The sequence below is a fragment of the Sinohyriopsis cumingii genome, chromosome 7 (genome assembly GCF_028554795.1).
Source record: "Sinohyriopsis cumingii isolate HCF-2022 chromosome 7, ASM2855479v2, whole genome shotgun sequence".
NCBI lineage: Eukaryota > Metazoa > Mollusca > Bivalvia > Unionida > Unionidae > Sinohyriopsis > Sinohyriopsis cumingii.
Genome location: NC_142967.1, coordinates 24,030,798 through 24,263,534, shown reverse-complemented (window position 1 = coordinate 24,263,534; position 232,737 = coordinate 24,030,798). Strand labels below are relative to the sequence as shown.

At 36.1% G+C, this 232,737-nt stretch overlaps 2 protein-coding genes across 2 annotated transcripts; one reads left to right on the top strand and one right to left on the bottom strand.

The window, feature by feature from the left end:
• The first annotated feature begins 31,591 nt into the window (after window positions 1-31,591).
• Window positions 31,592-172,656, top strand: LOC149794898 (RRP12-like protein). The gene is made up of 34 exons (XM_089964536.1): window positions 31,592-31,816; window positions 45,840-46,048; window positions 54,126-54,209; window positions 57,635-57,711; window positions 61,136-61,238; window positions 65,070-65,186; window positions 67,427-67,565; window positions 68,218-68,345; window positions 71,504-71,602; window positions 72,197-72,288; window positions 80,679-80,790; window positions 83,033-83,212; window positions 88,267-88,302; window positions 91,840-91,982; window positions 94,040-94,161; window positions 98,907-99,022; window positions 101,463-101,574; window positions 107,622-107,773; window positions 109,723-109,790; window positions 110,293-110,386; window positions 112,741-112,899; window positions 114,768-114,848; window positions 118,144-118,255; window positions 121,606-121,713; window positions 124,285-124,442; window positions 125,710-125,801; window positions 138,790-138,951; window positions 142,782-142,978; window positions 144,922-145,029; window positions 149,309-149,382; window positions 150,047-150,119; window positions 163,976-164,058; window positions 165,098-165,180; window positions 169,447-172,656. The coding sequence occupies exons 1-34, from the start codon at window positions 31,663-31,665 to the stop codon at window positions 169,541-169,543; spliced, it is 3,924 nt and encodes a 1,307-aa protein (XP_089820662.1). The 5' UTR covers window positions 31,592-31,662; the 3' UTR covers window positions 169,544-172,656.
• Window positions 172,657-204,746: 32,090 nt separating this feature from the next.
• LOC149794897 (uncharacterized) lies at window positions 204,747-228,459 on the bottom strand. Its single transcript, XM_089963728.1, has 4 exons — window positions 228,297-228,459; window positions 216,055-216,333; window positions 213,062-213,394; window positions 204,747-208,866 (listed from the first exon to the last, which is right to left on the bottom strand). Exons 1-4 carry the CDS (start codon window positions 228,457-228,459, stop codon window positions 207,497-207,499), a joined length of 2,145 nt encoding a protein of 714 aa, XP_089819854.1. The 3' UTR covers window positions 204,747-207,496.
• Window positions 228,460-232,737: the final 4,278 nt, after the last annotated feature.

Sequence of the window (232,737 nt, the reverse complement as noted above, 5' to 3'; positions counted from 1 at the left end):
AGGTGAGATGGCAGTGATCCGTAACGAAGAGCGCTTTAGACCACTCGGCCACTCGGGTGCAAGGACGTAGTTTAGAACTGATGGATCGTTTGCATATGGACATGTGGTTGCAGAAGTATTTGCTGAACGGTGTGTACATCCGCATGAGACTGAATCTTAGCAGTAACGCATTCCATTTGATGGCCCATGCCAACGAATACAAAACCATCATCCAAGAAGCCAGGCTGTACGTGCGTCGTGTGGAAGTATTACCTAAAGCGGGAAACGACATCAGTCACACTTTGAGCAGAACGACCGCCAAGTATCCAATACGACGCGTGGAAGTGAAAACTTTCACCATTGTTTCTGGACTCCGATCCAAGCTCGAAGATCATCTGTTCCAAGGACAGTTACCCAAACATTTAATCGTTGGCATCGTGAGCAATTCAGCACTCAACGGAGCCCACGATCACAATCCATTCAAGTTTAAGCACTACGAAGTGTCAAAGATCGAAGTCTGTCGCGATGGCAAAGCCTTTTGTACCAGACCATTCGAACCTAACTTTACCCAGAAGAATTACTTGAGGTCGTACTTGTCCCTGTACGATGCCACAGGACAGTTAGGGACCAACACCAGTCACGGCATTTCGTACGATGATTATGCAGGAGGACAACCTTTGTAGGCTTTTGATTTCACTCCAGACCAAGGCAGTGACGAGGGTCATTTCCACCCTATAACATCTGGTCAACTGCGTGTGGAACTTCAGTTTGCAGAAGCTCTACCCCAAACGGTGAACGTCATCTTGTATGCCGAATTCGACAATACCATTGAAATCAACAGTTTGAGAGAAGTCATTCTCGACTATTAGAAGCTATGGAAGACTGTTATCCCTCTTTGAATAGTGTAGAATCTATGGAAATGGCAGGGGAGGAGACTGTGGAAGTAGAGCTCCAAGCAGGGGCGTATTAACCATTAAGCAGACTAAGCACGTGCTTAGGGCACCAGGGCCAAAGGGCCAAAGGGGGCACCACAAAGTTGAGACAAGGGTGAAAAGAAAAAAAAAAGAATGAAGATTTGTAAAAAAAAATTGATAAAACTAGTGCAAATTGATCATAATGTTCTGTTTCTTGATCATGGTGCACCCGAGGGTTATCTTCCCAGGTGTACGTGGAAAGGGGGGGGGGACCAAGATTTGTCAGTGCTTAGGGCACCAGTGAGCCTTAATCCGCCCCTGGCTCCAAGACAAAGAAGAAAATGACATAGTGATGAAGTCCAGATGGCCAGAACAAGAACAACATTTATTCTCCTGTTTTGCCAAACATTTGCCAGAACAATTACGGAATTGATCAAGAAAGATTGCTATGGACGTCAAAACGATCATCCCAGTCAAATTCAACACGATAGATGTCTGATGCTGAGTCAAGAAGAAAAATTGGACGAGTATATGTACGAAACTTGGAGTCTCATCTCGGAAGAAGCTGTGCTGCATCAGTGGTATAAAGACTTACGTGAACTTTCCTTTCCTCCACTGATGACTCTAGATATCCATCGCATCGAAGCTGTCTAAGCTCATAGTGCAGAGACGAAGCGAAAAAACGGTTACTTGTCAGATATTTTCAAAGAGAAAGTCAGGATTGAATTGATCACTTTTCATTACCTGTGAAGAAAAACAACACAAAAATGGATACGTGGGAACTTTATTACCATTGGAACCACAGTTCGTATACTGCTTCTTGCAATCCTGTAGTATGTGGTAAAGATGAACTACCTCATCACAAACCTCAAGGCCATCAAGCTTCCTGACCTCACTTGGACATCGTACCATTGACGGAATGTGGGACCATTTCCACTCGTAAAAAAAACAGGTGTCCTAATGTGACGTCATCGCTGCCTACCAATCGTAGCAAACGTTACATACTGCTTGGGTTGACACCCGGTGCGTTCAATCTCAACAGAATTCCAACTTTTCAATCATGAGTGCGTGTTGGGTTCATTCCCACTCATGACGGCCCTACATTTAGGTCGTTAGTGACTAATTAGTCCCACGATCTGATGACCAAATTAATCAGTGTTCCTTGAACACATAAATGCCTGGGGGATGAGGCGCCAATTCCTTCCCCTAAAAGTAATTAAACATCCAGCTGTGTTGGAATAAACCGTCGAATTTGCCCTAACGGGAGAAATCGACGTTAATTTAACTTACCTACCTAATCTGACCATCTATTGTTAACTGCTCATCATATGAAGATGTGTTCAAGACTAGCAAGGTTGAACGAAGTTTACGTGATATTACATCGTGTCAGGCAAAGCCTGATACATAAGCCTGCAGAGACAGAGAATGTCAGAATGTTGAAAGTAACTGAAGACCTGATAGAAGAGCTCTTCAGAGAGGAAATCAAGAAGGAGACAGAAGAATGGACGGAGAAGTACAGACTTCAGAAGCAGCAGCAGCAGCGAGAGAGAGAGAGAGAGAGAGAGAGAGAGCAGCAGCAGCAGCAGCAGGAACCAGTCAGAGGTTTTGTCGACTGCCGTGTAGACACCAAAGCCTGCCGCCAGATGGGGACGCAATCTTAGACAATAAAAGATTGCCATAGCTCCTCGTCCACCCAAAACAGCCCTTTTCAGGGCTACCCAAAACTCTAGAAAAGAGATACTAATTCAGTTGCCAATGGTATGTTAGTAAGTTAGAAAAATAGAAGTGTGTCTGTAAGCACTTCGTTTCTTTAACTTTGTTAGAAGTGCGTCTATAAGCACTTCGTTTTCAGTAGCCTGTCAAAAATTAATCTGTGTGGGATTGTTTTTGCAGTTAGTGATTGTAAGTATAAAAAGGTGAGAGAGTTTCTTTTAAGTCCGCGCGTTCTTTTTGGTGATGATATGGCCTTGTACGTTTTGGTATCAATCAGGGACAGCCATACAAGGTGAGAAACTAATAACCAACAGCTGTCACCCTAGGTTCTTCTCCTAACTAACTCAAATAAACAGCGCAGAGTTATTTTCAAAATTGTGTAGGACGACATTTAGGACCAGTACCCTGGAGTCTAGGATTACCGACCTGTGCCAAGAAATTCGCCTCCACTAGCTCGTCCCTTGCCTCGTCCGGACATCAAAACTCATGCGTGCAGTGCACGAAAAATGCAGACTAAGTCATATGAGTGTGTGCTGAGTCCAATCCCGCTCATATACACTTGTAATAGATAGCAGCTGAAACAATGAGTGTGCGTGAATCTATTCCCCCTCATGTAATAGCCTTACAGTCAGGTTGTTAGGGACTCTAATAGTCCTACAATCTGACTTCTACAATTAATAAGTGTTCCTTGAACAAATGCAAGCCTGGGGGATGTGGCTCTCTTTCCGTCCCCCAGGAGCAATCAATAATCATACCGTGTAGGAATAAAGCAGAGATACATGCCCAGTTGGGAGCACATCTCTATAATTCAAAATGTTAGTTTTGGTATCAGGGAGATATTTTCCTTCACGTCCGTGCTTGACAATTATAAAGGGAACGCTCGTCAGTTTGGTTAAATCCAACCACAAATAATTATAATAATTAATTGAAGGGCTAAAGCAGTAAGGTAAGACTGCTAGCTGAAGCGCACGCCCATGGTTGTTGTTGTGTGTGGGTTTTTAAAAAAATATTTTTCCCCCTCATGTAGGCATGCAGCTAACACAACACTAACCATCATGGTCTGAGAAAAACAACACATATATTCTCATAACTATGTATACATATTATAAAGGTGGCAAACCCCCGCCATCAGGCCCAGATACACACGACAACAAGAGTGGTAAGATATAAATAAACACAAAATATTCTTAGGCCCCAACCATCTTAAGACTATAAGGCGACCTAAGCCAAGTCAAAAGGACACACACACACACACACACACACACACACACAATGCGAAACTAAATAAACAACAACAACAACAACACAGTCCCCAATTATTAACACGACATGTAAATCCAACACTGATACTCAGACCAAACATACTAATTTATACAACAAAAGGGGCACAATATACCTTCTAAATTCAATATAGCTATTAAACAAAGAATCGTGGCGATAAAAGACCAGTCGCAAAACAAGATCTAAGGCAACGGAAATCGAGTCGAAACAGAACAGCAAACTCTAGCAAAACACTACAACAGCACGAAGAAGAAAGAAAGAGGGTATCACAGAATGAAGAAAGAATAAAGAAGAAAACGGTTATCGACTTTCAAATTGCCAATTTGTATGAGGTTCTTCCTTCGGCTATTGAAGACCTCTTTCGATACAAGCTCTATACCCACAACCCTGACTCGATCCTTTGTATACCACCAACAAGAAGGAAAACAGAAAGTAAACACAGAGTGACCCAAACATGTATAGGGTGCCTGACACCCAGCTGATTGTCAACATTTCGGAAAATCAAAAGTACACCATGTACACCAAATTCCAACTTTAATTAAAAATAGTAATGAAATTACACAACTCAAAGGATTAGGAAAATTACACGAGTGGCTTACACACCATTGGAATAGATTTCTGTCCACTAGTACAACTGGGCTTGATTTGATCTTACGCGCTTTGCCGTTTCTGGGCGTACAGCTTTCCTGTGGCGTTTCGCGTCCCGCGGGCCCCTTGTCTCCTTTCCTCGGTCGGACTTGTTCATGAATTAAAAAGTGCAACATTTGCACATAAAAGAGGGACTGTAGTGGCTCCATTCCTACAGTCCCGATCATTTGAAAATCTCGACCTTCGAGACTTAACCAGTCGCTAAAGCACTAATTGCGTAGGCGACTTAAATCCTTTAATTGATTGATTGATTGTTTGGTTACCCATTGTCAACGAGACAACTATAAAGAATGAGTAGCAGGATAAGCAATTTGCTTGAACTCCAAATGCACATGGAGTATGTCAGCCATTTATTGGATGAGCTGGCCGTGGAGGCGATTACAGAGGAATCCAGGTTATAGAAGGAGCAGGAGGAGAGAAAAAAGAAAGAAGAGGAGGAAAAGAAAAAAACTATCTTACCTCACCTCATGCTGAGGCAAAGTTGTGAGGTAAAGCCTGTGGTGAGGACACCAACAACAACACGTCATCCACAACCGATACCACCACCGCCGAGAGTCGCTGTCCCCCAGATTGAGAACTGGGATGAGGAGTTGGAGAGACAGCGACAAGAGTGGGGGTCTCAGCGACCCACGCAAGTAAGAAGAAGAAGGAGGCCATTGATAATGTAATGAAAGTCAGTTATATATTTTTTTACAAGATATATTGAATTTCACAGAGTGGTCTTTTGTAAGGTGGGGGCTGACCAGCTAAAGAAAGCAGACGAACTAATGAGAAAAGTGCTGGAAGAAGAAGTGAAGATGATAAAAGAAAGGTGGTCTAAGGAAAGAAAGGGAAGAGAAAACAGAAAGAAAAAGGAGGAGTTTGAGAGACTAAATAAAAACTGGATGAAAGTGCAGGAGAAATTTTGATTGATGGGCCTTCCTGACTGGATACCAGATGATGAACAGAAGAAGAAGAAGAAGAAGAAGAAGAAAAAGAAAAAGAAAGGAATATTTGAGAAAGTGAGAAAATGGTGGTAGAAGTTGAGAAAATAGAAGAAGAAGAAGCAAAAGAACCCAAAGGTCCTTTTCAGGGCCACTCATATGCCTCGAAAAGATTTGCTTTCTTGTCTCAGTTTTATGTGTGTGTTGTCTAGTTGTTTATATAATGTCTATTGTCTGTGTTATCTCTGTCTCTGTTCCGCCAGTCCCGTTCCCGCCAAGCGTTCTAGGTCCCCCCCACCCCCGTTTGCTCTGATTGTGGTCACCCCTTGCTACATTTTTGCTCATCATCAGTACCGTGACGTCACCTTCCCTGTTCCATTCCTCTTGTCCCTATACAGTCCCAATACTTTTTGTCCCTCTATAGTCCCACCCATGATAAAATTTCCCATGTTTAATTCCCATAGTGCCCTATATTATTCCAGGGTGTGTTTCCTTCTTTGTTCTCATTTGCCCTATATCGTCCCACTATAATACTAATATAGAATTAAATATAGAGAATTATAAATATACACCAGACAGAACGGAAAGTGTTATCCCTGGATTCCTATAGAAGAATGCTTGATAATAGTCGGCAGAATTAATTTTTCAACACAAATAATACTATCATCCAGGTTAGAGAATTTTAAATCTTACTCTACGGAGATTCGAACCCAGGTCCGCGGGTAAACGGTACCCATCGCCATGCCTGCACAGACGGGTCGTGAGGGAATATGGGCTCGTGTGTGCAGGCAAGGCGATGGGTGCTGTTTACCCGCGGACCTTGGTTCGAATATCCGTAAAGTACGAATGAACAATTCTCTGACCTGTAATGCGGGAGGTCGTGGGTTCGATTCCCGGCCAAGTCATATCAAAATATAACTTAATCCTTACTAGTATCAAGTATTATTCTTCTATAGAAATCCAGGGATATCACTTTCCGTTCTGTCTGGGGTATATTTATAATTCGCTGTCTGTCTGTCTGTCTGTGTCTGTCTGTCTGTCTGTCTGTCTCTCTCTCTCTCTCTCTCTCTCTCTCTCTCTATATATATATATATATATATATATATATATATATATATATATATATATATATATATATATATATATATCACATACATTAAAATAACATGGCATTTAAAGTGTAGATATAAAGCAATTTTATATACAATACTATTTGTATATCAAATTGTGATCCGCCCATGGCGAAATAATACGCATACACAAACATTCTAGCGAACATCTGCATTTGATTCTAGATCAATGACGAATTTTCACACATTAATCAATAGTGACGTATGAAAATAACGATAAAAAGTATTAATAATCCTCGTTTTCTAAATGAATTTAATATGGTGCACCATTTCATCACAATCCTTTCTGATTTTTGTTTCTCCCCTCCCCTCTCTTGCATAACGGACAAAATACGCAGAAATGTTGAGTGAGAGGAAAAAGGAATTTGGGCTAGATTTAAAACTTGAAATAGAAACTACGTCATGTAACCTACAAGAATATACTTCGTCGTAACGATACGTGTGTACTTTCCTTGGGATTAATCTACAGTGTTTATCAATGCTGCAAACCACGTCGACATTATACAGCAAATTCCTGGGTTACGTGGTACACAAACTGTGATGTATTTAATGTGTTGTTTTTGTTGTTGTTTCTTAAACATACTATAATGTTCTAAAAATCGATTATCATTAATTAAATATGATAATATCCAAACGCCCCCCCCCCCATCTCCCATCGTAGCAAGATAAGGGCTAACATATATGAAATGACGAACGTAGGGGAGTTTAGTTTATGTCATCCCACGATATCTCTGGACTTATGAATGATGGTAAAATTTAAAGGAGACCCGAAATAAAACTTTTCCTTTTATGTATGTAATTTTCTGCCAATGTTAATTAGACTGTAATGTTTATAATTTAAACATCGTAGGCGGGTAGTGATTATATTGCACGGAAGATACCACGAGTCTGTAAATTGCCGAGTTTTTCCGAGTTTTGATGAGATGACAGATCACGTGGTCCCGTGACGCAATACTAGCTAGACCTCGAATACAAACAGAAACATGGCGAGCGAGACAGACAGTACAGGACATAGAACACAATTAATTTTACTATATGTTCTCTAAATTTGTTTCTCAGTACTGACCTTTCCACTGTGTGACAATCAATACAAATCATATGTTAATCTAAAATACATTCAAAGATGACTTCACGGTGAAGTTCTCGTCAAAGGTTGACCTGCTCTTTTTTGAGATTCTGGACTGTCAACAGAGCAACATGTAAACAGAACACAGATTTCACTTCCGGATCATCACCAAGACCTTGTTACTCACTGTGCACTGTCGCCGAAATACACACAGACAACAACACCCTGAGCTCATATTCTCAAGAATAAACAATTACCTTTAAATCCCTACCAAAAAAGCATAAATAAAACTCTTCTATCACCACCAAAATCAGAGAGGGAAAAATGTTCTAAAAATAGACTAGAACTACATTCGTGGGTACTGAACTGGAAGTATTAATTGTGACCCGACTGCTGACAGGAGACCAGATTTGAGTTGCACATTCAAAAGTTGAATCTGCTTCCGAGATATGATCATAACTATATCTGTTGAATTGTGTGTTAACAATGTGCTTAAGACCTGATAGCAGAAATGTACAATAGTAAGAAGGTGCTCATATGTCATAGTTTGGAATTTAAAAAGCAATGGAATTTTAGAATAAATATTTATACATTGTGTGCTGTGCATAAATGTGATAAGGATTAAGTGATGGTGCCCAATGTAAAAATTACAAATTTACCACAATGTAATAAATTCATTTAAGAAGGATGAGGTTCAATTGTTTTATATGTAAATGACATTGATTACCTACCCACAACACACACACACACACACACACACACACACACACACACACACACACAACCTAAGGTTTGATATCTTGAAAATATACATCCAATACTGAAACGCTCAGAGATAATACTGAATTCTGGGCGAAGAGACTAGAACAGGGATTGACTTGTGTGTGAAACAATATCCATTACTAGGGAGGTGTAGAAAGCATTTAGGGCGGTTTTCATCGGTCGTAACTTAAGCATTAGTTTTTCACACACCCCCTCCCCACCCCCAAACAAATCTGCAAAGTAGAAATCATCAGTAATTAATTTAAACATTAAGAACCTTCCTTCTTAGGATTCAATTACAGTGTGTTTTACATGCAGGCTACAGTTAGCGTATTGACAAATCTGATAGTATGTACATGTCTGGTATAAATAGTTTATGCATTGTACTGGTCAGTGCTGAAAGAAAATTTTTTAGGCACAGGCCCCGGGCTGGTGACTTAAATAAACTCAGTAGCCATGACTGAAATTCCACAAGCCCGGACAGTTCATACCTGTGAACTCTCAAGCCGGGAGAAAACCTCCAGATTTTTGGTTTGTTGACACCTCTTAGCCCCATCCCAGCAAGTATAACTGGTTAGGACTTAAAAGTGACACCCCGTTTTTCTAAAAATGTATATCTTGCATGTGTTTCCCTGTCCACCCAGTAGAGTGTAGTTTGTACTGGTGTATAATAAAATAATATAAAGTATTATGAATTTTGCAGGGCTGCCTTTTTGCTCATCATATGATATTAGTTTTTGTTTTTATTTAAAAGTCCCATAAGCTTTTTGGAGATAAACATACTCCCTTCCCTTGGCCTAGGCTGACCTTGGGCCTGGTTTCTGTATCTCCCTTGGCTTGAAGCTTCAGGTCTGTATTCCTTCCTGGTTGGACTATTCAGTCCAAGAGTCGGTTTCCAGCCCTTATTCCCTTGTTTATGGTTACACGAAGTGACTTTGGCAAAGTCACTTTGTCCTGTGTTTGTAAGTTGTGTATTATATTGTTGGTTTGGGATTTGTTTGTGTTAGGACTGGCGCTATCTAAATCAAATCATGTGATAGTCTGGAATATATAACCATTCCTATTTGATTTGGCTATGAAGAATTATGAAAAATGAAATAAATAAAGTGTCTATATGTTATGGTCTGTTTTATGCGTGCTTATATGCGAATTGTATTTAATTTGTTCTTGATTGGTGTTTTTCTTATATTAAGGATGTTTTCCGTTGTTGATGTATCTTTTTATTTTTTTATATTTTGGGAAAACATCTTTTATATTAACCACTCCGAAGGCATAGTGGTTAGAGCGTCCACCTCGGATGCGGGATGTCGTGGGTTCGATCCCCGGCCGAGACATACCAAAGACTTACAAATATGGTACTAACAGCTGCCTCAGTAGTGAATGGGGATGGTATAGGGTCTATGGGACTTATCATTAAAAATACCCTTGGGAACATATAGGGTCTATGTAAATTTAACATGGAGAAAAATCGTGGGAACATATAGGGTCTATGGGAATTAACATGGACAAAAATCGTGGGACAATATAGGGTCTATGGGAATTAACATGGCCAAAATCCCTGGGACAATATAGGGTCTATGTAAATTTAACATGGCCAAAAAACCCCTGGGACTGTATAGGGTCTATGTAAAATTGAAATAGGGAGGGTCTCTATTTTTTTTTAAAAAAAAAAAAAAAAAATAAAAATAAAAAAGGGGTAGGCAATGGAAAGGCTATCTCTTTTCGAGAAATATGGGGGCCCTGAAAAGGGCCTTTGGGTTTATGTTAATGTATTCATAAACATAAAGGGCACCGCATTGGTCTTCTTCTTGTCCTTAGGCTGCGTCTTACTGTTGGTCCGTACATCAGCACTCTTTTCAGGCATCCTTGTCTTTCGACGTAGATCCTACGTATCCACAGGCTGGTGTTTGTCCTGTGGACAACGGTCCACTTCGATCGGACATACATGAGCAAGTCTGTCCGAAACATCATGGAAGACACAAGGGTGGATGACTCAACTGTAGTCCACATCTTGAAGCGACGAGAACAGGTGAATCAATGCATTGAACGGCGCTTATTTATAGGTACAGGAAGGATTGAAACGGATTGAGTTCATTTACCAATCCGAACACGCGTTACAGAATTCAGTCAGCTCGCATCCAATCCGAAGAGAGCAGTCTGTGACGTCACGTAGTCTATATAGATTCGCTAGCGCTTGTGTGCAGTCAATCTATGCGACAGTGATTCAACATGACGGAAACTCAGAAAACGATCCATTGGGGTGCACCAGCAGGGGAGACTGCCCAAGGGAACTCGGACTTACTTTCAGAAGAGGTGAATTGGGATTTTGTGGATTTTCTTACCTCGCAAGAATTTGTTCCGGAACCTTCGTTACCTTCTTCATTACCGCAAGTGGAGAATTTTAGACAGAGACAGAAAGAAGAATTGGAGAAATTTATACAACGACAAAAGGAAGCGGAACAGGCTTTTCTCCTACAGCAACAGCAAGAAGAAGAGGTAAGAAAAAAACAACAACAGCAACAGCAAGAAGAAGTAGCAGCAGCAAAGAAACAAGAGGGTGAAAATCAAACGGTCACGGTACTGTTGGACATTTTAGCGGAGTTAAGAAGTCTGAAACAAATGTATCAGACTTCTTTATCACGACCGAAGAGAATACGACCTTCCCGAGCTAAACACGTCAACCCTGTGACTAAGCCTACCGTACCACCCTTAGTGATTTCAACCCAATCATTATCATCATCATCAACATTACGCAGTCCAGAAGTAGGCCTTGGCCGTGGCAAAGGCATAAGGCAGTTAAAGTTGATTGCTTAAACTCACCCCTACATCATAAAGAGAAAAAGGCCCTTTTCAGGGCCACCCACATTTCTCGAAAAGAAATACAATTTCAATTTGCCAATAACTCAAAAATAAACCCCACCCATTTTACCCTTATAGTACGTGTCTGTGTATGAGTGCGTGAGTGTACGTTCTTATTTTAAAATCAAAACTCAAAGACACTTACCTTATATCATTAATTTATTCTTTTATCCATTTTTTACAATCCAATTCACAATTCACAACACAACACTTTAATAAAAAGTTCATTGACTTCTTCTTTCTCCTTGTTTAGTCTCTCTGTTTTTTGAATTTCTTCACCGTCTTTTCCTCATTTTCTTCCCTTCTTCTTTTCTTCTTCTCCTGTTTCTTTGCCTCTTGTAAATAGAATTGTCTTTTTTCTTCCTCTTCTTCCTCTGAAGAATCCCTCTCTTCTTCCGAAGAATCCCTCTCTTCTTCTGAAGAATCCTTCTTTTCTTCTGACTCCTCTTGTTTCTTTTTTGGGCAATCTGGAGACCAATGTCCTTTTTCTTTACAATAATAACAGGTATCTTGACTTTTGTCTTTTTTAGTCCCTGTTTTTGTTCTTTTTTGACGGTCTGGACACTCTGAAGACCAATGCCCTTTCTTCTGACAGATATAGCAAGTATCTTGACTTTTATCTCGAAAGGAAGGAGAGTAGTCCGTAGGCTGGTCTGAAGAGAATTTTCTAATGACCCCTCGCAAAGCTCTGACGAAACGTTCCATCTGGTTAGTCTCTTCCATCGTTGTACTCGGCTTGAGAGTGAAATGAATAGTGAAAGGATAAGACACACACCCTTTTATATACTCTGGTCTGCTATGACTATAAAGTAGCTCATGGTGTTTGAACTTGAGTCATTTGACTTTTTGCTTTCAAGATGAAACGATCCCATTCATTCGAGAAGAAAGAAGAAGAAGAAAGTAAGAGGCAGAAACGTGATCTATCGCCTCGAACCAGGGCTGAAATCTTGGCACAAATTCATGCCAGTGATTTTGAAGAGGACATGAGTGAACCAGAATTTGAAACCTCTAAACCAAGTTCACCACCCTTAGTCAACCCTGAAAAATACTATTCCATTCGAGAGACGGAAAAGCGCTCCTCTAGAAAATTTAGAACCACGGCTTACAAATACACAGTGAAGTTTAAAGATTTCAAGTCCGAAGTACCGTTAGAGAAAGCAGAAGGGTTCATCACCGGAGTGTGGGATTCTCTGCTCACTGCACTCAAGCGACAATGTCAACCCAAAGAAGACGATCGCTTGAGACTTTCCATACAACACGACGGTTTGAAATCCCCTGTTTGGATCGAGTTTAGCACCCCTGCAGAATTGACCGCTTCCAAAGTCATGGACAAGATTCAACACGTGCAACAATCTAATGAACAGTTTGACATCACCGATGGAAAAGCCACATTGGACATGACCCACGTCTCTCCTCCTCAAGGGACCGGACGCAAAAAGATGTTATTGGTGAACGACCTTCGCAGCATTAAGCGTAGCCTTGTCCGAATTCACAATCCTCATGACCAGATGTGTTTAGCCCGTGCCATCGTGGTGGGACGAACCTATGCCAACAAGAACGACACGGTAGAATGGAAAAGAGACTGGGAGAACATTCGACAATCGGACCGAGCCAAACAACGAAGTGAAGCAGAACTCCTGTTACGACAAGCTGGACTGTCCAAAGACACACCCTGTGGCATTCCTGAGATGCAAAAATTGCAAGATGCCCTAGCTCCACGATACACCTTGAAAGTGCACCCTCAAGAAGTGCGCGGGTCTTTGTTGTTTCGAGGGCAAGACTTTAAGGACGGAAAATACATTCATGTTTATCATCACGATGAACATTTCGATACCATTACCAATATCACTGGATTCCTGGGATACGGTTATTACTGTGAGAAATGTGACCATGGTTATAATAATCGAGAGCAACACAAGCATTGTGGATCGAAATGCTCAGGATGTTTGGCCTCTTCACCCTGTCTGAGCGAAGAACCAGTGCCTTGTTCAACTTGTCTGCGCACGTTTGTCAGCCCTACCTGTTACCAACAACATCTGAAAACGCAAGGTTCACAGAAGAAATGTGCTTGTCAACTCCTGAGATTGTGCCCTACGTGTGAACAAGTCATACGTACCAATAGTACCAAGGCACACGTATGTCGAGGAAAGAAAAAATGTCACATTTGTCACCACATCGTGGACTTGGAACACCAATGTTACGTGCAAAAATACCAACCCCCACCAGAGAAAGAGGACGGTCACAAGAAGAAAGGCAATTTCATCTTTTTCGATTTCGAATGCATCCAAGAAACCGGCATTCACATTCCTAATTTCTGCGTGGCTCATCGAGCGTGCGAGAAGTGCATTCAAGAACCTATCTTCAGTCATTGCCCTCACTGCAGCAAGATTCCTGGAGGGCGTGAAAAAATCTTTCGGGGACCGAACACGTTAGCCGATTTTGCCCAATGGGTCTTAGACCCCGTCGACAAGACGTGGAGCCAAGAGGACATCGAACGTTACGGAGATTGTCATCGTCATGCCACGGTGATGGCTCACAATTTCTCCGGATACGATGGACAGTTTCTTTTGAGGTACTATACGGAACAAGGCACCGAACGTCCTAAAGTGACTTTGAACGGAGCCAAAATCATTTTCATGCAAGTGGGACAAGTACAGTTTAAAGATTCGATGAGCTATTTGGCCATGCCTTTGAGTCGAATGCCTAAAACGTTTGGAATGACAGAAATGGCTAAAGGGTACTTTCCACACTTTTTCAATACGGAAGCCAATCAACAGTGCCGTTCTACCCCATTTACCCGAGGCTCACTATTACGACCCCGACAACATGCGTACCGAACAACGAGAAGCTTTCTACGCTTGGTACCAGGCTCACGCCTCGGACCCTTTCGACTTTCAGGAAGAAATGTTAAAGTATTGTCGTTCCGACGTGGACATTTTACGACGTTGCTGTGGAAAATTTCGAGAACTGTTCATCGAACACGGAGGGGTCGATCCTTTGAAAGAAGCTTGCACCATTGCCAAAGCGTGTTCCTTAGTGTATCGACAACGATTCATGCCTGAAAACACCGTGGCTGTCATCAGTCCTCAAACGACCCACTATGTCAAGCGTCAATACTCGGTCAAAGCCCTACGTTGGTTACATTACTTGTGCGACAAGGAAGACAAGTGGATTCAGCATGCCCGCAACGGAGGGGGCGAAAAGACCATCGGAACGTATTCGGTCGATGGCTGGGACTTAGAAAACCCCAAGATCGTGTACGAGTTTAACGGTTGCTTATTTCACGGATGTCCCGTCTGTTACCCTGACCGTGGCACTAAAAATCAGTTTTTGCAACGAACCATGGAAGACTTGTACCAGGACACTTGTCAGCGGCGCCTAAAGTTAGAACAGCAAGGATACCAAGTGGTGGAAATGTGGGAACACGAGTACGATCACCGTATGAAAACCGATCCCGAGTTTAAACGCCTCGTGGAAAGTTACCAGTTCATGGACCCGCTGAACCCGAGGGATAGTTTGTACGGAGGAAGGACCAATGCCACCTGTTTGCTGTACCAAGCCGACGAAGAGAAAGGAGAAGAAATCAAATACTTGGACGTGTGTTCGCTGTATCCCTACGTGTGCAAATATTGTCGCTTTCCCGTAGGGCACCCGCAATTGCTGACGGAACACATCGACCTGAAAAACATTCGACAATACGAAGGCTTGATCAAGTGTAAAGTTTTGCCTCCCACGAACCTCTACCATCCCGTCTTACCTCACCATTGTCAAGGCAAACTGATGTTTCCCTTGTGCCGTACTTGTGCCGAAACGTGCAACCAAGACCAACCTTGCCATCACAGCCAGGAAGAACGGGCCTTGACGGGAACCTGGGTCAGCGTAGAATTGTTCAAAGCTCTGGACATGGGATACCAACTGTTAGAAGTGTACGAAATTTGCCACTTTCCCAAGACACAACAATACCACAGGGGTGACCCCACGCAGAAAGGCATTTTCGCCGACTACGTGGATGCCTTTTTGAAACTGAAGCAAGAAGCCAGCGGCTATCCTTCCTGGTGTCACACTCCCGAAGACCAAATAAAATTCAAAGAGAAATACTACGAACAAGAAGGCATCACTTTAGACCACATCGAGAAAAACGAAGGCAGGCGATCGTTTGCCAAAGTGATGTTAAATTGCTTGTGGGGTAAAATGGCACAACGACCGTGTTTACCCAAGACGGAATATTTGACAGAACCTTCCCGCTACTTCCAGATGATTCACGACAAAACCAAATACATGAAACACGTGGACGTCGTTCGAGAGAATTTGATCTTGGTCAATTACGAAGAAGATCTGGACTTTGTACAAGACGACCCTTTTGGAAATGTCATCATTGCGGCTTACGTGACAGCCCATGCTCGCTTAAAATTGTACGAAGCTTTAGAACTGTTAGGGGAACGCGTCCTGTACTTTGACACGGACAGTTGCATTTACATCCATCACCCGATTCAACATCACCCTAACATCGAAGGAGACCGTTTAGGAGCCTGGACAGACGAGCATCCCGACGACAAGATTCTAAGTTTCGTCAGTGGCGGTCCCAAAAATTACGGCTACGAATACCGTGACAAACAAGGAGAAGTGCACACGACGTGCAAAGTGAAAGGACTGACTCTGAATTATCGTACCAGTCGTGTGGTCAACTTTGGGGTATTGAAAGAAGCCTTGCAATCGGGAGAGGATGGAAACTTTAAAGTGACCACCTATCAACCGAACAAGATTGTACGTTTACCCACTCACCACATCGTCAGTCGACCCTTGGAAAAAGTCTATCAAATTGTATACCAGAAGCGAGTGCGACTTCCCAATCATTTCACCTTACCGTACGGTCACGTCGGTATTGGTCTGTATATAAAAAAGGAACCCTAGGCAAGATCGATAGTTCATTGTGACTACCAAGACCGAGCGAACAAGATGAATACTTTGAAAGAGGCATCGTTCCAGTTTGGGGATTGTAAAAAAGTTGTATCTTCCTCTAGTGTGACTAATATTGGATGGATAAGACCCATGCATTGCGACGGAAAATGTCCGGAAGGAAACTGCGATTGTCCATGTGGTTACCATTGTAATTGCGTAACGGAGTTTGCAGACGAGTGCGATTGTGAGCCTTGCGATGGGTACGATGCTGTACGTTGTGACCTGAGCGATGCCGTAAAGCATCATGGGAACTTTGTTCTCACTACCCCTGTCATGGAAAGTGATGCTGTGCGTGTCAAACCTGAGGGATGCGAAAGCGATGCCGCTCGTCCTCTTAGACATTTTACCGGGTTTAAAGGGGAATGTTCACCTTCACGTCTACCCCCCTACGGATGTCATCCAGCCCTGAGCAAACTCCTGTTCCTGTCACCCAACCCTCATCGAAACGAACCTGTGAAAAACGAATATTCGTTTCCTGTGCGTTTGTCGGAATACTGCGACTTTGAAAATCGTCTTCAATCGTTCAAAGGAAAATGGCCTAAATATCTGGGAGGACCGACCCCCGAAGAATTAGCCAGAGCCGGATTTTTCTACTTGGGCGAAGGAGATAAAGTCAAGTGCTTCAGTTGCGGTGTGTCACTTCACCACTGGGAACCGCAAGATTCGGCCTACGTAGAACATGTTCGATGGTCACCGAATTGTCATTACTTATCCTTAGTGGGACCGAGACATTGAAGTAACTTACCATGTCGTTGACGAAGAAGAAACCAGATTGGTTAGGAGTCAAATGTTGGACATCACCCAGACCAGTATTTAAACTTCATTTCAAAAACGATATTGAATCATTACCTAAAGAACTACAAGAGAAGATTTACAAGGAAGTTTGGCAGGGGTTTGCCAGAGTGAAATCTCAATGGGTCACTGTAGAACTTTTGTGTCGAGAAATTCATAAGAGGAAAGTGAAAAAAGTCAACCAGTGTGTTAGATTTCTTTGGGTCAAGGGTGCATTCCTCCTATTGTATCGCTTTAGACCGTTTACATCAAAAGAGTTCAGTGACATTCTTGGACGTTACCCTGAATGGCAGTGGTCAGAAATTACTCACTATGTGGATTACTTTTGTGAATTGTACGGACTGACCTATTCATGAATACTTTACAAGAGAACATTCGTGCTTTGCCTGTGGAGTTGAGAGAAAGGATTTACCGAGAGCTGGTCAAAATACAAGTGAAACGTAAAGAACAATTGCATCCGATACGTCACCAGATCTTTAACCACTGGTACCTGAATGGTATAAGAGAACTGATTCGTCAGAAATTCTTTCAATGGTCAGACATTGTTCAAAACTTTGAGGTCGCTAATGATCGACATGTTCATGATTATGGTTACTTCGAGATTCACCTAGTGCAACGCATTGAGGAAGACAAGTTAAAGGATTACCAACATTTGTTACGTGGAATCTACTTAGCGGAAGAGGAAACTTCTAAACGAACTCTGACGTTTCGGTTAGAGTATGCAAGATTTAGATTCCCTACTGGAGAACGAAGATCTCTGGCTAGAAAGTACGTGTATTGCATCCGAAAAAAAGAGAATATAAAAACAGGCTGCCATGCCACGGTTTATGTCACATGTCATCCAACAGATTCCGTGGAAGGAACTCAATGACCATATTCAAACCGTGGATCATTACCACCAATTATTACAAGAACTGTATCCATTCAATTTGGGACGACAAGTGGTGTGTGTCTTAGTGATTTGTTTTCTGGGATTTCGTTTACCAGCCGATTCTTTGTGGACTCTTTACGATCAGTACTTACCACCTCCATGGCCTTAAATGGTCACGAAAAACTCCTTTTGCTCAAAGCCTTGCGGTTTCATCTGTATACTTCTCGACCTCAACAGGAAAAAAAGATTCGTCAACTTTTAGCTACCCAAGACGTGTATGACGATGTGTGTGTAGCTTGTGACTTACATCCCCATTGGACAGATGTCCGTGCCTGGAAAGAATGGGGTTTTGAGGCTTGGACCCAAGAAGTGGCCCAGTATGCACGAGAGTTGTTCAAGGAAAAAAGTTACTTTTCAACCCGTGTTAGTGACGGTGCCAGAAGAACCCGTCACCCAGGACAGGACTGTCGTGGACAGGCCTGAAAGACCCTTTCGGGAGGACACTTGTGTGACCTTACCCCCTACTATAGAACTGGTTAGAACATTACCCAAAACATGTTGTACAGACACTTGTGTTTATTCCACGTTCATAGTTATCATGTGCCTTTTATTGTTGTACTTAAGCCTTTGGCTTTTATGTATTTTTGTCTTTCGTATTCATGTTTGAAAAAAAAACATTCAATAAACGTGTTCTGAAAAAGTATATAAACTCTTGTCTTGTTTGTTTTTGTGTCACAAGTGACATTTCTCACACCATGGCTACCTCTGCTGTCTCTGCTCCCTCTTCCTGTACTGTCAAAGTCATCGACGAACACTTAGATCGTGCCAGTTGGGAGGCTTTGTATCTTCGCCATCCCTTTAACATGCTCATTGCTGGACCTAGCGGTTCAGGCAAAACCGAATTCGTCAAACGTTTGATCGAACATAAACATTATTTGATCGATCGGCCACCTCAACGGATCGTGTGGTGTTACAAAGAGTGGCAATCGGCGTACAACCTCTTGCGAGAAAGTCAAGGCGATTCCATCGTGTTTGTGAAAGGCATTCCTAAAGAAGACGACGGCATCGTCTCTGACTCCCGTCAAACCCATTTGGTCATTTTCGACGACATGTTAGGAGAAGACGAAGAAGAAATTAAATTGTGGTTCACGCGCAAAGGGCATCACCGTAATGCCAGTGTCGTTTACATCACCCAAAATTTGTTTAAACAAAGTAAAGCCCATCGCACCATCAGTCTCAATGCTCATTACGTGGTCTTGTTTAAAAGCCCTCGAGATAAATCGCAAGTGCAAGTCTTAGCCAAACAGTTAGGAACGCCTTGGCTGACTCAGGCGTACGACGATGCCACTCAAACACCACACGCCTATTTACTCGTCGATTTGAAACCTACGACCCCCGAGGATTTGCGATTTCGTACCCACTTGTTTCACCACTGGTGCCAAGACGGAGGGCCTGTCCTGTACACGTCTCCGTCCTCGACTTCATTTCACTCCCCATGAAAAAAATCTATAAAAACCTCAGACCCTTTTTCGTCTGTCTCACACAGTGTGAACATGACGTCCCTTCAGTCGCATCTTCCCGTCAAATTGATTCGTGCCTTGTATGGCATCAGTCGAGAAAAAGACCCACAAACACGAGCTCGTGTCTTAGAAGCTAGTCTCAAAGAAGTCTTACGATGGTTCACGGTGACGGCACGTCAATTACTCCAAGGAATCATTCAGATTCCTCATCAAACCAAACGCTTTTTCGATCGAAACAAAGTCGCATTGGTCCAACTGGCCGATCCCCGCATCGACACTCAAACCAAAAAACAAATCATTTTGAAACCTGGAGGGAGCGGTACTTTAGGAGGGATCATCATTCGCTCACTCTTAAGATGGGATCCTAATGCCCCCAAAGTTATCCCCAAGACAAAAGTTCAACGAAGCCCCAAGAAGAAAAAGAAAAAGACCAGGTCCCCAAGAAGAATAACTTCTCCAGTGGCAGGACCCTCCTCTTACCAGACACCACCACCCCGGAAAAAGAAAAGAAGCCCCCAGAAAAAGAAACAGAGAAAAAGTCCTCAGAAAAAGAAAAGTCCACAGAAGAAAACCAGTCGCAAGAGAGGCACTTCGGCCAGGACGCAACCTTACACTCGCAAACCACGACCTGCCACAGCGGTGACTGCGTCTCCGGCAGCCTCACGTTTATCCACTTCTCCGTTGATGTCACCAGGAACTGAAGAGTACTTGGAGACGTTGATCACACCAAGAACTTCTCCGTTGATGACCCCCAAAAGAACTTCCCCAGTGGCAGGACCCTCCAATTTAGTGGCAGTGGCTGTTGCTCACAAAGTACCTTCTCCCAAAATCAAAGTCCATGAAAGATCGGGCATGTTACAAAGTTTACTGGATTTGTCCAAGCAAGAACTGGCTCGATTTAGTCCGTTACGTACCCCTGCACGACGTGTCATGCCTGTCCTCAAACTGATACGCCGTAAAGACAATCAGTGGCGACGCGTTCCAGTATAAAAAAAGGCCTGTGACCGAGTAGGGTATCAGTGTTTCTTAGGTGCTCCTAAAGACTCAAAGATGTCACCCTCCAGAAAACCCCGAGGAAAGAAAAGGAAAGGACTGCCACCACGTTTAGCCAGACACGGGGACCTGTTATCTGTCCTGTCCAAAGCTTCTCCACCCCTACGAAAAAAACTCATTCAAACGGCCTCCAAAGAGGTCATCGATACCGTGTGCGAATGTTGTTTGAACGTTTTGAAAGGCACGATCCCTTTGTCCAAACACCAGAAACAATGCTTAAGCAAACATCGTCACGTTCTTCGCCAAATGGTTCGAAAGAAAATTCCCATTCGTCAAAAAAAGAAGATGTTAGTGCAACGTGGAGGCATTTTGCCTCTCTTGCTAGGCCCCATACTGAAAGGAGTCTTGGGAACCATGTTGGGAGGACTGGTGGGAGCAAGATAAAAAGGCCTTCGAAAGTCCCAAGATCTCAGAATCGACCCCTGACAACCCCATGGAAGGACGAAAACTAGCTTTAGTGCCTTACAAACGATGGATGGAATACCATCGGTGGCAAGAACAACGCACCCCGCATTTACCTCCCAATCCCAATTTGAGCGAGATGTCCCAGTTACAACACGAATTGCAGTCCTTGATGGATCGCCAAGATTTGTCCGAAACAGAAAAATCGCAAAAGTACGGTCAACTCTTGCAACGACTGCAACTCTTTCACCAGAAAGCTTTAGACGAAACAGCTCTACCCACTCTGAAAGATTTTAAGACCTTGATGAAAAGTCCAGCACCATCACCAGTACCAGTACCAGTACCAGTACCACCAGTACCCGTGACCAAGACAGAAAAAGGAGAAGAAGAGGAAGGGTTTCAAACTCCACCAGAAAAAGTACGCAAGTTAACAACACCACCTACCTCCAGAATTGGATGGATTAAAAAGATGATGGCCACCCCTTCTTCCTCACAAGAGAAAAAGAAAGTGAAGACAGAAGTGAAGACAGAAGTGAAACAAGAACCGATATCCCCCGCTCAGACATCCTTCTCCTGTTCGACACCTATTGCTGGCCGCACACGCAAAGCCTTGTAATCCAAGAAAATACCCCAAGAGAAAAAGAGTAGCCTCTTCCAAGAGTGGGTGCCTTATTAACACATCAACCAACACAAAAAAATAAAAAATGGAAAAAGTCTTAGCCAGCATTTACTACGATCCCTCGCATCCTGCAGGTTACGCAGGAGTTCAAAAATTGTATCGTGCTGCCAAAACTCGACTGAAAAGTCTCCGTTTACCTCAAGTGCAACGATGGTTACAAGAACAAGCTACCTACACTTTACACAAACCCATTCGACGCAAGTTTGCCAGAAGTCGCACCCGAGTGGAAGGCATCGATCATCAATGGCAAGCCGATTTAGCCGATGTCTCTCATTTGGCCAGCTATAATCGCGGCTACAAATATTTGTTTTGTGTCATCGACGTCTTTTCCAAATTTGCCTGGGTCGTGCCTTTGACTTCCAAATCCAGCAGCGAGTTAGTGCGAGCCCTGCAACGGGTGTTGAAACAAAGCGGTCGTCACCCTCTTCGATGGCAAACGGACAAAGGCACCGAATTTCTAAACCAAGCTTTCCAAAAAGAATTAAAGAAACGTGAAATTCATTTTTTTACCACCGAGAATCCCGAAACCAAAGCCAGCATCGTGGAACGTTTTCAACGCACTTTGAAAGAACGCATGTGGAAATATTTTACGCATCACCACACTCTGAAGTACATCGACATCTTACCACACCTGGTGCAAGCGTACAACCAATCTTACCATCGAAGCATCTGACGTGCCCCGCAGGACGTGACTCCCGACAACGAAGTGCTGGTGTTTGAACGCCTGTTCGGTACGTCCCCGACGAGGGCTGTCCCCAAGAAAAGTGGAGTGTTGGCCGTAGGAGATTGGGTGCGCATTGGCAAAACCAAACGCACTTTCGACAAAGGTTACTTACCTAACTGGACGACCGAATTGTTTCGCGTCACTGGACGAGTGCATGGCCGTCATCCTGCCGTCTATAAATTGGAAGACATGAACGGAGAAGTACTCAAAGGAACGTTTTATTTGCCCGAGTTACAACGTGTCACCAAAAAAGAAGACGACGTGTACGACATCGAAAGCATTCTCGAACGCAGAACCCGTAAAGTGGGCAAACGACGTGTCAAAGAAGTCAAAGTACGTTGGAAAGGATATCCACCCAGTTTCGATTCTTGGATCGACGCTTCGCAAGTCATCGACTATAAAAAGAAGAAGTGACCATCATGCCCTTTCACACAGCAGACGCAGCTACGTCGACCAGTCCTTCTTCACCCAGTTCTTCTGTGCAAGATTTACAAAAACAACCCTTGTGGGTGTGGTGTGGAGAACGTGTGCCTAAAACGCAAATCGTCTTTTTCTGCCAAATCTTCGTGGTGTATTGTGTCATCGGGGCAGCCATCGCCAATTTGAGTTTGCAACAAGGAGACAAACAATTGTGGACCATTTTATTGAGCAGTTGCATCGGTTACCTGCTTCCCAATTCCTCCCTGAAATTCTCCTCGAACGGGAACGTTGTGTCAAGTGCCAGTGCCAGTCACCACTCCAACCACAATCAGAACCCCATTTTGGGCGGAGACACGCCTCTGACGTCCATTAATAACCCCTCGGACAGCCACAGAACTCTGGAATTATGAGTCACCAAAACCAATTTTACTTAACCTTACCCAGTGACAGTTCCATGGAGGTGTTTCCCCACAACACGTTGTGCTGTTACACGGCCAAATTACCTCAGACCATCCCCTTAGATCACGAAGCCCATTGGGAAGTGGCTTTAGTGGAAATGATTCACCCGACCCAAGTCCTCAATGTCCTACCCAATCAAAATGTTTTTGATGTGGAAGTTCATGACGAACAATTGCAACAGTACTTGGATACCTATGGCAAATATGACAAGAAAACCCCTGGCACAAAAAATCAAAAGTACACCACCTATCACTTGTTCATTCCCCCAGGGTATTATTTTAGTGGTCAACATTTGGTCAGCACCATTACCTCCAGGTTTAATGTCGTGTTTCTGAAAGCTTTGGAAAGTGTCAAAAAAAGTGTCACCATGGAATACCACAAAACAGCTCGTCGCTTCTTGATGAAATTTGACGGGAGTAAAATCCTGTCCATTTTATTTTGTCCTGAATTGTTTGACATGTTGGGCGGAGACATGGACATGAGAATGGCCATGATGAAGAAAAACGAATCACCCATCGTTTACGACAACGAGTCTTTTAGCAAGTTATTTCGTGCCCCGGTAGAACTGAACCAAGGACTGAATTTGATGTTTGTGTACTCCGATGTGGTGGAGTACAACGTGGTGGGACACACCTCCGTACCGTTACTGCGTGTCATTCCTTTCAAAGTGGATTCTGCCACGAACGCTGACGAGGAAGGTGGAAACACTTACCACGTCCACCGCGAATTTGTCCATCCTCACTATTTGCCGGTCAGCAAGTCTTATTTGGACACGGTCAACATTGCTATAAAAGGAGATTTGGGACAAAATATTCCATTCACCAAAGGAAAAGTAACGGTGAAACTCCATTTTCGAAAACGGTTCTCTCACGACTCGTAAGTCATGTATCCAGTGTACCGAGGGGTGGCTCGACAGCGAGGACACGGTTTAGGAGATATGTTAAAATCGGCCTTTCGTTCGGTGGCCCCGGTGTTGAAACCGATGGTGACACGCGGATTGCACGCCTTGAAAGATGCGGCACTGACGCAAGGCAAAGAATTTCTCCAAAATTTCATCATCGACAAACAAAACCCTAAAGAAGCCTTCATGAGGGCAGGCAAAAATGTCTTGCTGCAAACGGGTAAAGACATTTTGGGCCGACGAGACACACCTATAAATGCCCTGCACGCTACTGAGTCAGGCATTCAGCAAGGACAAGGCAGAAAGAGACGACGAAGAAAACACCCTTTCACCAGACTTCAAGCGAGAAAGGCCAAGAAAAGAAGAACCGTTCGAGACTTAGACGTTTTCGATTATTGAGAAAGAGAAAAAAATGATGCACCGAGAGTCTTGCGCTTGTTCGAAGACGGAACTGGACCTGTTTGCCATGCCCCCCACCATGATGACCATGCAAGAATCCCAGTGGGTGGAATTTCATCCCGTCTCCTCTTTGACGGAATCAGCTCCCATCGAGTTTGAAATCAAAGGACAACCCGAAGATTTCATCGATCTGAATAGCAGTTACCTGTATTTGAAAGTGAAAGTGATCAAAACGGACAACACCAATCCAGGAGGCGATGCTAGAGTAGCTCCTGTCAACAATTTCATGCATTCCTTATTTAGCGAAGTGGACTTGTACTTGAATAACAAACTGGTCAGCAGCAGCATGGATACTTACCCATATCGTGCCTACTTGGAAAATCTCTTGACGTACGGAAAAGAAGCCAAGAATACTCATCTGGATGCTTGCGTGGTATGGAAACCTGACACAGCAGGTGTAGGCACGTTTAGCGACACAGTCCTGACAGAAGATGACAATCCTCACAATGTGGGGTTTAACGACCGTCGTAAGAAAATTCTGCAAGGGCGAAGTTTAGAACTGAGGGATCGTTTGCATTTGGACATGTGGTTACAAGAAAAGTATTTGCTCAACGGGGTGGATATCCGTCTGAGACTGAATCGTAGCAGTGCCACTTTCCATTTGATGGCCCATGCCAACGAATACAAAACTATCATTCAAGAAGCCCGACTTTACGTGCGTCGTGTGGAAGTGTTACCTAAAGTGGGAAACGACGTCAGTCAGACGTTGAGCAGAACGACTGCCAAGTATCCGATACGACGCGTAGAAGTGAAAACGTTCACCATTCCTGCTGGACAGCGATCTATGATCGAAGATCATCTGTTCCAAGGACAGTTACCCAAACGTTTGATTGTTGGTATCGTCAGGAATTCAGCCTTCAACGGAACCCACGATCAAAATCCTTTTGAGTTTCAACATTACAATGTGTCCAAGATCGAAGTCAGTCGCGACGGCAAGACCTTGTGTACCCGACCCTTTGAGCCCAACTTTGGTGTCGCAAAGAATTATTTGAGATCGTACTTGTCCCTGTACGAAGCCACGGGACAGTTAGGAACCAACACCAGTCACGGTATTTCGTACGACGATTATGCAGGAGGCTATGCTTTGTGGGGTTTTGATTTCACTCCAGACCAACGCAGCGACGAGGGACATTTCCACCCTATAAAATCAGGCCAGATTCGTGTGGAACTTCAGTTTGCAAATCCACCTCCAGATCACACAGTGAACGTCATCCTGTATGCAGAATTTGACAATACCATAGAAATCAACAGTTTGAGAGAAGTCATTCTAGATTACTAGAAGTCATGGAAGACTGTTATCCCTCTTTACCTAGTGGAGAAACTTTGGACATGAAATGTGAGGAGACTGTGGAAGAAGAAGAAGTGATCATAATGAAGTCGAGATGGCCAGAACAAGAAGCCCATTTAGTCTCCTGTTTTGCCAAACACTTGGTCGATAAAATGACGGAATTGATCAAGAAAAATTGCTATGGATGTCAAAACGATCATCCCAGTCAAATTCAACACGATAAATGCCTAATGTTAAGTCAAGAAGAAAAATTGGACGAGTATCTGGACGAAGCTTGGAGTCTCATCTCGAACAAAGACGTGTTGCACCAGTGGTATAAAGACTTGCGTGAACATTCTTGTCCACCATTAACCACTCAAGAGATCCATCGTATCGAAGCTCTCCTGAATCAGAGTGAGGAAACAGAACGAATAACCGTTTATTCGTCAGACATTTTCAAGCAAAAAGTCAGGATCGAATTGACGACTTATTATTACCTGTGAAGAAGAAAACACAAAACAATGGATACCTGGGAACTTTATTACCTTTTGAACCACAGTTCGTATACGGCTTCTTGGAATCCTGTCGTCTGTGCTAAAGATGAACTCCCTCATCGCAAACCTAAAGACCATCAAGCTTACGTGATCAACACGGACGACAGTCATCTCCCAGGAACCCACTGGGTAGCCGTCTACTTTCCTCAAGAAGGATGTGTGGAATATTTCGATTCGTACGGATTGCCCCCTTTGGAAGACGATATCATCGACTTTATGAGAAGAAATGCTCAAACCACCCGATTCAATAATGTGAAATTACAAGGCACAGATTCCTTGGTGTGTGGACAGTACTGTGTGTATTTTCTGCATCATCGCAGCCTGGGCTATTCCTTAGAACATTTAGTGACTCATTTCGATCCTCGTTCTTCTGCTAGAAACGATGTGAAAGTAGATCGATGGTTTTGTGACCATTATGCTTATCTTTTGTCTCAAGCTAGGAAACGTAGTGTCCATCAATGGCCTAATGATTTCCAACAGTGGAAATCACAATTTCATTCACAACGTTGTCAGCCCTGTTTAAAGTAGGTTGTAAAATGAGAAAAAAATGTTTGTGATTTGAAAAAATTGTTTGATGTTATAGTGTTGGATTATTGTTAAAAATGTTAGAGTTGTTGTTTAGTGTTAAGTGATTTTTGAATAAAAAATGTTGTGTTTTGAAAAAATGCTTTTGTCTTTTGTTTAGCTATAAGAATGTTGGATTGATGCTCTTTCATTTCTTACTATCCTTCTCATGAACGTTGCGGCTCGAAAAACCGTGTGGGGGATGTTTTCCTTCACGTCCGCGCTTTGACTTTAAGAACTGGTTTGTTCCCAGTCTAACCATCCATTGTCGACTCATCCTCCTACGAAGATGTGCTCCAAACTAGCTAAGCTCAACGAAGCCTACGTGAATTTGCATAGGGTCAGACACAGTCTGATACCGAAGCCAGAAGAAATAGAGAATGTGAGAATGTTAAAAATCACTGAAGACCTGATAGAAGAGCTCTTCAGAGAAGAAATGAACAGGGAGAAAGAAGAATGGACAGAGAAGTACAGACTTCAGAGACAGCAGCAACAGCAGCAACAGCAGCAACAACAGCAGCAACCTGAAGCTGACAGAGGCTTTGTCGATTGCCGTATCGACACCAAAGAGTTCTTCTTCTCTTTCCGAAGAAGCAGACCTATCGCCAGAAAGTCTATCCTCAGAGGACACCGCATTCTTAGAAACTAAAAAAGAATGCCATAGCAAAACAAAAAAAAACAGCCCTTTTCAGGGCTACCCAATACTCTAGAAAAGAAATAACGATCCATTTGCCAATGTGTGTAGGTAGAGTAGTGTGAAAATAAACACTAACTCTTTTTTAAAAAAAATTTCAGGGTATGTGTTTGTGTGTTTGTGTTTGTAAGTGATTAAGTAAGTTGGTATGGATAGTAGATTAAAATAATGTCTTTTTTGGTGTTTGAGGTGTATATTTGGGGTTAAATTGGATTGCTTTGCGTATGTAAATAGTCTATTGAAGTGATTTATAAAAAATTTTAAAATAGTGATGGGTAGCATAAAAAGTGAGTGAGTGTTTCTTTTAGGTCCGCGCGTTGTTGTTGTTTTTTTTTGGTCATGATCTAGGTAAGATGAATTTTATGTTTTTAGGGGGATGTTTTCCATCACGTCCGCGCTTTCAGTATAAATTGAAACTCGCTCGGCAGTTCAGCTACCCTTGTTGATTGATCAACACAAGAATGAATAGCAGAATAGTGAAACTGTTAGAACTCCAGATGCACCTGGAATATGTCAGGCGCATAGTAAACGAACTATCAGCGGAGGCTATCGTAGAAGAAGCAAGAATGAAGAAAGAAGAGGAGGAGAGAAGAGAGAGGGAAGAAGAGGAAAAGAAAAGAGAAGAGAGGATGTCGTTCAATATTCCCGAGACAGAGGATTGGGGTGTTGAAGCGAATCATCCTCCCTCTGCGCTCCCCAGAAGAAAGGTGAAAGAAGACTGGGGAAGAAGATGCGTGTGTGGCGCAAGGCCAGGAAGGTGCAACCATTAGATAGGTGCATCTGGAGTTTAAAAAAAACCAACAGCCCTTTTCAGGGCTACCCAATACTCTAGAAAAGAAATAACGATCGATTTGCCAATGTGTGTAGGTAGAGTAGTGTGAAAATAAACACTAACTCTTTTTTAATAGTGAAAGTGTATGTGATTGTGTGTGTGTTTGTGTTTGTAAATGTTGAAGTAAGTTTGTGTTTGTAAATGGTGAAGTAAGTTTGTGTGAATAGTAGATTATGGGTTTATTTTTTGATTCTTAGCGTATGTAGAGAGTATAGTTGTGGTTATATGAAATGAGAAAGTAGGGGATGTTTTCCTTCACGTACGCGCGATGTTAGGTCATGATCTAGGTAAGATCAATTTTATGTTATTAGGGGGATGTTTTCCTTCACGTCCGCGCTTTCACTATAAGAACCCACAGTGTTCGTTGTTCAAACCATTCTGCAAAGAATAAAAAGAAGATGGCGTCAAACCAAATGGACAAAATACGAATCTTGCAAGACGTTTTAGACAACTTAGGAATAATGGAACAGATGCTAATAAGACTCGTTGAAGACCATTATTCCTATAGTCCCCATCGTGTAAAGATGGAAATTAATAACTTAAGAAAAGCAAAGGACAAGATTAGTGGTGTCATGAAAGAGATAAAGGAGGAGAAGGAGGATGAAGAGGAAAGAATAAGAATACGCAAATGGAACGAAAAAATTGAAAAAGAAGAAGAAAATGAAAAGAGGAAGAAAGAAGAGGAGGAAGAGAAGAAGAAAGAAGAGGAGGAGAAGAAAAAAAAGAAAGGGAAGAAGAGTGTAGGAGATAAAATAAGAACTTGGTGGAGAAAAAGAAGAAATTAGAAGAAGAAGAAGAAGAAGAAGAAAACCCAAAGGCCCTTTTCAGGGCCCCCATATTTCTCGAAAAGAGATAGCCTTTGAATTGCCTACCCCTTTTTTATTTTATTTTTTATTTTATTTTTTATTTTTTTTTAAAAAAAAATAGAGACCCTCCCTATTTCAATTTTACATAGACCCTATACAGTCCCAGGGTTTTTTTGGCCATGTTAAATTTACATAGACCCTATATTGTCCCAGGGTTTTTGTCCATGTTAATTCCCATAGACCCTATATGTTCCCACGATTTTTCTCCATGTTAAATTTACATAGACCCTATATGTTCCCAAGGGTATTTTTAATGATAAGTCCCATAGACCCTATACCATCCCCATTCACTACTTGCCTCGCTTGGCGCTTAGCATTAAGAGGTTAGTTTTAGGACTGGTTGGCCTGGTCTCAGGATAATGTGACTGGGTGGGACATCATGCTACATGTCTGCGGCATGATGTCCCAGTGCTAGACGTCACTATTAACTGCCACACTGCAGACATCGTAGCGACATGACTGAAAAATCGTTAAAGCTACGTTAAAAATCCAAAATCACAGACAAACATAAATTTTATTTAGAGCATAGTTTAGAGGTATTTCCACACATACCTCCCAATCTCGTACTATCTCCCGAGTTTTTGCAGAGAACTCCCTATTGTTACATTATGTCTGTCAATTTTCATTTCTCAGAAGAAAAAAAAACAAAAAAAAAACCCATACATAAATAGATATAACTTATGCAATCCACAGATGACGTATTCTATTTTATCACTTGTGAATATTGTAGTGACTAAATAATTAATATCACACGACAGTTTTATTTCGTCAATAAATAGAATGTTAAGATTAAACATTATTCACTTAAATTTCAGATTTTTTAAACCATTACAACAGTATTGTAGTAAAAAAAAAAAAAAAAAAAAAATGTGGGAGCGAGGAAAACTTCCACAAGACCTATGAGATGCAGATATCATCACCTTGTACGAAAACAAGGGTGAAACGTCTGACTGCTCAAACTACCGTGGGATAACTCTGCTCTCCATTGCAGGCAAAATCCTTGCTAGAGTGTTGCTAAACAGACTGGTGCCCACCATTGCAGAAGAACATGCTCCAGAGAGTCAACCTGGCTTCAGAGCCAATAGGGGCACAACTGACACGGTGTTCGTCCTGAGACAGATCCAGGAAAACGCCGAGAACAGAACAAAGGATTGTACATATTTTTGGACCAGACGAAGGCATTAGATACGGTGAGCAGAACTGGACTGTGGAAAATCCTTGAAAAGCTCGACTGTCCTCCTAAATTCCTTACCAATGTCATCCAACTGCATGAAGACCAGTTTGGTCAGGTCAGAAATAATAACGACCTGTCACAGACCTTCCCCATTGCAAATGGCGTGAAACGGGGCTGCATTTTGGCCCCATCACTGTTCTCAATCTTCTTCAGTATGATGCTCCAAAAAGCAATAAAAGATCTTGATGACGAAGATGGCATCTGTATCCGATTTCGTACTGATGGCATCCTCTTCAACTTAAAGCGACTTCATGCTCACACCAAGACCTTGGAAAAACTGATTAGAGAACTTCTCTTTGCAGACGACGCCAACTGACACACACACACACACACACTTACTTTATAAAATAAACAGCACCAACACGTAGAATGTGTGACCGGTTTCGCTTTATTGCTTCATCAGACTGAATTCAATATCATTGCTTACGTCATGAAATATTTATGGTTACTGCATTTGTATGCCTGGACGTCTATTCAACTTTTTCGGGTGAGAGGCAAAACTTGATGGGGGGGGGGGGGCGGCAAAACTTGACGGGCTTGTTAATTTTCGGATATAGGCTGTATGGGAAAATATGAACGAGTTTTTCGGATGGAAATATTGCACGACCTTGGGAGTGGAGTATATCCATTTGACAAAACGAGTTCATATTTTCCCATACAAATGCAGTAACCTTTTTATTATATGCTCATTTTTTTAATTCTACGTAAGGCTTAATTATGTAAATAAAAATACACTACATGAAACAAAGTAACTGAATATATGCCGTATTCTGAACTAAATACACAAGCGCAGATTCATCATTACACAACAACAACAACAGTGTTAATGCGCACACACACACACACACACACAGACACACACACATATATATATATATATATATATATATATATATATATATATATATATATATATATATATATATATATATATATATATATATATATATATATATATATATATATATATAATTTTAAGTTTCCTCGCTCCATGATCTAAAGATTTACACAAACGTGAAATTTGAGATGGCTCGGCTATTTGGAACGTCTCGATTATTATGGGCTTTCCTGTTTTCTTACACACGTGTGTGAAGTTTTTATTCATCATGTAACTAGATTTTTTCGCATTATTTCAACATGGTATCAAAAGGAAAAGGTAGAACAATCATAAAAAGAAATATTGCGAAGGGAAAACGATGGAAGAAAGGCCAAAGTAGCAGTAGCAACCCCGAGACCAAGCGATTTAGAGAAGCTGCAAAGGGCAGATTCTTTCAGCATAGTTCAGGTTCAGGTACATAGTCATTGTAGAGTCTTCTGCAGATGTACCTTCAATCATTATTTATGTGTTTTGTTAATTTGTAGTATAGTTGATAAGTCTCATAATTGATTATGATGGACGATGATAATGGTGAAACTTTGAAAGACCAAGCCAAAAAAATGTCGCAGGTGCCTAATCTAAATTGGCATGCCAAGTTACACTGGTTATGTAAGCGCATCTACTGATATAAATTGTAAAAAGTAATTTTATTTGTAAAATTGAATCGTAATACAGTTATACCAAAGTTTATTCAGTCATGATTTTTGAGTGATCTGCAAAATAATTGTCCTTACAAAATTTCCAGACGAAAATTATAGATCGCTGTGGACTTTTACAATGACAGTTCGATATTTGATTGAACTATTTCTAGTACAGGGGAATCAAGGTACGTCGCGTGTATTTTCACTTTTGTCCAGTATGGATGTTCAACTATGAATTGGGATAGAGAGGAGTAACATAACCATAAGTTTTATTCGTAGCTGGTACATGTAACATTTCTTCAAAATGATAATTTAGCATTATGTAAATTGTAACTAAAATAAATCTGAATTGAGAGCCATAATTATAGTCTGAATGCACATATTTGTATGGGAAAAATAGGTATTATGTACGAATTGAAATAAAAGACATGACATGCCATACAGAAGATAAATATGAAGTTACATAATTGCCTCCTATTTATTGGACTTGTGTGCCAATATTTTTATTCCTGGGGGTGTTTTCCCAGGCTTTGTTTATAAATGATGACACTGTCACATCTTGGTTTATGTTTATAATACAACTTCTTCCCAACTGCAAGTGTGTTCCCTCTTACATCATTGTGCACAACAAAACTAGTTTAAATAATAATAATAATAATGAGGACTTTGTACAGCACCTAATCTTTAGAAGCTATAAGCACTTTACAACATTAGACAACACCTATAAGATAAGAAACGTAATAATATTATTACAAAAACAAACAACACGGAATTAGAAAAACATTAAACAGTGTTTCCGTTTACCCACATTTGTGCGTCGGGGACGCTCGCTGGAGAAAATTGACACACACATTTTGTTACCATGCGTTTTTTTTTACGCAAAGGATTTTCATAATATGATCATGATTTATTTAATACCCAATGCATTGGACGATGGATGGCATCGTATATACTTCGTGTATAGGCATTGACTGGTTCCCTGCTTTGTTTGCTCCCTGCCTTGCTCTCTTCTATTCATATAGCAAAGTGCAACGCAGGGAACATATAAAACCAGACTAGCATAGGCAATGTTATGACGGAGTGGCTTTCCCATATCTTGCAAGCTTCTCGTGATTTCCATCAAGCTCAGCAAGCTGTTCTTGATATTTAACATCAAGCCTCGTTGCACTAGAAAGTGATCGCCAGATTAAAACGCCATGCACTAAAAACATTAGCGAAGAAAGTGAAAGAAGCAGAACACAAAAGAGTAACTGTGGATCTAACTTTATTGAAAAATGGAGAAAATTATTCCCTTGACTGGAATATTCATTATGATTAACGGTGTGACTTCTGATCACGTGATTGCAAAGACTGCAAAAGTGAATAATCCTTTCGTGACAGGATTTTAGAATTTTTAAAAATAGGCCTTCGTTTGCCATAAGATATCTGGAGAACACATTATAACCTAAGACATTATTTCACAACATAGAAATCAGTAAACTTGCAGAGACAAATGCGTTATTTGGATTACAAAGTCAGCGGGTCATTGCAGATTTTATTGGTTTTTAACTTTTACTGCAATAAAAGAAAGATCTTAAAGTTCAAGTGTAGCTTATTAGAAAGAAGATGAATCAGTATCCTCCTTGATATTTGGATAAATGTGTTCTAGGACGAAGTACAATGAAACCTATTATAGTACACATTTGATGAAAGGCAGTAAATTAATTCCCATTTGGTTAAAAAGATTTATTTGGCTTTTTGTATTGGCTTATATGTAATGTGTTGGGCTGTAATATTGTTGAGGAGACTGTTAAAAGTACGACTTTAAAAGAGAAATGAACAAATAAAATTATTCTTGGAATGGACAATGCATTTGTTTGTTAATCATGCATGTTGGTGTATTTGTATGTTTAGAGAAAGAGAGAGAGAGTATGTTGTGCAAGTTGCAATATCCTATTTCAAGTTGAAAAAGTACGAGTCGTATGAAAATTTGTCAGTACATTTTTGACCCCCACATTTTTTATTTGACCCCCAGTATTGACACCTAGGTTTTTTTTGTACCCTCAGTTTTACACCACTGGGGGATACACTGATTAAAAAATAAAAAAAACATGCTGAGAATATTTCAGGTATGGAACATTATAAGGTCTTTAAGTTTGTTCTTGCAGTCGAAATAAGTGAGTTTTGAGAGCCCTCTTGACTGTGATCTTTGTGTCTAAGTTCAGTGGGCAATTCATTCCATGTTGCTGGGCTCTGGTATGCAAAAGAACGCTGTCCATATGACTTTGTTTTTATAGTAGGAATAATGAGTATACGATTGTCAGAAGAGGAGCGTAAGTATCTTGCTGGTGTGTACACATGGGTGAGGTCAGATAGGTGTGTTGGACTAGAGCCCGACAGTGAAATGTAGCACAGAGAACAAATTTTGTGTTTGATTCTGGATCGAATGGATAGCCATTGTAGGGTACAGAGCAGCGGGGAGGTGTGCTCTGATCGTGGTACTCTAAGTATGATCAGAGCAGCTGTGTTTTGAACTTTCTGAAGTTTCTGGAGTAGATATTGAGATGAACCAGACAGAATTGAATTACAATAGTCCAGTCTTGAAAGTACTAATGAACACAAATGTTTTAGTGGCATCAACTAAAAGATATTTGCGAATTGAGCTGATGCGTCTCAGCTCAAGATATGCAGCCTTGCATATGTTCATGACATGTTGGTGCCATATGAGAGTACTGTCCAGAGTAACACCTAGGCTTCGTACTGATTGTGTGAATTTAATGTTGTTGTTGCTGATATTTATTGGTTGAGGTAAAGGATGTGAATGAGAAAGTCTTTGTGTTGTGATCAGAATGGCCTCAGTTTTATCATCATTCATCTGCAGCTTGTTACAAGTCATCCATGATTTCACATCAGAAATGCACCTCTCTACACCTTGGATGGTAGCATCAACTTCAGTTGGGTGGCTAGATTTGTATATTTGGGTGTCATCAGCGTACAATTGGTGAGACACTGGATGATGATCTATGACACTAGAGAGTTGCTGAGTGTACAGAATGAAGAGAACAGGTCCAAGAACATACCCCTGTGGAACACCACAACATAGATCAACTGGGCTGGAGTGTATTCCATTTGCAGATACAATTTGTGTCCTGTTGACCATGTAGGACTTGAACCACAGTAGGGCTGTATCATGAATGCCAAATACATGCTGGAGACGGTGAAGTAATATATCATGGTCTATTGTGTCAAATGCTGCAGACAAATCAAGGAGGATGAGGACTGTAATCTTTCTGCTATCCAATGCAGAGAGAATGTCATTAACTACTTTTAGAAGAGTTGTCTCATTACTGTGGCAAGAGCAATATGCAGATTGTACATTGCTAAAAAGACTATTTGAATTTAGATGAGATACAAGCTGGGATAGAACAACCTTTTCTAAGATTTTTGAAATGAATGGGAGATTAGAAACTGGGCGGTAGTTCTTTAAATCATTATGGTCTAGTGTTGGTTTCTTCAGCAGAGGCTTTACAATGGCAGTTTTGAAAAATGATGGGAATTCCCCAGATGAGAGAGAGGTATTAATAACATCAGTTAGTGAAGGCAATACTGGATCTAAGCACTCAGAAAGCAGTGATGTTGGAATTGGATCAAGTTCACATGACTTTGGTGCACTCTTCATCACGATTGTACGTATGAAATCCATAGAGACAGGTTCAAATGCTGCTAATGGTTGCCACTCAAACTCTGTATCCCAACTGTATGGTGACAACGAGTCAGTTGAAATTGTGGTGTTAAGCTTATCTCTAATGGTTTGTACTTTGTCACAGAAGAAATTTGCAAACATGTCCGGAAGGTCTAGTGGAGAGAAGGTAGTTGGAAGTGGTGTTGATTTGTTCCTTGACATTAGCTTGTTAGTAATCTCGAAGAGCTCTTTGCAGCTGGAACTTTCCATGATCTTAGTAGTGTAGTAGTGGGCTGATTTCGCTGCATGGACTGTATTTGTTACATTCTTCTTAGCGACTTCATAGATTTGCTTATGAATAGTGAGTCTCGTGGAAAGCCAGAGCCTCTCAGCTTTACGGCGGTCTCTTTTAGCAGTGCTAAGCTGGTCCCTAACACTACTATACCATGGAGAGCACTTTTGAATTGATACTCTGCACTTGGTAGCTGGGGCATGTTTGTCAAGTAATGAATGCAGGCAGTTATCGAGTTGTTCTGCGGTAGGAGGTAAGCAAGTTGTTAGGTTAGCTTGGATGTCGTGCATTAGTTTGGTTCTATTTATCATACGGAGGTTTCTCTTAGTAGCAGATAACGGTGGAGGGTTAAGGACTAATGCGTCAAGATGGCATATAATGCAGAGGTGATCTGATGCAAGGTCATGGGATACCAGGGAGGACCGTAGAATGTTATCATCAGGTCTGTGAAGAATCCAGTCTAAAATGTGACCATGTTTTTGGGTGGGTTGGTTAACTGACTGTTTGAGGTTGAAAACATTAATGGAATCTATGAGTTTTGATGTATTTGAGTTTCCGAGACAGTCAAAGTGAAAGTCACCCTGCTTGCTTGATTGTGCCTTAAAATGGCAAAATAAGTTTTAATTGAATTTGCCTTTTAGCAGTTTTTAATAAATTTATACAATAATCTTCAATGGAATTTTTATGGACAAGGCGTGAATAAAAAAGTTAATAAATGCCATTTAAAGGTATGTGTTGTCAGATTCTCCAAAATGACATCTACAGCTGCAAAAAGTGACTAAGAGCGAGTACATGAGCTATGTGACTTGTACCATAGCTGTGCACAAGCAAGGAGGGGATAATTATTATGCTTTTGAAAATTAACATTAGGCCCAGAGATCAGAACAGGTCTCTTTTGGCACCATACCCTGTGTTAGAGTTATTACATCTTGCATGGAATTATTGTTTTTTTTGTTAAGTAATAGCTCCATATCTTGTGTATCTGGCATTTTAATTTTAGTGTGCATTTTAAGGTGAGTAAAGGCACTACAAAATATTTAGATTGTATTTTGCCCTCTTATTCGATTTTACTATTTTTGAAGATACTTTTGAAAATTTTAGCTGATGTTCATTGCCTGAAATTGAGTTTTGAATGATGTGTGTCAGACATGTAATCCAAATTGGAAGATGCACTGCCAGCATGATGAAAGTAGTAACGATACTTAGTGACATTATTCTTAAGGCTCCAAAATATGTTTCACTGCAAATATATATCAACCTTTTGATCAAAATTGGCATACCATATTGGAAATTAAAAACTTTTCAAACATTAGATATGCAATTTTAATAGGAATCACCAGCTTATGAACTGGACTGCTTCTTTGATGATTTTCAGTGCCAACCTACATTGGTATAAATATGACTTAAACCTTTTGCCATCTTGATGAAGTGTTTTAATCATAGAAACAATTTTTAATTTGCTACTCAGTGTTTAGGAACATATATCCATGAAATTGAAACAAAGGATAGTAACGGGCATTTTGCATTTTTGATTCACACATATTATGGTTATGTTTTGGATTAAATCAAAGCAGTGTGAATCCTAATGCACAATCAGAGGCAGTTTACTCCAATTGCTGTATGTAGGAGAAAAATCTGATATACATTTTAAAGGATTTTTAATATTTTTTTACTTGTGTACATTTATTAACCCTTTAAGTGCTAGTTGCATTGTTGGTCAAGGTCTTCTAGTGCTTGTTGTGACTTCAGTCGTTTTCCAGATAGGCAACAGTGTATGCATAAAATTATCACTGCTTGTAAAACATTGGTTTATAGAGGCCCAAAACAACCATTCCATTTTACTTGACTTAGCATTTAGTAAAGAAGTTTGACAAATACTCACTTTTGAGCAGGTGGTACCTGAAAAAATTAAAATGGCTGATGCTGAATACTATGGTGATTTCTTGCAAAAAATTCTGGCTTCTAATAGTAATGATGACAATGATTTTGAAGGATTTGAGGAGAATGAAATTATTGGAGCTGGTGAATGTGTTGATGGAAATACCTTTGAGTGATTTTGATCCAGGAATCAACGTGGAACTGGTGTCTGATGTACATGCTGGCTGGATGAGAAAAGATGGCCAGCCTGATACCCCCCCCCATTCACTGGTACTTGAAAATTAAATGTTGAGATGGTGAATTCTGAATCTATCGGCTATTTAAGACTTTATTTGATGACAAGTTATTTCATGTGATCGAAGATCAAACAAATCATTATGGGGATCAGAGAGTTCATGAGGCAGACTTGAAGGAGAACAGTTGCATGAAGAAATGGCAGCCTGTCACACTTGAGCAGCTAAAACTCTTTTGTATTGATTATAGCAATGGGTTTCAGAGATCTTGGAAACGCTTAATTACGCATATTTGGACGCCATTTTTTGATATGGGATGCAGAAAATCACTGAGGCTGGAATCCTCCGTGTGCATGTAATAGGTGTGCAGCAAAATTCAAAGACTTGCCAGTCCTGCTTCAGCTACCTGCTTTGTGGGGAAAATGTGTTGATCATTTAGCTGTGCTGATATTTACAATGACAGAATTCAGTGACTGAAAGACCTCTTGATGTACATACATGTTGCCATTATAAGAGTACATCAAAATCAACATAATGCAATAGCTGGACGGCAAGTTCAAAGGCTTTTACTGGCGGCCGGGTGGTAAATGTACTGATATTTACAGTGATTGAATTCAGAGTCAGAAAGACCCAGAGATGTACATGTGGTAATTTATAAAAGTACATCAAATAAACAACTTTATCTTTCGTTATTGTGTTCATTTCCAAATGTATCAGAATAAGTAGTGCATGAGAATCAAGACATGTTGAGACTTAGACAAAATGACATTCGTAAATTTGGATAAGTATTTTGGGGTTAAACTGCAAACGTACGAAGATTGTAACAAGAAGAGTGCTAAAGCTGCTAGAATTGATAGTTCAGATAGGACAGTAGCTAAGTGTAAGAAAGTGTGTGATGCCTAGCTTAGTATTTGGAATATGTTCTTACTTGGATTGACAAAATTCAGTATTACTCTGATGGACAAACAAGAGCTATTTAAGAGGTACATTGATTGACCATACTTTTTTTAAAATGGTCCTCGCCTTAGCCCGCTTAGTTCTAGTGTTGTAGCGAAATGTATTCATCAATACATCAGTAGCCAGGCCTAGCTTTGATATCAGTTACTTTGACAAACTCTTGCCCGTTCACAAGCATATGTTTTGATAGCTGATTGACCATTAACCCTTGTCCAAGTAAGGTAGAAACTATCAATTTCCTGCATGATATCCTTTGATGATAAAACATACAAACATGTGTTTTAAGATCAGAATCGGTGATCTGGATATATAGTAACTTCCTCTTGTACACTATTTCATTGTAAAATTAGTTCAAAACTGTAAGTGAACTAGTAGGCCTAACAGGAAACTAAGTCTGGGATGTACCTGTTTATTAGATTGTGTTTTCGTAAATCATCGGGCGAATATTTTCAGAAAAATATACAAATCATTGAAAGCAAAGCCAAAGTATTATTTTATTAAAGATTTTACTTTATAATGCAAATTATGTTGGTCAGAAACGTATGGGACAGTGCTATGTTGTGGATTTCGCGAGATGCTCTTTCAGGTCTAAGCTGTTTTCCGACTTGACACGTTTTTGCGAAAATGTGGGGGGAAAACAGCAAATCAGATACTATGTAACAATTGTCTAAAATTACTACAAGGACATAGACAAATAAATAAACCATAAATTTACAATCCTGTCAATGGACTGTTGTAAAGAAGCTTTATTAAAGTGAGTGATTACATTACGAAAACCTATCCATCTAAAAATAGATGCACTCATGTCTGTGTTGATTCTGTAGGATAGATGGGACTGCAACTTTTGATGGTGGGACTCCTATTTTACCAAAATGGGATTCCTGAACTACTAGTTTTAAAATCCTAGCGAGACCTCTGGGTTTGGTACATAAATCTGATCTCGATTCCTAATGGACTATTGGTGTGATATAAACCCCATACTTCAACAAAAAAATTAGTAGGGATAGATTTCTAGCTATTCTAAGCAATTTACACCTGGCAGACAACAAGAACAATCAAGGTGACACTTTACACAAGATCTGCCCAATGATTGAAAAAAATGACGCATTTGCAGAGGTTTATTAATCAGATATGAACCTCAGTTTTGATGAGGCTACCTGCCCTTGGAAAAATTGTCTGAAATTTTGAGTTTATAACTCTGCCAAACCTAACAAGTTTCACATAAAGCTGTTCCAGGTGTGCGAGGCAAGCAGTGGATATTGTATTGGCTACTGCATTTATATTGGTAAAACAGGTGGAGACCTTGACAAATTATTGTGAAGGACTAGAACTAAACATTGATGAGCTGAGTAAAACAACAAAATTTGTGATTGGTTTGTTCTGCACGTGTAGTCTTTTCAGTAAAGGACGGAGTATATATGGATAATTATTATTCATTAGGGTTGTAAAAAATCACGGAAAACTTCACCCGGCTACCCGTTGCACCATTTAATGGGTAACCGGGTACCCGTTAGAACATGAAAGACATGTACAACCCTAGTTACCCCACTGTCAGATTTTCACAAACCTGGATTGTTGTAGGGTGATGAAAACAAACTGACTATTTACATCATTTTGCACATTGTTTACCACATGTTATCCACTATTTCACAATTTACCAATTCGCACTTTCACATTTTCACATTTGCACTTTACCCACACCCAGTAGGAGATGGCTGATAGTCTGTCGACAGAGATAATTTGTTTTCCTGTTGTACTTCAAATTGTCTATTATAAATTGTGCTCTGATAGATAGCTCTAATATTTTGTTTGGTTTGTCAATAATAATGAATTAATATTACAGTGTCGTTTCACTTATTAATAAACTTCCAACAACTTCAACAGCATGTTTTGTTATTTATTACTCATGGCAAATGAGAACTTGAATACTAAAGGAAGTTTTCACATTATTAAAATTTCAAACTAGAATAAAATAACGTTTTTCGAATGTTTTTGACTGATGAGTAAGTGATATGTTAACACGCATAGTCTAAATATTAGTATTGTTTTGAACTGTTAAGCCGTTCGCAATATAGACTGGAGCTGCAACTCAGACCAGTGTACTGCTGATGATATGTGATATTTTGATAGTGTTGTCGATAAATTATTTTTGTGAACGGGTACTCGTCATTAATTTTCAATGCCTGAGTGATTCACTATGGTTGTGTACCCGTTGACAGCCCTATTATTCATCACCTGAACTATTTAACGAACATGAGTTGCTAATTACCTCTGAATGTGGAACCTTGCAAACAAATAGGGTAGGTGTTGCAGAGGCAATGAAGGTTAAAACAAACTAAACCAGGGTGAGAGTATTTTTCGCAGAAATGACAATTTGCTGCTGGTGAAATATCATGACAAATGAGATGTAAATGTGATCTCAAGTTTTCATGAAGCTAAGGTAGCAGTGATCAATAAAACAAATTTTGCAACAAACACACCTGTAATGAAACCTACATTTTTGCGGATTATGTGGAAAACATGGGAGGAGTAGATTTAATTGACCAATTTAACAAATACAATCCTGTAGTAAGGAAATGCAAGAAATAGTGGAGAAAACTATTTTTTTCTTCATCTGTTGAACGTATGTATTGTAAACACCTATCAGTTGCACCTCAAATTCTCGCCTGTGCAGAAGAAACTAAGTCACCATGATTTCCGTGTTTCAGTAGTGAAGTCATTGATTCAGGAAGCAGGAGAGGATGAAAATTTGACGGTGAGCAAGCCGAACGCCTCTTTGGGAGTCATTTCCCTGAATTTATTCCAGTTACACCTGGAGCTAAATGAGCCCACCTGTACATGATTGTGTTGATTGTAATAAGAAAAGAAAGGACCGTGAGGGATTTGGACGAAAGCAAACATCTTTCAGATGTGAGACATGCCAAGTGGTACTTTGTGTACCTGATTTTTCACGTTATTCCACACGTGTAAATTACAAACAGTGAATGTAGTAGTTCAGATGAGTTAGAATAACACATGAACAGGTGGTGAACACAATGGGTGACTGTAAGCTCACAAGTTGACATGAGATAATGCAAATATATTAGAATAAATAAGAAGTGACAAATTTTCATGAACATTTACTACTGACTTTGGGGGTCTAAACTTGCCTCTGACATTCATGGAGTCGATGTTTACAAAACTGTTCTTTCTTTACCTGTGATGTTTGCAATTAAGATATAACATTGTGACAGACATAACATGTACATGGTTGAACTACTAAAGAATATAATATTTCTTAGATATATTTAAACTTTTCCATTAAAAAACAAAAAAAATACAGATGAAATACAATCGTAACTTGTCATTTTACTTCTGTTGCACATGTACATGCAAATATGTTACACTTACGCATGTGCCTTGATGTTAATCTTAAAGTTCAGATATCCACCATCAGTTTTCATATAGGGTTTGTGTATCTGTTGTGTATATTTATATTGAAATACATGCTATATGTATTTAAAAACTGTGCAGTTTTCTTCTTTTTTTTCTCCCTCAAGCAATTCAGCACTGAGGGATCTTGTACTGCAAAACAATATAGCACTTTATGGGGTTAATACCTAAAAATTTATTTGGTTTAAGGTATTATAAAAAATGTTTTCAGTTTTTTACATTTTTGCAAATTCCTGTTTGAAGAGGAAAATTCTGTTGATCTCCAAAATTAATTTTTTGGACCATTTATTGTTAGATTTCAGTTTTTGAACAGCTCCTGGCATAATATCTTATGATTTATTTGGGGAGAAAATATAAATATGTAATAATGAGACCATGATAAATCCAAAGAATTTAATGTTACAGCTTCACCCAAGAACAGTTGTCTTCCCCCTAGACTTAAGCAAAATGATGATATAGCAACATCTGTACTAGACATTGTGGAAATGTTCAACAATTTCTTCATAAGCATCTCCAGTAAGAGTATTCAGAACCAGACTAATATCCCAATCAAACTTGATGCTCTTCTGTTATTCATAAGAGCTAAAATTCCTGATGATAATTATTTTTCAGTATCTAATGTTAATGAAGCTGATGTTTTTGATATGCTAATTAAGGTTAATATTAATAAATCCTCTGGATTGGATGGTATTGGTCCACGAATTCTTAAAATTGCTGCACCAGTAATAACAAAGTCACTAACAAATATCATAAATTTAAGTATAATGAGTGGTAATTTTCCAGAAACACTGAAATGTGCAAAGGTTACACCTATCTTTAAGAAAGGAGAAAAGGAAGATCCAGGAAATTACAGACCAATATCAATATTCTATCTGTATTGTCAAAACTATTTGAAAAGCATGTAGCCATTCAGGTCTATAAATGTTTGGAAACATACTCTCCATTTCATAAAGCACAATCAGGATTTAGAAAGTACCACTCGTGCCAAACAGAACTTACCAAATTAATTGATCTTTGGCTGAAGGAAATGGATAATGGACATATGACTGGGATTGTTTTCCTGGACTTCAAGAAAGACTTTGATCTTGTTGATCATGAAATTCTGCTGCAAAAGTTGAACTGTTACAGGTTTGACAATCCTTCTTTAAACTGGTTTAGATCATACCTAAACCAAAGGTCTCATCAAGTAAGCATTGGCAATATTAGCTCTCAAACTCGCACTATTCATTCAGGAGTCCCTCAATTCTCAGTTTTGGGGCCTCTCCTCTTCCTTATCTATATCAGTGATCTACCATTAAATAATGAATCCACAAACAGATTTGTTTGCAGATGATGCAACCTTGTATACATCTAGTTCTGATACTGAAGTTATCCAAACAAGATTAAACTCTGACCTTATTAGAGTCTAAAACTGGGCACAACAAAATAGGATGGTAATTAATGAAGGTAAAACAAAATGTATGATTTTGGGGACATCACAAAAGCTACATAAGTTAGGGAACCCAAAACTATCTCTTGCAATAAATAATCATCCATTAGAAAATGTCAAACATGAAAGGCTTGTAGGTGTGTCTGTAGATAATAATTTATTATGGAATGACCATATTGATAAGCTTTATAAAACACTGTCATCCAAAATTGCCCTTCTCAGCAGAATCAAGAAATATTTACCTATGGAAACTCGCAATCTATACTACAAGTCATATATTCTTCCAGCGATGGATTATTGTTCTAATGTATGGGGAAACTGTGCTAAATCTGAGCTTGACAGGATTTATAAACTTCAGAAACGAGCAGCACATGTAATTTTAGATGCATCTGTTGATCATCCCTCAAAAGCATTATTTACAGAACTCATATGGTTCACAATATATGACAGGATAGATTTTCACAAGGCAGTTCTTTTATGTAAATGTCTACATGGAACTGCACCAGAGTATCTTCAGGACTTATTCAGGCCTTTTTCAACACAATACCAGTTGAGATCAATATCACATGGAAACCTTCATGAACCAAAACCAAGAACAGAGCAATTTAAAAAGAGTTTTCAATACTCTGGAACAGTTTTGTGGAATAAGCTTCCACTACATGTAAAATCTGCTGAAAATATAAGAGTATTTAAGAAAAGATATCATGAGCATGTATGTGATTCTAATAGATAATGGTTTTTAGATTTTAATATTAAACATGTTAAAATAAACACTAATTATTGCTATCTTCATATAATGTGCATTGTTATACTCTCCTTAAGAGGGCCTCAAGGGAGAATAGTCCTTGACTAATGAGTCACCCTCTATAAATAAAGCATTATTATTATTATTATTATTATTGAAAACGCATTTTTCAAAATACCTTTTGCATAGCTGTGAATATCTCCTTGCTTGTACTGTGGTATTGCAGTATTCAAAGTTTTCAGTATTTTTCTGCATTGCATCTATTGTGTGCTTATGTTACATAATTAGATGACCATAGTTGATTTTGGGTAAATGTCAGGATTGCTGGCAAGTACACCATTTAAAAATGCACCCATGAATATCACTTTTCCTAAACATGACTGTACCCTTGTTCTCAGATAGAATCAATATCATCTTGAAATTGATATTGGTTGTGTAAGTCCAATGATGTTATGCAAGAGTCAGATCACATGATTACCATATATGTCAAGAAGTAAAAGATGAAATATGTGGTAGCATATAAGTGTCAAAATGTGAATTAAGGCAGTGCCATTGTTTTCTGTAAGTTCTGTTTGTGGAGGTATGTCAGTTAAATAGCGATATTGTTATATTAAAGTGTTCTCCATAAGAGAATTTTCAGGTGCTTCAGAACTCTTAGCTGTTTAGTGTATCAGAGACAAAAAATAGAAATATTGCCCACCATCCGGGAAAGCGAGTATAAAATAGAAATACCACACACCTTCTGGAAAACTGATTTATAATTTTTCCACCAAGATAGAAACATCACCCAACACATGGGAAATTGGCATTTAATTTTCCTATTAAATTAAAATATCACCCACCAGTTGGGAAACTTGCATACAATTTTTCCACCAAAATAATCTTCTATATTGAGTTGCAATGGCCAGGTGGCATGGCATAACATGTAGTGTCATGCTTTTAATTTGTTTACTCCTGGATATGATCATGCATATAACGGAATTTGGAGTGCTGGATATGGTTAAGTTGCCTCTGAAAATTTTATTTTCTATTATCAATGCCTATTGCATACATGGAATTCCAAGGTCAGTCTGTTTTTATTTGTGAAAAAAATGGGTTGGCATTATTTAGTAGGGCAGGTACATCTTATTATTCAAACACATAACATGTGTATTAAAATTTCTGCTTAGGATCAAGTGGACTGACGGTTGATGCCCTGAAGAAGCATAATGAGTTCCAAGCTGACAATGATGGGGATGTAATAGTGAGTGATTCAGACAAACTGAGTACCAAAACTGGGACATTCAATACCTGGGCCTCCAACTGGACAGAATGTACAAACACTACCTTCAACAGAGTCCACAGATACTGGTCATCCAATTCAGCAGTTCATAGGGAGGTATGAACATTTTGCATTATACGACATCATAGAACATGGGATGTATTCAAATCAATCTGGCAAGTCCAATAAATTTTGGTATAATAAAAAGAATCAGGTATAAGCACAGACGTATATCCTTCACTACAAATACGGTTGTATTTGGCCTGCATTTGATTTTATCGCATAATCTGAATATGTCTGTTAACATTTGTTTGTCTGGCCCATAACTTTATAGTGGTCAGAGAGATTTTAATGAATATTTTGTCAAAGTATTTACCATGCCAAGAATGTTGCAGAACACATACATGCCCCATGTCGAAGTATTTCCCATGCCAAGACTGTGTTGCATAACGCATACATGCCTCATGCCTCAAGGTAATGGGCGCATGTCTAGAACTTTTGAATCTCTGTTGAAATTTTAATGAAAATATGCCAAAGTATTATCATGACTAGATGTTCTCACATTATAGCTATGCTCCCTACCACAAAGTGAAGGTTGTTGGTAGAGACTTTAAAATTGTCACCTGTATCTTTGTCCAGAGTATACTTTTGAAATCAATTGAGATAATTCTTTTACCAATTATATATAATGTATTGATAGTGTGTTTCATACTATAGACAGTCCTTCTCCTTTAAGGTCAAGGTCACAGGTGAAATATATATTTGTGATTTTTATCCTTTGGTGTGGAGTGTAATTTTAGCATCATGAAAGGTATTTCAATGAAACTTTGCCTAAGTATATATGATGACTAACAGTAGTATACCATAGCCATGTCTCCTGCCTTAGGGTCAAGGTCATAACAAGGCAGAGTGCAATTACATTACTTGTATTTTTTGGGAATATAGCTTTTGAAACACTGAAGATATTTAACTGAAATTTGCCAAAGTATAACTAGATGGTGTGTCACATACCACAGACTCCCTACCATCAAGATCAAGGTTATAGATGTAATTCTGTGAAGATAACTTTTGAGATATTATAATGACTCTTTAGCCAGTTGTATACAATATATAGAAAGTGTGTCAAATACCAAAGATACCTCTTCCTCAAGGTGATGGTCACTTCATTGGAATATGAACTAGAGCTTCTATCCATGCTCAGTGTATAACTTTGGTGCACTGAAGATATTTCAGTGACAGTTTAACCAGTTATGTATCCTGACATATACCATAGCCACACCTGTCTCAGTGTCAAGGTAAGGACAAGGGAAAATATAATTAAGTGATTATTGTCCATGTACAGGTATAATGTTGTTGGACACAATATGTAATTATATCATTTGGTAGACATGAGAAAGCTTGTCAGTAGCTTCATGTGGGTAGATGGTTATTCCTTCATCAAAATATACTGGCTGGCTTATATTGTCTATCTTGTGGTGAAAAATAGTGCTAAACCACACAAAATCATAAATCATTATTCCGGTTGTCACTTTTTAACATCTGCAGACATTGTAATGAAACATTACCCATGTTTGCGCCTGATCATACCATAGTCCAATCCCTAGCTCAAAGGTCAAGGTCATCAGAGCAAAAAAGTAATGAGAGGGCATATCATGTGCTGTTTATTGTGATTGTGATCTCTTTACATGGGGGGCGGGGGCAAGTGGCAGAGTGGGCTAAAGCGCTCATCATTACAGATCACTGCCATCTCATCTTTGTCTGCATGGTTTAAGTCGCGTGCTCGGCCAATGTGGGTATGTGAGAAAGCTTGCCAGTAGCTTCTTGTGGGTCGGTGGTTCTTTCTGGGGTTTTTCTGGGTTCTTCCTCCACCATTGATATTGACTGCCTATCTTGTGCTAAACACTACTTCAACAATAACATTTGTCTGGTTGGCAAGATTCACTTGATAAATGTATTGTCAGGTTTCAAAATATATGAGTGCATGCACAATTCATAATGTGCATTTTTGTTGCAGAGGGATAGGGCAGGAGTTCATAGTAAATAATAGCTGTTGCTTTGCACTCAGATATTAAGATCTGGTACATTGATAAAGTTTGTTATTTCTTCAAAACTGTATGGATGGTCAGAATGACATTTTGTTACCGGTTGAAGGTTTCTTGTTGTCACAGTGAATAAAACAAAATTTTCAGCCCATATGCCAATTTGAGTGAGTAACTTGTTAGACTTGTTCATGCACAATAATTTGTACTTGATCCACAATTTTTGAAGTGATAACTTATAATGCAACATAAACATACCATCCCTGTAGCTGAACTGGTCAGCTACCATTCGGCCATTTTGGAAGAAAATACCATAATCAATATGTTGTCCATACTCCCTGCTTGTTTTGTTATCTTGAACTCCAGTTTTATTTTCATTCTATGGAGGAATAGTAGTGAGATTTTCAAGATGGCCAGTGCAGCAGCCATATTGGATATCCCAAAGGTTTGTGGAAGCTTATTGCCCATGATAAATTGTCATGTGATTAGTGATGTTTGACTCAGTTCCCATAATGAATTGCCATGTCATTAGTGGTGCTTGACTAAGTGTTCCCATGATAAATTGCCATGTGGTTAGTGGTGTTTGACTAAGTTCCTGTGATGAATTGCCATGTGATTAGTGGTGCTTAACTAAGTTCCCATGATAAATTGTCATGTGATTAGTGATGCTTGACTTATGTTCCTGTGATGAATTGCTATGTGATTAGTGATGTTTGACTGAGTTCCCATAATGAATTGCCATGTGATTAGTGGTGTTTGACTAAGTTCCTTTGATGAATTGCCATGTGATTAGTTGTGTTTGACTAAGTTCCTGTGATGAATTGCCATGTGATTAAAGATGTTTTACTAAGTTCCCATGATAAATTGTCATGTGATTAGTGGTGTTTGACTTAAGTTCCCATGATGAATTGCCATGTGATTAGTGGTGTTTGACTAAGTTCCCATGATAAATTGCCATGTGATTAGTGGTGTTTGACTAAGTTCCTGTGATGAATTGCCATGTGATTAGTGGTATTTGACAAAGCTCATTTAATGAATTGCCATGTGATTAGTGATGTTTGACTAAGTTCCCACGATGATTTGCCATGGGATTAATGGTGTTTGACTAAGTTCCCATGATAAATGGCTATGTGATTAGTGGTATTTGACAAAGCTCATTTAATGAATTGCCATGTGATTAGTGATGTTTGACTAAGTTCCCACGATGATTTGCCATGTGATTAGTGATGTTTGATTAAGTTAGTGTAATTAGATTTAGTCAGAGCAATTTTGTAATATCTATATGCATGTCAGTATTGTGCAAAGAATCCAGTTCTTAGGTAAACAGCCAGTATGACCATACTATGAACATCTTCATGGAATATCCTGTTGTACATATCATGCGTGTAAATGTGATACATTGCCAGTGTTCATCTTTCATGTATGAACTGAAAATCCAACAGTTTTTTCCATAAAGGACATTTTAAAAAAAAACGTTTTTGTTCAAAAATATTTTCTTGCCAAGTCAGATGATTGAATGTTTACTCAACCCATGTATCACTTTCGTTTGTGAGCAGGGAGTGCTATTGTTATTTGCTATTGTCAGATGTAAATTTTTTTATCACTGAATGAAATGCATATATGGATTGTAGTCCAATATACAAATTGTACCATGCTAATGAAATACATGTAGGGCTTGTAGTCAGATGTAAAATTGTACCATTTAAATGAAACGCATATAGGGCTTGTAGTCATATGTAAAAATTGTACCATTTTATGATATAGATGTAGAGATTCTAGTCAGATGTAAAAATTGTACCAGTTTAATGATATAGATGTAGAGATTATAGTTAGATGTAAAAAATTGTACCATACTTATGAAATACATATAGGGCTTGTAGTCAGATGTAAAAATTGTACCATTTTATGATATAGATGTAGAGATTATAATGATAATTTATTAAATTTTAGTTTATGCACAACTTGATCTTGAGTTATTGTAGGTACACATTACCAGTGTTCCAATGGGGTTTGCCTGTTAATGACCATTGAGGGAGGAATTGGTGGTGTGGTAAGATGATGTAATGCCACATTATAAGGCTTAGTTAGTGGCTAACACTTGGAAGGGGTGTTGTACATTTACCTAGAAACTGAGAGGCAGACAGGGAATTATAAAAGAGACTGTTATTAGCCTCTTACTTGCTGTTTTCATAGGGCTTGTTGGAGAATCTCGGTGGGGGGGGCATGAGCAGAACTATTCCTATTGGTTGGAATTAAATGCAGAATTCAAAGAGCCAACTAAATTAGATAATCTTATGTAACATTGAATGATCATATAGAATACCATGTGATCAGTCAATTCTCTGGTTTTTCAAATGTACAGACAATGAATGTAGAGTTTCACTTTTAGCTTTTCAAAGGTACAGAAAATGGATTTTGAGTTTCCACATCAAACTTTTCTTATGGATCTGTGCTGACCAGCCACCACCCCAGTCACCACCCATTAATGACTACATTGTGGGTTGTGCCCTTATGTTGTTCATGCGCATGGGGCTACCATGGGATAGGATATTTTTTCCCCAATCAGATACTCATAAACTATACTAGAAACATAAAGGTCATGCCTGTTAAATACACATCTTTTACAGTTTTAAATAGGAAAAATATAAGAATATTTTCTTCATGCTGGGATCAGCTAGCTCTTTTCTATGAATTTGGGATCAACCCAGAACACACTCTTATGCGGGGATCAGCCTAGCATAGATTTAGTTAAGATGGGATCAGCCCAGAATACATTAGCATGCTGAGATCAGCCTAGCACATATTCTACTTAAGCTGGGATCAGCCCAGAATACACTTGAATGCTGGGATCAGACTAGCACAGATTTTACTTGAGCTGGGATCAGTCCAGCACAGTCCACAGAAGATAGGATCAGCCCAGATTACACTTTAATGCTGGTATCAGCCTAGCACCAATTATCCTTGAGCTAGGATCAGTCCGGAATACACAATAATGCTGGGATCAGCCTAGCATAGATTTACTTGAAGATGGGATCAGCCCAGTATATACTCGAATGCTGCTATCAGCCTAGCACAAATTCTGCTGGAGCTGGGATCAGCCCAGAATACACTACTTGAGCTGGGATCAGCCTAGCACAGTCCACAAGCTGGGGATCAGCCCAGATTACACTTTATTGCTGGGTTCAGCCTAGAACCAATTATCCTTGAGCTGGCATCAGCCCAGAATACACTGCAATGCTGGGATCAGCCTAGCATAAATTTGCTTGAAGATGGGCTCAGCCAGCAGGCATCAACTCTCAGCCTTGAATATGCTGAGATCAGCCTGGCACTGCTTGGGAATCAGTCTTTTATATTCAGTCAGCTACATTTTTCCCCAATTGGATACTCATAAGCTTTACTAATAATGTAAAGGTCATGCCCATTAACTGCATTACTTTCACAGTTTTAAATAGCAAAATATAAGAATATTTTCTTCAAGCTGGGATCAGCATAGCTCTATTGCCCAAATCTGGGATCAACCCAGAATACTCTTATGGGGTATCAGCCTAGCATAGATTTAGTTAAGATGGGATCAACCCAGAATACATTAGCATGCTGGGATCAGCCTGGCACATAGTCTACTCAAGCTGGGATCAGCCCAGAATACACTTGAATGCTGGGATCAGTCTAGCATCAATTTTACTTGAGCTGCGATCAGTCCAGAATACATTGTAATGCTGGGATCAGCCTGGCACAGATTGGGAATCAGTCTTTTACACGGAGTTGGGATCAGACTAGTACCAATTCTAGTTGAGCTGGGATCAGCCCAGAATACACTGTAATGCTGGAATCAGCCTATCACTGATAGGGAATCAGTCTTTTACATTCATATTCTAGCCTTTGAGTAGCCACCACAGAGAGAACCAAATATTTTTAAAATATTGAAATTAGGTATAGATGTTATTTTATTTATGAATTTTATGTTGTAGAATATTGGTAATAATGAACAGTGGCATGTTTGAGAGAAAGGGAGAGGGTGAGAGAGAGACGAATGCATATACTCGTATATCCTACATTTCTTACAATGTATGTATTAAATCATTTCTCGTACAATTCAGTATTGTTTTGTTGTGCATAAAGTCAGATGTAAAAGTTGTACCATTTTCATGATATAGATGTAGAGATTTTAGTCAGATGTAAAAATTGTACAATGCTAATGAAATAATATAGGGCTTGTAGTCAGATGTAAAAATTGTACCATGCTAATGAAATACATATAGGGCTTGTAGTCAGATGTAAAAATTGTACCATGCTAATGAAATACATATAGGGCTTGTAGTCAGATGTAAAAATTGTACCATGCTAATGAAATAATATAGGGCTTGTAGTCAGATGTAAAAATTGTACCATGCTAATGAAATAATATAGGGCTTGTAGTCAGATGTAAAAATTGTACCATGCTAATGAAGTACATATAGGGCTTGTAGTCAGATGTAAAAGTTGTACCATTTTCACGATGTAGATGTAGAGATTTTAGCCAGATGTAAAAATTGTACGATGCTAGTGAAATAATATAGGGCTTATAGTCAGATGTAAAAATTGTACAATGCTAATGAAATAATATAGGGCTTGTAGTCAGATGTAAAAATTGTACCATGCTAATGAAATAATATAGGGCTTGTAGTCAGATGTAAAAGTTGTACCATTTTTACGATGTAGATGTAGAGATTTTAGTCAGATGTAAAAATTGTACGATGCTAATGAAATAATATAGGGCTTGTAGTCAGATGTAAAAATTTTACCATGCTAATGAAATACATATAGGGCTTGTAGTCAGATGTAAAAATTGTACCATGCTAATGAAATACGTATAGGGCTTGTAGTCTGATGTAAAAATTGTACCATGCTAATGAAATACATATAGGGCTTGTAGTCAGATGTAAAAATTGTACCATGCTAATGAAATACATATAGGGCTTGTAGTCAGATGTAAAAATTGTACCATGCTAATGAAGTACATATAGGGCTTGTAGTCATATGTAAAAATTTTACCATGCTAATGAAATACATTTAGGGCTTGTAGTCAGATGTAAAAATTGTACCATGCTAATGAAGTACATATAGGGCTTGTAGTCAGATGTAAAAATTTTACCATGCTAATGAAATACATTTAGGGCTTGTAGTCAGATGTAAAAATTGTACCATGCTAATGAATTACATATAGGGCTTGTAGTCAGATGTAAAAATTGTACCATGCTAATGAATTACATTTAGGGCTTGTAGTCAGATGTAAAAATTGTACCATGCTAATGAATTACATATAGGGCTTGTAGTCAGATGTAAAAATTGTACCATGCTAATGAATTACATATAGGGCTTGTAGTCAGATGTAAAAATTGTACCATGCTAATGAAGTACATTTAGGGCTTGTAGTCAGATGTAAAAATTGTACCATGCTAATGAAATGCATATAGGACTTGTAGTCAGATGTAAAAATTGTACCATGCTAATGATATAGATGTAGAGCTTATAGTCAGGAACAATTTTAGTCCTAGTGGAATTGACTTGCGCTGGAAGAGGAATTATGCCATCATTTAAGTTTTGAATTATCCTTTCATGCTATTATTTTTGCTGAAGTTATAATTCAGCACATATTACAAAAATGGGTGATTAGAGCATCCGCCTTGGATGCGGGAGGTCTTGGGTTTGATCCCCGGCCAAGTCATACCAAAGACTTACAGAAATGGTACTAATAGCTGCCTCGCTTGGTGCTCAGCATTAAGAGGTTAGTGTTAGGACTGGTCGGCCTGGTGTCAGGATGTTGTAACTGGGTGGGACATCATGCTACATGTCTGTGGCATGATGCCTCAGTGCTAGATGTCACTATAAACTGTCACACAGCAGGCATCGTAGCAATATGACTGAAAAATTGTTCACACACAGACACACAAATGGGTCTTGTATATTCTTATCTGACATATATCTTTTATTAAGAACTTATTTTGCTACATCAGTACATCACATATTTCTTAATTCACCTGAATTTAATTGAATTGATGTTAATCATGTAATGGCAGGATTCAGGGGAGGTAATTCTAAAGGCTGATAATGTCATTTGAAAACTATCCTTTCCGTAGTCAGCAAACTACACTTTTTAATATTTTGTGTTCCTTCAGATTCTGGCTGTTCTTGCTGCAGTGACGGAAGTGATCAAGACACAAGGTGGCACAGAGTCAGAGACTGAGTATTTTGCTGCATTGGTATGTATATCACTGATATTCATCAACTGTATATGTATATATTTCATCATAATGACCAAAAGTGAAGGTTTGGGTTGCTAGTTATCCTGAATGCTTGTTACTCATTAAATGAATATGGACTGGCATCCAGTAATTGTGTTGGGCAGGAATCAGGATTTTTTTTATATTTTTGTAGCAGATGGACAGATTTGACTGTATTTTACTAATGATAACCAGTTGGATTTCCGTCTTGTAACATTTTCTGCATCTAATGTTATATTGTTACTTGTATCATACTTTAAAAACAAAATTGGGGCAGTTTTCATGTAGCATCAAGATCAATTTTATTGTGTGACAGGAAGTGGTTTGTTGTAGAAGTTCTGCATACATGAGTTGGATTACTATATACCCAGTTACTTGGTAGTGTGGAGTTGTGATAATCAAACAACTCATATCTATACATGTACATGTATTCATATTTATACTAATACTCTTACATTAGTTAAAGTGTTCATATTTGTACTAATATTCTTACATTAAAGTGTTCATATTTGTACTAATCCTCTTAAACTAGTTCAAGTACTCCTATTTGAACTAATGCTCTTACATTAATTAAAGCATTCATATTTGTACTAATACTCTTAGATTAATTAAAGCATTCATATTTGTACTAATACTCTTAGATTAATTAAAGCATTCATATTTGTACTAATACTCTTACATTAATTAAAGCATTCATATTTGTACTAATACTCTTACATTAATTAAAGCATTCATATTTGTACTAATACTCTTACATTAATTAAAGCATTCATATTTGTACTAATACTCTTACATTAATTAAAGCATTCATATTTGTACTAATACTCTTACATTAATTAAAGCATTCATATTTGTACTAATACTCTTACATTAATTAAAGCATTCATATTTGTACTGGTACTCTTGCATTTATTCACGTTCACCTCTCCCTTGATAACTCGCACACAGTAGGGTCCACAAACATAGACCACACTGTAAGCGAGGGTGCAAGTTATTGCAGGACCTCCAAATATTAAAATAAATTCACTTAGATATCGAGAAAACAGCATGTGTTTGTGTGTGTGGGGGCAGGGTTAGGGAACTGGGCTGTTGAATGACTGAATTCTCATTTTACAATCATGTCAATTATAATTTTTAATAATATGCTTTTTCTAATGAAGTTGATCGTTATTCTGTTTAAATAATATTTATTTTCAAACTGTCCAACATGTGAAAGATCATTCCAACAACCATCACATGTATGAGAAAACATCTGTGTATTACATCACTGCTTTTTGTTCTCTTGATGCGTCTGGTTGCCAGAGTGGTATGTAATAGTATCCTCCCACATCGGGAGTCAAAAGGGCAGGGAACTAGAAAAACTGTTGATACACCACCAAACACAATTCCTTTTTTCAAAAACAAATGAAATTTATTTTGTGAGACAATCGTCTACATCGAATCTCAATTTCTGTATTGTTCAATTAGTACAATATTGATGTCATGATTTCATTGGAAGTAATAATGAAACAACTTGTCATCCTTGAGGATATCTCAAAGTGCCAGTTCAAGAATTCTCTGAAACTCGCTTGCCCATAATGGTTCATATATGTAAAACCAAGCTCTTTATTTTACAAAGTATTCATTTTGCTTGGTTGCCTTGTTATCTTTGGTCAGGTACTAATGAGTTGGTTAATTTAAGGTAGTTTATGTTACATACACAATAACATTTATAACAGTGTTTGATTGATCAAATGAAGTGAGTTCACCTGACATATGACCAGGGCCGCTAGATTTTAAGTTTGTTATTCGTGCCTTTTAACTTTTCTTTTATGGGGCCCCAAGTGGTCTAAAGCACTCTCTGTTACAGATCACTGCCATCTCACCTCTGTTTGTGTGGGTTCGAGTCTAGGATCGGACAATGTGGGTATGTGAGAAAGCTTGCCAGTAGCTTCTCGTGGGTCGGTGCTTCTTTCTGAGGTTTTCCTGGGTTCTTCCTCCACCATTAATACTGGCCACCATACATAGCCTATTGTGTGCTGAAAAATGTCGTTAAACCCCACAACAACAACAACAACTTTTCTTTTATTCCACCTCTATTTGACTCAAAAGATATAATTAATGTGATAATACAAAGGAGGCTCTCTTTTAATTCAGTGCAACAATACAACAAATACTTTAACAAATCAGTTATCAAAACATGGCCAGCACCTAATTAGGTTCTCAGAGAAATGCTCGTGGACATAGCTGTTAGAGTAGATTGACATCTCTGAGGGGAACTTGTGATAATGTAATTGCAGATGTACTTTCATGTGTCTGGAAGTACTATATTGCTTTATTTTGTGTAATTAATCTGTCATTCATAAGGCATCTTCCTATGTAATTTTAATTATTATAGTATCGTATCCTTATTCTGATCTTTACTTTTGTCCATGATTGTTGATTGTACTTTAAGATGTCATTTGTAAACAATATGTTTACATGGCTAGCTTTTGTCCATATAAATAGGTTGTTTATGAGCATATAATGTTTTAGAAACAAGTTTGTTTTCAATTATTTGGAATTTTCCATCTAAATTACTTACAACTAAGTCAGGTGAAATTGTATATATATATATAAAGACTTAGTATACAGATAATTCATTCCTGTTATATTTTAGTCTAGGGGCCCCAAGTGGCTGAGTGGTCTGAAGCGCTTACCATTACAGATTACTGTCATCTCACCTCTGTCTGCGTGGGTTCGAGTCTCCGGCTTGGCCAGTGTGGGTACATGAGAAAGCTTGCCAGCAGCTTCTCGAGGGCCTGTGGTTCTTTCTGGGGTTATTCCGGGTTCTTCCTCCACCATTTATACTGACTGTCATGTATAGCCTATCCTGTGCTGAAAAATGGCTTTGCAAAAACAATCCTGGGAAAACACCAGAATGAACCACCGACACACAAGAAGCTACTGGCAAGCTTTCTCACATACCCATCACATAAAGTCATAAGTATGAAGCCATAAGACACAACAGGGTGGGGCCTCGAGTGGCCGAGTGGTTTAAAGCGCTCCCAGTTACGGATCACTGCCATCTCACCTCTGTCTGCGTGGGTTCGAGTCTCGGATTCGGCCAATGTGGGTATGTGAGAAAGCTTGCCAGTAGCTTCTCGAGGGTCGGTGGTTCTTTCTGGGGATTTCCCGGGTTCTTCCTCCACCATTAATACTGGCCGCCATGTATAGCCTATCGTGTGCTAAAAAATGGCGTTAAACCCTACAACAACAACAACAACAACACAACAGGGTAGATCAGGATGTGTAAGTGCTTTAAATGAGATAGTTTGACAGCTACTGTAGGTGTATTTTATATTGTAGCAAATATTGTACAGACTTTTTATGTAAGCCATTTTATTGAATCTTGATTAGACTCTTATCCATTTGATTTATTGCAGATGACATCACTAGAGACATCAAATAGCGAGGAGTCCCTGGCAGCTATTTTGTACCTTATTGGTCTAGTGATCAAAAGGTACTGTAAACCATAAGCAAAGACTTCCCAAATACAGTACAAAACTTGAAATTTACAATATAAACTTCTCAAATATTATTAAAAAAATGAAATTTATGTTATGAAACTTCTCAGGTATGGTACAAAAATGAAACTTACAGCAAATTCATTCAGGCTATTAGTAAAATAGCTATACAGTAGTGTGTTGTGATATACGGTAAATTTCAAATATTGTAGATTTAAAGAATCTGAGATTCTAATTATGTGAGACAGTAATTTTGTTAAGTTTTTTTAGATTTTCAAAAATGGGTGAGATTGTAATTGGGCAAGACAGTAATTTATCCAGATCTATTGATTTTTCGTCACATAAAGATGGAACATGTTGAATGTGCCATGCCATTTTGTCCAGCAAAATGACATCTGTTCATATACTGTAAACTCGTACATTTTCTGTGGATATACAATTTTTTTATAATGTACAATATTATATTTTCATCGATACTGAACGGTTGTGAACTGGTTACTGATAAGAAATGGGATTTTGTAGTCTTCTAAGATGGATTACAAGTAAGAGATTCATTTTCAGTCTTTTAAGATAGATTATGAGTCACAGTTTTTTTTTCCAACCAATAAATCCATGAAAATTAATAACACTCAAATAAATTTGAAATCACAATAAATGACTAAAAGTAAATATATAAAATAATTATAGATTTAACCAAACTAAATATGTGGGTAAATCTTGACACTGTCTGTGACAAGTTGAGAATGTTAGAAATGGTCTTGTCATGGATTCCTGGAACTTGTCTATCAGTTAAGTGTCACAGTTATTTTTAGGGACTCTTCTTTAACATTATTTTGATTGCCTGAAGGGGATTTCTTATTTGGAGAAGTAGTTGCCTGGGATTAATTTTTTGCTGTCCCACATTCCCTCCCTGGCATGGAATGTTCTACAGTTGTTCCTTTCTTATAAAATCACCCTATCTGACCCTATAAGAGAGAAGTCTTCCCAAGATGATGAAGCAAAATGATGGAAATAATATTTAATATCAGGCCTTATAATATTGGTTGCCTCTTTTGAGGGGGCCCTCTCAATAGAGGGTTAACTGTATATAAACAAAGAAAATTTGGTCTGAGTGCCAGATTCCCATGAATATGGCAACTCAAGTGATAATGTCAACACAATTGACTATGAGTGAAACGATACATGTGTGCAACATATCTATATGAGTCATAATAAACGACCTATGATATAATACACGAGCGATACACATATGAACTCGATGCACTTTTCATGTTTAAAAGGTCTGTTAAGTGGTAGAATTATGTCATTTTATGTGTTGACATCATGGTTGTATTTTCAGAATGCATAGACATAGACTTATATGTTCATATACCATTCACGTCCTTGACAAGATAACAAATATAACAGATGTTGTTATGGGTCTATGGTCTTAAACAGAAAAAGAAAAACCAACAACTTTAGTAAAATTCAACAAATAATTTATATCCCTGGAATACAAAGTGAAAATGTAAAAGGACTTAAATCCCAAATAATCCTAAAGGTTCTATCAATGGTCTAACAATAAAGAGTGTTCTGAATGAATCCCATGTCTGCTGATGTACCAGTAGTCTTGAATGAGCTGATGTGCCAACAGTCTTGCTGTATCACAGTAATATTATTAAGACTGTCTTTAAATGAATTCACTCTAATCCCAAAGTAAAATTTTTGTCCAAAAAGTCAGGGATCACTTTTGAATTCCAATTAATAATTTAAATAAGTTCTACAACAACAAGTTATATCTGATTCCAAACTAATATTAAAAGTTAGGAATGAGTGCTCTTGTTAATCTCAACCTAATATACAACTCCACTTGACCTACCAGTATGTTTTAATAGCTTTTTTGGAAAAACCTCTTATGGCAAAATCATACCAAACTGTAAACAAATTCATTTCTTGAACCTTCTCAGGTCACAATCAAGGCTAGGTCTTGAGCTCAAGTCCACGTACACATCAGTTTATAACTTACAAACAAGAGAAAAACCAAGTACACTCGAAAATTCTATCATGGACAGAGGTCAAGCAAACAGTACAAACTAAATATATGTAAGTGTTGTCATTGAATTTAATTCAACCTTTTAGGCCATTTTAGGCTGTTCCATTTGATCAAATGAGGACTCATTTTGATCATCACACCTTTTGTTTTGCATTGCATGAATGCTTTAAAAACATTTCATGCTATCCATTAAATTGGAAGTCATTGGAAGTCGTGTTGTTATCCTCACAAAGGAAAAATAATGCAGTATCCTCCTGTAGGAAAAATCTTATTAAGAACAAGTTTGAGTGTGTGAGTGGTGATGACTAGATCCATCACATTGTACATAAGCAGATGCAAAACAACTGCCATGGCTACGTGCACTGTCAGTGAAAAACTACATTATTGACCTACAGATGGAGACAAGATGTACAACTAATGCATATTGGAATCTGCTCTCTCCCTTTTTGATTCTCTGCTCATTTTTGTTTAATCACATTGTCACATTTAGTCTCTGATAACATTAATCATCATTAAAAGAGATTTGTTATCCATTTTGAGACTTGTTATCCATTTTAAGTACTTTACAGATCATTTAATTGCCTCTTTTGCTTATCTGTTGCTTTGCATCTATTTGGATGAGTTTGGATTAAATGCTTCTGGTGTGTGACATGCTGAAAAGGCTACAGTTCTGTTTGGTGGTGGTTGTTTTAAACAGGACTTGAATAAACAAGAACCATCATTCAGAATTGAATGTAACGTGTTTCAATGCATGACACACTGCAAGTGTAGCCTTCAAATTCAATCCAAGTAGACAAAATACGAAGCAACAGAACTGCTTTGCATAAAAGTATTTATTAATTGATCAGTAAAATACTCAAAATCATGTAGGAGGAACAGGTCTGGAATGTCTCCATTATGTTGATATATATTATCTGTGGCTGAACATGCTGACAGGATAAAATAATTGGCATGGAATAGGCAGGGTGGGTGCATATTTCAAACCACACTACTTAGTTGCCTTATGTTAATTTGCAGAAGGCATGTGAGTGTTATCAATAGCTTTTTTCAAGTTAGCCTCTTTTTTTTAAATGATAGAAAATATGCCTGTGATAGCTGTCTGAGATAAATTCTCATTTAAAAAAAAGGCAGCAACTAATAATTCACAACCACTGAGGATTAAAATAACTTGTATAGGGTATGTATCATCATATATCAATGACTTGTTTCAACCCAAAAATTGACCTCAGCTCTTAAGACTGCACTGTCAATCAGATGGTAAAGGAACCCAGAGAACAAAGGTAACCTCATTTATTTTACTACATACAGTTTCATTACAGAAGTATGATTGTGATTGAAAAAGAGGGAAGTTTTATTGTATCCTTATTGCATGTGTTTTTGTTTTTCAGAGTTCCAACAGCAGTGTTAAGAAGTCATTTCTCAGAAGTTGCAAAACAGTTTCTTGACATAATGTCCACTCATGAATCTGGCTCCACATCTCTCTTAAAATCTGTAAGTTTTCATGTTTTGACACTTCTGTCATATACCTCAAATGATTAAGGATGATTGTCACTTTTTAAGCCCCTCCTTGCTTATATTCACCACACTCCAGTCAGTCTGTTAGTGTAAAAATTTTAAACTGGCTAATCTCTCCATTGCATAGTTATTTTAAGAACTTGATGCAATTCTCGAGATGAAATGTCATTTTTGTAGCTTTGCTGGTCATAGACCAGAGTAGCTAATGGAGTTTATTTGCAAAACCTTGCTGATGACCATTTTAATGTAGTGTTAGGTTGCTAAGAAGAAGCATGAACATTAATTAATAGTTGTCCAATTAAGTGTAAGTGAGTTTTGAAAGGTTATTAGTCTGAAATTGTAATCTTTATCATCTGTATTAATGTAATGGCTCTTTTGAAATAAACCCTGTGTGACAGCTTGTAAAGTGAACCATTACATATGTTATATTTCAAACTGGACCTTAAGCAGATTAGGAAAGAGTCCTTTAATGAAAAGAAACAAATTGGTTTTAGTGGGGAAAGAAATGTCAAGCTGATACTGCCTCCCCCCCCCCCATTTGTTAAGTCACCCTTTATTTGTATGATATTTCACTTGTAGGCTGTATTACCAAAGAGCCCATCAGCAAAAAGAAAATATTTGGGTGTATGGGGAGAAAGAATTAGCTAGCTGATTCTGTCCTCCTCCTCTTTGTTAAGTGACCCTTTACATGCATGATACATACATGTCAACCGTTACACTGTTGGCGTAATCATTGCACTTTTTTATACTAAATTACGCCTTATGCGTAAACGTATTATGATTACATGTTTTTGATATGTCCCTGTCCCAAAAAAAGTTATAATTTGTTTTCTTATTTTTATTAGCATCCCATTAATCTTTCAGACTATATTCTAGAAAAGACGGCTTCTATGTAACTACCACATAAGAGTACGCTTTTCCATCCTTGCATGCACTTTCCTAACAATATTATGTTCTATTTATAGCAGCTGCCCTATTTCCAAGAAACATGCTGGTTTTACTTTCAAACTTTTGACCTCGGTTTCTATTTATAGCAGCTGTATGGCTTAGTTAGGAAAGAACAGACTGGTTTTCTAATTTTTAATCTTTGCTTGCAGATTCTTTGGTTTAATTTGTATCTGATACAGAACCAGTCTGTAGGTATTTGGTGCTTAAAGTCAAGTCAGATTTATTCTAGTTGATGTGTGTGTTAGAGCAAAAATGTTTTTTTGTATAATTTCACAGATGGCTTAGAAAAAGACAAAAAACTGATTCAGAGATGAATACATGAATTACACAATGCAGCATTCAATTCTAGGGCAATTTTACGCCCACTGCAGGCTGTGTGGAAAGGATTTTAATATTGGTCGTGATGTGATAAAACAGAAACCTTGAATTAGCTTGTTTTACAAACTCCAATACTAAGGTAACTTGTAACTTCTTTTTTAAAGCAGAACTAATAAATGCAGAGGCCTTATATACTGAGTTCTTAATAGAACACGGACTACCCCTAGCAGTAGAAGACTATGTTGGTTCTTTGTTCAAATGGATGTTTCCAGATTCCGAAATTTCAGAAAATATGTATGTGCAAGAACAAAATCATCCAATATTGTTAGGTTTTTAGCAGAAGATAATTCGCTTAAAAATGCAGAAGCCATGAAAATTGGACTGTTTAGTATTGCAACAGACAGGAGCAGTGATTATGATGACATAAAGTTGTACCCAGTCTGTGTAAGTCTCTTTTTGACAACAAAAGGGCAAAGGTTGCTGATAAATTAGGAGAAGAACCCCTTAAGTATCAAGTTGACATTCTACCTGACAGTGTACTTCATGCGGACAGAGTTGATGTGCAATGGCACCTTATTTTCCAGCTAAAAGATCCAATAAGTGGATGATATATATTTCCTCTTCTTTGCCAGGTTATGAAAGGAATATTGGTTCTTCACCATTCTAATGCTGAATGTGAGAGATTGTTCAGTATTGTTTACAAAAATAAAACTGAATTAAGATCCAGGCTCTGTAACCCAGAACTTAGTGCTCTCCTGGTGTGCAAAACATTCATATTCTCATCTAGTACAAAGTGTTTTGAAATGCAGTATGAGAGACTGTTGCTTTTTAAAGCTCAAAGTGCTATATATGAAAATTAGAAGGAGTAATTGGTGTTAAAAGACATGAAGGGTTAAATAAATCATTTTGTACATATGCTCATTGAATTTTATTATATGTAGATTACTCTTTTTCTGCTCAGATTACTCTTTTTGTCCACTTGGATTTCACTTTTTCCAGGGGTTGGCATGTTTGATGATATTGCACTTGTAGTCTGTATTACCAAAGAGCCCATCAATGAAAATAAAGTATTTGGTTGTAGGGGAGAAAGAGTTAGCTAGAGCTAGCTGATTCTGCCCCCCCCCCCCCATTATTTGTTAAGTGACCCATTACATGTATGATATTGCACATGTGGGCATTAAGCTTATTACCAAAGAGTCCATTAATGGAAAGAAACTAATTGGTTGTAGGGGTGAGGGGTTATAAATAACTAAAAGGGGAACCTAACTTACTGTAAAGGGGGGGGGGAATAACTAGAGGGGGAAAGAATCAGCTAGCCAGTTCTTTCCCTGTGGGGAAACTTTCAGCAAGGGGCAAAGATTTGGCTGTTATACCAGATTTGTTCTAGATGAGATTTTCTTTGCACGAGGAAATTGCATTATTTCTTTTGTTTTGAAGACGATGTCATAATGTCTTCCAAGTGTAACTGAGACACGAAATTGATAATAATATGTTTTTAAATCATTTATGTTGTACTAAACAAAGGGAGTTAAATGGAGCCACAGTTAAATAGCCTAAAACATTGAATAAAAACTCATTGCAACGAACAGGTGGTCTGTTTCAAAGTATTGTTGTTATCTTCTCATCAATGAGAATTGCATGTAAATATATAACTATATGTCCATCAGATATCTGCATACTGGAAATAGAAATAGAATGTCAGCATATATGAAAGAGCACCACCTACCTTCCAAAGATGGACAGACCATCAAGTTCATATGTGTATCGATATGTATTATTGTATATGACACGCTGCATATTGTGAATTGTATCGATATGTGGCACTGGTGTATTGTTTCACGCCTACTCTGAATTCTTCTTGTTCCTACTCCTCCTAAATGGATAGTCATATATATATATTGAGTTTCCATCAAAAGAGTTCTATTGGTGTCTAGTCATTCTGTTGTTGTCTTGTTTTATTGGTGTCTAGTTGTTGTAAATGCTGACCTGCTAGCCATTATGACCACCTTGTCAGCTATCTTGAAAATCTTGCTATGGCTACTCCTTCAGAACTGATGGTCATATTGACATAGGGTTTCACCAGAATGACTTTTATATGATATGTGTTAGATTCTGAATGAAAATGGTGCTCTTAAGACACCCAGTTTGGTTGCCACAATGAACATATTAAAAATCTTGTCACATAGTTGCCTGAATGGGTGAACATGTTGGCTTGGGGTTTTCTTGAGATGTTTTTTAATGGTATCTATTTTGTCCTGAATGAAAATGGTACTGATGTTACATCCAATTTAGCTGCCAGAGTGTCTGATTTGAAAATCTATCGCTCAAGAATGTCATAGATTGTTTCAACATGCAGTTGTTACAAAGAAGAAATCATATTATCTTAAAGTTCCTTAATTCTTTTTGGGCAGTAAAGCATCACTCCCTTCAATGTATTCATTTTTTTTAAAACAACACAGAGCTTTTTGCAAAGGTGCAACATAGCATCCTGCTGAGACAAAATGTATGTACATGATAAATTATTGTTCTTCTTTGTTTCAGGTGCTACTCTGCCTTGCAAATTTGCTGCGTGTACAGGAGCATGCAATCTGGAACAACACATCCACACAGCAAGTCTACAAAGGATTGCTTACTTTCATCACACACAAAAAGCCCAAGGTACCTTTAAGCTTGAAAATTAAAGTTGAAACATTGTTACATTTTGGCATTTACAAAAAATATTACAGCACCCTGGGTCATGCTATTTGCCAGATTACATATCTGTTATCAGAATATTTGCTAAATTAAGGATGTTCCAAATTTCAGTTATTGAAAATAATGTTTTGTTATCATTATTGTCATAACCTTGCATATTGTTTATTTTCAAAATACAAATCCAAACACAGTTGGAGTCAGAAAATGTGTTTAGAATAGTGGTATGCAGAATAACGATCTAGAGAGGTAAAAACATGGAATTACCTGCCAAATAATCAGAATAATTATTTAACGAGGTAAAAACACGGAATTACCTGCCAAATAATCAGAACAATTATTTAACGAGGTAAAAACACGGAATTACCTGCCAAATAATCAGAACAATTATTTAAAGAGGTAAAAACATTTAATTACCTGCCAAAAATTCAGTATTGTTGGTAGTAATGTTTTCTCATGTTGTGTTTGACTGTCTTTGACTTTAGAGGGTCACCATTACATGTCTACATGTACATTGGATGAATGGCTATAAATAGCTTTGCAGGGTCACAATTACATGTGTACATGTACAATGGATGAATGGCTATAAATAACTTTAGAGGGTCACCATTAAAAGTCTACATGTACAATGGATGAATGTCTATAAATAACTTTAGAGGGTCACCATTAAAAGTCTACATGTACAATGGATGAATGGCTATAAATAACTTCAGAGGGTCACCATTAAAAGTCTACATGTACAATGGATGAATGGCTATAAATAACTTCAGAGGGTCACCATTAAAAGTCTACATGTACAATGGATGAATGGCTATAAATAACTTTGCAGGGTTACCATTACATGTCTACATGTACAATGGATGAATGGCTATAAATAACTTTGCAGGGTTACCATTACATGTCTACATGTACAATGGATGAATGGCTATAAATAATACATTTATTGAACAGCATGAAATCAATCAAACACTCTATCTCTTTCAGATTCTTTGAGATCAATGTGAACTTTTTATTACTGCCATACCAAAATCTATGAACATCATGGGTCAAGAAAAAAAATTCATCATCTTTCAATCCCCTTTCCATAATGTTGAGTTCAGATATTGTATAAATTGCCAGTTTGTGTGTAAATTGTAAATTATATGGTATGAAAACTGAAACAAAAATGCTTTGAATGTGAAACCCATCTGTGGACAGTGGCATCTCTCATGTAAAACAAATTGCAAAGATGAGGTAGTATGTAGCCAGTTGTGTATGGGACATACATACCTGACTCGGGTATGGATTTTGAAGGGTGATCCTTGACTAGAGTGCATACCCTGCCAGTATCCACCGACATTTGAACATATTATTATCAAATACATTGACTTAAACCCTGTGAGACAGAAGTTTTTTATGTGAGCTTAGTTATGATGAATTACTACTAGAGAATATCTTGGATGTTTTGATTTAGTTTTATTTGCAGACACCTGAGAATTCTAGCTATGATAAACTATCAGGCCTTTGAGGTGACCCTCATTGGACTGAAAATTGAAAAGGATTTTTTGTCTGTATTTTTCCCTTGATGTTTAAAAAAAAGATCAAAAAGAATTTTGGTCAAGAAAAAAGTTTATTTAAGATATTATTTATATTTTTTTTATTTGGGTTTTTCTTTTTGAATGGACATGCTTGTTTTGATTCCTGTTGCCAGGCTTCCATTTGTTAAGTCCCCTGTGCTAAACTTATGGGCTTGTTTAGTGCAGTAATATATCAGATTTTAGATTTTAAGAATGAACGAAATAGCTGGCATGCAAGGTTAGGACTATAATTATGATATAACACTATTTTCAAAGGCATGAGTTTGGAGCATCCTTAATTTAGCAAATATTTTGATAACAAATATGACCCAGAGTACTGTAATATGTGCCCTATTTCTCAGAATTCTTCGGTGTGTGAACTTTATATTTTCATTGTTATAATTTATTTTATACACATTTTACAGAACTTTAAAATCTAATGTTCTTTTGTTATTTCATGCTTATATTTTTGGAAGAGTTTATCTTCCTAAAGTTCTTGTGTAATTCTTAACATTGACAATTTTTGAACTTGACTTTTGATTGGCACTATTTGACCATCATTGTGCTGACATGCCATTAAATGCTTATAGTTGCTTCTTTTCACTTTCCTCTCCATGTATCTGCTATGCAAAGTTATCTCCCCATTTGCAGGTAAGAAAAGCGGTTCATCAGGGTCTTTGTATTGTCTTGAAAGGAAGCTTATTCATGATACAGGGAGACCCTCCACCTCACCACCCTGCAGCCTCCATTACAGCCAAGTATTGTATTCACATCATAGAACAGAGTGGAGGTAAGTGTTATATTTTCTTTCCATCAGTATGTCTTTCTATTCTGAATTACAATAAATTACCCATAAACACACTGGTCAACTTTGTTGGGTACTACTTTTTTGGTATTATTCAGTCAACACCAATAACAGTTACAAATAACATCTTTGTCTGCAACTTCACATAGACAAGTTATATGAATTTTGTTATTGTTATATTAATTTCTCAGTTACATATTGACATGTCAATCCTGAGTTCATTGAGAGATAATATGGAAGACACAAGACATGCAAATATTCTTGGATGAATGATATGTATTTCTAAATTTTTGGTACGGATAGACAAATAAATTGTCGCTTTCAGTTCTCAGGCTGTTTATTTTTAAAAAAGTATGCACATGATGAAGTGAGAGTACTTATATACAGATTGACAGAAGTAACTGATCACAGATGTCCACAAAAGTACTGGTAGCCCAATTAAATTTGTGGCTACCTCTAAGAAGTGATAAAAGTGGCCTCTGAAAACAGGTTGTTGCTAAATAGAGGTTCACATCTTGAAAACTGACTGTTGAAGACAGGAAATTGCTTAATGCAGGTGAACATTAAGGGAAGTTTAATTGTAGCAACAATAACAATAATAATAATAATAATGATAATAATAATTTCTTTGTTGTAGGTATTGGAGAAGCAACAGATACTCTACACATCTTGTCCCTGTTAAAGGATGTTCTGTCAGTATTCCCTCAGAATACTGTGAAGTCCTGCTGTGAAACAATTCTCAAACTTATGACTCTGAGCAATGTGGTAGGTATCTTCAATGCCGATGGAGAAATTGTAGGGTCAGTCCCTTATTCTGGCTTCAGAGGTCTGGTTTGTACATGAGATTAAGCAAAGGAAATACTTATACAAATTACTTCCCCAATATTTTTTTGCACAGAAAGTTATTGTTGGAGGTAGATCATTATCCTTTGAGCACTTTAGTACACCTTAATATTTGCAAGAAATAGTTGAGATTTTTTGTTTCACTGGTCATATACCAGAATAGCTTAATTTGATAGCGCTTCATGCAATGTCTTTTGTCCATCATTAGTTAACTGAAGTTTTGTTGTCACTGCTGTCCTAAACTACAAGGAGGATTGCTGTGAAACTTCACAAACAAATTGATTCGAAAGTCTAGTTGGCACTTATTGAAATCCAGACAACCAGTTTGGCTGCCATGGCAGCTATCTTGAAAACATTGTTATCACTACTCTTTCTTAATGGATTGTCTTATCAGTATAGAGTTTTCACTAGAAGATTTTCTATGATATTTGGTTTGCTTTGATTTTTTATGGCAAAGCAGCCCAATTAGGTTATTAAGTGCCAAGGCAATTATTATAAAGTGCCTTACGCAAACGACATACCACAATAGCTGATTCAGGTTGGTCAGATGGTAGGATTCAAACACAGGCCCTTTTGTTCACGAGTCCAGCACATTAACCACAGAGGCACAGCAGCTTCCCCTTTCTATGATATGTATTAGGTCGAAAATGAAAATGGTGCCAATTTGAAGAGCAGGATAACTGCCACAGTGGCCATCTTTGAAATCTTATCGCTACCCTTTCATTATCGTCATACAGGTATTTCACTAACAGACTTCTTATGATATCTAGTTGATCTTAAATTAAAATAGTCCTGACCTGACATCCAGTATGGCTGACACAGTAGCTACACCACTTCCATGATAACTCGCACCCTGATAACTCGTGAACCCGCTTATAATGTTGGGTCAGGCGTGGATCCCATATTTTTTTTGCCAGATAGTTAAAAAAATTAATCCTTATTTCTTTAACTTGAAGAAAATCGTGATTAAAATTGGTAACTGAAACATTGATATATCGCTCATTTTATAGTCGAAAACGGTAGATAGGACCTGTAAATTTGAATCATTATTTTGAAATTATCAACTTTTAATAAGAAGTCATATGATTGCTTACATTTTCTTTCCAAACGACTACGATATAAGAGTATGCTTGTCCATGGACATGCATGCACTTTCCTAACAGTATTATGTTCTATTTATAGCAGCTATCCTATTTCCAAAAAACGTGCTGGTTCTACTTTCAAACTTTTTGACCTTGGAATCTATTTATAGCAGCTGTATGGCTTCATGAGGAGAGAACAGACTGGTTTTCTAATTTTTATTCTTTACTCACAGATTCTTTGTTCTAATTCATATTTGGTACAGAAAGAGTCTATACGTATTTGGTGCTAAGAAGTCTGATTTATTTTAGTCGATGCGTGTGTTAGAGCAAAATTAATTTTTTTCAAATAATTTCACAGATGGATTAGAAAAGACTAAAAATAAACAAACCAAAAATAACAGAATTCTCCAAAGATGAAGATATGAATAACCTAATACAGCTTTCCATTCAAGGGCAACATCATATCCATTGCAGCCTATGTGTAAAGAATTTTAATATTTGGTGCTAAAAGTCTTCAGATGGATTCTAGTAAATGTGTATGTTAGAGCACAAATTTTTTCCTAATAATTTCACAGAGGGATCAGAAAAAGACAAAAACACAGAATCCTCCAAAGAATCAAAGATGAATACATGAATGGCATAACACAGTGTTCCATTCTAGGGCAGCATCATGCCCATTGCAGGCTGTGTGGAAACGATTTTATTATTTGACATGGTGGTAAATGTGATGTGGAGAAACACTTGAAAACCAAGAAACACATTGAATTAGCTCATCTTACTAAATTCAATACTAAGGTAACTTCTTATTTACAGCAGACATGCAGACATGTATGTTATAAATGCAAAGGTGTTATTTACAGAGTTCTTAATAGAACATGGACTACCCAAGACAGTAGCAGACCACATTGGTCCTTTGTTCAAACGAATGTTTCCTGATTCCAAAATTGCTGAAAAATATGCTTGTGCAAGAACAAAATCATCTAATATTATTTGGTATTTAGCAGAAGATACTTCACTTAAAATTGCAGAAGCCTTGAAAATTGGGCCATTTAGTGTTGTAACAGACAGGAGTAGTGATTGTGACAAAAAATTGTACCTAGTATGTGTTAGATACTTCGACAATGAAAAGGGCAAAGTCATGAGTGTTCTTCTTTCATTACCAGAATTAACAGTAGATTCCACAGGAAAAAACATTTTTGACTTGCTTAATAATGCTTTGAAGTAACATAAGTTGGCAGAACTGTATGGGGTTCTCAGCTGATAATGCATCAGGGATGACTGGAATTCACGATTGCATCCTATATTTTGAAAATGTCTCCATTAGTGTACAAAACAGGTTGTCCCAGTCATTGGATGCACCTTGCTGCTGGAAAGGCTGTTGATAAATTAGAAGTAGATATTGGTCATTTGCTAATTGATATCTACTGCTATTTGGAAAAAAGTAGTAAAGGGAAACAAACTCTATAGATGTGTACAAGATGGTTGTAACCGAATCTTTGGATGTAGTTGTGGATTTTGTTGATCAACACACATTAGTCTCTGCATGCAAATCTTGTACAAAATGTGGTTTCCCAGCACAAAATCCTGTTTAAACCCAGATGGGGCAAATTTGAAGTGAGTGTGGTCTTTGCTGACAATATACAAGAAAAAAAGCACAGTAAAACTTTCCCAGACTGGATGCTATTTTGAAATAAACTTGTGATTGTTGTATGGAGGTGCTCAATTTTTAGAGGTTGGATGCCTGTTATAATGGCCTATTAGGGACGAAAATATGTGGCTAATCTGCAGAGGTGCAGTGATGGAGAGACCAGTTTAGGGCAATAGCACAGTGTAGCACATCAAGTGGCATCTGTGTCCATTTTTGTCAACAGAAGTACGATTTTTTCTTGATATTTTCTGGTCCTAGTTTGTAGAAATCATGTATATGCCAGCCTTGTGTACAGTCAGTACACTGTTTTCTACAGATTCCATATCAATAAGATTGTATACATCTTTCAGATGGTGACAGCTGGATGTATGCAGGCTCTCAATGGGTTGTTTGTTGCCAAACCCAGAGCTTCGAACCTGCCTGCAGAGTTAAATGCACAGATTATTACAGTGAGTAAAGCTCTGTAGATAATTGTTTATTTTTCAAATTTTCTTGAATGAAGTATATACATATAATACATGAACTCATTTGATTGAATTTTTTGCGAGACAGTGCAGTTGTAAAAAATCAGAACAACAGGTAATGTCGCATCTTAAGTGAAAAGAAAAAATGAAAACGCATTTTCAAGTTTATGTCAGGACTAAATTCATTTGATTGAACTGGTTTAATTAAGATTGTTGATAAAGAAACCTGTCAGTTTGGTGGTTAAAATATCAAAGTGAGTGTCACAATGACTGAATGAAGAAAAATATTTTCTTAAACAATAACATTAATTTGCCATCATAGACTGGGACTGAAATTGATGAATGGCTTGCAATTGGAGTAGGGATTGAGCCTAGGAATAAGTTTTGTCCTTGATTAAAATGTGTCTTTATATAGAGCTCAAATCTTTGGATGCACTTAGGAAAAAGACATTTTTCGCTGTTTTCTTTTATCAACGGGTATCCTTTATATAGTTGTGTCGATTAAAGCAGACTTGATTGTGTGTGTTTGTTTTTATTTTGTTGAAATTAAACAACAGAATTTTGACCCATGTTTTGCAGGCTCTTTATGATTATCAGCCATCTGAGAATGATGTACAGCCGATGCAGGCCTGGCTTACTGTGATGGAATCGGCTCATGTCAACCTTATCAGGTTAAATTCCTTTCATTTTTATCTTGCAGGCTTTAAGAAATGGCATAGTATCGATATGACTTTTGATTGAAGCCAGAATTAGTAGTGACATTAATGTGTCATTTTTGAAACTCACATAAATTATAATCTAGTACTGGGGCAACATTTAAGTTTCTGTTTGTTGAACATATTTGGCATAAGTTATTAAAAAAGTTTATAATTTCAAAAGGTACAAATGCAGAGTATTACATCATTGTATTTGAATTGATATTTTCATGAGTATTTTCTCCAGTTTTTAAAATAATTGAATAACTAGAGCTCTCTTGCTTGAATATAGGGGGCCCTTCTCGCTTTTAGGGGAAAATGCCTATTATTGCATCATCTGCTATGAACTTAATTACGTGCTTGTTTAAATAATGCACATTTATATTTATAGTCTGACTCTACATCCCTTTTTGTTTGTACCACCCTACTGATTTAAAAAATGAGAACGTTTAATGTGATAAAAAGTGCACAGAACTAAGTCAATTGAACTATTGATCTATAATTTCTAACCTGACTGTGACCAGAATGGCACTAATGCTGGCATCCCCTGCACCATTTCATGCTTAACAGACTTTCCATACTAACACGGCGCCATATTGTGACATTTTTTTAATTGCTGCTCCTCCAGAACAAATAGTCATATCAGCATGGTGTTTCTTCTTTGAATATATAACCTAATCACATTAACAATCGGTTAGGGATATAAGGCAGCAATCTCCAGATGACTTTGCTGGCACAGTGACGCCCCTATTTCAGTGACCAGAAGGTCAATATCATGAGTGAGGTACGGTCTTTCATGTGTCAATGGCACAACCACAGTTGGCTCATGAAAGGAATTCCTCTGGAGAAATCCAACTGCAAAAAATGCTCTGTACAGATGCCAGTACATACAGTTGGGGTGCCCACTTGTTGCTGGAAATCAGTATTGTCTATGGAAATGTCTCTTCACATCAACCTTCTAGGAATGAAAGCTATCAACAAATGCCTTGCAGCACTGGAAGGACCAACTCTGCTGTAAATCATTCCTGCTTATGTCAGACAAATCTGCAGTTTGTGACTTACTTGTCAAGCAAGTGGCAGCAAATTGCCCTACCTGTGCATGCTGGTTTGACAGTTTCTTCGTTGGTGCTACTCGAGTCAGCAATCTGCTTAAGCTACAGTCAGACTGAATCTTCTCAAACAACCAAGGTCACAGGTGTTACTCACCTGCCTTGACCTAACCTTTTTAACTTTTGGCAGGTTGTACATTTGCCATACTCTACCTTTCAAAATATAAAAGCCATCTCATAAAATCAGAGTAGTTTCTGCAAGCCTCATGTTTGAATGCAATGTTTAGATCCAATACATCATAGAAGCTGTTGGCTGGCATTCAGAGGCCACTTTCTTGAGTTTTTATCACAGGGGATTAGCTTTGCAGATATGGAATCTGAATTTGGTGGGTTCTTTGGGTGCAGATCAGAATACTCTCCTGATCTCATTACTTGAAGACCCTGCAACCACTCTGCTATGTGAGCATCCTTGCTGTTCCTTAACTTATCTTAAATACTGGCAACACCTTGCAGTGTCATGGGGAGGTAGTAAGCAAGAGTTACTACCCTTTGTATGATATGGACAGAAAAGATGATTTTCCTCATTTAGTAGGTCTAGATTCAGGAGGTAGCAGGCTTATAAACCCTAATTTTAATGTAATCTGGTAGGTATTCTCTGGAAAACATAATTACCATAAAATTTGCTTTCCACTAAAAGATCTCTTATTATGTTTATCCTAAACGAAAATTGTGCTGATCTCATGTCCAATATTGCCACCATAGTAGCCATCTTGCTGTCTTGAACAAGCTGTGCTGGATATCATGTGACTTCCATTGTACCCTGAATATGAGCAGCCAGAATGATAATTTACACATGTGTTTGAATTGGTTCACTCTCTTCTGGTCATGCCAGAGACAGATAATGAAGCAAATAGAACATTTGAAGCAAAGACAAAAAAGTGTAACAAAGCTAAAGTTAAGCAGAAATACAATGATGAATTTTAAAAACCAGATGTCATAAGCTATTCTTGATATGGAGTGAATTACACATTTGCAAATTTTGTAGTTATAAATCCTTGTAATAGGGAGGAGTAACTGATTTAACCTATATAGTGTATGGCTTTCTAGGCAATTAATATACATGTACTGATTTAACCCAGAGAGTGTATGACTTTGTAGGCAGTTGATATACATGTATTCATGGAGTGTATGGCTATGTAGGCAGTTGACATACATATACCCATAGAGTGTATGGCTTTGTAGGCAGTTGATATACATATACCAAAGTTACACAGTGCAGTGTCCTGTAAAAAGAACACCTGTTATCTATTTGTATACAAATAGGTCTGCCAATTAACTGTTACAGCAGTGTAGTTATATTCAGCATCAATTTTAACCATTTAAAATTTTTGGTACACCTATTATGTATAGAAAATTTAAGAGTAAAATCTGATCATTATAGTTGTATAATTATTTTTCACGGAATAATTTTTTATGTGCTATCTGGCATGGCACTTGATTTTAAAAAGTTGTCACCCAAAAAATCGCCAGCTAAAATATTTTGTCGCCAATTTTCAAAATATGTGGCCATTTTCATAACACAGTACTATCCATTTATCTCAACATCCTCGGAACCAAGGTAATATTGTTGACATAAGCGGATGTTTAGATAAGTAAGTGGGAGGGGAGAAAATAAATTGCAGTTTCGCATACAAATGATGACCTGACGTCATTGACTAGGATTTACAGAGAGAGAAAAAATGGAAATTTTGATTAAATGAAGACAACTAGTCTGAAGTACGCTTGTATATTGACAATTCACATTTGTCTAGTACACTCCACAATGTATTAAATAATATACATGCATATGGCAATTCGTGAATTAGAGTATTTGATCACATGTTAGAAAATTCTTGTATCAGTCAAATCCCATTAGAAAACACAATTAAAACTTCTATATAAAAAAACGTTAGTCCTTGTTTGATCTATATCCCATTGTCAACAAACACATTTTCCAAAACAATTCACTCTGATATTTATTATCCTAGTAGCACGTGACTGTATAGTTGTTTATATGCTACATGTACATGTACTTAAAGTGGCCTAGAGTTTGGTCAGCCAGAGACAACTACTATGATGCTGAGGCTACCAAGGGAATGAGTCTTTTCCCTTAGGGAAATGGAAACGTGAACAAATTAAAAAGTTCCACATTCTTGCAAAATGTCCCACCTTCAGTTAACTTGATGGCCAGATATTTATTGTTTCAAAATATTGGAACTTTAATGGGGGTTTTAAACTGCCATTGGTAGCGATCGTAAGCATGAACTTTTTTGTTGCAAACAGGAAACTTTCATGGTACAATAAATATGTTCCAGTCACTATGGAAAATGAAACAATGCTTTTATTTAAGTTTGTTGCTGACTTTCTTTCATCAGTGGTCTTGAGCTTGCTTTGATGAAGGGTCATGTCTGTTGAAGGTGCCACTAAAAGCACTCTTTGAAGGACCAAACAAATGCCCATTAGCTATTGCTGCAACATCAAATAATTGTAAAACATTGATGGAGACATAAATTGTTTTCCTTCATTTGTTTAGTATATATACAAAACTGTCGATGCTTCAGAGGTAATCGGTTTTATTTGAAGTTTCAGCAGAACTATCTTTTCTGATACATTTTTGAAAAAGGAAAAACATTGCCATCATCTGGTAGATTGTAGTCATTCCCATTCCCACCTTCAGAGGTGGTCAGTTGAATATTTGGGTTATATTACAGCACAGAGTATTAAGGCCAGACAGCAGCATAAGCAGATTATGATATAACATTGCTGTGTTAGGGTGGTTTGTCAATATGAACAAAGGATTTGTTTTATGCAGCAACAGATTCCAGTGCAATTTATATCTTTAACTTCAGTTTTGAGCTTCCTGTTATGGTGCCTTTGAATTTCTCAACTCCTAACCCAAGACTGTATATACAGTTTTTAACAGCCAAAAATGTTGTCGCCAAAAAGATCACCAGATAGTATATTTTGTCGCCAATAAAAAAAAAAAAAATCACAATTTGCAACATTAGTGAATCCAGCACAATCTCTGGCTTTAAAATCTAGAGAGGGTTCATTCACCGCCAAGCCAGTGAAACAGTGTGAGCAACTGTAGCTGTCATTTCTCATACTCAAAATTTGCCAGTTCTTTGTCTATGTCTGGATCATAAAATCACCTGAATTTGATAAATTATAAAAACTCTGTGATGCCTACATCAACATCAGAGCCTTTACCTAAGTTATTGAAGCTTTCATAGTTGTGATTCTAATTGTGCAAATTCCAGAAAGTACTTTTACGAAATTTGCGATCTCCATTTTGGAGAGTGGAAAATCTAACCCAGTTAATTAAAGTAAGATTATAACTTGAACTTAAACAGTGACCACATGCTCTGACATATTGGTAATTCACATCAATGAATTAGTATCTAATAGGGGTTTTTCCCTGAAGGTGGTGCAACAGAAAACCAGCCCAAAAATGGCTGATGTTTACAGCAGGCATCCAAATGTGCTTCCATGAGAATGGTATAGAGGCATCAAAACTTGCTTCCATGTGAATCGGATAGAGGTGTCCAAAGGCATTTCAATGAGAATTAGGTAGAGGCATCCAAAGGCGCTTACATAAAGTAAAGGGATAAGAAAACATATGGGCTCCATAAAACACTCATTCTTCAGAAACCAGTGTTGATCAATGAGAAACTTAAGTTTTTCAGTACTCCAGATGCTAAGTTCAGTTTCAGCCAGCTAGTCTTCCAGTCATGTACACGTGCACAGATATACATCAGGCCTCCATTACCCTCGCGATTCCTAAAGTCTTGCAGATGTGAGGGACTTGGTGTCAACTAATGTTGGTGACGTACCCTTAGCAGGAAACATCTTTTATCAGCTACCTGCATGATTTAGCACTGGAGATTCTGAGGAAGCCCTGTCTTCTCCATGCCTGCTGATTGAACCACATATGTAAGAAGGTACATCACTTTGGATGTCTGTGAAGGGAAATGGAGATGTTTTCATGGTTTGAATGGAGGAAATCTTCCTTACAGCATCAGTACATTAAATAGCTAACTGTCTACTTTGCTTTTTAAAGAGAAGTTAGCTCCCATCACAATCGAGGGTTTTTATTTGATGATCTCAGATACATTCTGCCGACATGGAGGGGAAGATATAGATCAGAACTTCTCAGTCCTTCTTGCAGAACTTGACTTGTTTTGACTGAAGGCTTTCGTCCTTTGTCTGAAATGGAATCAGCTATGAGTTTTGGTGGAGTTGATTAAGGCATTCATTGCACCACAGCTCCTTCAGAGGCTTTACTTCAAAAGGGTTCTTTTGACCTGGATGAACCTATAGCAACAGCACAGCAAGTTACTTTACCAGGTTGTTGAGCAGCTTTGTATGATGACAGGTTACTACACTTTCACTGGTTTGTGGGAATTTATGCATTTTTTTTCTTCTCTAAAATGTGTCTATGTATAAGCCATGTGTTATACAAACTGGATATTGCTTCATGCATATTAGGAAAACCATCAGGCCAACTCCATTGTAACTTCTTTTGTGTGTTCTCCTAATAAATTATAATCAGATAATGAGTTTGAAGAACAATTTCTTTTAATAAAATAAGTTTCTTCAATAAGACCTACTTGGTCATAAAATAGGCACACCCTCCCAGCCTCCCTAAAGGTACATGCTGAGAAGAGCATGCACATCCACTCCAGTACTAAGTGACAGTTTGATAGAATTTGGCACCAATGGTAAGGGTCTTTAACAATGTTGTTAATGGCAGCAGAAACTGACTGTTCAAGTTTTTGTGCAAGCCAGTTTAATGTTTATGTGCAAACCAGTGATAAAATATATGTGCAAACCAGTGTTCAACTTTAGGTGCAAAGCAGTGTTAAAGTTTTGGCATAAACCAGTGTTAAAGTTTGGTGCAAACCAGTGTTAAAATGTATGTGCAAACAATGATAAAGTTTTGGTGCAAACCCGTGTTAAAATGAATATGCAAGCCAGTGTTAAAATGTATGTATGCATGCTGGTGTTAAAATGTATGTGTAAGCCAGTGTTACATGTTTGTGTGCAGCACAGGTGGGACACATGCATTGGTCCCCTCTATAATGCCCTTCAGTATGCCACTTCTCTTTTTAATGCATGTATGGTCATGGGCCCCTGCATACTCATTGATGCTTTAACTTACTTATGATAACCAATTATAATGTGTTTACTTAAGTAAATTAATTTTTATTGTAGTATAATGTATTTTCAAAACAGTTCACTTGGAATATACCCCAGTGTAAGACTTGCTCAGTAATAACAAAAATTGGAATTACTCCAGTGTAAGACTTGCTCAGTTATAACATGGATTGGAATATACCCCAGTGTAAGGCTCATTTATTATAAGATGGACTGGAATGTGCCCCAGTGTAAGACTCAATCAGTAATAACACGGATTGCAGTATACCCCAGTGTATGGCTCACTCATTATAACATGGATTGGAATGTACCCCAGTGTATGGCTCACTCATTAAAACATGGATTGAAGTTGTTGTTGTGGGGTTTAGCGCCAGTTTTCAGCACAAGATAGGCTATACGGTCCGGTACCGCTGGTCGTGATATTAGTAGATCTACAGCCGATTAATACAGTTGGCCCGTTAGCAAGTATTTTAGCCTAATTTAATCTATATGTATAAGAGTAGTTTTACAAATGCTTTTGAGAGAACCTGGGGCCTAACCGGAATTTTGCTCCGCGCATGCGTCACCAACACTGATTTGAGTTACGGTTCAGCATTGCATGCAAGATTTTAAAAATGTCTTCACCACCAAGGAAAAAAGAAATGTATTACTTAAAAAGTGAAGTTTATTTTGGAATATATAAAAAATTGGCCGTGCATTCTGCCATTAAATATTGATATTCATCATGCTTTTTGCACTCAGTGTGCCATCGCAGACATGATGTGAGGAAGCACGTCAGTTGCAAAAAACACATAGAAGTTGGGAAAATTAAGAATTCGCAGATTTTAGCTCTGGAATATTTTAAGCCATCGGTGGAAAACCTGCAGGCTACCAACGCTGAAGCTTTATTTGTGAGTTTTCTTGTCGAAAACAATCTACCTTTATCAGCTGGAGGCCATGCTAAACATTTGTTCTGACAAATGTTCCCAGACTCAAAAATCGCTTCCAAATTTTCCTGTGGAAGAACCACAAAGTGCTGCAGCTCCTGTGGATTCCCCACAGCAACAGTGACAGCAAAAGAGTATTTTCTCTAGTGAGGGGGAAAAAAAGACAGACTTTAGGGCCTCTTTTGCTGCAGAAAATGTGTCAGCAATTTTAGTCACCAAGATCAACCAGCAGGCAAGAAGTCTGAACTGTTTAGAAAACAAATTTACGATCAAGCAGTTGAGGGAGTTCAAGTCTGCCACAGTATCATGTCTTGATAAATAAATATTTCTGCATATATGTAGTGTTTTAGTTTTATATTGCGATCTTGATATAGTGTAGTATTGACAATCAGAGTGGATGGAGTTATTGTCATGGTATTTTTCACTAATTCATGTCCAAATTCACGACTTTTTATCCCAATTTTTACTAATTGTGAGCCTGGAAGGTTGGCAGCTATGCCCAGTGTATGGCTTACTCAGTAATGACATCGATTGTAATGTACCCCAGTGTAAGGTTCTCTCATTATAACATTAATTGGAATGTACCCCAGTGCATGGCTGTCTCATTATAACATGAATTGGGATGTACCCCAGTGTAAGGCTTTCTCATTATATAACATGGATTGGAATGTACCCCAGTGTTAGGCACACTCATTATAGCATGGATTGGAATGTACCCTAGTATCACTCAGTAACAACATGGATTGGAATGTATCCCAATGTATGGCTAACTCGTTATAAAATGGCTTGGAATGTACCCTAGTGTAAGGCTTTCTCATTATAACATGGATTGGAATGTACCTCAGGGTAAGGCTTTCTCATTATAACATGGATTGGAATGTACCCCATTGTAAGACTTGCTCAGTTATAACATGGATTGGAATATAGCCCAGTGTAAGGCACTCTCATTATAACATGAATTGGAATGTACCCCAGTGTAAGGGTCACTCATTATAGCATGGAATATACCCCAGTGTAAGGGTCACTCATTATAGCATGGAATATACCCCAGTGTAAGGCTCACTCATTATAGCATGGAATATACCCCAGTGTAAGGTTCTTTCATTATAACATGGATCTCTTTTATATCTGTCATGCATTGCATTATAAAGAGTGAGTACTGTAAATTTAGATCATGTATGTTATTTTTGTTTAGACTTGATGAAAAGTTGGCAGTGAGTCATCTTCCAAGAATGATATCATCTGCCATGACTTGTCTTCTATCAGAAAGAACAGAAGTTTCTGAAAAGGGTGCCAAGACAATCAAGGTATGGCATTATGTACAAGCATATATTTTCTAATCCTGTGGTTTATAAATTCCAGGAGCATAAAAGTACATTTTCAGTTGATGGGATGGTGACCCCACTTATCTGTCACATAAATATATAAAAAATTCTTACTGTTCTCTGACCAATACTGTTGTTTGCTGAGAGTGAATTTCAGCCAGTCCTGATGGTCCAGCACATAGATGATTCTCTCTCTCTCTCTCTTTCTTTCTTTCTATATATATATATATATATATATATATATATATATATATATATATATATATATATATATATATATATATATATATATTATATATATATATATATACACACACACACATACAAATAATAGTATCATACAGGTTAGATAATTTTTAACTTGTACTTTACGGAGATTTGAACCCAAGTCCGTGGGTAAACGGCACTCATCGCCTTGCCTGCACACACGAGCCCATATTTCTATAGTACTAGGTCATAATGCAAGTGTGTCTGCTATACACAAGCACATATAACACCGATTGAGTAACATCATTTTTTGGTGATGTGTGCTTAGTCGTGAGGGAATATGAGCTCGTGTGTGTAGGCAAGGCAATGGGAGCCGTTTACCCATGGACCTGGGTTTGACTCTCCATAGAGTTATTTGTATTAAAATATCAATTCTGCATATAGGAATCCAGGGATAGCACATTCCGTTCTGTCTGGTATATATATATATATATATATATATCTATCTATTTCTGATGGTCACGGAATTAACATTTGTCTACCAGCTTTCAAGAAAATTTATGTCTTTATCCAGCCCAGATTTTAAATTATTTTTATATTTGGATAAGTTTGTCCAGCCCATGTTATCAAGCAGCAAGACATTACAGTCACTTTTTTAACAGTGTAAGTGGTAATGGAATCATTGTCATGAACAGTTTATGTTTTTGGTTAAAGTGTTCATTTGCATGTATTACACAAACTCCTTGATAGATCCTTATCAAATTTGGCACAAATCATTTTGACAATTCTGCAACAAATGTTTTTGCCCCTTTTTAACCTTATGCTCAAGGTCATACAGAAAGTTTGCAATAAGGTTATGTTAATTTTTTTTCATTTCTTTTTATATTCTAATCCCCTTGATGGATTTTGTTAATACATTAGATCAACCATTTTGAAGCTAAGACACTTGCTTTGCCCTTATGATCTTGGGGTCACGGTCACGTGTTGTACACCAATGTTTGATTTATTAGCTCAATATGCAGACCCCGGCCTTCTTGTCATAAGAGAGAAAGATTTCTGAATAAGTCATGTGCTGATTTGTTGACACAGTGATTTTTGTTCTTGGGATTGCTTAAATTCCATGTCTTATGAAAACCATAGGCATAACTTTCATATGCTTATATCTTAGAACTCATAAATTCCACAGGGTCCTACATTTTAATATTGCATGATCATCTTTATGAAAGAATGTTAATAATCAGTTACCCCCTCTCAATTGTATTCCTCCGTAAAACTTTGTTTATCAAACTAAATTTAGGACATAGGTATATCTTGGCATTGTCTGAGGCAAGTTGAACATTTTTCCATCCATGATATAATATTCTGGGTCCATGGCTTTGACAGAGAATTTTGTCATGTAGTTAATTTGTGAACATCTTAACTTGGGATATGTAAGAAAATGTTTTGTTCACCTGTATGGTATGTTGGAGTTTCTCATAAATATCAGAGTTCATTTCAACACACATCAGTTAAAACATGACAGTTTCTAATATATGTCAGAGTTCATTTCAGTACATGTACACAGCAGTTAAAAAATTAGTCTTGTCTTATACGTCTGGAAATTCAATTTGGCAGGTGAGCATATTTGATGGAAATTTTGTTTCTTACATAACTTTGAGACTATTGTCAACATTCTATGTACATGCAAGTTAAATACACCATCACCGTTGTTCTGGCCTGGGTGATTGGGGGTATTGAACCTGTGACCCTTAGATTGAGACTGATGCTGTACTAATGGAGTTTCCTGACTCATAGGTAACTTTGTAAAGTGTATGTAAAATCTGAATTAATTGGTACAAGTTAACAGCCGATGTTTTAACTTTACTTTTCACCATGAATAAAGGTCTGTCTTAACTGTGATGGAATTACCACCTCAGGAAGATGGGTATTGCCTTTGTCAGCATTAGCTGGAAAGTTTCAGAAGTGTTCAGAAATTGCTACCTTTCTTAAATTTTAAGTTTTTCTCCATCATCTCCAGGCTTTGCTTCAGCAGTGTCTGGCACCAGCAGCAGATCATATGACCAAGCTGGTGTTGTCTGCACCTGAAGGATCTAGTACACCAGTTCACAAGATCATTAGAGCTGCAGAAAGTGGACTCAGTTACCAGTTCCATGCCTCCTGGGGACTTGTCCTGCAAATATTTTCCACCCTTTATGAGGTAATTTCTGAAGTCACTCCTTGTCATCATCCAATTTTTAGACTCATACATGTTTTGTATTTTACTCAAAACAGTGGGTTTATTTTTAGAAAATATGTCTAATTTGAGGCATTTTAATTAGATCCTCTGTTAGTTTGTTATAACCAAAACAAAAGCGAGTGATTAAAGAGGTAGTATGAAGTAATTATGGTTACGGAAGGTAATTTGATCGAGGCTAAATGGACTCCACATAAGCAAATGGTTGAGGAGGTAGCTTGTTACACCACAAGTATAAAGTAATTATGGTTAGAGGAGGTAATTTAATAGAAGCTAAATGGACTCTACATAAGTAAATGGTTGAGGAGGTAGCTTGTTACACCATTAGTATGAAGTAATTATGGTTAGGGAAGGTAATTTAATAGAAGCTAAATGGACTCTACATAAGTAAATGGTTGAGGAGGTAGCTTGTTACACCATTAGTATGAAGTAATTATGGTTACGGGAGTTAATTTGATCGAGGCTAAATGGACTTCACATAAGCAAATGGTTGAGGAGGTAGCTTGTTACACCACAAGTATAAAGTAATTATGGTTAGAGGAGGTAATTTAATAGAAGCTAAATGGACTCTACATAAGTAAATGGTTGAGGAGGTAGCTTGTTACACCATTAGTATGAAGTAATTATGGTTAGGGGAGGTAATTTAGTAGAAGCTAAATGGACTCAACATAAGCAAGTGGTTGAGGAGGTAGGTTGTTACACCATAAGTATGAGGTAATTATGGTTAGGGAGGTAATTTAATAGAAGCTATATGGGCTCAGCATGGTCCCCAAATTTGGCAAAGGGACTTCTCTTCACTCTAGGAATAAGGCAAAATGATGGAAATGCAGAGTAGTAGTGGAGAGGTCATCATCCTGAATAATTCCAAAAACTTTTATCAGACAGATGTTTACATATGATAGAGGTAGGCATATTTTAATATACATATGAATGATATAGAGAGTTGTTTTACTATAGATACAAAAGAGGTAGTTGTTTATTTTACTATACATATGAAAGAGGTAGACATACATATGAAAGAGGTAGACAGTTGTTTTACTGTAGATATGAAAGAGGTAGACAGTTGTTTTGCTATACATACGAAAGAGGTAGACTGATATTTTACTATACATGTCAAAGAGGTAGTTGTTTTACTATACATGTGAAAGGGGTAGACAGTTGTTTTACTATAGATATGAAAGAGGTAGACAGTTGTTTTACTATAGATATGAAAGAAGTGTGAAAGAGGTAGACAGTTGTTTTACTATACATATGAAAGAGGTAGACAGTTGTTTTACTATGCATGTAAAAGAGGTAGACAGTTTTACTGTACATGTGAAAGAGGTAGACAGTTGTTTTACCATACATATGAAAGAGTCAGTTGTTTTACTATACATGTGAAAGAGGTAGACAGTTGTTTTACTATACATGTAAAAGAGGTAGACAGTTTTACTATACATGTGAAAGAGTTAGACACTTGTTTTACTGTACGTAAGAAAGAGGTAGGCAGTTGTTTTACTATACATAAGAAAGAGGTAGACAGTTGTTTTACTATAGATATGAAAGAGGTAGACAGTTGTTTTGCTATACATGTGAAAGGGGTAGACAGTTGTTTTGTTATACATGTGAAAGGGGTAGACAGTTGTTTTGCTATACATTCAAAATAAGTAGACATTTATTGTACTTTACATGCGAAAGAGGTAGATGTGTTTTACTATACTTTATCAAAGAGGTGATATGAAAACGAAAGACATACTTATTAAACAAAATTGATTCTTAGTTTTAGTTTAATTCAGTAAAATTTGTCATTTACAAAATATAAATCACACACACACAGACACACACACCCATAAACCTCCAAAATAGGTTAATATTGAAAATGAGTGACCTTTTAAGGTAGTGTTCTCTTTTGTTACTTTTAGACAGTGGAATATGAAATAAACTTGATACCATTGACATGCAGTCAGCCAAAAAAGATGTAAACATGCATGGAATTTCTCTCAAAACTTTATGTGTGAAATTAGGTGGAAATCTCATAGATTGAAACATTATGTTTCATTGGTTTTACATTGCACATTGAACATATAAACATCATGTTTCAGTGGTTTTACATTGCACTTTGAACATATAAACATTATGTTTCAGTGGTTTTACAATGCATTTTGAACATATAAACATCATATTTAAATGGTTTTAAATTCCTCTTTCAACAAATATCATAATTAGATGGTTTTACATTGCTTTCTCAAAATAAAACCATGTTTAAAACTTTCAGCATATAAACATCATGTTAAAATGGTTTTGCATTACTCTTTGAACATGGTGGTTTTACTTAGAATACAAAAACTTTCAATAACTAAAGAGGGAAGGGGAGGACACTGACATGAGACAAGGCAAAGTCAGTTTTATTTTTTCTGCATATTTGGATAAAATTATTGTCACTGAGGTGACTGTTTCAGCATATTTGGATAAAATTATTGTCACTGAGGTGACTGTTTCAGCATATTTGGATAAAATTATTGTCACTGAGGTGACTGTTTCAGCACAAGCTCGTCATAACATGGACAATGTCTCAGACTGGACTCCTTTTTTATCCACCTTAAATATTTTAACATTTACTGAAAAGTGTATAATATTTATAAAAAGGGTGTCATTGTTAATATTTCATATAAACCTAATTAAGTTTATTCTTTAGTAATCTAAGGATTTTGCAAAGTTAAGTATTCATCAGTTCATTTGTCTTCCATATTGGAAACTTAATGGCAGTTTTTTTTTTTTAATTCATTGCATTCTTAATTGTCTTAGGCATTTCATTCCTTATGTTAGGACCAGGCATTTCATTCTTCATGTTAGGATCAGGCATTTCATTCCTTATGTTAGGATCAGGCATTTCATTCCTTATGTTAGGACCAGGCATTTCATTCTTCATGTTAGGATCAGGCATTTCATTCCTTATGTTAGGACCAGGCATTTCATTCTTCATGTTAGGATCAGGCATTTCATTCTTCATGCTTGGATCAGGCATTTCATTCATTTTGTTTGGATCAGGCATTTCATTCCTTATGTTAGGAGCAGGCATTTCATTGCTTATGTTTGGAAAAGGCATTTCATTGCTTGTGTTAGGATGAGGCATTTCAGTGCTTATGTTAGGATCAGGCATTTCAATCCTTATGTTAAAACCAGGCATTTCATTGCTTATGTTTGGATCAGGCATTTCATTGCTTATGTTAGGATCAGTTATTTCATTCCTTATGTTAGGATCAGGCATTTCATTGCTTATGTTTGGATCAGGCATTTCATTCCTTATGATTGGATCAGGCATTTCATTGCTTATGCTAGGATCTGACATTTCATTCCTTATATTCGGATCAGGCATTTCATTCTTCATGCTTGGATCAGGCATTTCATTCCTTATGTTAGGATCAGGCATTTCGTTGCTTATGTTTGGATCAGATATTTCATTCCTTATGTTTGGATCAGGCATTTCATTGCTTATGTTAGGACCAGGCATTTCATTCTTCATGCTTGGATCAGGCATTTCATTCCTTATGTTAGGATCAGGCATTTCGTTGCTTATGTTTGGATCAGATATTTCATTCCTTATGTTTGGATCAGGCATTTCATTGCTTATGTTAGGACCAGGCATTTCATTCCTTATGTTAGGATCAGGCATTTCATTCTTCATGGTAGGATCAGGCATTTCATTGCTTATGTTAGGATCAGGCATTTCATTCTTCATGGTAGGATCAAGCATTTCATTCCTTATGTTTGGATCAGGCATGTCTTTCCTTATGTTAGGATCAGGCATTTCATTCTTTATGTTAGGATCAGGCATTTCATTCTTCATGCTTTAATCAGGCATTTCATTCTTCATGCTTTAATCAGGCATTTCATTGCTTATGTTAGGACCAGGCATTTCATTCTTCATGCTTGGATCAGGCATTTCATTCCTTATGTTAGGATCAGGCATTTCGTTGCTTATGTTTGGATCAGATATTTCATTCCTTATGTTTGGATCAGGCATTTCATTGCTTATGTTAGGACCAGGCATTTCATTCCTTATGTTAGGATCAGGCATTTCATTCTTCATGGTAGGATCAGGCATTTCATTGCTTATGTTAGGATCAGGCATTTCATTCTTCATGGTAGGATCAAGCATTTCATTCCTTATGTTTGGATCAGGCATGTCATTCCTTATGTTAGGATCAGGCATTTCATTCTTTATGTTAGGATCAGGCATTTCATTCTTCATGCTTTAATCAGGCATTTCATTCTTCATGCTTTAATCAGGCATTTCATTGCTTATGTTAGGACCAGGCATTTCATTCTTCATGCTTGGATCAGGCATTTCATTGCTGATGCTTGGATCAGGCATTTCATTCTTCATGGTTGGATCAAGCATTTCATTCCTTATGTTAGGATCAGGCATTTCATTCTTCATGCTTTAATCAGGCATTTCATTGCTTATGTTAGGACCAGGCATTTCATTCTTCATGCTTGGACCAGGCATTTCATTGCTTATGTAAGGACCAGACATTTCATTGCTTATGTTAAGATCAGGCATTTCATTGCTTATGTTAGGACCAGGCATTTCATTGCTTATGTTAGGATCAGGCATTTCATTGCTTATGTTAGGACCAGGCATTTCATTGCTTATATTAGGACCAGGCATTTCATTGCTTATGTTAGGATCAGGCATTTAATTGCTTATGTTAGGACCAGGCATTTCATTCCTTATGTTAGGATCAGGCATTTTATTCCTTGTGTTAGGATCAAACATTTCATTCCTTACTTTAGGATCATCCCTGCATGAACCAAAGGGAAGCTAAAATTATTTTCATTACTTATGTTAGGATCAACTCCACAGGAACCAAAGGAAAGCAGACATATTTGTTTTTATTCCTTTTTTTAGTTTTAAAATAAAAATATGTTTACATGAATTTTTTTTTCATTTTAAGAAGTTCACCGTTATGGCATCTATATATAATTTTCTCATCAGTTGCACCTGTCTGCTCTTAATTTGTCTTGCTTCCATTTAGGTTCTTGGAAGGCAGTGTCCGTTGTTATTTACTAAGGTGAGTGACTTTTATCTCTTTGTCAAACTTGGGGTAAGGAATAACTGTAACTGTTTGATTCTTTATTTTACATTAAATATGCAAAGTAAAATCTCCCAAGATGAAATGAAAATTTGTTTTTATTTGGTGTTTTGGTTGACTGCAAATTTCTCCTCTAAATACATTCCCCACTCACATTATTGGTAGGCATGAATCTATGCTATCTCTCAAATCCAGCAATGAAAAATGAAGACACATTTTGTCTATCCGATCTTTATGACATCTAGACCAATGGGTGAAAGTCTTACCTTTTACCTCCCCTGATCATCCAGAGGTGGCTAAGGTTGTTTACTCTGTTTTGTTTTTGGCTGGATTCTGTACCTGTCAAAAATCAAGAAATATCAATGGAATTTGCATTGATCTATCAACTAAGTCACTATAGTATTGAGTATAAATTTATTTATTACATGTTGCAATCATTGTTTTACTAAATTTGTTGATAACAGTGTGAATCATTTCACATTTATCAACTTCCTTTTATTTTTTCTGATCTTGTTCTCTAACATGGTAGTGTTGGTGCCTATTGTTGGTTGTTTTCACTTATTTAACCAACAAGTATTGACTATCTGGATATGTGAACACTTTCGGGTTATTTTCCAAATTTTGTGTTGTTATTGTCTTTTCAAAAAGTGATAGATGATGGCATGACTTAAATGCAAGAGATTTGAAGCTGTGGAAAACATACATGAAATGTGCCTAGTTTATACCAAGTTCTCTTGAAATGTAGCATGGTGCATGATGGTAAGAAGGAATCTTGTCCGTAGAACTGAGAAAGGACCTTAAAAGCAAAATGACATAGCAAGTGCAGAACAACGGAACGCAATGTACTGAGTCTGCACCCTAAAATGTCCTCACTGGTCTTTTTAATGGGGTCATGATGATGGTTCCCCACACTTCATTGAAAGTGATGCAAACAGTGCAGGCAGTGACATTTACATACGGTCAGCTTGAGATGGAAAAACAAAGGTTTACAGAGTTGCCAGCATATATGGTGTCACAGATGAGGTGAATAGTGCAACAGGTGACACAGTTTTTGGCCTCATTGAATGTATACCCTGTTATCACACACAGTTCACCAGTAAAGGCTTAGAGCTGATGAGAAATACAAATCTCCCATTAGGTCTCAGTGGCATTGGGCAATATAAAGCCATCCACTGCATTGTCATTCTGTTCTGGCCAGCCTCTCGCCTCTGTCTGCGTGGGTTCGAGTCTTGGGCTTGGCCAATGTGGATATGTGAGAAAGCTTGCCGGTAGCTTCTCGTGGGTCGGTGGTTCATTCCAGGGTTTTCCCGGGTTCTTCCTCCACCATTAATACTGGCCTCTATGTATAGCCTATATTGTGCTGAAAATGGCGTTAAACCCTATAACAACAACAACAACAACTGGCCAGCCTCATCATTTGTGACTCCTGTATGACAAACTCTGCAAAAACATCTAGTAAGTTTATTTTTGGTTAATGGTAAAAACTACCTTTTGTCCATTTTGAAACTGGGTTTCTAGTCAATCATTCATCAGTGTTTTGTTGTCCAGGGTATGAAATTTTTTACCAACCTCAACCTAGTTTGCCTCCTTCAAGTATGCATGACAGAGAATATTGAACTCAAAGAGTCAGTTTCCAAAATGGGAGTGAATTCTGTGAGAGAGTTTCTATAGCTTGGTTGGCTCAGTGCTGCAGCAGATTTAATCTTTCTCAACTGCATTTTCATTGCATATGATCCTGCTGGTCCAGTGGCATCTCTTTTCTGGTTGGCTTGATAAACAAGTCATGATCTCTAATGATCTCTTTTCTGGTTGGCTTGATAAACAAGTCATGATCTCTAATGATCTCTTCTGGTTGGCTTGATAAACAAGTCATGATCTCTAATGATCTCTTTTCTGTTTGGCTTGATAAACAAGTCATGATCTCTGATGATCTCTTTTCACTTCAAATGATGGTTTACATGAGGAATTCCTCTTGAAAATCCCCAACTGTGACTTAGGAACTGCATGGGCACCAGTTCATACAGTTTGGGAACTCACTTGTTGTCCAGCTTCACTTTGGTCAGTGGAAAATGGGGCCCTGAAGATTTGCCTCTTCTCGTCAGCCTTCTGGAAACAGGTCATAGTAAACACATTTCATTTCTGGAAGGATCATTTATATGGAAAGTTAGTCCTCATTATGTTAGACAACTTGGTGGTGGTGGAGTATCCCCTCGAACATTGGAGGGGGGGGATAAAATTACCAGATCTGTGCAGTCTGGTTTATGACTTTCACTGCTGGTGTACACAGATATAATGGTCCAAATCAGACATATCCATGAACTCAGTGTTCTTGAGTTTTCATTGTTGAGACATGTCAGACCATTCGCACAGAATGGTCCATCCAACAGCCGATCTTTCTTCATATTTGTGTACTTTGGAGACATCCGATAATAGATCTGTTTTCAACAAGATGGAATCACAAACTGCCTGCCTTCTGCTCTCCAATCCCAGACTCAAAAGCCTGGACTGTGGATACACAATCTCTTCACAGTCTCTTTCAGTCTCTTGGGAATGGATTTTGGTTGTGGTAGTTTCTAGCACCGAAAATAATTTAGAAAATGAGGGGTCACAAATCCAAATCAGTTTATATAACCATCTAAGAAGGGACAAGTCTTGAGTGATGGATATAGTGATAGACATTTCCAGGAAAATTCCAGACACCCTACCTGCTCAAACAGTCATGGTTGCTGGTGTTTCAACTCCAGATAGGCTACTTCTTCACACCTGACTCATGTCTTGTGAAGAAAAAAGCTAAAGCCTTCAGTGATGGAGAATGTCTTGTGAACTAGAAGGCCCTCCACTTTGAAGGTATTCAGTGGAAATTGATGGGGTTTTCAAGGACTTGGGCAACATAAACAGCTTCATCCTGTTGGGTACCTTAATCTCACAGATTTGCTAATTTCTTTCTCAGGCTTTATTTTAGGAGATAAAAGCTGTAGTTCCTATGAAGGCCACTGATTGAATGAGCTTGGACACATTCAGGCATCATTGTTGAGTCATATTGGTCATAATATCGATTTATCAGACAAATTGGCTCGTTTTGACAATAATACTCGAAAATCTCTCACCTGTTTCCAGAATGGAATCAATCATGGGTATCAACATGGTTCAGTTCAAATAAGCTCAGTTCTTTAGCCAGAATCTTAACAAATGATTCTGTCTGCTGATATTTTTATGAGAAACAACATCTTTCATCTTTTCATGTTTACTTTTTTCATTTAGTAATTTTCTCAAGAGAAACTTAATTTACAAAAAAAATTGCTGAAAGGAGGAAAGGAGGGAAAAATTTGGCCCTGAAAGTTGTCACATTTAGAGTAATTTTGGTTTATATTGGATTTGGGCTTGATAGGTTTTATTGTATATGTGATAGTCCTTGATATCACTAGCATTCCAAAGATAACAGTTGTTTGATTCCTGTTGACAGTCCTTGAAATCAATATCATTCCAAAGATATTTTTTTGAAATTCTTATTGACAGTCCTTGAAATCAATAGCAGACCTAAGAGACAGCATGAAATTTCCCTACAAGGCTGAACTGGACCATGCAGTTGGTGTTGCCGTGAAAAAGATGGGACCCAGACATGTTTTAGAGGCATTGCCTCTTCAGATAACTGGAGAGGGGTATGTAGATAATCTTAGGTAGAATATTATTTTCCAGCTGTCTGTATGTAGATGCTTGACAAATATGGGTGCTGTATTATTTTCCAGGTTGTATAATTTTACAGGTTGTATTATTTTCCAGATTGTATTATTTTACAGGCTTATCTTTACAGTTTTCATAATCTTACCTTTCAGTTATATTTATGCATTACAGTTTTCATAATCTTACCTACCAGTTATACTTATGTATTACAGTTTTCATAATCTTACCTACCAGTTATACTTATGTATTACAGTTTTCATAATCTTACCTACCAGTTATACTTACGTATTAGTTTTCATAATCTTACCTACCAGTTATACTTATGTACTACAGTTTTCATAATCTTACCTACCAGTTATATTTATGCATTACAGTTTTCATAATCTTACCTACCAGTTATACTTATGTATTAGTTTTCATAATCTTACCTACCAGTTATATTTATGCATTACAGTTTTCATAATCTTACCTACCAGTTATACTTATGTATTAGTTTTCATAATCTTACCTACCAGTTATACTTATGTATTACAGTTTTCATAATCTTACCTACCAGTTATACTTATGTATTAGTTTTCATAATCTTACCTACCAGTTATACTTATGTATTACAGTTTTCATAATCTTACCTACCAGTTATATTTATGTATTACAGTTTTCATAATCTTACCTACCAGTTATATTTATGTATTACAGTTTTCATAATCTTACCTACCAGTTATACTTATGTACTACAGTTTTCATAATCTTACCTACCAGTTATATTTATGTATTAGTTTTCATAATCTTACCTACCAGTTATACTTATGTATTAGTTTTCATAATCTTACCTACCAGTTATACTTATGTATTACAGTTTTCATAATCTTACCTACCAGTTATACTTATGTATTAGTTTTCATAATCTTACCTTTCAGTTATATTTATGTTATTACAGTTTTCATAATCTTACCTACCAGTTATACTTATGTATTACAGTTTTGACACAAATTTTGTTTGTTGCACACATTGTGTGTACTTGAAGATTCATTTTTATGGTTAAAATCGCTATTTTTGTTGTTTCTTTGCACAGGATGTAAATTGTTATGTCAGTCTAGCTTGTGGGTTTCTGACATTTGTATGTTTTATTTATGACAGGTTTCTTTGAACTGAGTATGTTAAATTGCAAAACTACCTCAGAATAATCAATTAATTGATTGATTCTTTGGTGATCAGTTGGTTAAATCTCATTTTCAGTTGGTTAAATCTTTGGTCATTAATTGATGAAAGGATTGATTCTTTGGTGTTTAAAAGATTGGTTGATTGATTTTTTGGTGTTTAATTATTTGGCTAATTGATTCTTTGGTGTTAAATTGTTTGACTCTGGTCTTTAATTGATTAATTGATTGATTCTTTGCAGTTTAATTAATTGGTTGATTTATTTATTGGTGTTTGTTTAATTGTTCGAATCTTTGGTCATTAATTGATTGATTATTTTGGTGTTTAATTGCACATCAGCACATGAAAGGTTCTGTATTGTGTTAAGGTGGTTGGAGTAAAATATTGTGCCATGAATATGCTAACCTCAGCAGGTCTTGACTGGAATCAAACTTGCATCCTTCTAGTTACAAATCCAGCTTGGTAACCACTGAGTCACCACAGGCTCATTTCAGATTAGTTGAAATTTGGTAAAATTGCCCTCTTCCCATTTTGAAACTTAGATTTTCTGACACATATGCCAGTGTGAAGCTTTAAATGCTTCACTTTACAGAGCAAAAATGTGAAGAAAATCTAATTGACACAACTTTGACCTAAAAAGAAATGTGATACACATATTTTTATACTCCAAAAAAAGTGGGTTCTCACTGTCATAAACTCTTCTTATCATGTTGAACAAGGTACTATCATCATTTGGTACACACAGAATTGTACTCCCGAGATCCTCATTAATATTTTAAAAAATCTTTTTTGTAACAAACATCTAGATTACTCATTTTATTTAGAAATTCATCTTGGAGTCAGATTTCTTATAATCTTATATCTCCTTTTCCTTTAGTGATGACTTGGACTTTCCAAGGAGCTGGCTTTTGCCTGTTTTACATGATAATGTTATGGAGACAGAACTGGACTTTTTCATTTCTTACTTTCTCCCCTTGGCAGCCAGGTTGAGACAAATTAGTAAGTATATAACTTCAGTATAGTGACATGTAGCAAATTTTCCTTACTGGTGAAGTATTATATCTGATGGATTATAAGAAAATATAAGAATTCTTTGTTTCGGACTGTATGGTCCAAACACTGACATAAAAAATTAAAACTATTTTAAACATAAAAACATAGGTGTCTTATAAATACACACATTTACAAGTTCAGAATGTGTGTTATTCTTAAGAAGAATATTATGTAAGGCTTTTAATGATTAATTTGATCTTTCTCATTAATTTTTCAAATCTAAATACATGGTAGTTTACAGATTTTATAGGCACTGTTCCAAGTAGGAAGGATTAATAGTAAAAGAAGACTGTTAATAGCTAATTTTCTATTCATATATCCTATACCTTTGTACATAGAGGTGTGTAATACATTGTGCAGCAATCTGGTTTTGATAATCGAGGAACAAGTTGTAAATTTACGTAAAGCATGTTTGTTCCAGTATGCAGACTCTGTAAAGTCTAATATCTTCATTATCGGACTTTTTGGATTTTAAAATATGATCCAGAAATAAGTACAACTGTTGAAATATGCAACAGCATGGTTGTTGAGAAATACAGAAAGAGGAGGTGGTAATTGTACATATTTTTTATTTGTTTTTTTTTAAGAAATAACATTTCTGTTTTAATAAATAAATAAATAATGAATAAATAAATAAATATTGAATAAAAAAATAAATATTGAAGTTGCTGTGGGTTTTGTAATAAATTGTTTCTGCCAGATTATGTAATGGATTTTGTGACTGGGTGGGACATGATGCCCCAGTGCTGGACATACTATAAACTGCCAGATTATGTAATGGTTTTGTGACTGGGTGGGACACAATGCCCAAGTGCTGGACATCACTATAAACTGCCAGATTATGTAATGGTTTTGTGACTGGGTGGGACACGATGCCCCAGTGCTAGACATGTAATGGTTTTGTGACTGGGTGGGACACGATGCCCCAGTGCTAGTCATCACTATAAACTGCCAGATTATGTAATGGTTTTGTGACTGGGTGGGACACGATACATCAGTGCTAGACATCACTATAAACTGCCAGATTATGTAATGGTTTTGTGACTGGGTGGGACACGATGCCCCAGTGCTAGACATAACTATAAACTGCCAGATTATGTAATGGTTTTGTGACTGGGTCGGACACGATGCCCCAGTGATAGACATAACTATAAACTGCCAGATTATGTAATGGTTTTGTGACTGGGTGGGACACGATGTCCCAGTGCTAGACATAACTATAAACTGCCAGATTATGTAATGGTTTTTTGACTGGGTGGGACACAATGCCCCAGTGCTAGACATAACTATAAATTGCCAGATTATGTAATGGTTTTGTGACTGGGTGGAATACGATGCCCCAGTGATAGACATAACTATAAAATGCCAGATTATGTAATGGTTTTTGTGATTGGGTGGGACACGATGCCCCAGTGCTAGACATCACTATAAACTGCCACACTGCAGGCATCCTAACAATAAGACTGAAAAATGTTACATTAAAAATCCAAATCACACACACACACAAATCTTTGTTAATGATAAAAACAATTATTGACTTTTGTGAACTTTACATGTTTTAAACATTGTGATTAATAACTACTAGAGCAGCAAAGGTTCTGTTCAACACAGGTCTGTGTTGTTTTTCAGTTACAGCTGCAATGAAATGGCAGTTTCACATGAAAAAATTAGATTAGCATAGCAAATCTTTCTCATCACCATTGGAATTACAACATATGTTGGTGTACATGAGAGAATGAAATGAATTGTTGCAACCTGGAAGTGGAACAGGAAAATCATAGCTTCTTACAGCTACCATTATTATCTATTTCAATGAAGGATGAGGCACATTCATTATAGTGAAGAAATGTATCAAATTAACTACTGGCCAGTAGAGTGAACATATCCAAGTACATTTTTCTGCCAGCACTTTTGGAATTCCTGCTAAATATACAGACCTGCAAACCCTTATGATTTGACTGCAAGTCTTACACAAATGACCTATGAAATACAGACTTATAGAATATAAAAATTACAGAGGTATATTGTTGAGGCAAAATACAGGTGCTGGTTTGTATGTGTTTGGTTCTGGTACAGATTCCAGATTGGATTCAATGGAGTTGGTCAGGGAACCAGACTAATTTTACCTCATTTGCTTTTAACTGCAAAACTGCTGCATGATCAAGCTGTTACTTATAGAATTTTCTAAAGAGGGACTGAATAGTACCAAAGAATAAAAATGAAAAAAGGCAGAACAAACAAAGGGCAACAGTTAATGTTTATTGGATATTCTGTGTTGATTTGAGTATGTCTCATGGCGGGAGAGATGATTGCTGCTGCCATGTGAAAGTGAAAACAGAAAGAAAAGGATTAAGTCAAGTTAAGAGATAGAAAGAAGCCATTGAGTTCCATTTTTGCAGAAATGTAGTTTGTGAAACTGTATTGGAGGTAATTAGGGTGTAAGTGTGCTTACAAACATTTTAGTTAATGTATAACATTGCTGCCTCAGTCTTGAATCGCATGTCTGAATTTTTTTAATGCATTTTTTTTCCAACTTTACAATAGCAATACATGATATTTTGTATACTTTGCCAAAAATGGGTCAAACTTAAGGAAATAAATAGACTGAGAAGGTCCTGTTAGGACTGGCAGGTCTGAATATAAAATGTGTCAGCACATGGTGTCAGCAATATATGATCATAATTCTGATACTGAGATAACATCAACACTACAACCAGGAAAGTATGAAATCAATAAATCATCAAGGCATTTAATTTCCTGTTGGATTCAAGAACTATTTATCAATAAAAATAAATTCTTATGGGAATTATTGGTCATTATTTCATTATGGGGATTATTGGTCAATATTTCATTATGGGGATTATTGTTCAATATTTCATTATGGGGATTATTAGTCAGTATTTCATTATGAGGATTATTGGTTAATATTTCATTATGGGGATTATTAGTCAGTATTTCATTATGAGGATTATTGGTTAATATTTCATTATGGGGATTATTGGTTAATATTTCATTATGGGGATTATTGGTTAATATTTCATTATGGAGATTATTGGTTAATATTTCATTATGGGGATTATTAGTCAATATTTCATTATGGGGATTATTGGTTAATATTTCATTATGGGGATTATTAGTCAATATTTCATTTTTTCAAATAGACTATAGACCCTGATTTTAAAAGCGTGTAATTATATATTGATGTATGAGATACAAAAAGGCTTATGAGTAATAAAAGAGCATATACATAAAATGAAAAGGCTCCAAATGAAAAAGGGTGTAAAATAAGTGTAAATAGAAGGAAATATTTCTCATTTAAGTAAGCAAATAATAAAGGCAGGATGCTAATGATAGTTTGGGTGTATCAATACCAGACACATGCGACTGGCAGCAGAACAAAAAAATCAATATCTTCCTTGAGATGGGGAGGCAGCTAAAACCAAAAAATTGCTAAAGTGAAAAGTATGAATGGGTTTTAGTATGTTAATGAATTGGGGTAAAAAGTAATCATATTAACAAAGGAGATGGTAAATTCTAGGATCAAGTCTCCCTCTCTCTGCAAGCAAACCACATCAGCAACTTATTTTCAGTCTGGATTATTACCTGCAGATGAGAAAAAAACCTGCAACAGATGCATATGACTAATATTTGGTTAACTTACCTGTACTTTATTGAAACATTGATTTTACTTTAATCTAAATAAAGCCATGACATGTCTCTTGATGGAGCTGTCATCAAAGTTTGGAAAGTCACATTTCTGCAGCATGTTGGCACATACTAAAAGTCAATTCTGGACTGGACACTATTAATATTACAGTTACAGAAAATGCTGATCTGGAAGAAGGCTGTACTTGAAAAAATAATACTGTCAGTCCCAAAACAAAAATGGGACTTTTCATTTTTGAAAATTATGTACTTTTCGGTGACTAAAGTTAGCACAATAAAATTTGTAGTTACCCACAAAAGGGAGAATTTTCTGAGCACTATGACAATTGTCAATTTTATGAAAATTGGTACCCATGGCATTGGTCTACATGTGTTGGTTTGAATCCTATCCAGACAGCCCATGTTGGCTGCCATGATGTATTTCTTTTTTTAATCGTACCCTTACAGCCCAAGTTGACTGCCATGATGTTTCATTTTTAAAAAAATCCTACCCAGACATCCTTGGAGGAAAGTGAAACTTACGGGTTAAAAGTAGAGGGTATAAAAATGACATAATACAGCATTCACCTTATTACTTTAAAAAAATGCCATTTACTTGATTATTTTAACAGCATTTTTTTTACCTGATTACTTTTATCATTACATCATTTACATGATTACTTTTCTTTACTTGATTACTTTTATCATTTCAGCATTTACATGGTTACTGTTATCATTACAGCATTTACCTGATTACTTTTATCATTACAGCATTTACATGATTACCTTTCTTTACCTGATTACTTTTATCATTACAGCATTTACATGATTACTTTTCTTTACCTGATTATTTTTATCATTACAGCATTTACATGATTACTTTTCTTTACCTGATTATTTTTATCGTTACAGCATTTACATGATTACTTTTCTTTACCAGATTACTGTTATCATTATAGCATAAATGTCATTACATTTATCATTACAGCATTTACATGATTATTGTTATCATTACAGCATTTACCTGATTACTGTTATCATTACAGCTGTCCAGTATTCACAGGGGGAGAATATTGTTGCAGCTAAAACATATGAAACTCTACAGCTACAGATATGGTCCTTGTTACCAGGTTTCTGTACCAGACCAATGGATTTAGCCAAGGTTTGCATGATTTTATCTACATGGTATCTTAGTAATCTATTTACTATCTGGTCCTTGTTACCAGGTTTCTGTACCAGATCAATGGATTTAGCCAAGGTTTGCATGATTTTATCTACATGGTATATTAGTAACCTGTTTACTATCTGGTCCTTGTTACCAGGTTTCTGTACCAGGCCAATGGATTTAGCCAAGCTTTGCATGATTTTATCTACATGGTATCTTAGTAATCTATTTACTATCTGGTCCTTGTTACCAGGTTTCTGTACCAGACCAATGGATTTAGCCAAGGTTTGCATGATTTTATCTACATGGTATATTAGTAATCTATTTACTATCTGGTCCTTGTTACCAGGTTTCTGTACCAGACCAATGGATTTAGCCAAGGTTTGCATGATTTTATCTACATGGTATATTAGTAATCTATTTACTATCTGGTCCTTGTTACCAGGTTTCTGTACCAGACCAATGGATTTAGCCAAGGTTTGCATGATTTTATCTACATGGTATCGTAGTAATCTATTTACTTCGAGTTTATTATTCTTTTTAAAAAAATATAACTATTTGATGAATACTAAAAATGTGTGAATTGTCTCAAGAGATGAATATATTTTGCTGGTAACAAGCTTAAATTGCCAACCTAAAATCTCTTGTTTCTTGATTGGCTGGTCATTTTTGTCATTTGCATGACTGATTTCATTTCCTTAACAGCTGGCTTGTTAACATGCCAATAAATTGCAGTTACTGGTTCACGTTATATGGTGCATGATGAGTAAATAATAGAAAACTGTTTGTACTTGTCTGACAAATGTTATTTTTGGTTATCGGTAGTGTAATGATAACTGGAAGTATGAAGTAGTAGGCAGTAACATTAATATTTGTTCGTTGGGTCTTTAGATTTATTTTTATTAGTGATGTCTAAATGCACAAAGTTTGGTACCCCATGAAAACACCAAATGGACAGTATATTATGAAATCATTTGTTTGACCTTTCATTTACCTGTTTTATATTCTCAGTATTAATGAGGTGTAAATGTCATGTGACATTCCAGTCTAAGGCATCTACTCGGGTCATACCAATAAAACTTTGCATGTGTTTTTGGGGATTACGAAATAATAATAATAATAATCATCATCATAATAATGTGGACTTGGTTCAGTGCCTAATCTTTAGATTCTCTAAGTACTTTACAATATTAGATAACACAAAAATATATAAAATGACAAGATTACAAAAACAAACATGATGAAATTAAAAAACATACATGCTGACAATAATTAAGGATGTAATCATTATTAAGTCTTCAAGTCTGTTCTTGTAATTGAAATGGTTGAGTTTCATGGCTTCATTTTAACAGTGGGAATATGGGATATGATAGTTTCCCGCTGATTATGAATGTGAGACTTGTGTGATAGCTAGGATATGTTAGTTTATCTAAACTCAAGTTCCATCTGATTTTGAATGCCAGATTTGTGTGCCAACTTGGATATGTTGATTCATTTAAACTCAGGTTCCATCTGATTTTGAATATGAGACTTGTGTGCCAGCTTGAATATGTCAGATTATCTAAACTCAAGTTCCATCTGATTTGGAATGTAAGGCTTCTGTGCCAGCTTGGATATGTTATTTATATAGACTAAAATTACAGGTGATTTAGAATTAGGGCTTTTGTGACAGCTTGGATACGTTAATTTATATAGACTAAAATTCCAGGTGATTTAGAATGTAAGGCTTTTGTGCCAGCTTGGATATGTTAATTTATATAGACTAAAATTCCAGGTGATTTAGAGTGTAAGGCTTTTGTGCCAGCTTGGATATGTTAATTTATATAGACTAAAATTCCAGGTGATTTAGAATGTAAGGCTTTTGTGCCAGCTTGGATATGTTAATTTATATAGACTAAAATTCCGGGTGATTTAGAATGTAAGGCTTTTGTGCCAGCTTGGATATGTTAATTTATATAGACTAAAATTCCAGGTGATTTGGAATGTGAGGCTTTTGTGCCAGCTTGGATATGTTAATTTATATAGACTAAAATTCCAGGTGATTTAGAATGTAAGGCTTTTGTGCCAGCTTGGATATGTTAATTTATATAGACTAAAATTCCAGGTGATTTAGAATGTAAGGCTTTTGTGCCAGCTTGGATATGTTAATTTATATAGACTAAAATTCCAGGTGATTTAGAATGTAAGGCTTTTGTGCCAGCTTGGATATGTTAATTTATATAGACTAAAATTCCAGGTGATTTGGAATGTAAGGCTTTTGTGCCAGCTTGGATATGTTATTTATATAGACTAAAATTCCAGGTGATTTAGAATGTGACAGTCATGTGAGCAACATCTTGACTTTTACCATCAAAGAGGATGCATTTAAAAAAAGATCAGACTGGGTTTCTATGTTTGTATCAGCAGGTTACCTGAACTGATTTTTTTCTTTTTTTAGTCTTTCAAAGGTATTGCCAAAGTTCTTGGAACAGCCATTAATGAAAGGCCTGATCTTCGCATGGATGTCATGGCATCCCTGAGGAAACTTGTCACACAGAGCCTTGAAAATGGTAACCATACACAAAGTAATGTGGAGTAGTAAAAACTGCCTTTCATGTACAAAAATTTCACATTACATTTTTTGATATCACACAGCATATCTCAGTATCACCTTTCTTTTGTAAAAAATCTATTGGGCTTTAAAGACTTCAGATTCGAAACACCATCATCCTTATTAGCTAATCTGCAGTTGTACTACCACCAGCATCAGTGTTGTCATCCATACATACAAAAGCATTTGGTGTATATATGTATATATTTATATATATATCTCCATTGCATCTACTGCCTCTGGAGAAGGGTTAACAGACCTTACTATGTACATTAGTTGTATATTCTCTGCCTTGTTTTGCATTTAGCTGGAGATTATGGTGAGGGAATGCATCTTGATGAGTTCTACACAAAAGTAGATCAATCGCTCATATTTCATGCTTCACTGGCTTGACTTATGTTTTGTATTTTTCTCAAGATCTATTTATGCTGGAATCCTCATAGTAGGTAATTGTTTACACCTCTGTTAGAATCACACACTTTCAATCAAAGAAGGTCACTATCACCTACATTTTGCCTTCAGTCGCCTAGGTTACAGTATTTTGTTTTGCTTGTGACCATATATGTTTTGTGCACATACTGTTGCACAGTGCGAGTTCAACCTTTTCTCCCTCGAATTCATTACCCAAAGAAGTTAAAACTCTGCTAACTATGAATCTCACCATCCCAGAAACAAAAAGTGTATGTCTGCCCCTTGCCTCAAGTAGGTGGCCACCTGTATTATTGCCCTATAATGTATATACTAGTGAATGTCTCAGTGGCTTCTGGCAATTTAGAGTTGACAAAAAGAGATGATCATTAGTCATATCTCTCCATGTGGTAACATTGCATTCCCACTTTTTCCGTCTCTCCCCTCATTTTGTTATGGGTACATATTGTGGAGGTTAGAAAGCAGGCAGTATTGGAGTTGCCACTTAAGTTTTCCTTGCCAGCCCCTACATCATTTTGACATCATAAGGAACCTTACTAGAGAAACAAAACGATTGTGGGCAAAAAGACTCAGGAGTTGTGACTTTAGCTTTCCTTGCCAGTCTCTATATCATTTTGACCTTGTCCAGAGCCCTTCCAGAGAAAAAACCCATTGTGGGCAAAAAGACAGAGTAGTGTGTCATAGCAGCCATAGTAACTTTGTAGCCAGGTGAACTTAAGCATTTTGTGGCTATGGAAATTTAAGGCTGCCATATGCCACTAACTTTCACAGGCAGACTAGGAGGGTTAACTGACAATGACTTACCATCCCTTCTGTCAGCTGCTGACATTCCTATGGGCACCAGACTACTTTTTCATTTCACCAAGCTTGGATCTACCACATAACAAATATGATTTAAGAGATCAAAAGTGTTTGAGAGGGACTTTGGAACCAATTCATCCAGCCCTTGCTATGTTTATCAGCTCCTTTTAAGACAGGTGTCCAGAGTGATCCACAAAGATGGAATTGTTACAGAAGTGAGTTAGAAGATTTACTTGTCAAGCAGGTGGTGGAGTTAGTTAAGGCTTTTACTCTTAACTTTTTCAGGTCATGAAAGCCGTTAGGAAATTGTGGCCAGTTGTAGACTTGAGCCAGCTTGATCAGTTCATGGAGATGGCAAGGCCTGTATGTCAGTTAGTGTGGAACAATGAGTATATGATTAATCTCTGTCAGACATGTATTTCCATACACTCATACACATGGTAACTCAAACTTCCTTTGGTTCATCTGACCTGGGGCCATGAGTATCCAAGTGTTGTAAAGTACTTATCATTTTATGGATCAATACCATTTCACCTCTGCGTGTGTTTGTGTCTTGGGCTCGGTCAATGTGGGTATGTGAGAAAGCTTGCCCGTAGCTTCTCGTGTGTCAGTGGTTCTTTCCTGGGTTTTCCTGGGTTCTTCCTCCACCATTTATACTGGCCACCATGTATAGCCTATTGTGTGCTGAAAAGTGGCAATAAACTCTATAACAATAACAACAATCATCTGACATGGAAAAGAGTACCAAATCTATGCATTCATTTGGCCACAAGCACAGCCCTTGTCTTATCACACTTCAGGACATTCTTCTCCATGGCATAAGTCCCTATGTGGTTGGCATTGTCCATGGATCCAGTCTACATGCAGTTTTGTTCTAACATCTGAGTTGTACTAATGACACCATCAAATTTCATTTTAAGAACAATTTGCCATCTATAGGCAGTAAAAAAAAAGACTTTTCTCTTACTTTCTTTGATCAACCTATCAAGAATGGCAAAGTTGCAGAACCAGTTCACATGCTGATTTTTTTGTTGTTGGTAATTTGAAGCACACTTAGAACATCTGCAGCTTCCATCAGATGCACTTCCTAGCAATTAAGATGAGACAGGAAGACATAATCCCACATGTGCTGGTTTAGCTACCTACTATCCAGGCAATTTTCTTGCCCCATTCTTGACAGCACAACCTTAATCCTGGGCATGATTGTATAGCTTTTGCTGATTCACCTGGGAAACCTTTACAGGTCAGGCAGTAATCATGTAGTCTCCATCGCATGAGTATAAATGAATAATCTTTTCTTTCCGAGAGCAGTGATTGTGTTCCTAGATGGTATGGGGATGTTCATTCTTTCAGAGAGCAACCTGTCTTGTACCTAGAGGTGTCATGGGAAGAGGTTGGATGCTCTTGCATTTCCCCATCAGTTTACATATTCTCCTGATATTAATGTGTTACAGTAATTTATTAATGGAGGAAGGCATTGTCTTTTTTAGTAAATTATGTTTAGAACCAGCAAATGTATGTAACCTGTTGTTTATTTTTCTCATGCTTGTACACATCTGGTTAATAGGTGGCCGACTAATGGGAGCAAGGGAAAAATATATAAAGAATTACTCCCCTTTGTATACATGATAAATTGACAGAAAGACATTATTTTGGTCTTTCAGGGAGGATTGGATTCAGAGGTTGAGTTGTTTTTTTGTTATCTTATTGTAATTAGGTGAATATTGTTGGAACAACATAACTTTATAAGAACATTTCCTTTCCATTCGCCCATGAAATGTAATCCTAAGTACAATGATATCCACTGAAAATTTGTCCACTCATCCACAAAAGGAGAAAGGTTGTCTTTCAAAGAGCAGAGTGGAAAGGATTATCAATTTACATAAATATTCATGTGTCCACCAATGTCCTTCAGGAAAAAGGTAGTGTCCTTGATGGACTGTAGTGAATGAGTGGACCTTGCTGTCTGTGGATAAACATCTGACTCAAAATCAAATGTATTCTGTACGATTTCACATTCTTAGATGCAAGTAATATATAGTTTTTATCCTCTGTCTTCCATATAAATAAACATGTAAACATATTCTGATAAAACTACATGTGTTGTGCACTTTATTGTAATATTACTGTGTAATGTACAGCCGTGTGTGTGCATGTTAAATTTTAACCTTGTTAATGCCTCCACTGCCATCAGCTGAAAAGTAACTGCTCTATCCATTCATCCTTACAGAGGTGAGATAATAATAATAATAATAATAATAATAATAATAATATGTCTTAGTCTCTGTTGGATCTAATAGAAACTATCCAGATAAACAAGTGCTAAATTAACAGCCAGAGAACAAGATCTCACAGTACAGTGGTGCCTTCTGATACCTGTCACTAGTGAGAGATCCAGTAGGATGCAGACTGAAGTACATATTGTAATTGAAAACAAAAAAAATCATAGCAACTAAACCCATAGTCTTGTTTTCTTAGTAAAGGAGTCATGTTAGTTTAGATGGTAAAGCATTGGAGTGTTAATTCAAGATTTATGAAAATTATACCTGACCCAGGAAAGCCTGGGTTAGTTGCCTGTGTGCATCCTTGGGATTTAAATCACATATGCTTGGCATGATATATCAAATATTGTGTTAAAAGTACCATAAAACAAACAAAAACTATTCTTCAGAAGAAAGAGGGATTACTGAGCTGTCCACTATGTCAGTTTTTGTGATAACACAGTGTAAGAAATTATTCTCATCACTTGGAAAACACTGGCTATTAGAAGTCTGAAGCTCCAGCATGAAAGAATTAAAATCTGTGGCAAGTAATATCAAGAGAACTTTCATCCTGCAGAAATGATAAAAACAGAAATGATAAAAATTGATTTAAAAAAAATTGCGGAAGGTGGCATTGGTTAATTATTTAAATGGCGGATTTGTTTTTATGTTCAGAGAAAGAGAGACAGTCACTCATTGATATCCAGCTTGTGGTATTGTGATCTCTTTTACATTGCAGCTTGAATCCTGCCTCATTTTTGTTTGTGAATGTCACATATCAAATCAGTACTGGCATTTCCTGCGAAATATTTTAAATAAACTGGATACTTATTAATATCACACATCAGATCATTCTTGGCATTTCCACTAGCCACACATTATTATCACACATCAAGTCATTACTGGCATTGCCAATAGCCACACATAAAAAATCATTACTGGTATTGCCACTAGCTACTCATCAATATTACACACAGATCATTATTGGCATTGCCACTAACCGCACATTAATAATAATAATAATAATAATAATGAAGACTTTGTATAGCGCCTAATCTTTAGAAGCTCTAAGCGCTTTACAACATTAGACAACACCTATAAGATAAAAAACACAATAATATTATTACAAAAACAAACACCATGAAATTAGAAAAACATTAAAAAATAAAAAACATGGTGAGAATATTTCAGGTAGGAAACATTATTAGGTCTTTAAGTTTGTTATTGCAGTCGAAATAAGTGAGTTTTGAGAGCCCTCTTGAATGTGATCACTGTGTCTTTGTGTCTAAGTTCAGTGGGCAATTCATTCCATGTTGCTGGGCCTTGGTATGCAAAAGAACGCTGTCCATATGACTTTGTTTTCATAGTGGGAATAATGAGTATACGATTGTCAGAAGAGGAGCGTAAGTATCTTGCTGGAGTGTACACATGGGTAAGATCGGATAGGTATGTTGGACTAGAGTCCGACAGTGAAACATAGCACAGAGAACAAATTTTGTGTTTGATTCTGGATCGAATGGATAGCCAGTGAGCAGCGGGAAGGTGTGCTCTGATCGTGGTACTCTAAGTATGATCCGAGCAGCTGTGTTTTGAACTTTTTGAAGTTTCTAAAGTAGATATTGAGATGAACCAGACAGAATGGAGTTACAATAGTCCAGTCTTGAAAGTACTAATGAACACACAAGTGTTTTAGTGGCATCAACTGAAAGATATTTGCGAATTGAGCTGATGCGTCTCAGCTCAAGATATGCAGCCTTGCATATGTTCATGACATGTTGGTACAACAAGAGAGTACTGTGCAGAGTAACACCTAGGTTTCGTACTGATTGTGTGACTTTAATGTTGGCATTGCTGATATTTATTGTTTGAGGTAAAGGATGTGAATGAGAAAGTCTTTGTGTTGTGATCAGAATGGCCTCAGTTTTATCATCATTCATCTGCAGCTTGTTACATGTCATCCATGATTTCACATCAGAAATGCACCTCTCTACACCTTGGATGGTAGCATCAACTTCAGTTGGGTGGCAAGATTTGTATATTTGGGTGTCATCAGCGTACAATTGATGAGACACTGGATGATGATCTATGACACTTGAGAGTGGCTGAGTGTACAGAATGAAGAGAACAGGTCCAATAACAGACCCCTGTATAACACATCAAATCATTAATGGCATTTCCTATAGCCACACATCAGATCAATATTGGCATTGCCACTAGCCGCACCTTAATATAAAACATCAAATCATTACTGGCATTGCCACTAGCTACAGATCAAATCATTTCTGGCATTGCCACTAGCCACACATCAGATCATTATTATCATTGCCATTTGCCACATATCAGATCATTATTGACATAGCCAGTACTTTCATTTTTTTATTTCAGGATTCAAATTAAATTTACATCTTTCTAAAAAGTTACATCAGAACAGCTCTCATATTGGAAATAATCACTTCTATGTTTCATAGCCACAAAATTGATATACATGTGTAATTGTACTTTATTTTTTGTGCAGATGAAGCCAAAATGGAATTGGCACGATTTGCAAAGAATTTTCTTCCAATTTTTTTCAACTTGTACACAACTGATCCAGAAAAAGAGAAAGATCCAACACGACTTGCAGTTTTGGAAACAATCAAATGTTACTTGCAGATAACAGATAAGGAGGTAGGAATCTGGCATTTCTTGTGAAAATCTTACCCACATTATTAAGTGTCAGGGATATATAGAATCCTTGTGTTTATTTTATATAAGTTGAATAATATTTTATATGCCACTGGCTGCTTGCAGTGAGTGAGATATTGTATTATTAATAAAATTTCATAACTACTACGTCAGAAAATTTTGGTAAAGATTTCTATTTATTAGATTTTCTGAAGGTTCATACATTAGTTAATGTCATTGCCATGTGACATAGTTTAGAATACTCACACATTGTGGCAAATGGTAAATTGTGATGATCGGTCTGTCCTTAGACCTTTAAAACCTCTGGGTAGAAATTCACCAAAAATTACGTTGCCCATGTGTTAACTGTGTACAAGAGGGTTATTATTTTTGGTTACCTATTCCAGGAAATTTCCAATAACCTTCAAATAGTATAGACTTTGTATGGACAGTGCACTATGGAGCAAGAGATTATGGTCTGTGCTGTTCGTTCTACAATGGTCCCTTGCTATAAAGCATTTCAGTATAGCGCAGTCCCTCTTACCTTAATGATATCATCATCAATTTGTTTGTGGGATGAATATTTGATGAATGGTTGAATAAAGTTCAATAATTAACTTACATCAATATAAGGAAATCTCACTTAAATGATAGTACATTTTAATGATTGTCCTGAATGGCATTATAGTGTTAGAAGTCAATGCTCTTAAAAGAAGTAACAGAAAAGAGTGAAAAGCAACAAGCTTTATATAATTCATCAAACAATTTATTTCCCTAGAATACAAAGTGAAAATAAAAAAAAGAACTTACAGTATTGCAAATTAAATCCCAGAATAATCCAAGAATTACAGACACAAGTCCTAATAATTGAAAGTAAAATAATCCTAGAATTACAGACACAAGTGCTTGTAATTTAAGGTTCTCATTAAACTTTAGTGGATATCCAAAATTGTCCAATACTGACATTGTTGATGTGCCTTTGATGGCTTGTAAAGTGTTTTGTTGGATCACAATAATACAATCCAAGAAGAAATCCTTCTTTTTGAAATTTTTGTATAAATTCATCTCTATTTCCTAGAATGTTATCAGAATAATTATGTATTTCCAGAGAAGAAATAATTTGAATAATTCAAAATCAAAATACTGTACACAACAATAACTTGATTCTGATTGGATGTTAAAGCACAAATGAATAATCTTTCCAGTGACAAGATTATATAGTCCTCTTCTTGACCTGGGGTCACAATTAGCATTTTCTATTAAAAAATGTTTTACTACCTAATGGAAAATAACCTTTATGAAACTTCTTAATGTTTAGAAAATAAAAAGTTAGTTATAAATTAGAAAGTCTATTAGTAAACTTATATTACCTGACTATGTTGGGTATGCCAGGTAAATTGTAGGGGAATTGCAACAGCCTTGACCCAGGCCCAAATAAACGTGTTTACTTCTATTACAAATGATCCTGATATTAAACCCATACACAAAGAGAACACTTTAGCTATGTATTAGTTGTTTACTGAATACAAGTTTTTAAGAAATCAATAATTTGGGTCAAGTAGAAAATAAATTTGATTTTGGACAAGGTTAAGTCGAACATATAATGTTACATATCAGTAGTATACAATAAAATTTAATTTAAAAAAAAAAAATCCCCCAAAAAACAATGCAAATTAAATATACATAACAATAGTGCGGGAGTTCTGTATTATTTCTGTCAAACATCATAGAGTTTAATCAGCCAGAATATTATGGGATGGCAGCTCTGAAAGGTGATATACACATAAATACGTTACATTATCTTTAATGATTTCCTTGCACATCAGTGTTTATGCACAACCTTGATCATTTTGGTTGCAGGTCTAATTTGAGTTTGTGTGAAGGACACTTCGTAAATATTTTATATACATTTTTGAGAATGTTTTTAACATCAGAAGTCATTTTCATTTCAGCTTATTTCTACTTTCTGTGATAATTGTTTGAAGAAACTTAATGAGGACAGTTTGACTCCTTTTAAAAGGTTAGTATTCAGATAACATAAGAAATGCAGAGGAGTTAACCACTTTCTGTCCATATCTATTAATTCAATAACCAACTCTCTTTATTGGCTATAGATCTGTTTTAATGTGCTGATGTGTTGGGTGTTTATGTTTTGGGTACGGCATGAATTTGTTGTCAATTTTTGTACACCTTTTCAGTATTAGAAATTCTTTTCCAGACACCATCTATGATTCTGTCCTACGAGCCACTAGAAAATAGAGGATCATATAAGTTTAGTTCATCAGAAGTCTATGAAATTAGTTGAATATTTTCACCTTCACTTGGAGATTTACATAAATTGTTAATGAGTTCAGTTTTGTTCATAAAACTCAACTAAACACTTTTAAAATATCTGAAAGGCAAGATTTTAAAACTGAAAAATCTACTCTGACAGTTTGAAATATGTACATGCTATTACACTTAATTGATTATGGTTCAGTACAAGTATTATTACTGAAATGTGCATTAACTTTCTCTTCCAGATATGCATTGTGTGATATAGCTGTTGCTTTGCTGCCACGTATAGGATCTGACAAAATAACAGCATTATATGAAGTGGCTGCAGCCAGTTTAAAGGTGAACATTTCTTTCTTTTCTGATGTCCCTTTTTGTTTCTGCTGTTTTCACATAAAACATGATAGAAGTATATAATTTATGGTGGCCAAGATAGCACAATGTCAAGATTTTGTATTGAAATTTAACTTAGGTACTTTCTGCAGGCAGTGGATAGTGTTTCAAGGAACCATTGTTGTTATTGTACTTTAATTTACCACAGCAGTATATACTCTCCAGTGATGTACCACAAATTCATATTTATTCATGTAGTACTGGTGTGCTGGTGTGTTTGAAGTTTCTGTTACCCATAAATTTAAAGTCCTAATCAACACTGACCCATTTGTGAAGACAATAGTGACCTCTTTCCCATTCAAAGAATTTAAGTAGCTATATTAAAGTGTGTTTTTGAAAATGTGTGAGAATTAGGAGAAAAAAAACCCTGAAATTTTGATGAATGCAACCATCATGAAAATATTATTATGGAATGGTTGCTTAAAGACTTGTGATGTCTAGTTGGTCTTGGGTGAAAATGGGCCCAATCTGATCTCCATTATGGCTACCACAGCAGCCATTTTGAAATTCTCATTATTGTTACTTCTGCATGGAAAGTCAGACATGGTATTTTAACCAGAAGGCTTCTTATGATGTTTAGTTGGTCCTAAATGAAAAGGGTATTGCTCACACATTCAGTATTGCTGCTAGTGCCTCTATTTTGAGAATCTTGTTATTGCTACTTGGAATGGATGGTCGTATCAACATGGGGTTTTAATACAAGACTTATGATGTGTAGTTGGTTCTAAATGAAAATGATACCACTCATACATCCATTATAGTTAACACTGTGGCCATTTAAAAAATCTCAATATCACTACATCTTCTGAAAGAATGATCATATCAGCATGGGGTTTTCACTTAAAGACTTATCATGATGTCGGTTTTCACTTAAAGACTTATCATGATGTCTAGTTTGTCATAAATGAAATTTTGTTTCTTTTTTTTCAGACGAGTTAATGAAATTCACAGTATTTTTGTCATTGTTTCTTTCTTTCAGAATAAAATAAATAAAACAAAAATTACAATGATCTCCTTTCTGTGTAATAGGTCATAAACTTTTTATCAAGTTTTACTTTTGTGATGTCATAGAGACTTAATTAAAAATAAATTTCAGCATTGTTTCCTTAATCAACTCAGATCATTCAGATTCAGTTGTTCTGTATATTTGATTTAATTATATCTGATTTAATATATATTTATTTCAATTAAATTGTTTGTCAGTTTTAAATTTTATTTATTTTTCATTACTTGCTATTGTAATGTAAATTTATTCACTGGAGATGATACTTTTTCCAGAATATAGTTTGACCTTGACTGTTCATTTTCATAAACACCAGGTGTTGACCTAGATCCTGACCTTGATTCAAAATTTGTTGGCTTATACAAAATTAGTAGCAGCCTCATAAATAAGTTCTTTTTTTTTTTAAATGATTGGTTGTTGTTGAAATCATGATGGAAGTACATGTTTAAGATGTAAACAGTTTTTAAAATTTTATTTCTTAGAGTAAAATGATTGGTTTTCCTCAGGGCCACTCTGGGTGTATGTGATCTTTAACAAGTAAATAATTTCAATGAGGTTCTGGAACATGATCACGTGACCCCTTTTTGCATTTTAGAATACGATATAACCTTTGTTTTGGAGAGATATTCTCAGTAGTTGGGCTTTTTCTTTTACACTGGAAGGTGTATGTTGTACTGTTTGGAGTTATTTCAAATTACTTAGATTAAAAGGGATTAATTATTTTTTTTCCTGGAAAATATGTGTGCTCATGTGAAATTCCTGAACAAAGACAGCTCTTATAAAAATTTATTTGGATTTCCAAAACCGGAATGATATTACTTGTTTCTACAAGGAACTGTAGACGTCAACACTACAGATTACAGCATACATCATCATTTTCCATCATGGATTCTTTGTCAGGACTCACACTTGAAATCATTAAAACATTTTGTTATTAGAACTTCAAAAATTTTATTTGTGGATTATTTTTGGATTTGATTCTTAAAACTAAGTTCATTTTTTGTTAATTTTTACAGAATTTTTCCAGTAAAATAAATTATTTTATGTTTTCAAAGCTTGTTGTTTTCACTCTTTCTTGTGTTATTGTTTATTTGAGCCTAAACACGTAACACAGTTTTGGATAAACTCAACTGAGCAGTAATGAATTTTATTTGTAATTGAAATTGGCTTGTTAATTTGGTTACATTCTTATCTTTGCATGCAAGAGATAAAATTGCTGTTATAGAATTGACAACTCTATCCTGTACTGGTAACTGAATTTATTACTTTATACTGTACTGATAGTTGTTTTCTTTTGCAGAGTGATGACAAGAAACTTCAGAAAAAATCATACAGGATATTGGAGGAAATTTGTGCTGGGAAATCCCAAGAATGTCGGGACTTTGTCAAAAGTCACCTAAAAACTTTACAAAAGTTAATGTCATCCTCTCTTGCTGCATCTAGTCCCTCATCTAAAGCAGTAAGTTTTAAATAATGCTAATAAATTATTTTCCTGTTATATTTAGGTAATTGGGGTTTGCCTTTAATCCTGTTGTATTAAGGTTATTGGGCTAAGCTTGCCTTTAATTCTGTTTCCTCAGTATTTTTTGTTGTTGTTATGGTTTGAGCCATTTTTCAGCAGTACATGGTGGTCAGTATATTTGGTGAAAAAAGAACTCACAAAATCCCCGGGAAGAGCCATTAACCCATGGGATGCAACTGACTAGCTTTCTGATATACTGATGTTGGCTGAGTACAAGACATAAAACACTCAGACAGAGGTGAGATGTCAGTGATATGCAAAGGTGAATTTGGATTGCCGTATACAACTTGGATACCCAGGACACATTTTTTGTATGTACTGTGATAAAATATCATGCACACATCTTGAGGATTGCTACTCATTGTTGCAAAGATTAGATCACAGTGACCCATCTCTCTGGTATTTGATACATGTAATTTGAAATCGAAGTATTGTTGCCTGGATTGTGGACTTCTTTATAATCTTGCATGACATATAATGTTATCAAAAAGTGTTAAATGCAAGCTTGCCCCAGTCTTTTCAGTTCCTTTTGTAGGCAGCAAGATAATTGCAAAGGAGAGAAAATATCTGTCAAAGAAATAACTTTGTATAAAAGTTAATTCCCATGCCATCAATGCATTTTTCAGTGTCACTGTGGACCTGCATGTGTATATGAGAAAGTTTGCCAGTAGCTTCCTGCAAGTCATTGGAATCATCCCAGGGTGTTCCCTGGACTCTTCTGCCACAAAAATATACTGGTAGCCGTGTATAGCTTATCATGTGCCGAAAAATGGTACTAAACCCAACAAAACTAAACCATATCACTTGATCTTCAGGCAATCCCATAAATTTTATCTTTCCTTTTTAAGCCTGGCATATATATTATAAGGGCCTCGTTCACCATCCATCTGTCTGTTACTATTTGCTTTGTAATGATTGAAGATACTTTCATGATGACTATACTGTTTTTGAACCATAACTATGCCCCCCTGCCTGAGGGTCAAGGTCATAGCAAAGTAAAATGTATCCCTGTACATTAATAACTTTTTAATCGGTTGAAGATATTTCATTGAAACTCTGCACAATTACATACGGTGATAAGGCAGTTGATCAGGTATCATAGCCACGCACCATGCCTCAAGGTCAAGGTCACAGTAATAGAATGAATTGTGACTATGACCAATGTATCCACATGACCTTTGAACCATTGAAGATACATTAATGAAACTTCAACCAATTATGTCATGTATAGTCATTATGTTGTATATCATAGCCACATCCCCTTCCTCAAAGTGGTCTCAGTGAGGAAGAATGTATCTTGTCCAGAGTATACCTTCAGAACCACTGAAGATATTTGAATGACACTTCATCATGTTATATAACATGACTAGACAGTCTGTCTTAATGTCAAAGTCAAGTTCAGGGCAAGAGTAGTATGAATCAATGATCTCTGTCCATGTACAAGGATAACATTTAAACCACAAGATATTTTAGAGCAACTTTAGCCAGTTGTATACCATGATTAGACAGTGTTTCATATTTTCAGTCATGCTCCTTGCCCCAAGGGCAAGATCACAGCAAAGGGTAATGGTAGTCAGTGGCCTGTTTCCTTATCTATGCTGTCATTTTTTAATCTCTACAGGTATTTTGCTGAAACTTTACCCATGTCCACATATTGTCGGAAAATAATCTAGCTCTTAGCTCAAAGGTTGAAGTCATTAATAATGAAAATGTCATTAGATGCATGTGTGATGTGCTATTTGTGGTACTGTTGTGTTTTTTTTCTTTGACAAATCACTTGGATTCATGAATCTTTTATTTTCCAGCCCCGACTGCGGTGCTTGATAAACATATTTAAGCATCTAGAGAACAGAGAACAAAAGTTTCTTGTTGCAGTTATACCAGAGGTTTGTCTATCATGAGCTTTTGTCTTCAGATAATCAGAATAGATGTGTGATCATTCACCTATTTAGCAGTATAATGTCATGTCATAAAAATTATGTAATGTACCCACTAGATTTAAGTTTACATTATATAAAAATAATGTGTCATGGCTCAGCTTGACACCTAAATTTAAACTTTACATTATATAAAAATAATGTGTCATGGCTCAGCTTGACACCTAAATTTAAACTTTACATTATATAAAAATGTTTCATGGCTCAGCTTGACACCTAAATTTAACTTTACATTATATAAAAATAATGTGTCATGGTTCAGCTTGACACTTAAATTTAAACTTTACATTATATAAAAATAATGTGTCATGGTTCAGCTTGACACCTAAATTTAAACTTTACATTATATAAAAATAATGTGTCATGGCTCAGCTTGACACTTAAATTTAAACTTTACGTTATATAAAAATAATGTGTCATGGCTCAGCTTGACACCTAAATTTAAACTTTACATTATATAAAAATAATGTGTCATGGTTCAGCTTGACACCTAAATTTAAACTTTACATTATATAAAAATAATGTGTCATGGTTCAGCTTGACATCTAAATTTAAACTTTACATTATATAAAAATAATGTGTCATGGCTCAGCTTGACACCTAAATTTAAACTTTACATTATATAAAAATAATGTGTCATGGCTCAGCTTGACACTTAAATTTAAACTTTACGTTATATAAAAATAATGTGTCATGGCTCAGCTTGACACTTAAATTTAAACTTTATATAAAAATAATGTGTCATGGCTTAGCTTGACACCTAAATTTAAACTTTACGTTATATAAAAATAATGTGTCATGGCTCAGCTTGACATCTAAATTTAAACTTTACATTATATAAAAATAATGTGTCATGGTTCAGCTTGACACCTAAATTTAAACTTTACATTGTACAAAAATAATGTGTCATGGTTCAGCTTGACACCTAGATTTAACTTTACATTATATAAAAATAATGTGTCATGGCTCAGCTTGACACCTAGATTTAAACTTTACATTATATAAAAATAATGTGTCATGGTTCAGCTTGACACCTAAATTTAAACTTTACATTATATAAAAATAATGTGTCATGGTTCAGCTTGACACCTAGATTTAACTTTACATTATATAAAAATAATGTGTCATGGCTTAGCTTGACACCTAAATTTAAACTTTACATTATATAAAAATAATGTGTCATGGCTCAGCTTGACACCTAGATTTAAACTTTACATTATATAAAAATAATGTGTCATGGTTCAGCTTGACACCTAAATTTAAACTTTACATTATATAAAAATAATGTGTCATGGCTCAGCTTGACACCTAGATTTAACTTTACATTATATAAAAATAACGTGTCATGGCTTAGCTTGACACCTAAATTTAAACTTTACATTATATAAAAATAATGTGTCATGGCTCAGCTTGACACCTAGATTTAAACTTTACATTATATAAAAATAATGTGTCATGGCTTAGCTTGACACCTAAATTTAAACTTTACATTATATAAAAATAATGTGTCATGGCTCAGCTTGACACCTAGATTTAAACTTTACATTATATGAAAATAATGTGTCATGGTTCAGCTTGACACCTTGATTTAAACTTTACATTATATAAAAATAATGTGTCATGGCTCAGCTTGACACCTAGATTTAAACTTTATATCATGGCTCAGCTTGACACCTAGATTTAAATTTTACATTATATAAAAATAATGTGTCATGGCTCAGCTTGACACCTAGATTTAAACTTTACATGACATTACATATTGTGACCCATTTTATGCCTGGATTGAACTTTACATTAGATAAATAGAAGTAGCAAAAGCTTAACACATTGTTTTAATGTACTCAGTTTTAGTGAAATCAGTGCCTACTACATGGCTTGAAATGATGTGATCTTTCCATTATGAAATATATTAATATCTTTGAGAAACTAGTTGTAAAATTATGTTTTATATTGATGTATGTGAGAGATCGGATCCAAAATTATTTGTTGTATTGATATGATATATGTGAGAGATCAGATGTGAAATTATGTTTTGGAGATCAGATACAAAATTATATGTTGTATTTATATGTCTGAGAGATTGGATGTAAAATTGTTTTTTTTTTAATATGATGTCTGTGAGAGATTGGATACAAAATTATCTGTTGCATTGATATGATGTCATGTGAGAGATTGGATACAAAATTATGTGTTGTATTGATATGGTGTCTTTGAGTGAGAGATTGGATACAAGATTTTGCGTTGTATTGATATGGTGTCTGTGAGAGATTGGATACAAATTTATGTGTTGTATTGATGATGTCAGTGAGAGATTGGATACAAAATTTTGTGTTGTATTGATATGGTGTCTGAGAGATAGGATACACATTTATGTGTTGTATTGATACGGTGTCTGGGAGATTTGATACAAATTATATATTGATATGATGTCTGTGAGATTTGATACAAAATTATGTGGTGTATTGATATGGTGTCTGTGAGAGACTGGATACAAAATTGTGTTGTATTGTTGTCTGTGAGAGATTGGATACAAAATTATATGTTGTATTGATATGGTGTCTGTGAGAGATTGGATACAAAATTACGTGTTGTATTGTTATGATTTCTTTGATAGATTGGATGCAAAATTATCTGTTGTTCTGATATGATGTCTGTGAGAGATTGGATACAATTTTGCATGTGGAGTAGGCTGACTGTTGTAGACTTTGTGGAGTAGGCTGACTGTTGTAGTGGTTGCATATCGGTTGGCTGTGTTGTAGGCTTTGTGGAGTAGGCTGACTGTTGTAGGCTTTGTGGAGCAGGCTGATTATTGTAGGCTTTGTGGAGTGGATGCATATTGGTTGGCTGTGTTGTAGGCTTTGTGGAGTAGGCTGCCTGTTGTAGGCTTTGTGGAGCAGGCTGATTATTGTAGGCTTTGTAGAGTGGATGCATATTGGTTGGCTGTGTTGTAGGCTTTGTGGAGTAGGCTGATTGTTGTAGGCTTTGTGGAGCAGGCTGATTATTGTAGGCTTTGTGGAGTGGATGCATATTGGTTGGCTGTGTTGTAGGCTTTGTGGAGTAGGCTGATTGTTGTAGGGTTTGTGGAGTAGGCTGACTGTTGTAGGCTTTATGGAGTGGTTGCATATCGGTTGTCTGTGTTGATGATTTTGTGGTATAGGCTGTGAGTAGGCTGGCTGTGTTGTAGACTATATGGATTGAGTAGTAATTGTTTTCATTCATTGGTTGGCTGCTAACTTTATTTCAGGCCATACTGTGTACAAAAGAGGTTGCTGAGCGAGCCCGGGCTTCAGCATACACATTACTGGTAGAGATGGGAAATACTGTCATGAGATGGTCAGTGGATAAAACACCTAAAGGTTGGTTATTCTGTTACTGTAGATTTATTGGATATTGTTTCTTTTTTTAAGATTTAAGAATGTTATTGATTGTTTTATTGTGACCTCACATGTGACAGCAATGTTTGCACTAGTAAAGTCATAATTAACATTTTCTTATAAAAGCTAATGACTGATGTACCCAGTCTAAAACTATTTAGAACACAAGGCAAGAGGTTAATGTCACAGGAGGGGCTGAATGGGGATAAGACTTGTGAAGTTGATTTCAGACAAATTTATGTATGAAAAATGAAAGATAATGGGAAATAATTATGTACAGTATCCTTCTTTTTTCTGACCCTGTTCTAATAAGTTGTACTGTCAAAATAGAATCAACTGAGAATTTCGTATTCAGTTTGTCTTGTTATAACTGTGTATCAGACTGAATCTTGTTTAAGTGACATGCTATGTGTATCAGACTGAATCATGTTTAAGTGACGTTATGTGTATCAGACTGAATCATGTTTAAGTGACATGTTATGTGTATCAGACTGAATCATGTTTAAGCGACATGTGTATCAGACTGAATCATGTTTAAGTGACATGTTATGTGTATCAGACTGAATCATGTTTAAGTGACATGTTATGTGTATCAGACTGAATTGTGTTTAAGTGACATGTTATGTGTATCAGACTGAATCATGTTTAAGTGACGTTATGTGTATCAGACTGAATCATGTTTAAGTGACATGTTATGTGTATCAGACTGAATCATGTTTAAGTGACATGTTATGTATATCAGACTGAATCATGTTTAAGTGACATTTTATGTGGCACTTAACAGCAACATTACAAAAATTCAAATAATAGATTGAACAGGGAATAAATAGTACTGTGAACATTCCATCAGATGGTTGGTTGAACATCAGATAAATAGTAAAGTGAACATTCCCTGTCAGAGGGGTGGTTGAAAATCAAATAAATAGTAATTTGAATATTCCCTGTCAGATGATGGGTTGAACATCAAATAAATAGTAATGTGAACATTCCCTGTTAGATGATGGGTCAACCATCAAATAAATAGTAATGTGAACATTCCATCAGATGTTTGGTTGAAAATCAAATAAACAATAAAGTGAACATTCCCTGTCAGATGATCTGTTGAACGTTAATTAAACAGTAATGTGAACATTCCCTGTTAGATGATGGGTTGAACATCAAATAAATAGTAATGTGAACATTCCCTGTCATATGATAGGTTGAAATCAAATAAATAGTAATGTGAACATTCCCTGTCAGATTATAGGTTGAACATCAGATATATAGTAATGTGAACATTCCCCATCATATGATGGGTTGAACATCAAATAAACAGTAATGTGAACATTCCATGTCAGATGATCAGTTGCACAGTAAATAAGCATTAATGTGAACATTCCCTGTCAGGTGATGGGTTGAAGATCAAATAAACAGTAATGTGATATTCCCTGTCAGATGATGGGTTGAACATCAAATAAACAGTAATGTGAACATTCCCCATCAGATGGTGGGTTGAAAATCAAATAAACAATAATGTGAACATTCCCCATCAGATGATGGGTTGAACATCAAATAAATAGTAATGTGAACATTCCCCATCAGATGATAGGTTGAAATCAAATAAATAGTAATGTGAACATTCCCTGTCAGATGATAGGTTGAACATCAAATAAATAGTAATGTGAACATTCCCTGTCAGATGATAGGTTGAACATCAAATAAATAGTAATGTGAACATTCCCTGTCAGATGATAGGTTGAACATCAAATAAATAGTAATGTGAACATTCCCTGTCAGATGATAGGTTGAACATCAAATAAATAGTAATGTGAACATTCCCTGTGAGATGATGGGTTGAACATCAAATAAATAGTAATGTGAACATTCCCTGTGAGATGATGGGTTGAACATCAAATAAATAGTAATGTGAACATTCCCTGTCAGATGATGGGTTGAACATCAAATAAATAGTAATGTGAACATTCCCTGTCAGATGATGGGTTGAACATCAAATAAATAGTAATGTGAACATTCCCTGTCAGATGATGGGTTGAACATCAAATAAATAGTAATGTCAACATTCCCTGTCAGATGATGGGTTGAACATCAAATAAATAGTAATGTCAACATTCCCTGTCAGATGATGGGTTGAACATCAAATAAATAGTAATGTGAACATTCCCTGTCAGATGATGGGTTGAACATCAAATAAATAGTAATGTGAACATTCCCTGTCAGATGATGGGTTGAACATCAAATAAATAGCAATGCGAACATTCCCTGTCAGATGATGGGTTGAACATCAAATAAATAGCAATGCGAACATTCCCTGTCAGATGATGGGTTGAACATCAAATAAATAGCAATGGGAACATTCCCTGTCAGATGATGGGTTGAACATCAAATAAATAGCAATGTGAACATTCCCTGTCAGATGATGGGTTGAACATCAAATAAATAGTAATGTGAACATTCCCTGTCAGATGATGGGTTGAACATCAGATAAATAGTAATGTGAACATTCCCTGTCAGATGATGGGTTGAACATCAGATAAATAGTAATGTGAACATTCCCTGTCAGATGATGGGTTGAACATCAAATAAATAGTAATGTGAACATTCCCTGTCAGATGATAGGTTGAAATCAAATAAATAGTAATGTGAACATTCCCTGTCAGGTGATAGGTACATTGTAGCAATAGGATAACAAAAGGCAATTTAGAAATGTTTAGAAGCTATGCCTCAGGTAATTTAGAGAACTGTTGAGAATTTAATAAACAATGAAGTAGGCATCAATTTGTAGATAATTATCTACAGCTATTTACTCTTGATGTGACACATTGACATTTTAGTATAGTCTGGTTGGGGGTTTTGCTGGTCAAACTCTCAATTAAGAATAATTTTTTGCTCACTTGGCTGAAAATGGCAAATGCTGTCAGTCAACAATTCTGTCCAATTTGTAAAACCACTAGGTCAGTTTTAATCAAACTTGGCACCATGGCATGAAGAACATTCATATTTTGTATATATGACATTGATCTGACATCATATGTAGAACAAAACTTTTTATAAAAACACCCAAGATTATTGATCAGGTTGTAATTAGAAAGCATTCTGGCGCTTGCTTGTGTATGGAGTATGCTTTTAGGCCCATTGATGAAAATAAAGCAGTGTAATAGTTCAGGTCATTGAGATCAGTTGGTCATTAATCTCACAAGTCATCCATGCACTACTTGTCCCAACTAGTAAACATGGTACAGGGGCATAATGTCTCACTCACAGTACTCTTGTTGCAGTATGAAAAGTGAAACTCTGAAGTGTGACATACGACTTTTATTCTGAATGTATTTCAGAGAGTCTGGAAGAGTACTTCATGTTGGTGATGGCAGGGTTTGCTGGATCCCCACAGATGATCAGTGCTACACTGTTAGCCCTTACCAGAGTTCTTTACCAGTTTAAAGGTAATTACAATAATGTTTTAAAGGTAATTACAGTCAAGTTGTAAAGGTAATTACAATAATGTTTTTAAAGGTAATTACAGTCAAGTTTTAAAGGTAATTACAATAATGATTAAAAGGTAATTACAATAATATTTTAAAGGTATTTACAGTCACATTTGGAGATAATTACGACAGTGTTTTAAAGGTAATTACAGTACAATTTGTTCATCAGGCTGTCCTTTATCTGACTGTTTTGTTTTGCTCACCTGGCTGTAAGACCAAGTAAGGTAATGGTATGGCTCTTTGTCATGTGTTAAGAATTTCTGTATACAGTTTCTTATCAAGGGCTGCTGGACACATGTGAACCAGATTTGGCAGACAACATCTGGACATAAGGCCCTTTAAGTGTGTACAAATGATGCACATCCACCATTAAATATGGCCATCATTATTAAAAATAGATCAGCCTTTAAACAACTTCTCTGCAAAAACTGAATAGAATTTAACCAAATTTTAAGCAGAAAGCATCCTAGGATGAATACCTTTCAAGTTTGTACAGAAGATGTAGTCCTGTCATAAGATATGGCTGCTGTTACTAAAAGTAGAAAGGCCTTTAAATTGATTTCTTCTCAGAATCTTTTGTTAAATTTGACAGAAAGCATCATGGCATGAGTACTTATTATGTTTGTATAGTTTTGACCAATCTGCCATAAAAGTATTAAAAAAACACAAAAAACCCCACCTTTAATTGATAACTTCAAAACCACTAAACCATATGTAGCCAAATTTTGTGGAATGCATCCTGGCTTTTTTTTTCCTTCAAATATAGATGAAGCTGATCTACCAATCAATATGACCACCATTACTATAAATTGAAAATCGTTAATGAGACCTGTTCAGAGAAAATGCACAACAGAATTTCAAAAATAAAGTAGAAATCTTGGCATAAAAGCCATTAAATGTTTTCAGATGATGCCAGTTTGTCATCAGGTATAACCATCATTACTTCAAATTATGCCATTCTGTCATCAGGTATAACCATCATTGCTTCAAATGATGCCAATCTCTCATCAGGTATAACCATCATTGCTTCAGATGATGCCAATCTGTCATCAGCTATAGCCAACATTACTTCAAATGATGTCAGTCTGTCATCAGGTATAACCATCATTGGTTCAAATGATGGCAATCTGTCATCAGCTATAACCATCATTACTTCAGATGATGGCAGCCTGTCATCAGGTATAACCATCATTGATTCAAATGATGGCAGTCTGTCATCAGCTATAATCATCATTACTTCAGATGATGGCAGCCTGTCATCAGGTATAACCATCATTACTTAAAATGATGGCAGTCTGTCATCAGGTATAAACATCATTACTACAAATGATGGCAGTCTGTCATCAGGTATAACCATCATTTCTTCAAATGATGGCAGTCTGTCATCAGATATAACCATTATTTATAACCATCATTACTACAAATGATGCCAATCTGTCATCAGGTATAACCATCATTACTTCAGATGATGGCAGTCTGTCATCATGTATAACCATCATTACTACAAATGATGGCAATCTGTCATCAGGTATAACCATCATTACTTCAGATGATGGCAGTATGTCATCAGATATAACCATCATTTATAGCCATCTGTCATCAGGTATAACCATCATTACTTCAGATGATGGCAGTCTGTCATCAGGTATAACCATAATTACTACAAATGATGGCAATCTGTCATCAGGTATAACCATCATTACTTCAGATGATAGAAGTATGTCATTAGATATAACCATCATTTATAACCATCATTACTACAAATGATGGCAGTCTGTCATCAGGTATAACCATCATTACTTCAATTGATGGCAGTGTGCCAGCTGGTATAACCATCATTACTTAATATGATGGCAGTCTGTCATCGGGTATAACCATCATTACTTCAGATGATGGCAGCCTGTCATCAGGTATAACCATCATTACTTCAAATGATGGCAGTCTGTCATCAGGTATAACCATCATTACTACAAATGATGTCAGTCTGTCATCAGGTATAACCATCATTACTAGAAATAGAAAAACATGTAAACAACTTTTTGCATTGATTACATTACCTGACCATATTAAAATTTGGAAATTAACTTCTGTTTCCTCCTGAAGTGGAAGAAAAGCTGTCTTTCTAGTCTATATACCAAATAGACTTGAATAATAGTATCTTTGGGGAAAAAATCCTCATTTGAAATACCATTAATTGCTACCTGTAAACTCAGTTTCATTTTTTGTACATTTAATGTCACATATGTCACCTCATAAAATTTTCAGATAAAACAGCCATATGCTTGATAAAATCATTATGTTTTTAATTATTTATTGTTGCTTCAAGCATTTGTTTTTCTGCATTTTCATCCAGTGCCCTTTGAGATAGGGCAGTGAAACTTGGTTACCTTCTAAGTCTGCTAAGTAACTATACAGCTCTGTTTTAGAGGTCATAATCTGTTTTTTTTTGTTGTGAAATCAAGATATCTTTCCTTAGATGGCAGGGAACAAGAATTAAATAAATGTTCTCATTTTTTTCCACTTTTTCAGATGAGATATCCAGTTCACTGCTGGCTAGTATTGTGGACAGTGTATGTTTACTGCTGAATGCTAAACCAAGAGAGGTTGTGAAATCAGCTCTAGCATTCCTTAAAGTTCTTTTGTCGGCCTATCCAGAGACAGTTCTGTCCAGTCATCTACAGCAGCTGGTTTGTATAACATATTTAGAATAGAAATTTTCAAGTTTAGCCGATTCCTGCACCAGCTAATATATCATATATCAAAACACTTTCACGGATAACAAAATTTCATGAATTAAGGGAGACAGTTTGATGTCAGAAAATTGTTTCTTGTTTCTATCAAATAATCATAGAGTACTTCATTATCTGATCTCATAGTACTTCATTATCTGATCGCAGAGTACTTCATTATCTGATTTTTTGTTGCACCTCATGTTTAACACTAATTGTATATATTATTGACACTGACTAACAAAGATTATTGGTATACAGGTGCAACATATTTACTCCTGATCTAAAATTATAGTTCATGTCAAGACTTAGAACATTTGATTGGTCAGTTCAGGTCAAGACTTAGAATATTTGATTGGTCAGTTCAGGTCAAGACTTAGAATATTTGATTGGTCAGTTCTGCAGAACAGTTTTACAATGATTTAAACTCTTTAACTAAATCATTTGCTTAATTTGAATTGAAATTTATCTTCAGAATAAAGTTGTTTTTTTATTGTAAAATCTTAGCATGGAATTATTAGGTTATGTATTCTAAATGAGATCAAGAGATATGGATTCCAACATAATTGATGTCTCCTTATGTTATGTATTCCAAATGAGATCAAGATATATGGATTCCAACATATTTGATGTCGCATTATGTTATATATTCTAAATGAGATTTAGAGATATGGATTCCATCATATCTGATGTCTCATTAGGTTATGTATTCTAATTGAGATCAAGAGATATGGATTCAAACATATTTGGGGGCCCCGAGTGGCTGAGTGGTCTAAAGCGCTCTCAGTTACAGATCACTGCCATCTCAGCCTATGTGGGTATGTGAGAAAGCTTGCCAGTATCTTCTCATGGGTCGGTGGTTCTTTCCAGGGTTTTCCCAGGTTCTTCGTCCACCATTAATACTGGCCGCCATGTATAGCCTGTCGTGTGCTGAAAAATGGCGTTAAACCCAACAAAAACAAACAAAATATTTGATGTTTCATTTTGCTATGTATTCTAAATGAGATCAAGAGATATGGATTCCAACATAATTGATGTCTTCTTATGTTATGTATTCTAAATGAGATCAAGATATATGGATTCCAACATATTTGATGTCTCATTATGTTATGTATTCTAAATGAGATCAAGAGATATGGATTCCAACATATTTGATATCTCCTTAAGGTATGTATTCTGAATGAGATCAAGAGATATGGATTCCAACATTTTTGTCTTATTAAAGGTTGCCAGCATAGTCAGCATGAAGGAAGACTGTAGGCATCACTTTCGCTTTAAAGCAAAGGAGATTTATGCCAAGTTGATCCGAAAGTTTGGGTGAGTCTTTTTAATATGTGCATGTTTGTGTATCTCTTTGTTGAATCCTTTTTTTTTATTGCACATTAAAGGATTCATCCATTGTTCAAAATTTAAATAGTTGCCAAAAATTCTTTGTATACATCCAGACTTGCCAAAAGTTTTATTATCATTATTGATACATGATCAATCAACCAACTTCAAAGTCAGTGTTGCAGACCCATATTTCTCCATCAAGTACATTACCTGATCACGTTACATTAGGATAACTTTCTTTGCTAGTGCAGAATCCAGCCCTCCTGAAGAAAGAAAATTGTCTATGTATTATATAGACAAATGGAAGCAACTATTACAGGTTAACTCCCCTCTCTATGTCAGTTTTTACCTCCACCACCATGTGCTAAGATGTCGTCCAGACATTCAGCTAACTTCTATAAGCTACTATAACTTCTATTTACTCATTCATACATTGTTTTCAATAGTACAAAGTCAAAATGTTGTTTTATATGGTGCATACAACACGTTTGAAAACATCCAGTGAATTTATTGATAAATTTTTTTATTCCTGTCACATTTGACTTTGAACAGCCACATTCATTTTCACCAGTGGAATTTCATAGCCACACCAAACATAACTCATTTTGAATGTGCAGTTGCCATTTATTTTAGATTAAATGTGTATTTGTTGCATGCACTTGTGTTATTATCAAATGTGTATTTATTGCATGCACTTGTGTTACTATTAAATGTGTATTTGTTGCATGCACTTGTGTTACTATTAAATGTGTATTTGTTGCATGCACTTGTGTTACTATTAAATGTGTATTTGTTGCATGCACCTGTGTTATTATTAAATGTGTATTTGTTGCATGCACTTGTGTTATTATCAAATGTGTATTTATTGCATGCACTTGTGTTATTATTAAATGTGTATTTGTTGCATGCACTTGTGTTACTATTAAATGTGTATTTGTTGCATTTTCTTGTGTTATTATACTCTTTTTCATTACAGAGATTACAACATAGTGCACCGAATGCAAGCAATTCAGTCATGGATGATATTCACAAAATGTGCCTCCTCTGCACCCAGTACCCTTTATCACACTCCAGTAAAGTGAGTGTTCTATGGACAGAGAAGAATACACAGACTTATGCCCCACAGACATAGAACAAGGGTTGAAAAATTCCTACAATATAAATTTCTTAGTTTATCTCCCATGTCAGAATCACTCAATTCGAATGAAAGATGATTCTAAACAGGAGGTGGTAATGCGCTGCTATCTCAACAAGGCTTTTTATTGCAATTGTTGATGATGGAACAGGAAGAAATTTTTTGGGATCCCATTGGGATTAAACCTTTAGATCCACCCAAAAAGCAGTAGAATAAATCTGTCATATCTTGCCTCAGTCTGAATGGCCTCCATCTCCTGTCATCACTACCTAAAGGTCAAAGCCTCTGTAGGTGTAGATGACGATGACAACTAGAACACTGCCTCAGTCATCAGTTGTTGAATGTTGCAGAAGTCACCAGGCATCTCTCAGAAGCAAAATTGCAACCTCAGTAATGTAAAATGCCTGAGATTCAGTGAGCTGTATCACCGAGGTTTTTCTCACTACACCATGGCTAATGCACCGATGGCCTCCTGTAACATGAACATAAAAGATATGCAGTCCTGCACTCTACTCTAAAATCATAACATGTGGCGACTTTTCACACCGTGTTTTTAGCTCTCTCTTTCTGTTCAGGGGACAAATTAAGGTGATCAGAAAACTGACAGCACAAAAGTTGCCACTGCATCTGTCAACTCCACTTTCCATATCCAAATGTCATGCTCAGGGACCGTTCCAGAGAATATAGTAAATTCCCTAAGAAGACAAAATCACCATGACCAAGCGAATTATAATTAGTCATACACTCCTCTTCTCACTGTCAGGTAGGGCAGGGAGATAGAAAATGTTTCTCCTCCAAGGGTCCCTCCAGCCATCTGTGACTTACTTTTTCCCAGTCCACTAGAGACCCACCCATGGGTGCAATGCTCTTTGTCAGACTTGGATTAGCCTTTTACCACACAATGATTGGGTGATCCAAGTCATGTCAGTGGGCCTCAGAATCACTTTTATCAGTCCTTCTCCACCTTCACTGTCGCCCTTTATGATGGAAACTGCCAGGGACATCTTTTACTTGTCTAATGGATGGTGGAGATTATGTGAAAGCCACATGCTCTAGGCTTCTTTTCTGGTGATGAAATTCAACTGCTAAGTTAGACATGTGATCAGCCTCAGCAGGCTGAAGCAATTTATTTTATCCCTGAAATTCAAAATGGAGATGGTAAAGTCTGTCCATTAATCTTTTAGTGTGACATGATAACTATATGATCTGCCTAGACCTTTCAGTATTTTCACATTCCAGTCCATGCAATATCATACATATATATTTGCTTCACAAATCAGGGCAAAGTATATCAACTCTGTGCTCTTTCTTTTATCGTTGGGCCTTGGAAACTTTAATTTGTATAATCTATTCATTCAGGATGACCTCATCCATAGTGAAAGCAAGGCACATTAAAAACATTGGGAAGTTTGGTTTTTGCCCAAAATTTGAACAAGCTTCATTGGCAGTCCTCAGTGATAATAAACATCAAGAAGTCGGACCTTATCTCATCCCAGCATTTTGGCAATCTCTGTGTGAAGTTTTTCACACCTCTCATTCTCTCCAAATGCATAAAAAAATGTCATTCATGTGTCAGAAAGGGTATCTCTTTGAGGGAGTTTCTTCACTTCCTCTGTCTATTCTATGTAGCAGCAGATTACCCCTTGGCCACCTTCATAAGTGATCAAATGGCTCTTCAAGCCCAGTGGCAACCTTGTCATGGGCCAGCTAGTACATTTTGATCTTGACCCACATCAAAAACTTCTTTCTTCTGTGTATAGACAGGAAGTGGCTTATAGCTGGAATATCCATCAAAAACTCAAAATGGAAAATATAGATTTCGTACAGATGCCAGTCTAGATTGTATACACATGCCAGTCTGTTGTGTTGGGAACCACACTTACTAGCTGACTTCATGAAGTCAGAGGCAAGTGGATAGTTCAGAAGATGGCTCTTCACATCAGCCTTCTGGAAATGAAATCCATTCTCAATGCCTTCAGGACATGGGTAGAACACATGTACATAGTTCAGGAGATGGCTTTTCACGTCAACCTTCTGGAAATGAAAGCCATTCTCAGTGCCTTCAAGACATGGGTAGAATGCCTGTGGATGGTTCAAGAGATGGCTCTACACATCAGCCTTCTGGATATGAAATCCATTCTCAATGCCTTCAAGACATGGGTAGAACGCCTGTGGATAGTTCAGGAGATGGCTCTTCACATCAGCCTTCTGGAAATTGAAGCCATTCTCAATGCCTTCAAGACATCGGTAGAATGCCTCTGGATAGTTCAGGAGATGGCTCTTCACATCAGCCTTCTGGAAATGAAATCCATTCTCAATGCCTGCCTGTGGATAGTTTAGGAGATGGCTCTTCACATCAGCCTTCTGGATATGAAAGACATTCTCAATGCCTTCAAGTCATGGGTAGAATGCTTGCGGATAGTTAGGAGATGGCTCTTCACATCAGCCTTCTGGAAATGAAAGCCATTCTCAATGCCTTCAGGTCATGGGTATAATGCTTGTGGATAGTTCAGGAGATGGCTCTTCACATCAGCCTTCTGGAAATGAAGTCACCAGACCTTTGCATCATGTATGATATTGCCAATACCAGATGGATATTGAGATCAACCACATACCAGGGAGGCTCAACCTTTTAGCTGACTGATTGTCAAGGAGAGGACAACTACTGCACACAGAGGGGTCTCTCCTTTCTTCCACATTCAGTCAAGTTAGTGCCTTATGGGGTATACCAGTGATAGAACATCTTGCAGTGTGATGGAGCAGCAAATAGCCCACCATCTTCCCTCTTCTTGACCCAGAGCATGGGATGTCAATGTAAGTCAGATAGGAGGGAATGCAGGTCTGTGCCTTCCCTCCATCAGTCCCAAACATAGGTCAGAAAGTAAGGAACATGAGCTGCCAGATAGTTCTGATGGCCCCTCTATATTGGAACAAATCCATGATCAACGATCTGATCTCCCTGGCAATAGATGTGCCCGAGAAAGTTGTAGTGACCCCAGCCTGCTCAAGCAGCCCAGATTGCCACTGTTCCATCAAAGAAACTCCTCCTTCTTGCCTGGCTCTTGCCAAGGATGCTGTCATGAAAAGGATTTCGGAACTTAAGTTGTGGAGAGAATCACAACAGCTTTAAGGCTTTCCATTCTGAAGGGAAACAAAGGGAAATGGTATGTTTTTAATTTCTGATATTACGTAACAGAGGTCACACCACTCTCTTCCTCCTTTCCTCAGTAGGCCAACTTCTTTTTCTTTCTCTTTGAAGACAAGAAGTTAACCCCCATCACCATAAAGCGCTACTGGTCCATGATCTCGGACATGATCCACCATTATGGATGAGATGATATTGGGCACAGCAAGGACTTGTCCCATTTGCTGTCCAATTTCAATTTATCCAAACCAAACTCACATTCTTCCCAAAATGGAATCTTCCTGGGTGCTGACATAACTTAACTCATCCAAGTTTAAGCCCCTGTCATCCACATCCATCAATCACCTATCATATAAGACTTACTTTTAGATAATGCTTTCCTCAGGATGCAGAGTCAGTGAGCTACATGCCATCTCCAATTAATGGAACTAAATGCATTTCTCTCCAGACAAATCAGTTGTCTTAATGACAGTACCTGGTTTCATTGTGAAAAACAGTATGCTGTCAGTAGGCAATTGGCAGGTAACAATTCATACACCAATCGATACATCGAGAGAGGTGAGCCTACAAGATCGTGTACACATTCTCATATATTATCGGAAGCATACATGGAATGTTTGTAATGGCCATACAGGCCTTTTCTGCCCCTTGAGTCTGGAGAGCAAGGCGCAACACAACTAGTGCTAGCTGTTTGGTTGAGTGGAGTTATAAAATCTGTGTTACACTGACTCTCTCAGGAATAGTAACTCCTCATGAAAATCTCATCTCGTGAAATATATGCAGTTTCCATGTGGCATTTAGATTTAACATCTCTATTCGAAACATAGTGGAATCAGTTGGATGGCATGCCTGGACCATTTCTTTCAGCTTCTTTCTGCAGGACATGGTCTCACAGTGGAGGCAATTGAAAGTGCTTAGAATTTTTTTTTTAAAGTGAGACCATAATCAAGTGCAGAATCTCACAGTGATATCCATTGCAGGTAAATAAAATGTGATGATATAGCATAAGGACAATTTTATCCATTAGTAGAGCAGTCAGGTACCTCCTGTGTGACACAGATAAAGGTCGGATGCTCAGCATTTCCTCCTCATCTTACCTGTTCTCCTAATGTAATGTTATTAGGTAATATATTTGATGGAGAAAGCAGATGTTTTAGTAAATTATGCTTCTTCTATATTACTTACCTGATCACGTTACAAATAATCCTTTCCACCCTTCTCTGCGATGTGGTCATCCTTTTTAGGTGTCACTCAGATAAAAAAACTGGCTTAAACTGGGTATAATAGTGGTCACCTTTGGAGTAGAATGGTGAGTTAACTTGCAAGACTTTTTTCCTCTTGATGTCTATCAAATATATCGACTGAAAGAAGTTTTTCCGTTTTTCTGGGAAGGCTGGATTTGATGGTAACCAAGAAAGTTATAATAATGTAATGTGATCAGGTGAGTATTACTGGAGGAACATAATTTAATTTAAAAGTTTATATTTCACTCCAAGACTTTTTATGATGTTTAGTTAGTCCTAAATGAAAATGGTACTGATCTAAATTCTAATATTATCTTGAAAATGTTGTTATCGCTTCTTCTGGACAAAGTCATATTGGCCTAGGGTTTTCATCCGAAATCTTTATACCATGTCTAGCTGGTCCTAAACAAAGTATGTTGCCCTTGAGACATCCAATTTAGCTCCGTCTGGCCATTTTCATAATCTTGAATGGATGGTCATATCGACATTGGGGTTTGTCTTAAAGACCTCTTATGACATCTAGTTGGGTCCTAAATGAAAATGGTGCTGATATGACATCCAATATGGCCACCACAGCAGCCATTATGTTAATGCTACTCGTCATGAATGGAAAGCCCTATCAGCATGGTAGGCATTTTATGCTGTCGGATTGATTTTAAAAGAAACCATGCTGATCTGATATCCAATATGGCCAGCACAGCAGCCGTCTTCAAAATTTATCACTAATTCTCTTTGATGGAATGGAAATGAACACGGGGTTTTCACCAAAAAAAATTATGGTGTCTAGACAGTTCCAAATGAAAATGATGTTGATCCAGCACCCAATATGAAATCTTAAAATTTTCCTATTGCTACTCCTGCTCAGTTTGTGGTCATATTGACAGGGTTTTCACCAAAAGACATGATATCTAGTTGGTCCTTGCTGAACATTGTACCATGAAGATGTGTGGTATAGATGTGACAGTGAACATATTGAAACTCTTCTCACAATTTCTCTTGAATTAATGGATATATTGGCATGGTGTTTTCACCTAGTCTCTGAATGGTATCTAGTTTGTCCTAAATTAAATGGGGTCATCTTACATCCAGAATTGCTGCCACAATAACATAAAATCTTCACACTCAAGAATATCAGAGATGGTTTCAACACTCACATTTAAAAGAAGAAATGGTCTTATCTTGAATTCCAGGAAATTCTTTTCAGACAGTAGACACTTAATGGGACTCTTGTTTGCTATTCAGCTTTCTTTGTCTTGAATATTTGGGTTGGGGTTTCCATCTATCCATCTGTTATCCACTCTTTTGTTTCCATGGCAAGACTCCAAAACAATTTATGATATATCTCTGAAATTGGTACACATTTTAGACTAGTAGTCGAGATGTACTATTCACAATTCTTTACTTTAAATATTGTTAACATTTTCATCCATTTGTCTTTTCATCCAACGTTCCGTCATTGAGACTAATTTCTGGAGCATAAGCCCAAAACCATTCAAGATATATCTGTTTAGTACACAAATGAACTATTAGTTCTGATGTGCCTTTCACTAGCCACAATTCTTCTGTTTTAATACTTTTATTTTTATTGTCCATCTGCCCATTTATCCATCAATTGTCTACTTTTCATTGGGTAGGGGGAATTCCAAAATCAATTCAGCTAACACTATAAAATTTAAGTTTATCACACATATTAGACTAATGGTGTTGATGTGATATGGCATACATATTGGACTGATGGTGTGGATGTGATATGCCACACATATTGGACTAATGGTGTGGATGTGATATGCCACACATATTAGACTGATGGTGTTGATGTGATATGGCACACATATTAGACTGATGGTGTAGATGTGATATGCCACACATATTGGACTAATGGTGTGGATGTGATATGGCACACATATTGGACTAATGGTGTTGATGTGATATGGCACACATATTAGACTGATGGTGTAGATGTGATATGGCACACATATTAGACTGATGGTGTAGATGTGATATGCCACACATATTGGACTGATGGTGTGGATGTGATATGGCACACATATTAGACTGATGGTGTGGATGTGATATGGCACACATATTAGACTGATGGTGTGGATGTTATATGGCACACATATTAGACTGATGGTGTGGATGTGATATGCCACACATATTGGACTGATGGTGTGGATGTGATATGGCACACATATTAGACTGATGGTGTGGATGTGATATGGCACAAATATTAGACTGATGGTGTGGATGTGATATGGCACACACATTTGACTGATGGTGTGGATGTTATATGGCACACATATTAGACTGATGGTGTGGATGTGATACGGCACACATATTGGACTGATGGTGTAGATGTGATATGACACACATATTATACTGATGGTGTGGATGTGATACGACACATATTGGACTGATGGTGTGGATGTGATAAGGCACACATTTTAGATTAATGGTGTAGATAAGATATGGCACACATTGGACTGATGTTGTGGATGTGATATGGCACACATATTGGACTGATGGTGTGGATGTGATAAGGCACACATTTTAGATTAATGGTGTAGATAAGATATGGCACACATTGGACTGATGTTGTGGATGTGATATGGCACACATATTAGACTGATGGTGTGGATGTGATATGACACATATTAGACTAATGGTGTAGATGTGATATGGTACACATTAGACAGTGGTGTAGATGTGATATGGTACATGTATTGGACAGTGGTGTAGATATGATGTGGAACACCTATTAGTGGTGTAGACGTGATATGCCACATATATTAGGCTAGTGTTGTAGATGTGATACAGCACACATAATAGACAGTGGTGTAGATGTGATATGGAACACATTAGACAATGGTGTAGATGTGATGTGGAACATGTATTAGTGGTGTAGATGTGATATGGAATACATATTAGACAGTGGTATAGATGTGATATGGAACACATTAGACAGTGGTGTAGATGTGATGTGGAACATGTTTTAGTGGTGTAGATGTGATATGGAATACATATTAGACAATGGTGTAGATGTGATGTGGAACATGTATTAGTGGTGTAGATGTGATATGGAATACATATTAGACAGTGGTGCAGATGTGATATTGAACACATATTAGACTGGTGTAAATGTGATATGGAACACATATTAGACAAACAATATAGCTGTGCTTTGTGCTATCTGCTGACCTTCAATTTCAATATTTGTAATGTTTTTATCTGTTTGGTCACCATCTATCCTTCATTTACAGTTTCATTTCTGAAACACTTCTCAGGAAGCCCACTTTGCATTCTTCTTTATCCACATTGACAAAGACATAAAATCTTTAACAAGTCATTGTCTCTTAGCATGCATTCTGTGAGGTGTGGAATATTTATGATTCCATCATTTTGGTGTCTTTTAAAAATCTTCCTGGTATGTAATTAATGTTTAATGGTGTTTTGTTTTAACAACACCCCTCCCCATGTAATACAAAATTAGTTTTTTTTTATCCCTCTGATATGTAACACAAATTTAATGGCATTATTTATTCCCCTTGTGTGTACTACAAGTTCAATGGTTTATTTATTACCAGGTATGTAATAAAAGTTTATTGGTTTTATGTATTCCCAGGTGTGTAGTGCAAGTTTAATGGTTGTATTGCCCTGGTATTTAATAGAAGTTTAATGGCTTTATTTCTTCCTCTGATATATAATACAAGTTTAATGGTTGTATTTATTTCTCTGGTGGGTAATACAAGTCAATTATTTGATTTATTTCCCTGATGTCTAATACAAGCTTAATGGTTATATTTATTCTTCTGGTGTGTAATACAATTTTAATGGTTGTATTTATTCCCTTCGGTGTGTAATACAATTTTAATGGTTGTATTTATTCCCTTGGTGTGTGATATAATTTTAATGGTTGTATTTATTCTTCTAGTGTGTAATATAATTTTATTGGTTGTATTTATTACCTTGTTGTGTAATATAATTTTAATGGTTGTATTTATTCCCTTGGTGTGTGATATAATTTTAATGGTTGTATTTATTCCTCTGGTGTTTATTACCATTTTAATGGTTGTATTTATTCCCCTGTGTGCAATACAATTTTAATGGTTGTATTTATTCCTCTAGTGTGTAACACAAGCTTAATGTAATTTATTCCCCAAATGTATAATACAGGTCAATTATTTTATTTACTCACCAGGTTTAATGGTTTTATTTTTTTCCCATGTATGTAATACAAGTTTAATGTTTTATTTATTAATGTGATGTGTAATACAGGTTTATGGTTTTATTTATGTGTGTGATGTGTAATACAAATTAATGGTTTTATTTATTAGTGTGATGTGTAATACAAGTTAATGGTTTTATTTATTATCTCGGTGTGTAATACAAGTTAATGGTTTTATTTATTAGTGTGATGTGTAATACAAGTTAATGGTTTTATTTATTATCTCGGTGTGTAATACAAGTTTATGGTTTTATTTATTAGTGTGATGTGTAATACAAGTTAATGGTTTTATTTATTATCTCGGTGTGTAATACAAGTTAATGGTTTTATTTATTAGTGTAATGTGTAATACAAGTTAATGGTTTTATTTATTATCTCGGTGTGTAATACAGGTTTATGGTTTTATTTATTAATGTGATGTGTAATACAAGTTAATGGTTTTATTTATTAGTGTGATGTGTAATACAAGTTAATGGTTTTATTAGTGTGATGTGTAATACAAGTTAATGGTTTTATTTATTATCTCGGTGTGTAATACAAGTTTATGGTTTTATTTATTAGTGTGATGTGTAATACAAGTTAATGGTTTTATTTATTATCTCGGTGTGTAATACAGGTTTATGGTTTTATTTATTAGTGTGATGTGTAATACAAGTTAATGGTTTTATGTATTATCTCGGTGTGTAATACAAGTGTATGGTTTTATTTATTATCTAGGTGTGTAATACAAGTTAATGGTTTTATTTATTACCCAGGTGTGTAATGCAAGTTAATGGTTTTTTATTTATTACCCAGGTGTGTAATACAAGTTAATGGTTTTATTTATTACCCAGGTGTGTAATACAAGTTAATGGTTTTATTTATTATCCAGATGTGTAATATAAGTTTATGGTTTTATTTATTACCCAGGTGTGTAATACAAGTTAATGGTTTTATTTATTATCTAGGTGTGTAATACAAGTTAATGGTTTTATTTATTATCTAGGTGTGTAATACAAGTTAATGGTTTTATTTATTACCCAGGTATGTGTGTGTGTGTGTGAGTGTGATTAGGATTTTTAACGTAGCTTTTAACAATATTTCAGTCATATCGGTACGATGTCTGCAGTGTGGCAGTTTATAGTGATGTCTAATACTGGGGCATCATGCAGCAGACACGTATCATAATGTTCCACCCAGTCACATTATCCTGACACGAGGCCGACCAGTCCTAACACTCACCTCTTAATGCTGCGCGCCAAGTGAGGCAGCTGTTAGTACCATTTTTGTAAGTCTTTGATATGACTCGGTCAGCTGCTGTGGTGTGTCCTTGAGAAGGGCACTTAACTATCAATTCCTGAGCATGACGTAGTTGATGAATTGAAAGTGCCATTCAGACCAACAAAAGAGAAGAAAACAACACAAGGGATGATTAAGCTACAGACAACATTAATAATTGATGACAATGAAGGATGTGAAAAATATATTATACCCAAAACAGTAATTAGCAGAATTTCAATGAAAGCAGTAATTAATAATATATAAGTAAAAACAGTAATCAGTAGTAAATCAGTGAAAACAGTAATCAGTAGTGTATCACTGACAGCAGTAATCAGTAGTGTATCACTGAAAACAGTAATCACTAGTGTATCACTGAAAACAGTAATCACTAATGTATCACTGAAAATAGTAATCAATAGTTTATCACTTAAAACAGTAATCAGTATATCACTTAAACAGTAATCAGTATATCACTGAAAACAAATCATTATCTCACTGAAAACAGTAATCAGTATATCACTGAAAACAATAATCATTATATCACTGAAAACAGTAATCAGTATATCACTGAAAACAGTAATCAGTATATCACTGAAAACAGTAATCATTATATCACTGAAAACAGTAATCAGTATATCACTGAAAACAGTAATAAGTAGTATATCAGTGAAAATAATAATCAATAGTATTTTCCTGAAAACCATAATCAGATTATCAGTGAAAACAATAACCAGTAATATATCACTGGAAACAGTAGTGAGTAGTATATCACTGAAAACAACAATCAATTGTATATCACTGAAAACAATAATAAGTATCAGTACAACAATGAAAACAGTAATCAGTAGTATATTAGTGTATGTATGTATGTGTTTTGGATTTTTAACATCACTTTAACAATTTTTCAGTCATATTGCTACTGTGTCTGCAGTGTGACAGTTTATAGTAATGTCTAGCACTGGGGCATCATGCACAGACATGTAGCATGATGACCTACCCAGTCACACTACCCTGACTCCAGGCCAACCTACACTTAACACTAACCTCTTAATGTTGTGCACCAAGCGAGGCAGCTGTTAGTACCATTTTTATAAGTCTTTGGTATGATTCAGCTGGTATTTGAACTCATGACTTCCAACATCCAAGGTGGACACTTTAACCATTATTTCACTGGAGAAGTACGGGTATATCATTGAAAACAGTAATCAGTAGTATGTGAGTGAAAACAGTAATCAGTAGTATATCATTGAAAACAGTAATCAGTAGTATGTGAGTGAAAACAGTAATCAGTAGTATATCAGTGAAAACACCCACATATTCTTCTCATTGGTTAGACATACCATGAAAAACTGCCAGCTAAAGCATAACTCTAGTTAAAACATTCACAACCATCCATCCAAATAGTCATCAGTGCGTATATTATCTTTACAAAATATCAATGTGAATAAAAGTTTAGACAAAATCAGTTATTATTTTTTTTTAATGTTCATTAATGTTGTGTGATTTTGTTCATCTATGGAGTATAGAATGTATCATAATTCACAGTTGTGTGTATCCTAATACACCATTGTGTCTCTCCTAATACATAGATGTGTTTATCTTTATACACAGTTGCGTGTATGCTAATAAACCAGTAAGTATCCTAATACATAGATGTGGGTATCCAAATAAACCAGTATGTATCCTATAATACATAGATGTTTTTATCTTCATATAGTTGCATCTTAATAAACAGTTGTGCTTATCCTAATACATAGTTGGGTATCTTAATACATGGTTGTGTATATCTTAATACTATGTGGTAAGTATCCTAATAATTGTGTGTATCATAATACATAATTATGTGTATCCTAATACACAGTTGCATCCTAGTACATAGGTGTGTGTATCATGATATGAAATACAGTTTGTTACATTGAAGTATGAGCTGTAACTTATTTTTTATGTATCTGCTATTGATTTAGGTATGAGACAATCTATGGCATGGTTCCAGAAGGGTTGAGGAAAGTGCTAGCAAACATTAAGAAAACACAGGAGCGGTCTAAGAGGAAGAAGAAAGAGACAGAGAATGACAAGTCAGAAGAAGAAGATGAGAATGAGAAGAAACTGAAAACTCAGCCAGAGTGGTGAGTAATCAGGGCTGTGGTCTCCCAGGGTCAGTAAACTGTACTGGCATTCCTCAAGTTTTCTGTCAGTTCCACTGTTCTCCTCCACAGCCCCACTCCAGTTTAAATGGTGTTGTCAGTATACCATTATTGCATCATCATACATCGTAAGGTTCCATCAGTCGACTGGATTTTCTGTCAACTCCACTGTCCACCCTACTCCTCCTTAGCCCCACTCCAAGTTAAATGCTGTCACCTACCATACCTTCAGAGCATCTTCATAACCAGTAAAGGCCCCATCACACTGCAAGGCTTTTGTTTCAGACTGCTATGACCATTGATAAAGAGCAATTTAATTTAGATAAACACTTTTTTTCTATATAATAAAAGCATTTGCAGTACTTTTGTGAATACTATTGGTCAAGTGGAATCTTTTTCAGTTACGTGACTTATGTTTATCATTTCGCCAAGACAGATTTCTGGGATGAATTTTGCATAATGTATTATGTTCCCAGTTCAAATCAGAGTGGAGCATGTTATTCTAATGCCCTTCATCTGTGTATTTGTATGTCCACACATCTGTAGGTCCATTCAGAGTACCCATTTTGGTGCACAAACACCAAATCGTATGTCTGTGTACTCTATAAAAAGTTATGACATTACGTCAATACAAAATCCTTCTTTTATTCACAGAGTTGTATCATACCATTTGTTGCTTTGACATGAAAATAATACAGTATTTAAGATAACATCAGATTGTATATATGTGCTTCAGGTGACAGATTTTGTCTTTGTATATATTATTGGATCAAGGGCCTGAGACTTAAATTACCATTTATATAATCTTGAATCTATATTTAAGAACATTGTCCTATAATACCTATTTATGATACTTCAGCCATTTTCTTTTACTATGCCGACTGTCTGTTTAGTTTAATTTATCATGTTAACATTCATGGGAAGTGAGACATGGCAGTAACTCTAATGGCAGCATTGAGCTCACTATAGTCATCCTTGGCAGTTTCTTAAGGTTTTGTTTAAACTTTTTAAGCAATGTTGTGATAACAGTTTTGACATGCATGTCCCATTATTTTTGGTGATTAGTAATGGTTTGATTGTGGGTTCAACTTGCTGGCGATGGCTTTCAGAAATGTTTTGAACCTGGGCTTGATTCTAAAGCAATGGCCTTCATATTGGCCATGAACTCGACTTACAGGTCCTGTCTTTTCAGCAATTCCTTGATCATGGTTCAACTTGAAGGTGATGTCTTTCAGCAATGGTTTAGTCATGGGCTTGACTTGCAGGTCCTGGCCTATATGTTGGTCATGGGCTTGACTCATAGGCCCTGGCCTTCATGTTGATCATGGACTCAACTCTCAGGCCCAGGCCTTCATGTTGGTCATGGGTTTGACTCACAGTCCCAAGCCTTCATGTTGATCATGGGCTCAACTCTTAGGCCCAGAACTTAATGCTGGTCATGGGCTTGACTCACAGGCCCTGACCTTCATATTGATCATGGATTCACAGGACCAGGCCTTCATGTTGGTAATGGGCTTGACTGACAGGGTCTGACCTTCATGTTGATCATGGATTCACAGGCCCAGGCCTTCATGTTGGTCATGGGCTTGACTAACGGGTCTGACCTTCATGTTGATTATGGATTCACAGGCCCAGGCCCAGGCCTTTATGTTGGTTAAGGGCTCGACTTGCAGCCCCAGTCTTTTCAGAACTTATTTGATTATGGAATCTCAACTCATAGGCACAGGCCTTCTATTTGTCATGTATTCAGTTTGCAGGCCCTATCTTTTCAGCATTACTTTGATCATTGGCTTGACTTGCAGGCCCATGCCTTTATGTTGGTCATGGGCTTAACCTGCAGGTCCTCTCTTTTCAGCAATAAAGATCATGGGCTCAACTCACTGGCCCTGGTCTTCATACTGGTAATGGATTCAACTTGCAGGCCCAGTCTTTTCAGCAATTTTTTAATCATAGGCTCCACTTGCAGACCCAGGCCTTTATGTTGGTCATGAGTTCAACTTACAGGCCCTCTCTGCTTAGCAATTATTTATCATGATCTCGACTTACAGCTACATCTTTTTTTCAGATAATTGTTCACAACAATATGATATTTTATTTATTTTTAGTGCTGACTGATGGTTTCTCATTATGAGCTTGAAACTTTGATTTTCAGATAATTCAATTCTTTTATGTTGAGCTAAATTCATGTCACATTGTACTGTGTATACTGTATGTATGGTAAAATAGAACCAGTTACCTTTTCTAAATAGAGTAATTATTATTATTATTATTATTATGATTATTATTATTATGTACAGACGTATATTTTGCTGTATTATTTACATACAGTTGTGCACTGATGTCAGAATGTTATGTCACAAAGTGTTGTTGTTGTTGTTGTTGTGGGGTTTAACGCCATTTTTCAGCACACGATAGGCCATATATGGCGGCCAGTATTAATGGTGGAGGAAGAACCCGGGAAAACCCCGGAAAGAACCACCGACCCACGAGAAGCTACTGGCATGCTTTCTCACATATCTACATTGGCTGAATCTGAGACTTTAAACCGCGCAGACAGAGGTGAGATGGCAGTGATCCGTAACAGCGAACGCTTTAGATCACTCGGCCACTCGAGGCCCCTGTCACAAAGTGTTTTAGTTGTTTACTGATGTCAGAATGTTATGTCACAAAGTCTTATAGTTGTGTACTGATGTCAAAATGTTATGTCACAAAGTGTTACAGTTGTGTACTGATGTCAGAATGTTACGTCACAAAGTGTTATGTTTGGTGACATGCATGAGGCATTTGTTGTAAAAAATAGGAATTCCTCCTTTTCTCCATGCATTGGTGACAACTTCATTTAAAAACTGCTCATAGATTAAGAAAATGAGTATATAATAAGTAAGTTCTGCATTCAAATGGAGACAGCCCAAGTGGTCTAAAGCTCTCACTGTTATGGATCACTGCCATCTCACCTCTTTCTGCATGGGTTTGAGTCTCATATTCGGCTAATGTGGTTATTTGAGAAAGCTTGCCAGTAGCTTGTCAGGGGGCGGTGGTTCTTTCTGGTATTTTCCCAGGTTCTTCCTCCATCATTTGTACTGGCGGCCATGGATAGCCTACCTTGTGCTGAAAAATGGTGTTAAACCGTAAAACAACAACAACATTCAAATGGAGAAGATGTGAACTTGTTTTTTTCTGAGTAATATTGCAATCCTTAGCTTTGTGTATTAATTTTGATGAGATTTGTTTATATTTTCCCATAAAAATGTAGTAATACATAAAAATCACATGATTCTCAGTTCCGTATCAACCCCAAATATGTACAAATAGTGTCAGAATGGGTATATATTTCCCACTTGAAAATCTTGTGTTATTGTATCATATAATGTGGAGTAAGTTATTGTGTCATATAATGTGGTGTAAGTTATTGTGTCATAATGTGGTGTAAGTTATTGTCATATAATGTGGAGTAATTTATTGTGTCATATAATATGGAGTTATTGTATCATATAATGTGGTGTAAGTTATTGTGTCATATAATGTGGTGTAAGTTATTGTGTCATAATGTGGTGTAAGTTATTGTCATATAATGTGGAGTAATTTATTGTGTCATATAATATGGAGTTATTGTATCATATAATGTGGTGTAAGTTATTGTGTCATATAATGTGGTGTAAGTTATTGTGTCATAATGTGGTGTAAGTTATTGTCATATAATGTGGAGTAATTTATTGTATCATATAATATGGAGTTATTGTATCATATAATGTGGTGTAAGTTATTGTGTCATATGATGTGGCAAACACTTTGGATACCATGACTACTTGCAGTATTGATGACCTTCTGAGAGATACAGACTCAGATCTGGAGGAGGAAGATCAAGAGAGGAAGGCCAAACAGAAAGACAGGAGGAAGATGTTAAAAGATAAAAAGGGAGGAGAAAAACAAGGAAAGGCATGGTTACAGGAAGGAGGCATAGAAGATATTGTAGATTTCATGGATACCAGTGCTGCCAAGAAAGTCTTGGGTAAAATAAATTAATAAATCAAATATACTTATAAAACATTATGAGCTGTCCATTACATCAGAATGATGGAGACCTATTTGTTTCTCACTGGTAATGGTCTAAGAAATTTACAGACTTTCAGGTTGGCAGGGTTTTCAACAGTGTTAAGATAAATTGTTAAAGTCGTTTAAAAGTCAAATAACAGTATGACAGCATTATTGAAGAATTTCTTTCTGGGATATGATTGGGTGAGCCAAAAATGATCAGTGCAGTTATTGTAGCTTCTAGGATATGGAATCAGTTTAAATAGAATGGTCTCAGAAAAAAAACATTTCCCATGAGTTGCAACTGTTATTCATCCATGTCTTCAATACACATCACATGACATTTCTTTCCTACACTACTTATGCTATTGTTAAAGAACCACAGGCCAGCTTGATACTAAAATGGGTCAAAACAATGAAAACAGTATGTTCTAAAAACCTGTTATAAGAGACAAGGTTTGTAACTTGAGAAATTACATTTGAACACATAACCCTTGATTTCTTTTTAGTGAAATTTGCAGTAATCTGGATGTCATGATTTTCCTTTTCATTCAGCTATCACACATATTTTAAACATGCATTTGTAAAACATAGTTGATGCAAGGTTCAAACCATGATAAATGCTTGCTTAAGAAGAACAGCCCAGATTCGTATATAGTTGCCTACCGGAAAAACAGCCATCATGACAAGCACTACATGTACTGGCACGATGTGGAAAGCACTTTACGGATGAATGGTTAAATTAAAATTGTAAACTGCATTGATTACATTTTCATGTATATGACTTTCAGTTAATTTGTGGGAGTTCTTGCGCATCTGTTGAAAATCTTGTCTCCAGATAGTCACCGTTTTACTGTAATTATAATTTTCAACTCTTTGATGGATAGAAAAATGTTTTGAGTTTGAGAATTTTTGAAAGAAAATTAGTTATAATTTTTAAGGCATTTGTTGGATATAATTTTTTAAAAGAAGGAATGAAAAAAAAAATCAGAAAATAGTATATGTATATAGATGTATATAACTCAGAGTTCTCTTTGTAAACTACTAATTTAAATTTAAATTTAGTGCTATAGTGCTTAATTTAGGCCTGATCAGTACTCAGTGCTATAGTGCTTCAACTTAGGCCTGATCAGTACTCAGTGCTATAGTGCTTCAACTTTGGCCTGATCAATACTCAGTGCTATAGTGCTTCAACTTAGGCCTGATCAGTACTCGGTGCTATAGTGCTTCAACTTAGGCCTGATCAGTACTCAGTGCTATAGTGCTTCAACTTAGGCCTGATCAATACTCAGTGCTATAGTGCTTCAGTTTAGGCCTGATCAATACTCAGTGCTATAGTGCTTCAAATTAGGCCTGATCAATACTCAGTGCTATAGTGCTTCAATTTAGGCCTGATCAGTACTCAGTGCTATAGTGCTTCAACTTAGGCCTGATCAATACTCAGTGCTATAGTGCTTCAATTTAGGCTTCAGTACTACTCAGTACTATAGTACTTAAGTTTAGGTCTTTAAACAGTACTAGAATGCAATAAAAAATGGTCTGAGCATTACTCAGTACTGTAGTGTTCAGTTTAAGCCTGATTAATACTCAGTACTAGGCTACTTTAAATTTAGGCCTGAAGAATACCAAGTACTATAGTGCTTCAGTTTAGGCCAGAACAATACTCAAGAGGACTAGAGTACTTATAATTTAGGCCTGAACAGTACTGAGTAGGACTATTGTGCTTAAAATTTAGACCTGTACTATATTCAGGACTATAGTACTTAACATTTAGGTCAGAACAATACTCATTAGGACTGGGATGCTTAAAATTTTGTCCTGAACAATATTAATAGGACTGTAGTGCTTAAAGTTTAGGCCTGAACAATACTTATTAGGACTATGATTCTTAAAATAATACAAAGTTCGTTTATTTTACAGCTACAAAGCCAGTGAAGAGTAAAGTCAAACCAAAGACTGCCGAACCAGAATTCAAAATTGCACCAGATGGTCGCTTGATTATTACAGAAGTCAGTGATGAGGAGGAAGGTGAGTGGTTCATTTCAAAATTAGATAGGATTTAGTTTAAAGTTTTGATTTTAACTATTTTGCATTAAATGCCAACAGTCTGTACCATCTTGTATTATATACACCTTGTGTGACTTAATTATGTGACACGATCCAGTGTTTTTGTTGTATTAGATGTTGTGAAACAATACTGTGTGCTGTTAAGCATAGGACTCAATCAGTTTGTTGATGTCTAACATGGTATCACAGCAGGTCTACCTTTAGGCTTTTGAGTGTTAAATAAAAGCACATAAACCATGATTCTTCTGTGTTAAATCACAGCAGGTCTACAGCTAAACCATGATTCTACTAGTGTTAAATCACAGCAGGTCTACAGATAAACCATGATTCTTCTGTGTTAAATCACAGCAGGTCTACAGCTAAACCATGATTCTTCTGTGTTAAATCACAGCAGGTCTACAGCTAAACCATGATTCTTCTGTGTTAAATCACAGCAGGTCTACAGCTAAACCATGTTTCTTCTGTGTTAAATCACAGCAGGTCTACAGCTAAACCATGATTCTTCTGTGTTAAATCACAGCAGGTCTACAGCTAAACCATGATTCTTCTGTGTTAAATCACAGCAGGTCTACAGCTAAACCATGATTCTTCTGTGTTAAATCACAGCAGGTTTACAGCTAAACCATGATTCTTCTGTGTTAAATCACAGCAGGTCTACAGCTAAACCATGATTCTTCTGTGTTAAATCACAGCAGGTCTACAGCTAAACCATGATTCTTCTGTGTTAAATCACAGCAGGTCTACAGCTGCCTCTCTTTGCTAAATCACATCTGCCTTCTTCTTCTGTGCGTTATATCACATCTACCTTACACTTCTGTGTGTTAAATCACAGCAGGTCTAACATAATGCCCTTTTGTGTTAATTCACAGCAGGTCTGCTGTGATACCTCGCTGTGTTAAATTACAGCAGGTGTACCATGATGCCCTTTTGTATTAATTTACAGCAGGTCTACTGTGATACCTCATTGCTCTAAATTGCAGCAGGTCTACCATGATGCCTCTTTTGTGTTAAATCACAGCTGGTCTTCTATGATGCCTCTTTTTGTGTTAAATCACAGCCGGTCGTCTGTGATGCCTCTGTGTTAAATCACAGCAGTTTTACCATGATGTCTTTATTTGTTAAATTACAGCAGGTCTGCCATAATGCTGATTTGAGTTAAATCACAGCATGTCTACCATGATGCCGTTTTGTGTTAAATCATTGTTGTTCCTACCATACTATGTGCTAAATTTCAGGATTTACTATTGCCATTCATACAGTGCATATTTTCAATGTTCATAATTCTATGAATCCTCAGAAATTTAAATTCAGTTCTTAAATGCATAATTCAACTAAAGAAACAAAAAAGAGATAAAACACAATTTTTTTCAGGATAATTTGTATTTATTATGTCTTGGTGGAAATATAAGTAAATGCATTGTATTAACAAAATGTATAGGAAATAAATAAGATTATTATATGCTCATTTTTTTCTCCATTAACTTTACATTGTCAGAATCGTGCAATATTACCTGATACTGAACTCGGATGCAAATACACATATTGCATTCATGTGCATAAAGGAACTACTTTCTGTTGTAAACAAACAATGGACCCAGACGCCAGCACTTTTGATTTGTAAATAAATCATGTACACTCGCGTAGTAGGTGCTTTACGTTGTGGTTGTTAAATTTGTTTCTGAATGAAGTAAAGCAGATGTTTCATGGACTGCCACATACCAGCTGCTTTGGCACATTCCGCGTTAACCTTTTTGATACAATGTTTCGGATTTAGGCTAGCTATACAACAGATGCAAGAAAAGGTTCTTACAAATAACATACAAGTGACAAGGCATATACTGTCTTCTTTAGCTGTAGATAAGAATGGCAAAAAAATATACTTACAGTTTTACATCATGAATTTCCTCAAAATGTAATTTCTTAGTTCTGCAAATCCAAATTACATGAGCCATGTCATAGGTTCTCGATCTTATTACACATTTCGAAGTTGTACTGTAATTTCAATTGTAAGAACAATTACATCCTCCTTACTGCACTCAAAATGAAGTAAGCATTAAATTCCATTGCATCTTTTTAATAATTGCAATTGAAAGACTTCATATTTTTCCCACATTATGATTTCAAACATTCAATGACAGAAACAGAAACATATTTGCAGATGTCAACACGCTTCTCCCTCACTTCTTCAATCTGATGTATTTCATGTGGAATTGTCACATATAAATCCAGTCCATAAAAACGAAATTTCGTAGAATCGAAAAAAAAAATGCCAAAACCTATTCATTCCAGATCAAATAGAAAAGTTGTTGCAATGCGCATTCATTCACAATATAACTCAAAATTTCAATTTTAACTAGACACGCCATTTTCTTTGGAATTTATGTTGAGCATGCCATTAAGTTCAAATTTATTTGGGAGGAGTTATGTGCGCAGTAATAATGTTGTTGTGTAATGATGAATCTGCGCTTGTGTATTTAGTTTGGAATACGGCATACGTTCAGTTACTTTGTTTCTTGTAGTGTATTTTGTTAATATAATTAAGCATTAGGTAGAATAAGAAAATGAGCATATAATAAAAAGGTTACTGCATTTGTATGAGAAAATATGAACTCATTTTGTCGGATGGATATACTGCACTCCCAAGGTTGTGCAGTATTTCCATTCAAAAAACGTGTTCATATTTTCTCATTCAAATGCAATAACCTATAAACGTTTCTTCTGTCATATATTGTTGTCTTGCCTGATGTACAATGGGTTTGAAAGCATGCCTTGTTGTAGTATGGTCTACAGCTTTCTTGATGTACAAGTGGTTTGAAAGCTCACTCTATTTTACTATGATTTTCCCCACAGTACCCAGAACTACAAACACAATGATCAAAATAAATGTTATAATTCACAGTTCAGTCTCATTGCCCAAAGTACCATATTTTTAATGTTATTCAACCAAAAACATTTTTTATTTCAAACTTCACATTACTTTAAATTTCCCAGTATTTATACATTCATATGGGCTGTTATTACAAGACAGCAAACTTGTCAAAATATTGCATACAGAAACGGCCAGTGAAAAGGCATACTTAAAGGTTCTTGGGGTTAAGTAGCAAATTTCTTTATTTCTTTTGTAGCATTGATGGATTGGTGTACATCATATCATTATTTATGAAGTACAAAACAACAGATTAAGAGGATAGATTGCTCTTTGAATTTAAATTTGTTTTTGTATGTAAACTTAACGTATCAACCATACAATTTGTTTTTGTATGTAAACATAATGTATCCACTATAATTTTGTTTCCTTCCATAATGCACGACTGTATATCCATGACTGTATGCAGTAATTCCCACTTATTTAAAGTTTGCGACAGGAAGATCTTGTAACACTTTGAAAGCTGATCTGTTTCTCTTAATAAAACTCTAATACAAGGACATAAGACCAGTGTTATCGCTGATCATTATGGTATGTTCGCCTTACCTGGATCAAAACAAATAATGCAGTACCTAAGTACATGCCTTCTTATTTATATGAATAAATATGCTTAAGAATTATCATACTGCCTTATTTTCATGCACTGTATTACCATAGAAACGAAGCCATTTGGTATAAATTTCAACCAATTTATTGTTAGACCAAAATACTTTTGACATCGGAAATGTCTAGAACCATGTGAGTGTAGTAAAGAAAGATATAAGCAAAGAATTTTTAGCCAAAACATTATTGACTTTAAGTGCTCAATCTAAACACTTCACTGAACACAAAACACCAGTCATACCTATATTTGGATGAAATTGGACAATCTAAGCCTAATAATTAGAAAACCTTTGTTTTCTCAATAAATGAATTTAAAAAAGCTCAGTGCATGACTGATTTGGCAAGTAAATACTAAGTTTAGTATAAATGAAGATTGAAAAAATATTATTTTTACACATTCCAGGCAGAATTCTTTTGCCATGGCAAGCAGCCATTTATCCCCTCCATGCTGAAAAAGGGTATTCCAGTACCCATCCAGTGTCTACAACAAATTTTGCATTGTAAAGAAGCTCATTTTTGCACAAGAAGTAAACTCAGAATGGGTTCCAAATTACTAACTTACTGGATAAATCCTGTCCAATGCTTATGTTTACATGGAAAAATTTGTATGTAAATTTAACGTATAATACTTATTTACTAAATGAGGGTAAACAAGTTTTCATAAACTATACAGTTCCTGATATTGTAGTTCATCCATTTATTGTTTCACAGGAGGACAGATATCCAGTGAGGAAGAACTAGATGACCTCTTGGCAACCTTGGAAGGAGTAAGAGATTCAGGAAAGGTAGAATATAGACATCTACAGAATTTTCATTTTGAAAGTTTTGACTGTTTTGCCATGCACAATGTCTGATTGTCATATGGGAAGTTCTTAGTGTTTGCTAAAGAGTCTTGTTGGTCTTGTACTTTGAACAAAAAGAGAAACATCAAGAGTAGTGATTTTGATAGAAGAATGGAGCTAAAATGGTTTCTGTAACAAGAATTATTTAGAGGAGATAATTTGAGGAATTTAAGACTGCTTTCTCGAACTTGACATATTTGTATTCAGAATTATAAAAGTAAAACAGAAAAATCAGGAAGTTAAAGAAAAACATGAAGTATATATGGATGGATTGTACCAATGAAAATTTAATTTGAAAAATGTGAAAATGAAGAATTGCACAAAAACATAAAACGAAGAATGAGAAACTCTTTAAATTGATTGTATGTTTAAAGGATTATGTGAAGAAAGCATTCATTTTGGAATTCTAGATAACTGTCTTATATCTTACAGTAATTTTTATATTTCCTTTTGATGGGAGTTTGCCAATGCAACTGCTTGCATAAAAGTCTAGAATGATATAAAACTGTGCATGACATGAAATGTACGAGTAATTTTGATTATATTTATTCTAGCTTTTACTTCATGTATGTTTTATACAGTTTAGATATTTTTTAAATTCTTATAGATCAGGCACAAAAAGAGAAAATTAGAGGATCTGGGATCTGATGAAGAAGATGTGAATTCACTTAAGTATAAAGGTAATTGCAGATTCTTCAACCTAATTATCTTCATTACATCCCAATATATTGTTTATAATTGTGCATCACCTTCACTTGCTGATGTTAATTATAAGATAGAGAGATGTCAGTTATTCGAGTTTTTATAAATTTTATCTGAAAATATATTATTTCATTTCAATGGACAGGTTTTATTGAAAATTTCTTATACAATTTTGGGATCAGGTCATGATAAAGAGTGGTGGGTAATTGGACAAAGTTGAGGAAAATATATGGCTGCATTGAGATTTAAATTTTTTTATTAGTGCAGCCATACATGTCAACTCTACCACAAGGAGAAGTAACCTCTTGAGTTCTGGGATTGTTCCATGCTGACCTTGCAGTCTCACATTATCTCCCAATTTTTTAAGAGAATCCCCCAATTATTACATCATGCCTGCTGATTTTTGTTTTTCTGAAGAAAAAATCCAACATAAATAGTTATATTGTATGCAGTCCACAGAAGCCACGTTCTGTTTTGTCACCTGTGTATATTGTTGTGACATAATTAGACAGCACACTTATCATGTGACATGGCTAAAATGGGAGACTGGATTGCTAAAGTGAAAGAATAATTAGCATATGGTGGAGTTTATTTTTACCTCATTTGATTTTAACCATTTTCAAAATGCCAAAATGCAAGCTAGATGAAAGCTCACCTGATAAGAATGATCCAAAGTGATCGAAAGAGACAAAGTGTAGGAGGTTACTGATATGAGGTTCATTGCAACATGGTTATAGGCATACAGTGGAACTGGATATAAAAAAAATTCTTTTACTTCATGCAATATAAATGTGACATTCCTGTTAGGCCTGCTTTGATGCAGGGTATTTTATGTTTGGATCAACAACTGATTTGGCTCAGAAAACTCTCTGCATTCATTTCTGCAAAATAAAAAAACAAAACAAAGATTTTAAAAAATCTTTATGTGTGATGTCTAAATACTTTTGCTGTTTTCCATTGTCTTGTCAGAAGAAATAAGTAATTTAATCATATCATGATATTAGTCAAGGAGCCTTGTATCAAGAAGCTGAAACCATATAACCGTTTCCGTGTCCTTTTTGTGTATGTATTTATTTATTACAAACATAATGACTCATTAACATCTTAGATACTTCAACATCATTTAGGAAATTGACTGTTATATCAATGAACATCGTCTTTTAAAGGTTTCTGTTTTTCAGTTTCTGTTTTGATAAGTATGCAGTCACATTTTCATCATGTTTGGATCTTTACACTAACAGTTTTGTTGGCCAACATTGTATATATGCTAACCTTGATTATTTTGCGCTCATTTTGTCTCTGTTAACTTTACATTGGCAGAATCATGCAATATTTTATTATATTGCACACCTTTATATTGCACTCAATTGTGTATTAGGAACTACTTTGTAAACAAATCATGTACACTCATGTAGTGGACGCTTTACGTTTTGGTTGATTCAGTTTGTTTCTGAATGAACTAAAGCAAATGCTTCGTGGACTGCCACATACCAGCTGCTTTGCAATATTCTGTATTAACTCTTTTGATACAATGTTTCGGATTTAGGCTAGCGATAGATGCCAGAAGGTCAAAAAATCATTGGGTCTCTACAAATAACATGCAAGTGACAAGGCATAAATGTGTCTTCTTTAGCTGGTAATAAGAATGGCAAATAAATACTTACAGTTTAACATCCTGAATTTCCTCAGAATGTACTTTCTTAGTTCTGCAAATCCAAATTACATGAGCCATGTCATGGATTCTAAAGCTTGATTTCACATTTTGAAATTGTACAGTAATTTTGACTACATTCCAAGTGCAATTACATCCTCCTTACTGCACTCAAAAAGAAATAAACATCATATTCCATAGCGTCTTTTTAACAATTACAATTGAAAGACTTCATATTTCTCCCACATTATGATTCCAAACGTTCAGTGACAGAACAGAATAACACTTGGAGATGTCAACACGCTGCTCCCTCACTGCTGAAATCAGATGTACTTCATGTAGAATTGACACGGATAAATCCAATCATTATCATGAAATGTAGTAGAATCAACAAAAATACCAAAATTTATTCATTTCAGATTAAATGGAAAAGTTGTTGCAATGCACATTCATTCACAACATGACTCAAAATTTCAATTTTAAATAGACCAATATGCCAGTTTCTTTTGAAAGTGATGCCTAGCATGCAACTAAGTTCAGATTTATCTGGGTGGAGTTATGTGCGCATTAATAATGTTGTTGTTGTGTATTGGTGCATCAGCGCTTGTGTATTTAGTTTGGAATACAGCACAAATTCAGTTACTTTGTTTCTTGTAGACTAAGTGTATTTCTGTTTGTATAGAAAATGAAAATGAGTGTATAATAAAAAGGTTACTGCATTTGTGTGGGAAAATATGAACTTGTTTTGTCGGATGGATATACTGCACTGGCAAGGTTGTGCAGCATATCCATCCAACAAAAATGAGTTCATATTTTCCCATACAAATGCAGTAACCTATAAATACTTATGGAGCTTGTCAATCAATTTCACACCTTCAGTTATAGAAGGTGCTTGTGAACATGATAGTATTGGAACCATTCAGTATGGCTTGATCCAATAAAGTGTTTATGCATCCTATATACATGCTGTTATACCTATATACATTAAACTTGGTGAGGTGATGCATCTTGATGATTTCTGCTCCTATATCATAAAAGTAAGAGTGCTATATTCCATATTTCATGCTTCACTGACTTTGGTTAAATTTTGTGTTCTGACTGTTAACTAGATTATTGTATGCATCTCTTTTTGTACCTCACTTGTACAAAAAGGACAAGGTGCCCTATGCATTTCAGATTATAGTGGCTGTAAATATTTTCAGTTAGTTTATGGTAGTTTTTTTTATGAACGTCATTGCTTTGGATGAGGGTTGTTTCAGTGTGAATTAAGCCCCATAATGATCAGACTATGGAACACATCAAGTTTAGTTTTAAAACTTCTCTGTATGCCTTAAAAAAGGATGTTCTTACATTTTGTACTTGAAATTTTCTCCTGTTCCTTCTACCTCATATTTTTGTGTGTATCATTTACTTAATGTGGCCCTCCCCCCTTTCTCTCTCTCACACACACACACATCAGAAACTAAGCATTGTTTGAAGAAAGTCAAAGTAAGATAAGTTGGTTTACTCCATGTATCCAGGGTTGATTGACACTCCTCAGGCTGAAAAGCAAGGAGCACTTAATCCATGCATCCTGGGTTGACATTCCAAAAGCAAGGAGCACTTACTCCATGCATCCTGGGTTGACATTCCAAAAGCAAGGAGCACTTCATGCATCCTGGGTTGACATTCCAAAAGCAAGGAGCACTTAATCCATGCATCCTGAGTTGACATTCCAAAAGCAAGGAGCACTATCCTGGGTTGACATTCCTCAGGCTGAAAAGCAAGAACCACTTACTCCTTTCCTCAAGCTGAAAAGCTAGGAGCACTTACTCCATGCATCCTGGGTTGACATTCCAATAGCAAGAAGCACTTACTCCCTGCATAATGGATTGACACTCCTCAGGCTAAAAGTTATAATGAGCACTTACTCCATATATCCTAGATTGTCACTCTTTAGGTTGAAAAGCAAGGATTACAATACCATACATGCCAGCAATTACGTATTTGGCATTAAAAGTCAAGTCAGATTTATTCTAGTCGATGTGTGTGTTAGAACAAAGATGTTTTTCAAATAATTTCACAGATGGATTTGAAAAGACAAAAAAATCTATTCAGAGATGAATACATGAATTACACAATACAGCGATCCATTATAGGGCAGCTTCATGCCCCTTGCAGGCTGTGTGGAAAGGATTTTAATATTGGTCATGGTAGTAAAACAAAGAAACATTGAATTAGCTCGTTTTACTAACTCCAGTACTAAGGTAACTTCTTTTTTTTTACAGCAGAACTAAATTGTGGACACAAATTTTATAAATGCTGAGGTGTTGTGTGCTGAGTTCTTAATAGAACACGGACTACCCCTAGTGGTAGAAGACTACATCGGTCCTTTGTTCAAATGGATGTTTCCAGAAAATATGCATGTGCAAGAACAAAATCATCTAATATTGTTAGGCGTTTAGCAGAAGATACTTCGCTTAAAATTGCAGAAGCCATGAAAATTGGGCCATTTAGTTGCAATTGACAGGAGTAGTGATTATGACAAAAGTTGTACCCATTCAGTCTGTGTAAGAGACTTTGACAACGAAAAGGGCAAAGTCAGAGTGCTCTTCCTTGATTACCAGAATTATCACTAGATTCCACTGGAATATTTTTTTTGTTTGATTTGCTTGATAATGCTTTGAATAAATATAAGTTGGCAGAACTGTATGGGGTTTTCAGCTGATGCTGCATCAGTGATGACTAGAATTCATAAAGGAGTTGCATTCTATATTTTGAAAAATGTCTCCATCATTGTTCATATCAGTTTGTCTCTGTCATATAATGCACCATGCTGCAGGAAAGGCTGCTGATAAATTAGAAGGAGAACTCCTGAAGTATCAAGTTGGCACTCTACCTGACAATGTACTTCATGCGGACAGAGTTGATTTTTTTCATCTTATTTGCCAGCTAAAAGACCCAATCACTGGAAGATATAAATTTCCTCTTCTTTGTCAGGTTATGAAAATAATATTGGTTCTTTACTATTCTAATGCTGACTATTAGGGATTGTTCAGTATTATGAACAAAAGTAGAACTGAATTCAGATCCAGGAGCTGTAACCCAGTGCTTGGTGCTCTATTAGTGTGCAAAACATTTATAGTCTAAGCCGGTACAAAGTGTTTTAAAATGCAGTATGTGAGTCTGTTGCTTTTTAAAGCTCAAACCGCTCTGGTGGCCTAGTGGTTGGAGCATCCGCCTCGGATGTGGGAGGTCATGGGTTCGATCCCTGGCCGAGTCATACCAAAGACTTACAAAAATGGTACTAACAGCTGCCTCGCTTGGCGCTCAGCATTAAGAGGTTAGTGTTAGGACTGGTCGGCCCGGTGTCAGGATAATGTGACTGGGTGGGACATCATGCTACATGTCTGCGGCATGATGCCCCAGTGCTAGACATCACTATAAATTGCCACATTGCAGACATCGTAGCGATATGACTGAAAAATTGTTAAAGCTACGTTAAAAATCAAAATCACATCACATCACATTTAAAGCTCAAACTGTTATATACGAAAACTTGAAGCAGTAATTGATGTTAAAAGTCCAGAGGGATAAATTAATCATTTTGTACATATGCTTATTTAATTTTTATCATGTTATATGTGGATTACTCTTTTTTTGCTCAGATTACTCTTTTTGTCCACTTGGATTACCCTTTTTCCTCGCCAGGGGTTGGCATGTATGCAATACTCCTGTCAAATAAAAGTTATAGGGAGCACATATGATCCTAGCTAGAATCTTGGTGAGGGGATACACCTTGGATAGCACGTATGATCCTAGCTAGAATCTTGGTGAGGGGATACACCTTGGATAGCACATATGATCCTAGCTAGAATCTTGGTGAGGGGATAACACCTTGGATAGCACATATGATCCTAGCTAGAATCTTGGTGAGGGGATACACCTTGGATAGCACATATGATCCTAGCTAGAATCTTGGTGAGGGGATACACCTTGGATAGCACGTATGATCCTAGCTAGAATCTTGGTGAAGGGATACACCTTGGATAGCATATATGATCCTAGCTAGAATCTTGGTGAGGGGATACACCTTGGATAGCACATATGATCCTAGCTAGAATCTTGGTGAGGGGATAACACCTTGGATAGCACATATGATCCTAGCTAGAATCTTGGTGAGGGGATACACCTTGGATAGCACATATGATCCTAGCTAGAATCTTGGTGAGGGGATACACCTTGGATAGCACGTATGATCCTAGCTAGAATCTTGGTGAAGGGATACACCTTGGATAGCACATATGATCCTAGCTAGAATCTTGGTGAGGGGATACACCTTGGATAGCACATATGATCCTAGCTAGAATCTTGGTGAGGGGATAACACCTTGGATAGCACATATGATCCTAGCTAGAATCTTGGTGAGGGGATACACCTTGGATAGCACATATGATCCTAGCTAGAATCTTGGTGAGGGGATACACCTTGGATAGCACGTATGATCCTAGCTAGAATCTTGGTGAGGGGATACACCTTGGATAGCACATATGATCCTAGCTAGAATCTTGGTGAGGGGATACACCTTGGATAGCACATATGATCCTAGCTAGAATCTTGCTGAGGGGATACACCTTGGATAGCACATATGATCCTAGCTAGAATCTTGCTGAGGGGATAACACCTTGGATAGCACATGTGATCCTAGCTAGAATCTGGCTGAGGGGATAACACCTTGGATAGCACATATGATCCTAGCTAGAATCTTGCTGAGGGGCTACACCTTGGATAGTACTACTCCTTTGTTGTTGAAGTCAGTCCACATTATTGACATGGGTTACATTTGTTTATGTTAATTTCTTAGGCACTGTACATGCTTGAATCATGAAATTGATGAAATATGCATCCCTGTTATTGCCACACCTTATACATGCTTGAATCATGAAATTGATGAAATATGCATCTCTGTGATTGCCACACCTTGTACATGCTTGAATCATGAAATTGATGAAATATGCATCCCTGTTATTGTCACACCTTATACATGCTTGAATCATGAAATTTAATGAAATATGCATCCTTGTTATTGCCACACCTTATACATGCATGAATCATGAAATTTAATGAAATACGCATTTCTGTTATTGCCACACCTTATACATGCTTGAATCATGAAATTGATGAAATATGCATCCCTGTTATTGTCACACCTTATACATGCTTGAATCATGAAATTTAATGAAATATGCATCCTTGTTATTGCCACACCTTATACATGCTTGAATCATGAAATTTAATGAAATATGCATCCCTGTGATTGCCACACCTTATACATGCTTGAATCATGAAATTTAATGAAATATGCATCCCTGTTATTGCCACACCTTGTACATGCTTGAATCATGAAATTGATGAAATATGCATCTCTGTGATTGCCACACCTTATACATGCTTGAATCATGAAATTGATGAAATATGCATCCCTGTGATTGCCACACCTTGTACATGCTTGAATCATGAAATTGATGAAATATGCATCTCTGTGATTGCCACACCTTATACATGCTTGAATCATGAAATTGATGAAATATGCATCCCTGTGATTGCCACACCTTATACATGCTTGAATCATGAAATTGATGAAATATGCATCCCTGTTATTGCCACACCTTATACATGCTTGAATCATGAAATTGATGAAATATGCATCCCTGTTGTTGTCACACCTTGTACATGCTTGAATCATGAAATATAATGAAATATGCGTCCTTGTTATTGCCACACCTTATACATGCATGAATCATGAAATTTAATGAAATACGCATTTCTGTTATTGCCACACCTTATACATGCTTGAATCATGAAATTGATGAAATATGCATCCCTGTTAATGTCACACCTTATACATGCTTGAATCATGAAATTTAATGAAATATGCATCCCTGTTATTGCCACACCTTATACATGCTTGAATCATGAAATTTAATGAAATTTGCATCCCTGTTATTGCCACACCTTGTACATGCTTGAATCATGAAATTGATGAAATATGCATCCCTGTGATTGCCACACCTTGTACCTGCTTGAATCATGAAATTGATGAAATATGCATCCCTGTGATTGCCACACCTTGTACATGCTTGAATCATGAAATTGATGAAATATGCATCCCTGTGATTGCCACACCTTGTACATGCTTGAATCATGAAATTGATGAAATATGCATGTCTGTGATTGCCACACCTTATACATGCTTGAATCATGAAATTGATGAAATATGCATCCCTGTGATTGCCACACCTTGTACATGCTTGAATCATGAAATTGATGAAATATGCATCCCTGTGATTGCCACACCTTATACATGCTTGAATCATGAAATTGATGAAATATGCATCCCTGTGATTGCCACACCTTATACATGCTTGAATCATGAAATTGATGAAATATGCATCTCTGTGATTGCCACACCTTATACATGCTTGAATCATGAAATTGATGAAATATACATCCCTGTTATTGTCACACCTCATACATGCTTGAATCATGAAATTTAATGAAATATGCATCCTTGTTATTGCCACACCTTATACATGCTTGAATCATGAAATTTAATGAAATATGCATCCTTGTTATTGCCACACCTTATACATGCTTGAATCATGAAATTTAATGAAATATGCATCCTTGTTATTGCCATACCTTATACATGCATGAATCATGAAATTTAATGAAATACGCATCTCTGTGATTGCCACACCTTATACATGCTTGAATCATGAAATTGATGAAATATACATCCCTGTTATTGTCACACCTCATACATGCTTGAATCATGAAATTTAATGAAATATGCATCCTTGTTATTGCCACACCTTATACATGCTTGAATCATGAAATTTAATGAAATATGCATCCTTGTTATTGCCATACCTTATACATGCATGAATCATGAAATTTAATGAAATACGCATTTCTGTTATTGCCACACCTTATACATGATTGAATCATGAAATTGATGAAATATGCATCCCTGTTATTGCCACACCTTGTACATGCTTGAATCATGAAATTGATGAAATATGCATCTCTGTGATTGCCACACCTTATACATGCTTGAATCATGAAATTGATGAAATATGCATCCCTGTGATTGCCACACCTTATACATGCTTGAATCATGAAATTGATTAAATATGCATCCCTGTGATTGCCACACCTTGTACATGCTTGAATCATGAAATTGATGAAATATGCATCCCTGTTATTGTCACACCTTATACATGCTTGAATCATGAAATTTAATGAAATATGCATCCCTGTTATTGCCACACCTTGTACATGCTTGAATCATGAAATTGATGAAATATGCATCTCTGTGATTGCCACACCTTATACATGCTTGAATCATGAAATTGATGAAATATGCATCCCTGTGATTGCCACACCTTATACATGCTTGAATCATGAAATTGATTAAATATGCATCCCTGTGATTGCCACACCTTGTACATGCTTGAATCATGAAATTGATGAAATATGCATCTCTGTGATTGCCACACCTTATACATGCTTGAATCATGAAATTGATGAAATATGCATCCCTGTGATTGCCACACCTTATACATGCTTGAATCATGAAATTGATGAAATATGCATCTCTGTGATTGCCACACCTTATACATGCTTGAATCATGAAATTGATGAAATATACATCCCTGTTATTGTCACACCTCATACATGCTTGAATCATGAAATTTAATGAAATATGCATCCTTGTTATTGCCATACCTTATACATGCATGAATCATGAAATTTAATGAAATACGCATCTCTGTGATTGCCACACCTTATACATGCTTGAATCATGAAATTGATGAAATATACATCCCTGTTATTGTCACACCTCATACATGCTTGAATCATGAAATTTAATGAAATATGCATCCTTGTTATTGCCACACCTTATACATGCTTGAATCATGAAATTTAATGAAATATGCATCCTTGTTATTGCCATACCTTATACATGCATGAATCATGAAATTTAATGAAATACGCATTTCTGTTATTGCCACACCTTATACATGATTGAATCATGAAATTGATGAAATATGCATCCCTGTTATTGCCACACCTTGTACATGCTTGAATCATGAAATTGATGAAATATGCATCTCTGTGATTGCCACACCTTATACATGCTTGAATCATGAAATTGATGAAATATGCATCCCTGTGATTGCCACACCTTATACATGCTTGAATCATGAAATTGATGAAATATGCATCCCTGTGATTGCCACACCTTGTACATGCTTGAATCATGAAATTGATGAAATATGCATCCCTGTTATTGTCACACCTTATACATGCTTGAATCATGAAATTTAATGAAATATGCATCCCTGTTATTGCCACACGTTATACATGCTTGAATCGTGAAATTTAATGAAATATGCATCCCTGTGATTGCCACAACTTATACATGCTTGAATCATGAAATTGATGAAATATGCATCCCTGTTATTGCCACACTTTATATATGCTTGAATCATGAAATTGATGAAATATGCATCCCTGTTATTGCCACACTTTATACATGCTTGAATCATGAAATTAATGAAATATGCATCCCTGTTATTGCCACACCTTATACATGCTTGAATCATGAAATTTAGTGAAATATGCATCCCTGTTATTGCCACACCTTATACATGCTTGAATCATGAAATTGATGAAATATGCATCCCTGTTATTGCCACACCTTATACATGCTTGAATCATGAAATTGATGAAATATGCATCCCTGTTGTTGTCACACCTTGTACATGCTTGAATCATGAAATTTAATGAAATATGCATCCCTGTTATTGCCACACCTTTGCAACAAAAGATCTTTTACTGGCCTTTTTAAGGTTTTGCATTTAGCTCATGTCCATACAAAGTTTTGGCATGTTATATGCATACTGCCCTACCTAGGACCTTGAAACCTGAGAAGGGGATGCATTTATCAGTGTTAAATCCATATTAAAAGAATAGGTATCTGTGACCTATATTTATGCTCAGTAACTTTGTTGAAATTTTGTATTTAAATGTCTTTTATTGGGTACTGTTTATGTTTGAATCATGATGCTTGATAACTGGATGCATCTCTGTTAGTACCCAATAGTCACTGTGACCTGTATTTTATTATTTAGTTTCACATTAAATATTTGTGTTTAGTTAGTGACCACATAGATTTTTCTATGCTTTATAAATCTCAACCTAAACAGAAGGCCTTTTCAGAACAGTGAAGTTGAAAGCAGGAATAAATATATTTATTCATTGGTAATCTTTCTGTATTAATAATTATACATTGTATAGTGTGATATGTTAACCTCAGCAAATTAATTGTACTGCATGCATTTTTTTTATTGCTGCACCTGTAATTGCTAAACTATGCTTCTATGGTCATGCTGGCTGTAGCCTGTGACTTTCACCCAGTCAAATCTGGCCTCACTTGGTGGAAAATGATAATAGCTTCTATGGTCATGCTGGCTGTAGCCTGTGACTTGCACCCAGTCAAATCTGGCCTCACTTGGTGGAAAATGATAATAGCTTCTATGGTCATGCTGGCTGTAGCCTGTGACATTCGGCCAGTCAAATCTGGCCTCACTTGGTGGAAAATGATAATAGCTTCTTAAGTAGTTTTCAAGAACAATGATTTCAAAAATTGTCTCAGCTGATTATAGTACCTCTACATTCATATATTAGAAAAGAATGTAATATTGTTTCACATCTTGTATGTTCTATCACAGGGCTAGCATTTCATTGTCCTCACTGAAAGTTATGCCCTATCACAGCTAGCATTTCATTGTCACTGAAAGTTATGCCCTATCACAGGGCTAGCATTTCGTTGTCACTGAAAGTTATGCCTTATCACAGGGCTAGCATTTCATTGTCACTGAAAGTTATGCCTTATCACAGGGCTAGCATTTTGTTGTCACTGAAAGTCATTTACATGATACTTGACATTTACAATGACTTGTGGAAGTTGGCAGAGGCAAGCCATGTGATTAGACTTGTTTATTTATAGACCCAATTATATGGCATGTTGTATTCCCCTTGTTTATTTATAGACCCGATGACCTTATGGCATGTTGTATTCCCTTTGTTTATTTATAGACCTGATGACCTTATGGCATGTTGTATTTTTCTTGTTTATTTATAGACCCAGAGACCTTTTGGCATATTGTATTCCCATTGTTTATTTATAGACCCGATGACCTTATGGCATGTTGTATTCCCCTTGTTTATTTATAGACCCAGTGACCTTATGGCATGTTGTATTCCTCTTTTTTATTTATAGACTTAATGACCTTATGGCATGTTGTATTTTCCCCTTGTCCATCTGCACATCACACCATGATGAAATTTTGCATAAAAGTTGTTGCCATTTAAACTTATGCTTGGAGAAAATATACAATGGAAATTTTGATTAAATGAGGACAAATGACAAAACCAGTTTGCAATACACTTGTATATTGACAACTTATATTTTGTGTTACCTTTGTGTTTTACAGTACAATCCACAATGCACAGAGTACATTACATGCACATGAAAAATCCATGAATTTGAGTACAGGTCACATGTTAGAAAATTTCTGCAACAGTCATGTTGCATTAGAAAATAAATACAGAGCATAAACACATCTATAAAAAAGATGATTGTCTCGTGTACTGTATAATCCATTGCCAACCAACATGTCACTAAAGTTAATTTCAATATGTATTTTCCCCAGAAGCATATGGTTGTTTAGTTGTTACAATACTTACATACTACATGTACTTAAATGGCCTAGATTTTGGGCTGCTTCAGTACCTGAGATAGCAAACATAACTTTCTCAATGAGGCTACCAAGGGAAAGAGACCTCTCACAGGGGATGCAAACCTGTCAACAAATTTTGTATTAATTAAGCAAAAGTAAAACTTTTACTTTTATAAAATACTCATAAATTCCAGAATAGAGTATTGCATACAGTTAAGATTATCCTGCAGAAAACAAAACTTGCATGAAACAATAAATTAATTTCACTCACCTATAATTGTGCAAAATGCAACAATTTATCACATTTCATTGCTTGTATGCAAGTTTGGTACCAACCTATTTTGATGAAGGGTGCATTGATTTTATAAAAGATTGTAGCTGGCTTGTTTTGATGAAGGGTGCATTGATTTTATAAAAGATCGTAGCTGGCTTGTTTTGATGAAGTTGCATTGATTTTATAAAAGATCGTAGCTGGCTTATTTTGATGAAGGGTGCATTGAATTTATAAAAGATCATAGCTGGCTTGTTTTGACAAAGGTGCATTGATTTTATAAAAGATCATAGCTGCATTGTTTTGACGAAGGTGCATGGATTTTATAAAAGATCGTAGCTAGCTTGTTTTGATGAAGGTGCATTGATTTTATAAAAGTTCATAGCTAGCTTGTTTTGATGAAGGTGCATTGATTTTATAAAAGATTGTAGCTAGCTTGTTTTGATGAAGGTGCATTGATTTTATGAAAGATTGTAGCTGGCTGGTTTTGATGAAGAGTCCACATACTACTGAGTTATTGCAAAAACCAGCTTCCATGGACCATTTGTTAATGCGATGGCAGCATTAAAACCTGGTTGCAGCATCAAATAATTGTAGAGCAAGGTATGAGTCAGAACTGGCAGCTTGTTGACATAAATGATAAGAAAACAAGGAATTTGGTAAAGTTTGGACCAAGAGCCACTGTCAACATGTGCATTTGTTTTTTATCACAAAGTCAATATAAGCATGACAAATTTTGGTAGTAATAGTAGACCATGGGACTGGGACTTGTATTTTTGTCGACATAGGTGGCTTGTGGACATAGATGATGTCAAGATAGGACTGTAGTAATAGTTCTTTCAAGGTATTATGATTGGGTAAGTATTACTGAAGAAACATAGTTTGCTAGAAACAAAATAGTACATTTGTGAATTCAGTACGAGTGTGACTGTTCTTTTCTAACCACTGAAGTATATTGCATGCAAAATGTTTGATTTTTCTTTGCTATGAAACAGTGACACATTACCAGCCCAAATTTGAAGTTGTCTTATACTTGTTTTTGTATAGCAGTTATTGCTTCTTACCAATAAAATTCATAACTTTTTAGGAAAATAAAAAAGACTTTATTTACTTTTTTGTTAGCTGGAGGCAAAGGAATTCACAGACCACTTGAGGTATCTCAAGACAAGAAGATTTCAGATTATGGTGCAGAATACAGAGCCAAGGTACAGACTGACTGATTTTCATGTTAATTAGTTTAATTTTGTAGGCATATAACCTACTTGTAAAATATAATAGTTTGGTATGAGATGCTTACAGGCTGCACAGGTGTGCTAATCATGCAGAGTTTACCATGTCACTCGATTTGAAATTAATTATGTACAAGAACTTGTACAATGAAACCTAAACTTGAAGAAATTAAAGTTTATGATGCACAAATGATATAAACAAAGTCTGGCTGTATCTCATTTTGTTTAAGGTTTCCTGCTTTGGCCTTAATCACCAAGAGAATCAAAGGGGGTCTGTTGTGTGTGTGTGTGTGTGTGTGTGTGCGCGCGCATGCATGCATTTTTTCCATTCATCTTTACACATGAGAATAAATCCGTTCAAGTATTCTCAAGACAGTTGTTAATTGATAAGCAGGGACTTCAGACTTGGATCAAGATAATGATTGTGTCATAGAAAATTTGGTGACTGTCATTACTTTGGACCCATCTCCAGAGGCCTTTAATACGATAGAAACAGTTGAAATTTCTCAGAATTTGAGTCAGTAAGGAATCGGTCTGCATGTGAACTCCCAAAGAACAAGAACAAAATCTGAGTCAGAATTTCAGTTGTCATGGTCGTATTAAAGCTAGAAAATCTAGGCTTTCTTGTATTCAAACTAGACAGAAAGTGGAATTCTCTACTCGACTAATATTCACAGTGCAATCAAAACCATTAACTCCTAAAATGTCAACAGAATAATACTACTACTGATATAGGGTGATTTGATTTCCACAGAGGACTGGATACACGGAAGGGAAAAAGGAATGGCATATATTCAGGTGTTATGGGTAAGAATTACCACCTTGCACTTTTTTTTACTACCCCCTTTTTTAAATATAGAAATGCTGGCAGCATCACTGTCAAAGTTCTAATTGGCAGACAATTATTACTTGATTAAATGAGAAAACTTAGGCAGTCAATCATCAGTACACCTTAATCATCTTTTTTTCATTACTGCTACCACTATTTTTATTTTGTTCAATGATTACATTGCAGAAAGCAAGAGGTGATGTGAAAAAGAAAGGTAAACCAGATCCATATGCATATGTCCCTCTCAACAGACAGCAGCTTAATAAAAGGTATTTTATTTATAACTTTCACTTTTAATAGCAGTCTAATATTATATATACAATTGAATTTGAGACCAAGACCATGAGTAGTCATTATATAGATTAAAATTGATTTTTTTTTTATCTTGATGTCATCTCATGCTTCAGTCTGAATGATGGTCCAGTCTCATGAATTATTGAAGTTTTGAGCTTGGTGTCATTTCATTGTACAAGAACAAAGCTATCTTTTGTTAAGTGAATTCAACATTTGTCTACCTTCTAATGAAAGCTGGTCTAAAATGGAATTTACTTGAAGGCTCATCATTATTTATGGGTTATGTGTTGGTATACTTCTGGGTCTAAAATGACTTCAATAAAATACCGGTATTTATGAATTATGGATTAATGTACATTTGATCCAGCTTACTTGTGACTGAGAATTCACATTTTTTTCATAGGTACCATGTGGACTTGCTTATAAGTGTAGTTCAGCTGCAAAATGCAAATACCCAGATCTGCCATCCCATGATGCACATGCAGATCTGGGTCTATGCAGTTTGCCCAGAGTCAACAGTAGAACAAGCAACATAGAGTCTGGCCTGCTGGTCCATTTTGTAGTGGGTCTATGTTATTTTGCAGTTGAACTCAATATTGAGTAAAAATGGAATGAATTTGTTTGGTAAACAATTATATTTTTATTTCTATTTGAATTTATTATATGCCTCTGACAGAACTTCATTTGTAGCAAATAAAATTTACATTGTATATTTAAATTATTTGTTGTAGCAATCACAAAATCCATGACATTTGGTATGTAACAAATGAAAGTAAACCTGCAATATTCATTTCATCATATGATTATTACATGTTGCCATTATTCATGCATAGACATCCTTGAAAATTAGAAAAACACTACATTGTTTTGATTCAGGTATTTATCATCTTGTAAGTGGCAGACAACAAGACATAATTGTACTGTTTTAGGCAGTGGTCATGGCTGTGTTGATATTTTCACACTGTAAGGGGCAGACAACAATAAATAATTGTACTGTTTCAGGTAATGGTCATGGCTGTGTTGATATTGTCATACTGTAAGGGGCATACAGCAAGAAATAAATGTACTGTTTCGGGCAGTGATCATGGCTGTGTTGATATTGTGTCACTGTATGGGGCAGATAGCAAGAAATAAATGTAATTTTTCAAGCAGTGATCATGGCTGTGTTGACATTTTCTCACTGTTAGGGGGTTGATAGCCTTGTAGTATTCTTTAGATCTGCATGTTGTTTCTTTGAACCTTTATTCATCACAGTGGAGTCAGTGTTTCCTTAAAACATTTGTTTGTGAAAGTGGAGTCAGTGTTTTTTTAAAGTTTTGTCTGTCAAACTAGAGTCGTGTTTTCTTAAAACTTTTGACTGTCAAACTGGAGTCAGTGTTTCCTCAAAACCACTGTCTGTCAAAGTGGAGTCAGTGTTTCCTCAAACCATTGTCTGTCAAAGTGGAGTCAGTGTTTCCTTAAAACCTTTGTCGAAGTCAAGTCAGTGTTTCCTTAAAGACTTTGTCTGTCAGAATGGAGTCAGTGTTTTCTTAAAACTTTTGTCTGTCAAAGTGGAGTCAGTGTTTTCTTAAATCTTTTGTCTGTCAAACTGGAGTCGATGTTTCCTTTAAATCTTTGTCTGTCAGAGTGGAGTCAATGTTTCCTTAAAACATTTTCTGTCAGAGTGGAGTTAGATTCCTTAAAACATTTGTCAAAGTGGAGTCAGTGTTTCCTTAAAACCTTTGATTATCAAAGTGGAGTCAGTGTTTCCCAAGAACTGTTGTTTTATGAATATTTAATTTGTATTGTTTGTTGGTATATTTTCAGTGACGATGTGTTGTATGTCTAATTTGTACTAGTCCAAAATAATAATAATAATAATAATGAGGACTTTGTATAGCACCTAATCTTTAGAAGCTCTAAGCGCTTTACAACATTAGACAACACCTATAACATAAAAAAAACCCATATATAATGATATTATTATGAAAAACAAACACCATGAAATTAAAAAACATGCTGAAAATATTTAAGGTAGGGAACATTATTAGGTCTTGAAGTTTGTTCATGCAGTCGAAATAAGTGAGTTTTAAGAGTACTCTTGAATGGGATCACTGTCTCTTTGTGTCTAAGTTCAGTGGGCAATTCATTCCACATTGCTGAGCCCTGGTATGCAAAAGAACGTTGTCCATATGACTTTGTTTTCATAGTGGGAATAATGAGTATATGATTGTTAGAAGAGGAGCGGAAGTATCTTGCTGGTGTGTACACATGGGTGAGGTCAGATAGGTATGTTGGACTGGAGTCCGTCAATGAATTGTAGCACAGAGAACAAATTTTGTGTTCGATTCTGGATCGAATGGATAGCCAGTGTAGGGTACAGAGCAGCGGGGAGGTGTACTCTGGTCATGGTACTCTAAGTATGATTTGAGCAGCTGTGTTTTGAACTTTTTGAAGTTTTTGAAGTAGATATTGAGATGAACCAGACAGAAGTGAGTTACAATAGTGCATTCTTGAAAGTACTAATGAACATACAAGTGTTTTAATGGCATTAACTGAAAGATATTTGTGAATGGAGCTGATGCGTCTCAGCTCAAGATATGCAGCCTTGCATATGTTCATGACATGTTGGTGCAACAAGAGAGTACTGTCCAGAGTGACACCTAGGTTTCGTACTGACTGTGAGTTTAATGTTGGTGTTACTGATATTTATTGTTTGAGGTAATGGATGTGACTGAGAGAGTCTTTGTGTTGTGATCAGAATGGCCTCAGTTCTATCATCATTCATCTGCAGCTTGTTACATGTCATCCATGATTTCACATCAGAAATGCACCTCTCTGCACCTTGGATGGTAGCATCAACTTCATTTGGGTGGCTAGATATGTATATTTGGGTGTCATCAGTGTACAATTGGTGAGACACTGGATGATGATCTATGACACTTGAGAGCGTTTGAGTGTATAGAATGAAGAGAACAGGTCCAAGAACAGACCCCTGTGGAACACCACCATATAGATTAACTGGGCTGGAGTATATTCCATTTGCAGACACAATTTGGTGTCCTGTTTACCAAGTAGGACTTTAACCACAGTAGGGCTGTATCATGAATGCCAAATACATGCTGGAGATGGTGAAATAATATATCATGGTCTGTTGTGTCAAATACTGCAGACAAATCAAGGAGGGTGAGGACTGTAATCTTTCTGCTATCCAAAGCAGAGAGAATGTCATTAACTACTTTTAGAAGAGTAGATTCAGTACTGTGGAAAGAGCAATATGCAGATTGTACATGGCTAAAAAGACTGTTTGAATTCAGATGAGATAAAAGCTGGGATAGAATAACCTTTTCTAAGATTTTTTATATGAATGGGAGATTAGAAACTGGGCGGTAGTTCTATATATCAAGTTGATGGTTTATCTGACTGGTGACATCTATTTGTAAGCATCAGTATTTAGATCATTATTAATTGTAAATATGTTTACTTCAATTCAAGTTAAAGGTACAGTCTTGATTCTGAACTTAAAGTTCAAAAAATTAAATTTTCGATTAAGTTGTGAGTTTTTCAGAAATGGTAATAGCAACCTAGGTCAGGTCAAGGGTATATAAACTTGTTTACGTAAAAAATTACTCATTCTTGACTTAACAGCCAAAGTGGAGTCTATCTTATTATTGTGTTTTGTTTTTAAAATTGGGTGGATTTAGTTATTTAAATTATTCTCTAGAATTACAAAGTGCTCAGTAATATTCTTTGAAAAATACATTAATTTGGAATTATAGTGAATCCATCTCCAGCATGTATTTGGCATTCATATAGGGACATTTTGGATTATATTTTTGTGACACATCAAAAGACTGTTAACACATCACAACATTCCTGGCCATTGGAACATTAGCACATTCAAGACGACAGGTACATCAATACACTCAATATCTGAATTTATTTGAAACACCACTGGAATTCAATTGGAACTGAATACATTTGGACTTGTGATAGAACTTTTAGGACTGTTTGGGATTTATTTCACAATTCTGTAAGTTCTTTTTAAATTTTCATTTTGATTTCAAGTGAGATAAATTATTTGTTGAATTTTACAAATCTTATTGGTTTTGTCTCCTTTTTGTTAGTCATTTTAAATTTTCTGTTAAAATGGAGTTATAGTGTTCTTAGAGCCATTTTCTGTTAAAATGGAGACATAGTATTTCTTCAAATGTTTGCCTGTAAGCATCTCATTATAAATTTATCTTTTTTTCCCCCCACAGGAAACGTGCCAAATTAGAGGGTCAATTTGGAAACCTGGTCAGGGGAGCACGGAAAGGAGCTTCCAAGGGGAAGAAGGCCAAGAAGAAACATAAATGAACATAATGTGTGAAAATTAAATGCATTCACTGTCAGTCATCATGATTTAGCGTCATTAACTTTAGAATATTTAAAACAAAATTTGGGATATTTCTCATCAGTGAAATGTATGTTGTATAATTCATTTATAATGAGAAGAAAAATTTGCGACATAATTTATGTGCATATTATGTCACAATGTTGTCCATCCATCCATCCATCCATTTGTATCTTTTATGCATTTCATTTTTACACAACATCTCCAGTTTACCTATATCTACACTTATGAGGATGGCTTGTACTTGGATGAGAAAGCATAATACAAATGTTGGGGTCAAAAGATTATGGTCACCATAACTGAAAGAAGAAAAAATGGTTTCCGCACAATTATACATCACGTACCTATGATACCAGATTTTGTGGATAGCTTGTACTTGAGAAAAAATACAAGCCTATGGATATTGTTGTCAAAACGATCAACTTCACTGAGTGAAATAAGAAAATATCTTTTACACAGTAACATTTTACAGTTTTACATCATATACCTCTGCCAATCTTTGTGGCTGGTTTGTACTTTGGGTAAGGAAGAAGCTTATCAGTTTTATGGTCAAAAGTCAGAGGTCAAGGTCATTGAGGCTGAATGGAGAAAAATGTTTTCTGCAAAGAGTGTGTTTGTGTTCGACTATATGCTTTCACCAAAAAGGCATAGATGACTTACATGATGGGTAAGAAAGTAGTGTATTCATTTGGAAGTTAAAATATCAAAGGTCAAGATAAATGGGATTGAAAGAAGATAACTATTTTTGCATAATAACTTTTGTTTTAGATTAAGTACTGCAATCAAAGTTTTTGGAGGGCTTGCATTTATGGAATAGAAGAGGCCTATTGGTTTTAAGGTCAAAAGGTCAAAGACATTGTGGCTCGAAGAAAAATGATTTTTGAATTTTAACCTGACATTTTTGTACAAATTATTTGCTGAACATGTGTGCTTCAAATGCATTATTTGCCATGCTTGTATATTTCAAATATATTAAATATTTGCTAAACTTGTGAATTTCAGATACATGCAATGTTATTGAATATATATATGTACAAAAGTTTGGAATATCTTTTTACAGATGACATAGGGTTTTAACTTAAATTTTGTAGACTTCAAATACTAATAACAAAGATATTTTGAAGCAAAGTAAACAATTTCATGTTACTGGTGGAAAAAATACAGTAGCGTTGTTCATATCAGTTGCAGCCAGAGATTGATACTGATATATTATTCAGGGAGCCTTGATAGATTGTGTGGCAGATTACATGCCCAGCCAAACCAGGCAGGCTGCCAAGGTGTTTTCTTGAGGAAGACACTTAACGTCCCTTTCTTCAAAATGAAATAGCAGTATTGCCATCATCTGAAAATTAATTACTTTCTTCTCTATCCAGATAATTCGTGTACTGGTGAGAATCAGAAATTTTTCCAAATATTTTTTAGGTAAAATAATATCTTAATTGCCATGGCAGTCTATCGATGTATCCGAACAAGTACATTGTCTTCATTGGTAGGCAGATGCTTGCAGATTAATTAAGAACTCTTGCATGATAATGTTTGCAATGTTTTTTTTTACATATAAATAATTCTGGTTGCATTTCTAGTGTTTGTTTTACTTTATGTTTGTAAAACAATGACAGTCTGTTCATTGTGTATATGTACTGTTGTTGATAATAATTCTTGTCTTTAAGAATGGAATTTATCAGTGAAATAATAAACATCTATTCCTATTATCTGACCTAAAAAATCTGAAAGATAATCGGAACTTTCCTTCAGAAATGCATGCAAATATCTGAACATTAAAACTCCAAAGCTGGTGATCATTGCCCTAAATATATAATGAAGCCAAAATCACTTAGACTGGCTAATGGGGTCAAAGGTGACTGAGCGGTCTAAGGTGCTTGCATTTACAGATTAATCATACATCTTATTTTTGTTTTTGTGACCGCTTTGGTGGCCTAGCGGTTAGAGTGTCTGCCTCAGACCTGGGTGGTTGTTGGTTCGAACCCCAACTGATTCATACCAAAGACTTAGAAAAATGGTACTAACAGATGCCTTGCTAGGCACTCATCATTAAGAGGTTAGTGTTAGGACTGGTCGGCCTGGTGTCAGGATAATGTCACTGGATGGGACATGGTGCTGCATGTGTGCGGCATGATGCCCCAGTGCTAGACATCACTTTAAACTGCCACACTGCAGACATCATAGCAGTTGACTGAAAAATTGTTAAAGCTACATTAAAAATCTAAATCACACATATGCACACCTCTGTCTTTATAAGTTCTAATCTCAGCTCAGCCAGTATGGGCATGTAAGCTTATAGCTTGCAGTGGGTCAGTGATTCTTCCTGGGGTTTTCCTCCACCAAATATACTGACCACCATGTATAACCTATTATGTGCTGAAATTGGTGTTAAATCCCACAAAACCAAAGCCAGTTTGGCAGGTTCAAGAATTGAATTGCTGAATGCCATTATTTTTCTCTGGCTATAGGTATAGACACTGACCAGACTATATCCAGAACAAATATGCCATTAAATAAAAGAGACTACAAGAATTTGTTAACCTCGTGTGTTGGATCTGTTGATTGCTTTATGAGTAATAAATGTAAAATGAGTTTACATGAAAAAGGAAAAAGGACACATAAATCAACTTTAGTGAGAATAGGAATTGATGTGCATGACTGTTGTGTCCATCTTTGTCTATCAGCAGCTGTTAACATAATAGAAGCCTTCAGTGACATGTTGGCTCAGTGTAAGACTGATGACCTGTGATTTTACAGTTATAAGGTGATTCATTAATTCCAGCAGCAGCTGTGTGAGTTGAAAGCTTGTTTTTCTTTCATCATTACTTTTAACAGGCTCATGGCTCACTTTGTTTAGGGAACTGCTTAATCATATGTTATGAGGTGTATCTGGTGCTTTTATTGCTGCTGACTGACTGCTCATTTAATCATGTGCTAATTAGGGCAATGAAAGCAATTTTGTTGCCAGAGTACTCAGTCAAATGGTTTTGGGTACAGGTAAAATGTTCCTTAGTTGGTTTCAACTTATATATTTTATTGTTGTCAGCTTAAAAATAAACACTTGTTTAAAGTTTGCTTTGTTTGCTGCTATTTAAAATAATGCAAATTTTGAAAATATGTCTGGAAAATTGGAGGGTCAGACTATTTGTGTTAATTATGGAACACTCAAAGTGCCATTACCCCCACCCACAAAAACATTGATCAACTGATTCTTTTCAGTGGTAGTCATATACATGTATATATTAAATCATAAGTTACCTTGTTGACAAGTCCTCTCGATGATGAATTAGTTTGAATGCTAAATTAATTCTTGCTAAAAATGATGCCACTTAAAATTATTTAATCTCCATCTAGTCATTCCATCCATTTCACTGCGCAATAATCATGCTATCTGCCCATAGGAATCACCATTCATCAAATTGTCTATCTGCCCATAGGAATCACAGTCTGCCATAGGAATCACCATTCATTAAATTGTTGATCTGCCCATTGGAATCACAATCTGCCATAGGAATCACTATTCACTGATTGATCAGTCTTCCCATAGGAATCGCCATTCATCAAATTGTTTGTCTGCCCATAGGAATCACAATCTGCCATAGGAATCACCATTCATTAAATTGTCAGTCTGCCAATAGGCATCACAACCTGCCATAGGAATCACCATTAATCAAATTGTTGGTCTGCTCTTAGGAATCACAACCTGCCATAGGAATCATCATTCATCAAATTGTCAGTCTGAAGATATGTTTTTAGAAACATTCCCTGGTATTTTCTAAGTTGTAATAGAGTTTCATATGTGAAAAAAAGATGACATATCTTGAAAGATGTAGAGGTTTTCTTTCATCTGTCTGTACTGAGCTCTGGTCCTGGCAGGTCTAAAATCATCTTGAATGAATTACACAAATTCCTATATGTCTGTACTGAATTCTGGTCCTGGCAGGCCTATAATTTTCTAGAAGGAATTAAGAGATTCCTATATGTCTGTGCTGAGTCCTGGTCCTGGCAGGCCTGTACTCCTCTAGGTCGATTAACATAAATTCCTACATGTATATCCTGGGTCCAGGTCCTGGCAGGACTATAATTTTCTAGATGGAATTACACTGATTCCTATAGGGTCCTGGCAGGCCTGTAATTTTCTGGGTCAATTAACACAAATTCCTATATGTCTATGCAGAGTCCTGGTCCTGGCAGGCCTATAATTTTCTAGATGGAATTACACAAACTCCTACATGTCTATACTGAGTCCTGGTCCTGGCAGGCCTATAATTTTCTAGAAGGAATTACAGAGATTCCTATATGTCTGTGCTGAGTCCTGGTCCTGGCAGGCCTGTAATACTCTAGGTCAATTAACATAAATTCCTACATGTATATCCTGGGTCCAGGTCCTGGCAGAACTATAATTTTCTAGATGGAATTACACTGATTCCTATAGGGTCCTGGCAGGCCTGTAATTCTCTAGGTCAATTAACACAAATTCCTATATGTCTATGCAGAGTCCTGGTCCTGGCAGGCCTATAATTTTCTAGATGGAATTACACAAACTCCTACATGTATATCCTGGGTCCAGGTCCTGGCAGGCCTATAATTTTCTAGATGGAATTACACTGATTCCTATAGGGTCCTGGCAGGCCTGTAATTCTCTAGGTCAATTAACACAAATTCCTATATGTCTATACTGAGTCCTGGTCCTGGCAGGCCTATAATCTTCTCAGTTGAATTACACAATTTCCTATATGTCTATACTGAGTCCTGGTCCTGGCAGGCCTATAATTTCTAGGTGGAATTACACAAATTCCTACAAGTCTGTACTGGGTCCTGGTCCTGGCAGGCATATAATCTTCTTGGTTGAATTACACAGTTTCCTACATGTCTATACTGAGTCCTGGTCCTGGCAGGCCTACAATTTCTTGGTGGAATTACACAAATTCCTACAAGTCTGTACCGAGTCCTGGTCCTGGCAGAGCTATAATCTTCGTGGTTGAATTAAAACAATTTCCTATATGTCGATACTGAGTTTTGGGCCTGGCAGGCTTATAATTTTCTATGTTGAATTACACAAATTCCTACATGTCTACTGAGTCTTGGTCCTGGCAGGCCTATAATTTTCTAGGTTGAATTACACAAATTCCTACATGTCTACCAAGTCCAGAACCTGGCAGGCCTATAATTTTCTAGATGGAATTACTCAGATTCCTATCAGTGGCAGAGTTTTACATTCCTGCCATAAAACTGAGTGCATTATCTTATCTTAGAATAGTGTCCATCGATCTATTACCAGTTTTGTTTCCACACAATAACTGGAATTCACCATCTTTGCTTACCAGATTTGGTGGATAGCTTTCACTAGAAGTAAGGAGAAAGCTTATTGATTTTGGAGGTCAAGGTCACTGTAACTTCAATTAGAAAAATGGTTTTTGCATAATGACAACAGTTGCATTTCACAGACCTGGACTTGGGTAGATGGCTTGCACTTGGGGTAAGGACAAAGCCTATCAGTTTTATGTTCCAAAGATCCAGGTCATAGAGTGAGGGAAGAAACATAATTTCTGCACAGTGTTATGTGTATTAATTTGTATTGTTTGTTGTCTTTTATTAACAATTATATATTGTGTATATCTGTAGCTTTATTTGATCTTTGTCCAAAATCAAGTTAATGGTGTACCTGATTACTGACATTTATCTTGTAAACAACATAATACACAGCCAATATTTCTTTATGATTATGGATTAAATATTCACATCATTATTAATAGAGATAAACATGTTTATTTGAATTTGAGTTTAGGACATTAAGTCTGTCATTTGGAAATTCCAAAAGTTGTTGACATCTTTGAATGTTTTATAGAGGAGACTGGTTTTATTATTGTGTCTTAGCTTTTTATTACAGTGTTGTTTACTTGAAAAATTACTCATTCCTGTCCTAACATCTGAAAATGGAATAAGTCTTATTGTTGTGTTCAGTTTTTAATTTGTAATGGAACTGTTAGAACTGTTAGGACTGTTTGGGATCTAATTCACAATTCTGTAAGTTCTTTTTAAATTTTCATTTTTTATTCTAGGGAGATAACTTAACTTGTTGAATTTTCCAAAGCTTGATGGTTTTCACTCTTTTCTGTTACTTAGTTTAAGACCATATATTCATAATAACAGATAGTTTTCAACCATTTATCTTGACCAAAGTCTATGGATGACTTAATCAATGGGCTTGAAAGAAGCCTTTTGCTTTGGGTTTTGGATAAGAACTTTATATTTAGAGCATGAAATGTTACCAAAGTTTGTGGAGTACTTGTACTTAAGGTTGTATGTAAAAAGTGGTTTCTGTTTATTAAATTTAGTCTAAGACTTCCATAAATTGACCAAAGTCCAGGTCATCGAGACCCATTTGTCAGTAATTTCCAGATTCAATCATGCTCTGCTAGAGCCAACACAGTCTACAGAGAGGACTTAAACACAAGATTATGCTCTGCTAGAGCCAACACAGTCTACACAGAGAATCGTTAAACACAAGATGATGCTCTTCTAGAGCCAACACAGTCTATGCAGAGGATCGGTAAACACAAGATGATGCTCTGCTAGAGCTGACACAGTCTACACAGAGGACTGTTAAACACAAGATGAATATATGCTGTCCCATTTACAGTACTCTTGTTAAAAAAATCACCATATTAAAAAAATGCTTATTAAAAACTTTCGAAGCATATACCTGCTATTCATCTGTCTGTGACAATCTTCTCAACCAATGGGTGGAGGTTATGTTACACAATGAGAATTGACAAATTAAGATGGTACTTTCATGAAAGGCTTTGTTGCCTTGCTGACCCAATAAATAGATGTCATTGGGCATATTTGTAGCAGAATTTAGTTATTGTCCATGATGCATACTACTCTCAAACTCTGAAATACATTATTTTTTGCCACATGGCTATGATGGTTTCTTTTACTATGGTAACAGTAGGCATTCTGATATAAGAGCAGAGTTCAGTCTAGAAAGACATCAGTGTACAACATGATGGATGAGTAGACTTCTTGCCTAATGACTAAGGATGAGTATTATGTAAGGACTGACCTTGGTCCAGGGAATATTACTTCAGTGTACAAAATACACCAGTGTACAACATGAGGGATGAGTAGACTTCTTGCCTACTGATTAAGGATGAGTATGTAAGTACTGACCTTGGTCCAGGGAATATTACTTCACTGTACAAAATACACCAGTGTACAACATGAGGGATGAGTAGACTTCTTGCCTAATGACTAAGGATGAGTATGTAAGGACTGACCTTGGTCCAGGGAATATTACATCAGTGTACAAAATACACCAGTGTACAACATGAGGGATGAGTAGACTTCTTGCCTAATGACTAAGGATGAGTATGTAAGGACTGACCTTGGTCAAGGGAATATTACTTCAGTGTACAAAATACACCAGTGTACAACATGAGGGATGAGTAGACTTCTTGCCTAATGACTAAGGATAAGTATGTAAAGACTGACCTTGGTCCAGGGAATATTACTTCAGTGTACAAAATACACCAGTGTACAACATGAGGGATGAGTAGACTTCTTGCCTACTGATTAAGGATGAGTATGTAAGTACTGACCTTGGTCCAGGGAATATTACTTCAGTGTACAAAATACACCAGTGTACAACATGAGGGATGAGTAGACTTCTTGCCTACTGATTAAGGATGAGTATGTAAGTACTGACCTTGGTCCAGGGAATATTACTTCACTGTACAAAATACACCAGTGTACAACATGAGGGATGAGTAGACTTCTTGCCTAATGACTAAGGATGAGTATGTAAGGACTGACCTTGGTCCAGGGAATATTACATCAGTGTACAAAATACACCAGTGTACAACATGAGGGATGAGTAGACTTCTTGCCTAATGACTAAGGATGAGTATGTAAGGACTGACCTTGGTCAAGGGAATATTACTTCAGTGTACAAAATACACCAGTGTACAACATGAGGGATGAGTAGACTTCTTGCCTAATGACTAAGGATAAGTATGTAAAGACTGACCTTGGTCCAGGGAATATTACTTCAGTGTACAAAATACACCAGTGTACAACATGAGGGACGAGTAGACTTCTTGCCTAATGACTAAGGATGAGTATGTAAGGACTGACCTTGGTCCAGGGAATATTACTTCAGTGTACAAAATACACCAGTGTACAACATGAGGGATGAGTAGACTTCTTGCCTAATGACTAAGGATGAGTATGTAAGGACTGATCTTGGTCCAGGGAATATTACTTCAGTGTACAAAATACACCAGTGTACAACATGAGGGATGAGTAGACTTCTTGCCTAATGACTAAGGATAAGTATGTAAGGACTGACCTTGGTCCAGGGAATATTACTTCAGTGTACAAAATACACCAGTGTACAACATGGGGGATGAGTAGACTTCTTGCCTAATGACTAAGGATAAGTATGTAAGGACTGACCTTGGTCCAGGGAATATTACTTCAGTGTACAAAATACACCAGTGTACAACATGAGGGATGAGTAGACTTCTTGCCTACTGATTAAGGATGAGTATGTAAGTACTGACCTTGGTCCAGGGAATATTACTTCAGTGTACAAAATACACCAGTGTACAACATGAGGGATGAATAGACTTCTTGCCTAATGACTAAGGATGAGTATGTAAGGAATGACCTTGGTCCAGGGAATATTATTACTTCAGTGTACAACATGAAGGATGAGTAGACTTTTTGCCTACTGATTAAGGATGAGTATGTAAGTACTGACCTTGGTCTAGGGAATATTACTTCAGTGTACAAAATACACCAGTGTACAGCATGAGGGATGAGTAGACTCCTTGCCTACTGATTAAGGATGAGTATGTAAGTACTGACCTTGGTCCAGGGAATATTACATCAGTGTACAAAATACACCAGTGTACAACATGAGGGATGAATAGACTTCTTGCCTAATGACTAAGGATGAGTATGTAAGGAATGACCTTGGTCAAGGGAATATTACTTCAGTGTACAAAATACACCAGTGTACAACATGAGGGATGAGTAGACTTCTTGCCTACTGATTAAGAATGAGTATGTAAATACTGACCTTGGTCCAGGGAATATTACATCAGTGTACAAAATACACCAGTGTACAACATAAGGGATGAGTAGACTTCTTGCCTAATGACTAAGGATGAGTATGTAAGGAATGACCTTGGTCCAGGGAATATTACTTCAGTGTACAAAATACACCAGTTTAAAACATGAGGGATGAGTAGACTTTTTGCCTAATGACTAAGGATGAGTATGTAAGGACTGACCTTGGTCCAGGGAATATTACTTCAGTGTACACAATACACCAGTGTACAACATGAGGGATGAGTAGACTTCTTGCCTACTGATTAAGGATGAATATGTAAGTACTGACCTTGGTCCAGGGAATATTACTTCAGTGTACAAAATACACCAGTGTACAACATGAGGGATGAATAGACTTCTTGCCTAATGACTAAGGATGAGTATGTAAGGAATGACCTTGGTCCAGGGAATATTATTACTTCAGTGTACAAAATACACCAGTTTACAACATGAAGGATGAGTAGACTTCTTGCCTAATGACTAAGGATGAGTATTATGTAAGGACTGACCTTGGTCCAGGGAATATTACTTCAGTGTACAAAATACACCAGTGTACAACATGAGGGATGAGTAGACTTCTTGCCTAATGACTAAGGATGAGTATGTAAGGACTGACCTTGGTCCAGGGAATATTACTTCAGTGTACAACATGAAGGATGAATAGACTTTTTGCCTACTGATTAAGGATGAGTATGTAAGTACTGACCTTGGTCCAGGGAATATTACTTCAGTGTACAAAATACACCAGTGTACAACATGAGGGATGAGTAGACTTCTTGCCTAATGACTAAGGATGAGTATGTAAGGACTGACCTTGGTCCAGGGAATATTACTTCAGTGTACAACATGAAGGATGAGTAGACTTTTTGCCTACTGATTAAGGATGAGTATGTAAGTACTGACCTTGGTCCAGGGAATATTACTTCAGTGTACAACATGAAGGATGAATAGACGTTTTGCCTAATGACTAAGGATGAGTATGTAAGGACTGACCTTGGTCCAGGAAATATTACTTCAGTGTACAAAATACATCAGTGTACAACATGAAGGATGAGTAGACTTTTTGCCTAATGATTATGGAGGGGAATATTTAATGACTTAGATCATTCCAGAGAAAACTACATGAAAATACATTTGTGTACAACATGAAGGATGAGTAGACTTTTTGCCTAATGATTATGGAGGGGAATATTTAATGACTTAGCTCATTCCAGAGAAAACTACATGAAAATACACCAGTGTACAACATGAAGGATGAGTAGACTTTTTGCCTAATGATTATGGAGGGGAATATTTAATGACTTAGCTCATTCCAGAGAAAACTACATCAAAATACATCAGTGTACAACATGAAGGATGAGTAGACTTTTTGCCTAATGATTATGGAGGGGAATATTTAATGACTTAGCTCATTCCAGAGAAAACTACATGAAAATACATCAGTGTACAACATGAAGGATGAGTAGACTTTTTGCCTAATGATTATGGAGGGGAATATTTAATGACTTAGCTCATTCCAGAGAAAACTACATGAAAATACATCAGTGTACAACATGAAGGATGAGTAGACTTTTTGCCTAATGATTATGGCAGGGAATATTTAATGACTTAGCTCATTCCAGAGAAAACTACATCAAAATACATCAGTGTACAACATGAAGGATGAGTAGACTTTTTGTCAAATGACTATGGCGGGGAGAATGCAGGGAATTTAGACACTTTATCTCTTTTTAATCATAATACATTTATTTATTTATTAACAAGCAGGAGGCACAGTATGACAACATAGGTTTAGTCAATCTTACCAATGATTTTATGAACAGATAGCAAAGGAGACATTTTACACATTATTACCAAACATTACATCTCAGATAAAACCGTTTGGTCTTTCACAATATTAACATTGAGAGGTCTGAATATGTATCAAATCCAGCAGTCTTTGAACATTACCAAAGCAGAGAGGGAATACCCATAGGCAAGACAATAGAACAACATTTTTAAGATGAGATCAGTTTTCTTGTGATGAGATCAATGCTCTTGAGGATCATCTCATGTTGAGGACTTGCATTATTTCAGAAGCAGACACGAACAAGTCAGCGAGCATACCAAGTGTTGATGTGCCATGTTTTTTTAATTTAGATACAGACACTGTGGTTAGACTGATCATGGTTAGAACATGTGAATATATCCTTTACATTTAGAGCAGAATTGCAAACAGGTCACCCAAAGATGGTCCATGTTACAAGGGAAGACAACATGTGCTTGAAACAAGTCAAGAAAAGATGAAATCAATTCAGTGATATGCAGTGAAGTGATACATGACAAGTAAAAACTGGATCATGAATGCATGATCTGCATTCAAGCACTGGGTCAAATGAACACATTGATCATGCAGATTGCAATGGTTATGAATAATAGGTATCTATGAAAAAAATCATGCCTGTCAAGTACTGGGTCAAAAGAACGCATTGATCATGCAGATTGAAAGTTTTGCAATAATAGGTAGCCTAGATGTCAAATAATTATGCATATCAAGCACTTGCTTCGATGATCCTAATTTTTATAACTGTTGAAACCCAAGGAATATACTACAGGCAATAATTTACAAAAAAAACTTAAAAGTAAAGAAAATATTAGTGTTAAATCATATAAAAAAATTTGCTGCAATAAATAACCAGGTATTTTAGCAATTTTGACAAATTTTGTCACAAATCAGATCATGTATTTAGCTAGTTTTAGCACGTTTTTTTTTTTAACAGAAGGAACAACAATAGGAGCCAGTTAGACCCAATATCCTTTTATGGTAAAAATGCACCTGTTATAATAATTTTAAGTTCAAAGAATCTAATGAACCAGTTTCACAATACCCAGAAATAACACTCTTGGGTTATCTCGCAAAATCTCAAAATTGCAAAATGAGGTGCTCGTTGCTGGGAGAATTAGTCAATCAAAGCGTCAGAACATGAAAAGTATATTGATTACATCCTAGAGGATTTACACTTTAACCATCAAACAATTACAAGAAAACTTAAAATTTATTAGTGTCAGTGGACAAATGGCTATGCTGGTGTCATGCATCTATGCCCTAATTTGCAGGAAAAGGTATGCCACACAGTTAAAAAATAGAATACTATTATTGTATTTAAAATAATAAAAACAATAGAATAATGTTATTTTATATTAAAATACCAAAGCTATAGAATAAAGTTTTTATTAAATTAAAATATCAAAACTTTAGAATAATGTTGTTTGAAATTACTTTTTCTGGAAACTATAGAATAATATTTTTATTAAATTAAAATACCAAACCTTTAGAATAACATTATTTTAAATTACAGTAATGAAATTAAAACTGTTTAGACTATAGTCAGACTTAGATCCAGGATTCTGAAAATGTTTGTGAAGACATTTTCAGGGTTTGAATCTAACAGGCCATTAGTCAGAGACTAGTAGATTTCACTACAGGCTAAATTTGGTGTTAAGATTAAGGGAAATTTTATTTTAAATTTAAGTTCAACAGAAAGGGTTGGGTGGGATGAGGGGGGGGGGGGCTACTGCTTTCTGAATCTGCAAGGATAGTGATTGTTTTTCCATGGATTTATGTTACAGTTTATTTAAATATCCCTACACATGCTTTAATAGCTGACTGCTCTAGTGGCCTAGTGGTTAGAACATCTGCCTTGGATGCGGGAGGTCATATGTTCAATCCTCAGCTGAGTCATACCAAAAACTTATAAAAATGGTGTCAGCATAATGTGACTTGGTGGGACATGATGCTACAGGTCTGTGGCATGATGTCCCCGTGCTAGACATCAATATAAACTGCCACACTGCAGACATCATTATGACTGAAAAATTGTTAAAGCTACATTAAAAAATCCAAATCACACACACACACACTTTAATAGCTTAACTGTACATACCTCTAAACATGATTTGACAAATATTATTAAAACTTTAAAAGCACTTGCTTAAATTGGTTTGGTGCAAAAGAAGATGAAACGCATTCTAAAGCATACTTTTAGTATAAAACCAATTTTTTTGAGATTTTTCATTTGCTTGGTTGTATGTGTTATTTTGTTTATAAACTTTTTGGGGAATAGGTTGATTATTATTATTATTATTATTAAATGTATTATTATTGTAATAGATCTACATATACTGAATGCTCATATTTGGTGATCAGCACTCTAAGTACATGTTCATAATATCTTGGCGTTATTCGGACTTTCCAATGCAGATCTCTACTTCCAAGTCAATATAAATATCATTCACCCAGCAGTGATTGCCTCAATTTGATTTGTAGCAATTGATTATGATATAAAAGGAATGACAACTCATCCAAAATGGTTCATATGAAAGGCATTCGTAAAGCGATTTTTAAATCAGCGGACATGTTGGTGGTTATAGTTTTACCCGAGGAGTGCAGCTAATACAGCCACAGTATAATCATAATATCTGCAACAGTATAATGAAACTGACAAACTGCAATGCAAAACTAGTGCAAAATCGGCCCAAGTACTTTCTCAACCAATAGATTCATTTTTCAAGGGCATAGAGCTGCAAAAGTTAATTACACAAATGACAACACAACAAACCCCAAAATGCAAGTGCTGACAATGTCTGCTGCTAAATACAAAATAAAGGTTGAACGATGTTGAGTGTTGGTATTTTTTTTAGTGCTAGCAAGGCAGGAATGGCTAGAACAGATGACCCCCAATCATCTGCTTTAAATTAGGTCAGCAATGAAATTTTTGCACCTACAAAATTTTCTATCCTGGATATAAGTGTTTGTGTACAAGTCTGCAAAAACAATAAGGTTATACCTGTTCAACTGCCTTTTTTCAAAATTTGCTAAGAAGAAAAGCCCAATTTCCATGGTAGTACAGCACAAGTAGTCACTGTGCCATAGTGTCATAGTTGTATCAACAGTATACATTGTGATAATTTATTTAATGTGAACTATATTGCCAGGAAGTTGTATGTTAAAATCATGAGAAATGGCATTACATTTGATGTGTGTTAAGAGTTCTCCTTTGTTGTGATTAACTTGCCCTTCCATTTATCATATGGTCAGTCAAGTTGGTAGTTTCATATATAGCTGACCGCTGTTTGGTGAATTTCTTGACTACCCACGATTGTAAACATAACAAAACACTGCACATCTTTTCTAGATTTATTTGTGGAAAAAAATTGCAATATATATGTATAATAGTAAGCTATATGCAAGAATAGCTCATGACAAATACAAATGCAGAATCAAAACAACAAGCTATAATATATAGTTGTGTAATATATGTAACTCTATACCTGGTATAAAAAAAAATAAAAAGACTATAAAACTACTGGAAAATATGATTTGATTTTGGTAAAAGGTGGCTTCTTTTTACCTTTGGTTCCATGTTTTAAAATGTAACTTTTAGTCTCTTTTGAGGAAAGTACAGCACAGCAGTGATACGGGATTTCACATATTTAAGGACAATATAAGCAATGTATAATTAGGAACATCAAAACTCTCTCTACATTTTAAATCCATAATTTGCAAACCACACAGGTTATAACCAAAATTTGCCAGGATTTTCTACATAATGATTGCAGCATATTAGCACTGCAAATTAGCATCCCAACTGATTCTAATTAAAGGCACATTTACTTTCTCAATGTCCATACTTATTTGCAAACTACTTCTACTTAATGATAATTTACAAAGACCCTATGCAAATTACTTTAGATATTCTGTCTCGGTTTTTAGCAATAGCTCTTATCACAACAAAAATTATGGCAGGCAAGGAGTTTAAAATTTAATATTTAGACTGCATTTCCCATCAACTGACACATGTAATATATTTGGATTGGGGTTTCCATCAGCAGACAATGTACATGTATTTAGTTTGGGGTTCCCATCAGCTGACACATATAATGTATTTAGATTGTTTCCCATCCGCTGACACATAATGTATTTAGATTGTTTCCCATCAGCTGACACACATAATGTATGTAGATTGTGTTTCCCATCAGCTGACACACATAATGTATGTAGATTGTGTTTCCCATCAGCTGACACAATGTATTTAGATTGTTTCCCATCCGCTGACACACATAGTGTATTTAGATTGTGTTTCCCATCTGCTGATACACATAATGTATATAGGTTGTTTTTCCCATCAGCTGACACACATAATGTATGTAGACTGTAAATACATGCATCAGCAGATACTACGGAGAAAGTATGTAGTAAGCATTTACTAAAGTGTAGACAGCTGACATATCTGATTGATCAAAATGTTTAACATTAATGTAACTTCTGTGCTGTGCAAGTTTCCTACAGAATAATGAGTACATATCTTTGGCACAAAAGAAAATACTCCTCTTAAAATAAGTACCATATCTGCCCAACTTTAGCATACATCTTACTGCATACAATGTATAACAAAGTCTGCTGCTGATTAAAACACTGGCAGTATTGTAATTTCATGTTAACATGCTGTATATACTTGATTGTAAGTAGGCTCCAAATGCAAATTTCTTAGACCCAGAACTGTGTGTGTGGTGGCAGATCAGCATCTATGTTGTTCGACCTAATTTATAACAAGGTAAGCAACTAAAGATTTCCAATGAATTCACCCAAGTTAGTAAATCCACCATTTCACCATACTGATCCAAAAAGCAAAGATAGTAACATTGTCATACTGTGAGATAAATGCACTGCATTTCTCAAAGCTGTCTTCTTGTGATGAATGCATAGCATTGCTCCAAGATGTCATATTGAAATAAATGAATAGCATTGTTCAAAGCTGTCATATTGAGTGATAAATGCACTGTAATGCTCAAAGCTGTCATATTGAGTGATAAATGCACTGCAATGCTCAAAGCTGTCATATTGAGTGATAAATGCACTGCAATGCTCAAAGCTGTCATTGAGTGATAAATGCACTGCAATGATCAAAGCTGTCATATTGAGTGATAAATGCACTGCAATGCTCAAAGCCAACATCTTGAAACAAATGCATTATACAAAGCTGTCATACTGAGATGAATGCAAGGCATTGTCCAAAGCAGTCATCTTGAAACGCATTGCTGAAGGCTCTCCTAATGAGAGAGAAATCAACTTCACTGCTCATTGCTGTCACACTGTGAGACAAATGCAATGCATTGCTCAAAGCTGTCATATTGAGATGAATGTGTCATTGCTCAATGCTGTCATATTGACAGATGAATGTGTCATTGCTAAATGCTGTCATATTGACAGATAAATGAATTGCATTGCTCAATGCAAAATACAGTAAAGCATTAACATTTGCCATAATTAAATTTTAACACATAAATGGCATGTTCCTAATTTTCAATTTTCAGTACAATATGATATATTCATGCTGCTGCTTATGTGAATTTAAGTTTTGCATATATTTGTCTCTTTAAAGTTTGCAAAACTTTGTGCTGGTGAAAACTGTAGGAAACAAAAGGAGCATCAGTGCAGAGAAAGCCAACTTCATTATTAAAACAGAATCAAGGAAATATCTATACCTGAATTTCAAATGGTATCATACTGCAGTAACATCCATGATGGTTACACTAATTAGGAGTATTTTCAAGGAATAAAAAGACATTGACAGGTACCTGTATAATACATTTAGTGGTATTAAGCTTTAAGCACTCTAAAAGTGAACAATGAAAAATAGACTTTTATTATAAAGTTGTAAAACTGAAAAACAGTACAGGCAAATTCCAGACCACTTGTTTGTACACAGCAAGGATACAGAATACAGATGGCTGTTTAAAAATCTAAAATCTGAGAAGTCTGCATTGTTTGAAAGGGGCATAAATGTTGAAAGCTACAAGAGATGATGTTAAACAAGTTCTCATTTAGAAGACTCCAATAGACTTGCACAGCAATTATGACAGTAAAACTTACAAAAGCTCTAGAATACAAGTTAATTACATTTCGTCATAGTTCATCCTTAATACATAATATGTATGTGATATGTTATTTTATATAGATATATATATATGTGTGTAATGTTACATATTTACTCATGTTGTGAACAAAAAGTGTGAGATTCAGCAAGTGGGAAAACCAGGAGTTGAAATAACATTGTTAACTGTACCACAAGATGAAATGTATAAAGTATTTAAACAAGAAAAGAAAATCACCTTTGTACTTTATACATCAAATTTCATCACGAATGTATTCTTTAAAGATTAAGCTCGCATTTAAACCTATGCCCTGCCCCACTGTAAACTCACCTTAGTATAAACTGTATTCATAAGATGTTCATAACAAATATCAATGACATAAGACAATGGTAAGTTCAGGATGACGAGATCTGTTCCAATAAACTAAACTGTTGACAATATATAAACTATCCGACATTATCTAACCACAACGCAATGCTGCACTCTAACACTCTGGGTTTCTAAGACTGTTGACAAGAAAGAACCAGCACATATATTTATAGAGAAGCATATGGTGGCAAGTCAAAATATCTTCAGCTAAACATAATCAACATGCCTAAGTACATACAATCAAGTGTTACATGCAAGATGGGATATCCTGCAAAAATATACAAATGAATAAATGTGAACAATATTTCAACAGTAACTGTCTATAACAAACACACACACACACACACACACACACACACACACACACACACACACACACACTCTCATCTAGTAGACTCCCAAAGACTTGCACAGCAATTATGACTAAAAATTACAAAAGCTATCAAGTACAAGTTAATGACATTTCAACACATGAGGCATTCATCATTATGACTAAAAATTACAAAAGTTGTCAAGTACAAGTTAATGACATTTCAACACATGAGGCATTCATCATTATGACTGTAAAAATTACAAAAGTTGTCAAGTACAAGTTAATGACATTTCAACACATGAGGCATTCATCATTATGACTGTTAAAAGACTTGGAATACTACTTATCCACAGTATGAAATCCCATCGGGGATTAAAACTTGGGGGTTATTATTTTTTTACTGGATTTTTATTGTTCACCCTCAATGAGGGTAAATAATACAAGTCTAGTAAAAAATAACCCCATGTCAACTTACCCTCAGGGATTATAACGCTGTGTTATTTTTGTACTCTATTTTCGCTGTTCAACTTTCATGAGGGCAAACAATAAAAACCCAGTTAAAAAAATGACCAAGTCAAAATCCCTGAAAGTATTAAGACAAAATAATACTTTGCATAATGATCCATATTTTGTATTACCTGCTTAATAAGGACCTTTTTAAAATGTAAATAATAATGTTTGTATTAAATACTTTCAATGTAATGCCAACTAACAATAAATGCATTTCAGTTTCTCTCTTTAGTCTACTAAACACTTAAAACAATTCCATTTACTCTACAAGTCTAAAGAAATTTTCAAAATAGAACCGGTTTACAACAGAAATAAATGCAAATAGATGTTTAAAAACAAGATAACTCATTTATTATACAAGTCTATGGACTTTTAAAAAAACCTATAGAAGTCTATAGACATTTTAAAAAAAAGAGAACTCATTTACTATAGAAGTCTATGCATATTTTAAAAAAAAAAAGTCGTTTACTATAAAGTCTATGTTTATTTTTTATAAAAAAAAGACCTCGTTTACAGCCAAGTACTGTAGTGATGCAATGATACCATAATGCAACTCCATCACTTTTATCAGGTATCTGAAAAATCTGCAGACGACTGAATAAACAAACTTTGCTGCCTTTGAAGTTTTTCCCATTGAGACCAATGTAATATAAGAATGTTTATTTTAATATACTCGGGACATTGTTAGTAATTTTTTAGTGAATGAAATGAATGTATGGCAAAAGCTTTGTTCATGAGTCAAAACAAAGGTGATAATTGACTTAAGAAAAATGTGACTGTACATTGAGCCTAATATTAGCAACGTTTGCCAATTCTCAAGCGCTTATTCATATACAAACTTTACATTATGCACTCGTATCTAACATAGCCACAGTTTATACAAGACACCTGTTTATAAAGAAAAGACCCCTGCTTATCTTTAACTTAAATGCATATGGTACTTCTTTGTGAGGTACATAAATGTGGTCAATTCATATTTGTTGTTCTCAGGTTTCAATGTACAGGAAATGATGCAAACGAAAGCAAATCTTTGCTTGCAAATTATAGAGGATACAACTGTTCTATAAAAATGCACTGGATCTTGAAAGATCGTGTTTGTTAATAACAAAAATGAAATCTGACCCTGAAAGAGCTGTAAGAAAAGGGGACAAAATCTGAGAAACAAGTCATGGAAATTGTGTAACAAATTCCCTTTTCAATGACTAAACATGAGATAAGTTTATGGCAACAACAACAAAAAAGTCCTTAAAATGTCCATTGTTTGGCCAATGGTGATAAGCCAATCATAAAATATAATCTCAAATTCTTACCCTTTTGATTTTTTTCATTGCCTTTACATATACACATATATTTCCTATTCGTAATTTCATGTCTTTACAAAGCTGATTCCAAGGTATCAAAAGTAGTATTTGATTGAATACATGTTAACAACACACTGTTCACATGCATTCTTCTTTTAACATATTTTTATTTCAATATTACTAAAAAAACAAATGATTTGGTTTTTGAAGAATAACTTGCATGAATTATACAGCCCCATGAAGTAGGAAATAATACAATAAAAACAGAAATAATATATCTAAAGCACCATCTAAAACATTAAAAGAAACCAAGTCAGATAACATTTTAACAATCTGTGCAATGAACACTTTTTGATCCGATGCAATCCCACGAAAAACTTGTTTGCCATACTTTGGGACATAACTTGTAATACATATCCGTGCACAATGTGACAACACAAATGGAAATAGCACCGACTCTGATCTGCATTAGAAACATAAGATCTGGGTTTATGCTACTGCATGACAAACAGAAAATCTGTTCCCATGATCTCCACTTTTACTATAAGTATAACACATGACTCAGACACTGTGTAAGCCATAAATAGAACCATGACATAGGTAACATTATATAAAAGAGTAAAAAATATAATCCAACCAGTATAATGAGATTCATGACAATACCTGTGTTATATCAGAGTTAGTGTTATACTGAGATGTTTTATAATGAATCCATGGCCATATCTGTTATATCAAGGACAGTGTTATACTGAGATGCTCAATAATGAGGGACAAAGTAATGTTTACAGTTGGGTGTGGATTATAAAAGCAGTCTACAGAGTCTAAAGGACTGATATGCTTGAGATCATTTACAATTTGATTCCTAATATGGAATAAACAAACATTCAAACAATGAACACAACTGGTTCTCTACAGTATATAACATTTCAGCAATTTGGAGTTTTGCACAAATATGGGCAGTGTCATATGCTTACCATAGGAAAATAGGCTCTGAGGAATTTGAAGTTACCCAACAAGTCTTTTATAAAGAATCCTAAGATTTATGATGCACTGAAAAAAAGACTATTACCTTTGGACTAGGAACAAGCTAAATTTGCCCATGAACTGTAGATTAGAATTATGACGGGACTGACCAGACTTTTTAAAATCAGTTTATTACTTTCTCATTAGAACTAAACAATGAAGTAAATATTATAATTGGGTTAGACTTCAAGAATGGGAAACCCAAGCAGAAAAAAATTATTAAAAAAAGGCCAATGTATCCAAGTCCTGAGAAAGCTATAATAAAAACACAAAATACAATACCAACATAAGAGGAAAAGAAACACAACTGTTATACCACAGAATGAAAAACTGACAACATATCTCTTGATATTTAGTGAGTTGTGAAGAATAAGTCATGGTAGTTCCAATCTGATACCGAAGTGACATAGTTAACAGTAATGTACACACAAATAAGAAGGCTTAAGTGAGTTTGGGATTGTTCACAATGGTGACAGCTACTTAAAAACCAGATGTAAGGGCAGCCTACCAAAATATCTGGGATAGTATTATGTTTGCCAACATTTCAAGGTTTTATTTATGGTAAACTAGCCATATTTGATGACTGATCAGTACCATTTTTAAAAATGTATAAAGGCTTAATGCCAGGATGCAGTAAATTCTATCGTGTGGGTTCTGAGAAGAAGCCATTTTAAGTTTTTTTGTTTTGTTTTCAGTAACAGTTGTCATTTGATAGGTTTGCATCATTCATATAAACTCAAATGAAGTGCAGGATGCAGTAAAATTCTGTTGTGAATATTGTTAGAAGTCATTTAAAGGTTTTCTATTTTTAGTAATGGTGGTCAGATTTGATACAGATCAGTAACATTGGTACAACCTTGCAAAGGCTTTACGCCAAAATTCTCTTTCAAATCCAGTTCAATGTGGTCCTGTTGTATTTTACAAGTTCAAATAAGTAATGAGCAATAGAGTTGTATGACATGACTGATCACATGCCAGAAAAAAATCTAAAATCTTTTCAGAACATTTTATGTCTGCATGAAAGGGCTAAGTTACAGCTCACCTGCATTTTAAATGGGAAAGCATAAATGTCTTTGGTAAATGATCCAGTACAGAAAATGATACAAGTAACAATTTTAAACATGAGGCAGAAACTGGTATCTCCCTAAAAGTCAAAAATTAACACGAAGCATGCCATTTGCTGACTTTTGTTCCAATGGTGCTGGTGGTATATGGAATGAAAACAATTGTTTCAAGGTTCTCTAACATCATTTGTCCAATATTGAAATGCCTGTATGCCTAGATATATCCAATATTTAAATATCTGTATACCAGGATGTGTCCAATATTGAAATTCCCCTACGCAATGACCTGTCCAATATTAGACTTGGATTTTTTTTAAAAAATGTAGCTTTATCAATTTTTCAGTCATATCGCTGTGATGTCTGCAGTGTGGCAGTTTATAGTAATGTCTGGCACTGGGACATCATGCCACATACATGTAGCATTATGTCCCACCCAGTCACATTATCCTGACACGACACCAGGCCAACCAATCCTAACACACCTCTTCATGCTGAGTGCCAAGAGAGGCATCTGTAAGTACCATTTTTATAAGAGTTTGGTATGACTTGGTCAGGATTCAAACCCATGACCTCCTGCATCTGAGGTAGATGCTCTAACCACTAGGCCACTGGAGCAGTCTGTCCAATATTGAAGTGTCCATATGCCAGGATCTGTCCAATACTGAAATGCCCCTATGCCATGTTAAATATTGAAATGTCCCTATGCCAGGATGCTTTCTTCAAAGTTGGTCAGATTCTGTTTAGTAGTCATTTTCCTACTTTTAAAGGTGGACTGGCATCTACACAAATCTGAGGGTCCTATATGCCAAGATACTTTCTGTAAAGTTTGATCAAATTCTGTTGAGTAATTTCTCTGATCATGTTGCTTAAAAGATTTCTTTGTAATAATTGCATCATCTGAGAGTGTACTGACAATTTGTATAAAAATTGAAAGACATCTTTCCCAAGATTCCAAGATGCTTTCTTTCCAATTTGATCAAATTATGCTTTACATATTTTTGTGAAGCTGTTTAAAGGTTCTTCTAGTTTTGTAAGGGTAGATATATTTGCATATCAGTATTAACTGTACAAAACCCCCAATGCCAGAATGCTTTCTTTTAAATCTGTCATATTCAGCTGAGCAGTTACTGAGAAGAAATCTCGAAATGTTTTTACTTTTAGTAACACTGACCATATCCAATGATGGATTAGTATCATTTTGACAAATCTGACAGGACTTCAAGCAAGTACACTTTCAGTCAAATATTATCAAATACTTTTGAATAGTTTTGAGAAGTTGCTGTTTAAAGGTTTTCTATTTTTAGCTATGGTGGTCACATTTGATTGCAGATCAGCAGCAGCTGTATAAACTTCAAAGTCCTCTATGCCATGATGCTTTCTGTCAAATTTGTTCAATTTCCGTCAAATGATTTCTAAAATGTTGTTTAATGGTTTATCTTATTTTCATTATATCAGATTATATTCAGTGGTTGTAAAGAAATCATTTCACAGGTTTTCTATATTTAGTGACCACATCTGATGGCAGAGTGGCATCATTTGTCCAAAGGTCATCATGTCGGTATGCTTCCTGTCAAGTTTTGGTCAATTTTTATTTCTGCTTAAATGGAGAAGTTGTTGAAAAAATTTATATTTTTAGTAACAGTGGCCATCTTAAAAGAGGGATAATATCTTTTGTACGAGCTCAAAAGGTCAGCCGGCTAGGATGCATTCTGTCATTCTTTTTTATCAAATTGTGTTCAGCAGTTTTTTTAAACAAGTTGTTTAAAGTGGTTTTACTATTTTAGCAACTGTAGCCATATTTGAAAGCAGGTCAACGTCATCTGTATGAATTTAAACATTGTCTATGCAAGAAAGCTCTGTGCCAAATTTGTTCAAAATTGGTAAGGTACTTTTTAAGAAGTTTAAAATAGCAATTGTTGACTAATGCATGGCACATGACACATGGCACATGAAGAGGCATCTAATGAAATGGCCAGGTGAGCTAAAAAGTACAAAAATGGTGAACAATAATTTTTGAGCTTAGAAATATTATATGGCACATTTTGATTGCAAGAACATAATGAAATATTTAAAATAAAATGATACAGTGATGAAAACAGGTTTTCTGACACTGTTATTTATGTAACTGAAAATTTAAGCTAAAGTACACAAAACAAAGCATATGCTAAATTCATTGTTTACAAGACAAGAAGTAATGGAGTTGTGAGATAGCATTTTTTAAAATATAAAAACAGCATATTACAACTGCCAGTTTTTGCTAATAAAGATATTAACTATATATTTTATCTTATATAATAATATTGCACAGTATGACCTTTATTTCTTTAAAAAATCTAATTCCAAACTAAGATGAAACAATATTCAATGCTGTAATCTTGACAATGACCAGAAAGAAAATAAAGAACTGTGTGCACTGAATAATAAAACCTGAGAATAATGTTCCATATGAAATAAATAAAAATCTAAAATGATTTTATCATTGTTTTCTGCTAAGAATATATAATTATTTAATTTTAAGAAATATATTTTGCATGCTGCCATAATTCATCAATAACTGACTCTTTTAATATTTTTCTTTGGCATCCTATCTTGTGTTAACTGCTCATCTTACCCTATGGAGTCATGTCTTAAAGTCGTTACTACAGCAGATTTCAAAGCAGACAACACATGGTAGCTGCCCATGTTTATAATGGCTATATAAACTTTGCTATCTGCATTCATTTGCTGGGTCACAGTTAGAGCTCAAAGTCTTTCCTGTATGCTGTCTCCAGCAAGAATTGTATGCTTGTTATTCTTACATTGATGCTGTTACTAACAAATACACTTTATGAAAAGAAAAAACAAGTAATCAATCTCTACAAGTACAGCTGATGTCACAAACCTGCATGTGTCAAACCAACATCCAGAAGTACTGTAATAACTGCATTAAGAATTAACATAAAATTAATAAGTAATACTTCAAGAAAAACTAAAACAAAACAAAACAGCAACAACACAGTCCCAGCTTTAGTACATTCCTATTATTCAGAATATCACCCGTTGTGGGCATGGACCATGACTCAAAGACATTAGAGTGAGAAGGAAGGATGGAATCCAGTTGTAACTGCTGATGAATATTACCAAATTAAAATGTGTTTATGTCTCCCCTGCACCCCTCCAGTTTACCTCTCCCCTCCACCGTTCCAGTTTACCTCTCCCATGTGCCCCCCAGTTTACCTCTCCCCTCCACAGTACATTTCAATAGGAGTAATATATTACCTATTATTCTAAGCAAATCAACTTGTTGAGCTTACACTATTGGGCCTAATGCATATATGTTTACACTATTGGGTCTAATGCATATAAGTTTACACAACTGGGCCTAATGCATATATGTTTATGCAATTGGGCCTAATGCATATATGTTTACACAATTGGGCCTAATGCATATATGTTAACACAATTGGCCCTAATGCATATGTGTTTACCCAATTGGGCCTAATGCATATATGTTTACATAATTGGGTATAATGCATATATGTTTACCCAACTGGGCCTAATGCATATATGTTTACCCGATTGGGCCTAATGCATATATGTTTACACTATTGGGCATAATGCATATGTTTACAATATTGGGCCTAATGCATATATGCTTACACAACTGGGCCTAATGCATATAGGTTTTCACAATTGTGCCTAATGCATATATGTTACACTATTGGGCCTAATGCATATATGTTTAAATAATTGGGTTTAATGCATATATATTTACACAATTGGGCCTAATGCATATATGCTTACACAATTGGGTCTAATGCATATATGTTTACCCAATTGGGCCTAATGCATATATGCTTACACAATTGGGCCTAATGCATATATGCTTACACAATTGTGTCTAATGCATATATGCTTACACAATTGGGCCTAACGCATATATGCTTATACAACTGGACCTAATATATATGTTTACACAATTGGGTCTAATGCATATATGTTTACACAATTGGGCCTAATGCATATATGCTTACACAATTGGGCCTAATGCATATATACTTACACAACTGAGCCTTGTGCATATATGCTCACACACAGGTGTGTCAGGTAATGGAGTTAGAATAAGGGAAATCACCAAAAGGTGACTTTCATGATAGCATCCAGAAAGGAATGATTAAGAAAGGACTAAGATGTAGCAATACCCCAGACTTCATGGGCCTTGATTCTCATGAAGGAAAACATGTTCTCAGTGAGAGATTGATAGGTTTTTTTGAAAGCCAAACTAATCCACCTAGATATGGTGTCTTCTGATATATCTGAAGTACATTTGAGAAGAATAAAGGGACATTTTCTACCATTCCTTTTATCCTTCTGTTTAGCCAAATAGAAATGTAAGGCCCTTAATGGACAAAGAAGTCTATCACAGATGTCACTGAGACCAGGGATCTGAATCGGTTTGGGACTTGATTCTCAGCTAGAATTCCAGCTTGGCACAGAAGAGAGACTAAATCATAGTTACTTTGAAATGAAGGCAACCGTCTTCCACAGGTAAGGCAAGATTTTAACTCCTTTTCCAACCTGATGTTAAAGATGGAAGGAAAACTGTCTTTAATGCGAGATTCTCAAATGAAGCCCCACTCAAGGTTCTTAAAGAGGTTTAGATATAGATAATGACCAAAGAACTCAAGAAAGGTTCCATGTAGGCATTAATGACCAAAGAACACATGAAAGGTTCCATGTAGACATTAATGATCAAAGAACACATGAAAGGTTCCATGTACACATTAATGACCAAAGAACACATGAAAGGTTCCATGTAGGCATTAATGACCAAAGAACACATGAAAGGTTCCATGTAGTCACTGATGACCAAAGAACACATGAAGGGTTCCATGTAGGCATTAATGACCAAAGAACACATGAAAGGCTCCATGTTGGTATGGATGACCCAAGAAAACATGAAAGGTTCCATGTAGGCATTAATGATCAAAGAACACATGAAAGGTTCCATCTAGGTATGGATGACCCAAGAACACATGAAAGGTTCCATGTATACATTAATGACCAAAGAACACATGAAAGGTTCCATGTACACATTAATGACCAAAGAACACATGAAAGGTTCCATGTAGGCACTGATGACCAAAGATCACATGAAAGGTTCCATGTAGGCATTAATGACCCAAAAAACACATGAAAGGTTCCATGTATGCATTAATGACCAAAGAATATGCTCCTGAAGCACAAAATACCTAATAAACTCTAAGATGAGATTCCGATTCCAATGGCTGTTCTTTTGCCTGGTGGACTCTGAAGGCAATCACCTCTGAAGCTGTCTATCAGAGTTTCCAAACATACGAGCAAAGAGAAGGGGCATGAGTGCCCAATTGTCATCTGAGGTATGCCATGACTGACATGTTGCCTGTGATGACCATAAGACATCTGTGTCTTAATAAGAGCATAGAAGACTCCAGGGCCCCATCCCTAGCTCCACTAACACAGCCATCAATGGCAAGAGTGAGTGTCTTGCTCATTTGGCTCCTCCATCAGACTGTTAAAGGTGGTCCATAACTCAGCTCTCAACTCCAGGCCAGGAGACGTAAGTGGCCAAGGAAGTGAACTGTAATTCCATGCTGACATCAGTAGCCAAAGGGTGGCACAGGGAACTGATCAACCCTGTTGTCTTACTACTTTTGTCTTACTACTTCTTGGCCTTGTACCATTTTTTGAGCAATACTTTAACCAAAGACAAATGGGGAAGTTTCAGAAGGTTGGCTTTCTTTTGTGTTCAGGAGAGGTCTTCCAACTGGAAAGAATTCTGGAATCAATGGACCCAGAAGGTTTTGGACAAGTCTCCTGGAAAAGGAGGCAGTAAACTTCATTGACTGTCTTACTGAAAGTCAAAATATCTTATCTTCCACCACTCGCCATCAGCAATGAACAATAGCAAGGTTTACCACTGAGCAAAAAAACTATATTCTATATACATCCATGTTTTAACACATATCCAACTGTATTTAAAACATGCACCCAACTATAAACAGTATAGAATCGCCATTGCATAATGTGTTGGCAGTGAGGGTGTACATTATTCTTGTAATTCCCTAAGGACAACAGACCTCAATCTGACAGCACATTATGAAATAACAAACCTTAGGCTATGATGTTTGCATCCTGCTGCATGGAGCTGCCTATCTGTTCAATGTTCATTCTCTAGTTATTATGAAATAAGCCAAACCTTAGAGTGCAGTTGGCTGACTTTTTTTGATGTCACTGACATTGCATTTAACACTATGCACATATATTGCAATGCAACACATGTTAACCTTAGCAGAGGAAATTATACCAAGATGCATGGTTTGAACTCAAAGTGATACACTCATACAATGTCACTGAACTGCATATGCCCTGTATAATGTAACGTGTAAAACTTCCCAGGTGCTACAATAAATGGTGTCATGCAACCTTATTCCAGCTCTACCAAATTTAAGATCAGACTATGTAATAACTAGGTAGAAAGATTCACAACAAACATGTATTTTGTACAGGGGAAGGTAAATTAGTTTTAATCATGTACCTGCTACTCTTGCACTGCTTACTGTTTCTGGGATGCCAAAAACAGGAGGCCTTGAACTGAAAAGAACATGATCTCATTCTGATTCCTTTGTCACAGCCAATATACAAATATTCTTCCTCCTATGACTTGGGACCAAAACTACAAGACATCAGAGTGAGAAGGGAGAAGGGAATAGGGAATAGGATCATTGGTAGCATGTGAGTATTACATATGTAACATCATTTTATCCCCCCAAAATATTACATTTTGATACCAGCAATCCAAGACCTGCAACTAATGCATTTCTGAATTTACCAGTCAGAAGGTACACCGATGGCCCCAAACAAAAACTGGAAAAAATGTACTTACCATTACAGTAGGACAGTCCACTACTGTAAGCTGGCAGATGACTTGCCACATGCAGTGCTGTCATGATTGGACTAAGTGAATAAATGCCCTTGCTCTGGTTCAGCAGAGATCAAAATGTCACAGGTAAAAGGTGAAACAGTAGTATGACACAACATCATCAAAAGAGCAGTGATTCCAGAATTCTCAAGATGCAGTAATATAACCCTAACCTAATGGACTTTTATTCTCATTAAAGAAAGATCCCTCTCAGTAATGGACTTTTATTCTCATTAAAAACAGGTCCCTCATAGTAATGGACTTTAATTCTCATTAAAGAAAGGTCCTCTCAGTAATGGACTTTTATTCTTATTAAAGAAAGGTCCTCTCAGTAATGGACTTTTATTCTCATTAAAGAAAGATCCCTCTCAGTAATGGACTTTTATTCTCATTAAAGAAAGATCCCTCTCAGTAATGGACTTTTATTCTCATTAAAGAAAGGTCCTCTCAGTAATGGACTTTTATTCTCATTAAAGAAAGGTCCTCCCAGTAATGGACTTTTATTCTCATTAAAGAAAGGTCCTCTCAGTAATGGACTTTAATTCTCATTAAAAACAGGTCCCTCATAGTAATGGACTTTAATTCTCATTAAAAACAGGTCCCTCATAGTAATGGAATGAGCTCACCCTGTTGCTATATAAAGAGAATGAAATCTTAAGGGCCAGAATCTTAATGGAAGCTTCACTCAAAGATTTGTAAGGGGGTTTTGATAATGCCCAATGAGCACATCTTGGCCTCAGTGAGTGAAATTCCAGTCTCTGAGGCTCAAAATATCCTATCAAGATCAGAAACATGAGGGTCCAACCCAATGGCATAACTCAAAGAGACACTGAGTGTTAGAAAATGCTAATCTATAGTAGAAACAATACTTTTTCATGAAAGAGAAATTTACCCACAACCCTGTGACATATTATTCTCTACAAGAGAAAAAATTACAAAAAGCAAGATAATCAGGAAACAAAGAATGGTAGGTAATACATGAACACTGGTTACTAAGATAGGGTTAACACTGTACAGAAGCACTGCCTGCTAAGCTAGGCATAAAAATCATTTCAAAATTTGCAAAAAAATAACAACAAAAACAAAAACACACTAAAATAATGCAAGAACTGGGAGAAAAACAAAGAGGTTAAAACAGTCCAAATATATGTTTAAGAATTATAAAAACAAAAATTTGATGAGAGGTCTTTACATGTGTGATGTGCATGATAGTCAACTGAAACAGGAAGGATATTCTGTGTGTTGACTATGACTAAGGAATTAGACTGGAATCATGCTCTTGCCAATTATGGGTGTATTTTGCTTGGAATTAGGACATGGAATTCTAGAAATCGTAAGCAGTCCAATAGTGGCAAGGACTGCTATTAAAAGGTCATTTTTAAAAATAACGGGAGAAAAAAGGTGGAATTTTCCCTATTCAAAGTATAACGTTGATAAAAAATGGTGTGCCTTGCCTACCATAGCAGTACAGTTTGGCTCATGTACATTTGACTGCATATCTGTCACAAAGTAAGAAATAAAACAATCTCCCTGCCTTTTCCCCATTAGATTTGAAGCATTTAAAATTCCATAGCTACATTAAACACTTAAAAATTTGAATGAAGTCAAAATATGGAAGAATACTGGTGTTAGCTTTCCAAGGTAAGATAAAAGTGTTGAGGATATGTGGAATTTACAAATGTATCTGATGGAATGAATGTCAAACAACAGTCAAAGAAATGTCTGAGCAACATATATTGATGTAGGATTATCATAAACACTTGTTCTGCAAACAGTGCTATGAACAGCTTGTGCTGTCTCCCTATAATCTTATCTTTCACAGAGTGTTAAACAGCTTGTGCTCTCTCCCTATAATCTTATCTTTCACAGTGTTAAACAGCTTGTGCTCTCTCCCTATAATCTTATCTTTCACAGAGTGTTAAACAGCTTGTGCTGTCTCCCTATAATCTTATCTTTCACAGAGTGTTAAACAGCTTGTGCTGTCTCCCTATAATCTTATCTTTCACAGAGTGTTAAACTGCTTGTGCTGTCTCCCTATAACTATATCTTTTCAGAGAGTACAACAACCTGTTCTGTCCTCAATATAATCTTCTCATTTCACTGAGAGTGTAAAGTACCTCCTTACTATAAAGCCAATCTGTGTGTTTCAGTTCTTGATATAAAACATATTTTGATATGAATTCCATTTTAGTTGAATGTGACAGATTGGTTACTGAACCAACCTCAGTAGTTTAATGAGTGCTGAGGACCAAATGTCCTTTGAATAGTAAGCATAACCTGTAAGGATGTAAATGATGCCAACATAAAGGGAATGGCATAATAATTGAACTGTAAGCATAACCTGCTAGGATGTCAAAGATGCCAACTTACAGGGAATGGTATAATAATTGAACTGTAAGCATAACCTGCTAGAATGTCAAAGATGCCAACATACAGGAAATGGCAAAATAATTGAACTGTAAGCATAACCTGCAAGGATGTCAAAGATAACAACAAAATTGGGAATGGCATAATAATTAATAGAATGCATGCTATACAGGAGATCTAACAAAGCCTTGTGCAATATAATTATTGCAATACTATGTACAGCATTAAAACTTTATAAAACAAAAATTCTCATCACAGCCAATAACAACGATCATTCATCTGAGCATATCAACAAAGCATCTGGGTCAACTTCAGACCTTTCATGTCCCCACAAGATTTGTCAGTAAATCACAAAATTAACTACATGCTACTTGCAAGGTTGACAATGGTGGGAAGAAATATTAACAAATGATTGAAAAGGAACACATAATACTTTGGTTAATACAAAAAGACTCTAATGGACAAAATACATATAGGAATTACTGAAAAATATAAGTATTCATTATCCCATGTATGTGTGTGTGTGTGAAACAATAGCTATCTTTAGGTCTGTCTTTCTGTAGGTCCAGAAACAGTGCTGTTCAAGGTTTTTCAACCAAACTTGGTGCACACAACAGGCAAGTTGCACTGAGGTGGCTTTTGATACCTAGAATTTCCTATAGTCAATGATCTTTTATGTTACCATGGATACAAAATGAAATATAAGTAGTGTATAAATTGTACAATCTTAGCTTGTGGTACTACCATGAGTAGTATACAAATTGTACAATCTTAGCCATGTAGCACTACCAAGAGTAGTATATAAGCTGTACAATCTTAGCCATATAGTACTAACATGAGTAGTGTATAAACTGTACAATCTTAGCCATGTAGCACTACCATGAGTGGTATATAAACTGTACAATCTTAGCCATGCTGCACTACCATGAGTGGTATATAAACTGTACAATCTTAGCCATGTAGCACTACCATGAGTAGTATATAAATTGTACAATCTTAGCCATGCAGCACTACCATGAGTAGTATATAAAGTGTACAATCTTAGCCATGTAGCAATACCATGAGTAGTGTATAAATTGTATAATCTTAGCCATGTAGCAATACCATGAGTAGTATATAAAAATTGTACAATCTTAGCCATGCAGCACTACCATGAGTAGTATATAAACTGTACAATCTTAGCCATGTAGTACTACCATGAGTGGTATATAAACTGTACAATCTTAGCCATGTAGCACTACCATGAGTAGTATATAAATTGTACAATCTTAGCCATGTAGCACTACCATGAGTAGTGTATAAACTGTACAATCTTAGCCATGTAGCACTACCATGAGTGGTATATAAACTGTACAATCTTAGCCATGCAGCAATACCATGAGTAGTATATAAACTGTACAATCTTAGCCATGTAGCACTACCATGAGTGGTATATAAACTGTACAATCTTAGCCATGTAGCACTACCATGAGTAGTATATAAATTGTACAATCTTAGCCATGTAGCACTACCATGAGTAGTGTATAAACTGTACAATCTTAGCCATGTAGCACTACCATGAGTGGTATATAAACTGTACAATCTTAGCCATGCTGCACTACCATGAGTGGTATATAAACTGTACAATCTTAGCCATGTAGCACTACCATGAGTAGTATATAAATTGTACAATCTTAGCCATGTAGCACTACCATGAGTAGTATATAAAGTGTATAATCTTAGCCATGTAGCACTACCATGAGTAGTATATAAATTGTACAATCTTAGCCATGTAGCACTACCATGAGTGGTATATAAACTGTACAATCTTAGCCATGCTGCACTACCATGAGTGGTATATAAACTGTACAATCTTAGCCATGTAGCAATACCATGAGTAGTGTATAAATTGTATAATCTTAGCCATGTAGCACTACCATGAGTAGTATATAAATTGTACAATCTTAGCCATGTAGCACTACCATGAGTAGTGTATAAACTGTACAATCTTAGCCATGTAGCACTACCATGAGTGGTATATAAACTGTACAATCTTAGCCATGCTGCACTACCATGAGTGGTATATAAACTGTACAATCTTAGCCATGCTGCACTACCATGAGTGGTATATAAACTGTACAATCTTAGCCATGTAGCACTACCATGAGTACTATATAAATTGTATAATCTTAGCCATGTATCACTACCATGAGTAGTGTATAAGCTGTACAACCTTAGCCATATACTAACATGAGTAGTGTATAAACTGTACAATCTTAGCCATGTAGCACTACCATGAGTGGTATATAAACTGTACAATCTTAGCCATGCTGCACTACCATGAGTAGTGTATAAATTGTACAATCTTAGCCATGTAGCACTACCATGAGTAGTATATAAATTGTATAATCTTAGCCATGTATCACTACCATGAGTAGTGTATAAACTGTACAATCTTAGCCATATAGTACTAACATGAGTGGTATATAAACTGTACAATCTTAGCCATGTATCACTACCATGAGTGATATATAAATTGTACAATCTTAGCCATGCAGCACTACCATGAGTAGTATATAAAGTGTACAATCTTAGCCATGTAGCAATACCATGAGTAGTGTATAAACTGTACAATCTTAGCCATGTAGCACTACCATGAGTAATATCAGGAGAGATCTCTTTGTCCAGCATACCTTATCATTAGAAAGATACATACTTTAAGACAAAACTTAATCTGAATAATTTTAACACTTACATTAATGTACAGTGTAGACAGACATACAACTGGAAACGAACATATATGCCAAAGTGATTACCATGTTTATTTTCTGTCAAGGCAGGACCAACGCTATTAAAAGTCCTGGACTATAGAGTTCTTTCAGTAGGAGTCTTTATGTAAGCTGAAGATGGGTAGTATACGTCACTTCTAGATGACTCCTGGTTTACTGCTTCATTTATTTAAATTTGCACAAATATTTAACCAATACTGTTCACGTCAAGCAAACAAAAAATATTCTTTGAACAAATTCAATTTTGATTCAGCTATTGTTCTGAAATAACCAATTATAAAAAGTATGCAAATATTTGACAGTCATATTAAATGTCTTGGCTTTCAATATTATTAGATGGCAAATCCCAACAGTTCCCAAATCTGACGAAATTTCCAAAGCTTTGCTTCAGCTGAGTTATATACAATATAATTGTATCTGACTATAATAACAATGACAAATTGGAGCAAACATATAAACAACATGTCTTAAATGCAGGACCATATGATGGGATTACTGAATCAAAAGAGTGGTCAGCAAACAGAGAAAAGTTTTATACCAAAAATACCTGATCTGAGATCTATCAAATATACTCAAAATATGACCAACTTCAAAAAAGGGGAACAAACATCCCTACTAGCATCAGCATCTAGGATGAAATAGTTTTAATAAACTTTACAAAGAATAAAATGCAATACCTTATTTACCAACCTGAAGCACAATCCAACTGAAATTGAGTCTCCCGATTGGTAACCAGCTCAGCCATATTGATATAAATTTAACTAAAATATTACTTGAATTAGCTCATAACCAAAGTAATCCAGCATCTTGATACAACAAGACTATTTGATAAGTTTGGTCAAAGTCAGCAACTTCTGCTGAAAGAGTATGTTATTAAGTACTGACCATAATCATGATGATATCAACATGACTCATCAACATCTTGATGATACAAGACTATGTACATGAGTCTTGTTCACAGGACTCATCAACATGTCGATGATACAAGCCTATGTACATGAGTCTTGTTTACAGGACTCACCAACATGTCGATGATACAAGCCTATGTACATGAGTCTTGTTCACAGGACTCATCAACATGTCGATGATACAAGCCTATGTACATGAGTCTTGTTCACAGGACTCATCAACATGTCGATGATACAAGCCTAGGTACACAGGACTTGTTCACAGGACTCATCAACATGTCGATGATACAAGCCTATGTACATGAGTCTTGTTCACAGGACTCATCAACATGTCGATGATACAAGCCTATGTACATGAGTCTTGTTCACAGGACTCATCAACATGTCGATGATACAAGCCTATGTACATGAGTCTTGTTCACAGGACTCGTCAACATGTCGATGATACAAGCCTATGTACACAGGACTTGTTCACAGGACTCATCAACATGTCGATGATACAAGCCTATGTACATGAGTCTTGTTCACAGGACTCGTCAACATGTCGATGATACAAGCCTATGTACATGAGTCTTGTTCACAGGACTCGTCAACATGTCGATGATACAAGCCTATGTACATGAGTCTTGTTCACAGGACTCGTCAACATGTCGATAATATTAGTCTATTTAATTATTGTTGGAGTAAGGTCAATACTTACAAGAGGTAAGTTCTGCCAATTATGTGCCTGATCCCAACATTAATGTGTGCAGATCTTTTTTTAGCATAAAACTATAAAAAAATCACCTAATTAATATGCACTGATCTTGCCATTAATTGTACCCATCTATCAATCACCTCATCAATATGCATGGATCTTGCTCATAATTGTACCCATCTATCAATCATCTCATTAATATACAAGGGATCTTGCTCATAATTGTACCCATCTATCAATCACCTCATCAATATGCATGGATCTTGCACATAATTGTACCCATCCATCAATCATCTCATTAATATACAAGGGATCTTGCTCATAATTGTACCCATCTATCAATCACCTCATTAATATGCATGGATCTTGCTCATAATTGTACCCATCTATCAATCACCTCATCAATATGCATGGATCTTGCTCATAATTGTACCCATCTATCAATCACCTCATTAATATACAAGGGATCTTGCTCATAATTGTACCCATCTATCAATTACCTCATTAATATGCATGGATCTTGCACATAAGTGTACCCATCTATCAATCACCTCATCAATATGCATGGATCTTGCACATAAGTTTACCCATCTATCAATCACCTCATTAATATGCATGGATCTTGCACATAATTGTACCCATCTATCAATCACCTCATCAATATGCATGGATCTTGCACATAAGTGTACCCATCTATCAATCACCTCATTAATATGAATGGATCTTGCACATAATTGTAACCATCAATCACCTCATCAATATGAACGGATCTTGCTCATAACTGTACCCATCTATCAATCACCTCATCAATATGCATGGATCTTGCACATAATTGTACCCATCTATCAATCACCTCATTAATATGAATGGATCTTGCACATAAGTGTACCCATCTATCAATCACCTCATTAATATGAATGGATCTTGCTCATAATTGTACCCATCTATCAATCACCTCATTAATATGAATGGATCTTGCTCATAATTGTACCCATCTATCAATCACCTCATCAATATGAATGGATCTTGCACATAAGTGTACCCATCTATCAATCACCTCATTAATATGCATGGATCTTGCACATAATTGTACCCATCTATCAATCACCTCATCAATATGAATGGATCTTGCACATAAGTGTACCCATCTATCAATCACCTCATTAATATGCATGGATCTTGCTCATAAGTGTACCCATCTATCAATCACCTCATCAATATGAATGGATTTTGCACATAAGTGTACCCATCTAAGATCCTGATGATTTAGGTCTTTACAAGTTTTTTAAAAATCAAATTTTCTCTATGCATGGATTTCACTCTTTATCAAACTCAAACAAGATCTTCATCTATAAACTATATTTCAAATTTAATCAAAACTGAATCCAAAATATTGAGTAAGGATCTCAATCACTACTTAACTCCTTATAATGTTTGATATAAGTCCACATTCCAAGTTTAATCAACAAACATGGCATCCAAGGTTGTTGTTGTTGTTGTTGTTGTTGTGGGGTTTAACGCCATTTTTCAGCACGATAGGCTATACATGGCGGCCAGTATTAATGGTGGAGGAAGAACCCGGAAAACCCTGGAAAGAACCACCGACCCACGAGAAGCTACTGGCAGGCTTTCTCACATGCCCACATTGGCTGGCATCCAAGGTAGTAACCAGCTCAGCCAAACTGACTCCAAAGCACCTCATTAATGTGTGGTTTTTGTCCAATAGAAAATTCATGTGAGATCTGGATTATGAAGGCCTACATTCCAAATCTTATCAAGAAAGAATGGATCAGAAATAAGGCTTCCTGCATGGCAACAATTCAAGCCAGTTAGATGCAAGAACACCTCATTAATGTATGAATCTCATTTATTATCCAATTAATCCATGATTTTGATACATTCAATGTTTAATCAAAACTGGATGAGAACCATGATCTTCATGTGATAACAAGACAATCAGATGCAAGATCATCTCATTACTATGCATAAATCTTGCTCATTTGCTTAATCTGACATAATGTAAATTACATAAACAAAAAAACGAAACTTTGAAAAGGGTATGTAAGACACTGTATCAATCACGTCATATGGCTGACACTAGAATTTCTCAAGTAGTTGCCAAATTTTGCTTTTAAAAAACACAGACAAATGATTACCATGTGTACCAGAAAAAAGACTGCATTGTAAAGTTTTATCTTTTCATGGAATCATGGACCTGACTCATAATTCCCCCTTTATCGTTAAGTTTTCTTTGAAAACTATAATCATTTGATTTAGTTCTGCACTACTCATTCTTTGTAATAATGTCATAGATCATTTATGCAACTCTGAAAATAAAAGCCAAATAACATGTTGTTATTACTTGAATCAACATCTAATATTTTTATCACAAAGTGTTATTTTAGTGATTTCTTATGCTAACATAGCTCTTTGAAACTTTTGGATATGGTTTTTAAAAGCCACTTTAACACCATAACATGGTTAAGAATTCATCCATAACATGATACTAGATGTCTTCCAAAGATGTGGTTACCTTCTTTCAGCATTCCATTTAACGCAACGAATTTTTATTTTGGCATGTGTTCAGGCAAAAAAGATGTTCATACTCAGCCAAGTAATTTAGAACTGATGTCCTCTCATAATATGGGAATAAAAACCATACTTATTCCCACATTGCTTGCCACATACATTGCAGATAAAGGGGTCCGTATGGCTATGACACCCAATATGAATAGAGAACAACACTTCATCATCAAATGTGATTCCACAGTGGCAGCATCGTGACTCTCCACCAATCGAGCTCTGCTGTTCACTCATTTCTGATTCACTTGCCACAGACTGTGCCCGGTTTGACAATTTCTGTGTTCGAACAGTGTTTAAAATTTCACACTGCACTCCTCTTTCAACTCCCCTTACCCGATTCAAGCGTCCACCTATTCCCTCTTGAATGTATGTACCATTCTGGACCAAAGACTCCGGTTTTACTACAGGTAATTCACACTGAATGCCTATGTTTGTTGTCTCAATTTTGATGGTGGTTTTGATCACTGAGCTGTCCATACTTAACCTTGTATCCTGCCGTGAACTAGAAAGTTCATCTGGACTGGGACGGTGTGTTCTGCTTGGTCTCTGCATGCTTTGACCTGAGAGAATATGATTTGTAGATGATGCCTCATTTGATCTGTTCAGTGAATCATCAACACTTCGTCGATAACTACGGTGAGTACTTTGAGCCTCTGCACTGCATGGAATATCAGGTGTATAAGGAGCGTTACTGTATGGTGTTGCAGAACTTGACACATCAGATGTTCCATCACATTCAATAGGTTCAACTTTTATTTTAACATCCTGTATTTCATGTGTGTGTGGTAATCTCCTCTGAGGTGTAACTGGGGAAAGTTGTGTCGATTCAACAGTCTGTGGCATGAAGAAGCTGGAGGATGTCATGGTACTCGTTGCTGGGACTCGTGTCTGGTGATGGGAATTCATGATGGATGAAACAATAGAACGAAGATAATTTGAAGCCATGTTGTTTTCATCTGACTGTCTCCTTGCTACCGAAGTGTACACATTACCGTACTGGTTCACCATACAGTTTGCCATAGGCTGCCGTGCATTAGTGCTGTAATGATAACCCCCAGCATGGGCAGTGGTCAGTAAAGTATGAATTGGGGCAACAGTGACAGGGCCACTTGACACTGGGCAATTTGTTGGGCTAAGTTCAATATGTCCCATTCCAAACTGACCATTAAGAAAACGTTGGGGCTCATATGAAGTAGTTTCAGACATATCAGGTGGTAAATGTTCATTGTGTACACGCTGATAGTGTTCTCTAATTTTTCGAGGCAGTATTGTTGTGAATGAACACTTCCCACACTTCAAAACATTAACAGGATTGTTTCTGGCATGCAGTCGCCTATGACGCCGGAAATTGCTTTTATCATTTGTTGCGTAGTCACAAAAGGGACATTTAAGGGCTTTGAGATGACCTGAAATGAAAACACGTATAAATTTGTTCAGGGGATCATTGATGTACAATTATTACCATATATGAATCTCTTATGAACAAAACATTTAAAACAGTGCCTTGCCATAGCATTTGCACAAACATCATGCTGGTGTTCTCATGAGTAGCAAGCTTAAAAACCTTCTCTTATTTACAAACTGCAACACTGTAGCAATCTACTTTTACAATGCTGTTTATAACATTTTATTATATTCTTTCACAGACTACCATAAGCTTTATATTCTAAAATCTTAGTTAGTTGAAAAAAAATTAATGAGAAGCCACCTAAACTATAAAGTTTAACAGAAGCAACATTTTTTAACATTTGTTTTACAATTAATGTATTGTTATTATTATCCTTATCATATACTTGTCGTGTCAGAAAGCCGTTCCATGCCAGCCATAGAAAAAAAGAAGATATATGACATAAATAGTGTCATACATAGATACATGATAAATATAAAATAGAAATTAAAAGGTTTTCAACAGGGATATCAGTTTGTCATATTATCTCTTAAAAATCTTATAAAGATAAAATCAAATAAAAAAATATGAAAGAGGAAATCAGCTGAACCTGAGCTAAAAGACCATCTCTAGCAAGACCAATGTTTCATAAGACAAGAAAATGTTCAAAAGCATGCAATAAAGAAAAATCTGTGTTTAACAAAGGATTTTATTCTATGTACCAGTAAATTAAGTTTCATTGAGACTACTTCCTGGATTATCATTTATGTTAGGATTTTTATATCCACTACCATCCCAGACCAAGCCATCAAAAGGTTTTGTCTTTTGCATCTATATTTTATACAGACATTAAGAATACAGCTCTAAGTGACAGCACAGACGATGGAGTCCTTAAATGCTGTCTGCATTATATACCAAATGTATGCCAAGGAATTCAATGAAAATGTTTATGTGTGTTGGTGGGGATAAACAAAATACCAGTCAAAACTACTTGCTACCTTAATGCCATTTAAATTTAGTAATGATTACTATGCAAATTAATATATAGTTGTTCAGTTCATGGTATGTGTATTTACTTTTCAAGAAAAGAAATGAAGATATAAGTATAATATCAGGCTTCATGTAGTTTTCTTTCAACCCATATCGTCATAAATCCAAGCTATCACAGATATGAAACCCATATCGTCATAAATCCAAGCTATCACACATATGAAACCCATATCGTCATAAATCCAAGCTATCACAGATATGAAACCCATATTGTCATAAATCCAAGCTATCACACATATGAAACCCATATCGTCATAAATCCAAGCTATCACACATATGAAACCCATATCGTCATAAATCCAAGCCATCACAGATATGAAACCCATATCGTTATAAATCCAAGCTATCACTGATATGAAACCCATATTGGTTACCTGTATACCAGAAGTATACGAGTTTAAGCCTGAGTGACAAATCAATGAGAAAGCTTGCATTTCTTAGCTCTTAGTGTGCTGCTGATTTGCCATCTCCAGTGTGAGACTGATGGTCAAAAAGTAGCTGTCAAAGTGCTGTTAATTGAGTGCTGAAGCATTGTACTGTGGACAGCTGGCCTCATGGCATAAATACCCTCACTCCAGTGAAATAATGATCGAAAGTAAAATAACAAGAAAGTGAAATGATGGCCAGAAGGCAGCTTTCACAGCATATCCAAAGAGGAAAAATCCAAAAAGGCCCAGCATGCAGCAGTAGCCCTGACCTCATGGGATTTGATCTTAATGAAAGAAAGACCTCTCATTATGAGACTGATAAGCTCTTTAAATATTTCAAACAATCCACGGCAAGACCAGCAACAGACTAAATGTCTTTTGAAACATAACCTGGTGACCAGTACACAGTGACCAGCAACATACTAAATAACTGTCTTTTTAAATATAACCTGGTGACCAGTACACAGTAACCAGCAACACACTGTTAAGTAACTGTCATTTGAAACATTACCTGCCCAGTACACAGTGACCAGCAACAGACAATCAGTGATTGTCACATGACACACTACCCAGTATCCTTTGCCCAGCAACTGGTCACCAGGCACTGACTGGTCAGATGATGCTTCCTTGCTGCCACTGCCCAGGAACTCATCAACTATGATGTCAGATACCTCAAGGTTTGCAGGAAGAAATCTTAATGCATGCTAGATATGTCATGCACATCTTCCGGGACTTTTAATCTCTTATATATTTCGTTACCACTGTATTTCTTAAAGACAGCATGAAAGGGACTAAGTCAACAAAGGTAAATCTGTGAAAATATTAATTAACCTACAAGAAATGATACAGATCTTAACAAAGAATCCCCTTGAAGGGTCAGACATCCTACAAGTCAAAAAGAATTACTCTCATTCCAAGAGAGGACAACTCCTTTAGAATTTTTTTCAAGATGCTCATTATGGTAGCAACATCAGACTGGTGTCATTTTCATTTAGGACCAACCAGAAATCTTGAGTGCACTGATTTGATACAACTTTCAGCTCATGAACAGCTGCAATAAGGGTGCCATATTGGATGTCAGAACAGCAAAATTTTCGTTTAGGACCAACTAGACATCACGGAAGTGAACACTTTATGCTGATAAGCCATCCATCCAGCTGTAACAAGATCTTCAAGATGGAGACCGTAGCAGCCATGCAGACTGGCAACATTTTTATTTACAACCAATAAGACCTAGTGAAAATTGTGTGTGTCAAGTTTCAAAGTAGTTTCGGAGGAGTAGCAATTATAAATTTAAACAGATGGATGTATGTTAAACAACAGGTTATCTCATTAGCTCTTCTGGCCTATGACCATTACACCTAAAAAAAACTAAACAGACAAAAGACATAGTATGAGTGGCATCTGCAAGAAATAAAATATCATACATGCTAAGATGGAAAAAAACTTCATGATCAAATACAAATTTTGCACAAAATGAAAAATAAATTTACAATCAAATTTGACAAAGTTTAGAAAAGATATCAATGTGATAGCTATACTGTCAATGAAAAGTCAGAAAAGTCTGTTCAGTATACAGATATGAATTTACATAAATGATTTCAAAACAAAAGTATAACATTGATAAACAAATAGCATGCAGGTAGCCACCTAGTGGAAACAGGGATATTCTTAATATCTCTATGCAACAAAGACTCAAACATGAACATTTTTGTCTACTTCAGAAAGAATGGTTTCAGGTGATAGCAGGTAAAAGTCTTAATGTAAATATGATAGAGCAGTGTGTTCAGTGGAAAGCCCTTTTATACAGTTCTGAAAAGTAGTCTATTTGGACAGGTTCCAATGAACAAGATTTTTTATTACACTATCTTCTTTAAAGGTGAGGCAAATCTGACAAAGGTTACACAATCTCCATGAAAGATACATGAAGGACTGAACTGGAATTGTAAAATGTGCTGGTTCTAAGTACTTTGTAAATTGTATGTGGTACCAACTAAAATATGTAATCTGGTTTCGAATTAAGATTACTCTCTAAGATTGTCAAAGTACCTTCCCTTCTCAAACTGGAATATGTCTTTTTTTAAAGTCCTGTGGAATAATGACCTAGTGAAAAGAAATGCTGTTTTAACAGCCTGTAAAGCAATACCTCCATGTTTTGGGACCTAGTGATGAGAAATAATATTTTAACAGCCTGAAAAGCAAAACCTCCAAGTTTTGGGACCTAGTGAAAAGTAATGATGTTTTAACAGCCTGAAAAGCAAAACCTCCAAGTTTTGGGACCTAGTGAAAAGTAATGATGTTTTAACAGCCTGAAAAGCAAAACCTCCAAGTTTTGGTACCTAGTGAAAAGAAATGATGTTTTAACAGCCTGAAAAGCAATACCTCCATGTTTTGGGACCTAGTGAAAAGAAATGACGTTTTAACAGCCTGAAAAGCAATATATCCATGTTTTGGGACCTAGTGAAAAGCAATGATGTTTTAACAGCCTAAAAAGCAATACCTCCATGTTTTGGGACCTAGTGAAAAGCAATGATATTTTAACAGCCTGAAAAGCAATACCTCTGTGTTTTGGGACCTAGTGAAAAGAAATGATGTTTTAACAGCCTGAAAAGCAATACCTCCATGTTTTGGGACCTAGTGAAAAGCAATGATGTTTTAACAGCCTGAAAAGCAATACCTCTGTGTTTTGGGACCTAGAGAAAAGAAATGACATTTTAACAGCCTGAAAAGCAATACCTCCATGTTTTGGAACATGCAGCTGTAATTGGGTATAGGTTGCTGCAGAAAAGTTGCAGAAGCGACACTTGTAGAATCGTGATGCTGGGGAAGTGATCATGTCATCATCATCTGGGGACATATGATACATTTCTTCTTGGTCAGAAACTGGATCACGACCATTCATGTACTGAGAATCCACCACAGGCGAGTTCAGCTGATGATTAACATCAAGATCTCTTAAGTTGTAAAACTGGCTATGTTGTACAGCATCCTCCCTACTAGACTGAGATGTACTTGCCCAATCAATGGAAGTGTTACTAGGCTGTGGACTATTATCTGATCTTGAGTGATCTGCTTGCAAAAGAAAAGATACAAACAATTCTAAACATTTAGTATAACAAAGGCTGACACATACTTGAATGCACCATTCAAACAACACTGAAGCTGTAATCCTTAACACTGTGTTTTAATTTATGTATTTTTTCAGACAGGGTCTAGATAGTGGGAGTTTCTATTCCCAATTTCTGGTGCTGGACTTTGCAGGTTGCAGAGTCTGGCCTTCAAAATCTGCAGAAATGTGGTACTAAAATTGCATTTTCTAAATCCTACCCTGCAATGGGTAATTATACCAGTGAACCAAAAACTAAATGCCAATGGAATTCAGATCAAATATGAATGCAAACACAATGCAGAATGAATGTATATGCAATGCAGAATGAATGCAAATGAAATTACATGTAGAATGAAAACAATGTGTTTAAATTAAGTTTGGAACTTTTAATATTATAATTATTTGTTGATGGCCAGGATTTAAAGCTGTACTGCATGTTAACATTTTCCATACAATTCTTGCTTATTTTTTTAAAACTTATTGTGTATTTTATGTTTTCAGCACTGCTGGATTCTGACATTTTCAGTGTTCAGTTTACTGGATTTGGACATTTTCTGGATTTTCACTATTACTGACTGTAACAATGCACAACACTTCTTCAAAAGGAATCCTGTTATCCCTAAGAGCTTTTGCAATGTACGCAACATTTAAAATTAAAACTGAGTTGTAAAGCACACCAAGACTACTGGCCCTGTATATAAAGGATACTTGACTATAAAGGACATTTAATCATGTTACTTGATTGTTCTTTACATACAGGCTTCCTTGTATAATTAATTTATGGTAGATTTAACATTTTATGCATTAAAGCACGTTTTAAATAATACTTTATATGAAAGCTATAGTTCTCTCTCTTGAACAATACTAAAAATAGAAAACCAGATTCGAGTAAATACATTTCAGTTTTAAATGAGCAAATGAAAGAAAATGATGTGGCTAGCAATTTAGACAGACAAAGACAAAGAACAGACTAAAAAATTTTGATTACTACTGTCTAATAAAAATTGACCATATGAAAGCATGCTTTCCAGAACTTACTTTTGACACGTCTTCTAACTCAAAGTGCTATAAGATTACAATTCGAAATTAGTCTGCCCTATCTGTAATAGTTAATTATCATTACCACCAAAAGCATCTGGACGAAAATAATTTATAAAAGTAAAGCTTGACTTCATTTTCCCAATTTACTTTTAACACAATTATTACCTTTTTGAATATCAGGGTTCTTGCTATAAATTTTTTAAAAAAAGATTCAAGACCTTTTCCAGACCAAAAAATTGCAATTTCCAGACCTCCCAATCTGTATACTAAACTTCACTAAATGCAAAAAAAACCAGTCACATTACCAGTGTCTGACTAAGGGGGAGCTCACCAGTTATCCTATACTTTTGAGAGAGTGACATATTACCTTGAAGTTTTTGCACACGAAACATGCACAATACCATGGAGAGAATGTTGGCATACCTCTATGCTACTTTGATGTAATGTGGCTGATATTTCTTTGGATATTGTACTTTTGGAAACTGAAAAATGATCTAAGTACACACACTGCTAACTAAAATGACTGCTCCCTTGTGCTCCAAAAATCAGCCTGAATTTGTCTAAAGTACACTATCCTTAGCAGCTATTAAAATAGGGAAAATGAATTTTTCCAGTCTCGACAATACCAGCTTCTCAAAGTGCAATGAATGAATTACCAAATATATAAAATGAACAAAGTTGTCAGCTCCTTTTTTTTACAATTTGCCTCTGAAGTTCAGGAAGTGAAAATGACCAAGTGGAGCTAGCACTTTTTTGAAAGGTGCACATCTGGAGTAAGGCCAAGCTGTATACTATATAACCCATATTACACCCATCAATCATACATCAAAATAAAGGAAATTAATGGTTCTTTGAACAATACCTAAGATATACAAGGTTATTTTTAAACAGCCAATATAACCAGTGAGGAAACCCTGGAAATTCTTTTTCTTAAAAATTCTAACCCTATGCAAAATATGAAATTGTTGAGCAACACCTAAGATAGTTGTAATAATGAAAAGTTTTGATGCCTTCAAGACTCTTTTTGTCATTTTTTAACTTTTCCATTTTCAAGACCCAGAAAAGCAATAATAAAATTTTAGACCTTCTCCAGAATTCCAGACCCTCATGAAAACCTTGTAATAGGGTGGTTCTTTCATGGGAAGTAAATATTGATTACCTCCTAAAGTAATGCTACCTTGATTTATAGAGTAGCTATAAGACGTACTTGAAGGTCAGAGTCTGAACTCAACATTTTAGACTGGAGGTGTATATTCTCAACTTATGTGTTTTAAGTAAAGGTTATTTTCAGAATTAATGCAATTCCTAAATGACAAAACTTTCCAACACTAAGAAACATTCATTAAATATTTGTACAAGAAGCTTCTGTAACTAAACTGATTGTATCTTATAAAATTTTTAGCTGTATAACATTTATAATTTTTGTGCCATCATAAACCTAGCTTGGTTTTTCTTGTTTGCTTTTTTTTGTGTGTGCAAATCATTTATCAAAACTGGTGATGAGAATATAAGTTGTGCAAGGGAGATAATTATAGTAATGAATGAATTGCAATGGTTACATCTTCCAAAATTTAATAACCTGCAAATCCATTTGGGTTCCTACATCTTGGTGGATAATCACACTCCCTGGACTCAGGCACTTTGTCATGACGGTGATGCGATTCCCTACTCGCCTGACCTTTGCTGATGGCACCAGCAATGGTCTGTTCCCTTTGCTCCAAGACTCGAAGAGTGGAGATGTTTCCATAATCAGACACAGGTGCAACTGGGGCTACAAGAATAACTGGACCACAGTCAGAGATTGGTTCTGGAGTCTTAGTTACCAGATCTGTCCTTTGGCTACTGTCAGCAGATGGTCCTGGAAAACGTTTTATAAAGTATTTTATAAATCTACGATGATAGTATCGGTGTATCTACAATTAATCATATTTGTATGCTCAATGTTGTCACTAAAAAGTCTGGATCACACAAAATAATTTCCCTTACCTGACACTGAACAGTTTGTTTAGATAATGGGGTAACCTGTTTGTAAATGACCATGCAGTGTTCTTTTAGTCTCATTCGAAATTCTACTTTTGTCTCAATTTATATTATTTGCTGCATGTGTAAATAAACGGTGTTACATTTGATACAAAGATGTACCAAACCATTGTAAAAGGGGGAATGATTGAATTTTGTAAAGTAATGATGTTTCAAACAGGAAATAAAGACTAGGTTTCACGTTGTTATGTATATTATTATAAATTTGATAGACAAATGGTTTTTATTTTGGCCTTGGTGTCCATAGCAGTACTGTGTTATATCCTGAAATGTATTATAACAAAGTGTGGTACAAGAAGAGAGAGATGTACTATCGATAAATTATATATTTATGGGTATCAATTTTCATGGCTATTTTTGCCAGTACAGTCGAACCCACTTATCTCGACCTCGGTTAACTCGCCAACCCTATTATGTCGACGTTTTTGAAGTGGAACTGCCAAATTCTCTCTTTGTCTTAGCATTTTCTCATCGGTTATGTCGATTCTTTTATGTCGCCGAACCCTAATATATCGAGCACAAAAGAAGGCCAAATTTGCCACTTAACATCGGTTATCTCGATCCCCATGACCAATCGCTTTGTTTGTATCGACAACCCCATCTTAGCAGTGCATTGTTACATCATAATCTGCTTATGCTGACATCTGGGCCGAGTACTGTATGCTGTGACAGTCAATCATGCTACCGTACTATACCTACAACTGGCCGACTTCTGAAGACGCGAATAGAACAGATAAAAGTTACGGTTACAGAGATTTAAACTCCGCAAGAAGAAATAGCAAACAACAAATAAACAAGTTTTGCATAATTAAAAATAATTATTTATTTCTCAAAATACAGGAGTGAAAGAATCCCTATATTGGGTGTTAACTTATGCTACAGTAATATATACGGTCCAATATTACCAGGTGTTGACTTGTGTAAGTTTCTTTCGTGGGAATGGAGATCCTATTTTGCAAGAACACAGTCTTTTGATAGTAACCGCGTGTACGATACTTTTCAGAGCTGTGTCAGAGTGAAATGACTCGCGAATTTAATTTTGACACTGGTTAGCTTTTTGTAAAAATGAACTACACCCCGCACGTTTTTTGTGATTTTGTGAGCGATCTTTGTGTTTGCAATGTTGGAGAATATAATAAAGGTTTGTATCGAGAATCGACGGTGGTTTGTATTGTATACTGGTAAATCTCTGCTGTTGGTGCACATATGCCTTTTGTTGTTAGCAAACATGTATGTACATTTTTATAGCATGCCGATTGCTTCATCAAACAAATCGCGGCAACGCTGTTGTGTAAAAAAACTCCAAAAACACGTGCATGTACATTCTCATTTATTAACGCACATCATGTACATAAAGAAATTTCAAGCACATGTTAACATATTGCCGCCATATTGGTTTTCGTTTATCTCGATCATCGGTTATATCGACGCTTTTTGGCAAACCCCTAGGCCGGCGACATAACCGGGTTCAACTGTATATCAGTTTTAGAAATACTTAATGGGGAGGGAATGGGGGAGTGTATTATCTTTGTTTAGAAATACTTAATATGGAGGGAAGGGGAAGTATAATATCTTCACAGATGGAGTCTTTAAACTTGTGCTTTTTAGTCATTGTAAAAATTGGTATCTCATATAAATGTAAATCTACAGAACTGAAATAATTTCAATTTTAAATTTGTCTCTTAACAGTTCATGCATTCAGTTGAGAAAAATTGTCTCCATCTGCCTAACTCTAGTGCTGATTTATGGTAGAGCAGGCTAGAATGGTTTATGCAGACATGTGGCATTTCATGCTGCACTACCATAGTGATGGTAAGTCTTGGAGCACTGTAATTCTGAGGACACCCTTATTATTTTCAAAACTATTTTCTAAGACCTATTAAAGCTGAGAAATCTTGGGATACCTTAGCCATATTTTTACTGATTGCTTAGTGTATTTTATCAATCATAATGTTATTTTAAAACACGGACTACTATTATAAATTATTAGATGGAAACCAATTTTTGGTACTAAAATACATTTCCTCAATAACACCCAATCATAATGCCTTAGGAGAACTACCTCGCAAATTCCATTCTCAAATGCTAAAACTGTTTAGATAAAAATCTAACAACTATCTTCCCAACTAAGTGGTAGTTTGAATGCTCTCCCTTTGATACAGACATGTACCAAATTCCATGAATACTTTAGCTACTAGTGGAGCAGGAGGGATACATTCTCTATATGGATGTAAACTAGGGGAGGCTGGGTGGATGTATGTGTAGTTAGGATAGAGTAGGTATTACTGAACAAACACATTTTACTATAAAATGTGGTTTCATCATCAAATATGTTACCACATCATAACACTTCAAGAGAACAGGCAAAGAAATGGAGAAAGTTACACACCCCCAAATCCATAAAAGGCCATCTCCAGTCCCCTAATGTGTCTGAGACAGCTTTTACATAACCCATCATTCAAATGCAATGCTTGTGGCAACTGTCTGAGCTTCATGTGCCAAAATGTGTAGCAAATTCATTTGATCTGGAATTATTTCCAAACATGTAAACCAAAATAATCCATTTTATCCAGGATGAAAGTGCCTGTTTTGATATATCACCATTCCCTCTGTGAGTGGTAAAAAGAGGATTGACCTCCCTCGATGCACCAGCTTGGTCCTTTTTTAAGTATCCTTTCTGAGTATGCACTGGGTCTTGTGGACAACCTTGAGATGAAGTGTCCAGGGTTGACAGGTTCTAATTTCCCATGAACAAGAGCTTTTTCTTGAAAATGAAAGCAGGGGCTCCCACAAGTTATAAGGTTCCATCTTGTCGGAAATGAAAGTAGTTCAGGTCAGCTGATAAAGAATGTCTATTTCTAATTCAGCCAGCCTTCACTAATGGAAGTAGGATGCGGGTCTTACTTGAGGTGAACCAATGAAGCACTCAGGTATGGTTCAAACAGTGTCTTATTCTGCAAGGTGAGTACCCATGATCAATACACTCTGGATACAAAGTCAATACCTCTGGATGAGTCAACTTAATATTTGACAGCAGATCGCATAGGTCATTTTTGATATCCTATCTTCCACAATGACTCAGCGTGTCAGTGATCATGTACTGGTAACCTTTTATTGCGAGTGGTGCTAAAAAGCCAAAGTAGGAAGTATTAAAGCACTGATGCAATCTGTGACTGTGACACAATGTATTCACACTCACACCTTTGTGCAAAAATTCTCCTTTTTCTTCATACATTTCAGGTCAATGGCTGTCTCACTTGAGCTGTTTTCTCCACCATTTGTTGAGAGAATCGCTTGCTCATGATGGCTTGTTTAATATGATCCTGACATACAGGTTCAACAACTCTGGATTGGGATGGAATACCTGCCATAGTGGTTGCTTGAGTATATGAGGAAATTTATCTTTTTCCTATGGATTTGGGCTACTATATTGATGAGGTTGTTGATTTTGCCAACCTGAACAGAGCAATCAGAACGAAGCAGCATATGATTCTCTTGCTTTCTGTATCATGTTTGGAAACAGGTGTATTGGAGGGTGAGCATATGCATACAAACCACTCCAATCCATGTGAAGGGCACTGACTGTCCAGTCCTCCAGATCTGGTCTGGTGAGCAAAGGTTGGAAATTCTGCAATCCCCTTCTTGCCATTAGATCAGCCAGTGGTAGATGCAGCATGCATATATGTAAGTGAAAACTGAACATTGTATTATCTTATTCTTTTTGGACAGTGAGTCACATAACAGCCAGCCTGGAATATGACAAACCTGCCCAATGAATTGTTGCTTAAGACACCAGTTTAGAAATTCCCAGAGAAGAATGCAATGGTCTGGGGACTTTGTTCCCTTTGCCTTTAGAGATAATCCACAAGAGTGGAGATGCTGCAGAGAATGAGAATACCCTTCCATGAAAATGTTCTTACCACCAATGGAATTGTTTTCCATATGGCTTTCATCTCTAGGATACATAATATGCAACAGATGATCCTGAGTGAGCCACTGTCAACTGGCCTTCTGAATGATGGAAGATGTGCATACCTGACCATTGTAATCACGTCCATACAAACTGTCCATTCAAAGGTTGTACATGCAAGGCAAAACAATTTCAGTAGTGATGGAACAGGGCTATTGTATCCTATATAACTACTGTATGTCAAACTTCCAAATGTTAGTATGTAGTGGGTTATATGGGATATGTACTCTACATAACTGGTCCCTAAAGCACTGTGCACAATGGCATCTGAGGTGCTTACTAATGCTGGCTTTGCCATTTCCATGGCTGCCATGAGCCTGTTATGCTCTTAAAGTCTGCCACTCAACCCAAGACCAAGAAAATTTGAATGCCAGTTGGTCTTTGCTGCTTCACATGTCAACAAATGCTGGAACTTTGCACAAAGCTGTTGACAGAGGAGGAGAGTGAAACTCAGGTGGCAACATATGAAAGGCTTCCTATAGTGACACTCAGATGGCAGAATATTCTCTTGTCAGTGAGATCTAGCTAAGACGTTGGAGTTTTTGAAAATACACTGTCATGCCTAGTTGTATGTGGCAATGTGGAAGCCTTGTGTGCAATCTAAGATGAAACTGGAGCAGACTGTCTAAAAAAGCTGCCCACCATGCTTGCAGAATATCCTGATTGGAATCTGATCACTAAGTGAGTGTTCTCTTTGAGTGACAAAGGCAAAGCACGTGTTTACTGAGAAACTACCAGAAGCATTGAGATGCCTATGGCTGACCCATAAAAGTGGCTTGTGATGTGGAGTAGGCTTAACAGCATAAAGACCTTCTGGCTTAAATGGTACTGTGGAAGAGACCTGTTGTAACCTGTGACTTCTGACAGTTTGGTTTTGATGGAACATTACCATTTTTTTTTTCAAGATACTGTGCTGTTATTGTGTGGAGATGGTTTATGGGATTTGATCCACAGAACCAGTCTATACAGCTGAAATAAAGACCTTACATCTTTTGGTTAAATGACAAGAGTAACTGGATGTGACCCATTACAATCAGAGACATGGCAGAGCCCAGTTTTGATGGAAATCACCATTTATTCTTGTGTGACATTGTCCTGCCATTTGTGTTGAGATGGGTTAAGGGATAATTGATGCAAAAATCAGTTTATACTGCTGTGTTAGATAATACTTGACTTGGCTTACTTTAATCTGAATCTCACTCCAATAAAGGCCCAGCATCTTTGGCTTACAAACGTACAATTGTGGTAGTGAGATATAACTTCCAAATGGTCCATTACGTAAAGGCTTCCTCTGAATGGTAAGGCTTGAGAACAAAGTGAAGCGGCAACTGGGTTTAGATGCACTAAGCTGGGCATCATTTGCAATGAGTGCCTTTGTAGCATTATGCAGGTTAACATGAGTGCCTGAATGACTTATATGACAGAGTCTGGTCTTGGTGGAATAGTGTCATCATAATTGACATGTTGTTGTCCAGTGCATTAAGTTGGGATGGAGTACCATATTTTTGATCCATGGAACCAGTCCATACATATCAAGTGCAAGACAGTAACTGAGGTTGTTTGTTTTTATCTCAGTCTCGCTCAATGGTAGGTTATTCAAGGCAACCAAGTGTCGAGCCCATAAGTTTACTGGTTAGAGCATTGCTATTAAAGCTTATGAAGTGGACACAAAAATATCCATTCTAATCCAAGTTACCTGTAGGAAAGGACAAATGATGGATATACTGCTAATATCAGTAAAGCTTCATGTATATAACTATGAAGTGGATATTATGATTAGATTACCCAGAAACTTTGTCATCAAAGAGGTTAAGAAAAGTTTCAAATTTAAAGATGGAGATTACTTCCCTTTGAAGAGAACACTCTTCCAACTTGTTTTAAGGTCAAAAACTTCAAAATACTTGTATGTGGATTTAACAAAATCCCATCAAAGGATTCATGCTGAAGAACAAAGGAGCACTGACATTGCCTTTGGACAATGTTTTCTCTTTACCTAAACCAGTTTCAGAGCTAAAACAATTAAATGGCCTGGATTTCTGTCGGACAGCAAAAGACAAATCCAACAATTATAATCAAAAGGACCTGCCAAAACAACCAGCAAGACAAAATCCAAAGTGGAATGAAAACAGAAAACTAATAATGAATTGATGATGATCTAGGCAGTCTACATTCAGAATTTTTTAAAGAATATATAACATTATATCAATATATGCAGATTATGTGCCTAATTTATTTATAAATATTTATCAGCATGTGTCTTTTCATATAGATTACTGGATTGTAAGATCATTTATATCCTTAAAAAAACAGTAAAACAGCACTGGATGTACAGATAATATGCAATCTGGAAGAATGAGATTTGGTTTTATAAAAAAAAGAAGAGGAAAATCTGCATCTAATATTTTACAAATAAACAAGGATATAAGTGATACCATGCCTTTGTAAGTACTGTACACTAATACAGGTCTTACTGTCTAGTCTAAGCAGCCAGTTGTACTTCATGAAGTATAAATCATAAAGTATACATATGCAAAATAAATATGTAATAACAATCATAGTACTTTACGAAAGATTGTCCCAATAACGGTATCTGCAAAAATGCACATTAATTCTGACATACAAGGTACTAATAGTTGTACTATGTACAAAGCATGTATCAATTCTGACATACAATGAATTACTAACTGTACTATGTACAAAGCAGTGTATCGATTTTGACATGCAAGGTACAGTGGAACCCCGCTATAACGCGATAATTGGGGTCCACAAAATTGGATCTCGTTAATATCGGGTTCGCGTTAATGCGGGGTTTTGCAGTATTTTACTTTTTTGAGAGAACAACTCATTGGCACATATACATGTATTCATGTCTACGGTATATGATGAATAGGGTTACGTCACAACTTTTCTATCGTGTTGTCGTGGCATTCAGTTCATCTATAATACATGTAATTACACTGAAAAATTGCACACAGATTTACGATATTCAATATTTTTTCCTCTAATCATTGTATCTGAATTCAGCGTCTAATATATCGCATAAACATATTATCAACACCATTTACTTGCCATCTGATATCGTACCGTCGGGGCTTGAAATTAATCCATAAAATATGTAATTCCATTGAAAAAACTGCATACATATTTAAACTATTCAATAATTTTGTCACACATCATTATGTGTCTGAATTCAATGGAAAAAATTAACAGCAAAATTAGGTTAAGAAAGACGAAGCATGTGTACGGTTCATTACGTTACAGGATATATGAACGGTGTCTGTTCAAATTTCATACTGCTAAAATGTTTTCTTATGTGTTTCCGTGTATATTTATCCATTGCAAATTTCCAATAATTAATGCTTGTACGCCTATTCGTTTGAACGACTACAAAAGAATAATTACAAATCAACACATGCTTTCAGCATACATGTAACTTTTACTTCAGATTTTGTGAATATCGAAAGAAACTTGTGATTACTATACTAATCATGGTGCAAAGTGCAGAGAACAATTTGCTTTTCCATAACGGTAAAATATTTTTATAAAAAATAGGATATTAATAACGAGTTCATAAACAAACACCATACCCATGTAAAACCCGAGAACTAAGTGCAGTAGGCCTGCATTGATCACGAGTCACTTTTTAAAGAAAAATGTAAAGCTAACGCATGTACAATTTCATACCCATTCAATTTCCAGCTAATAAAGCAGACATTATTTACTGGTCAACTGATTGTGTCTAATAACACCGCCAAGCCCAGAAAACATGTTGGCGTCTTTCGTTTTTTGATGTTTATTAAATTGTGAGAATCTTTTATCAACCACCGCATTGTCTGCTGATTGGTTGTGTATGCAGTTAAAGAAGAAACACATGTCGGCTATTGTTTGAGCAATGATTGTATACAGAATTAACTGAAGACAATCACAAAGACGACTAACTGGCTTTACTCATGGACCAGTAATAAGTAACATTTCCGATAATGTTTATTTTGGCATAAGACTTCAAGAACCTGGTGAAATTGTTACATTTCAGAAGCCAAGCCATGATTGTATTATATTCGAATTCATAAACGAATTCTTCCACAAAATGATAATAAACATTTTACACACTATTTCTCTTACTTTAAAAAAAGTATTTTTTTTTCCGGGTACGAGAAAAATACACGTACACGTATTTAAAATTTCAGGAACCACGCCACCGTTTACTATTGTGCCATCGTGGCATTCAGTTCATCTATAATGCACGTAATTTCACTGAAAAATTGCACACAGATTTATGATATTCAATATTTTTTCCCCTAATCACTGTATCTGAATTCAGCATCTAATATATAGCATAAACATAGTATCAACACCGTTTTCTTGCCGTCTGATATCGTACCGTTGGGGCTTGAAATTAATCCATAAAATATGTAATTCCATTGAAAAAATTGCATACATATTTTAACTATTCAATAATTTTGTCACACATCATTATGTGTCTGAATTCAATGGAAAATATTAACAGCAAAATTAGGTTAAGAAAGATGAAGCAGGTGTACTGTTCATTACGTTACAGGATATATGAACGGTGTCTGTACAAATTTCATACTGCTAAAATGTTCTCTTATGCGTTTCCGTGTACATTTATCCATTGCAAATTTCCAATAATTAACGCTTGTACGCCTATTCGTTTGAACGACTACAACAAAATAATTACAAATCAACACATGCTTTCAGCGTACATGTAACTTTTACTTCAGATTTTGTGAATATTGAAAGAAACGTGTGATTACTATACTAATCATGGTGCAAAGTGCAGAGAACGATTTGCGTTTGCGAACTTGCTTTTCCATAACGGCAAAATATTTTTATAAAAAATAGGATATTAATAACGAGTTATAAACAAACACCATACCCATGTAAAACCCGAGAACTAAGTGCAGTAGGCCTGCAAACGTCACGAGTTACTTTTATATTTTTTTTTTAAAGCTGAACGCATGTACAATTTCATACCCTTTCAATTTCCAGCTAATAAAGCGGACATTATTTACTGGTCAACTGATTGCATCTAATAATACCACCAAGCCCAGCAATCATGCTGGTGGCTGTTTTTTTTACTGGATCAGTAATAAGTAACTTTTCCGATAATGTTTATTTTTGGCATAACACTTTAAGAACCTGGTGATATTGTTAAATTTCAGAAGCTATGCCACGATCTTATTATATTAAAATTTATATGCAAACTCTTGCCCCCAAAATGATAATAAACGTTTTACACCCTATTTCAGGAACCATGCCACGATCATATTAAATTGGAATCCATATGCGATCTCCTCTCCATAATGATATTAATTTATTTATACACTATTTCATGTACTTTGGGGAAAAAATAATTTTTTTATGTAAAATATATGAAATTTCGGGAGCCATGCCATGATCGCGTTATATCCGAATTTGCGTTAAATCAGGGCGCATTAGAGCAGGGTTCCACTGTATTACTAGCTGTATTATAAACAGAGCAGTGTATCAATTCTGACATACAAGGTATTACTAGCTGTACTATAAACAAAGCAGTGTATTGATTTTGATATACAAGGTATTACAAGCTGTACTATGTACAATGCAGTGTATCTTTTCTGACATGCAAGGTATTACTAGCTGTACTATGTACAAAGCAGTGTATCGATTCTGACATACAAGGTATTACTAACTGTACTATGTACAAAGCAGTGTATCGATTCTGACATACAAGGTATTACTAACTGTACTATGTACAAAGCAGTGTATCGATTCTGACATACAAAGTATTACTAGCTGTACTATGTACAAAGCAGTGTATCAATTCTGACATACAAGGTATTACTAGCTGTACTATGTACAAAGCAGTGTATCAATTCTGACATACAAGGTATTGCTAGCTGTACTATGTACAAAGCAGTGTATTGATTCTGACATACAAGGTATTACTAGCTGTACTATGTACAAAGCAGTGTATCAATTCTGACATACAAGGTATTACTAGTTGTACTATGTACCAGTGTATCCCCCAGGGGTGTAAAATTGAGGGTACAAAAAAACCCTAGGTGTCAAAACTGGGGGTCAAATAAAAAATGTGGGGGTCAAAAATGTACTGACAAATTTTCATATGACTCATACTTTTTCAGCTTGAAATAGGATATTGCAACTTGCACAACATACTCTCTCTCTCTCTCTTTCTCTAAACATACAAATACACCAACATGCACAATTAATAAACAAATGCATTATCCATTCAAAGAATAATTTTATTAGTTCATTTTTCTTTAAAAGTCATACTTTTGACAGTCTCTTCAACAATATTATAGCCCAACACATTACATATAAGCCAATACAAAAAGCCAAATAAATCTTTTTAACCAAATACAAGTTAATTTACTGCCTTTCATCAAATGTGTACTATCATAGGTTTCATTATACTTCGTCCTAGAACACATTTATCCAAATATCAAGGAGGATACTGATTCATCTTCTTTCTAATAAGTTACATTTGAACTTTAAGATCTTTCTTTTATTGCAATAAAAGTTAAAAACCAACAAAATCTGCAATGACCTGCTGACTTTGTAATCCAAATAACGCATTTATCTCTGCAAGTTTACTGATTTCTATGTTGTGAAATAATGTCTTAGGTTATAATGTGTTCTCCAGATATTTTATGGCGAACGAGAGCCTAATTTTAAAAATTCTAAAATCCTGTCACGAAAGGATTATTCACTTTTGCAGTCTTTGCAATCACGTGATCAAAAGTCACACCTGTAATCATAATGAATATTCCAGTCAAGGGAATCATTTTCTCCATTTTTCATTAAAGTTAGATCCACAGTTACTCCTTTGTGTTCTACTTCTTTCACTTTCTTCGCTAATGTTTTTAGTGCATGACGTTTTAATCTGGCAATCACTTTCTAGTGCAACATGGCTTGATGTTAAATATCTAGAACAGCTTGCTGAGCTCGATGGAAATCGCGAGAAGCTCGTGAGATCAGGGGAAGCTACTCTGTCATAACATTGCCTATGCTAGTCTGATTCATTGTTTTATACGTTCCCTGCGTTGCACTTGGTTATACGAACAGAGGAGCGCAAGGCAAGGAGCAAACAAAGCGGGGAACCAGTCAATGCCTATATTCGAAGTATATATGATGCCATCCATCATCCAATGCATTGGGTATTAAATAAATCATGATCATATTATGAAAATCCTTTGCGTAAAAAAAACGCATGGTAACAAAATGTGTGTGTCAATTTTCTGCAGCATGCGTCCCTGACGCACAAATGTGTGTAAAGGGAAACACTGTATGTACAAAGCAGTGTATCAATTCTGACATACAAGGTATTACTAGCTGAACTATGTACAAAGCAGGGTATTGATTCTGACATATGAGGTATTAATAACTGTACTATGTACAAAGCAGTGTATCAATTCTGACACACGAGGTATTACTAGCTGTCCTATGTACAAAGCAGTATATCAATTCTGACATACGAGGTATTACTAGCTGTACTATGTACAAAGCAGTGTATCAATTCTGACATACAAGGTATTAATAACTGTACTATGTACATAGCAGTGTATTGATTCTGACATACAAGGTATTACTAGCCGTACTATGTACAAAGCAGTGTATCAAAGCAGTGTATCAATTCTGACATGTGAGGTATTACTAGCTGTACTATGAACAAAGCAGTGTATCAAAGCAGTGTATCAATTCTGACATGAGGTATTACTAGTTATATACTGATAAACAGTACAAGATGCTAATGCATGAGGATCTATGAGAACAATTTGAATGTTTACCTGTCTCCTGAGTCTCACACTCTACACCAGGATGTCCTTTATCAACATCAGAGTTGTTAACATCTGCTTGATTCTCAGGTAGAAGCTGTCTAGCCACAGCATTCCTGTTAATCAAGATGCCAGGGGGTGTGTCACTGGGTTCTGGGTCTTTTCCTTCAGACATTCTGAGATTAAAAAGGGACGAAAAATAACAGATTAATGTAACAGACTGAAATATTAAAAATTCACTAAATCTACGTCATGTCTGACAAGAATACGGTTCAGTGTCTTTTCCTCCAGACATTCTAAGAGGGGAAAAATAAGGATTCTCAAGAAAATAATGAAATGAAGTAACAGACCAAAATGGTAAAATTAATATACATCTCATGTCTGGTAAGACAGTATATTCATCCCTTTCCATGCAAGTTCTACTTTCATCTGCAAATTCATTCAAAATAAAATGATTTCTCATGTTCACACCTCTAAACTTAATAAAAAATGTTTTTTATGTGTACAGACAATGACAGCTCCACCCAAATAGACTAGAAGTTGAAATATTTGTCCTTAGCTTTGTTTTTGTCCTAAAAATCTGTTAAAGCAAGATTATCTTTGACCTGTCTTAAGCAAGTTCCTAATGTCAATTTTGCTCCATTAAATCACTTCATGTTCACACTAAAGTATTTCTCTTCTTCTGCTAATCAGCTATAATTATAATAATAATAATAATAATAATGTAATAATATTAATAAGCAAAATAATAATAATGTAATACTACTACTATTACTACTAATATTAAATGTAATAATAATAATAATAATAATAGGCAAAATAATAAAATTGTAATACTACTACCACTAATAATAATAATAATAATAGGCAATGCTTAAGTGTGAATAATGCTCATGCAGTGAATACTTTAAACAACTCTTGCTGGTACATGCAATATAACAAGAATGCTCTGCCCATCCCCACGTTTAATAGCTCTCTATGCAGATAAGTGAAATTCATATGCAGAAACTGGTAGTATGAGTTAGTGGAATTTCCATCAAAATTCCAGAACATTCTAATGCATCTTACATCAAGCAAAATTTGTATATATAGGGGACTTGATAAACAAATATTCCTGTTTTAAGATCAGCTCGTGATATCATTTACATTTGTGTTCAGATATAATTTGAAAGGTATTATTTATTTAAATTATTGATGAAATAAACATTCAAGGATAATGGTACATCAGGATATTCAAGACTATTGTTATATCACTGCATTACAGACTATTGTTATATCACTGCATTCCAGACTATTGGTATATCACTGCATTCCAGACTATTGGTATATCACTGCATTCCAGACTATTGGAATTCATTTGGAACATTCCATACTGTTAAGTGTCTCTTAAATTTTCACTTTACAGCTCAGAGAAATAAATTATTTCTTGATTTTATTAAACTTGCTGGTTTTCCTTCTTTCTGTTACATACAGTACTGTAAGACCTTGAGTAATAACACTAGCTGTTTACAAGTAACAATCAGCAAGCTCTTCCTTGACTGTGTCTTCTTTTGCCACTGTGCAACATTTGCTGTATTCCATGTAGAAGGATTATTAGTCTAGCAGACATTGCAAATGGTTGCCTGAGATATATGTAAATTAAGGGTCTGGTCATGTTTTCCTTAAAACACCTGAACAAGGCTCTCCCAAACATCTGACAACAAACTGATTGGCTCATGAGAACAAGTGTTGTTCTATGTCACTATGATGAGGAAATAGAATTGTTTCACATGAACATGGAATGGTTTCAATGTCTGATCAAAACATAACTTCTTTTCTGTCATCTGTCAACAGATTAATGTTTTAGAATATACTTATAAGACTGGCTTGATATATCTAGAAAAACACTGAATTAGCTAGAAATGTCTTTGTAGTGTTGATAACTATTGGTAAGTGTTCTACCATGCTCTTACTGGTACAGATATCATAACATAAAGTACTAGTCTAGTTACACTAGACTAGCCTAATCTAGCACTTGCATAAGGCCACCTAACTTAAGTCTTACTTAACACAACCCAGATACTTCAAAAGGGCCTCATAACTTGAATCAAACAGGTTCTGGGACTTTCTGAACCAACAGGTAATCCCAAGTGGTTTTGGCCAGGACATTTCATTCCTTTTTGGTATCAGACCAAACCCATGATGGGTCATCACATTTCCAGAGGTCTCATTAGGATTTTAAAGCCAACAGTCTAGGACTCCTATTTTGGTAAAAACTGGAGTCCCACCAGCAAAAGTTGCTGACCCCATAAGCATATTGGGAATATCTGAAGTAGTTAAATATCCAGATGAGAAGAACAAGAGGATGTCTTTGAGTTTAATTTTCAGAATTCTTTACACCACTGATATATAGCTCTCCATTACACTGAGACTGACTTTTGTCAATTCAAGGAAAGGCCTTATTCCAAAACAGTAAGTCACCGATCCATAAGCTACTGGCAAGCTTTCTCATGTACCCACATCAGCCGAGCCTGAGACTCAAACCCACACAGAAATTGATCCACTTGGCTACTCGGGGCCCCTCAAAGTTTTTGAACTTGCTGCCCAGCTATTGCATTGTGTTCTTTTGATGTACTCTTATAATGACAATATGTACATTTGGGGGCCTTTTAGCCACTGAATTCTGTCACTGTAAATATCATCAATGCTAGAATGATCCATTGATCAACACATTTCCCTCTCAGCAGGTGGTTGCAGGGGTCACGCGACCAGGCAAAGTGGGCAACTAAGTTGCCTAAAAAATATAAACTTCGCCTTCTTCTGTTAGGAAAATGAAAAATTGACTTTGCCCTGTGATATTTTTTGAGATATACTGACTAACTATACCTTCTGAGATGCCTTCTTACCTTAGCGAGGTCAGTTCTAGTGTTGTAATGAAATGTATTCATCAGGCCATCAGCAGCCAAGTCTAGTTTAGATATCAATTACTCTGACAAACTCTGCACATTCACAGACATGTATTTTGATAGCTGATTGACCATTAACCATTTCCCAAGTAAATTAGCAACTAGGCCCCTATAACTACCTGATATACGCTTGTTATCCTTTGGTGATAAAAACATACAAACTTGTGTTTCGAAACCTAACAATAGTTTGTAAATAGCAATTGGTGTGTAAGAATACAATTGGTGATCTGGATATTTCAACTGCCTTGTGTACACTATTTTGTCATAAAATTAGTTTGAAACTTAAGTGTACCAGTAACGGGGAAATAATGGCAGAGGTCACTATGTCTGGGAAGTACTGGTTTAATAGATTGTCTGTTTTCATAAATTGTCAGGCAATATATATTAATATAAAGCAAAACCTAGGTATTAAGTTATTTAAGATTTAACTTTAAAATGCAATTATATAGGTCAGAAATGTATGGGACAATGCTATGTTGTGGAATTCATGAGAAACATTGTAAGGTCAAAGTTGTTTTCTGACTTGATCTGTATTTGTGAAAATACAGAAAAAAGCTGCGAAGCTAATTATATTTAATCAAATCCTAAAATTAAAACAAGTAGACAAATAAATAAATCATACATTTGCAATCCTATCAATGGACTAAGAGAACAACATTATATATATATATATATATATATATATATACTTATCCCTGTTCAGTCCAAAAAAAGTAACTTCTCTGAAATTCAAGTCTAGCTTGACCCCTGGATTGAAGCAGGACTAGCAAGTCTATGAATATGTCACCCAGCTATTGTGTCCGTATGGAGGACTCCTGCATAAATGATTTTCTGCATCTCAATGAACAAAATTGCATCCAAATACGAATGATTAAGTGTTTCCGAGGCTTCTGATTTCTTTAATGTGTCCCTCTGCTAAGTTTTTTATTGATCAAATTGTAAAGATGTATATCACAGTTAAATAATTTCACATTCAAAATGATATTCTGAAGACGTGGCAATAATAGGATGTTTAAAATGCAAACAACAGCAGACAATGAATGTCAGATTAACACCATTTACACTCAGGATTAACTAGATATAATAAAATCTATTCTAGTGAGAACCCCATCCTGATATGATAATCTGTTTAGGAACAGTAACAATCATTGTGTGTGTGTGTAATTTGGATTTTTAACGTAGCTTTAATAATTTTTCAGTCATACCGCTACAATGTCTGGCAGTGTGGCAGTTTATTGTGATGTCTAGTGGTGGGGCATCATGCTGCAGACATGTAGCATGATGTCCCACCCAGTCACATTATCATAACACTAGGCCGACCAGTCCTAACACTAACCTCTTAATCTCACAGATGTCCCCCCACTTCCAAAAAAAAAGAAAAAGGTGCTTTATATATGTGTGTACCCCCTCAAATATGTTGTGTGTTGTTGTTTACTTACAGAATTTTTTATCAAAAATTTATTTTGAAATTTTTGACGGGGTATTTTATTTCCCTTTCTTGCGAAAAT

Excerpts from the sequence above, each read along its gene's own strand:
- LOC149794898 (XM_089964536.1), top strand. The coding sequence starts at position 31,663 with ATGGTATCAAAAGGAAAAGGTAGAACAATCATAAAAAGAAATATTGCG. Across the intron at positions 83,213-88,266 it reads TATTTTCCACCCTTTATGAG|GTTCTTGGAAGGCAGTGTCC; the intron begins GTAATTTCTGAA and ends GCTTCCATTTAG. Across the intron at positions 109,791-110,292 it reads AGTTTGACTCCTTTTAAAAG|ATATGCATTGTGTGATATAG; the intron begins GTTAGTATTCAG and ends TTTCTCTTCCAG.
- LOC149794897 (XM_089963728.1), bottom strand. The coding sequence starts at position 228,459 with ATGTCTGAAGGAAAAGACCCAGAACCCAGTGACACACCCCCTGGCATC. Across the intron at positions 216,334-228,296 it reads GTGTGAGACTCAGGAGACAG|GACCATCTGCTGACAGTAGC; the intron begins GTAAACATTCAA and ends AACGTTTTCCAG. Across the intron at positions 213,395-216,054 it reads GAACCCAAATGGATTTGCAG|ATCACTCAAGATCAGATAAT; the intron begins GTTATTAAATTT and ends TTTTGCAAGCAG.